The 283,484-nt window shown below is 24.7% G+C and overlaps 6 protein-coding genes across 9 annotated transcripts; 3 read left to right on the top strand and 3 right to left on the bottom strand.

Annotated features, from left to right (window-relative positions):
• Positions 1 to 26,785: 26,785 nt before the first annotated feature.
• Positions 26,786 to 27,238, bottom strand: LOC129609450 (putative uncharacterized protein DDB_G0283431). Its single transcript, XM_055521363.1, has one exon. It carries the CDS (start codon positions 27,236 to 27,238, stop codon positions 26,786 to 26,788), a length of 453 nt encoding a protein of 150 aa, XP_055377338.1.
• Positions 27,239 to 31,382: 4,144 nt separating this feature from the next.
• On the top strand, positions 31,383 to 79,494 carry LOC129609449 (uncharacterized). The gene is made up of 5 exons (XM_055521362.1): positions 31,383 to 31,483; positions 33,392 to 34,166; positions 76,133 to 76,210; positions 77,085 to 77,122; positions 77,785 to 79,494. The coding sequence occupies exons 1-2, from the start codon at positions 31,383 to 31,385 to the stop codon at positions 33,474 to 33,476; spliced, it is 186 nt and encodes a 61-aa protein (XP_055377337.1). The 3' UTR covers positions 33,477 to 34,166; positions 76,133 to 76,210; positions 77,085 to 77,122; positions 77,785 to 79,494.
• LOC129609447 (uncharacterized) lies at positions 57,283 to 57,922 on the top strand. The gene is made up of 3 exons (XM_055521361.1): positions 57,283 to 57,294; positions 57,345 to 57,713; positions 57,776 to 57,922. Exons 1-3 carry the CDS (start codon positions 57,283 to 57,285, stop codon positions 57,920 to 57,922), a joined length of 528 nt encoding a protein of 175 aa, XP_055377336.1.
• Positions 79,495 to 79,693: 199 nt separating the features above from the next.
• On the top strand, positions 79,694 to 90,029 carry LOC129609431 (PRL-1 phosphatase). 2 transcript variants are annotated; one of them, XM_055521339.1, is made up of 5 exons: positions 79,694 to 79,974; positions 80,427 to 80,538; positions 81,583 to 81,749; positions 82,575 to 82,706; positions 83,777 to 90,029. In XM_055521339.1, exons 2-5 carry the CDS (start codon positions 80,431 to 80,433, stop codon positions 83,886 to 83,888), a joined length of 519 nt encoding a protein of 172 aa, XP_055377314.1. In that variant the 5' UTR covers positions 79,694 to 79,974; positions 80,427 to 80,430; the 3' UTR covers positions 83,889 to 90,029. The 2 variants fall into 2 exon arrangements, with proteins under 2 accessions (XP_055377314.1, XP_055377313.1); XM_055521338.1 differs by lacking the exon at positions 79,694 to 79,974 and having other exon boundaries at positions 80,243 to 80,538.
• Positions 90,030 to 105,341: 15,312 nt separating this feature from the next.
• LOC129609416 (solute carrier organic anion transporter family member 74D) lies at positions 105,342 to 271,188 on the bottom strand. Of its 3 annotated transcripts, XM_055521318.1 has the most exons (12): positions 271,151 to 271,188; positions 209,928 to 209,983; positions 157,680 to 157,815; positions 116,511 to 116,850; positions 109,394 to 110,013; positions 108,868 to 109,314; positions 108,489 to 108,779; positions 107,882 to 108,427; positions 107,364 to 107,811; positions 107,123 to 107,271; positions 106,895 to 107,057; positions 105,342 to 106,826 (listed from the first exon to the last, which is right to left on the bottom strand). In XM_055521318.1, the coding sequence occupies exons 4-12, from the start codon at positions 116,711 to 116,713 to the stop codon at positions 105,443 to 105,445; spliced, it is 4,251 nt and encodes a 1,416-aa protein (XP_055377293.1). In that variant the 5' UTR covers positions 116,714 to 116,850; positions 157,680 to 157,815; positions 209,928 to 209,983; positions 271,151 to 271,188; the 3' UTR covers positions 105,342 to 105,442. The 3 variants fall into 3 exon arrangements, with proteins under 3 accessions (XP_055377293.1, XP_055377294.1, XP_055377295.1); XM_055521319.1 differs by lacking the exons at positions 209,928 to 209,983; positions 271,151 to 271,188 and adding an exon at positions 172,000 to 172,275; XM_055521320.1 differs by lacking the exons at positions 209,928 to 209,983; positions 271,151 to 271,188 and adding an exon at positions 172,121 to 172,275.
• Positions 137,875 to 213,579, bottom strand: LOC129609446 (venom protease-like). The gene is made up of 9 exons (XM_055521359.1): positions 213,576 to 213,579; positions 213,144 to 213,287; positions 213,002 to 213,084; positions 212,837 to 212,943; positions 212,623 to 212,775; positions 212,453 to 212,544; positions 212,233 to 212,399; positions 211,991 to 212,145; positions 137,875 to 137,968 (listed from the first exon to the last, which is right to left on the bottom strand). The coding sequence occupies exons 1-9, from the start codon at positions 213,577 to 213,579 to the stop codon at positions 137,875 to 137,877; spliced, it is 999 nt and encodes a 332-aa protein (XP_055377334.1).
• Positions 271,189 to 283,484: the final 12,296 nt, after the last annotated feature.

Raw genomic sequence — 283,484 nt, 5'->3', positions numbered from 1 at the left:
CCGTTATTTTGGAAAAAACCCAAACCAAACAAATAAAATTAAATGACTAAATGGTTTTCTGTTTTTTAAAAGAGAAAAATATATACAAATGAGAGAGATAGAAAGAATGTCTTATGATTAATGGTTTTCTTAAGAAAAAGAAAAACAATACTAAAACTGAAATTGAAAATGCGTCCTTGAAAGAAACTATTTTTCCCCCAAATTTATTTCTCTTGTGTGTTTTTGAATTTCTACTTATGTATGTAAATATGTAGCTAGTTTAGAAAATTGACTTTATGTACGTTTTAACATGATAGTTCAATAGTTTTGAAATAGGGTGATTTCTGGAGAAAAGAAAAGAGAAATTGTGTCGAAAATAATTAATTTTAGTTTTGACGAACTCACGTCCAAACGAATATAATATATTTCTCCTAGTAGTTCTGGATTTTTCTATTACATAGATTATAATAAATATTTAAAAGAGCAAAAAAGTTGAGTTTAGGTTTGAGAACGTGCTATATGAAGAGATTACAAATGTTTATTTTATTTAAAAAGAATGAGTAAAATAAATTCTTTACGTTTCTCTCAAATTCTGGTTCTCATTTCAACCATATATTTGGGAAAGTTTTGAATGTACAAATTTTTTTTTTACATTTTATATAAATGATTTTGAGTAAAAACTTGTTAAAAACATGCAGGAAATTTATAAATTTCTGATGTGCTGCTCTCAAATATTGGGTTCTTTTCAAGATTTAATCATTCTCTTTGCTCAATCATAAATTTCAAAATCAAGAGTTTAACGTTAAGTTTTGAGAGTTAAACTTGAGATAAGAAAAATTTAAAACTGTAGTTTTTTATTTAAAATTTCTGACATTTTTAAATATTCTCAAATTAAATACCACATTTGCGGTGAACTTCACTTTAGTTTCAAATTTTTTGTTTGCAAGACACACTCTGGATTTTAGGAAAAAAAATCCAATATTTCAATATTTTAAGTTAGTACGGCAAGAATTTGTTGACCTGTTCGTAATGATTAACTTTTTTTTTTTAAAAAGCTATAGTTAATTTTCTCCATTTTTGTTTACTTTCACTTTTAAAGTCATTTATATTTTTTTTTTGATACAAGTATAAACGCAATTTTTGTTTTTAATTTATAAAAATAAATATGGAAAAGTAAATAAGAAATAAATAATAAGTTGATGAAAAATAATCGATTATAATGAAAGTTAAAATATCGATCGATTTCTATTAAAGAATTTCTTAGAAAATGTGGTGCAAAATTACAATTACGGGAAATTTTTATTAATAAGAATCATAGAAAAATTAGTGCAAATTATTTTCTAAAATGTGATTTTTTTATAATGTGCATTTAAAAAAAAAATTGCATACTTTTCGGGGTTTTAACTATTACTGATTACTTCGAATTATTGATAATTTTTATTAATTCTCATAAATTTCCATTTGATGTGAATATATAAAATTTTTTATAATTAATTAATACTTTTATTTTGATGTTTTCTCATACAATAAATTTGCGGGCTATAATTTGCAGGCATGGGTTTCTGTTCAATTACGGTATATGTAGTTTTTGAGTGATGTGAAATTCTTCTTTTTTACTTTCAAACAGCTATTCCATGTCTTTTATTTATTAGATAAAATCATAGAATTATTCTCCGCTCACATAACTTTTTTCAATATTTTTCAATATTTCTCTCATTCTTCTAAAATTCTGTATGATTTCCAAAAAAGGTTACCGATGCACATTGCAAATGCTTACTTTGCATATAAAGTAGATTCAACGCTGCATCAGATTATAAAGCAGAAATCTTTTAAAAATTATTCCTAACTTTAATAAAAATAATTTAAAATCCTTGTGTATCTGTTCCTTTTCATTTTTTTTACTTTCAATTTTAAATATTATTAATGCTTCTGCTGTAAAATAACTTTTTTACTGTTCTGTGTTTTTCTTTAGTGCAATTTTAACTCTTAAAAGGTTTTAAGTTATTTTAAATTTTAAATTTTATCATTTTTTTTATGCATTTTTATTAAATAAAATAAAAATTCTATTCAACTGTCTAGACAGAAGAATATTATTACATTTATGTGCAATCCCTACAAAGTTTCAAATAAGAAAAAAATAAAAAAATTGCAATAGTTGTAAATGGCGATTGCATCCATACAGAATCGAGAACAGCATGCACATACACGTATTTTTATTTAATCATGTAAAAAAAAAAGTTGTAAGATAAAAATTTGTTTTCGAAACTTGAGAGCAAAATAAATAAAATTTAAGAATCCTTCAAAGTCATTATTCATTTAGATACGACATCTTATGTGCCACTTATAAAGAGAGCATATTCTTAAACTAAATTTTAATAAGAGAAAATCAAAGAAAAAATTCATTTCATTTCTCGATGTTTCGGTTTCTAATTAATTTCGTTGCACAAATCTTAAATTATTAAGGTTTTATATAATCTTTTTTGTGTTAGAATGTGTAACTACGAAATTAGGTTTACTTAATTTTGAAATTTTTCTAGAGCCAAAAAGAAAGTAAATAAGAATGTATGTTCAAATATTTATTGCTCAAATATTTATTGCTCGCGAAGTATACTATTCTTTTCTAACTAATTAGACTTTCTTAAGTACATAATTTTTTAGTTTAATTTTCGGGGTTTTGTAGTAGTGTTTAAATGAACAAATCATTTCATATATGTATGTACTTTGCAATGGAATAGCTTATTAAATTACTCATTTTGACGTATATTCTATTATAAAAGGGTTGCCGTGATTTTCAAAAAAATAACGATTGACAATTTAATTAAAATTTGAATTTATTAATTAAAATAAGTGTAAAATCACGAATGAAATTTGATCTTTGCAGATGAATTAAGTCATTAATGGGATAATTTTAGTTGGCATTTAGATAATCACATTTAGATTATTCTCGAATTTTTTGATATTTTTTTTATTACTATCAATTATTGTGGAAATCTTTTTATATGTAATTTTTTTAACACTGTAATTAATAAGAGAAAAGAAAAGCAACTTATACAATCAGCTGAATATTAAAAAGAAACACTTGTCCTTTACAAACACTTTTTTGTTCTTCTTTAACATCGATTTTCCATAATTTTCATTTTAATTTTTTTTTTGTGTTGTCTCTTTTGTTTAGATGCACGTTATTATTGCTACTCGCTGTTAAATATGGGAGCAAAATAAAATTTTTTATTTTTTTAATTTCCTTATTACATTTTCTATTCTTTTTGTTTTTAATTTTCGCAATTTATTTTGTTTTCATTTAAAAATTCAGTTCTTTTTGTCTTTTACATTTTTCCATTTTACTATAGTGTGTGTATCCACATATGTCTGTGTACATTATGGGAGTGTGAGTAGGATTTATAGCAAAAATTTTAATAATAATTTTCCTTTCTCAATTCGAAAAGTGCTTTTTAATATAAATTTAAATTTTCATTCGAAATTTATTTTCGAATTTAATTTTGTATATAAAATTGGTTTTTTCCATAAAAAAAATTAAGTAAAATATTTGTTAAATTAAAATTTAGTTGAAGCTGTTGGTAAATAAATAGCGTTTCTCTAGGTAGCTATTACAAATTTTAAAAATTTTTAAAGTTAAAATAAAATTTGGGAAAATATTTAAGACTAGAAGAACTTGAAATATTCGGCAGATATACTGAAGTGAATATGTATTATTTTACCTTCTGCGGATAAGAGCCCCACAAACTCCCAGGAGGTGCATTTTGACCTCTTCATCCACTCCACATACAGCCACATATCCACTGGAATGCATAATCAAATATATTATATTCATAAATTTTTGTATTCATAACCTCAATCATTTGTTTACTTTTTTTTTTGTTTCATCGTTTTAACCCAATTTTTTAACCCACATGTATGACCAATTTTATGTTTATGATGAAAATCTCTTGTTGAATGACTCAATTTATTATTCAATTCTAATTAACGAAGATTTTCCTTGTTTATGTGTACACTATTTCAATTCTTTTAACATATTAATCTAATTTTATAATGAACAAGTCATGCAATTCTATTATTTATATTTTTTGAAAATTTTGTACTAAATATCTATGGAAAAGAAATGTTACAGTCTTACATATAGTATCATCTGTTGACGGAGAGAAAATTAAAAATATTTTCTCTCCGTCATATTCTGTTTTCAATCAGAACTTTTAGGTTAATAAATTCAGAGAAAATTCTGAAATTTTGAAGAAAAAATATCAACGATTGCGTAAATTAGAATTAAGTTGAGAAAATACATATTCACATAATATCTCACTATAATGCGACTTAGAGTCATTTAAACCCAGAATTATAGTTCATAAAATATTCTTACTGATATTTTGCTAATTTAGAAACTTAAAGTAAAATACCTGCCTGGTAAATAAAAAACCATATACATAATCATTCAAGGTACTCAAATTATAAATATAAATAATTTTTAATATCTTAAGTTTCAAAGTTTATGACATAGTGGCGCATTAGTGTCAAACTTATATCAGACATTAACCCATTTTCTTCCAATGTTCGAATATTGCGAAATATTTTAAGATTACATCAAAGAAAATTTATTTAAATATTTTTTGAAAAGAAAATTGTTCGATGAAACTGGAAAGTTTTTTCCAATATTGCTAAACTTGGGAGGGAATGGGTTAAATAAAACATAATTACAATGAATGGGAATATGTCATATAAAATTAAAATAAAATTAAATTTGAATCAAGTTTTACTTGAACTAATTTACAAACCAGCCATTTATAAGATTTCCTTTAAGGGAATTTAAGGGTTATTAAAAAAAATGACTACCACAATAAAAATTTAACAGGAAACTAAATAAAAAAGGAAATAATGACACAAAACAGAAACTAAAATATTAAATGAAAAACAAAAACAAAATCATGTTGGCAAGGTAGTAGTGTTGCTGTTGCCGCATTTTGTTAATGCCATTTGTATTTTGTGTGCTTTTGATGCTGTCATATTTTTACCAATTTAATTTTCTCTTGATCCTTTATTTTTGTTTTGTATCCTTATGTGTGATAAATATTTTTGAATGTATGTAAATCGCGTTATATAAAGTTTTATGTGTGAAATATAAAAAAAAAAATAAAATAATAAAATACAACATGTATGTAAATTTAATGTTAATGTGTGTGTGTAAAAGCTATTAAAAAATGTAGAAACCTTGAGAAAGAGGTTGATAACCCCTCAAAAGAAAATTAGCAAAAAAAAGAGAGAGAAAATGAAAAAAAAGAATGTTGTTTGAGTTATAGAAAAGCGTCATCACCATATTTTTAACATTTTTCTTTTCAAGAGATATTGTGACATGAAATTTCATTAAAGAGGAGGTACCTATATATGTATCTATATATATATATATATATATATATATATATATATGTGTGTGTGTGTGTGTGTATATGAATTTGAAGGGCAACGATTAAAGTATAATGTCAGATAAGTATTTGAGAATTCTCCCGTTTTACTACCAAACTTCGAAAATTATTGTTGTTCTTGACTTCAACGTTTTATAATTTTATTGAAACTGAAATTTAAATTAAATACATTCTTCTTGTATGATCCTAAGAGTGTCGCTATATAAGCCTATACCAAAATGAAGGGAGAGTGAAATGTAGTTAAGCACCATTCCGGTAGACAGCTTCAGTTATTTGACGGCTTCAAATTTGATTTTCATATCCGAAAATATTTTAATTTGTAAGTTTATAATGTTTCACTTAATAAATTAAGAAAAACCTTTTGTTTACGATCCAATAACAGTTTCCATGGAATTGTTAATATTAGTTAAAAATTTTAAAAGAATGCAAACAATTAGTTAAAAGAATGCAAAGCCATGTACTGGAATAAATGTAATATAGTTGGAAATGTTAAAAATATATATAACATTACATCATTATCGTAATCATCATCATCATAATCATCATAATCATCATCGAGATCATTATCATCATCACCATCTTTGTTTCTCTTGCATTTACAATTTCAACTCATAAACTATTTTTACGATTTATACAAAAGTGAGGAAAATCCATTTGAATCCTTATTTCTTATTTGATTGCTAAATATTTTCTCATTATATATACATATAATGTAATAAGGATTATGTAATTAAATTTAACTATATGTAGATATACATGGTTGTGTCAAGTATGTGTATATACATATCCGTTTATATGAAATTTACAGAATATATACACACATGTATTTATGACTTGCTTAAGGCGTAATATTAAAAAAAAAATTATCTAGACTAAATGTAGCCTAGGACAAGAATTAATCGATAAATTAAGTTTAAAAGGAATAAAGAAGAAAATTAAAAAATGTATAGTTTTTAGGAAAGCACATTTCTATCTAACAACACAAAGTTAGATTTCGTGTTATTGGGTCAGATACTATTACACTTTAAAAAGTGAAACTGATGTTCTGTTGCTTAAGGAGCATAATTTCTCTTTTTGTCACGTCACAAAAATTTGCCTAAATTTAGGAGAAATTTAAAGAAAGGTTTTCAAAAAAAAAAAATAATAATTGGTAAATCTGATAATGTGAGATTTGCTTACGGTTTATGACTATAGAAGAAATAATTTCTTTTTTTGAATAATTTCGAATTTACAGAACCAGAAAATTAGTTTGAAACAATATTTTTAGTTTTATTTATAACTAAAAAAAATATACAAAATTTTAACATGTAAAAAATTTTCGTTTTCACGATTTTTTAAAATTTTAACTTGATCGAGAAAGAGGGAACAACATCAATATATAAATAAAAAATTGTTCTTGAAAAATAATGTTTTCACTAACAAAATTTCAGTATTTTGTTAGAATAACTGAGGCCTTATTATGTAATTCGATTTTCGTGGAACGTTTTTCGTATTTGCAGAAATGGAAAGGTAGTACCATACAAATTGATTGGTACTACTTTACCGCTATTCAGAATACGAAAGTAGTTTCACGAAAATCGAATTACATAGTAGGACACTAGATAATTAGAATGAAACTACAATAATAAGAGACTAAAAAATTGTTTCAAATTTTTTTTAAAAATTTATCACAAAGAAAACTTTAAATTCGTATCACAATATTTCATTTTATTAAATTTAAAATATTGTGGCATAAATTATTGAATACTTCAAAAAGAGTAAACTAAATCAATAAGTACATACATACATACCTATCTATATGTATAATACACAAATAAATCGTGGGGGGATTTCACTCCTCTTTAAGTTCTCTAATATGATGCATAATTGTGAAAAAACAAAATGAATTTTATAGTAAACGCTTTCAAGGCCATTAAACTTATGGTATATCTAAGGAATATAATTTGCAAAAATTCCTTTAATCTTTTCTTATGTTATCCTTAAACACATATAATTACACAAATTAAAAATCAGAGAGAAAAAGCAAACTAAAAGATGCAAACAATTTAAAAGACCAAGCAAATTTTATAGACAACATTTGATAATAATTGTTGTAGCTGTAGTTGTAATTTTATATTTGGTCGTTAACCTCGCACTTCAATTTTATTTTTTTTGTGTTTTGAATTAAAGGCGTCCCTCTTTTACACACAAAAATTACTTGCATACAAGCCAATACAGCAATGATATTAAAAACAAAAAATGAAAAAAAAAAAAAACAAAAATTAATTAAATGACAAGAGTAAAGAGCAAATCACGCAACATTTTTCATTATTATTTTTTTTTTGTTGTTGTTCTTCAACTTTCAATTTTGTTACTGTTTTTAAATTATACGCAAACATCTTTAGGTTGTCTAGCCATTCAAATTGAAAATTGTATATGAAAATTTTAAATAAATTTTACAGTCTCATACGGGAGTGTTCGGCTAAAACTAATTTCTTTTTGAAAATGAATTTGAAAATTTGTTTTGCTCAATTAATGCAATTAATACTAAGACAAAATAGACCACAAATTAAAAAAAAGGACACAATCAATTTCATAAAATATTGCATATATTTAGGAGTAAATTAGTTGAAAATATTTTAAAATTATTTATGCGAAATTTAAATTGAAAAAAATTCAGTTACGAATTTTAAGAATTTTCTAAAATCATTATTGCGTATACGGATCAAATTAGTAATTTAAAAAAATTGTATTAGCACAATGGAATAATGGATTGGCAGACTGGCAAGAAGAGTAAAACTAATGAGTACACATGAATTGACAAATTGAAAATGTGTATACTTACTAAAATATTTATTATGGATTATTTATGCAATAAAATAAGAATTATTGAGATCCCTCCCGAATTTGGCTATATAGAAGCAATACTTTGAGCAAAATACTATGCTGTAAATATTTAGAACATAGTTGGTTATGTATAGGAATCACATAAGGTTTGGCTTTGTCAATTCGGCTATTTAATAATTCGGCTTTTTAGTAAATTAATGGTTTCTGTTTTGTTGTTGAAAATCAATGGTAATTGAATTAATCAATTTGAGCAGTAAAGTTGTTCACAAATTGTTGTTTATATACTCGCAGTGACTGCTAAACCGCCTATATACTTGTATTTAATGTTAATTTTAAATTCGAGAAATATAATATGTGTTATCCTCGTTTTACTAATGGTACCTCAAAATCAGATATTTCCAAAAATTGCAATTTTTCAGTGTAACTTTTATTTTTTTTAATAAAAATGGCTTAGATCAAACTATTCATTTCACGTTTAAACAGAATGAATTTTATAGTACAATCAATATCGCATTACTAATTTAAATTACACAATTGCAGAGTTACCAGGATTACGAAAATTTTCACAAATTTAGTAATTTATTAAAAAAAGCAATAATTTCTTTAATATTCTTTATTATCTAACTCTCTTAACCCTTTTATGTCGTATTTAAATTTAAAATTAATTTTCTCCCGAAAAAAATTGCAGAGATTAATTTTTAATAAAATAAAATTTCATATTGACTGACTGGAAAGAGCGTACAGGATAAGAAAGCAAAAAAAAGAATCACCAAATAACAAGGATAACAGTTTTTTCTTTCTTTTGATTTTTATTGAAAATTTACTTAAGACATCGCGCGCAAGAAACATTGTGTGAATAATACACAATTGACTGACTGTTTCTTTTAAGAAATCCACAATAATCTCATATATATGTACATGTGATATTAAAAATTCCCCCTTAAATAATCTGGTTGTATTCTTAAAAATCCTTAATTTCTTATTCGTTTTTGTTTTTCTATTTTTATTTTTCTTTTTCGTCTGAGCATCTCTTAATATTCATTACAAATATTCAGTTACCAAAAATAAGAAAACAAAGAAAAAAATTTATAAATTGGCAATGAACCTTGAATTGAATCATAAAAATTTTTATATTAAAATCCCAAAAATATAGTTTGACTAAAATGCTAAATTGGGTACAAATATACATTGATGCATACTCGTATTTATTTAATATAATTTGCAAGAGTTTAAACAGCAGGATCATGTAAGAGTAGCAATGGTAACTCTTTTATATTGAAACGTTCATTGTCCTCAAATAAATTGTGTTTTTTTTTTTTTTTTTGAATAGTGTGTAAAAAACCATAAAGATGATTTCCTTGAAGGTTCCTTAACCTTTGATCCCTTCAACTGTACATAATAAGATTTAAGTTTTGTATTTAAAAATTATATATATATACATATAGAGTAAAGAATCCAGTATAGGTCGTAATACAACATTTTATGCATTCATGTTTTTATAAACTGAAATTTAATAAGAATTATTTTAAAAAAAAAAAATGTTTATGTCGAAAATTTTCAATTTATTATTCAAATGGTATTCTGAATTTGTAATTTAATTTATAATATGTAAAAAAAATTCTGAAAAAGTCGGCAAATAACGGAGCCGACTTTCCTTATGTATTTACTGAATCAAATGAATTCCAATAAATCTGTTTGTGAATTTTCAAATTGCGATTTTGAAAATTTATTTAAAACACTCACATTTTCGTCAAGAACGTTTAAAATCGCAAAAAAAAAAGATTTCTACAATGTTACTAAATTCTTAATGTACTAAAATTTCGATTAACAACTCTTCGCAATATTTTCTAAATCGCCCAAAACTCCTAATATTATGCAACAAAATTTTAAAATAAAAAAATTATTTCAATTAAACAAATGGTTAAGTGCAACAAGTTTAAATAAATCTTATAATTTTTTAATAAACTCAAATTGGTAAAGTAAAATGTCTAAGATTTACCAAATCGAAATTGGTTCAATAAACTCGTATTTGTATTTTAAAATGGATAATAACTCTCATACACTATATATTTTAACAAACCACCGGTAATTAATATCAACTGAATAAAAGTCAATTTTCACTAATTACAGTTCACTGCCAAGCCAAGTAACTTTTAGTTGTTGGGAATTACACGAATATTTTTAATATCCGTTTCTTCATAAACAGAGCATTTATTGTTGGGTATACATACATATGAAAACTTTTGACCAAAAATGGACCTTGAAGGTTGACTTAACAATAGTGATTTGTGTGAATGGTCATTGGTATATCGAGCATACTTCTATTCTTTTTTTTTTGTGTTTCCATTTAAAGAGAAGCATTAAAGCGTTATTATTGGTAACATAAGCAATGAGTTAACAACCATATAACAAAAAGGTTATTAACTTATTCTCGTTTTTTTTTTTATTTTGAGTATTCTTTTTCAGTCACAGTTTTACTATAAGTCCCTTTCGATATTACACTGCGAGTGCACATATTTATGTACATTTATTATTGTGCAGTTTATAATATAGTTAGAAAGAGAAGAAAATGTGTTCATTCTTTCTCTTTTTGTTTTTGCTTAATTTTTGAACGAATTTTTTCTTTAAGTTTAAAATTTTTGGTTTCTTATTTAACAAAAAAAAAAAAAAAAGGGTTTTTGAAACAAACAAAGTTGCAAACTAGTAAACAGACAAGCAGACACCGACATCTGTATTGTATTTTGTTGCATTTTTGTTCTTGTTGTTGTTGTTGTTTTGTTGCTTTGCATAAAGAGTATTTGTTGTAGTATTTAACATTTCTCTTTGAATAATTCCAATAATTAAATTTAAAGCAGGTTATTGTAATTGACGGTTCGCAAGAAAGGTTCAAAATGTAATTGAATTCGGCCCCAATATTATTTTCGGTACTGAAATAAATACTCCAATTCATTTTAGCAACAAAAATTTTCTAGAATAATATCTAATTCTTTCTAACAAGGTAAGAAATCTATTTTACATTGTTAAAAATATGTCAACAATGCTGAAATGTCAAATTTCACAGTTCTCTCTATTGTATTTCTGAAACAGTTTTTATAACAGTTTAGTTTATGATATTGGAAATTACATTAGTAGATTTGTCTTTGCCTTCATCTGCGATATTATTCTAATTTTTAGTCTGGCCCCTTCTTTTGTAAAGTTAACATATTCCTCATTTAAAGCATATTTCTTTTTGCTTTTTCATTTTTTTTGCATATTATTGCCGCTTTATTTAATTTTAAAAATCCCAGGTGAAAATGGATACCGACAAACAGATTCAATTTCATTTATTAAAATTAAATTTCTTATACTGTTGACTTGCGTCGTCTAGCTTTATTTTTTGCTTTTTTTTTCTTGGTTTTTGTTTTTCTTTTAGAGGATCTTGCGAAGTTGTTGGATCTGATTAAGACGTTATTATCAAAATAAGAAAGAAAAATTATAATAATGCAAAAAGTTTTTTAGTAGTTGTTTTTTTTTTGTCTGTTGCTTTGTCATTTATTTTTCTATTGCACACTTTTTGTGGTAAAGCAGATTGTATTACATATATGAAAGAACAAAAAAATCCTGGAGGTAATGAACTTAATTTTTGACTTTCCTTGAACTCTAAATCAAGAAAAAACTAATAAGTTTTTATATTAACTAATCTTAAATGTCTCGTGCATTTCTAACAGGTAATTTAATGTATAACAGTGTGTGATTATGATATTAATGTTGTTGTTTTAATGAAAAATGTTTTATTATTTGAATGTTTGATTTCCATTTCATACTGAAAGATGAATGTTTGATATTTGCTTGTCGTTCTTACTTCGTTATTCATACTGACGTATCAAATTTATTATACATACTTACAAATTGAACGTATCATTTATGCTTACAAATCCATCTTATGATTCATACTTGTCAATCAAACTTGTTATCAATAGTTTCATTTTCTGTTGTATGATAAATAGCTAACAATTAAACTCCCCAATCATTTTTTATAGTATTTAATTTAATAGCCTCTTTCTAAAAAAATTCCTTTCCTTTTTCTCTATTTTTCTGTTTCCTTCTCTGTGTTTTTTTCTTTTTGAGTTTGTAGAAAAGTGACAATATGTTGAAGAGTGTAAATCAGTGTTAAAATATCATGTTTTTTATATCATGCAATTAAAAATTGCACCTTAAAATCTAACCCTTTGGTACCCAATATAAAAATAAGAAATTTTTTTTTTGCAAATTTATACCAATTCTATAATTGCTCTATCTTTAATTCATTAACAAAAATTTTTTTAATTTTATTTTTGTTTTCTGTTTGTCTTCTCTCACACTTTAAATTTTGTTTTTTTGTTAGTGCTCCATATCTTTACTCTTATAGTATTCCAATTAATTTATTACTTATAATAATGGCATTCTAAATTCATACAATAATTAATATTGTTATAAAAATTAAGAGGTATGTGTGTATTTGTATATAAATAAAAAGTTTGCTTTAATTCTAAATGTGTATATATATATACATATAAAATATGTAAAATACCGGTGAGCATCTTTACTCAAATTCGTCAAGAAGAATTTTTTACTACAAATAAATGAATAGAAAAGAAAAGAAAAAATGTTCCAGACAAGGTCAAAATCCTTGAAATTTTTTCTTTCAATTCGAATTTTATTGAAATTTCAGGGTCTTTTTTTTTTGTTTTTGGTACCTTTTGCGAGTATTGTTGCTTTTGTTGCTTTTGACATTTTTGTACTCTTGATTTTTTTTTCTTAGTAATTTTTATTATTTCTCTTTTGATTTAGTTTTATAAATTTTAATTTTCCATTATACCAAATAATGTGGTCGAAGGTTTATGTACCTAGAAAATGTGTAAAGAAATAAAAGCTAATAAAGGATGTTACAAACAATTAGAGAGGGAGAGAATGAAATATCGAATGATCCTCTCTTTATTTCAGTGAAACTCTTTTGTTCTTATCAAAATTCATATATAATTATTATTTATTAACCCTGTTGGACCTCGATTTTTACTTAACTTATTTTTAAACAAATGTCAAAATTTATGTTCTTTGCTGACACAATTGTCCCATCAAAATACATCGGTTGCAAATATATACATATTATGTGACATTTCGAAGTGTGCCGTATGGTTGGCCAAAAAATACAAACAGCTTATATCAGCGCGTTTACTATATACATACATATATATTATTTCAACCCATTACAATTTTTCAACATCTCATTAAGAATTAATATTTCCTTTATAAAAATTCTCGAGTGAAAGAAAACCTTTGGGAGAATCAAACGTCTAAAAAGGTTTAAAAAAATACTCAAATAATATTATTCAGGTTTAATAATATTTTAAATGTATTTTTTAGAGGGTAATTGAATACTAACGAAATACATGGATTGGAATTTAATTATGCAGATTATTATTACCATATAAATGAGATTGCTGAATTATTTGGTAATATAATAATTGTTACATTGCTGAATTGGGCATTCAGTTTATTATATCAAACTGTCAATGTCAGACAAATTAAACGTTCCCTTAAATTTATTTTTTCATTTATTTTTAATACAAAGTTTTCTGCTGGTTTGGGCAGACATCGACTCTTTACGAGTTTCTGATTATTATCACTCCCCCTTAAGGTTGAAGTTTAAAGCTATGAGAAATAATAAACTCAAGAATTTAATTGTTAAAAGGAAATTTAATATTTTATAAAACCATTTCTTTTTACAAATTGAATTTGTTAATGTCATAATTGTGGCGGGAAACCCCTTCAAATTTAAAATACAATTCTAGGGCATTTCTCACAATTATTTTGCTATAATGTAATTTATATGTATATAAATACAATATGGAAAATTTTCTTGTCCTTGGACTCCAATCTAATTTAATTTATAATATAAATTTAAACGGGTACACGTACATACATACATTATACATTTATAAATTTTAATTTTTATTCAATATTTAAAAAAAAAAAAGTGTAATGAACTTTTGTTTAAATTCAAAACACATTTATATATGGGAGGAGAAAAATACAAAATTAGGGACAGAAAGAGTAAATTATTTCAAAATTTCGGCAATTTAAAATTTGTTCTGTTTTTTTTTATTTTAATTGATTTTAAAAATGTGAGTAAAATTTTGAATTTTTCATTAAATGAAGAGAGACAGAGAAAAAAACATGAATATTTCCTTTTTTTAAAGTTCTCTTGAAATTTAGGAATTTATTTTATTTTTTCTCTCTCTCTCTCTCTCTCTCTCTATTGATTTTACCCTAAGATCCCTTGAGTCTGTCAATTTTTTTTCTGTTTCTTTTGTAATATTTTAAGTGGAATTTTTTCGTGACATTTATTAGGGAGTTACTTAAAATTCCATAGAGGTATGTAAAATAATGACAAAAAATAAAAATAATAAAATATTTTCTACATTTAAGTATTTGCATTCTCATCAGAAAAAAAAGAATATTTTTGTTAAAGTTTTAATAGATTAACTGACTAAAATGAAAAAAAAAATAAAATATTTAAGTTGAGATAGGGCCTTTGGAAAAAGTATAGAGGAATAAATTTTTTTTTTATTTTTCCATTACAAAAAGAATCCTAATTGCTTACAGTAGTTTACTATAAAAATTTAACAAAAATTTTATTTCAATTATATACCAGAAGGTCTATGAAAAATAATTTAGATCCTTTTTTTTTTTAAATATTTCAATTTTTTTTTAATTATGTTAAGAGGGAAAAGTGCGTATTTTAATTTCTGCTCTCTCCTAATCTAAATTTCTTTTTATATAGATCTATCGGTACCTGAACCTTTAAATTAAAAAATTGTTATTTTTTTATTTTTTATTTTCTATATTTATTTGACACTAAAATTTCATCGAACTTCTATGTAATATGTTACTATTGTCAATTTGTCCTCTTATATACCCAAAAGTATGTGTATGTATATGTATATAATGCTTTAACTAAATTAATATTAGCAATACATTCAATATTTTAATATACAATAATTTAATTTTAAAATTCATTAATATAAAATTTTTCCTAAAGTTATGCAAAATTTAGATAATGCAAGTTTTCAAATAAATTTAATAAGAGTAAATGTGCTATTTAAAAACCATGTATAATACTTATACCATGCATATTTTCTGACGTAAAGGGGCTGCCAGGTTATATTACAAAAAAACGCAATTTATTTCAGAAACTAAATAAATAAATTTGTTTTTGTTATTGTTAAGGCTAAAACATAGCGCATTTTTTAGCCTTTTTCAATTTTCATATTTAAATTCATAATTAAATATTCTCATATTAAAGTTTTTAATATTCTCATTTCAAAATAAAAATAGTAGATGAATTGGAAAATGTTGTCCGATTTGTAATATTCGTTATTGTATGTGCTTATAAAATATAAAATTTTTATAAAACGTAGTATATATATGTAAAAGTACTTTAAACAGCATAATATGTATATCCTTATGGAAAGAAAATTAAATTGATGATTTGATAATGAAAAGGTAAAGAAATATTTTAAGAATTTAAACTTTTGTTAGAAATTTGTCGGAGCTTTTTTTTTCCTAAAATACATGAAATAAGTTATATATATGTATATATATATATCTAGGTACCAAGATAATTAAATTTAAATATTTGTTTTAAATATTTTTTGATATTTATAACTTTTGTTTGCTATAACCAATAAAGCTAAAAGTCATTGTTTTTTATAACTTTACTTTATTTTTTAATATTTTTGAAATGCTCGAGTTTACAAAGGTTGAATTTGGAATCGATTTGACATTTTGAGAGTGTTTTTTTTTCTTTTTAGCTATTTTCCAATAAAATTGCAAAAAAAAAGTTTTTATATTATTTATTTATTTAATTTTGAATTTATTTATTTCAAATATAAGATTCAAAAGTAGTTCAAATTAAAATTAAATTTTAACTCATTAAAAATTACACCGTAAACATCAATTTTATATGCTAGTTTGGTAAATTTAAATTAATGTTTACAAATTACACACGTTGAATATATAATGTGTGCTCGGCGGCTATCGTTCGTTATCGCTTCTAATAATCTAACAAATTCCAATAATTAATTTTTTTTTTTTGTATTCAAATTCCATTGATCGTGTCATATTTCTTATATTTTTTTTTGTCTTTTTTTAACAAAAAGGAGTTTAACATTTCAAACAATCTCACGATATTATACACATTTCTACACGAAAAAAGAAACAAAGGTGGGAAGAAAGAAAAAAATGAAAAAAATTTTCAAATTCATATTTCAGTATGGTCTCAAATATTAAAGGGGAAGGATGTATGATTTTTTCTTGTACATTTTTTTTATTTTTCAATAAGGGTAAGTTGAGTAGTGTATGGTAATGTAAGTAATATAGTGTGGTACATATCAACAATTTTAGTTATTGTCTCATTTCAGTTATTTAAAATATACTTATAGAATTATTTCAAATAGTTTCAATTAGTTCTTAAGTTATTAAAAATAATTATGTATGTACCTACTTCCAAAAAAATTTTTATACATAATTATATACTTAGCGCCTGCAAAATTTATTTGTGCTCTTCTTTCATATTTTATTAACAGGTAAATAAGAGTAATCTATTTATAAAATGGCCTTGCCTATACTTGTATGGCCCTATCTTAATACTAAACGCAAACCGACAAAAATTTGTATAACTACCTGTCATTTTACATAGAAATCCGGTCGTTAAAATATACGATTGTCTTTTCCAAAACATTTTAAATATATTTTTTTTAGGTAATTGCTATATTAAGTTTTTAAAATTTTTTCAAGTAAAAATAGAGATAAAATTTTGTAGCATAATTTTTGGTAAAATAGTATTTAATTGTGTTTTAGATATTTGGATTTAGGAATTACCCTCTTCATATTTTTTCTTTACAATGTATTTACATCAATATTTAATACTTATTTTTTCATTAATTATATTTTCAATTTGACACCCCATTTACTTTTCATATCTTGAGTTAACTTACCCTATGAGAAAAAAAACAATTCTTCACTTAAAAAGTTAAAAATAACAAACTGCCTTCAGTACCATATAAAATGTTGAAGGCGAAGGTTGTGCTTGTAGTTTTTCCGCTTTTTTTTTTGTATGTATTTCAAGAATTTTAAATAATTGTAAATGAAAATTTTAATATATTTAATTGATTTTTTAAACATAATTTCGGAATTTTACCTGTTTTGTATGAATAAGTATGAATTTATTTTGTTATTTCTTCTTAAAAAATAGCAATTTCGATTTAAAAAGTATAAAATAAAATCGTGCTTTCAAGTTTCTTTCTTAGCATTCTGACTTGTTAGATATAAAGACATTACTAATGGTTTTAAGTTAAAATTTAAGCACACAAACGAAAATATGCGCTCCCTCTATTTATTTTTCTCTCAGAATTGAAGGAGAAAATCTACAATTTCTCCCAAATTCATCAATGTAAATAACATCAATGTAAAATTTTAATTTTGAATTAAGGAATTTATTTTAATAGATTTTGACAGTTCTTGGTCTATAATTTTTCAATAAAATGAAATCTAATTTGATTTTGACTTATTTTCTTCGAATTTGGTTCTTTAATTTTTTTTTTATTTTTTTTAATTATAAAAATTAATTTTATTTTTTTTTTATTTTTTTCAGGTGAGTTTCTTCTTTTTTTTCCATTTCACTATATGAATTTGATTTTGCATTTGAGAAGTTCAGATAAATGTTATGACGTTTTTTAATTTTTTCAAGCCTGAACAAATTCAATGGGACATAATATCAATTTTGTATTTTATATCAAATCAAATATATACGGTAATTTTGTATTTAGAAAATGGTTCTCGATTGTTTTTAAATAATACTGAAGAGTAAATTAGTGTATCACTAATTACAAGATTATTTGTCTTTTTAATCAAACAGGCAAGATTAAATCATTTATTGTAGCAACAAATGATTTCCTGAAATTCTTAAAATAATATTGCAGTGTAAATTAGTGTAACACTAATCCCACTGTATTATTACTGAAAATAGAAGTTAGAATTGGAACAATATAGTTTTAATGCCTAAATGTTGCTCTTCATTTAATATGCATGTGTACCAAAATAGTCCCGCCTTCATTTTTTGATATTAAATAATTTTTTGTTTTTTCTTTACTATTGCGTTACGTCCCCTTTATGTGAAATGTAGGCTTGCAGACGTCTTGTAATTGTATCTACAACTGAAACACATTCATCTACAGTAATTTGGTTTCAAATTCACTGGATGGTTTCTTCTAAATCACTGACAGATTTTACAGGTCGCTTTCTTAGTTCCTTTTTCATCTTACCACATAGAAACTCTATGGGGGAGAAATCGGAACTACTCGAGGGTTACGAAAGTAAAGGAATGTTGTGTTGTGTTAGCCATTGCTTAGCCGTCCACAAAGTATAAATTATCTATCATTCCTTTTGCTGGAAATTTAACTTTTTCCTTTATCTTCGTAATAAACCGCAGTAGGTGTACGAAGAATACGTTTTCTTGAGTGCCTTACACAAGCTTCAAATGTGGATTCGTCACTCCAAATTATAAATTGCCATTGTGAATTTGTCTATTTTATGTGTATTTTGCACCCAATCCACCTGGCGTTTATTTCTATATTTATAAGTAAGGGCTTTTCTCTTGCCTAAGCAAAAATATCGTTTTTTTGCAATTACTTTATAAAGCAAAAGTTTGTTTTAAAATACTTACCATATAAAATTTATCCTCAGCTTCTTGATATGTTATAAAACAGTTGAGCGAGAAATTCTTTGCAAGTTTCTTTCCACACAGATCTCTTGGCCAGTTTTGGCTCACAAAACGACGACCAGTTTTCTTTAATATCTTTGTATTTTACCGTTATAGTTTTTACTAGCTCATATTTTTCCAAAGTATGTAATGCTAATTCATCGTTCTAAAATAAAACAAAATTTTTAAAACTTTTGCCATTCCTGTTTTTTTTTATTGTTTAAATATTCTTAATTAATTATAAATTCATCATATTGCCATAGACGTATTTAAGTTCATATAACGCATACGTAATTAAATAGTAAATGTATAAACATTTACTTTAATTAACGCATTAAAGTAAATGTTTATACATGTGTACGTGATATTAAGTTTATAATAAGTTTAACACGCTTATTAAAATTTCTATGTTGCCAATTTTCTTATAATCATATGATATTTTTTATATATGTATTAAATTCATCAATAACTTTAATAATAATATACAATGTATGTTTACAACTATAGAATGCTAATATTAAATATATTAATATATTATTAATTTTAATTTAGGATTATGTGTAAATATTTAAATATTATTTATGTATATTAAATTTATTCTATCAACAATTTCTGCTGGTACATGTGCATTTGCATTATATTTTTTATTTACTAAAGCTTCAACCTAAATAACATTCAGTTCCAGAAATTTTTAAAGCTGATCGAACCTTGCAAAATGCGCACATTGCGCATTGCCTTGTTTGTTTAGTAATATAATCCATTTCAAACTGACCAAAAGAACCATTTGCAATAGACGAAACAAGATACGAAATTTGTTTTACATATTAAATGCGCGTGTCAATTTCTTTCATAAATTGTGTAATTAATAGCCACACTAAAATTATCAAATTCAAAATTTGAGATCGTCCATTGACATTCATTAAGTTTCCTTTTTCTGCTCATTACTCAATACAGCTACAGGTTGATATCCCAGGATATTTAAATTAGAATTAGAAAAATCATTTAGCAAAGCCCATTTATTCAGAAGGGCCCAAATGGTGTTTTAGACAAATATAATACATACATGATGCATACTGGCCCAAGTTTGTTTCAGTATCGCCGAAGTTACCAGGAAATTAAACTTCATTCTCTTGCCTGAAACGGTTGGTTTTGAGTCATAATTTTTCGATTTATTCATTTTTTTCTCCAGAAACAATTAAAATATTTTCTGAGCATTTCTTCTGTTATAAAATTAAATATATACATATAAGTACATAAACCATGTATTATATATGTATGTGTAATACCACATATATATGGGTAGGTATATATATAGAGTTTTTCTGTTTTTTTTTTGTAAATGCTTTAACATATGATTTCGAAAATGAGAAATATTCGAAATTAAGCTTTTAAATAGGTTAAAGTTTCTGCATGCTAATTTTAAAAAGAGAAATTGTTTTATTTGTGATTTTACAAAGTATGTAAGATTCTAAATTATTCGTCTTATTCCATTATGGTTGTATTTTCTCTTTTTTTCAGATGTTTTCAGAAAGGTTAGAGTTTTCTTGTTTTTTTTTGAGATTTCTATTTATTAAATAGATTTCAACTGAAATTAATAAATAAATCCCCATTAATATAGCTACGTTAATACAATCTATTCACTCACCGATAATTTAATTCACATTAACCTATGTATTTATCTATTTTGACATTAACCATTGTTTATAATTATGTGATGTTCAGTATTGTTTTACTTTGTTTCTTTATAAATAATATTTTTTATAAACTCAATTTAATTCGTGTCACCCCTAAAAAGGTTTATGTATATATGCCTATGTATAATTTTTTCTCTTTTTTAAGAAAGCTTTTTTTTTCTCTTCGAAAATTTCTCACATCAAAATAATTTTTCAATTAAGTTCGTGTTTTTTTTGTGTTTTTAAAATTTTCGAACCATAAGAACTTTTTTATAAGTACGCAAAAATTTACATTTAAATGTATTGATAAAATCTGATAGCTGTTCACACTTCAGTCTAATTAAATGATGGAGTTAAGACTTTATGTTAAATAATGTAAATTTTATGTATTGTTTTTATTTTGGCCTATTGGGTGTAGGGAATTTATTTGATTTTTAACTCTTAAAATAAAACACGACCGGTAAACTTAACAGCTTTACTAAATCTAATTTATTCTTCATCGTCGACATAATAATACTGTTCTCTTTTAGACATTATTATAATACAATCATATTAAATACATGAACTTAGTATTACAAATACTAATTAAGATTATGTACAGCATCATGAACACTAATCTGAATGCATTTAAAATAGCGGTGATGCTCTCTTCAGTTTCAACATACACATAAAAAGGTATGACTTAAATCGACAAGTTTGATTTAAACTGTTTGAAAGGCGAAGCAAGTTGTACACAGTACATACAGTGCAAATTAAATTATAAGTTTTTACTTTACACAAAAAAAAATATTTTAAGATTTATAAAAGTTCTTTTTATTTCATTTATTAATTAATTACACTTTAATTTCCAATTCCAAACTTATTAAATTAAACTATAAGTTTTTACTTTACACAAAAAATATTTTAAGATTTATAAAAGTTCTTTTTATTTCATTTATTAATTAATTACACTTTAATTTCTAATTCCAAACTTATTAACTTTATTTTTAAATCTTTATTTTCTAAACGGCAAAACGATTTAATAACTAACGAGCTACTGAATTACCAACCAAGCCAAGTTGCTATTGAATTTACTCTATTTATAAGAAATAACTGTTTAGTAAGCAAAAAATTGTTTAGAATAATTCTCATGGGAAAGTTTTAATATTGTAATTTGAATATTTGGAACTTTGCTTTAGTTTTGTCTGTAAAAGTTCAATCACGTTGCAATTAAATGATTTCATATAGGAGTTTAATTGCAACGTTGAATTTTAATTTTAATTTAAAATAAATATTTTGTTTTTGTCAAATCACGTTGCGATTAAATGATTTAGAATAGGTTTAAGTAATAAAGTATGGAAATTTGATCGCAACGTTCGATTTAATTTTAGTTATAGTTAAATTTTATTTTTTGGTGTTCCGGGCGTAAGCGAATATATAACTCCCCCCTCGTTAAGCTGGAAGCTCTCCTGAGCTCCAGAGATTATATTTCCTTTACTATTATTTTCATTTGTATCGTTTGGCCGTTTTTTACATTTATAAAATTTTTTCATATAGTATTTTGTAATAAAAATTATTAAAAGCAATATAATAGAGATATTTGACAGTATTAAAATATAATGGTTTTTAATTTCAAATTTTACAAATTCTATTTCATTGTAATTTTCAATTTGCTTCAAATTAATATTTTCTAAATTTGGTATATAACTAACATTATAAGGTTCTAAATAGTTTGGTATTATTATGTGGTTGTTAATTTTTCTCTCTATGTTTTTGAATATTACGTCATCTATTTTTATAGTGCAATTATAATATGTAATTAAGTTAGTTTTAATTAGTTTGTATTGTATGTTATTACAAGTATTTTCTAACATTACATTATTTGCATTTTTTACTAAGATAATATTAGATGAAACTTCCACAATCTCAAAATTAATATTTTTTCTTTTTGTACAATTCTTAAAATTATTATTCATTAAATTTTTTATACAACCATTTATTACTTTTAGTTTATTTTCACAATTCTGTTTATTATTAAAGTAAATTTCATTTTTAAATTTCAATATATTAGTAGATTCAATGTTTATTTCCTCGAAATTTTTGTTAGGTACTGGAATAATTTTATATCCAACTGCAAGTTCCTTTGCAACGTTAGGGATCAAAATGGCAAAAATAATATTATTATCTAGACTAATAAGTGAACTTTCTATTTCTTTATATTTAAAAACATCGATTTCAAATTCATCAATTTCTTCATTGGATAAAATGGAGTGAGTCATGATACCATGTTTAGCGAAAAGAATGTTTTGTTGGACTTTGTCTATTTCTGAATTTAGTAAGTTAATATTTGTGTAACTAGAAAGAAACTGTAAACTTTTTATGCTTTTGCTAAAGGTGTTGTTTTGTTCTCTCAGTGTAATATTTAAAATTTCTTGGTTTTCGTTAATTCGTTTCTGTAGAATATTTAGGTTTTTCTGAAATTGGTCGTTTATTTTAATCTGTTTATTTATGGTCTGAATGGAGTTGTAATTTCCCTGTTCAATAAGTTTTATGTTTTCTACAATTTCAGTTTTGTCATCATCGTCTAAGTTTCCAAATAACCATTTTAAGATTTTGCCACCTAAATTAATGAGTCCTCGTTTTTGTCTGTGTGGTAGTAATGTTTTAATGTTATGTCGAGTTTTTTCGATTTGAATTTGTAATTGTTTTAATGTGGTATTGTCTTGGTTAAAAGTGTTGTAAATATTATTTTCAATTTGTGCTAAAGTATTTTCTAGTTCGCTAATATTTATAAAGTGAAGAATTTTAGAATAGTTTTGAATTATAGGAATTTCTTCCCGCTTGATTAGTTGGAATCCACCTTGATTTTCCAATACCCGAACGTCAATGTTTGCAGAACAAGTATTTGAAGTGAGGAGTAAAATTAGCAGTGCTAATTTAAGTTTGTTGTGGTAGTGGTTGAGTGGAGTTTGTTTCTGGGTTACCTGAGGAAAATTTAAAATTTCTTTTTAATCTACTTGGGTGAATATTTCTATTCTGGTTATCTTTTAATTTACCGTTAATTAATTTAGATTTAATATACGTATATTTCTTTTTATGTTTATATCTTAGAGCTTCGGGATTTTTTACAAGAACTTTGTCTCCTTCTTTATAGTCAGGGTCTATCCTATCTTTGTTTAGTTTTTCAATCGTTTTAAGTTTATTTTCATCAATTAATTTTCTAATTTTTTCAATATCGGTTATTTCGTTATTTACAAAGTTTATAGGCTTAACTTTAGTTACAGAGTGAATGGAATTATTATATTTTTCGACTGCGAATAATATTTTTTCATACGGTGTTAAATGTGATTTTTGTGTATCTAAGATACGAAGGTGTTCGCTTAAAGTTCCGTGAGCTCGTTCGATTGTAGAATTTCCGGTATGGCTTCTGGGTGACGTAAAGTGAGCGTTTATATTTTCTGTTCTAAAGAAGTTTTTGATATTAAGACTATCGAACTCATTGTCGACAACGATTTTATCTGGCCTACCGAATAGTGCAAACCTGTTGCGAAGTGCTTGTATAATAGTAGTTGCATTTCGGTCATTGAGACGTTGGACCATTAAATGCTTTGAGAATTTGTCAATTATTGTAAGAAATATTTCCTTATAACAGAAAAATAAATCGACGTGTATTATTTTATTAGGAGAGCTCGGGGTTTCGGAAATTTCGAATCTATATTTATTTGGTTTGCGATCATATTTTGATTGATTACATATGTCGCAATTGTTTATATACTTATGAAATAGTTCCTTAAGTTTAGGGAAGAAAAACTCATCTTTCACTTCTGTATAATTTTCAACGATACCTCGATGGTTTGATTCTTTATGAATTTTTTCTATTAATTTTAAGGCCTCTTCTTCATTTTCTATGTCTATTGCTTTTTTAGTACATTTTATGAATTTCATTTTATTATTATTAGAAAAGAGTTCCGTGAGTTTCTGTTTTACTATATCAAATTTTTCATCATTTAATTCGGAATAGATAGCAGTTATTCCATTTCTAATGAATCGTCTAAGTATGTCATTTAAATAATGGCTATTATTGATTTCATTTTCACTAATAAAGATTTGTCTAAATTTTTTATATTTTATAATTATTTCCCTTTCTTTTTCTTTTGTCAAATAAAGCTGCGTCAAATATTTATTAATTATTATATCGGATGTTGGGAATTGATTTTCATGGCGACTATGGTTTGTTGTTATAACTGAATTATTAGAAGGTGTTTCGTTAGGGTCATCTATATGATTAATTTCATTATTTGTAGAATCCATTCTACTTAAAAAGTCAGCAACACGATTTTCTTTTCCTTTTACATAGTCTATTTCGAAGTCGTATTCGTTTAATCTGATTCGCCATCTTTGTAGTTTGGCGCCTGGTTCTTTTAGTGAATGCAACCATTTTAAGGGTTGGTGGTCTGTTCTTATTAAAAATTTTGTACCATATAAGTATGGCCGAAAATATTTAGTGGCCCATACTATGGCAAGAAGTTCCTTCTCTATAGTAGAGTAATTGCATTCACGATTATTAAGGGTTCTGCCAGCGAAGCAGACTGGGTGGTTTTCTTGTGATAGGACTGCTCCAACTGCAAAGTTGGACGCGTCCGTCGTTAATACAAATTTCTTTTTAAAATCAGGGTAACGAAGTATAGGATAAGTTGTAATCAATTCTTTTAATTTTTGAAAGGAGTCTTTATATTGTATATCATTTTCATTGATTTTATTTCCCTTTTTCAAATATTTAGTCATAGGCTGAGCTACTTTCGCATAGTCCTTGATGAACTTGCGATAGTACCCCGTAATGCCTAGGAAACTTTTTATCTGCTTGGGAGTCTTAGGCAGTTTGATTTGTTTAATTACATTAATTTTATCTTCGTTTGGCTTTATTCCCTCTGGTGTTAATATGTGTCCTAAATACTCTGTCTCTTTAGAGAAAAATTTGCACTTATCCACTTGGATTTTTAGATTGAACTCTCTTAATTTTGAAAATATTTTATTAATAGCTGAGAGGTGTTCTTGTAGTGATGTAGAGAAAATAAGGATGTCATCTAGATAGACAACGCAAATTCGCCCGATAAAGTCCTTTAAAACGTAATTGATCATCCTTTGAAAAGTTGCCGGAGCATTCTTTAGTCCGAATGGCATCCGTACAAACTCAAAGTGACCTTGCGGTGTAGAAAACGCGGTCTTTAGACGATCTTTTTCATCCACTAATATCTGGTGAAACCCCTTTGCGAGGTCCAGAGTGGTGAAATATTGAGCGCGACCCAATTTATCAAATATAGAATCTATATTCGGTATCGGGAATTTGTCATCAACCGTAATTTCATTTAATTTACGGTAGTCGATGACAATGCGCCATTTTTGTTTCCCTGAGTAGTCCAATTTTTTGGGTACTACCCATATAGGGCTATTATAAGGGCTACTGGATGGTTGAATAATATTTTGCTCTAACATTTCCTGAACTTGCTTATTTACTTCCCCTTCATGTATTTTTGGAAACCGATATATTTTACTATAAATCGGTTGGGAAGTAGTTGTAATTATTTGATGTTTTACACTTTTGACACATGTTAATCGATCTCCTTCTTTATAGAAAAGATCCCTATTAGAGTTTAAAATATATTTTAATGATTTAGTTTCTTCTCTATTCATATTTTTATTTAATAATTTTTCAAATAATTCATTATGGTTGATTTGTAAAGGTTCTATTTGACAAGTGTTTTCAAAAGGACAAGCTGAATTAAATTTAATATTACGGTTGTTAATTTCTAACCGCCCCTTTGAAAGATTAATATTTGCTCCTATTGGTTTTAAAATATTTTGGCCTAAGAGAGCGTCAAAGTTTTTATTGCTAAGATCCATTACTTTCCAGGACATAGTTGAATTTTCATTGAACTCGTCAGGTACTTTTGTAGTTATTTCGTATTTAATGGCTTGGTTTCCTGCGAGTGTTTTTAATTGAATTGGATTTTCTAATTTGTTTTGTTCAGATCGATCAAAAATATTGCCGTTTATAATTGAAGTAACTGATCCTGTGTCGATCAGACAGGTCAGCCTTTTGCCTTCTATTGTTAAGTCTACTAAGGGTAATGTCGGATAGGGGGACCACAGTGAAAATTTTCTGTGGAACCCGAATCCACATCCATTGGAACTGGACTTGACCGATTTTCGTTATAAGATGGTCCTGGTAGATTATTACCTGTACCACCAAATTGTTGGTTGGGCCTAAAATTCCTAAACTTTTCGTTAGTAGTGTAGTTTCTGTCCATTGGTCTATTTGTGTAAGTGTTTCTTATGTTGTTATTGTAATTGTTATTGTTGAAAGTTCTATTTGCGTTTCTATAGTTATTTCTGGAATTTGTATTATTACTACTATGTCTAGAATTTATGTTATGGTTATTTCTGTAATTTGTATGATTATTGTTCCTATACTGAGAGTTGGTGTTTGGAACCTTGCTGTCGGATATATTGGTTTCTAATAAGCTTCTATAAGCGTCTTCTAATGTTGTTACATTTTTAGTTCTAAGGTACATTGAGTCTACTCTATTTAATTTATTCAAAAATTTTTCTAATATTGAATTTTCATTATTAATTGGATTAAATTCTGAAGATTTATTGTCATCCAAATCATATTTTAAATTTAACAAATTTAATATGGAATTTAATTTAACATAAAGATCACTTACATTTCTAAAAATTATACAGTCTGCTTCTTCTTTTAATTTCAAATAAGATTTCTGTACTCCGAAGGTAGCTTTCAGTTGTTGTTTTACTTCGTCCCAAGTTTTTTCCTGAATTCTCCGGATTGCTGCCGCTGCAGGACCCTGGATCTTGCTGTACAAAATTCTGTATAGATAGTTTTTTGCATCGGCATCCGCTGCTAAGGCAATTAAACTTTCGACTTCTTCGATGAAGGATTTTAGACTGTAGGCGTCTTGTCCAGTAAAAATTGGTACTGAACGAGCTTCGCCTATCAAGTCTTTTAATGTAATTGCAGCAAGTGACATGTTAAAATTTTTTTGTATATTTTTTAGATTATCAAAGTATTTTTCTTTTTCACTTTTCTTCATAAATGTTAAAAAAAAATATTTTGGTTTTTTTTTTTTTTTTTTTTTTTTTCTCTTTTTATAATTTTTGTTTTATCAATTTAATTAGTTGTAAAATTTGATTTGATTAAAGATCTTTTAATAGATATTTTATTTGTGTTTTACTTATAATTTTTGTTCGTTTATTTACCGAATTAACTTTTTGAAAAAAGTTCTCCGCCTTTACGCAACTAAACTTTTATCACTCAGTTCACCACAAAATTTTTTTTTTTTTTTTTATTATTATTATTTAATTTTGCTTAATGGTTTGAGCATTACACTATTTTATTTTCTAGTTTTTTGTTCATTTAAATTGACTTAAGAAAAATATTAGTGTTTTCTTTTTTTTTTGTTTAGATTTTTTTTTTTTTTGTTTTTATAGACGGAGTCGGTATCCTACCGACTGCGCCAATTAAATTATAAGTTTTTACTTTACACAAAAAAAAATATTTTAAGATTTATAAAAGTTCTTTTTATTTCATTTATTAATTAATTACACTTTAATTTCCAATTCCAAACTTATTAAATTAAACTATAAGTTTTTACTTTACACAAAAAATATTTTAAGATTTATAAAAGTTCTTTTTATTTCATTTATTAATTAATTACACTTTAATTTCTAATTCCAAACTTATTAACTTTATTTTTAAATCTTTATTTTCTAAACGGCAAAACGATTTAATAACTAACGAGCTACTGAATTACCAACCAAGCCAAGTTGCTATTGAATTTACTCTATTTATAAGAAATAACTGTTTAGTAAGCAAAAAATTGTTTAGAATAATTCTCATGGGAAAGTTTTAATATTGTAATTTGAATATTTGGAACTTTGCTTTAGTTTTGTCTGTAAAAGTTCAATCACGTTGCAATTAAATGATTTCATATAGGAGTTTAATTGCAACGTTGAATTTTAATTTTAATTTAAAATAAATATTTTGTTTTTGTCAAATCACGTTGCGATTAAATGATTTAGAATAGGTTTAAGTAATAAAGTATGGAAATTTGATCGCAACGTTCGATTTAATTTTAGTTATAGTTAAATTTTATTTTTTGGTGTTCCGGGCGTAAGCGAATATATAACTTGCACACCATTTAAATTATGCGACTACAACTCGGCCTAACCTGACTTTAAAATCGACCCCGATTTACGCATTCAAATTGTTATTCTGATCCTGAAATAAACTTTTTTTTATTTTTTTTTGTATTATAAAATAAATTTTTCTTTTTTACATTTTAATTACAAATAAAAATAAATTTTAATTTTTTTCTTGTACTTTTTCACATTTTTCATTTTATATATGATGATAAGTTTATCGTATTCACATAAAATTTACCTTAATTAAGAATTTTTACGAACAAAACTTAGATTTACCGAATTTCTGACCTTACCATTAGTAAGAATAATTAAAACAAACAAACTACAAAAACGAAGTTTTCTTTTTCATTAAAATTTTTTATAGGGTCTCATATTTTCAGGACTTGAAATTCCTTCGTATGCAACACGGGAGATCTGCAAATTTTCAATGTCTTTTATTAGATACCTATCATTAGGCAAAATTTTCACTACTTCGTATGACCCTTTGTATTTTGGCAATAATTTTTTATTTACTCCTGCTGTTGTTATAACATTTTTTATGAGAACATAGTCTCCTATATTATACCTATGCGGTTTTTTATGCATTTTATCAAAATAATTCTTATTAACAAGTTGACTACGTTCTACTCTATCGATTGTATCAATTGCTGTAGTTTTAGTACATTCCGTATCTAATGTAGCTCCTTTATCATCATTATTTGTTTCTTTTCCTCTACCAGAGAAAATGTTGAGTCCGAATTCTTTCAGATCTTCGTCTATTTCTTTCATAGCTAAAAACTCACTTTTATTATTATACGATTGTATCTTAAAAATATTCCTCTTCTTCTCCTTATCTTCTTTTCCTATCATAAATTTTCCTCCAATATTCGCTTGCTTGGGTTTTCGTATTAAATTATGATCAACTATTCCATCTGAAGTGATTTTCATTTCAATTGGCGAATGAACAGGACTAAACCAACTACCATTTCCCTCTACTATCACAAATTTATCTACAGTAAGTTCATTGACTTCAGCTACAGATATAGGTTCGTACCTTAATATATGTTCCATGTCATCATAAGTATACGTATAAAATACGTAGATTAAATTTAAATGTTTAAACTTGTAAAATTTACAAAATTTACAATGTAAATTGAAGTTCTTCTGAACCAATTGTATTTTTTAGCATCATCTCCTTTTTCTTCCCTCATATTCTTCTTCATATTTTTATTCTCCATTTTATTTAAAAACTTTATAAATTATGCGACTACATGGGATATTATGTAAAGAAGGACTACCGTCTGCAGTTATTCTCTATTACTTGATTTGCTAAAACTGATAGAAACCCGCTTAGGCTTTTATGTTTGTTGAAAAAATTGCTTTTTAAAAACACAACTTTTTGGGCAATACAGATAATTTTCTAATATATTTAAATCTTTCAAGACAAAATTTAAACTTCCAAAGAATCCCAAAAGAAAAGTATATTGCTAATTAAAATTTTAACTGCTTAATATATTCGTATTTCTGAAACTAAATTTATTTTGACAGAAATTTTTAAATTGTTCTTACTCATATCATTCTAATCTAATTATTATTAGTATGTATGTGAATATTTTGCCGAAAAATTGTTAAATTCAATTTGCAAAAGCGTAAGAGCATAATAAATTATAGTACAGAAGAATATTACCAACTGTTAATTACCTGATTTATGTTATTTGCTTCTCTGATTGGGTCGTTTGAATTAACACTGGACTGTCTCATACAGTCAGTCAAAAAAGTTTTCATACACTAAATATTTGTGTATAGTTTTAGCTCCCAATCTTAAACTATTAAAGATATCCATTTAGAATTTTGTACTTAGTTTATTATACTTAACTACTATTTAAATTTTGTAATAACAACAAATATTTCAATGTCAAACATAACAAATTTAAGAAAAACAAAAAAATAACAAAAAATAACATCAAAAAAGTATTCATACAGGTAGTCAAATTACAGTAAAAAGTTGGTAAAAAATTTTTATTAATATTTTGTTGGGTTTCCATTTGAAGCTATTACAGCATTCAAACGATTAGTCATGCTGCCAACCAATTTTGAAGTTTGTTGTGCAGTAATATTTACCCATTCTTTTAAAAGGGCTTCCTAATGCGGCGTTCCAATAAATCCCACAAATGCTCAATGGGATTTAAGTCTGGTGATTGTGGAGGTGAGTTTAATTGCCTGGGCACATTGAAAATCAGCCATTCTTTAACTATTTTTGCACAGTGTTTCGGGTCATTATCTTGCTGGAAGATAAATGACCGCGCATTAAGGCCCAATTTTTCGGCACTCGGCTTCAAATTATTTTTTAAAATATCCAAATACCCATTTTTGTCCATAACGTGGTCAATAAAAACTACATTGCACACTCCAGAAGCACTCATACAGCCCCCGTGTTTTACTGTTGGCAAAATATTTTCCTTGTTGAAGGCAGTATTTGGTTTTCTCCACACTTTTGAATGGCCATCACTACCAAAAATGTTGAATTTACTTTCATCACTAAAAATAACGTTGTTCCAAAACTCATGTGGTTTATTTAAATGCTCTTTAGCGAACTTTAAACGTTTAATTTTATTAGTACTTGAAATAAAAGGTTTTTGTCTAGGTGAACGGCCATTGAAACCAGCTTTGTGCAAAATATTGCGAACCGTTTGAGGATCGCACTTTTTTCCGGTTGAGTCCTCCATTTGTTGCTTTATGGAAAGTGCCGAAACTTTTGGTTTTTTCTTCACTATATTGACAATAGCTCGTTGTTCCTTCGCACTAAATATTTCTGGCCGCCCACTTCGTGGTTTAATTGCTATAGTTCCACTCTCCTTATATTTTTTTATTACATATTGTACCGTGGCGTGACTCATCCCTACACTAGCTCCGATTTCCCGCAGAGTTTTTTCTCCAAATGTAACTTTACCATTAAGTTACGCATGTCTAACGTAATTTCTTTACCTCTGCCCATATTACTCTAACAATGTAATTTTCTTCTAATTCTAATCTTCTTCTAATTACACTAGTATTACAGTAAAATGTTCAGTTTATAAATATTTATCGGAAAAAAAAATCTGAGACAGCTCCTAATCATTGGAATTACTGACATATAATGACTGTATGAAAACTTTTTTGATCAGAAATAACGTAATTAATTTAGTTTAAAGCGGAGAATTCCCTATTTCGTACAAAGATTTTTTTCAAATCAAAAAAAAATTTTTCTGCACATCCAAAACAAACGTTTACTTCGATTTATTTCTAAGAACTTATTAAAAAAAGTGCATCTTTGGAAGCTTTAAAGTGAAATATTCAGGGTGTATGAAAACTTTTTTGACCGACTGTATATATGATGAATTTATAATTAACTAAGAATATTTAAACAATAAAAAAAACAGGAATGGCAAAAGCTCTCAATTTCTGTATCGAAAGAATGTATAAATATGAACTATATGAATACATACAAGTTACATACAAACCATGAAAATAATATTTTTATTAAATATAATTTTTAATTTTTATATGAAGTAAAGTTATTACCTACCACAGTTATTTTTATAAACATTTCAAGGATTTTTGACATATTTTATTTTTTATACACTTTTTTTTTGTAAACTGCAAAAGCATCCATCGTGTTACGCATATTTAACAAGATTGATTGACTGTTAAACGCCTTATTTTTACTTGTAATTCAGCAATAAAATATGTCAAGAGCATTCTTAAAACTAAATGAGAAATATTTTATTGTGTTATATTACTAAAGCGTGTATAATATATTAAATAAAATTAATATTAGCAAATGACTTATCGTAATTTGTTTTTTGGCAATAAAATCTGATGATGCTAAAACATTCTTCTCTATGTCGCATAATTCGTCCGAAAACTCAGAATTGTAAGACGAAATCATTGCCTATATTAGATATTAATTTAAAAATTAGACATCAAAAACTGTTTTTTTTTTTTTTTTTTTAGGTAAACGAATATGTTGTTAATTTACTATATTTTTATTTTGGTTAGAAAATAAATGCCTTAAGCTAGAGAAAAAATTACGTTTATCGAAAAGTAGAGATAAAAATTTTTTCTACATATGTTAAACTGAAATTACGTGTACCACACAAGGGTATTTTAATCGAGGAACACCTGTATGTATACTTTAAAATTTAAAGCTTTGCTCTACGACTACAATACATATTTGATATTTTTTTCTCTCTTGATTTTATCGAAGATTGACGCTTTCGAAAATTTTCAAAAATTTTAAAAAGCGTCATTCAAAGAGAAAGAAAGAGAGAGAGAGAAAAAATAGGGGAAAAAAATGGACTTTGATAAAATCTGCTGTTTTTATTTGTATGTTTATTTTTTTTGTTTTCGAATTAAATATTTTTTTTTTATATATATATAAAAATTCTTTTTATATTCAGTTCAAATCGGTTCAGTTTATTTCAAATAATGAGACTAGGTTGTCGATATTTAGATAATTTTTATCAAAAATTTTCTACCAATATTCATATTGTAACCGATCAACGTTTACGAATTGATACTCGTCGATATCTAATAGAAATTTTATCGCGGCGATTAGCTGGTGAATTTTAAATAAAAAAAAAAAAAACAATTTTTTTTTTTATAAAATTTTTATTAAATAAGCAAAAATTTTGTTCTAATTAAGATTTTTATATACGTAATCAAATATATTTTTGTGAAAGATTATAAATTTAAAAATTAAAAAACAAAAAGAAAAATTTTTTTATATATTTAAAATCTGTGATTTTTTCACATTTTTTTCGTGTTTTTATTATTTTTGCGTGAAAAAATTTTGCGATTTAACTTTTTGTATTTTGTATAAATCAAAGTAATAAAATTGTGTGTATATATTTTTTTTCTATAAAATTGTTAAAATTAAATAAAAAAAATATCTTTTATATATTTTTATAAAAAAAAAAAAAGCACAAGATTGTGTTATAAGGAATCAAAAAAAGAAAAAAAAAAAAAAATAAATAATAAAAAGGTGATAAATAATAGTTCATTTGTAAAGTGGAAAAATTCCAGAATTAGCACAAAAATAAAAATAAATTTTCTTAATTTTAAGTGAATTGTGATGAAGAGATAAGAAAAGTATAAGTTTTTGTTTTGGTTTAAAATATTTATTAAAATTTATTTTGCACACAATATTAATTTTTTGATTTTAATTTTATGTTATTTTCAAAAATTAAATTATAAATTAAAACAGGGGGGTAAAAGTATACCATAAATGGAGTGAAAATTATTTATTAAAGACATTTTGAGGTAAAAAAAAATTATTTTGTTATCATTACAGTAGCTTTTAGTTTTCTCTTTTTCTCTTCTCTTCAAAATAGATTTTAAAAATTTTAAATTTATCAATAAATTGGCTACACATTATCCCATAATCAGAAATGTAACAATTTTTTTTAACGAAATTGCTTTTCGGTTATTATAAAAATTGAAAAAGTAAAACTCATCGTTTTAAGCAGACAAAGACAGACAATAAAAAAGAATCACCAACATAAACTGTACATCACTAATGTGCAGATTTTGTACAGTTATTTTGGCGCAATTATACGTAACAGAATTCTTGGTAAATAAGTGAGTTTATAGGTTAAATACAATGACGAGTTTTTAATATGAATGTTTAATTTTATAATTAAAAAATCATTTTTTCATTATACAATCTTAAATTTTATAATTTTACAAATTTTTCAATGTACTTAATATTAAAATATAATTTTTTTTTTTTTTTTTGGGCCGAACATTACCCATCTTATTATAAAGAAATAGCAAAGTACATAGTTACAATGAAGTAGAAAAGTAATAAGTACAGGTAATCTATTACACTTGTCTTGTTACAAAGAAGTATATAAAAATAATTAATTATTGTGAAGTTTCTTTCTTCACTTCAGTAATAAGAGCAAGTAACTTCTTATGTGAGTAATCGCTTTAGGTAATAATTCGCCAATTTAATTACACGAAAGAAGAAAAGTAAGCATTTGCAAAATAATTAATACTTCGTCTTTTGGTGAAAATTAGTTTCTATTCTGATAAAGGTTAATTTAATCTTTCTATTTCTTAAAATTTAATGTAATACAGAAATTAACAAAAGTAAATGATATTCTAAATTTTGATTTTGCTTTTCAAATGAAATAGAAATTTGTTCCATCGGACATATGTCGCTTTAAATAAGTATCTTTCTTTTTCTTTGCTTTTCTAAACAATATGAGTAAAAGAAACATAAAATTTTAGTAAAATTTTTTTTCTAGATCGACATATTACCACAAATGTAAAATTCTATTTACAAGATGTCGATCTGGAAAAAAAATATACTATTAAATAAAAACATTTTTGAAGTAATTTTTTTAGTGAAAAAAATTTTTTTTTGGTTACTTCTAAAGCACTTACATACAACATACTTATATATATATATAAACGAGATTGTTTAAAAATAATAAAGATTAGTACTTATAACGGAGGTGTTTCAAGGTTCAAGGTCATGATATATAATACCATATATGTTTGTATGTATATTATGTACACAATTATTTTGCAAAAAGTTTAGTTAATTATACTTGTTTATTTCCATTGCTTCTATTGTTAGATAAATTTTCATTTATTTATCTTTTATTTAACTAAACTAAAATAATAACGAATGCAAATGTTACTTATACGTTTGTCAAATATATGTATATATATCAAGTAAGTAATAGTTGCAGTTTCAAAAGGGAAAATTCATCACATCTGAAACGTGCCAGTAATACGATATGACATTTTGATTTGTAAATTTGACAGCTGACTTTTGTATGGTTTTTTAATTATGTCTATGTTATATAAAAAATTTTGATATATTTAATTTTGATGTCTACTACATTATTGTTAAATTTAAGCAAATATTAGTAAATTAATAATAATTTACATAAACGATAAAATTTAAATATTTTTGAATATTGAAAAAAAAAATTAGAAAGAAATGGTTGGGCATGTAGTGCAAGGAATAATAAGTGTGAACGTGTTACAATCGTTTATTTTTATAATGTATATTTGAATTGGTGTGAATAAGTTAAGATAATTCGTTCTATTTATTTCAAATTTCATTATTTTAAATATTCTGCGATTTTTTTTTATTTTATTTATTTTTATTTACGCTGATCCAAATCAGTCAAATACATAAAGCCCTTCGTCTTGGGAGATTCAGAGGTCAGTTACAAGCACTCTTTGTGGCAGCCATATTTTCTATAGTAGTGTTGATTTTGAGGATCCGTGTGTGTAGTCTGTTTGGTGTCGGTAATAGGTTTGATTGTTTCTTGTGTTGACGTCTGTGCATAGGTGACGTTGGGGTTTATACTCGTTGGCATATATTTAGGGATTCTTTTGTATGCCTCTCGTTTAAGGATTCTGTAGTCTGTAGCTATTTTGATTGCTTCTTTTTTCGCGTATTCAGTAAGGGCAGTCCCTAGCGCTGGCTAAGTGATTGCTATCGTAAGGGGAGTTTACACAGTAGGCACATTTTATCGGGTCGCAAGTCGGTAAGTGTTCTTCGGGTGTCCCCGTTTTTTCTTTATTATGTTGTCCGCAAATTGGGGTGGTAGCCTTACAGTGTTTGAATTTGTTGCCAAGTTTTTGACACATGCTGTATCTTATAGGTGCCATATAGTATTTTCTTACAGCCACTATAAGAAAACCCACCCCACTGCTTTTATAAATCGCGTTCGTGCCCAGAGCGGAGAAATTTGCAAAGTCGCTCACGATTTCTTGTCTGCATTTCCTTTTTTTCCTAATGATACCCGCTTCATCACCTTTAAGTGAACTTAGGGATCCATACCTACTCTATGTACCCATGAGGTACACCACTCCGCCTACTAATCTATCCACTTTATGTATTAAGATGTGGTTTTCATAAAGTTTATAACACCATTATTAAACTGCAAAATAAATAAAGTGAAATTTTACTTAATGTTTATTTATTTTGTTAAATTTTTTTTTTTTAAAGTTATAAAGGTTCTTTTTAATTTAATTTTATTTTTGAAATTTTGACGTTGTGAAAAAATTTTGGTTTTAAAATTTTTTACATTGTTTATAAAAAAGTGCGCATTGAGCGTATCTTAAAAAATAAATGTTTTTTTTTTTCTTTTCACATGGCTAAATGAATTTTTTTATGTTAAAAACACACTAATATAGTGATTTCTCACTAAATCACATACATATATTTATATAGAGTTTTTAATTGCTTTGCCAACTTTTTAAAATTTTTATGCTTAAGGATAAAAAGTCTTTTTTAAGTTGCCAGCAAAGTGGTCAAAACCATCCCGGCACACTTCATTTTAATACAAATATGTACTCCAGCCGTGCTTTTTTGCCTTTAGCATAAAATTATTATTGTAGTCCCGTTTGAATTATAGAATTCTCTGAGTAAGAAATACGGTTAATAATAAATTAATAAACAATATTTTAATGGATTAACACTATAGACTTCCCAATGTTCTGAGAGTGTGAAATAAGAACACTTACTGTGTCATATATTATATGTACATATACATATATACATATATTATATATAGAAATTGCCCTTAAAAATGTCAATTTTAATTAAAAATTTGTTTTTATTCATCTCATATTTTGTAAACATTTGTTGGGTGCGCAAACAAATCAAAAAATTATTTTTATAGTTCTTAACTACGTATATACAGAACGTATTATATATGTATATTTTAAAGAAATTGTTGTTTTTTGTTCAATTGAAAATTTTAAGTTTTTTTATATGATTTTTATTTTTAAACTACATTCATATATTATAATAATAATATAATAATAATAATAATAATAATAATTATAAAGTAATGATTTCATTTGAAAAAAAAAAAAACAAAAAAAAAGAAAAACAAAACATTAATAAGAAAATAAAAATTTTCTTATAAATAAAAAGTTTAAGCCGAAAATTGGCAAATAACCTCAAAATTTTTATAGCTGATTAATTTGTTATTGCCAACTTTATTATGTTATGACTATGAGTATATAATAAATACACATATTTCTGTATATATTATGTATACTCTATTTACTATGTATATTTGAGCGGGTTGAAAACGAAACAAGAAAAAATAAAAAGGAAGAGAAAATTTTTATAAAATATCTAAATAAGAAAATTAAAAAAAATTTTTTTTATATTTAGAATAACATTGAGATGTCATTTGAATGTCTTGTGGAAACCATCAAATTACAAAAATAAAATAAATATTTAGGTATTTATACATACAAATACATATTTTTATAAATGAATATGTATATATGTGTACATATAAAATAAATATATTATTATTTATATGCAAATATAGACTATTATTAACTTCTATAATAATTTACTCTGACTGTTTTCTTTGCTTTGTTGGAATAACTTCAATGAAGATAAGCCTTACCACTTGCTTGGAAATTTGAAAAAAAATTTCCTTGTCTAATCATTTTATAATAATTTTTACCATCATATGTAAACCAAATATGGTAATGTTGATTTTACCACTTTTATTACATATACGTGCGAATAAAATAATTAAGCTCGGGCTTAATTTAAAAAAAAAAAAAACAATTAAATTTGTTTTTTTATTTTTTATTTATTTATTTAATAACGGAAATTACAATTAAAGATTAACAATTTGAAACTTGTCGTACCGACTATCAAATATGAACTGAACTTAAAACTATTTTTCCTCTCTATTTATACTATTGAATCTTTGTTACTTAAATCTGTTTTTCAGATAATATTTTCTTTGAACATCTCAAACAGATATTTCATCAGAATTTTGTTTAACAAAAACTAATTATCAGACAAAAACATTCTTCTTTGTCTTAATTACTTTTTTATAAATTTAAACTAATAATCAAATCAAAACTATTTTTCAAGATATTCTTCTTTGTCCTAATATTTTAAATTTTTTTTTTCTGTTTAAAAATTTAATGCTTTTTAATATTGTCTAAAAAATTATGTTATATATTTCATATATGTACTTTATTTTATTGTCTTGTCTTTATTGTCAATAATAATAATTTTGCATATACATATACATTTGAATTTAAATATTTACAGAGATATAGATTTTGATTTTATCTTTACAACTGCTAAATGGGAATTTAAAAAATTTAATTGAAATTTGTAAATATAATAAATTTTAAGGGAAAAGGACAAAAAAAAAACCCTTATTTGAATTATTTTTTAACTAAAACTTAGAACTAACTAATCTACTAACTTAATTTAACCTTATACTAATTTAATAAAGAAAAGAGAAAAGGAAATTCTTTAAATTAATTTTAATTTATTATAATATAATATTATATCTATATATTAGGTGCGCAACTAAGTTCTCGCTGTTTTTTTTATTAAAATGCAACTTCACTGTCAATAAACACTTACATATACATCATTCAAAGTATTGCCCATCGCTGGTTACAACTTTTTCCCATCTTTCTGGCAGAGCTTGAATGCCGTTGCGATAAAAGTGCTCGTCTTTAGAGGCTATCCACGAATTGAGCCATTTTTCGATGTCTTCATATGAGCGGAGCTGCTGATCAGCCAGACCGTGTGTCATCGAACGGAACAAGTAATAGTCTTCGAATGTTTTTGGCCCTCCTTCACGCGGACAGTCGTCAATATCGAAATTACCATCTTTAAAGCGACGGAACCAATCGCGGCACGTTGTTTCACTCAGAGCAGCATTCTCGTAAACTTTTTTCAACTCTCGATGCGCTTCAGCCGTCGTTTTTTTCGAAAAGTAGCACTTCCCGCAAATAACGATTTTTTGGCGCAAAATCAGACATTTTCACACAACGAGAATTCTATGACGCCACAATGAAATCACTTATGTGTCAAAGCGGTTTGTTTACCACATGTCACAGCCTCGTTTATGACGTTTTGGATATGTCAAAATCGACCACCACCTACTGCTGAAGCCATTTATTGACAAACAGCGAGAACTTAGTTGCGCACCTAATAATATAATAACATAAAACAACAAATATTCAACATTGTAGTTAATACTGTAAAGTGAAAAAAGTTAATGCATTGAATCTTGTCAATGCCTTCATGTCATGATCAAAACTAATTGTATGATTAATTATTTGTATTAAATGTATTACCATTTGGCTCATAAAAATAGAGTCGAGTGGAAGAGAGATATTATCAATTTTGTTGTTTCATGTTATAATATTGTTTATTACATATTTTAATTGTTGTGTATTTTTTTTTTTTTTTATTTGTATAGTTACATAATATGTACCTACATATTAATATTAAATGAATTTTTAAGTGAGTGTTTGAATTATTGGGTTTGTAGAATGCATGTTCTTTTCACAAAATTTATTATATATGCTTGTAATCTTATTATCAATGTAATCGATACCTGCTTTCATGTGAAGTTTTTGAGTTGAGAAATAGAACGATAAATTAAAAATCATTTTTAGCAATTTATTTTGAGAAATTTGCAATTTGTTTTTGTGTATTTTTGCACAGTCTTGCCATATCGCCGCACCATATAACATAATCGGAATGAAAATTGATTTAAAGATAAGTAGCTTATTTTCTATATTAAGTTGAGAATTTCTATTTATGAATGGATATAGTATACTAGTTATTTTATTTATTTTATCTATTACTAGTGAAATATGGGGTTTAAAAGTTAGTTTTTTATCAAAAGTTATACCTAAGTATTTAATACAATCGGACCAAGGAATTTTTATTCCGTTTATTTGAATTTCATGCGCGGGTAAAGAATATTGCAACTGTTTTGTTGACATTTACAGTAATTTTCCATTTAGTAAAATATTCCATAAGTTTATCTATTGCCACTTGAAGATTAATTACAATATTTGTACAGTTTTCATGCGCTGAATAAATTGATGTGTCGTTTGCAAATATGGAAAGCAAACAGTTACCTAACCTTGGGATGTCTGCGGTGTAAACATTGTATAAGAGGGGTCCCAAGACGGAGCCCTGGGGTACACCTGCCGAAATGTGATGTAAATTTGAGTGAGTGGAGTTTATAAAAACACGAAAAGTACGTTCTTTAATAAAATTTTGAACAATTTTAGTTAGATATAAGGGGAAATTAGCTCTAACCATTTTGTGAATAAGACCTGCATGCCATACTTTGTCAAATGCAGCGTTTACATCCAAAGCCATCATACCTATTGAGTTTTTTCTTGACAAATTACTTTTTATGTATCTTTTAATCCTAAAAAGCGGATGCTGGGTATTGTGACCTGAACGAAAACCAAATTGTTCGTTAGGAATAAGATTTATGCTGTCCATGTGGTTTTGCAGTTTTATTTTCAAAATTTTTTCGAACATTTTAGAAATATTACTGAGAAGACTAATAGGCCTTTAACTATCAGGAATATCACAATCTTTGTTGGGTTTGGGAATTGAAATTACCTTGGCTTCTTTCCAAATGGAAGGGAAATATGATAGTCTTTGGCATGCATTAAAAATAACACATAAATAACTAATAACATTTCTTGGAAGGTTTTTAATACATAGATTGTTTATTTGATCTTTTCCTGGAGATTTTTTCTTTTTAAGCGACTGTATAATATTTTGAACCGTTTCCTCATCAATTAATTCTATTGTTTCCACGTTATTGGAATCTAATTCATCCAACGAGTTTTTAACCATTTCTTCCGTAACATTATCAGAACTTTCTGAAATCATAAATTTTTGTTCAAAATGGCTAGCTAAGGTTTCACATTTGTCAAATGTCGTGAGGATTATGTCATTTCCATTTTTGAGTGCAGGTATGGGTTTTTTCGTACTTTTTATAATCTTAGTGATATTCCAGAAAAGTTTAGACGCTTTACTAAGACTACTCAAAAGGTTGGATCAACTTTTATTTTTAAATTCCGATATACTTGTTTTTATTATATAATAAGATATTTTACTTGGGCCCAGTAGATCAGTTTTTGAGACCGGCTCCATTTTCTTCTCAAACTATTTCTTTTTTGAATCAAAAGAACGATATTATTTGGTAGGGCAGAGGAATGAAATTTTCTAGTTTTTGTTGGTATTGAACTCTTACAAGCATTAGATATCTGTGCATATAAGTTAGCAATCATGTAATCAATTTGACATGTATTTGCAATTTGTTCATGATTACCTGTTAAAGTTAAAAGCTGTCCAGTCAGCACTTTTATAGTCTATGAAGGTGGGATAGTGAAAATTTATATCCGATGTGATATTTATTCGGACTGGTAAATGATCAGGGGATAGCTTGTGCATTACGCTTGGCTGTGTAATTAATTCAGCACAGTTTGTTAGAAAAATATCTAAGATTGAAGGTTTTCCATCTCTAGTGGCTGGGATATATATCCAATCAGGAGGGTAGAGTAAGGAAAATGTATTTGTTTGTACCAGTTCCCACAAGGAGTTTCCCCAACAGTTTGCCCTAGTACAGCTCCAGCTACGGTTTCTCGAATTTAAATCACCGCCTATTAAGAATTTACCTTTGATATTAGAAATAACATTAAGATCTTTTTTATATACTCTTTTTTAAATTTTTATTATTTTTTTTATTCATATTGGCAATACTATTAATTTTACCCGGGAAATAAACTGAATATATTTTTAAACTACTCTTATCATTTAGATTTATTTATATTCCTACGTTTTCTATAAATCGAATTTTTAAACATGGCAAGACTACATGTGGAATTTTCTTGGATATTACTATTGCTACACCACCACCTTCACTACTGTTCAGGACTATGTACCTTTCAGAATGAGTGGTACTTTATTAGACCCTTTTTTTTACTTTTTAGTCTCAAGTGGTATATGAAACAGGGTGAAGCTAGGAAACACTAGTTCAATGATTCGTATACCCTCTGTGTAATGTCTTAATTAAAAGTCTTGAATTAATGTATGAAACAGGGTAAACTAGGAAACCTAAGTTTATTGATTCATATATTATCTGTCTGAATAAAAAGATTTGTTATTCTTGATCATCAGAGGAAGATTCCCCTTTATTTTTAAAGTTCTTCCTTTTTATACAAAAACTTATAACTCAAATCTATCCCTACTCTAATTTAATTTTGGTTTTAAATAATTATTTATTTACATAAGTATTGAACATAAGGAGATATCCTTATGTAGTTAAACAAAAAGAAATTGTGTTATCTTGTATTCTTTACAAATAAAAATTGTCTTGTGTTTATAATTATGCTAAATTTAGATTAGTAAAAATTCCTAATTGTTTATTTAGGTTACAAAATAGTTTTAAATTTTATCTCATTCAAATACAAAAACATTGTTATCTAAACTATGTATTTTATTGCTTATGAAAGACTGTACGAGAATAACAACATTTGTTATGCACGTGTACATAATAAATATTTTTCACACTTTTTATTACTCTGTCCTTAAATTTTGAAATGACCTAAATATGTAAATCTAACAAACCATTTGATATAATGTTTAAATAGGCCTAAATGTTTTACAATAGATATTTTTAAACTAAGGTTTAAACAGCCTCCCCGGCATTAATGCATCATGCATTAAACTTGGAAATCTTGCTCGGTGAATTGGATTGTTGGAATTGTACTGTTGTTACGTGTTGAACTTTTCTTATAAGAATTTCTTATGAGGATAATTATTACAATAGTAGTCAGCGTTACAGCAATATAACTCGTAATGTAATGATGTATATGATGATATAGTGTACTGCTCTCTGTGTTCTCGTTCATTATTAGAGTATTTAACCTGTCCTCAATTTTTGTATATTCTGCTTCAAAATTCTTTCCACTTTGATTGTATAATTTTAATAAGTTTAAGCTGGAGATTGTCAAATTCATTTCATCTGGTAATTCTAATATTGGATGATTACACATTTCAATTTCTATTGTTTTTGATTTGTATGATTGTATAGTTAGCTCGTAATCCTTCAATATGCAATCATCATATAATGATAATATTCCACATCCGTATAAGTTGATTTGGTATGTCTGATCGTTACAAACCAAATTGTAAACATTTGCATTATTTAATGAAAACAACCACGTGTTCGGCTGATATAATTGGATCCATGTTTTTGATGGACTATATATTTTCATTTGACATTGTTTTGAAATAGTTTGATGTCTTATTATTGAGAACTCACATTGAAGATTTTGAGCATTTTTTGTGAAAAACGGTCTTTCTCTGCGACAGATAAAATTTTTATTTTCTGTATAAATACAAGCTTTGAAGTCTACTCTTGACAATGTATAAATGATGTCTCTATGTTTGTTAATGATTATATATTCTGTTGTAGGTTCTATTCTCATGTATACGTTATTTAATTTCACTGGAAATGGTACTAAATGTAGAACATCATATTCTGATATTGATAATAATGGTACTTTCAAACTGAAAACTGCATATTTGTTGTTAATTTTACATTTTGCAGAACTTAAACCATATATTTCTGCCAGTTTTGGTAACATTATATTTGATTCAAGTTGTGGCCTTAAGAATTCTAAATGCTCTGATAGTTGTTTTGGTGCTAGTATTAATGGGTTGACTCTCCCTTCATGTAGATCTGTGATAATGTCAACCATTTTATTTTGCATTCTTCGGAATTCGTTTATTGTTACATGAAGATATTGAGAGAAGAATAATACTGATTGTGTTAAGTTATATTTTTGCATGTAGCTGGTTATTTGGTTCACGTTCATAATTACGCCATTTAATTCTGTTTGCATTCTTTTGAAATTGATTAACGATTGTTCGTGAGATTCTTTTATTAAATGATTAGTAGCTTCAATGACAGAGGTTTGTTCTTTCATCAATTGTAGTAAATGATCATGATCATGTTTTACAGCTTCTATAGTGCCTTCAATGTTCTTCGCATACTCATCATCTAATACTCCAAACAATACATTCGCTACATTCCCTACTATATTTAAAAGACCTCGCTTTTTCTTGTTAGAGAATGACTGTCTTGAAAATAACAATTGATTTGTTTCATTTATCTCATGTAATTGATGCTCAAATTTCTGGGTCAGCAGACTTGTGTAACGATGATCGACAGTACCTTCTGATAATTTTTTCATTTTTTCAATTCCTTGATTTATTAATAAATATGTTTGCCAATAATTAGAGAGATTATAGTATATAATAATTTTCCAATCAGTTTCAATCAAATGGCTGGTTCCTATATGATTCAAATAAATTCCCGCATTGTGATTCATTTTCGTAATTCGAAATGGAGTTGAAATATTTTGACACATCGCTAACAAGGGAAGGAATAAGATTGTTATGAAAAGGAACATAGATGCACTGAAAGGTTGATCGTATCTAATTCTTTTTGGTGAAGTGTTATGCCTTTTTTCAGCAGTTCTTTTTGCTGATGTACCATTAACTGCTGAAGTATTTTCATTATCTGTCTCTATTGGCAATGGAGCTAAGTTATGTATAGCACGTTCTAAAATTCCATTCGCCGTTCTGACTTTGACTACTCTAACGAATCCATCTGGACCTTTGCAGACGTCTTCTATTCTTCCCATACGCCACTTTAAAGGAGGATGATTTTCATCTTTTATAATAACCATCATTTCTTTACTAATGTTCTTAGAAGATTTGTTCCATTGGTATCTTTGTTGCAATTGTGTTAAATATTCTTTGTTCCATCTTTTCCAAAATTCCTGACGAATGGCTGAAACCAACTTCCATCTTGATAATAATGTTAATTTTTTATCATTTTGTTCTGTTTCTGGGATTGCTGTCAACGGTTCCCCTATCAAAAAATGCCCTGGTGTAAGAGCACAATAATCATTTGGACTGGAAGATAGTGGAGTAAGTGGTCTTGAATTCAAGACTGCTTCAGCTTCTGCTAACACAGTAGATAATTCTTCATATGTCAATGATGCGGATTTTAATGTTTGTCGTAATAATTTCTTCGTTGATTTAACAGCAGCTTCCCACAGACCACCAAAATGAGGAGAACGTGGGGGAGAAAAGTTAAACTGGATGCCGTTGTTACTGCAAGTTTTTATTATTTTTTCTTTATTTTCCTGTTGTTCAAATATCTTTTTAACTTCTTCCAACTTGTTTTTTGCACCCACAAAATTAGTTGCATTGTCGCAGAAAATATTTTTGCATACTCCTCTTCTTCCAATGAACCTTTTGAGTGCGCCTAAGAATGCTTCTGTTGTAAGATCTGATACTGCTTCTAAATGGATTGCCTTTGTAGTAAAGCAGCAGAATACGGCTATATAAGATTTATGAGGTCTTTTCCCTCTAACATGATAGTGTGTCCATATAGGACCACAGAAATCAACACCAGTATTTAAAAATGCTCTTGCCGGTAAGACTCTTTCTGCTGGTAGGCTTCCCATCAATTGTTGTAGTAACTGAGGCTGGGCTTTTGCACAGTTGACACAATTATTCACCGTTGTTCTTGCCAATGCTCTGCCATTTATTATCCAAAATTTCTGCCTGGAAATTGAAAGTAATGCTAATGGTCCGGCATGTAAATTCTTTTCGTGTAAATGTATCATAAGTAATTTCGATACGAAATCTGTACCTGGAAGTAGTATAGGATACTTGGCATTGTAAGAGATGTCTGCGTTGTCTAATCTTCCGCCAACCCTAAGGATACCTTTTAAATCCAAAAATGGTGATAATGAAACTATTTTGCTATGTTTTGGTACTGAGAATTCTTTCTCCAATTGTCGTATTTCTGTTGAAAAATGTATTCGTTGGATTTCTTTTATTATTTCATTCATTGCTTGGTTAATTTCTGTGGTTGATAAAGAGGTGCCGTTGAGTTGATCATTATTATTTTTCTTAGTTTTATTAATAAATCTTAAGATGTATGCCATAACTCTGAGTAAATATGCAAATGAATTACGGTGATTAATTTCATGAAGAGGATGATTTGTTCTTATTTCGTCACAATTCAAAACTAAAGAAGTTTTCTTTTCTTCTTCTTGAAGCCTCATATGATTTACTCTTCTATCCGGCCACTCATGTTCTGGTAATTTTAGAAATGGTGGACCCAGAAACCAAAGTTCTGAACTGTTAAGCTTATCTGGCGACATTCCTCTAGAGAGCAAATCAGCAGGATTACTTTTGGTGTTCACATAATTCCATTGTCCTGCTGATGATGTTTTATGTATTAAGGATACCCGATGAGCTACAAAGGTTTTTAAAACAGAAGGATCACCATTGATCCAAGATAGTACTATCTGTGAATCACTCCATAGATACATTTCATCAAATTTGTAGTTTAGACTCTGCTGAACCTTTGACATAAGTTTTGACGCTAAATGGGCAGCACAAAGTTCCAATCTTGGAAGTGTTATGAATTTAATTGGTGCTACTTTTGATTTTGAACATAGTAGTTTGCATTTAATATTGTTGTCGCTATCTATGGATCTTATATATGCCGCTGCTCCAAATGCTCGTTCACTGGCATCGCTGAAAACATGCAACTCTGTCCTCGAAACCTCTTTTTGGCTGATGAACATATAACGTGAGATTTTTACACTAGTAAAGTTACTTAAATCTTGACGAAACTCTATCCATTCAGTTTTTAAATTATTTTCTAGTTCATCATCCCAATCATGTTTCAATTTCCAAAGTTTCTGAATGAATATTTTTACAACAACTATGACAGGGTTTACTAAACCTAGAGGATCAAATAGTCGAGAAACCTCTGATATTATTTTTCTCTTTGTAACTTTTTCATCTATATCTGGCCATGCTGTGATAAAAGAAAAGACATCTTGTGAAGGTTGCCAACATAAACCAAGAGTTTTGATATAACCTTCATTATCATTTTTAAACACCTTCTCCTTTTCCCTGTCTGCTTCTGGTATATCTGATAATAATCGTGGATCATTACATCCCCATTTATGTAATTTTAATTGGGCTGATTGTAACATTTTAATTAATTGTCTTTTTAATTCAATCGTACCAGTCATAGTGTCACTGCCAGAAATAATGTCATCTACATAGAAGTCTCTGACAGCTTTCGCTGCTACAGGATATCTCAATTTTTCATCGATTGATAATTGTGTTAAACATCTTGTAGCTAAATAAGGTGCCGATCTTGTACCATATGTGACTGTGTTCAATTGATAATACTTAATTTTATTTTGGGGTTTCGAACGCCACATGATCATCTGCAATTTTCTATCTTCGTCTGCTACCATTATTTGTCGATACATTTGCTTGATGTCTGCTGTAACGACATATTTATACATTCTAAATCTTAATAGAATGTTGAACAGATCACTCTGAACTTTTGGTCCTTTCATCATGATGTCATTTAACGATACTCCGGATGTAGTTTTACATGACGCATCGAAAACCACTCTTAGTTTTGTTGAGCTGCTTGATTCACGAATAACCCCGTGGTGCGGCATAAAATAGTGTGTACGTGGTATATCTTCCAATTCTATTTCTGTCATATGACCCAATTCCAAGTATTCTCTTAAAAAACTTGTATATTCACTTTTTAAAATTGCATCTTTAGATAATTTTCTTTCAAGATTCAGGAATCTTCGAAAAGCGATGTGTTTTGATTCTCCAAGTAAATTCGGACAGCTCAATATAGGTAACTTGACTATAAATCTCCCAGATTTATCTCGTTTATGTTTTACCTTGAAGAATTCTTCGCATTCCATCTCCACTTTGCTGAGAGGTTTGTGTTCTAGTATTTCTTCACATTCCCAAAACTTCTCTAATTCATTTGATAATTGCTGATTTGATAAATTTGTTGTTGTTAATGCTGTGTAGCTTTCTTTATTTGATGCTTTTCCGAGGATCATCCACCCGAATACAGTTTCATGCAATGTTGGCAGATTATCTTTTAATTTAACTTTTCCTGATCTTATTAAGTCACCATATACCTCTGCTCCTAATAACATATCAATACGTTGTGGTTTGTTAAAATTAGGATCAGATAACGTGAGATTTTCTGGAATATTCCAAGAGTCGATGTTGATCAGTCTTTGAGGTTGACACTTGGTGATCTCTTTGATGACTTGAGCATCAATATTTATATTAAAATCTCTTACTTTTGATTCAATAGTTACGTTGACTCTATCAGTTGTAGGAATGAAACCAACATTACCAATTCCATTAATGTCAATTTCAACACTTCGTGTGTCCAATTTTAACTGCTTTTGTAATCTTTCTGAGATGAAGTTTAATTGAGAACCTGAATCCATTAAAACACGGCAATCTATCGTTCTCTTGTTTGGTCCACGTACCGTGACCAAAGCTGTTCCTAAGAACACATAGCTCTCTGCTTCATTTTTATTTGATCCCATATGAACACTAGCTGTTACATCTCTTTTTTCATTGACTGGTTGATTACTTTTTGAAGAAGTTTCTTTTTCCTGATGCAACAATGTATGATGCCTTTGGTTACACTTTTTGCATTTTCTTGATACGCACGATTTTTGAATATGACCAGGCCGCAAACAATTTATACATAATTTTAATGCCCTGATCTTTGCTTCTCTGTTCTGTGTCGTCATCTTTATTAGCTCTGGACAACTGAATATGAAATGCCCGTTATTACACACGGCACATTTAATTGAACTACTTGCTGAAAATGTAGCTGCCTGGTAATTAGGAATTGATTTTATTCTTGAAGTACTTGATTGAATTTGCTTATTTCCAAAGGCCTCGAGCGATTGAAATCTCTTTTCGATGAAGTTTAGGAACTTTTCCAATGATTGAATTTCTTTCGGTTGCTTCAATGATAGCTCATACAATGAATATGTCTCTCTGTCTAGTTTTTTGTAAATGATTTGTAGTAATATAGGATCCCAGCTGCCGACAACATTAAATCCCGAATTCTCTAATGAAAGAACACATTCATTTGTTGTGTCGAACATCTGTTTGATTGATTTCGATGAACCAGGAGTTAAACTTGGTTGATTTAAAAATTTGTCAATGATACTTGATACTAATAAACGTTTATTATCATATCTTTCAGTCAATATCTTCCATGCTATATTGTAGTTTTGGTCAGAAATAGGTAGATGTCTAATTAACTTCTCTGCTTCACCTATTAGATTTGTCTTAAGATACCACATTTTTTCTACTTGTGGAATTGCTTGCACGTCTATAATTTGTGTGAATAAGTCTCTGAACTGTATCCACTTTGTGTATTCTCCATCAAATTTTGGAAGTGTGATGGCAGGTAATTTTCCTTTTATGTTATCTAAAGGTTTCTCAGTTTGCTCCGTCATCTTCATCTTGTCTAATTGCTCTCTCAGATTTTGAATAAGATTCATGGCTTCATTCTCATCTGCAAAAAATTCATCAGGATCATACCCTAATCTTTCAGGAACGTCAATCCTGCTACATACATCTGAATCTTTATCTTGGTAAACCTTCAGTTTGCTTTGAATTTGTTGGATTTTCATCTCATAATAGGGTTTTGATTGGTTATTAATTGTTATTTCGTTTAATAACTTGTTTAACGCGAATTTGCTTCTCTGACACTTTTTAATGACGATTTTCAAGTCTTCCGATATATCCTCTTCTATATCCAAGACTTCGTCTCTTGTTCTGTTCTCTTTCGGCTCATTGTTTGCTACATCAACTTTTAATGATAATGCCTCAAGATTTTCAATTTTTTGAAGCAGTTGTTCTTTTATTTTCATATACTCTTTTTCTAAGACGTTGTATAGATCTTTGGTGAAGTAATCATGATCTATTTCTTTTCCGTGTTTTGTTCTGATTGATTCATCATTCATCTCAAATTCCTGCCACAATTTGTCTAATTTCGTTTGTTTTTCTCTAACCAACTTGGATGTCTTCCTTTCCTCTGCAAGTCGATCGTATTCCAACTTCAGAGACTGTATAGCTTTTTTTATGTCAACTTGTTTCTTTACTAGTTGATCCATTTTCTTAACTTCTGTTGTGTGTTTTTGTTTGCGAATTACTTGATATTGAGAACCTCTTCTGATGAGATCACGTCGGGGTCACCACTGTTCAGGACTATGTACCTTTCAGAATGAGTGGTACTTTATTAGACCCTTTTTTTTACTTTTTAGTCTCAAGTGGTATATGAAACAGGGTGAAGCTAGGAAACACTAGTTCAATGATTCGTATACCCTCTGTGTAATGTCTTAATTAAAAGTCTTGAATTAATGTATGAAACAGGGTAAACTAGGAAACCTAAGTTTATTGATTCATATATTATCTGTCTGAATAAAAAGATTTGTTATTCTTGATCATCAGAGGAAGATTCCCCTTTATTTTTAAAGTTCTTCCTTTTTATACAAAAACTTATAACTCAAATCTATCCCTACTCTAATTTAATTTTGGTTTTAAATAATTATTTATTTACATAAGTATTGAACATAAGGAGATATCCTTATGTAGTTAAACAAAAAGAAATTGTGTTATCTTGTATTCTTTACAAATAAAAATTGTCTTGTGTTTATAATTATGCTAAATTTAGATTAGTAAAAATTCCTAATTGTTTATTTAGGTTACAAAATAGTTTTAAATTTTATCTCATTCAAATACAAAAACATTGTTATCTAAACTATGTATTTTATTGCTTATGAAAGACTGTACGAGAATAACAACATTTGTTATGCACGTGTACATAATAAATATTTTTCACACTTTTTATTACTCTGTCCTTAAATTTTGAAATGACCTAAATATGTAAATCTAACAAACCATTTGATATAATGTTTAAATAGGCCTAAATGTTTTACAATAGATATTTTTAAACTAAGGTTTAAACAACTACTTTTACGATCGTTTCTGTAAATATAGTGAAAAGGCAGAGAAACGTTTTTATCATGCTTTAACCAGGTTTCACTTATTAAACAAATATCGATTTCGTATGTACTTAAAAAATATTTAAATTCATCAATTTTGTTAACTAAGGAACGTGCATTCCATATTACAATATTAAAATTTTTACTCACTTCAACCATAGTTTTTATAGTAGTATTTGGTACCTAATTTTATGATCATATTTATTTGTTGTTTTCTATCTTGACACGTGCTTAAGCTGCTAAATAATTCTGATAACAAATTGCTTATATCTTCAATTGTTAGAAAGTCTTCAAAATTTTGAGATCGTTTGTTGTTGTTGTTATTGTTTTTAAATAAACTTGACATAGTGGTTTGTTGAATATGTTTGTGAGAATTTTTGCTTGCTGATGGCCCAGCGTTTTGATGTGGTAAGGAAGGAAAATTTGATTGAAAATTTTCAAACGTATTAAACTGTTGTATTTCTGAACGTAATTTTAATGGCTGGTTATGTATTTGTTTACGTTGCTTAATTTCAGCATACTTAACTCTTGAAATACAGTTAGGGTCAGTAGCAACATGATCACCTTTACAATTTTTGCACTTAAGCTTAGTTTTATTTGGACATTCCTCAGATTTATGATTGTCAGAGCAGTATAAACAGTAAGTTTTAATCTTACAATTTCGAGATCCATGTCCAAACATTTGACAATTTCTGCATTGAGTTATTTTACCTATTCTGTTCGTTTTCCTATGCCAACGAACTTTTGTATTAAGTATATAAGTAAACTTAGCTCTAAGCTGATTAAGATTTATGGATCCTTTTTCAAAATAAACAATGTAGATATAATATTTATACCCAAGTTCTGACTGTTTTTCGATACGTCTAATATCAGTACACTTTAAACCTATCAGAATCAGTTTTTCTTTGAGTTCACTTTCTTCATATTCACCAATATCAAGTAGTAGAGCCTTGAAAGGTATTTCATCTTTGATATCGTGGAAAAAGTATTCACAATTTTCACTTTTAAGTAAGTCAAAAATTTTATTTAGCACTTCTTTGTAGTGAGCAAAAATTTGTATGCCAATTGAAATTATTTTAATATGATAGTCTTTAATGTCATGTTTTTGAAGCAGGTTATGAACATATTTGCCTTCCTTTTTTAAAATAATAACAGGTGGTAATTTAATTTTTATTTGTGCATTTAATGCATTATTTTCACTATCACATTCAATATCGGCTATATTGTTGTCATCAATAGTTTGATTTGGTAGAGGTGCAAATCCGTTATAGGATGTTAATGTGTGCTTAACTATATTACGATCAGTTGAACTGATCACATTTTTTAACTTTTTAGGTTTTTTTTTTCATGTCAAAAATGAATGGATTTGCGATGTTATCATCGCTATCTCTGAGTCTTTTATCAAAAATGTTCTTAATTTTTATAAATTTTTTTTTTTATTTTATATATTTACTGAGTAATATTTAAGGTATAAGTTTAATTTAAAAAATAAGTTTTTTTTTTTTTTTATTATTTTTATCACTTTAAAGCGAGAGCAATCTTTGTACATCCGATCAATACGATACACATACAACGACTGAGCTGTACTTTAAATAATTGTTCCAATGCTCTAGGCAGCCTCACCTAGAGAGTTGAGAAGGCTTGTGTCAGAGGAATAAGTTATCTGACAACTGTGCCTAAGGCAGCCTCACCTTAGGTGACGACGAAAAAAGGCTTGATCACAGAGTCATATTTATATATACATACAGTGGTACAAAAAATTATTCGTACAAGATTAAGTTCCATGTTCTTTCTCGATTTCCAGATATATTAACTTATAAAAAAAAATTATTTTTAATAAAATTTGTTCTTCATTTATTTCTTTTTAATTATCAACAAAATAAAAAACAAAAAAATAACACATAAGCAAAAAAAAAAGAACAAAAACAAATTTCGAACACATTTTCGAGACAAAATATTATTCGTACAAAAATAAAATTACGAGTTTTTTGAAAATAATTTAAGTATTTAATATTTTGTATGATTCCCTTTGGATTGTATTATGGCTTTAAGACGATTTGGCATCGATTTAATTAAATTTAAAGTTTCATTACGGTCGATTTTTGACCATTCCTCATGTAACCTTTCCTTTAACTCATTTTTATTTGTAATTTTAGGTTTTCGGATTCGTGTTTTCAAAGTGTTCCATAAATTTTCTATACAGTTGATGTCTGATGATTGTGGGGGAGTGTGTAATTGATGTCTAACATTGTAAAGTAACCATTCTTGACAAAGCCGAGATAAAATGTGATTTTCTTTTTAATATTACCTGAAGTGTGGTTCGGGTCGTTATCTTTGTGGAAGTAGTATTCGTCGGTCAATCCTAGTTTTTCTACACTAGCTACCAAATTACGTTTTAAAATATCCAAGTTTCCAAATTTATCCATTATATTTTCAATAATTTCCAAATTTCCAACCCCAGAGGCTGCCACACACCCCTACAATAAAATACTTTCTCCACCATGTTTAAATTTGCTTGCAAATTTTTTTTTTTCAATTCAGAATTAAGCTTTCTCCACACCTTTTGCTTTTTATCTGATCCAAAAATCATAAACTTTTATTTGTCAGAGAAAATTACTTTTTCCTAGAACTCTGGGGGCTTGTTAATATAAGTTTTTGCAAATTCCAACCTTAGCTTCCGGTTTTTTCTGAAATAAATGGTTTTCTTCTAGGTGCTCTGGCGTGAAAATCAGCTCTCCGTAAAACATTTCGCACCGTTTCTGAACTAACAGGTTTTTCTATGATTTCCCGTTTCTGATTAGTCAGTTCTGGTATGTGAATCTTGGGGTTTGCTTTAACTTTACTAATAATTAAATTGTCTGTCGCTTGCGTGAAAAGTTTTTTTCTACCTCTGCCTGCTTCATTTGATAATATTCCCTCGTGTCTATATTTTTTTTATAATGGACTGAGTGGACGAGTGGCTTCTTCCAAGTATTTTACCCACTTCCCTATAAGTTTTACCTCCAGAGATAAGTTTAATTATTATTTTGCGCTCCTCAAGAGTAGTTTCTTTTTCTTTCGACTCATATTATTAAATTATGGATAAAAACTGCACCAATCAATGACTTATGTATGAGAACACTTGGATATTGACTAATTCTTATTTATTAATATTGGCAACGAATATATTTTTTAAGATAACTGTAATTATCTGAACTTGTTTGAATTGTACGAATAATATTTTGTCTCGAAAATGTGATCGAAATTTGTTTTTGTTGTTTTTTTTACTTATGTGTTGTTTTTTTTTTTTTTTATTTTGTTGATAATTAAGAAGAAATAAATGAAGAACAAATTTTATTAAAAAAAAATTTTTTTTATAAGTTAATATATCTGGGAATCGAAAAAAAACATGCAACTTAATCTTGTACGAATAATTTTTTGTACCACTGTATATTTAAAAAAACTACTATAATATTTATTATTCTATTATCTATTGTAAGTTAATGTGACCATACTTTTTTCTTCTTTTTATTGTTTCTGGTTCTGTCCAAACCGTTGATATTGGGTATATCCTCTTTTGTACAGGTTTTCTTCTTTACTGGTACTTTCTCGGGGATGTTTACCTCGTAAAACTCGATCTCTTCGTCGCTACTTATTTCTATTATCTCGTTATTAATTATTTTTATTGTTACTGTTATTGTTGTTAACGTTTTTGTTATTGATGTTACTGTTGATTATTTGCCTTGTGGTTTGGAAAATAACAAACGTTGGTGTCCTGAGTGTTGTCGTACACTCTGTTGCTGTGAAAACGGAGTTCTTTTGTTGTCGTCCCATCAGTTCCTTCAATTGTTTTATTTCTTCTTTTAGTAGTTGTATTTCCTGGTCCATTTTACTGCTTGTTTCTGGAATCGTTTATATCCTCGTTGCTGCTTGATGCTTGTTTCTGGAATAACCTTTTTTATTTCCTCGTTGCTGTTTGATGCTTGTTTCTGGAATAGTTTATTTCCTCGTTGCTGCTTGATTTGCCGTGGTGCTTATTTTCCTTGAGACTTTCCACCGCGTTGGGGTTCGGACCACTGGATCTCTATCGACGGAAAGAGATCCTACCGACTGCGCCAATAAAATAATTAAGCTCGCGCTTAATTTAAAAAAAAAAACAATTAAATTTGTTTTTTTATTTTTTATTTATTTATTTAATAACGGAAATTACAATTTAAGATTAACAATTTGGAACTTGTCGTACCGACTATCAAATATGAACTGAACTTAAAACTATTTTTCCTCTCTATTTATACTATTGAATCTTTGTTACTTAAATCTGTTTTTCAGATAATATTTTCTTTGAACATCTCAAACAGATATTTAATCAGAATTTTCTTTAACAAAAATTAATTATCAGACAAAGACATTCTTCTTTGTCTTAATTACTTTTTTATCAATTTAAACTAATAATCAAATCAAAACAATTTTTCAGGAAAAGACATTCTTCTTTGTCCTAATTACTTTTTAATATTTTTACCACTATCAAGAATAAACATGTTTTGCTATTTTGCCATATTGATTCTTCATAGCACTTATCATATACCTCAATTAATTAATAATTAAAACTTAATTTATTAAGGATAACACTTTTTCTTCTTTTGTTTTCTAAGAACATGTTTTACATTCTATTATCTTGTTTGTTCATTTTTACATAGTTACTGATATTTATTAAAAACAGAATAATAAAAATATCTCTTAATCATTTCTTAATATGTTCAAACATAATCTACTGTTTTGTTTATCCTTGTTTTGACAATTTGTCTTAACTCTGATTAACAATAATGTTATCAGGTATGTTGTTTGTTATGTTGGAGGTATAATGTAGCTGTTATCTACATTATGCTTATACATGACTCGTGCGATATGGGCTGATTTTTTCCCAGCACAAAGACACCTCTTTAACCTTAAGCCTTTTTAAAGTAAACCATAAATTAAAAAATACGATTAATTCAAATATTTTATTATAATAATTCAATTTTAAATTTTATTATAATAATTATAGTAATAAGAAAAATATTTTCTATAACAATTCAATATTATAATATGTATTTAGTTACAAAATCAAATTTAAATTTTATTATCCAAAATATTATGCGAAAAAGTTCTAATTACAATATAGCACGACGAAAGTTTTATTACGACTGTACATTAGTAAGTTTAGAAGAAAAAATATGATTTAAAACAAATTAATATTACTGCATGTGTAAAAGCAGGTAAAGAGCTATACCTCATACTTAATACATCTTGAGGGAAAAATTTCACAAATGAATGGGTTTGCACCGGCAAAAGGAAGTTTTAGCAATAATGGTGCTTTATATTTATTTGACAACATTGTTTATCACATAAATGGACAAGAAATTGATCGTTGTAGGAATCCTGGTATAACAACAACACTTAAAAATTATATTTCATTAAATAGAAATGAAAGTGATATATTATATTCATCTAGTTGGTCACCAAATAAACCAATTACAATGAAAAAATTGGGTTTTAATTTCAGTATACCTCTAAGTAAAATATTTGGGTTTGCTGAAGATTATCAAAAAATTATTCCAAATGCACGCACATCATGAATTAATTCTTTAACGTTCATCATCAGATGATTCAAATTGTATAATATCTGAAGATAATACAGAAAAATTGAAAATTGTTTTAACAAAGGTATTATGGGAAATACCCCATATTCAATTATCTGTTCACGAACAAGTAAATTTATATCAATCAATTACAAAAGGATTAACTATACCAATCGCATTTCGTAGCTGGGATCTATATACTTACCCAGATATACCACACAATACCGGGCATCATATATGGAATGTTAAAACAACGTCGCAAATAGAAAAGTCACGCTATATTATATTTGCTTTGCAAACAAATAAAAAAAATAGCTTAACTACAGATTCATTAAAATTTGATCATTGTAATATAACTGACGTTAAAGTACATCTAAATTCGGAATATTATCCAAATGAGAATTTAGATTTAAATTTTGAAAGAAACCGTTTTGCATCCCTTTTTATGATGTATGTAAATTTTAAAAAAAATTATTATAACCCTTCAAATACAAACATCAAAAACATCAAAATGAGCAAACAAAAAATGGACCTGTTGATGTTAAAATTGAATTCAAAACTAACAAACAAATACCATCAAATACAACCGCATATTGTTTAATGATACATGATCGTTTAATTGAATATAATCCATTAGGAAGCTCAATAAATAAAATTATTTAAATTGTATTTGAAAAGTATTTTAAATAAAATTTTTCTTTACTAAAAGATTATATCTTTTTTCTCTACACTCAGAAAAAATTTTAAATTCAACGAACTTTTAATGGGAAAACAAACTAGGGGAACAGAAATTATAAAGAAGCAATTTTGCAGTATAACATATACATAATAATAGATTAAACTTTATTATATTTTTTTTTAAAAAAAGTGCAAGTTCTAGTTTGACTCATACATAACATAATTATGATAAAAAAACTATTGTTTTGTCCATATTATGTTTTGTTCTGATTTTTTCTTTTTTACTACTACTACTCTTAGTAGTAAAAAAAAGAAATAGCTGAATGGAAAAAATAAAAAGATAGAATTTGCTGTTTTTTTTTTTTTTTTTGATTATTTTTCTTTTATTAAACAAAAATAAATAAAATTCTAATATACTTAATTATATGAAAAAATATTATTGTTGTTATTGTTGAATCCCGTTTATAATGCCGCTATTATTCTCCTTGTTTTCATCGCTCAAGGCACTTTCTTGGCGTTGATCTTATGTAAATAATTAGATGCGGCTTTCTTAAGGTCGCCAGTGCATCTAAAAATTGGTATAACAATTTTAAATTGTCATACTGTGGGGCAGTTAAATGCCCATCTGCTTGAAGTAGGTTGGAAAAAATATTGAAGGAGCTGTAAATGCTCCTCTCTATTATTTTAAAGGGCTTTCGATCCCTTGTTATTATAACTTGGCCGAGCGATAATAGCACCCTTTCTTGGAAAAGGTGCGCATAGCCGCTCTTGTCTTCATAGTATTTTTGCAAGAGGTTAACGCCTCCAACGTTCCTCCAATCAAAAAGAGGTATGTTATCGATTTCCCGACCCTATCTACTATTGTTTATAACCACATAATGTTGATAAAAATACTACAAAATTAACAAAATAGTCATAGCAAAATATTATTATAAAAAAAACCACAAAAAGTAGGTAGTATAAGAACACGGCGCTTTGCCGTCACTTAATGTTATTCTTATGATGTCACAATTAAAAGAAAGCCCCAAAAAATAAAAACCACAAACAAAATTTTGATAGTAAAATTTTACTATAAAAAACCACAAAAATTAGCTCGTATAAGAACACGTCGTGTTGACGTCACTATAAAAAACCACAAAAATTAGCTCGAATAAGAACACGTCGTGTTGACGTCACTTCCTGGCACAGAATCAGCATATCTATGCTACTCATATCATTCTGACGTCACTTCCTGTCCTTCAATCCCCATATTATCTACTGGTGACGTGTTTTGTTTTTCAATTTGGGCTCTCAACTTTTGGTTATCCATTGTAAGCTTAGCTAGTTGTCTTTTCAATGCCGTGATTTCATCATTATTTCTGGATTTCGTCATTACACTTCTTTTCAATTCAGTGCAGGTAATGTTTTTATTATTGGTGAGGCCAGCAATTTTTAAGTTTATATTTTGTTTTAGATTAGGATCTATAGATGACTCCTCTTCATCACCCATGATCGCAATCCTTGCAGGATGCAATCAACCCAACTACCATGTTGTGTTTAAAGAAAGATTTTTTATTTTATTCTTAATTAACACAAAACACGATAAACTACGTTTAATTTTAAGTGTTATTTTACAAAATAAAATATTTGAATTTTTGTTTTTTATATTTTAATTACTCTGACTAAGTCAACCTTCTCCAATCAAAGTTCAAACAGAACTGTTGGCTATATCGCTTATAATCAAATGTGCATCATATTTTGTAAGATTGTGAAAAACTATTGAAATCGTGTTTGAATTTCTGTAATTAATATTGCAGAATTGATGTGCAGCTCCTCTATAATTTCCAGTCAAATGACAATGATCTTTTACTTTTATCTCAGTTTCAGTAATTTCTTTTTCACATATATGACAGGTACTAAGTTAATTGAAATTCTTCTTTTTGTATTTGGGTAAGTTTTTGTATAATAAAAATTGTTTCAACGTTATGAGCAATATTTTTAAGTTCCTTTGCGAACCATTCAGTACATTTTAAACCCCTATAACTAGAACAAAAAGATAGTGTCTCATCATAAGATGTTTAATAATACCCTACACTATGTGCTATATGGTGCGGTATTGTTTAGTATTTTTTGTAATTTTACATACTGACGTAAGTATACATTCAAAGTCTGCATAAATGATAAACGGTACTCGCTCCTTATTTTTCATATTTTTAAATTACCACATCCTTTGAGTTTTTCATAAATTTACCACAAAATATTGCATTCATTTTCAGGAATGGTTAATTTTTTAAAATATTTCTTATTTTATTAAAAAAGATATTTTCACACTACATTAAAAATTTTAATGGATCCTTTATACGTAAATTAATTATAACAAAAGTTTGTATTCGGTTCTTAAAACCGCTATTTATAACTTTACGTTTAATTTAAGATTTATTCCTTTTTATTAATTTTAATTTATTTAATTTTGCTCTTATATCCTTTAGAAAGAGCTATTGCATTAGTAATTTTTAATTTTTCATTTATTTTATTTGAGCCTTTTAACATCCTGTTTAAATTTTTGATATACTTAGAGGACTTTTTCAGATACTTTGCTTTTTTGCTTTTGTATTTCTTAACTTTTAGAAGTAATTTTTCAGTTTTTTCGATTAATAGTTGTACGATCCATTACAAAAAAAACATTATCTTAACACAGACACGATCAACAAAAAACTGATCAATATGTTTAAGTAAACATTATTTTTTAAACTTGTAAAATTAATAAATTATTATTTTTTTTTTATGCTTAATATGACAATTTTCGCGAGAAAAATTTTTTGAAACCAAACAACCCACATAAAATGTGTACCAGTTACCCCATACCTTAACTACTTACCTACTACTACTTATTCATTCAAACACTTCCTTGGGGATGATGTTATGTGTATAATAAGATGAGGTCTTCTTTACAATTTCAAATTGTTGTATGGGGGCCAGTTAAGTGTCCCTCTGATAGAAGTAAATTGCAAAAAATATTGAAGGAACTATAAATGCTCCTTTCAATTATTTTTAAGGTTTTTGGACCCTCGTAACCATGACTTGCCCCAGTGATATCAACACCCTTTCTTGGAAAAGGTATGTATAAGCCCCTTTATCTTCAACAGACTTTTGTAGGAGATTCACGTCTCCTACATTTTGATGACAAAAGAGGGTCGTAATATTTCAAAGCCTCGTCACTAAATAGTCTTCTTATAAAGGTCGACTTTCCCGACCCTATATTCCCTTCTACGATGATCGTAAAAGGCTCGTTGACTGAAAAAAAAAGAAAATTAAAAAATATATATTTATTAAAAGTATACTTACTATAGATAATTAACTATAATAATTAACCACAGAAATTTGATAGCACAAGAACACGATCGCAAAAATATTATAGTATAAGAACACAACACACTGACGTCACTTCCTGCCGCAGAAAAAGCATATCTAAGATTATACTTGAGAATACTTATTTAATTCTGATTTTATTTTATAATTTGTTTCGTATTTATGTATTTTAATGCTAATTATTAAAAATTTAATTGCAAAATAATAATCATAAGCATACTTTAAAGTTCGTTACCTTTTTAAAACTTACTAAGCAATTTTGTATGAAAATTACTTAGTCTGCTTAGACATCATACTATATGAGAAAATTACGTAGTATGTATAAACATTGCATTACTCATGGTACATCAAATGTTTTATTATGTTTACACTTTTTTTGTTAAGGAATTTCTTTTAGGTAATGCACATACATTACACAACTAATGGCTGTTAATATATTGAAATATAATACCATCTTAATAGATGAGTGTTCTAACTTGAACTGGTTTATTATTAATATTCCAAAATACTTATTCTAATTGTACCTAATACAAATGATATAAATATATGTTTATATGTAAATATGTAATTATTGTACCTACATGGGTAGTATAAAGTATTTTAACATATTATCATAACAGGCTATAAATCATAACTAGAAAAAAAAATTATGCACACGTAGATGTAAAAACAATTTTAAAAAAACAAACCCAATCCAGAACCAATAAACCAGAACATGAAGCATTGAAATAGAGTGCACCACACTGCACATGCCTTTGCCGACAGGGTGAATCACCACTGCCCCGAGCCTTACAGTTCTATTAGTCTCAGATGTTATTGGGATTCCCAAACTGTACTCGAATATCCCTAAATTGTAGAAAGTTCTATCTTTCTAAACCAAAATCGACTAGAAAATGAGTAGTTATAATTAGATTGAAATTGGAGGCTCTATCTAGTTAAAAAAAAGTAACTAGATTTTAGGAAAACTTCCTTACTAGAGCTTCAAGTCATATTCTTCTTATCTTAACTAGATCGCAACTAGCGCTTTACTCAGCACTCTATTCAGCTCGAATTTATGCCTCTTGAAACGAAGATTCGAATGCAAGAATGCTAGGTATGGTTAGCTAGAACAGCTGGATTTTATTTAGGCATGTCTAGCACTTTTACTATAGCTGGAAAATAACATTATTTACTATTTTAAAATATTTTTTAGTACACATAAATTTGAATTTTTATTCAAATATTTATTTTTGAACATTTCAAATATTTATCTTTTGTAAGGTCAATTATTACAAGCTGAAAAAACTTTTTTCTTTAAATATTTTTCATAATTAATTTGAAATAGTCAGTGTATATCAAAATGGCTTTTAAAGGCCAATGTGTATAAAATAGAAGATGATTCAATTTCACTTGACAATATATAATACTGGCCTATATCTCCTTTCATTTCTTCAACAGTTCAATCTACATCCAAATTATATATATGGATGTAGATTTGAGTGATTTCCAGCTGGTTCTTTAAAGCATAATCAATCAGTGCATTGCTCATTGTGCAATTTCGGTTTTGATATGTGCAACCATCACTGTATATAACCAATGGAACAGTTTTAGAAACTTTCTCGTTGATATAATCTATTAAACAAGATGCAAAGTTCACCTTCATGCCACCAATAACACATTGCGTCATGTGTAGCTAGGTTATAAATTGTGAAGTTGTGACAACACAATTTAGTTTTGTAATACATTGCACTGGCTTGAATTTTAGGACAAACTTTAACACTTTGCATGTCCATTGTTAAGGCCGTTAAGATTTATCTTTTTCCTTCTCTTTTCTTGCGGCTTCTTTCTTTGTTATGTGTTGGTCATATTCTTCTTTTGAAATATTATTAGTTTCGTTACTGCAACAGATGTCACACTTATCTTTTTTAGGAACGAATATAGAAAAGTTTAGATTATCAAATTTGTTATAAAAGAAAGTCTTGGAAACTGGTCTTACGCGATTATAATTGCACTTAGATTTATACAGTTCAAACAAATGGTTTTTATTTTTGAAAATTGGTTCGAGATAATTTTTTTTGGTTGTACTCCGGCAGTAATGTGATGGAAGTTTTGGTATAGTTTCGAAAAATTCAGTAAGATGGTTTTGTTGTGTGGTTCCTGTTGACAAATCTTTTATTGCAGTGGATTCCAATTTTCCTCTTTGAGACTTTTTTTTGCTATTTTGAATTAAAGGTATTCCCGATTGAATAACGTTTGTATTTATCCACCGGTAAATCATTTTTTCTTTTACACCAAGGGTATGTAGAAACATGTATTTACACACCTGCATTCTTTTATTATTTAATTTTAGATAATATGATAGGGTATCTGTTCTTCTTGAGTTTTCAACATTGCTTTTTTGCTCTTTCGTTTCTTTTTTATCAATTAAGGAACAAACAAACACTCTTTTTGAATCCCAATCCATTTGTTCCCAAAAATTTTCAAACATTTCTTGTCTCAATTCGTCAGTAAAAAGTGAACAATTTCGTTTGGCTGATTTTTCGCAGAATTTCGAATTACATCTAGGACCTATTTTCCTTTCACTTCTCGGTACATTACTAGTTACTTTCCCACTTTTCAAGTCTTTACTATATCCGAGATAACTTTTCCCACGCATTCTTTTCATTTTCCTAATGTTTTCGGCGTAAAATTTTACTATTATCAGAACGGCTTCCGGCATTTGTATCAAGATCATTTTCTGCAATATCTACATTATCACAAACTGCGTCCAACAGCAAGTCATTTTCTACATTGTTAATTTCTATAATATCGCTCTCGTTTCTTTCATTATTATTAAGATCAATTGCATTTTCTAATTCCGTGTCTGGTTTGTATATTAACAAATTTTCAATGACAATTACATTTTCGTTCATTTGTTTTGAATCCTCTACACATAATATAATAGGATGTTCATCAGGAGCTATATTATAATGTGCATCATTAACGGTTACAGCTTTTAAAATATCTTCTGTTGAAAATTGGCTGTCCTGACTTTCCATATTTTATTCTAAAACACGACAAGATTTTGAAACAAAACGTATCTTATATTAGAATAAAAACACTCAAATTCAATATGCAAAAGTTTTAACTGTCTTATAATAATTTTACTCTAAATTTAACATACAATTGAACTATGATATTGTTGGAATTTATTATTAATTATAAAAGAAACAAAATACTTACTTGGACGGTACCCAAATTTTAAAAATGCAAACCACTTTTAACGTGTTACTAATTAAACTTCATGAAATATAAACGTCAAACAATAATGAGTTACGTCCTATTCGAAGATAAAAATGGGAAAGAAATATACGACGTATTCGAAAAATCTATTTTTCTCTTTTTTTTCATACAAAATGTATGAAATTTTGAATCAAATTAGATGTATTTTAACCTACTTTGTTTGAAAAACCCATAAAAAATTTTTTTGAAATTTCGACTTACGTCCTGTTAGATGAAGCCGATGAAGTGCAACTTTAAACAATTCAGTTTTATGATTTTAGTTTGATTTTAATTTTCGACAAAATAGGTTAATCTACGTCCACGACTTAACTGAGAGTGGTTTTTGTTTTATGTTGATTATACGTAAGATTATATCATATGATAAGAAAATACTTGGTAAATAGCATTGCCATGTAGACTTAATATGTGGTGATAATTTTTTAAATTTAATCCCACATGTAACATATACATATATCTTTTTTGCTTTCGTTAGAAAATTGGAAACTAAATTGAAAATAAACTTACCTTTTTATAACTTTTTAAAAAATTGAAATAATTTATTGGCATCCATTACATATCAAGAACAAATTCATTATTTTCCCGATTTATTTTAATTATTATTTTATTATATTTTTCATAATACGAGGGTCACTATTTATATTTCGGGTCTAGCAATAAAAAACAAACATTTATCATTGGAAATGGTTTTATTGTTTTTCAAAATATTCCCCATGAAGATCAATACACTTTTGCATGCGCTGAAACCAATTTTCGTAGCACTTTTTCCACTCCGATTGAGACACCTCCAAAACATGGTTTTTGAGCGCATCGACTGCTTCTTCAGGTGTTGAAAATCGTTGTCCACGCATTTTTTTTTTGATGTGAGGGAATAAGAAGAAGTCATTGGGTGCTAAATCAGGACTGTACGGCGGATGACCCATCAATTCGACATTTTGAGTGCTCAAATAGTCCATTGTTTCAGCTGATTTGTGAGAATCAGCTTTTGTGCAATCGTCAAATTTTTTGGGATCCATCGACAACACACCTTTTTCACGGCAAGATGTTCATGCAATATCTTATGTACGCTGGTGGAACTAATGCCCAAGGATGCCTCAATCTCACAGTATGTCACATGCCGGTCCATCATTATCATTTCGCGCACAGCATCGATGGTTTCCGGCAAAACGACCGAAATTGGCCGACCTTCACGAAATTCATCCTGGAGCGAACGGCGTCCGAAACCAAACTCTTGGTACCAGCGATTTACAGTGGTTTTTGATGGTGCTTCATCACCAAAAGTCGAAACAAGTTGATCGAGACACTCTTGTCTCGATAATCCGCGCCGAAAATCGTAAAAAATCATCGCACGAAAATTTTCACGGGACAATTCCATTTTTTGACCGAGATGAATTTTTCAAGTCACTGTAAACAAAACAATTCGCGCTCGAATGACAAAAGTTGTCCTAAAAAATGTCAAACTTTCCAATGGAAGTGTCAGATTGCACCTGGCAGCACCAGTATTGCCAGGACCCGAAATATATGACCTACGAAAATAGTGACCTACGTATCTTTGTCAACATGCTAGAATAATTTTTTTCACAACACATATTTTTTTTTTCACAAAAATGTTTTTAAGTGCAACGTTAACCAAATGATAATATTATTACGACTGATCAATTATGAGAAATTTTATTGGAAAAACGCAAAATATTTTCTGTAACTGTAACATGAAATTTTCTCCTTTTGAGAACTTTGAGAGAATTAGAAGAGAACACAACTAGAATTCAACAAAAACAAAAATGGACAGCGCTATTTTTTCAATTTGTATTTGTTTATATTAAAAATTCTGCTGGAGTTCTAGTTAAATTCTAGTAAATCTAAATTCTAGTTGAATTGTGGTTAACCTAAATTTCTTGAATTTGCATGTTTTCAACTAGAACCTCTGGTATTATGTATATGTGTTAAAAAAATGTAACTAGATTTTCAGCTTTTTCGTACTTTTTTTTTTCATAATCTAGGTACAACAAGTGAAACACTAGCTAACGTAAAAAAATCCTAATGAAAAAAGCATAACTAGATTTAACACCGCATTCTAGTCGAATTTGGGTAAGGGAGTATCTTGCTATTTCCTGTTGCCAGCTTTTGCTTAATTCATGTAAGACCGCTTTTAACTTCTGCTGAAATATATGTTTGTTCCTGTTGCCACATATCGGTGTTAGGTATTGAAGTTCTGATTTTTATGGTTTTATTAATATGCTCAATATTTTTCCTATACACATAATGTAATTAACATAAATTAAATTTATTTTAAATAAAATTTTGAAATTATTTTTTAAATGGAATTGAAATGTATTTGGCATTAAAACACAACTTTTAATTGAAAAATTCAAAGCTTCAATTTGAATATGTTAAAAATGAAAGTATTTCAATTTTAGATTAACATTAGATATATAAAAATTATCGATAGGGCGAAATGTGTGAATTCTAATTTGATTCGCTCTAATTAGTTATCGATCCTCTTAATACTATTGTTAATTATAACTAATTAATATTATCGTGAATATACATTATGACGATTCAATATTGGTAATTGGTTATTCATTTTTCTCTCTTAACGTTTACATTTTACAGAAAAAGGGTGAAAAGGTTGGGATTTTTCTTGGTTCAATGTCTGCGATTATAAGAATTAACCAAATTGATTAAGTTTAATTTCCTATTTAATTGTTAATTTTTGAGTAGTAAAGAGATTATATATTAATGATAACAATATGAGCAATAATAATTATTATTATGGTAAAAAATAATTATTAGAAAAATATATTTTACTTTATTATTTAAATTTTGAAATAATACAATTTCTCCAACATCATAGAATTACTCTGACATTGTAATTGTATTTGTAATGTTACAAAAACAATGTTTTATAATTTTAAATGTAAACTGAAAAAAATTATGACATTGTATTATATGAATGCAATTCACCTGTGTGCAACAATGACGTTGTTATGTCAAAAATCGTTTGATTTAACATATCGTTGACATAATACAATGTCATTGAATTTATTTTTGAGACAATTTCGATGTCATTGTTACTTTTATATTTAATATTCGTTGAAATATCAAATGTAATTGCAAAAATTTAGATCTAATATTGAATGACAACTAAAATTCTTGATGATTCATAATTTTTCTTTATTATTTTATTCAAAATTTTTATATGAATTTTAATGTTTAACAAATAAATCTTATTGATAACATTTTATCTTACTTGATAAATACTATCAATTAAAGATTAAAAAAAATATCTAAATCAATATATACATTTACATATTATATAAAGCTAAGTTTTAAAAGTCAAGTTTATACTCGTATTATTGCAATGTTATTAATGTTAATTATACAAAAATATTTTGATATTCATATATATATATGTTATGTATATAATATGAACGTATAACATTTTATGAATGAATTTGTACAAAAATTATCTTGACGCCATATGTTATACTGTGTTATCACATGTATAGAAATTTTTTATTGTCAATACTTGTTACATAATATTATTTTTATGTCTAAATAATTTCAACTATAATAATTATTGTATAATAAGAACTTAAGAGGTAGATTACACATTTTGTTATAAATATTAATTATATTTATAAATGTACATATTAAGACAAAAATTTTCCAAAATTTGATAAAATTTAAATAAGAATATAATTAAAAAAAAAATATAACATTAAAAATTACTTTAAATTTAAATTACTTATTAATTTACTGTTTAAATGGAGATTTTCGATAGTTGATTTTTAACTTATTGATGTTATACAAATCAAAATCTGTAAAAATGGTACAGTTTTTTTAATAATTTTTTTTTTATAAAAATGAGACATTCTGAAAATTACAGCGGTGCTTAAAGTTTTGAAATATTGTTAAAAGCTTTTTTTTTTTTTTTGGAATCCTGTGCAAAAAATAATGTAACTTTAAAACAAAACAAATCATTTTTGAAAAAATTTAAAATTGTCAAATATTGTGAATACTTTACATGCAAGTGACATTCATTTAATTTTTGCAGATTCTGTAATTATGCAAAAAATTTAAAGTATTTAAATTAGAATTTTAAGTGCACTGCCTGAACTGTTGTTAATCTTCAATATTATGCTATTTACATTAAATTTTTTATAATTTTGATAAATATATATTTATATATAATAAAAATGTAAAAAAAAAAATAAAAATAAAATTCTTTTTGAATAAGGATCTTAATGTCAAAAATTTTAAGCTTTTAAAATTGAGAAGCACAAATACCATTCCATTCACAATACTTTTAAAGCAGAACTTATATGAAATGTTCTAAAAAGAATATATTTATATTTTTTTTTATATTAATGAAAAAATTAATAATTAATTTCGAAAATTTTCTCATTCAGATCCTTACTTCATTTAAATGTTTTTATTGTATTAACTTATTAATTGTTAAATTACAAAAATTTTTTGATGAAAATATTATTACAATTGTCAAATAAAATAATTAAAAAATAAATACAAATTTTAAAAAAATATATTAAAAATATATTAATATTGAAAATATAAGAAAATGTAAAAAAAAAAAGAAAAAAAAAATGGTGGAATGACAATTATTTAATATTAATTAACTATTGTGAATTATTGATGACAACTTAACATATAGAAGCGCTTTTTAGCTAAAATTTTCTCAATCATTTTATTGAATTGATAAAGAGAAATTTAAAATATTTGAAATTTTAATGAGAGAAAAAATAACTGTGATAAGAATTGTGTGTCAAAAAAAAATATGATATTAAAATTGTGTCATTTATTAAAAATGATTTACAAAATAAATCAGAAAAATAAAAATTAAATGAAAATAATATTTTATAAATTTATATAAAATTCAAGTGTAAACAAGAATTATTAATTAAAAATAATAACAAAAAAAAAATAAGAATTGAGAAATATCCTTAAAAAAATAAGAGAAATATTTTTCTTTTTATAAAATAATTTCATAAATAAAAAAACATATTCAGATCTAATTAAAAAATTAAAGAAATACTGATATTTTACAAAAACCAAATTTAGAAGATGGTTTATTTCATATACTTGAGCTGGGATATTTTGTCACATACAAAAATACGTATACCTTCTAAATAAACAAATTTTTAGAATTCCAGAATCAATTTGGGCCAGGATGACTGAATTGCATAAAAAATTTTTTTTTAAATCTATAATATTAAAAATGTGGGAGCTTTGTCAATATTAAAAATCTATCAAATTATAATTTAAAATTTGAAATTCAATATTGAAATAACAAAATATTATTATTATTAAAATATAATAAAATGTATAAAGTTTTTTTGGTGTATAGGTGACATTCTCAAAGAAGTTTAACAAAAAATATGAAGATATCTAAATATAATGAATTAATACGATATTTTTGGATAAATTGGAAATCATTTGTTACGCCTTGGTTAAAGTTTTATAGAATCCATATCAAATTAAAATTATATAAGAAAAATATTGTTGATTGTAATGACATTGAAATATGTGAAAAAAATTTAATTTTTGAAATTACTTAAAATAATATTTGTTGAATTTGGCGAAAAATATATAGAAAAAAACATGTCGTTTGTAGTTTTTTATAATAATATTAATCTATATATAATTTATCGTATACTCTTATGTGATAGTATATTAAAAATCATCAACAAATTGTTATAAGACTGATAATTTTTTATATGATTGGATTAAGAGAGAGTATCGAAATTATAAGAGTCAAAAACTTGTGAATCGTACAAATTCAACAGTGAACTAAAAGACCCAAAAAAATGTCAAAAATAAAATACGAAAATAGAATTGTCGGAAACAAAGGAAATTAAAACAAATTTTAATTATTTAAAAAATTAAATTTTTAAATTTTAGTAACAACAGTCAAATAACTAAGTGAATTTTGACAATTAAAATTGTTTATTGGTTACATTACTTCTTATATATTTTCATATTATATTTGACGTATGGGCATAAAAGGACAAGAATTAATTATAAAATATGATCATTAAAAATTTAAAAATTTCAATATTTTCTTATTTTTAATAGAAAAACAACATTTTTAAATAAAAATTTTTGAAAGTGATATTAAAAAAGTACAAAAATTCGTTAAAGATTTATATATATATTTATATATATATATATATATATATATATAATATTATAATGAACTTAATTTTAAAATAATCATTTAAAATAAACATGCAAAAAATTTGTATAAAGTGCACTTGAATTTCATAACATAATATAGTTGAGACAACACTAAAATTTCCGAGGATAACACAATATTAAATCAATCGAGTATACCATCAATTCACTCATTTATAAGAAATTTTTGAAAATTAAGTATTACAGAACCACCAAATAAATATAAGAAAATTATTGTAATAGAAAAAAATTTTAAAATTAAATCAATAAAAATAAGAGAATAATTAAAAATAAATAAATTTGCTAATCATTATATAAAAAAATTTTGAATTATATTAATTTTATTAGATTCCGAAATTTATATTCTAAATTGAAATTCTAAAAGTTTTTGTTATTAAAATTATTATAAATAATTTAAATATTAGATTTTATAAATTTATGCAATATGTAGATGAATTCAAAGAAAACAAAAAATGGAAATTATATTATTTTTGAAAAATTAAAAACAAAACAAAAATAGAAAAAATGTAATTTTTAAAAATTTAAAAATTACTGTTGTTATTACTGTTATCATTATACTATTGTCATCATTATAATCATCTCTTTTTTCCAAATTCACGTCACAATAATCATTCAACTCAGTTCAAAAATTGAATGTTAATATATGTTTTTTAATATTTTTCTTTTAGATTAGCTGCATTTAAAATTTCGATAAAATCGTTAAAATTAAAATAAAACATTTTTTATTATTTTAAATATTTTATCTTTTCTTTCTAGTACACTTCATATATTTCCGATTCAATTGATGTGTTTCCTTCTGCTCAGCCTTCACTTATTCCTCTTTGACGAATATTTTCAATTATTTTGTTAATCGATAATATTCGCAAGTTGTTGGCTTTGATGGAGGAAATATAATTGTTTTTGCATATTGAGGTTAATTTTATTTAACTACAGTTTTAAAGAAATTGGGAAGTTAATGATGTGATAATTTTCAACAAACTTTCTAGCTATATCTTTTATTGGGTAATAATATTCTGAAATTGTTTAGTTGTGATTCCACGATTCAATTTGAATAAATATACATAATTTACTTGAGAGACAATTTATTTCTTTTAATGCATTTATTATTCAAAAAATAAATTTATTAAATAATTATTAAACATCAATGAAATATAATTAATTTTTCTTAAAATTATTTTGTTTTTAAAAATAGAATTAAAGAAAAAATCCTTGTCAAAAATAAAACAATAGAAAAATGGAATTTGTGAATTTGATATATGACAATAAATTTGTTTATTTTACATGTATCACAATATATATCACATATATATACATAATGTGTATGTGTATGTAGTACTACACAAATTTATAAATAATTAGTATATCTATACATAAGAAGTATATTTCAAATAATATGATAATGACCTTTTCTCATGTGTATGTTCTACATACATCAAAATTATAAATGTATATGTACGAATATGTATTCGTAGATACAATAATAAGTTTATAGAATAATTCTATTTATAAAAATTAAATTTTATTTATTTATTTTATTATTTTTATTTAAACTTTCCACGTAAACATGGTTAGAGAAACAAAATGAATATTGTAAATATCGCAAAAATTTTGCTAAAATAATTTTTTTATTTTTTGTTTCATAAATTGTAAATATTTGTCTCCCGATTTCTTTTTAATTATTTTGACTTATTATTACGATTTAAAAAATATTAAAAATTTCTTTAAAAATAATTTTAAATTTCGTAAGTATCCATAATATTACGATACTTTTAAAAATATTTTCGTCAATTTAAAAATTTATTTATAAACTATTTATTGTAAAATGTTGAAAATTTGAGAAAATTAGTAGATATAATATGGGGATACTAAATATAATGAATTTTTTATAATGAGAATATATTATAGAAAAAATAAAAACATAATGACGTCACATCAGAATGTATTATAGAAGAAGTAAAGCATAATGACGTCACATTAGAATATATTATAGAAAAAGTAAAAAATATTTTTGGGGTAGGTATAACGGAATTGATCTAGAATTTATAATAACATCACTTAAAAATAAAGCGATATGTAGAGGTGGAGGGGTAGGAGCATGGTCGGCGGCGGGTGCGGCAGTGTGGCGGAGGCGGTGGCGGGGGCGTTGGAGGGGGCTACGGCTAACTGTCCTGAAAAGTTGAGTTGTAGGAGCCGGGGTAGGAGCGGTGTAATTGGTTGTTCAGATGACCAACCACCATTAATAAGGGTTTGACTCTCAGTTTTATTCAATGAAATGTAATTTTTTAAGCATGATGTTATACTTACGTTTCTACTGTAATCAATTTCTTTCCCGTTTAACTCATACCGTATCTCATCGAATAAAAATGCAATAGCATTATTTGTAAGCTTTGTTTTAGTTGTTTCAATACCATTTGTTTTTGTAATAGTACCTTCAATATAAAGTAAGCTGGTAGATGGTAAAATGTTTAAATTTTGATATTGTATTTGTATACGTATGATATCGCTTTTATTAAATGAACTCAAAAATGGTGAAGATGTTCATGTATGTAATGAATAACGAGGCCAAGAATCTTAATTCGAATATTTGATTTTTCCCTAATGCGATATATTTTGGGTAAAATTTGAATTTGTTGGGTAAAATTTGAATTTTGCCTGGATATTTTGAAAGAGCTTTAATAAATAAATGGCAATCGTATCCAGAAAAATTATGGAAAAAGATAGGAAAATAATTAGGAATTCTATATTTTAAATTACAATTAGTATGAGCAGGTCCTTGATATTTTCCGGTTAGATGACAGTGGTCGTCAACTCTTTTATGATCTAAAAATTTTTTAAAAATATGATAATTTTTTTTATCTAATTAAATTCTTAGTTCTAGATTTGTTAATGGTTTCATTGATTTATAATTTTTAATATAATCAGTATATAATTTAGTTGTATCACTTATTATATTACTTACAAATTTATCAATGCAATTCGAAAATATTTATATTTTCATCAAATGAAGACTTAATATTATATGCATATGAACATGGAATATGAATTTGAATATCTTCAGTTGATGATATAGTTGGATTAGGTGAACAACTGCTAATGTCCTGTAATATGCATTCAAAGTCTGCATACACTGCGAGTGGTACATCTTGTTGTCTTTCATATTTTTCAAATTTAATTATTTTTTTTTCTTCATATTTTTCAAATTTAATTATTTGTTTTTCTTCTGAAGGTAAGCCTGTTATAACTTTGTTACACTCTGGTTTATGTGATAGCAGATCCCGTTCATTATGAAAAAATAATAAACAAGTATTACACAAATGAATCATTTATTTATGTTTAGTTAGTTGCGCTCATATTAGTCTAGATATATTTTTAATCCACACGAAATGATATCTATCTCCCCCTGTTATATACAAAAGATTAATATGATGCTATTTTTCTTCTTTTAAAAAATAATATGGTCCAACTATTTGATAAAAACAAGTTTCTTTTTGTGTTTCCATCATTTCATATCCGAATACATTCAAACTGATTGTTGGATTCAATTCCTCGAATTTTTTAATATCTGTAATTTTTAAAGGAAAATTCAGATCACCAAATTGCAGAGTAATATTTTTTAGTACAATTGTACTTGCATCTATGTTCAGAACTCTGTATGTTGAAGGGGTATTTAAATTTGTGTTACCACCATTATAAAATTTGGAAATTATAGCCCATTTAAAGCAATATTCGTCTTGATTCATTACGTTTACGCATGCTTTTTTCTTTTGAATAAATAATGGTAATGGTAAATATGGTGAGCCTCTAAGAGGTTTGTATTGGTTGATGTTTATTTCTAAGTGAATGATTCTTAAGAAAGCCCAACCGCTATCAGTTTCCTGAAATTCTTCAGTTTTCCGTATGATAACATTTTTCATATCATAGGATGCATCTGTTATTTCTGTATCATTATGAATTGCTGTCATTTTCGAATTAAAAAATTTCGTGCTTAATAAGGTCATCTTCTGCATTATCTTCAACATCTTGAGATTTTATGTATTCTGCAAACATATTTAAAACAACTATGTTTTTGAAATGAATGTTGTAATAATTCCATAACTCTGGGTTGAGCTGTGCTTAGATATTCCCCCAGCGTAAGTGTTTCTTCTTTAGCATTTTTCAATATATACATTTCTATACGTTCATTAAACAAACTTTTCATACATTTCCATCCGTTATCAGTTAGCTTTGCTGCATTTTTTTATGTAAAAACGTTCTCACGTGATACAACAAATTTTTATAAGGAATTTTCAATTGACATTCCTCACAAAATTTTGTTGGAGACAACACTTTAAATTATTTTAACACTTTTAAGAAAACTAAAGCTTCTGCTTTTCCAATTATACTAAAGTTTCAGGTTAAGTAAAATATATAAATTACATTTTTACCGATCGCATATGTAATATAATTTCTAAATATAAACAAAATGTGATTATAATAGGGAATCTCCTGATGTTATTTTTCAAGTTTACAGATCTAGCTTACTATAATTTTTTCAATTCTTTCATTCTTTACACAGTTTTGATAAAATTTCAAAACAAAAACCACAACAAAATTTTCTTATCTCTATGATGATGAAAAAAATTTCTTTCATCAGATATGCCAAGGTTACGCTGAAATATGATTTGGTTCCCATTACCCTGGTTTGAAATCGGTGGTACTATAAGTATACACCCATAATACTGAATTCTGCACTTGATGATTTACAAAACAGGCCTTTATGTGTTGTGTACTAATCTTGTAGCCCATCACTACTCTGTTATACTTCGTGGAAAGTTTAATTCTTTATCAACCACTTAAAGCATTCGTTAATTTTTGTTTAATCGTGTATGTTAGAAAAGTTACAAAAGCTTCAAAATAAAGCCATGCAGATCATTTTGTATACGTCGATAAATTTTCTGTTAGTTTGTCTTCAGCGGTTGTATTAACATCAATGTGTTGTAGTTAAAAAAACATGTTGTTGCGTAAAGGGTTAAGATTGTATAATAGTATTCCAAATGATTTAAAGATTGAAAATAGTTTAAACATTTTTTAAAGAAAAATTATTGAATACATAAAATCAAATTTTGGAATTTTATAATTTTTTAAATTTTAATGGAAAATTTTTGTTTTTTTCACAAAAATCTATATTTTAATGTATGTATAGATATGAAGAAATTGTGTTTTCAATGTGTAGTTACATCTACTAAATAAAGAAACTTAAATAAACATCTTGGTGTAATTCCACTGATATTATTTGTTTATGTTTGTATTTATTTATTTTCTTTTTAAATATTTTCATAAATATTTCTTGTCATACTGTAATTCGAAATACTAAAAACTCATTTATTTCAATTACAGTTGGTTAGACCTGTTCCCACATCTATGGACTTTCATCTAGACAGTGCAGAATACTGTCAGGCTCAGCACAAATAAAAAGTAAGTATTGTATTTTATATAAAAATAAAAATATATAAAATAACGAATTCACATTAATTCGTTAATAAAAAAAAAATTACTTCTATTCTAAATTGTAATTCTGTTATATTACAAAATTAAACTGTGTATTATTTTAAATTCGAATGCTATTTATACAAATATATTGCTAATTCTGCAATTGATATAATTTTTATATTACAAATTTTCTTTATTAAATTCTTAAAAGAAAACAGTTCTAGATTTGACGGTTTTTTTCTTTTTTTGGTCACATGTATAAATTTAAAGAAGAGATTTTAATTTAATCTGTTTTTGACGCCCGTTGGGAGCAGCATAGATAATTAGAGTTAGTCTGCTATGGCACGATTGGAATCACATTGTATAGAATCTAGAACTAACTATTTATGTTTCCACAGTAAAGACATTCTATAATTCTAGGTCCCTGTTGCTCGGGCGCCAGTTAAGAAATTATCCGATCCCTTTTATTGAGTTAACTTATCTGCTTGTAGACGCGAAACATAACTAAATTTAATAATTAAAAAGAAATTTTTAATTATTAAGGAAATACTATAAAATTATAATATAAACTGAATAAGCTAATGCTTGTTACACATTTATTGGGGGAATATTATAAAAATGAACTTTATAAAAGTGAATTTAATAAAGAATACTCTTATTTTTGGATTATAAAATTAAATGAATAAAAATAATATTTTTATAAGGAATATATACTAATCTCTGCGTCTTATGTTATGCGCGCGCGTAGTGCATTGCTTTTTCAAAACATATAAATAATAATATTAGTAACAAATAGAATAATGTTTTTTTTTTTTATTTAATTAATTATTTTATATAATTTCTATTCTTATCATTTTAGGGGAAAAAAAAGGAAGAAAGGAGAATATTTTTAGTAGTGTAAAGCAACAATAAAAAAACAAAAAAAAAAAAATTTTTTTTTTTTCAAAAGATTTTAAGACGATTTTTTTTTTCGGTTTCCATATTTTTCAATAAATACATTTACATTTATTAATATACGTATATGTATATACATATACATATTCCATAAATGAGAAATAATTACTAAATCTATATTTAAAGTTTCCGCACTTTTTTTTTTTCATTTTTTTCTGTTTTTTGTTTTCTTTCTTCAATTATTTACTTGTATTTTTAAAATTTATTTTGATTTTTTTTTTTTAAACAAATCAATAAAGTATAAAGGAAATTTTTCTATTTAATTATTAAAATTTCAAAGTTTCCATAAAAAAAAAATTTATTCCCAAAATTTGAATTATAAAGAATCAAAAAGAAAAAATTCATAAGTAAAAAAAAAATTATTATTATTAAAATATCCGGATTACGGAAAATTTGTATTTTAGCTAAAATTTAAATAATAAAGTCAATACAGTCCCAATTAGAAAGCTTATTTCAGTAAAAAAAAATCGTCTAACTCCAGAGAACAAAAAAAAAAAAAAAATTTTTTTTTTTTCGAACAAAAATTTTTATATTAAGCGCATACATTGAAAATAATTGTCATTTTTTGTTTTTTTTTTTTTTTTTATTTCCATTATTTTTTTTAGGATAAAAAAAATATTTAATATTAAAAATTTTTTTTTTTTTTATTGTATGTATATTGTATTTGTGATAATTATAAGTAAAAAAATTACAATATTATATTATAAAATATTTAAATATTAAAAAAAAAAAAATAATAATAATAATTACAATAAAATTATAATAATAATAATTAAAGAGGAGAAAAATAAGTCTTTCATAAAAAATTGTTTTCTGTTTTTAAAATAAATTAAAAAAAAAATTAAACATATTTAAATTAATTTTTAATAAATTAGTTACAAAAAAAAATTTTTTTAAAGAAAACCAAACAAATAAAATTTTATGGTAAAAAAAATATTAGGAAAAAACAAAATATAAAATTTTACTAAGGTGGAAATACACACATACAAAGAATTAGCAAGAAAAATTCACCAAAAAAAAGAAGTACTTAAAATTGCTTAATATTTTTTTTTAAATTTCTCATCTTTTTAAATTTTTTTTTATAATAATTATTGTTTTTATTATTTTTAATAAAAATAATATATCTATATAAATAAGTATTAAACTATATATATCTCTACATATATATATATATATATACATTCATGTTATTTTGAGAGATATATAAAAACAAAGCAAAAATTTATTGTAATTAAATTAAAAAATAAAATTATTTTTTTATAATTAAATAAAAGAGAGGAAAATTAGAAAAAAAAAAAAATATTAAAATATTTAATAAAATTATATTACAAAGGCAACTATTAAAAATTTAAAAATACAAAAAAAAAATTTAATTAATAATTAATAATTTCATTAAAAAATTAAATTAGAAGCAAAAAAAAAATATAATTAATATTTTTACCAAGAAACAAGAACTTCTACCAAAGGCCTTTTACTATACAAAAAAAAAAAAATTAAAATAAAATAAAATATATATAAAAATAATGAAATAAAACACAATATATAAAGAAAATTAATTAAAAACTATAAAATTTAAAAAAAAAAAATTTTTGATTAAAATCGAAAAAACAAAACTGCTATAAAAAAAAATTTTCTTTAAAAATAAAACACAAAGAAAGAAAAACTCCTAAAATACACACAAAATATTAAAAAAATATTAAGAAAAAAATAAAAAATATATTTTTCCTCAATTTACAAATTTAATAAATTCTAACAAAACAAAGTTCAACTAAAATCTAAAATTTCATTTAATCATCATTTATGTAAAAAACAAAAAAAAAAAGAGAGAATATAAAAACCAAAAGAAAGAAAAAAAAATTGAGCTCATTTCATTAAAGCATTGCTCTGCTCCCATTTTTAAAGTAAAAACAAGAGAGAAATTAAAAAAATTAAATAAAGAAAACAAAATAAATAAAAATAAACGTAAACATTTTAATAAGAGAAAATTAATTGAGAATTAATTCAAGAGACTTAATTAAAAGAGAATTTTAATTTTTTTTCTTTAATTTTCAATCTTAAATTAAAAATAAATTTTTGCACATTTCTGGGAGAAAAGTATTAATTAATTTACTTTTTTTTTTTTTCTTTCATTTTCGTTTTTTCATTTTCATAAAAAATAATATTTCTTAAGAAAAATATTTTAAATTTTATACATTTATATTACAAATTAATAAATATTTCTTGCTGAATTATTATTATTATAATTAAACAAAAAAAAGAGAAAATACTTAAATTGAATGATTTAGAAAAAAAAATTTATAAAATAAATAAAAAAAAAATTATGTAAAAAAATTTATCTATTCTATTGTATAAAAAAAAAAAATATTTTTTTTTTGTTTTTTTTTTATTTTGTTTCATATTTACTACAATAAACAAAATAAAAATTAATATTTCATAATTTTTTAAAAACTTGTGAATTTACAAAAAAAAAAAAGAAAAAAAACAACTGATAGTTAAAGAATTTTTTTTTTATTGTATACATAAAATATTCATTTTAAAAATTAAATCAAAAAAAAATTTAAATTACCTTAAATTTTCCAACTAGAACGCAAAATACAAAACAAAATAGAAAACAAGAAAACAACACTATTACAATTTTGAAAAGAACATCAAACAAAATCGAAAAAAAAAAACAAACAACAAGAACATAAGAACAAAAAACAATTACTGTTATTATTGTAAAAGGCAAGAGAAAAAAAAATTTTAAGAGAAAATTTTTTTTCTTTTATATTTCAAGGAAAATTTCATATAAATAGGTAAAAGAAACCAACAAACAAGCAACCGAAAAAAAAGAAAACAAAAAAAAATTAAATTTTGATTTTAGAAAGAGAAAAAACAACAATAATTAAGACTATAGTTGTTTCCTTTTAACTTGCATACATTTTTGTATTTTAATTTTGCTAAAAGAATCTTTTATTTAAAAATTTTTTTTTTGTTTTACTTTTTTTTTAAAGAAAATATTTTAAAATTAAATTTTAAATTATTTTAATAAATATAAAATATTTTTTTTTTTTATATTAAAAGAAAAAAAAAAACTTAAACTATTACTTAAAGAAAAAAAAAAAATAAATTGTCAATAAATTCAGAATATATTTCATAAATTTATATAACATATATATATATATATAAATTATATATATATATACCAACAAATTTTGTTTAAATTCATATTAAAAAAAAAACAACAAAAAATTATTTTAATGACAAGCATCATGCGTCAAAAGGATATTAGACCAGCACCAGCCCGAATTGAATTTAAAGGGATGCAATTTTTAATAACAGATCGGCCTTCAGATGTTAATATACAACATTACATTGTGGTAAGAATTATTACAAACAAACAAAAAAAAATATGATTCTATATATTGAATGAAAAAACAAATATGATTCTAAATTTTGCCATGACGTATGTGACACCAGCTATATTCCGTTCAATCTTTGTTGTTGAAGCGTTCATTTTATAACATTTTATAACAAAAAAAAAAAAAAACTAGAAACTTGAAATTTGGCACAAATGCGTATTTCCACTGCTCACAGATCTGTATTGAAAATAGGCAAAATTGATCTATTAGATCAATCTGTTACCTTCCATTCTCGTAAAATGTTCTAGTAGACGCTATAAAATAATTCAGATATGGTTGTTTGTGGAAATGGTCTCTAAAACTTTTATAATTTTTATTCATCACCTTTCTCAAATATTGTAGATTTCGAGAAAGGTGAAACTTTCTAAAGTCGAAAAATTTTAAGAAAGGTTTTAAAAAAATTAGGCCAAAACGGTCACACTGAATTTTGTCACAAAGATATAGAAAAATTGTACAATTTTCTGTTCAAAATTTTTTAGAAAAATAATCGCAAGTTACAGAAAATGAATCTAAAAAAAAAAAAATCTTTTAAAAAATTCAAAAATCACCCTTAAATTTTTATTTCCTAGAAATTTTTAAAATATTAAACCTAGTTTTAATATTAATTTTTTTCCCCCGTTGAATTTTCATTATTCACTTTTCATTACGTTTTGACTAAGTTGTACATACTCGTACCCAACAGTTGTACATACTCGTATATAATATAATCGGTTAATATAATGAGCTGCTCTTTGAGTTCGCACGCAAACTTCACAATATTTTTTAAATGTTCTCAAAAATAACAACAACAAAAAAAAAAATAAACAGATGTGACATAATTAATGAGATTACAATTTTCAATTAAGAATTTTGTTGTCATTATTTATGATAGTCTACTGTGAATGTCATCATATGTCATAAAATAATTTTATTGAAAATATTGTAGGTATTAAAGAATTTTTTTTTTTCTGTTTTTTTTTATAACTAAATTTAATATTTAATTTTTCATTAAAAATTTTTTAGGAATTAAAAAAACATAATGTAAGCACTGTGGTACGTGTCTGTGAGCCAAGCTATAAAACTGATGAGCTAGAGAATCAAGGTATAACTGTTAAAGATCTAGCTTTTGAGGATGGAACTTTTCCACCACAAAAAATTGTTGATGAATGGTTTGAAATTTTAAAACAAAAGTAAGTAGCTTATATTAATATTATTTAAGAGTTGATCTCATTTTGTATCTAACACGTATTTTTATAATATTTAGTCATTTTCAAATTAGGGACCTTACCATGTAATTTGATTTTCCGTGAAACAATTTCGGTATTTGCAAAAATGGAATGAAATGGTAGTACCATTTTTTTCGAATACAAAAATCGTTTCATGAAAATCGAATAAAATATGGTAAGATCTTCAGGATTTTAAATTTTTTAAATTTGAATTTTCCCATTTTTTCTTAAAATATGAATTGAACTTGTAACGGCCCAGAGTACATGTTTAACTTGTACCCTATTTTTGCTTCGTTCAAATATTCTTTAATATTTTCGGAGAATAAATTCTTTTTCATTTTTATGATTAAAACAATTTAATAAAGTCTCTTTAATATTAAAAAAAATATTGCATGCAATTCTTATTAATAAACGTTTAATTTCATTTTTGGATAGGTAAAAAGAAAAACGATGTAATTAAAACTTTTATGAATTTATTATCTATTAACTTTCAAGGACCACGAAAATAATAAAAAACAAAATTTTTTTTTGTGTCCTTGCAAATTATTTTTATTACTCGTATTATAAAATATTTACGTAATAATATTTTTTTTAAGAATGAAATTTTTTTTGAAGCAATTTGTCTTAAAAAAAATTTAAAACGTCATTTTTATATGTACGTAACGTAGACGTAACATTAATTATTGTCTGACGTTACCGTATTTTTCCAATTTAATTTTTACATATTGTTCGCATTTTAATAATAAAATTTCTAATCGCAAATATTATTTTTAATTTATTTTTTTTAAGCTATTCACAAAATCCAGAAGCTTGCGTTGCAGTTCATTGTGTAGCTGGTTTAGGACGTGCCCCAGTTTTAGTTGCTTTAGCATTAATTGAATTGGGCCTCAAATATGAAGCTGCTGTTGAAATGATACGAGAGTAAGTTTTATTGTTGAAATTAAGAAGTTTTTAATTAATTTATATTGTGAATATTGTTTAAGTATAGGACAGAAATTAATATTGTAATAATTTCAATAAATATTAAAAATTATTTTAATTTTGAAATTATTAAAATATATAAAAGATTTAATTTTTAAAATTCAAATTGAATTATTCAGAAATATATTTTTAATAAAATATATGGGCTGATTCAGTAAAGAATACAAGATTACAGTAAAGCCCGGTTAATTGCCTCCCCTATTTTGTTGTGAAAATATAGCTGCCTAATTGTAGTCGTAAAAACAATTAAATGAATTCTCTTAGCTGCGCAATTTATCCACTTAACTGGAACCTGCTCAACTACCTTAAACGGACTATTAAACGAAATAAAACAAAATCGAAATGACACACAAATATTTATTCAAATTTTTATTCTATGAATATTAATAGATTTTGCAAACTCTCCTGAAGTCAATTCTTTTTCGATACTTGTCAATTGTTTTTTTATTAGTAATTCAGTAATGTTATTAGTGTAATAGGCACAATAGTTCATGTGATTGTGTGTTTCAAATAGAAGATTACATGTAGTATCTCAATACTTAGTAATCATATGGGTTACGGTATAAAGCAATGTGAGGAACAATTCATCAGCAATTTCTTCATGTAACTCAATTGATATAGCGTCCGCTTAGAAAGCTATAGGTTTAGTTCGAGGAGAAAAAATATGTAATTTTTCTGCTTTTAACACGTCCCTTATTGTTATGGATTGTTATTTAAAAAGCTTGTTATTTTGTGAATAAAAAAAAATTTCAAATTGCGAAATTCTATACTGAAAAACTAAATTATTTTCAATAATATTCCATACGACTAACAAAATATGGTTGAATATTTTACTCTCTATTGAATCCTTATACATAATTCATTTTAAATTAATCATTAATTAATTATGATAATTCATTACAAATTATTTTATATTTTAATTTAAATATTAAATATATTTTTTCTACATATTAATTTAAATTTCATTTTAATAACAATATTAATTTTCTTTTTATTTAATCTATTTTTAGTAAAAGAAGGGGAGCTATTAATGCTAAACAACTATCATATTTAGAAAAATATAGGCCAAAATCTCGACTAAAGCACAAAAATGGTCACAAGAATTCGTGCTGTGTGCAATAGATATCAAAAATTCCCACCAGATGCAGTGTTCATTTTAACCGAAAATATAATTGAAAAAACAAAAAAAAAATAAATAAATAAATAATTAATTAAAAAAAAAATAAATAAATAAATAAAAGAAAATTAAAAAATTATATAAAAATAATATGGAAAAAACAAAAAAGAAAAAATAAAATTTATTAATTATATAAAAAATATAAAAAGAATATCTACATATACAATATATATATATAAATATTTAATAAAGTAAATTGAGAAAAGAAAGAGAATAAAATTTTAAAGTAAAACAAAATTTAATGTAAAATTTCACAAAATATTTAAAATTATGTAAAAATTTTATTTTTTCTTTTACATTTAAAAAATATATAATTTTTTTTTTCCAATTTTAATTTTGATATTCTTGATTAAAAATAGAATAATTAATGGATTTAAAATGGCATTGTATTTAAAAAAAAAAAAATGAAAATTTTATTTTATAATTTTATTTATTTTTTTTTTAATTGTAAAACAAAATTAAACAAAAAAATTATTCTTAAGAATACCATAAACAAAGAAATTTTATGAGAAAGATGGGAAACCAATTAACCAAAAATTTTTTTTTGTTTTTACTTGACTATCCTGCAGAACGGGATTGATTTGAAGATTTTTCTTCAGATTGTTAATATTTTGATGGTATTTTTAAATTTTTCTTATAACAAGAGAAATTTAACTATTAATTTTCTTTTAAATAACAAATTTTATTTTAAATATAAAAAGAATGCATAATTGTTTTCTTATACTTAATACCCAAACTCCATGGTATATGGGCGCTTTTACATATTTTTTAAATCTAACATTTTCAAATATTTCTATTACTTAATCAAGAATTTCATACTTAAAATACAATATAAAAAAATTCATACTTGTTTTTATTTATGTTTTTTTTTTTTTTTATTTAATTGGGAAGAATAAAAGCCAATAAAAAAATGTATATTTATTAAATTTAATAAATTGAATATAAAAAAAATATGTAGTAAAAAAAAAAAATACAGAAGAAATGAAGAAGAAAATTTTTTAATTTTTAAAGTAAAATATTTTTTATATTTTATAACAAGAAAGAAGAAAAATTTAAATTAGTTTAAAAAAAATAAATATATATATATATTCTTTCTTTTCTTTCTTTGTTTTAATGTTGTATAATTTAAAAATTGAACATTTATAAAATGATATTGTAATATTTGTGCTTTTTTTTTTAATTTTAATTATGATTTGATTTTTATGTATTTGTAAATTATTAAAAAAACCAACAAAAAATTAAAATAATTATGTATAAATATTTAGAACACAATTTAAATATAAAAAACATTTCAAAAAAATAAAAAACTATAAAATAAAAAATAAAATATTGTAAAGACCAGTAAAAATACAAAAAATTTTTACCAAAATAAATAAAAAAAAAAAAAGTTTTGTTAAAAATATACTTATAAAATTCAAAAAATAAAAAAAAAACAAATTAGGTTTTCTATATTTAAATTTTATTGATATAACTATATAATGATAATTTAATAAAATAACAAAAAAATATATTGCAAAATAATTTCCTCTTCTAATAATCTCTAAAAAAAAAAAAACTAACATCTCTCAAAGATCATCAAAGATTTCATAAAGATTGAATTAATGTACATAATTAATAATATAAAATATATTTACAAAATAATTAAATATTTAGATTATATTTTTGTTTTAAATTTGTATGAGAATATTAATGAAAATTTCAAAAAATAATAATTTAGAAATTTTATTGTTAATATTAATTAAAATATTTCGATAAATTTTAATAATATTTGATAATTTATAAATTTAAAATAAAATTAATCATGAATTAAAATTTTTCAATTTATAAAATTATAATTATAAAATTAAAGCCAAAATAAAAAATATAATATAATTTTATAATAGTTAAAATTCATTAATCATTAAACAAGAATTTTTATTATCTCTATAATGAATTCCATTCGTAGAGTCCTACAAATTACGAACATAAGTATATCGTCGTAGACTTTTGATTGATTATAAATTCCTTTCGTAGAGATTATTAATCACAAATGGCAGTATCATTTTTCGGAATATTAAAATCAGTATTTTATTTCAACTATCAAATATTTATTTATATATTTTCGTTGCTATTTCAATAAACAACTATTATCTAAAGTTTTTCAGTTTTCTTAAATTTTGAATAACTTTTTTTTTTTTTTTTTTTTTGGCAACATGAATTCATTTCTTTACATGGCATCTATATTAGAGTAATTCAAACTCAAACAAAAAAAAAAATTCAAAATTTGAAAATTTAGTACAATCAATTAATACTCTTTTAATTTATGAAAGTAATTTTTACTACGAACGTAATTTATGATTCGTAATTTTCTGAATTTGAAAGCTACGAACGAAATTTATGATAGGGTTGAATTTATTATTCAATACATTATGATAAATTAATATTCATTTTTCAAACATGATCAAAAACAAATAATTAATAAATAGTTAAAAATAATGAAATTGAAAATATTTTATTTAAAAACAATTTTTCATGAATCATGAATATAAAACAATTTCTTATTAATAAGTATTTAATTATTAATAAGAAATTGTTTATGATTATTTTATTTAACAATTGCTTATTAGTAATTATTTAACATGGCTTCAATATTAGAGTCATTTTAATAATAGAATTTAGTTATTGATATAATAAATAAAATAGAAAATATTTCTAAAATTTTTTTAACTATATTTGCATCATTATTAATTAATTAAAAATAAATTTACTGACATTCTTCAGTTTTATTCATTTTTTGAAATGAAATAATTCTATAAAAGAAGCATTATTTAAAGATAAAAAAACACAGGGAACTCGCAAATTAAAATGCATTTAGTTTGTTTTTTTTTTTTATATTCGTTATAAAAGTAAAATATTTTAAAGTCATTCTTTAAAATTGTATTTTGTCTGCCGAATCGTTCCTTTTTGTTTATTTAAGTTTTATCATCTTTTGGAAATGAAAACTATTTTAATATTTGAAAGTATTTATATGAAATTCCGATGAAAAATTTAATAAAATTATAAAATAACTAAATAGTAAATAAAAACTGACTGAATTTATAATTTTTAAATTTTTGTGAACAAAAATAGATGATGCAATTTAAAAAAAATTAAAAGCATTGATTCCATCAACTTTATGAAATCTTTATGAAATAAAAATAAAATAGAAGAAATAATTACAAAAACCGCATGAATTAATATTATTACATAATTTCGTACTTAATTTTATTAGTTATTTTTGTACAATTTCTAATTATCATTTACTTTTCAAAATAAAAATTTTTTCATTTATTATTTAAAAATTGCAAAATTTAAGAAAACAAAAATATTCTCTCTAATATTCTCAATTTTATTTGTTATTATTGTAGGATTTTTATTCATTCTCAATTTCTATTTAAACAGACAGTCATCGTGAACTAGAAATTTGGAAGTACACATTTTTTTTTTTTCGTAATTAACAAAAATCTTATGATTTTTTACATTTATCACATTTTGACATTTAAATTTTTTTATTCTCTTGTCTTTTTAAATATTTGTAAAAAAATAAAGACTATTTTGTAAGGTAGTAGATGCCGTTCAAACTGGCAACTATTTTATCCGACTGAAATTACCCGATCGAGCTCAGACTATACATTCAAATTCCCTTATTTGAAATCTCACTCGTACCACTGAAATTCGGAGAAATTACGAATTTCATATTGTGAATTCCGAATTCCGAAATTCGTAATAGAGTAATTATTTATCATACTCGTAATGAAGATAAATGTCAAAATTCTACTAATGAAATTTTCGAAACGTGTAGAAAGTCAGTATTCAAGACAGTTAAAATTTTTTTTTTGTTAGTTTTTATTTATTTGTTGAATTTTTTTTCATGTAAAAGAGGAGGAAATGCAAGTATTTGTTTAGAATTTATTTTATTTATGTTATATTAAAATTTTCTTGAAGGAAAACGAAAATTTTTTTTTTTTTTTTGATTGTCTATTGTTTTTGGAAATGTCTATTATTTTTTGATAAGTGTATTTATTTTTTTTAAATATCTACTATGAAATTTGAAAAATTTAAAAAAATTTAAATTTGACAACTTTGACAAATGAATTTGAATAATGTTGCCATTGTAGATTTATAATCTGTACGAGTGAGATTTATAATTACTCAAAAGTCTACATGCGTAACTTAGTATAAAATTCGTAGAATTTATACTCGAGTGGAATTCACAATAAAGGTGATATGTCAAAGTGTGATCTCTTTATTTATAAAAGCTCTATATGTATCTAAATAGTATTCCTTCCAATTCAATATTTGTGCTGTAAATTTTTGTTGTTTCATTATTATAAAATTGTTTCAAATTATTATACACACGTATATGGAATTGAGAATAATTGCTAATTCCTAAAATTTGTGAATTTCTAAATACAATTTCTCACAAAAGTGTTGCGATATAATTGAGAATAGAAGTGAATATTATTTGTTCAACAAAAAAGAACGTAAACTAGAAAATTTTGTAATTTATAAATATTAAAATGCAAAAATTCAAAAATTTTACAAAATAAAATAAATTTTCATTCAAAATCAAATTAAATAATTCATTTATACAAAAATGAAATAATCAATAATTTCCAAATACATAATATACATAAGTATGTAAAAATAAAGTATATAATATAAAAAAAAAATTATTTTCATTATAAAAATAACAATAATTGACTTAATTTCTTCATCTTCTACAAAAAAAAAAAAATTCTACATCAAAACAAACAAGAGATTCAATAATATTATTATAAAAAAATAAAATATTTTACAAAATGCATAAATAAATGAATAAAAATAATTGTGAACAAAAAAAAAAGCAAGTATAAAAATTATTAAAAAATTAATAAAAAAAAAAATGTATAAAAATAAAAAAAAAAACCATTTTCAAAAAATATTTTCTCGTAAAAATAACACTTTATTTAAGTGTGGAAATACTTAAAATATAAAGAAAAGAAAAAATGTTAAATTAAATTAAAAATAAATAAATAAATAAAAATAAAACAAAAAAAAAATGAAGATAAATACTTTTTAAGAAAAGAAAATATAAATTAAATTTAATAATAAATCAGAAAACAGAAAACAAATAAACAATAAATAAATAAATAAGTAAAAATCAAGAAATCAAGATATTTTCGAAATAAAATTCAAAAAATTACAACAACTATTTAAAAATGAAATGCGAAAAATATTAAAGTATAAAAATAAATATTCGAAAATATATAAACTAAAATATGAATATATATATATATATATATATATATATAAAACAAATTAAATTATTTAATAAGTGCTTATCTTTTCTATTTCTATTTATAATCCATAAAAGAAAAATCTATTATGTTTTCAGAAATTTTAAAACATTTTAAAAATAATAAAAACAAAAAAAAAAAAACATATTTATAAAAAAAAAAAAAATCATTAATTTTTTTTTTTTCCAAGATTTTGTTTTTGTTTGTTAATTAATTAATTAATTAATTAATTATATTATCAAGGAGTAAAACGGAATTAATTCCAAAAAAAAAAGAGTTCCCACCCACTGTTATTCTCACTTCAAATGTGATCGATGTGAATATTAATTAAAAATACTGTAAAATCTGTCATAGTCGACGAATCTTGTAATAGGAAACGAAAATTTGTCATTGTCGTCAAAAAAAAAAAAACAAAAAAACGTTAAAGAACATAAGCTAAACGGGAAGTTTAACTAGGCCGAGTTAAATGGAAAAGAACACCAACAAAAAGCCTTTCGAATGTGAAGCTTTCGAAAGCCTCTAAAAAATTACTATAAAATATAGGAGCTTAAAATTTAAACATTTCTGTATTGTTTTGACTTGGAGATGACTTGGACAAACACTAGAATCGATTTTTTTTTAAAATAACTTTAATTTCATAAATATCACGGAGAAAAGTATAAATGCTGTAAAGGTTTGAAAGTTTTAATTTTTAATAAAATTTAATAAAACCGGTATAAGCTGTGAAAACATTGAAAAAAAAAACTTCAGTCCAATTCCTCCTCTGACAAGTGTTATTATCTATTGAAATTTCTATTCTTTTCAAAAGAATTTTCATATTTTAAAATTTTAAAATTAAAAATTTATCAAAAAAAATTTTGAAAAATATTTTCACCATCCTATTACAAGTGATATGTACTCGAAGCCATTCAAAGTCTAAAAGAATTGCTTTGGTAAGAATGGTAAAAAAATTATTTTTTTTTATTCAAATTAATGACAAATTTCGACTGGAAAATTCCTGACTGGATAAACTATTTTTTGAAATTCTTTGAATTTTTTTGCCCAATTTTTATTGAAATATTTACCCAAAAAAAAAATTTTTATAAAAATACCCATTTGGCATAATTTCTATTTGAAATAATTTTCAAATTTTGTACTTAAAACGGGGGGGAAAAAAAAGATCATCAGCAGTTGAGAAGAAATTCTTAGAGACTTAACAATTTTTTATAAATTAAATTTTAAAATTTTTTATTTATTTTTTTTTTTCCATTGAAATTCAATAAAACTATTTTAAATTTTATTTTTGAGTTTAAATTGTTATACCATTAATATTTCGTTATTATAATTAAAAAAATCAATTAATTTTTGTACTTCTTTTTTTGGTTAAAGAAGACCCAGAGAACAGAAATCAATAAAGTAATTATAAAAAAAATTAAGTAATTATATTGACTTTCAAATTTTTTGCAATAATATCGTAATTAATAAATAATTTAGTTAATAAATTTCAATATGTGTCGATTTCTATTTATTAAATACCCGTATTATTGTCATTTGAAAGTCGTCAGGGATGTACTAAATATAAACAAAAATTGATTTCTCTTAAAATAATTAAAATTAAATTTAATATTCGGAAATATTAAACAAAACAAAAAAAAAATAAATTAAATTAAATTCAATTAAATAGATATGAGAATATAAAACTAAAAATAAATAATTAAAATAAATTAATTAAAAAAAAAAAATGAATACGATGAATACAAAAAAAATCATTTTACATAAATTAAAAACACAAAATAAACATGCAACAAAAATTATTTATGTTATTAACAAAAAACATAAACAAGAAACAACTACATCAAATATAATTAAATATATATATATATATATATATATATATATAATAATAAAATATATAATGAAATTTTTATATGGTCTTTCAGAATTTATTTCATTAAAAAATTCAAAATAAACAAGAAGAAATACAATGAAAAAACAAAAAGAAAAAAAAAATCAAGATAAACAAAAATTAAAAATTACAATATAAAAATCATTATAAATATATAAAATGAAATGAAAAATAAAATGAACCTATAAATATGAAACAAAAACATGAAAAAAAAACAAAAATAAAAAAAACACAAAAAAAAAAGAAGAATATTCTTAGAACTAATTATAAAAATTTAATAATAAATAAAAGAAAAATACAAAAAAAAAAAAAAAATAAAATTTAAAAATTAAAAAAAAAAAATCTAAATATATTTTGTTTTATTAATATTTTATCAAATATAACAGATTTTCAAATTCTTGGCTCTTAAAATAATCAACGTTTGAGTCAAGCTGCAATATCTGCAAAAATAAAATAATGGACGAAAATAAAAGTTTTGTCTAAAATTCTGAAATGAATTTTTAAATTTTTTTTTTTGTAATTTTTATAGGAACTGGAATCAGAAGATAAGCATAATAGAAAAATTTTGAATATTGAAGAATATGGTACTTTTCATAATATTGTCATTAATTTGACACTCAAAACGAGACTCAAAAATTTCCAAAAATTGACAACGCAAAAATTTTCCAAAAATTAATGCAATGTCGCAATTTATTTTTCTTACAACAATATGTCAAAATATTTTTATATTTCTAAAATAATTTTTGTGTTTATAAGATGTCTGAGACGGAATCAAGGTATTTCAATAATTATATATTAATTAACTAAAATTTATAATAAAAATGTGTTGTATTAAATGTATTATATATATATATATTTTTTTTTTTATGTCAAAGAGCATTGGTAAATTCTTAATTGTCAAATTTTACAAAATCTGAGTTGTCTGAGTTTGGGCTTTTTCGATAATTCAGTTCTGTACTGAAAGATCTAACTTAGGTTTGTAAAAGCTTTTTACGCATACTTACAAACTTCTACAATCTGAATGACATATCTTTGCATGTCTGAAATGTTTATAATTTTTTTTAACAAGCTTTTATTTTGTTGTTTGCAAATTGTCAATTTTATAAAAATAAAAAAAGAAAGATGTCTGAAGAACAAAAAAAATTTCTAAGCAAATATGTTACAGATCAGAAAAAATTGAAAAAAGTAATATACATACGTTTTTATCTGGAAAATAAAAGAAGACGAAAGCATTTGTTACTAACATACATTAAAGAAAACGAAAAGAACCTTGTACCTAAGGTACCCAATTACTTAGAAACAATCAATTTGATGCCGGATACCATATTTTTTGAACATTTCAGGATGGAGCGCGATTGTTTTGTAGTACTTTGTTTCATCATCAAGTCTGGCTTGTATCAACATTTTTATTTTACATTTATCCCAAAATTTTTCATTTTCTAACTCTCTATGAAAGAAAAACATAAATTATTAAATGTACAAAACAAAAATTGCATAAATTTACCCCATTAATTCTTCAATATCCGACATTTTTCTATTTTACTAATTTTCACTTTTATTGCAGTATTAAAAAAAAAATCTTTAAAATTGCCTAAGAACTTAAAGCTCAATCGTATTTTCGAACGAGCTTTTTTTTGCACGAGAACATTATCGAACATGCTAATTTTACAGATTTTGCAGATTCGATTTATCGAACGTGCTTTACATTCAGAACTAAGTTAGAACTGAATTATCGAAAAAGCCCTTTACGAATACTCTACTGCGTTTTTACTTTCAGTCAAAGCTTAAATTCTTAAACGTTTAAAAAAAGTCAATTAAGCGTCAAAATTGTAGATTTTTTTTTTACATGGAGACAGTCTGACGTAGTAATTCAGCAAATAAATCTGATGTATTGAGTGACTATCATTACGTTAAACATAATATAAAAAATATTTTTTTTGTTAATTTTTAATATGTAAGTATAGGTCTTTCTGAAAATGCAGTTCTAACTTAGTACTAAATTGCAGCACATTTGTTTAATAAGAACTGCTTCAACTACAAAGCAGTGTTTTTAAAAATTCAGAACTGCAGTAGCAGCCATTTTGAAAACTACAACTGCAATTAAGATATTTCAGAAACTTCACGCAACATCGCATTTTTAATTTTCTAACTGCGCTAACTTAAATTGAATATTAAGCAAGATGGACGATGATGATATAGAAGATTTATTAGCGTAAGTTTAAACTCTTATCTCGATTTGCTTCTGTAAGATATTCGAATTTATAATTTTTAATTAATTTTTTCCTTAAATCCATTTTTTATGTCTAAAAAATAACAACTTCAATTTTGTACTATTGGTAGAACTGCATTTTCAAATATGACTTAGATAAAGATTTGCAAGAACTTTTTTACTACGACAAAACAAATGACAATTTTTTGCAGTTGTCAATCAATGCGAAAAAGTTTTTTTAGTTTTAAGTTAGAAATGCGTACGCATACTGCGTTTTCAGAAGAACCTTATAAAATTTACGGATGATCAAAATTCAAAGTCAATTACGTGTAAAAAGTTTACTACATTTCTGTTCGTAAAAGTTTTATACGTCAGAAAGTTTGCAGACAGAAAACAAAATTTTGCCCTTAAAAAATTTGCGGCATCACTTTCATTTTTCATAATGATCAATGTCATATATGCAAATAATTACAACAATCAACAATTCTGACATCAATGACAAAAATCATTAGAACATAATCGTCAAATCGTTGACAATTATGAAAAGTGCCTATTACTTGAGCATTATTATAAATTGATAAGTAAAATATTTAATTTCTACAAATTTTGAGAGCACTTATGTGTTAAAATACTTTTAAAATTTAATTAAAAACTTTCAATGCATATTTCTGAATTATCGAAAATCTCTATACTTATATAAAGCCATATCCTGTTTGTCATGTCACTGACGTAAATATTCCTAGATATGATGGGTCGTTGATGTAGAAACGATAAAAAATATTTTTAGGTTTTGCAGGATAAACTAGATGTCATAAGAAAATTTTAAAATAGAATGATATGCAAAATATTTTGGTTATAAAAACAAAAAGAAAAACAAACCTTGTGACCGAAATTACAGATTGATTGTCAGTCTGTATAGTTTGTAAGGGGATTTTCATTAATTATAGATTAATTCTAACTTATGGCACGTTTAAAAATTGCACACAACACAAACTGAAAATATAAATCATTAGTGAAATTAATCGCTTTAATAAAATGTATTCGAAAATTCATTCTATAATTCTGTAATAAAGAAATAATGTTTGAAATGTAGAGTAGACATTTGGGTTTCACTGTCGTATAAAAGTTTTTTTTAATTTAAGAATTTAAAAATTTCAAAATTAGAATGTTATTTTTGTGTCATTTTCAAACGGCTGGTTATATTTTAGAAATTTCAGAAATTTGCAGACTGTGTAAACACAAAAAAAAAATTTTCTAAAATTTTTTGCATACTGTTTAACAAAATATCTTTATATGTCAGTTTAACGCTGCTACAGCTTAAATATTTAAATTGTAAAGTAGAATTTTCAGTGCAGTGTATATATAAACGAAAGAGGAAATTTTGCACGAAATGGTAAAGAAATCTGTTTGAAAATTCTAGATTTACAAAATGAGAATTTAAATAAGCATGGTAATTATGGGCTTTTTCGATAATTCAGTTCTAACTTAGTTCTGAATGTAAAGCACGTTCGATAAATCGAATCTGCAAAATCTGTAAAAGTAGCATGTTCGATAATGTTCTCGTGCAAAAAAAACCGAAAATACGATTGAGCTTTAAGTTCTTAGGCAATTTTAAAGATTTTTTTTTAATACTGCAATAAAAGTGAAAATTAGTAAAATAGAAAAATGTCGGATATTGAAGAATTAATGGGGTAAATTTATGCAATTTTTGTTTTGTACATTTAATAATTTATGTTTTTCTTTCATAGAGAACTAGAAAATTAAAAATTTTGGGATAAATGTAAAATAAAAATGTTGATACAAGCCAGACTTGATGATGAAACAAACTACTACAAAACAATCGCGCTCCATCCTGAAATGTTCAAAAAATATGGTATCCGGCATCAAATTGATTGTTTCTAAGTAATTGGGTACCTTAGGTACAAGGTTCTTTTCGTTTTCTTTAATGTATGTTAGTAACAAATGCTTTCGTCTTCTTTTATTTTCCAGATAAAAACGTATGTATATTACTTTTTTCAATTTTTTCATTAAGTAGATCAATTATCTGATCTGTAACATATTTGCTTAGAAATTTTTTTTGTTCTTCAGACATCTTTCTTTTTTTATTTTTATAAAATTGACAATTTGCAAACAACAAAATAAAAGCTTGTTAAAAAAAATTATAAACATTTCAGACATGCAAAGATATGTCATTCAGATTGTAGAAGTTTGTAAGTATGCGTAAAAAGTTTTTACAAACCTAAGTTAGATCTTTCAGTACAGAACTGAATTATCGAAAAAGCCCTATATTTAGAGTTTTATTTTCATTAACTAAAATAGCAGAGGCAAGGTTCTTTAATAAAATTCAAAATCAAACTCTCTAGTCAAATTTGGTTAGTTTGACTAGAGCAATTTTAGGTGGCTTAAGGAAATCAAAATCAAAATTCTGAAAGAAATTAAGATGAAAATTAAATAAAAAATCAATAATATTTTCTTTTTAAATATTATTTATTAATTCTTTTTCTTTCTCATTTTTTGTGTTATTTTTGTTTTTCATTTTTATTTTTTTTAGATTTTCTTACATTTAATTTAAAATATTTTCTAATATATAATTATATATATATATGTATATTTTTTTTTTCTTTATAAATCATAGAGTTTAATTTTTTTATTTTATTTTAAATTTAATTTTTCATTCTTTTAAAATTTTTTTTTTTTACGAATTTTAATTTGTTTTAAGGCGTCATTATTTCAATTTCTTTAATTTCATCATTTTTTCTTAAAAACTCTACCATTTATACTATTTATTTTTATATTATTTTAATTATTTTTCATTGACTTTAATAATGCTTTTTTATATTATTTTAATTTTATTTAAAATTTTACATTTTTGTATTTGTTTTTCTATTGATTCTTCTTTATTCTAGTAAAATATCAATGTATTTGTAAGAGGAATTGTGTAAATATATGGTGCTATAGATGAAGATAAGTGAATTATGATTTAAGAAGTTATAGAAGAAGTTAGAAGTTTAAAGAGGAAAACAAAATTTAATTTGGAGGAAAATTTATTTGGAATTGTAATGAAAATGTTTGTGCACTTGTGTATATTTGAAAATTATTAATAAAAATTATTTGAAAATTATTAATAACGTTGGAAAAGGTCTACAGTCAATCTGAATTTTTAATGAAAGTAAGAATGTAGTAAATTCACTTTGTACCATTATGCCAAAAACCTAGAGAAATTTACGGCAATTTGACATATTTTGTTGACAGACTCAAATTTTAGTATGCATTGAAAAACAGAATAGGAGAGAAACATCAAAATGTAAGTAGGAAATTATTTTTTTTTTGTAATTAAAGGTATACAGTTGACTAAAGTGAAATTGCCAGTCTATATTAAAAATTAAAGTAGGTTGCATATAATATTCTGCGTAAAAATTTTGTTTGTAGTTTTGGTATACGCCCTACGGTCAATAAATAATAAAAATTGCATAAAATTCGGCGTCCCTCATGATTGCTTTTTTAATTCACATTTTTGTGATAATGATTACCAAGGGCTTTAGGTTTAGCAATAAACAGAGAAATGGCTGCTAGTACCCCATTAAAAAATTTCAAATAGAATAATTTTTGTATATATATTTTATTTTTTTTTTTAATCAGAAATTGCTATTATCATCTCTATATTTTCTGAAATGCATTGGTTATAACAGAATTAGAAATCATTGAAATTGATTTAAAAAATTTTATAATTTTAAAAATGAAAATCAGTTTCTAATTTACAAATTCTATTCTGAAAATTTTTAATACTTTTTTAAATGATATTCTTATCAATGTCAAGTGATGCGTCTAATATAATTTGTAATTATGTGATATTTTTCTAATTATTATAACATTTATTATTTTTTATTAAAGTTTAAGAGTCACAGTCAGTAGTTAGTTGTTAGCTTTCATACATACTTTTATATCAACTTATTTATTAATTATAATTCATATTCGTCGTAATATGCAATTGGACTTGAAAAATAAGAGTTTAAAATTGCAATCATAATTTATATTGTTGATATTTTAGTAAATTTTAATATAATATTTCAGAAAGTGGTTCAGTGAAACGGAACGTAGGAGTTGTACGGATTGAAATTTATCAAAAAAAAAAAATTCAAATTTAAGACCCTTATTATGATCGGTGAAGTGAATGAAATTTTTGGCGAATATGAATTTTTGGTATTATGATTAGCGAATTCTCCTAAATTTTAAGCGTGAATGAGCTGTTAAATCTGTCGAAAAAAAATTCTGTGTGACATGCTTAACGGATGAAACCAAAAATCAAAATAAAACGTATGTGTTTTTTTTTATTGGATATTATAGCATTTATAGTGATATAATGGAAAAATCTAAACTATCAGAGTTAAATAAGTTTATAAAATTTATTTTAAAAAATATTGATTGTTTAAATATTTATTTAAGCCTGAAAAAAACGAACCAAAAACAATTCGAGCATTTTAATAAATTAATGGAGTACAACCCCGTAATTACAAAAAAGTGATAGGAAAATTTTATTGTTTTTACAAAAAGACAATTAAATTTTTTTGTGTGAAGTCTTGCGGTAGCAACATTTTGCATCTGGTGAATGATAGCATTTAAAATACCATTCGATTCGTCTAGTCTATTCGATTCGCCTAGCCATTAGTTTTGCCGATCATAATAAGGGTATAAATTTAGAAAATTAGCAATATTTGAAATAATTTTAATTTATAATACGTATTTATAAAAAAATAAAATAATTAAAAAACTAAGAGTAATGATGAAATTTTAAAGGGAATTTTGAAAAGTGTAGTATAGTCATAGTGTGTATAAAATGTAAAATGTTCGAGATTTTCTTATACAAAGAGTAAATATGAGCAATTTTTGTATTTTAGATTTTTGTTTTTTTTTTTTTTGCCTAAACTATTTTATATTCAATACTCATTGATTTTATTTCATTTTTTATACATTTACTTAATTTAATTAATATTTTATATTTTGTTCTATAATTCAAATACCATTTAAAAACATCTACATTATTTTTTCATTTAATCTTAAATTTCCCATTTTAAAATATTTGACTTTTTTTAGTTTATATTTTTTTTCTTTTCTTGTTTTTTAAAATTAGTTTTTTATAATTATTATATTTTTGAAATGTTTTTCTCTTATTCATTTAGTTTATAATAAAACATAATAATGTTGAAGAATAAACGATGGAAACGAATTAAAGGAAAGAATCCAAAATTAGGAAATTATAAATTTTCTTATTTTGTTGCTCTAACAGTTTCGACTATTTAAAATAAATATTTAAATATTAGATACTCGTATTAGAAAAATAGTGATTAAAAAATCATACCTAATTGGAAAACACATCAAATTACAACAAATTGTGTTGGTGCCATTACTGGAATTTACTCAAAGGAAAGAAAATATTTTGCACGTAAGTATGAAATTGTTTGTAATAAGAGAATTTAATAAATTTGGCAAGTTTTGTATTTCCAATAACAAGAATTAATATTAATTAGTTCGAACCAAAACTTCGAGCTTTTTCAAAAAGAAACGAAATAAAATCTTAAAGGAAAATTGTAAATGACAAAATGTTTACAATATAAATTAAGAACATATGTAAAATTCATTTTTAAGAGGAAAAATTTTTAGAAACTAAAATTAATTAAATTCTAAGTGTTTTATAATGTCGGAAATTCGAAAACAAACAAAAAGAGTTGAGAATAGAAATCATAATTTGTCCTTGCTACATTTTAGATTCCCGGAAATAAATCAAATTTTTGCAATATTATTAATTTTAAATTAATAACAAATTTATTAAATTAGTAAATAAATTCAAATTAAATGCATTTCCAAAAATAACAATATTTTTTTTGTTTTTTTTTTGTAATTTTGTAATTCTTGTTTTAAAATTTATTTAAGTTTTTATTTATTTTATTTTATTATTTAATTAATCAATATTTCTACATACATGTGATGTAAAATAACACTCTTTGTTTTCAAATCAATTAAAATTTATTTGAATATATTTTGTTTATAATTCTTTTTCTTTTTTCATTTTGTATAAATATCTTTCATTATTTATTTTATTTTATTTTTTTTATTATTATTTTAATTTAATGGGTATAATTTAAATCTTTTCTGTCACAGCACAACTTACAATATTGTTTATTTTTTTTTTTTTCATTTTTATTTTTTATTTTTTATTTTTTATTTTTTATTTTAAAGTATCATTGACGCAAAACAAATAATTTTCACTATCACTACAGTTTCTCTTCTACAATATAGTAAAACGCCATTATTATATTAATTTTATTTTCTTAATACTTTTATTGAATTTTTAGTTTTAAGCTTTAGTTTTTAATTCTATTTTAATTATAAATTTTTTTTTTTTGTTGATAATAATTACATTTATACAATATTAATTATAATAATATAGGGAAAAATTTTATTGTTGAGCAAAAATGTACTTAATAATTAATTTTAACAAATAAAAGAACTGATTTTAAACCCACCCTGACTTTAAAATTACGACAATACTCTCTTAATTTACAAAATTTAATTTATGATCTATAATTTCTAAATTTATTGTATAATTAATAGAATGATATTGTAATTTTGAAATCAGAATTAAAAATAAAATTTACTTTGAGTTTTTCATAATATAGCAAGCAATACGGAGTCGTAGTCAATTTCTTCATAACTCTATAGTTCAGTTAATAGAGCGTCCGCCTAGAAAGCGGTAGATCATTGGTTCGAGTTCAGTTCGAGAAGAAAAAATTTTTTTAATTTTTCTGCCTTTAACTTGTCCTTTGATTACGTCATCCATCTGTTCTGCAGATTTGTATGAATAAAATTCCATTAAGTTAATATAGAATTCTTAAATTCAATTTAGAAATTTAATGTTCAAAATAAGTTCAACAATTCATAATCAAACTAAATCAGATCCAAAGGCTCAATGTTAATTTTAATAGTTAGAATTAATTTAAGTGGATTTTTTAATAAAAAAACAAATGTACATATATATTTATAATTAATATATAAAAAAAATAAATTATGAGAAAGAAAATAATAAAATTATAAATCATTAGGAATCATCAAATAAAAGTTGTACGATTTTGTCAAAATCGAAAAAAAAATAATAAAATTTCAATTTTTTTTTTCAAACACATTCTATTACTTTACATTTGAAAACTTAAAAATTTTAATGCTTTGTATTATTTCATTCAATTGCTTAATTTAATAAGATAATTTTTTTTGTTTCAATATATTTTAATTAAAAAACGTATAAAAAACAACTATAACAATTGAAAATATTTTTGATATACAATTTGACAAATATTTTAGTGTTAATAACGTCGCAGAACACAACATCAAATAAATTCTGAACATAAATCACATTCTCCAAATTTTTTTGTTAATATTTTAGAAGATTATACAATGTGCCTGACGCGTCGTAGATGCAATTCCGAAGTTACCCAAACTAAATTATAATTAAAAAATATATTTATTATTAAATTGCTGTAAAAGAGTATTTAAATAGCTAATATAAATTTTAATTGCTGAATTGTATTGCTAGTTATTACGGTATTGTTGCAAATTTGAATATCAAAGTAAAACACCTAATAAATTACAAAAAATAATAATTTTTGTTTTTAAATTTTTTAAAATACTAAAAAACTAATAAATTTTCCCCCAGACATTGTTCAAATTTGAAACAAATATAATTCTATGAGTTTTAAATAAAATATTAATTAGCATTCTTTCACTTTTGAATCGAAAATTCGATATTTTTTTAATTTAATATTAAACAAATTATTAATAAAATTAATAAATCAAATAATTTGAATATAAAATTAGATAAATTTTAATATAAACAAATTAACATTTTATTTATAAAGAATAAAGCATTTTGTTTTTTAAAAAAGAAAAAAATTCAAAATAAAATTTTTAGTATTACAATTTAAAAATTTACTAAAAATTATCAAATAATTCAAAATTACATTAAACAATATGAAAACATTATCATATATAATATTGCAATTTTAATTTTTTTTTATAAAAATTTCTAAATATTTAAAATATTAATTAAAAAATTTTAATTAAATTACAAAAGAATTTTTTTTTTTTTATAAAATTAACATGTTAATAATTTTAAAATTTTATTCAATAATATTTTATTAATTAAAATATAATTTAACGACAAATAGGTATATAAAAAAATTTTAAAATCTATACTTAATGTATAATAAAAGGAAAATAAAAAAAATTTTTAATTATTTACATATAATATTAATAATTGAATTTAAATTGAAAATATACATAAAAAAATACTAAAACTATGTAATAATGAGCCTTATTCTAGTTGTCGCGTCACTTACGTGACATTTGTCGTTGTCGTTGTCACATCATTTGAAATATGGTATTCTAGTTGTCGAGTGACGTGACTGCGAGAAATAAACGAAAATGAAACGTTTCAAGTGAAATTGATACATTTTAAAAAGAAATTTTGGCGAGTAAAGTTCAAACTAAAAAAAAAAAAATTCGGTGTATATATTTATTTTTTTAAATACGAGGGAAATAAAAAATGTCGTCATTTGCATTATGGTTTATGGATTCATCAGACTCCGAGAGTGATGAAATTGAAAAAAAGCAACAATTAAGGATCAAAAGATTTAAGATTAGGAACAGTTCTAATCCATTGGATTTGCCAAATGGAGTGTAAGATAATAATTTTTCCAAATACATTAGTTACAAACATTTTATTTTATTCACAGATTTATAAGCTATTACAGACTATCAAACCATATATTATATGGTTTAATTTATGTATTAAATTACAAAATTTATTATTTTTTATATTTTTATTAAATTGTTTTGTTTAAACTTATATTTTTGGTGTATCCATCTCGCTTGTCACTTATTAAATACTTTTCGACAAAAAACGTCGTTTCACTACGACATGTGTCGCTCTACAACGACAACTGGAATATACCTGAAACACATTTTCCCGCTATTCCACGACACGTGTCACTTTAATCGCCATTTAGAATATCAAATTCAAGTCGTGACGACAATTGTCGCTCTACTTCAACAACTAGAATAAGGCTCATTGTATTGAAAATAATAATAGAGGAAAATATTAAATAAATATTTATTTGGTATTAATTGGTATTATATAATAAAAATAAAAAATTGTTGGAGTTCTATAATGCAATTAATATTATATTTAAATTATATTTAAAATTTTATAATTAAATTGAATTCAAAAATTAATATTTCTGAGCTGAAATAGGTTGTAAAAAGCATATTATTGCAATATAGAACATAGTTTATAGTTTATTTCTTAATTATTTTGGAAATTATTAGATACAAAGAATATTAAAATTTGTAAAAATTAAATGTTAAATATATTTAAAAAATTTTTTAAATTTTTTTATTCTTAAAATTATATTTCTTGAATAATGCCATATATAATCTATCAGGCCATCAAACTTCAGAGAGCAAATCAAAAAAAAAAATTCCAAAAAATTAAATGAAGTTGTAAAATGGAAGATGTGAAATGGTATATTTTTAACTCTACTGATTCTACATATTTTTTGAATAATTTAAAAATTAAATTTAAAAATTAAAATCGATTGGTAAATTCCACCTGAAAAATGCATTTAAAAAAAAAGAAAAATTTGCAATTTTTATCGCAAACAACATTTCTTGTCTTCCAAATATAAAAGGGTACTGAATTACAGAGTAAAATTTTTGAATAAGAAATAGAAATTAAAAATAAATTGAAGAAAAAAGCAATAATACAATAATCTAAATGGCTTTTAAAACTATTCTAAATAAAATGAGATTCATAAAGTATACTCAAAAACTTTCACGAAACAAAAAAATATTTCAATCGGCATATTTCGAAAAACATAAAATATTAAGAATTGTTTTTGTATTTTTTTTTCCGATTCGAAAATTTCGGAAAATATTTTTAGCTTGGAGGCCTAATAGTTTTATACATATGACATTATCTTGAATTCCATAAGTTTTAATATTATTTAAAGTTTAAACATAAATTAATAATGAATTTCTGAAAAAATATTAAAAATTTTCTAATTAAATTTGAAAAATTTTAATCTGCAATTATAATTTGTTAATTTGTGATATTAAGTAAATTATTTTTTTTAATTTTAAAATATTTATTTTTAAATAAGAAGTTTGAAATTATTAAAATGAGTTTATAAAATTCTAATACAAAATTACCAAAAATACCAAAACCAAAAATAAATGAAAAAAAATATATATTATTATTTATTACAATGAATTAATTATCACATTAATAATTTTTAAATAAATTTATTAAATTAATAATTAATATTAATAGATTATTATAATTTTATTACAAATATTAATTAGTAATTTATTATAATATAAATATTCTTTGTTATTTTTGCTGTAAATTTACAAAATACATACAGGACAGTTAATTATTGTTTCTATTTTCTTATTTCATTCTTGTTTTTATATATTTATTTGTACAACAATTTTTTATATATTTTATTTTTAAAATATTAAGATAATAATTGTATATTTAAATACACAATTTGTATAGAAATTCAAATTTTATACATAATTTTAGTATATATATATATATTGTAGGTATTTTTACTAATTGCACAACTTCTTCTATCTATAATTACATTTTATTATAAATAATAATAATAATAATAATTATTATTATTATTATATTGTATTTATTTTCAATTCAAATTTATTCATTTTATGAATATTATATACATAATATTGCTAACAAATATAATATTCAAATAATTTTAAAAATATTGTAGGGTATTTATTAGATGTTAACATAAATTATTGTAAAAATATGATTTTATTATACAAATAATAATTTCATTAGAATAAACTTGTATAAGTAGTGGTAAAATTTAAAATTGGTTTATATGGTTAGTAGCCAAAATTTCCTAGAAAATAAGAATTTCAGACAATTATATTAGATTTATACTGAAATTTTTATTGTATTCGATCGGAATAAAAATGTTTATTCTTAAAAAATTTTTGAGGGATTTCAATTTAATTATAATTATGTTAATTAAATTAAGATTTTGATTAACAAATATTTTTTAATATGTAATTAGAAAATGTTTTTCAATAAAATAACAATTTGAACAAATCTTTAAAATTAGAGAATCTGTTTTAAATTCTTATTCGAATTTATTAATTATTTTATATATAAAATTAAAATTATTGAAAATAGTTTCTTAAATTTGAATTATAAAATATTGAGGAAAAAGTATATATACCACATTATTTGTTTTTTTTTTAATTGAGTTTTATTATTTTTAAATTCATAATAATTTACAAATGAAATTTATTTAAAATTTGAGTTTAAAGAAAATATAAATATTGAAAAATATATGAGGACCATATTAAAACTAAAAATTATTTAAAATATATTGTGTAATAATTAATTAAGAAAGAAATATATAATTAAATATATTAATATTAATATATTAATTAAGAAGGGTATAGGAGGATATTAAAGTTTCTATTATTTTTTCATTTTAACATTAATTTATGTATTTTATTGCATTATACAAATTGCTATTATTTTCTCTATTTTCCATACAATATAATATTTTCATTCTACTTTAATTTTTTACTCTTACAATTTTAAATCACGCATATTTTAATTTGTCTTTTTTACATTTTTGTTCATATTCATTTTGTTTTTGTAATATTTTAATTTTCTTATATTTTGTTGCTTTTAAAACTTTTATAAATTGATAAATATAAAATATTGCCAAACTTTTATAATTAAATATCAATTTTTTTCTTTCTATTTTTTATATTTAATTTTTGAGTTTTTGTAGTTATTTCATTTTAGTAATATTAGTAATTGCTCTAAAATTTTATTTTATTTATTTTTTATTAATTATATTTTTTGTATTTTATAAAATCATTTCTTAAATAATTGTATTCATTAAATTAATTTTATTCAATTAATATTTTTTTAATATTTATTAATTGTACCTAAAACATAAATTTTTGTTTTTGTGTTTTTTTTTAATTATCTAAAAAAAAAATATTTAAAATTTAAACACATGTTGTATCACTTTTCATATAATTTAATAAATCATTATCATCATTTTCATCATCATTATCTTTATTATCATTATTAATATTATCTTTAATTATATTATTATGATTATTACTTATATTTGAATTTAAATTTAATTGATGTGCTGTTGCTGTTGTTTGTGTTGTTTGTTCAAATTCAATATTATTTTGTAATGAATTATTTTTTGTTATATTTTCAATATTATTACAGCAATTATAGCAATTATTTGTATTATTATATAAAAAATTATTGCTGCTATTGCAATTATTACTACAATAACAATTATTAATATTATTTTGTATTGTATTTACTAAAGGAATATCAGATATGTTGGCATCTTCATCATCATCATTATTTATTTTATTAATAATATTATCATCATTATTTAATAAATTTATTGTTGTACCAGCAATACCTGGTGTTGGTGATGTTAAATTACAAACATCAAGTGTTGGAATTAATAGTTTTGCTTCTTTTGAGCTTGTTCTACGATGTCTCAATGTACTTGAACTGGTTGATGTTGTTGATAATGGTATATTTGATTGAATAGTTCCTGTTCCTAATCCTGTTACAACAATTGATGATTGTTGTTTAATTCCAATAATATTATTAATTGGTACGGTTGCTGTTATTAATGGAGCTGTTGTTGCTGTTACATTTGTTATTGTTGATGTTGATGTTGATGTTGGAGATTCTAAAACTTGATTTAATTCCTTTGGACTAATATCACGTGAATTACAACGTGAATGATTTATATTTGTATTTGTATTATTTAAATTATTTGATATTTCATTTGAATTTTTAACTTTATTTTCCAAATTTTTAACTAAATTAACATTTTTTTTCGGTCTATATAAATCTAAATCAAAACGTATATTATTTGGCATATATATTTGATCATATGAATGATTACGTGAATGTTTCTTCGATGATGTTGTTGATTTTAATAAATTATTATTATTAGTATTAAAATTGATATTATTATTATTTAAATTTAATGCACTAAATACTGGACTCCAACATTCATCGTTATCTTTTTTATTAAAATTATTTAATATATAACGTATATTATTTGTATTATGATCATCCCGTGAATTTGTTCTGGAATGTGTTAATTTTTGACGGAAATCTGATGTTAAATCATTTGAATTATTACGGGAATGTGTTTGAAAATTTTTCACATTATTTTTTAATACAATTTTATCATTATCGGCGCTGTCTTTTGAATTTGTACGAATCATTTTAACATCACACGATGCACTACGGAAATGTTTTTTAGATTTTGTTGCTGGTACAGTAACACCAAGTGAATTCGGTGCTTGATTATTAATAATTGTATTATTGTCACATTTGTCATATCTAAAAATATGAAATAAAAAGAAATAAAATTTTTTCCTAATGAAATTTAAATTTGTTAATATTTTTACCTGAATTCTAATTGAATAGTTTTGGAATCATTTCTAGAATGTTTTGATGTAACCATTATGTTTTTATTTGAATCCGGTATGTAACCCTCATTTGAAATACATAATTCACCTCCATATGGCACAACCTGATCATTTTCTAATGCTTGCTGTTTCTCTTCGAAAACTAAAATTTTATTTAAGTTTAGTTAAGATGTGTCTCATAATTTACGAGAAGTAAAATAAACTTACGTTTGTCTAAACTTATTATTGATCCAATAACATCATTAACAGTTATAGGTTTTAGTTTTTCTAGTTGTTTCCTTCTTCTGACTAACCACCAATCAACTAGAAATATTGCTAATGCTACTAATTTTATTCCAGTGCATAATCCGACATATCTGTGATAAAACAAAATAAATTTTAAGTGTTAAATTATAGTTTGCATTTAATTTAATTTAACTAAGTTAGTTGATAAAAACAAAATACTTACTTAAATCGAAAAGCTTCAATATCATAAAATAAACATCTTCCACTATTTTCGCCACAAGTTGATTTCCAAAGCAAACATGTTGAATCTATTAAATTACCAAAAACAATTGGTGCCGGTATATATCCAAATAATCGAAATATGACAAATTGCATTCCAAGAGCAAACGAACGTTCTTCTTCTGACACTGATCTTAAAACGATCATTAATAATGGCATTTGAGTTCCAGCGACCACAAATGTCATAAAGAATAATAATATAAGGAATGGATAAATTGTACGACATGGAGTTGTACATGGACCAGCAGTTGCAACAGGAACTACAGTAACTTCAGCAAAATCACTTAAAGGTGGTGCATTTAAAGCTTCAGCATGACTACCACCGGGTCCTAAGAAACTAGTAATTGGATTATCAGTTTTCGGTTGTTTTGGGGTTGTATTGGAATGAACACCTAAAATTGTAGAATATTATTTTGATAAATATTACTTGTAAATATTATTTTTGATTGTTATAAAACTTACAAGCACAATTTGTATAATTAGTATTAGAAGAAAATGCAGTACATCCAGCATGACAAGGACTAAAATATGTTAAACCATTATTTCCACACACTGGTTCAACATCTATCATATGACATTCGCATCCAAAATTACATGCAGCTGTTAAATTAACTCTAAAAGGATCCATTGAGGTGTGCGTCGAAGAATTGTAATATGGTATTGTGGTACCAGCCATTTTAACATTATCACATCCCAAGAAAAATAACATAGCATAAGCGGCAAGACATATTATATTTGAAACTAATACAAATTGTACAGCTCCCTTGGGTTTCAATTGGAAACGTTTTAAAAATACTCCACCAATAAATATTCCAATACATGCTCCAGGTATTGCTATTGAACCAGTAAATACACTAGCTTGACTTTTACCAAGACTAAATTGAGTTTCTAAATATTTTGGTAAGAAAACAATAAATCCAGAAACAATCATTAATTCCATGCATGCTCCCAAGCAAGTGCATATATAAACTGGATTTGTTAATAGTCGGTACATTGAACGTGGAATATCTAAAATTAAGAATAATATAAAGAATTTGTAGCTTAAAACAGATTAATATCGAAGCTGTACCTTTAATATCTTTTCCATAATCAGATTTTTCACTTTTTTCCTGCTGTTGCTGCTTCAATTCTTGTTGTAATTTCTCTTGCAATTGCTTTTCCATGGATTTTCTTTGTAAACTATTTGAATTATTTGGAAGCATTTGCTGTATTGGTTTCATTTCTGCTCTTCTTAATTTTTTCTTTTCATGAGTTAATACTTTCGGAAATGAAAAGAATGGTATAGCCACCATTATTAGTAGTATTCCGCCAACTAAAAATCCACCCCACCACATACCAACCCATCTCCAATCATCAGAAGCTAAAAATATATTTAATTTAATAATGTATCGCATAAATTATAAATTTCACCAATTAATTAAGTTACTTAATTAATAATGTTAACTTACGTATAGGAATAAAGCTTCCTGATAATGAATCCATATGAAATGATAATAAATATGCACCAAGTAAGAAACCTAATACAGGCCCAAATGCTGCCATGCTATACATGCATCCAATATAAAGAGATGAACTTTCAGTTTTAACATGATCATCAACATATGTCGTTCCAAGTGTAAAAAGAGGTGATCCACCACAGCCAAGTAATAATTGAGCAATAACAAAGAGCAAAACTGGACCAAATGTTGATGATTTACCTTCAATACAATTATTTTCACGGATATTATTTGTTAAACCACTTGATAGACGGCTTAAACCCATATCTTGTTCACGTACTGAAACACCACGACAAATATTATCTTTACTAGAATTTTCACCACTATATGATAGATTTGCTTCTGTAGTGAAATGAGGTACCATAAATATTAAGGAACCGATACCCATTATAACAGCACCTAATAAATAATAGAGAATAATAGAATTTTATTGAAAGTAAACTTTTTATTTTTGAAAAATTTGTTTTTTTCAACTTACCAACTCCAATCCATACTGGAATATGCCTACGACTACCCAAATAACTAACAAATATAACAGTTATCACATTACCAATTTCATAACTTGATGCTATTAAACCAGAATAGCTTGATGGTATTTCAAAACGTTTTTCAATTGTTGTTATTACTGAATTAATATAACCAGAGCTTAATGCTTGCTGTAATGTGACTAGTATTGATAATAATAATACAAAAATTTTTATACGAGCAAATTTTTGTATAAAATTCGGACGAAAATTTAATATGCCACAATCACGACTTAAATCTAAATCATCTATATCACTATGATGATGATGTAAATGATGTTGATGTTGATTATTAAATTCACGATCAATAAGTGATGCTGATGGCTGTCGACTATGGCATTTAATAACCGTATCTGATAAATTTGAATGTGTTGCTGGTAATTGATTTTTTGAGCTATTCGAAACTATATTATGATGATGATAATTATTATTATTATTGTTATTATTATTATTATGATGACTATTTATTGATGTATATTCTGGATCTAATATACCGCCACCATCTGTGCTACTTTCATCACCAGAATTTGTTTCTGAATAAAGACCAGTCATTTGGTACATAGATTCTTGTCGCCTAAAATGCAAATGAAATTTGTTTTTTTTTTTTTTAATATTAATTATAATTTAAAATTTATAAAAAATTCTAAAGTCATAAAAGAATTGTCTCATGTGCTTAATTTGTTCTTAAGTGTGCATTTTTTTTTGGATAAGTGTTGCCATAATGAAAATTAGAGTTTGACTCAAATATAGCTGCATCAATATGAGCTATGTAAATGAGCAATGAAAATTTTAAGAAATTTAATTAATTTTGTTGTAGAATTTGGCAAAATTTAAGAAATTTTTATAATTTGTAATATACACATAATTTATAATATGCATTTGAAAACTAAAATCCGTCCATTTTGAATTAAAATTTATTTACTAATTTTGGTATTAAAATGCTTTACATTTTAAATGGCGCGTTATAAAGGTACAGCTAAGTTTTTGTTGCAGTTTCATGAGAGTATATTATAATATTATATCAAGCGGTATTTTAATATGTAAAATGACATTTCCGAGAAAAATCAATTGAAATTTGGTAAAAATTGAGAAAAAATTAGAAAGAATCAGTATAAGAGAGAGCTTGTAGGAAAAACTATCTATTCCACATTTTAAAAATTTTGTAGAGCTTTGAGAACAATCCTAAAATAATATTTCACTACTCATTAATTTTAAATATGTAAATTGTAAATTAAAAGAAAGATATTTCATTTTCAAAAATATTGCAGTCAAAATTCCTAGTAATATGAATTTGGTAGATTTCTCCCATTAATTGTAAAATATTTTAAAACTTCTCGTTATGTTGTTTAGACGGTTTTCCTCATAGAATCTCGACATATTTTAATAAATATGCAATAAATTTAAAATTATATTTGAAATATTTTGAATTAAAGAAATTTCAATAATTTCTCACATGTCAATAAATTGAACTTGAAATTTCAATAATATATACAGTGGGACCATTATAACTTGAAGTCACACGGGAACGCTAAAATTGTTCGAGTTATGCAGATTTCGAATTGAAGAGAAACAAAAAAAGTTATGCAAATGCTCAAAGGAACTCATACGGTTTCGAAGTAATGAGATTTTCGAATTGTAAAGGTTCGAGTTGTGGATGCTCCATTGCATTTCTAAATTTAAATACCAGTCTCCAGTTATATTATAAAGTCTACGTCGAATTGTAATATGTTATTAGATCTATGTATATGTTATTATAAGATGTTCTTTACGTAATATTATATTAATTCTGTGATATTAAGGGAAAACTTACTAAAACGAAAAAAATGTGTTTTAAATTTGTTAAGCTCACAACTTTAATAATTTTTGTTTAAAAAAAAAAAACTAATCGAGAGCAAAACAGCCCTAACCAACAATTTTTTCATAATCGTTTTTATATGATAAGTAAATTAATTAGTTACTAATTCGATTATTATTAAATTACAATTATTTAACTACTATAATTAGACAATAATTTATTTATACGATCATATGAAAGCTATTTCGTATTTCAAATTATATAGGCAACTTTCCCACTAATCCATAATTAATTATATTTAAATGTAAATTATCTTTACTTCTAAAATGCAGTAATACCGTTTACAATACATAAGTCAGCAATTCACAATTATTATATAATCTGAATTTGTGTATTAATATCGTATTACAGCATTTTGGAAGTCAAGGTTATTTATAACGTAAAATCCGTGACTTCATTCAATTGCATTAAAATTTTATTAAGTGAGAATTTAGAAATTACAATCTATAAGTAGAATTGTATTTAAATACCGTTTTTGAAATATTTGAATTTTTATTGAAATTTTCAAATTCGTATATGTACTATGAATACCGTATTATTGAAATACTATACCGTAATTTCGTATACTATACCGTATATCCATATACTATGAATACCGTATATACTGAAATTTTGAAATATTACATTGTTTTAATAAATATTAAGAATATTTTATAATTATTACTTGTAATTAAATTACTGAAAGTAAAGAGAATTTAAAATTATTTTACCTTTATTTTTTAATAATATTTTTTTTTTTTGCCGAATTAATAAAGGCAATATTTCTTTTCTCATTATACGCACATTATAAATATTAAATATTAATTTTTAATTTTTTGTTTTTATTATTTAAATTACATAAACTTTTATAAAATGAAAAAAAAATAAATCTCCAAAAATTTTATTAAATTTTCAATTATTTCATATTCAAATTTAAAGAACTATGCTCTAGCTATATTATTTTTTTTTTGTACATTTTACATCACTCCCGAATCTATGCAATATTTAAACGCAAAGATACCAAAGGTACTAAAGAAATAATGGAAAAAGAACAAAAAAATAAATAAAAAATTACCAATACCCGACCTTTAATAACATTAAAATTTTTTTTTTTGTTTTGTTTTTACTGACCTTCTGCTCTTGAAATCAACTGTTTAACTAACAAAATAATAATAAAAAAAAAAATTATAATAACATAAGAAAAAATTCTTTAACAAAATTTGGTATATTCTTGTGCGATATAGAGCAGGCGGCGGGGGCTCTACTTAAATGGTAAACGTGGTAAGTATTTTTTTTTTTTGCCTCTTCGGAATTTTTTATATTATTATTTATTTTTTTTTTTTTAGAAGGACATTTTAACTTAAATGCAGCAATTTTCGTAAAGTCGATTTTTTTTTTGTTTTTTTGGAGTTTTAATTCTATATTTACATAAATAAACGTAACTAACTACAAAATTAAGTTTCGGTTGAATATGTAAAGTACAATAATTTAAATAATATTACAAATATACTACCAGAACAATAAAAAACAACAAAAAAAAAACAAGAAAATTTAAAACTTGTTTATAAATTTATGAATGAATGAATGACGTTTTTTAAACACGCGACCTAAAAATGAAATAAAAAAATTTTGTTTTAGCTTTTATTTTTAGTTTTTTTCTTTTCAATTTCATTTTTTATTTAAGAATTCACCAATTATATATTTGCTTAAAACAGAAACCAACAAACGAACGCGTAAATACAAAAAATAAATAAATAATTTTTAATAAAAATAGTTAAATATTTTTTATATTTCTTATATAATATAGAACAGTTACATTAAATTGTTATACATATAAAATATAACAGAAATTATAAGTGGTAAGTATAAAACAGAAAAACGTAAACTTTAAATTAAAGAAGAAAAATGTTTTGTGAGAATAAAGAGAGAAAGAAAAAAAAAATGGAAAGAAAACAAAATATAAAAATATAAAGTGACCATTTCAAGATTATGTAAGAGAGGAAATTCGATTGTAAATAAAAGAAATTTTATATCGAATTCGGGTCCAAGGGAGGAGCAATTGTTTGTAAAGTAGTAAATTTTACTTGTATACAAGTTAAAACACTTTTCTTTTGCAGAATATTGTAAGAAAGGAGTACAATATTTCTTTTTGTTTCGATAAATTTTAGGAAATTAACCCTGTTAGGCCTCAGGTTTCGATATAGCATAGAATTCAGAAAAAAACGTGTTAAATGTGTACATAGGTACTTCTGTGTACCTTATAAAAATTTTGTATAACTATATAATTTGATAGATTTAAATAGAAGTATAACAGAACAAATTTATCGGAAGAAATTTATCGAAATTATAATCAAGGTGAAAGTCTGGATGTCCGCGGAAATCATTAAAATTATTCAAAGGAGACTGAGAATTATTATGTATTATAATTATTGTTTACATATACGACACAAGATTTTAATAGTTATAATAGAATAGATGTAGTAGCAGAAATCGAAATGCAAATTATAATCACGGAGGAGACCTTAAAGTCTATACGAAAATTATTTAAATTATAGCCTTAAAATAATTACGTTTTAGTTATTCTTTACTTATACGATAAAATCTACGATCTAATTTGAGTTTAATAAAATTTTTTCATGAAAACTCTGTTTGATACGAGTTCTAAGTTTTGTCACGGCAAATAATAGAAATTAGTCTATTCTTATACAACAGAATTGTTATCAGATTTCTTGTTCAGAAATTTTTATTAGAGATCAGTTGATTTTTAGATTTTGACGTAAAGTCTGTGATATTTTCAATTTGATATATAAACAGTCATCAGAGTTTATTGTAAATTTATTATAAATTCTTAGCTTCTGTTTTATATGTAAACCTTACGTATAGCTGTTGTTGTATATATTTTATATAAGTACCTTTAGCGTACGTGAATTTAATTTAAAATCAGAGAAAAAAAAGAAACAAATTAAACTTTTTTAACTTAATGGAAATCTCTTCATGCAACTGCAGAACAGATGGATGACGTATGGACATAATGGTCTATTTATTTTAAATGAAATTTACTTAAAAATTTCGAAAATAACATTGAAATTTTTCTTAAAAAAAAAATTATTTTCTAAATAATCAATAATATGAAAATGTAAAGGTAAAAATACAAAAAAAAAAATTTAAAAAAAAAAACCACAACAATTTAATTTTATTTTATATTTTTTCGTTTCCTTAAAATTACACTCCAGTAATAATTAATGACTTAAAAAAAACAGAAGAAAAAGAAAATACAAAATGTCCCACAAGAAAATGGAATGGAAAAAAAAACAAATTAATTATTTAAATTTAAAATAAAAATCGATTTTAATATTTTTTTTCGTCTTTTTCTTTAATTTTTTTTTTACTTAAAACTTCTTTTTTATATAGAAAATATCGTAGAAGAAATAAAAGAATGACAGCGGGAATCTTTTAGACTTTTTATAGCTATAATACAAAATAAACAGGCATGTGTCAACTCTTATATAAGATTGCGACGAAAGACAATAAATTTTAACAATACCACATCAAGTATTGAACCGGTTTCTCAAAAAAATACTTTATTTGACACTTAATTATTGATCTAAATTGAATTTCTCACGTTTTAAGCTTACTTTTAAGAAAAAATTCCTAGGTTTGTAAAATTCGCTATTTGTAAAATTTTGACTGAAAGCATTACCAGTACTCGTTAATTTTTGACAATTTTGCGTAAAAATTTAGTAATTAATTGGTAAAAACAAAATTGTGGCAACAACGAGTTTTCGAGTATTTTACAATTGAAATTTGATTTTTAAAGGCGTATGAATTCTTTATTTTTTCATTCATACACAATCAACTCAATATTGGCCCTAAATTATTCTCCAATCTTATTTTATTAAATTCTTATGAAGTTTTTTCCCTGGAATATTTTGATCTTGATATTTGATTGTTTTATGATACTGGCTTTTAGATAGAAACTTTATACCAAATCTGTACCGCACTCTTTTTCTTAAAATTTAAAAAAAAAATTAAGTTTTAGTATAGAATTTTATTTTCAATTTGGTGGCCTGTTTCTAATCGTTTTAAACAAATTCGCACAAGAATAACGGCCCAACTCAAAAATATAAATTCGACTTCCGGAATTTAAAGTATTTATAGCCGAGTGTAAATTACTATATCGAAAGCTAAAAAACGTTGGTGTAGAACTATTCTACAAGTATATAAACAAATTTTTTGTATTATTTTTTATTATATATATATATATATATATATATTATGTCATTGTTCTCGCAAATGTGCGATTGTGAACTTTAAAATCGATTTTTGAATTTTTAACTTATTATTATAATGTAAATTTCATTTTGTTCTAACACAAAATTGCTAAAATGCAAAAAAAAAAAAAAACAAAATTTTAATTTATTAAAGAAAGGAAATATTTTATGATTTTGAAAAATTTTAATTTGCATTATGAAAATTTTGTGAAACTTATTAGGTGAGTAATATTACACAACACTATATTAGGTATTCATTAATTAAATGAAGAGTAAAGTGTTGCCGTTTTTAATAAACGACTTATATTTTTTTTTGACAGGGAGTTGAGTTGACAAATCACACATTGTTTACGAATTTCGTTTTTTGAGAGTTTTAATAATGTTTAAATTTTTCTAACGAATACAATTCTCACTACTAACTTTCGTCGAATTAAATTAAGCAAATCAAATTTGAAACATTTTTAATAGGGTTAAAACTCTGACTGTAAAGTTGCTAATTTTTATATTGTTCAAAAATCTATTAGTTATCAACAAACAGAATGAATATATTTTAAGAATGATACTCTTATGTAAGTGCATAATACGAAATGTCAAATTAATATCTGTCAAATTTGTCAAACTTATTATCCTCATTTACTGTTTCTTTAAATCTGTCTTGTCGGGCTTATAGTTATGGAAAATTTTAAAAACTTTCTACGCTATTGCAACGCATTTACTCTCTTATGTCATGTTAGTTTACAATTTAAAATATAGATGTCATATCTATAAGACTCTATTATTTTGGAATATTCCGTTATACCGGGAAATGAAATTTTCTGCATTTTTAAAATTTAAATATAATTCTCATGGTATAAATAAATATTTTGCATTATAGATTTTATAAAAAACTATTTATAGGTGCTATTGTGAATATTTTTTCATATAGACAATAAAACAAACTATAAAACTGTAAATAATTAAACTAACCTGTGACCTTTTCTATGTCCATTACTAATATTATTATTATTACTGCTGCTTGGATTACCACAATTGTTGCTATTATAACTATTTTCAGAAATCATTGCACTATTATTTATTTGACCATGCTGTAGTGATTGCTGTTGTTGTTGTTGTTGTTGTTGCTGCTGTTGTGGTTGATGTGTGGTATTACCAGATGTTGTTGCAGTCATTTTTTTTTTTTTGTTTTTTAAATTTTATTAAATGTGAATTTTTTTAGAATGAATCTTGCGATAAATTTTAATTTTATTGAATTTCATGCCACTTAATGTAGTTTATTTGAAATGAAATACAAATATTTGAAGAAATTCTGAAATAAGATTAAAAAAAAAATATTAATTTAATTAAATTTTATTAACAATAAATTTTTGTAATTGTATAAATGTAATTAAATATTTATGGTAATTATTGTACGGCATTAACGGTGGGGATTTGCTGAAAGACAATTCAAATTAGAAATTTAGATTCGAGATTTATGAAAAGTTAATATAATAGTTAGTAAAATTAATAGATTTAGTTAATATAATAGATTTAGTAAAAGTTAATATTATGAACTTTTAATATAATAGTTTAGTGATTCGATTCTACTTAAGTTTCAAACAAGTTTGATATTGAAGCGTTTCGAACAGGTTTGATATTGGAAAATAAGTTTGATTCAGTTTCAAAATAGTTCCAGCCAGGCTGGTTTATTTGGCCAAAACAGGCTGTTTTGGTTCACATTCGAAGGACACTAAATGTATATAATATTCGAAGGACATTAATATAAAATGAGTTCCATAAATTTTGTTCAGAAACTATTTTTGAAAATAGGTCCTATGACACTCCAAGGTTTAAAAAATATCAAGTTAGGATTTTCAGTTAACAAAAGTAAAATTATGCGCTTGATTTGTTTTTGGAAATCGAAAAGAAATCACTATTTTTATAGGTATTTCGCCAGCTTCCCAATTGCATGCGAGAATTGCAGAACGAAATTTGGTAAATGTTTACTCTTTGAACCCTATCTTTGAACCCTAAATTTGGTACCTCTTAAGCCTAAAATTTATACTAAGCATATTGTAAATTTTATATTTTTCAACAACTTTTAGGATTTCCAGTTTGAAATTATTTAACTAATTAGTTAACATTTAATGGAAGTTAAAATTATAATTTTTATAGCACAAAATTTTAATTTTATACTTTTATAATTTTTAATCAATAATTTATTTCATACATAATAATTAATTAATTATCATATTTAATTTTTTCCTATATTAAAATTTTTAATTATATGCGCGAATAAATTTGAATTTATTAAAAAGAAAAATGTTCACAACCAAGTTCCTTTAAAATTCTAGAAAATATTCTTAAATGTAATTTTAAATTAATTTTTGTATAACGTCACAATAAAACTACAGCCTACTCGTATGTATGTAATCATGTACTTGTATACCTTCATATTTGTACTATAAATATAAAATAAAAGAATAAAACACTTAATAGGTTATTAACCATTACAAGGAATATAAGAAGAAAAAAAAATAAATTTATAACATGCACGTGTATGTGCATATTAATATATAATCATATAAGATATTCTGCACATATAGACACACATATAGATTCTTTTTGAAGGAATCAATATAGAAGAGAAACTTTGATAAACATGATTTCTAAATTTATTCACCTTATCCTTCAACTTCCACCCATTCTTATACATACATACATATATAAAAACGATTATTAAATTAAGTGCAAAATTTACCGTTATTAATAAAAAAAATTTCTTCTCTTCGCTAAATAAAATTCGATACCTAAATATATACACATACGATCTTAACAATAAGATTTATACATACATACACACATAATGTATATTGTGTATTACTTAAATAAATCGGGGGTGGCCAACTTTTATTCTGAGAAGAATTGAAATTTTTTATATACGTGTTCAGAATTATGTATGGAGGGAGACCCAACTAGTTTTATTTTAACATTTAAATGTTTAAAATTTGAATTTTTATACTGATGTCTGAGTATCTTGGAAAATTTGGGTGTCTATTATTTAAGTTTAGGCCTAATATCAATTTGACTTATACTGTTATATAGTAACTGTTATACTGTTATACTATGCTTATTGAACTGTTATATGTTTATAATAATTCTTAGATGGTTGTAGTAAGTGTTTTTCTCAATAATTAGAGTAACTGTTATACGGTTATACTATGCTTATGGAACTGTTATATGTTTATAATAATTCTTATATGCTTATTTTAACAGTTATATGTTTAGAGTACCTAACTATCATATGTTTATACTAGCTGCTACTGTTATATAATATTACTGTAAAAAAGATTAATTGTCATACGAACAGATGCGAGTCAAGGATCACCAAAGACAGTTTAAAAATTGACCAAAATTGCTTAATCACAGTGTTGTTATGGGCTCCATTTTTGCAAGAATAAAATTGAATTAAACTGAGGCACGGTGTAACAAGTGAAGGGGCGATATATTCTTAATAATTAAATCACAAGTATATGAGACCCGCCTTGATTATTTTTGGCCCACTGCTGATATGTAATGTGATAAATTTATACATAATATGTACATATTTAAATTTATTACAAAGAAAAGTTTTAAGTGTATATGCTGATTGGTAATATTCATAATTATTTTTGTGATTTTAACTTTTTAACAATTTCAGAAACAAAAGTATTATGTTCAATTTTAATACTTAATAATAAAGTTTCTAAAGTGTTTGACAAGTGAATTTTTTTTTTGTTCGATCTTGACGACCTAAATACATAATGTTTCAATGTATAAGTATATGTACTTTATAACAATATATATATACAGATTATTCTTATATACTTATGATTTTTAAGTGTTATATTTTTAGGAATAAATTATTTTATTGTAACTTATGTTATATAATCTTTAAGACTCTTCAAACTCTAATATATAGAGATTTTATATGAAAGTTCTAACAATTTAGTAAAGTGCTTACAACGAAATTATAATGTGTATTTTGATATTTCTTAAGTATTTTATGAAAAAATTTTATTTCTATACAAAGAAAGTTGGGAAACATTGAAGTTTTTTTTTGGAGCAATATGCATTAAATAGTAAATTGAACAGTCAATAGGTAAAATAAAAGATAGTTATGCATGAACCCCTAAATAACATGTTTTAGTTTATAAGAGAACGTAATGTCACTTTTATTTTAATTTTCATCTTCAATTTTTAAATGATGACAAAATGCAACTCTTTTTCTTCCGCAAATCTTTGGATTTATCAATGTAGTACAGTCTGTTTTTGTTATTGTTATCAGAAAAATTCAATAATGATGACAAACCATAATAAAATTATTGCCTAGATTAGAGGTACAATATGGCAGTATTCTAAAGGTTTACATTAAGATTTTAAAATTGAAATTTTATTTTCTGAATTAGATTTAACATAAACATAAATTTTTGAACCAACAATTTTAGAATTGTATTGTCATTAAATATATTATAGAAATTTATCAAGCCTAATTTTTTAGCAAATTTCGAAATTAAATATGCCAATTAATTTCACTTTTTCCACTTGTTTGCGTGTCCGTACGCATATAAGCTCGAAAAAAAGCTGAAATTTAATATGCGTCTGTTCGGCTAGTATAAGTTTTCTTAAATTCATTCATTTTTTTGTTTCGGAAATTTCCCCTAAGTTTATGCAATAAAATTATTAATAGTGCACATTAAACTTTATTAGAATTTTTGCCCTTGAAGTTCTAAGAGTGTCAATTTTTTCATTCAAATAATTTAAATTAAATGTGCTACATTGAAAACCTTTAGTTTTATCAGCCGTTTGACATATTTTTGTTTACGTATATAAAATACAAAACTATAATTTTAATATGGTTTAATTTAGAAAAAATTAATAATCTAATATTAATGTATAGATAATGTCAAGTTATGCTCGTGTTTTTTATAAATATTTTAATTAAATTTTAAATTTGTTTTTGAAAAAAATTCATCCCATATGCTACAAAATTATTAGAACAAATCCAATATGTTATAAGGTTATTTAATTTCCAAAAGTCTAGTCTTAATATTTTAATATAATAATTTTTATATATATAGCCATGTAAATATGTATACTTATTTAGATGAAATCAAAGACCAAGAAAATATTTTTGTAAAAAATCAAAATCATAGAAATCACAGAAACAACAATTTCTTGGTAGAAAACAACAAAAAAATTTTTACATTTTCAGCATGTATAAGAGAATAAAACCACATTCAATGCATATGTTTTGATGTTCTACATTTATTCCCTTTAATGTAACGAGGAGGAGAATGTGTGTACGTGCTTAAGTTTTTAGATTTGAATATTTTTTTTTGAATATAAAAGATTTTCTATATACTCGTATTTGGAATTAGAATATAAGTCCTTTGAAAAACTCGTGTTAAAATATCCTTTCCGTTTTTTTGTTCTCATCATGACAAAGCACAGAATGAATATAGTTGCTGTATTTGTTCATTTGAAGGATAATAAGAGAGGGACGGAGGGGCGGAAGCGGAGGGTAACTGAATCGTGTATGAGTAATTGAGCGAGAATTATAAGAATATTTCTTTTCTCTTTTTGAAATTACATAATTGAAAATGAAATGAAATTGTTCTAAAGATTAAGATAAACATAGATATTAGCAAAGTGTTGAATAAGAAGAAGAGGAGAAGCTTTAAAATCTCAACTAAAAATTTATGAAATAATTTTTGGTTGTGTATGCAATTTTCATTTTTTTCGTTTTTTATGTGAACCAACCAATTTAATTTAAACGTGACTAAATTAATGAAAATTTTTTCGTTTTTTTTTTGGTGGCGGTAATTTTTCTAACTGTTTAATATTTTTATTCCTCACTATATTCCGGTTAACATAAAAGTATTAAATTTTATAGTGTTATGAATAAAATATATGGTGAGGAAAATTCATAATTTTTAGAATAATTTTTATTGTAATTTTTATTTAAAAGGATAATATCAAAAATGTGATGATTTAGGGGGGAAAAAATCATAGGAATGTTAAAGGATTTTTCCATTTTCCATTTTTAGTTTGTGATATTTTCTATATTTTGTGTTAATGGGTGATATTTGGAATTAATTGTTTATTTTGGGAGGATTCAAAATTTTATTTCTATTTTGAAGTTTGTTTTGGAAGGTTTAGAATTTGATATTTAGGTGAAATTATTTAATTAGAGAATATTGCATAATTTGTTGTATGGAGAACTATAGATTCGAATTTTGTAAGCTTTGAAATATTATAAATATATTTTAGTTCTTGTATGGAGCTTTATTCTCTTCTATTTCTGTAAAAAACTTTGGAACCAGGGAAACAAATTTCAAAGAAAATTCAGCTGACTCTATTGATTGACAAAATCGTTTTCAGTTTTGACTTTAACTCCAAGGTTTGTTTTAAATTTTAAAATCGAATTCCGACACCGCTTCCAGAAATGATAACACTTTAAAATACTGACTCCAATTTCTGATTTTATATTGAATGCTTTGTATAGTCCATCAATTTAGTTCTTGTAATATTGACAAATACTTACTTACATTTTATTACATTTTGATTTTAGCCATGATCTTAGACCGAAAAGCGATGTGGAATATCACTATAAGTGATAAAAATTGAGTGGACACTCGCTGGTGGACATCTCATTCTAAGATATATCGCCGGAAATTTTGCTTCAGATTCATTAAAAGTATGGATCTCGAAGAAATGATTTAGGCAGCATACTAGGCGCTAGCAGGGAGAGCGCCCAATATATTTTTCAGAACGAGATCCATCTTCGCCCTACAATCTTCATACTGTAATCTACAATCTACTTGCATTTTTAAAAACCCCGCAAGGACAAGAAAAATCTTAATTATTCCTTTTTTCACATGGAATTGTGTTTTAGAATCAGAATACAGGGGCGATTACAATTTTAAATAAAGTGACTATTTTTACTTTTTTCCAAAACATTGGTGATATTTCGTGTTTTCAAAGATTCAAAGGAAAAGTTTATTAGGTATAATGTGCGAGATTTACAATGTTTTTCAACCCTTTATTCTTAAAAAAAAATATTCTAAATGATTTACTCATCATTTTTGTTCAGGTTCAGGTGGTGCGGTGTGGTTTAATTTTCGAAGTATAATAATAAGGAAGAACAAAATAACTAAATCAAAATGTGAACATTTTTTCCTCATACAAATATGGTGGGCGTGTGCACCAAAACAAAAAAAAAAAAAAAAGAATTTTAAGCATATTTAAGTGCGAGCATTATAAATGAGTATTAAACACGTATTTTAATAACCTAAACAGTTATTTTACGGTAAATTTAATAAAAAATGAAAAAAAAAAAAAACAAATATATAGTTTTAATTTATAACGGTATATCTAAAAATAACGGTATATCATAAAAAAGCTAATGAAATATCCTAGACACATCATAATGCAAAAAGGGGTTAGTATTGAGTTTTAAAGAGAAAATAGAAAACTTAATGAGCGACAGTATAAAAAAAAAATGGAAGATAATTAATCATTATATTTTTAGTATAACAGATTCCCTCATACTCCTTCCCTTAATGAATCTTTACCACCTATTTTTTCTGGCAACGTCGTCAGAATTTTGTTTTGCGCTTTGATGTTGCTTTTCTTGTTCGGGCGGCAATTATTGTATAAGTATATATGAGCATACATGTAATATTGTTATATGAATTTATGTAGAGGCAGATATTTGAAAGCTTTAATAGTTATGTTAGAAATCAAGAACAACAGTTTTGCAGGTTTGATGTAACAGAAGAAGTGAGATATTACTGAGGACGGATTTCGATTAGAAAAGAAAGTAAGCACAATGTTTAAGGCATAGAAGGGTTTTTACGCTCATATAGGCAAATATCGTCTAAACAGCAGTATTTTACATAGTAGCATACGAGTATTCTAAATAAATAATCCATATGAAAAATAGGTTCTTAAACCTGTATTTGGTTTATTATCTTTTAAAACTATTAGAGGATTTTTGTGTATCTATAGAAAAAACAAAATATCGAAAATTTTAGAACAATTTCGTGTTTTTTTTTAAATTCTTAGCCCTAATTAATTATATACAACGAAAATAATCATTAATTTAGCAATATAAGATGCTCATAGTCTACTCTCTGTTGAACGGGCCGGAAGAGGATTATTATTATTAAAATTTATTTGTATAAAGGAAAGGTTAGATATTCCCGGCTATATTTAGCTCGAAAATATCTCCAACCACCCTCTGTCCAAACCTATATAATTTTTACTGGAATTTTATAAAAGAATGATCTCTGAAATATTTTATAAAACAATTATTCAATTGTTACTTTATGCTGAACACCCTGTATAATATTAATAATTTCGTTTTACTCTACAAAAAATTTTAATTTAATACGCCTAAAATTATGTAATTATTTTTAAATGATTTAAAAAAATCAATGAATGTGTTTCTAAATTTATATAGCTAGTAAAGCTATTAAAGCAAAAAATATCATTTACATAATAATTATGTAGGTAAATTAAATAAAATAAAATAATTAGTTTTTTAAATAGCAAATGGTAATAAATGGAAAAGTACGCACCCACCTACAAATAATTAAATGGAAATTGAGTGCCTAATTATATTTAGCTTTTTTTTTATAAATAAATTTTGGGTTTTAAATTTAATATTATATAGAAGAATAATTATTTTAAGAGTAATTATTGAGATTTTTTTAATTAATATTGTAGAACAAATTTCATTAGACTAATATAAAATAATTACCATGTATTTGAAATTTAAATTTTACTACTTAATTTTAGATTGGCGCGACATTTAACCGAAATATTTGAAAAATATGAAGAAATAAATCAGATTTTCTGTCTGGAATGCAATTAACTTGAAAATCTCTAAAGATATGAAAATTTGACTGTCTGGAATTCTAACTGAATCGCAAATTCTTTTATCTTGAATTCTTTTGTCTTGAATGCAATTTGCTCGAAATATGGAACGAAACTTTAAAATTAAATTGTCTGTTTTGCAATTACACTGTTTATACAAAAAAAAATTGTCTGTTTATACAAAAAAAAACTAAATTACATGGGCCACAACCTTATAACTTTATTAGAAAATTTAGAAGAAAAATACTTCATTAATGGAACTTTTCTTTAACTCTTTCGACCCGGTTGGTAAACGTATGTACTAGTAAAGGCCAAACATTCCTAACAGTAAAAAATAACATTGTATTTGGATCTCCTTTTCTCTGTTCTCTATTCGGCACGCTAAATTTTAACACGAATTTTTTTATTTCAGACTGTGTGTTTTAATGTGCTAATTATACTATACGAAAGCCGGGTTCGAAAGGATTAAAATTGGAAAATATAAGAGATGACCTGCAATATAATTATTTGAAAACACAATTTAAAACCTCATAGAAAACAAATTGTTTCTTTATAATTTAATTTTAGTCTTCCATTTTTTAAAGAAAAATTTTATAAATTATTTAAGCAAATTTTTTAGTAGAAATTTTAAATTTGTTTTGATAAGGACTTTAAAGTTTCGAAATCTATAAAACAAAAGAAAAATCTATTCGTTTTTTACAACAGAAATAATGACCTGGAAAAAGAAAATAAATTTTCATTTAACGTCAACATGACATTTATGCAATTCCGTTATATCAAAAAATTTTTTTGCTCTATATATGAGTCACATGCAACACACAAATTAGAACAAGAAATAAAAACAAAACAAAGAGAGAAAAATATAATAAAAAAAAAATATTGAGAACTAAATTAAATTGCATTTGAATCAAATTTGTGTTTTTTTTTTCCTATATGTCCTTTTTACAATTTTATTTTAGGTATAGATTCAAGATCCATATAAGACCTTAATATGTTAATGTATTAATACGCATGTAATCGCGTATTCTGTATAAAAAAGTAAGGATCGGATAGAATCGAATGCTATTTTACATTGTGCAAAATAATTTAAAAGAAAGGACATTTGTTTTTTTTTTTGGTAAAACAATGGCGTATTATTCTAGTAAAACGAAAATCGTAAAATGAATTACAATAGACTCTATACGTTTATTCAAAAAAGAAAAATATTCGATTTATTCCGTGATATGCCAGAATGCATATGTACCTTAAATAATATGAACGTGGCACGAAATTCACTTAATATTACATTCGTTTCTTAAAAGCAATTTCAATATGATTTCATAGAGTTTTCTGATCTAAATGGCAAAAAGTTTCGTATTTTTTCGATTAGTTCTCACTCAATAAACTATGTAGAGTTGTGTTGTGCTATTTTAGTTGTATCAATGCAGATTACAATCGATTTTTTCATTCCATTTTGTAAATAGTTTGCATTTGCAAATAATTTTTGTTTTATATGGAAATTTTGTTAATTTTTTTTTTAATTCAGTATTTATAGACTTTTATTTTATAATTGGAATATTGTGGGACATGAAACTACAATGCAACAAAATGAAAATAATGAAAAATATTTCCAGGATTTTTCGTGCAAGAATTTAGTATAGTATTTCTAAGCTATTATCCTTAAATTATTAATTTCCAATTGGTAATCAAAGATCTATGGATTCTTACTCAACACATTTTATATTATTGTGAAAATTAATTTTCCTTATCTATAGAAATGATAAATATTGCAATATTTTTAAGATATTCTAAAATTTATTCTATAAATATATGAAATGTGAGCCTTTTTTTATAAACAAGGCTTACTAGAAATCCTCGAATAATTTTGTTAAGCTTCATTTTACTTTTATGTATGTAATTTTGATCATAATCAAATTTAATTTTATTCATTTAATATTTTATCAACGATTTTATATAATCTTCATGCATATAAATACACGCGATATGCATACATAAAAATTTATTCGATAATGAAAGGAATTTTGTCTATTTTTTTTAAATATTAAATAAAAATTATTTTATAGCATTACCAGATGTTGTATATGCCTAACAGTTAACATTAAATTTTCAAAAATTTAAAAATATCAATTATTATTTTGCTTTAGTTAGCTAGAGCTATATAAAATTTGCATTGTTTATTATTAGAACCCCTAAATGTATGCAATTTTATGTTATGTAACATTCATTTATGAAAAATTCATTTTAAAATAGGTAGTGTAAGTATATCTGGATTTTGTTTTTTAAAAATATGATAACAAAAAAATATATTTTAATTTTAATTCCCATAATTTTAGTCATCAATATTAATAAGCCAGCCCTGTTTTATATTTCAAGTATGTGTAAATTTCATGAACTTCAACAATAATAATTAAATTTTCTGTTTGTCATATGGTTAATTGTGAATATTTCTAATTTTTTTTCTTGTCTTATTTTTATTTCTATTTATTTATTATTATTAAAAAGCTCTTGACGACAATAATTTTTTCGTCAATTTTAATATCAAAGAGTGCGATATAAAATAAAAATTTGAAACGATGCTATTTTAGAAGGAAAATAAAAACATTTTGTTTATTGAAATCAAAAAAATTTATACAAAACACACAAAATATATTAACTAAAAAAAAATTGCCATAAGAAATTAAATAAAAAAAATTCAAATCCCTAAAAGTATGCAATTTTATTATTTTAAAATTAAAAATGTTATTGAACACAAATACATACGCAACTAATTTAAATTGAAAAAATTTGTTTTTTTTTTATTGCAAAATTATTGCAAATTTCATTATTTAAATAATTAAATTCATTATTAGTAAATAAGTAATTCTAATTTTTGTTTGCTTATTCAAAAATTATAATTTTTTTTTTATAATTATATAATAAGGAAATTGTAATTTCCTGAAAATATTTTTAATAATTCCAACAATATTAAAAAAAATACAGGTTCTAATTTAATTTTGCACGCTAGGAATAAAGTAGCTTATAATCGAAAATACTGCAAAAATTTTGAATTTCAAATATAATTTACAAGAAAAAAAATTAATGATGTGAAATAATATTGTACACATGTATGTATACATATATAGCTTAATTATTATTGATTTTTTCAAAAAAAAAAAATTGGTATATATGGCAGCGCTATTTATTATTATTTCTCATTATTATTATTGTACCATTACTATAATTTACATAATATATTTTTTATTATGCGGCATCTATATTATATATATGTACATATACACTTAAAATATATAAAAATAATTTATATTATATTATGTATTTTATTTTATATACCATATTTTATAAATTTTTTTTATATATACATATATCTTTTATAATTTGGCAGTGAACAAGGACATTTTCTATATTATATCACCATTATATATTATTTAAAAATCATATGTGCTCAATTATTTTTTTTCTCTATATATACATATGTACATATATATTTTATTTTATGTATAATAAATAATATAAAATAATGCAGATTGACTTGCACGCTATAAATTTTTAAATATACAAATATGAGTATATGAATGAAGACAGAGAGACAAGAGAGAGACGCAAATGATTGAGAAAACAAAATAAAAGAGAAAAGAATAAAAACTGAAACACAGTAAAATTTTTGAAAGAGAACAAAATTATAACAGGATATTGTTGTAAGTCAACTTTAATGCCGGGTATATGCCATATACAAACACACACATCCTAATATATATGAAAGTATGTTATAGGCATGTATGTTTAGATAAAATTACAGTTACCTATATTAGTTGTCCTAATAAAAGCAAAAAAAAAAAAACAAAATAAAAATAATTGTAAAGCAAAACAAAAACCCTTAATGTGTTGTGTAGAGCACAGAAAAACAACAAAAAAAAAAAAGAAAACAAAGAAAAAGAAAATTTCAATGCGGGTGTATTGATTTTTTTTTCTGCTTCTGTTTCTTTTATTCCATTATTTTTTACCACCATCAACAGGACATTTTTGTTTTTTGTATATAAATTAAAAATACATGTATTTTATTAGAAAATATTCTTGTTTTTTTTTTTTGTTTTCCACATCACTAGACTTTTGATTATATTTAAAATTTACCTATACCTACATAAAAGCCGAATAAATTTTTTTTTTTATTTCGTTCATTTTACATTCGGGTACCCAACTCGTAACAAATAATTATGAACAGAACCATTGAACAAAGTGATTAAAACTTAAAATGAATTTGTTACTTATTTCAGTTTGGATTTCATTCCAGTCTTTAATTGGATGCCATATGTAAAACTGGCTAAAGTTCGATTTCTTATTGAATGAGCGAGAATTAAAAAAATTAGAGATTAAATTTGCGTTAGCATTGTTAATTTTGAATTACTAGCGCCATCTGTTTTTTAAAAGAGACAAAATAAAATATTATAGTAATTAAGTTTTGCGTTACTATTAATTTTGAAGTAAATTATGTTAGGGCGCCATTAAAATTTTATATTCTAAATTTTGGTGTTAAAAGTTAAACGATTATTATGTATATGAGGATCTAAGCAAATCAAGTTTAAGGTATAGTCAATAGTAAATACTTCAGTCTGAGAAGTAAGAGAAGAGACTTATAAAGTAAGAGAAGAACTCAAATATTGGAAGAGAGGAACAATGCCGTTAATATAGTAATCAAATTCGACTTGAACAGGCTTTGCTTATAAGTATAGAATTTTTAGAGAAGCGATGTCCTACGATTTGAATCACTTATACGTTCGAGTATTAAAAATATGGTGTTAAAATTGGATGAAATCTTTGTGTACTGTTTTGTAGATCATGTTATGAAATTTACTCTCTCGAAGCTACTTTTACTCAGACTTATTTTAAAATTAATTTAATTTTATAAATTTAGTTAGAGAATTTGTATAACATTTTAATGAATATAAAAATGGAAACTTTTTTTAGGTTTTTTCTTTTTTTTTTATATTTTTTTTGCATCGCAAAAGATGAAGGCAGAAATAATATTATTGAAAAAAAGAGGGAGAGAAATAGAGTGAGAAAGAGGTGAAGAGTAAGACACAGGGAGAGAGAGAGATTTTTTTTATACAAATTGAAAGAATTTTTTAATTTTTATTTTGTGTTTTTAATTTAGGTAAGAAAATAAAGAAGTATAACAGTAAGTCATTGTATAACATGTAAGCATTATTAGAATATGTCAAGATAAGTAAAATGACAACAATAGAATTTAAGTTGGGTACACTTTTCTAGTCTAATTCTAAATGTATAAGAGTTTTCTTTATATTATTGTTATACATGACAGAAAAAATATTTACGTGTTAAAGTGTGTTTTTTTTTTTTTTTAATTTTCACTTTCAAAATATTTAGGAATTAATTTGTTTTGTTTTATTTTTTTTTATTTTTTGTGGAACAGAAACAGCTGACTTTTTCCTTAATGGGAAGTATTAATATTGATGACATAAAACGACAAAATTAAAGACTAAAATTTAAAAAAAACATTTTGTCGCTTAATCATACCCTATAACTTATATTGAACGCTTGTATCCTTGCAGCAAGTCCATTTACTTACTACATTATAAGTACGAACTTTTGTTCGATACTAAATTTCCCTTACCGTTTGTAACGCTAAAATAACATGGCCTGAGATATAGACATAAGTGTGTAGTGCATATACAATATACATACATTAATTACATACATTACTATATACCTACCTATTCGCGATATACGTACATTACCATAATATATTCATAGCATACATACATTGCTTACCTAAACGGTTTAAAATTTCATTACTTGCAAACAAGCGGCATATTATCATATGGTGAACATATGTTTCGCTTACACTTTATGATGTGTATAACAACAATGCATACCTTTATGTTTATATTATACATTAGAGTATAAAGCGGTATGCATAATGTTAATATGAAAAATGCAAGCCTATGCATTTTCAGTCATTATTATTGTTTGACGTAATTTTAAGTAATGAGTGAATGAAGGTATATGAATTGCACTTTCTTTTCCAGGAAATAGAAATAATTAACTAGAAACCTAGATTTTAAGAAACATATTGTAAATATTACAATAAGAATTTAAAGTAAATTTAGAATAAGAATTTAGTATAAATAGTAGAATAAGTTTTTAAAATAAAATCAAAGTTTTGAATCGAAACTACAAACATCTTGTTTTTCTTTTTAAAACTGAAGATTCTCCAAATCGGCAGTAGTGCCAAACTTGGATAGATCGGCGTTTATCGCCATTAGGGAAAATATAATTCAAATATAAAGAATATATAAATATAATCTTATTACATGACAACCCTGCCAAACATAATTTTATTACAAGTGTATGATTTTGATTAGTGTCGAATTTTGAGTCGATTTAACCATGTCTTAACGTTTGTCCGTCTATCCGTTCAAGCGAAGATGGTATTAGGGTTTTGATGTTTGATAAAATTCTTTAAAATTGCTTGCCCGCTTCTATCTTGCTATATCTTAAAAACTGGTCAGCTAAAAGTACTGGAATTTCGTAAAAACAAATATGGTGAAATTGCCGTTGTATTCGTTAAAAGTTGTTAAGATCTTATGAGTGCTTATGATAGTTGCCATACAACTCAAAAAGTTATTTGAGCATTATTATTCAGCGCATAAAACTTTGCACAAGCAAATATGTTAGGGCTGTTATGTTTGATAAAAGCTATTGAAATTTTTCAACTGATAGTGGTAGCTGCCATATACAACTTCATAAATTGTTTGTTCATAGCGCAGAAACTGTTGAAGTTATAATACAGAAATTTTGAACAAATGAATTTTGTGCGGCTGCCATCACTTTCAGTAAAATTCTTTTAGATTGTATGAATTTATATGACAAATATTCGTAAGGATATCACAGAGTTGAAAAGGTTAACTATATCTATTCTCGTTGTAATATAATATTTGATAAATTGAATGAGATCGTGTTAACAATGAAGTGCTATAAAATATATTTCAAATGAAAAACACAATTACTAAAAACATCTGGAAATAGAACAAAGTGCCGATCACTAGAAATTCTTCTGTTAACTGCACATAAGGTAATTTCTTTAGAATTTCTATTGCAGAAGACAACTTTTTCTAGAACATATCCAGAATGCTAAAAATTCAATTAAATTCATGAGAATCATAGATAATTTCCAAAATATAAATTTACTTTTATATTCTTATGAAAATTTCATTTTAAATCTGTGATCTTTCAATATAGACTGTTGTAGGCGTTTTATTTTCAGACAATTTTTTGAGCCAGCTATAGGTCAAATTTGCTAAATATTTTCATTAAAATTAAACGCCATTATTATTTTATTCATGTATATTTTTAGAATATTCAATTCCTTTTAAATTAATATTGGAATTTTTCCATTTAACTTGGAAATTGCAAAATAACCATCAACAGGACATACAAGTACATAGCTATAATATAAAAATTAAATTATAATTTAATTAAAATGTTAAAAACAAATTTTTTTTTTTCTATTTTTTTCTCCACAGGAAATTGCATTATTTTTTTTTTATAGTATTCTAGAACTATTCATTTAACTAGAAAAAAAAATTTGTTTCTAATTATTTTTGTAACCAGAAATTTAATAAAAGAGAATTTTATAAAAATTTGTATTTGTATGTATGTTCAGGCCTGGTTCTGATTTGTGCCGAGCCCTATTCGGTTTCCAAAAAGTATACCCGGCCGCTTTAAAAGCAATGAACAATATAAAATAAACATTGCACATTGCGTATTGTAATTACGCCCTTGTTTTCCGGCGTCCATTGAATATGCTTTCTTTGAATGTATGGTAGGTCCGGCGCTGTGTATGTGAATAAGTGTACTTATGCTGTGTCTGTGTAAGTGTATTTATTTGTATCTAGTTCATAAAAAGGATACTAATTTGTTTTTTTTTTCTTTTACTCAATTACAAATTTTAATTTTGTCTTTCTTTTACTCTTGGTTTTCTTTTTATGAAATTTAAATTGCCTTAAAGGTATAGTCTAGTTTTATATTATTTACTATTATATAAGGCATTTAATATAATGTAGGCAATACCCCGTATATATAGGATAAAGAAGAGCTTTGACAAAAAAAATCTTATCATTTTTTAAGGACTTTTTATTTTAGTAATGCACAATAAATACTAAAAATATTAAAAAAGAAAAAATTATAAATAAAAAAAAAATTAAATAAACTTTGTATACGAATTTTTGTTTTGTATTTTCTAAAAAGAGAGAATCTAAAACATGTCTTTTAAAAATTAGAACACAGAAAAAAAAAATTTTTTTTACATGCACATCACATGTCAAGTATTTTTTATATTTTAAGGCTTTTTCTCGGTGAAAAAAAACCAAAAAAAAAAAAAATTCATTTGTTTCATAATAAAAAAATAAATAAAATTTTATGTAAAAAAAAATTTTTTTTTGTTAAGAAAATCATGTAAAAAATTGTAAATAAAAGAGTTGATCTGCTTTACTTAAGGATATTTAATATTTTGTCAATAAAGTTTTTCTCTTTCTCTTCTCAAATTTATGAATGAGAAAGATTTTAAATGAAATTGTACATCAATGTCATCATTTGAGATTATTTCTCTTACTTTTGAGAAAAAGTTCCATCTCACTTAAGGAAAATTTCCTCAATATGTTGCTGAGAATGGATCTAAATCGTGCTCTTATTGGCTTCTTGACTAAACATTGCCCGATTAAAAATGTGACCTACATAAAATGGTTAAGTCTAAGTTCCTTTTGTATAGATTATGCCAAAATGGTTTGGGTGAAAAACTCATGAAATTACATAGTATTCGGAATATCACATAAAATTTTTTGTGGGATTTTTTTTTTCTTCTTCACTCCTGGGAGGAGCATACGGCTAGGTTACGATATCATAGATAATCATAGTGACCTCTGGGTATTCAGTTGTAACCAAAATTTTATAAGCTTCAGTTATTTGCAATCTAAAATTTACACCAATTAAATTAAAATGGGGATAATTTCTATGAATTTTAATCTATACTAGAAGACAAACTAAATGCATAATGATTCCAAAACACTCTTTTTCTTAATGATTCCGATTTTTATAATGATTCCGAAAAACTACCCGTTTTTCTTGAGTCATAGCCCGTATATATTTTACAGTAACTCTATTAGGTTATTACAGAATTTAATCATTAAATATTAATATTTCTTTTTCATTTTCATCCTAAACGTATGCAATTCTAATAATTTTTTCTCATTATTGTAAATGTAGTAACAAATTTATAATACCCTCAGTTATTTATTAACATTGTTTTTTTCAATAATATAATGCATGTATATATATATATATATATATAATATGTAGGTATACAAAATTATTTTCTTAAAAAAAGGTATAGGTGAAAGTTTGAATATTTTTCATGTTAAATATGAAAAACATGAAATTCATTTTTTTCCCTCTTGTTTTTTTTTAAATTCAAACAATTTCCATCAGGAGTATGTTACGATGTCATTTTAAATGCGAACACATTATGTATGTATGTATGTATTGATCTAAATAATAAGTGAATATAATAAAAATGCCGGAAAACAGAAAAAAGAATAAAAACAAAAAGAAAAAGTCATTTATTATTATGCATTCCAATACATAAAAAAACCAAAAAGAAAAACGTATAATAAACGGTAAAATTGCAATACTGAACACAATGCACATAAACACACACACACATACACACATAAAAATGAATTTTTTTTAAGTGGAAAATTTATGAATATGACCCATATTTTCAGATGGCCTTTTTTTCCCCCAATATAAAATATTAAAAGCAAAAAAAAAAACCAAATCAGGAGCAAAGAAATGACCAAAATCAATATTTAAATCATTAAGGATTCAAATATGCATTTTATGTCCTTAATGATAATGCATAATAATATATATGAGTACTATACTGATTATGTTGGCATATTATCGGCAGAACTATAATGAAACCAATGAATTTAATAGCCGATATTTATGCAATATCTTTATATGCTGGAAAAAATTCCATTGTCTAAAAGATTTTCTCAGATTTTTGTGGCCTTAAATTAAAATTATCGTGTCAGATCAATGGCCGTAGGTCATATTTTAATATAATACTGTTTACCTTATATGTGTGACATTTTTTAGCAATTGCGGTTTGTAGTGTATATATACAGCAACATTTAATTTAATAAGGTGTAAAAATTTAATTCTTAAAAGAAACACTTATTGCTTGCGGAAGAAATGGTTTGCGATATTTAAAAATGACGGAATTTAAGAAAGCAAATATAAAATAAAAAATTGTCAAATTTATTAGGAATTTTATATCAATTTTTCGTTTTAGATTAGAAAAGGTTGCCTGTTATTTAAAATTATCACTTCAATACAAGATAAACGCATCGAGTTAATTTGAAGAAATAGCTGAAACTGAGTAAGAATTAGACTACCATTGTCTCCATTTTTAATAACTATTATTTGAAGAAGAAAGGAGATTGATGAATATTTCACTCCAGAAAAATGATTTACTGAGTAAGATTTTCTGATGTGCTTACGATATTTAAGCTTTTAATGTCAAACGTTTGTTAATATAGTAGAAGTAGGGGCAGAGTAAAATCAAAAGACACTTTTTACCAAAGAATTGTATTAAATTAAGTCTGAATAATGTCATGGATTTCAAAATGAAGGCTCTCATAAATAATATAATTTTTTTTTGCAAAGCTTCTAATTTCTAACATTTCTAAATTAAAAGTTATTGAAACTATTCTAATTTTTAAGAAAATATTTGCGTAGTTTCATTTTTTTGAATTTAATTTTTTAAAACCTGCAATTGTAGAATCACGCCACTTTGATAAAATTTGGAACAAAAACCTCACTCTCAACTCATCTCTCTGGCTATAAAAACTGAAATACAAGAGCTTGCGAGTTTTACTTCATTGCGACGCAGGATCCTAAACATAGGGTCGATAAAAATTTATAATGAAAATTTTTGGAATAAATTTTAAGAAATACAAGAATAAATTTTTATTTCTGAAAAAATGTCCACATTAAATTTCGAATTTTAATAATTTTTATTCTTTTATTTTTATAAACACGTAAGTCTTAAAATTTTACCACAAAATTCTTACCAAAAGCAGGATAACAATTTTCTTTTATGATAAAAATTTTCATAGCGATAAGACAAAAAAAAAAACTTAAATAAAAATTCCTTGAGATTATTTTGAAAATTATTTGAGTCTCGCCGAAAAAATTTTTGAATTTTTTTTTCCAGGATAAAGTGAAAAGGATTTCTTTTTTATATTTTGTTTCTCTCTTTTCTCCTTTTAAATGTACTTTTCTTCAATAATCGCTTTATTACAATTTCACTTACATATTGTAAATTTATTGTTTTCTCACGACAACGTGAAACAAACGACACAATGATTGTGAAGATGAAGAATTTTTTCTGTAAGATTAAAAAAAAAACCGAAAAGAATTGTAATATAAAATACAAGAAAAAGGATATTAAAAAGGATGTTTCATTATAAAAATACAATTTGTCTTTTTTTTTTTTTTTAAGTATCTACAAGATAATTTTTCCTCTTCATTTTATTTTTAGTACGGGATATGAGAATATGTGATTCACAACTTAATTAAATTTCTTTTTATTTCTACTGCAGTTTTAGTGGATTTTCTTGTAGAATATTCGCTAGATTTTGAGTGTATAAATTCTAAAATAGAAAATATCCTTTTTAAAGGAGACGTGTAGGATCTCATATAAATTTAAAAATTTGGATTTATTTGAGTTGTGAGTTGGTATGAGAGTAGGTTTTTAAACGGATGTTTTAAATTTTTATATGAAATTTTTTTAATATTGTTGTTTTTATTTATTTCTTATTCCTAAAAATATGCAATTAAATGCATATTTTATTAGGAGAAACTATTCTTTAGCGAAATTTAATTTATTTTATAAAATTGTTGTTTATGTGTATGAGCATGTGTTGAATTATTGAAATGGTGATAATTATAATAAATAGTGATAATCATAGTAATGATAATAGATGTTAAAATAATTGTGAAATTTTAAAGTAAACGCAAAATATTCGTATAGCGACGTGATAAATACTATAATAATATTGCATTCAATTACATTGCAAGGAATTGCCAACCTAATTTATTGTCATAAGCATTATTATCAAAAATGCTTGAAACAAAAAAAAATATCAAGTGACGTCAGTATATTCTCAGTTGTTATCACTATATTCTCGTATATAATCATTGGTAAATTAAAGATTTTTTTTGAACAGTAAAATTTTAATTTAGTATACTTGTTTAAAGTGACAATTTTCACAAGAACAGATATTAGGAGTCCTATAAAATTTCAGTAAGATTTTTCAATCAGCGTTGAGATTTTTCTATCAGCGTTTTGCTGCAATCCAATTGAAAATCTAACTGAAAATATTGGATCTAAATATTTTATTTCTAAACTAGTTGTTTAATACTAGTAACTAGTTGTATTTTAAATGCTAACTGTTGCCATATTAAAATCAATCTTAACATAATATTTTTTGCAAGATTTAAGATTTGTCTTTCTTAATTAGTATTTGAGAGAATTAATATTTGACAAAATTAAAAATTAATATCGTTCAAATGCGTCCATAAGAATTTGGTTAGGGATTTTGGTACACAAATAATGAAAATATTGCTTTTATAATTCAAGATCAATTCATGATCAATTCAAGAAAAATTTAAAAAATTATTTTAATTTTTTATTGTTATATTAGAGAAAGTTCAAGTTTATTTGTAAAGCGAAATTATACCCTGCATTAATAATTAGTTAAGTATATGTACAAGAGAAATGATTTTGTTAGGAACTATTATTTTATTTAGGGACATTACTTACAAAATAAAAATTATAATCAATACAATAAGTATTAGCTATCAAGGTGATCGACTCAATAGAAATTAATTAACGTAAACAATTTATTCATTAAGGCTTCAAACTATATCAAAACTCGCAAATACTGTTTTCATAAATTTTTAAGAGAAATTCTGTAGCAATTAAAATAAAAAGGAGTAAAGTGACAATTATTTGAGAACTAAATTTAAAGAGAGATTTAATTTAATACAGTATTTTCGTACAATACTACTGGTATACAGTGTAATTAAGATAAGAGAAATATTAAAGTGATCATATTGGAATTAGAGAGAAAATTAAATCTTAGAGTTATTATTCAAAATTAAAGAGATTATATTATTTCATTTCATATTTAAGTGAGTATTTTAATTATTACTGCTCTTTTTTTTTTAAATATTGAAATATATTTTATATTTCATAAAATTTAATATTTTAAAATTAATAATTTTAATAAATTATAGGTAAGATATACAAAAAAATAATTTTCCTTTCTCACAAATAAATTTTTTCCGCTTAATTCATTGTCCAATGTCCCTTCCGCTTAATGTCATTGTCCAAATTTTTTCCGCTTAATTCATTGTCCATTTCTTTTAATTCCTTTTTAATACTTAAATAATTAAATAATAAAATTGTCAATACGATATAATGTTTAAGCGGAAAATATTGTCAATTACGAAAAAAGGATATTTTTAAATGAAATAAAAGAGAATTAATAAAATTCATTAAAAGTCGATAAACTCATAAAAAATTAATGATCAATAAATTTTTTTTTTCCCCCATATTATATGCAATAATAATAAAAATATTGGCGGTACAATAAAAGAAATTGTTTTCAATATTGCATTTATAATATAAAATGCAACTACAACTACAACTACAACTACATATATTATATAAATTGCATTCATAATTTAAGATTATCTGGTAATTCTAGAAATTGCATTTCAATAAACTTATTATTTTCTTTATTGCTTAAGTTTTCTTATGATTTTTGTATAACAGTGTATACAAGTACATAATATATCTAGTATATAAAAAATTTTCCACCATAAAGTCTGAATATTTTTGTTTTTGACTAGACTGTTTTAATGATCAAATTCCTGCTTCTTCCTATAACGTATAGATTTTTTATATGTAGATACGTAGGTACGTGCATATTCAAAGAAAAGAAATAAAAATTAAACACAACTTATTCATGTATTCCAATTTAAAAAAAAAAAAAAAAAAACCATAGACAAACAGAAAATGGCAAAAATAAAAAAAAAAAATCTACTGAACCTCAAAGTTGAAAAATAAAATCGGAAAATGAAAAATAGAAAATGTTGTTGATGCCAAGAAAATTTCGAAAATTTTCTTAAAAAGGATAATGAAATATGCGAATATGCAAATATATGTGTGTGCATGCATTTTTAAAAAATTATATACAATGCACTTGAGTTGTTTGTATTATTTTTATATTGTGTCTTTATGTGTTAATATAAAATAAATAAATTAAAAATGAATCAAGGGTTTGTAAAGTATCACATTTCCTTTAAAAAAAAATTTTGAAATTTTTTGCATACATTTAGGATGAGAAAATATAATAAAAGAATGGGGTCACTTAAGATAATTAACAGCACGTTTTTAAAAAAGAAAATATTTGTTTGCTTTTGTAGGAATTTAAAAAATCTTACAAATTGGTGAATATTGTCGAATTTTTTTTTTAAGAAGAGATAATTTGGGAGCGGAATATGTTAAGATTAAAATTTTGTCCTAAGAAAGTAAAATATTAGCATAATAAACACGAAATCAGAGCTACTTTTACTTTTCTTTTTTTCGGTACGGTAAAATTTGATAATTTGTCAATGCTGTTCCTGGCAGTTCGTAAGAGACGTAAGGCGGTTCTTTCCGGTAAGAAAGTTTTATAATCAGGATTTTGTCTTGGATTTTTGCTAGTGGAGAAGGGGTTTGGGTTGAGATTAGGGAGTAGATAGGCAAAATATTTTCTTCTAAATTTTAGAGAAATATTAGTCGCGCAAAGGCCCATTCATGTATAAAATTGAAATTTTCTATTTCGAAGCAGTTGAAAGTTTTATAAACATAGATGTATTATCTATGACAATAAATTGACTGACAAAGTGAAACAATAATAAGCACATTCCCGATATTACTAGAAAATATTATTTTTTTTTTTTGTTATTTTCATTGATTCTTGTAAATTATATAAACACTACAATATTCTTGACGTTTATTTTCTTGGTCCTCTTTTAATTTTATTTTCTCATTTTTTTTGCTATTGCAGCCTCTTTAATTTTGTATAAATAGCAGCAAATAACAGCAAAAAAAACTTATGTAATTTAAAGAATCTTTTTCTTTTTATTTTTAAGAAACTGCCATTTTTTTTTTAAATTTTATATTTCTACTAAAAGTTGTGTTGTTGCAGAAGACGAAAATAGAGAAAATAAAGACATAAAAATTGCATCTAAAATTGAATTTTCTTCTCTTTTTTTTTTTTTTTTTTTAAAAATAATGAAATTTATTTTTTCCCTTTACTATAAGGCTAGTGCAAATACAAGTAGGTAGGTACCTATATGCGACGACATAATAAAAATGTTGTGTAATCTATTAAAAAAGGATGCATAATATTTGCATATAGAAAATGTTATACATAAAATTATAATGAATGAGTCTACCAATTTATGAGTACCAAATACATTTATAAATATTTTATGAAGAGAATTCCTTGAAGCTTTATACATACATAATATATGGGAGTAATGAAAGCAATAAAGAAAACAAAACATTATGATAATGGGAATAATTTTATAAAACATCTTAAGGCATCTTAATTCAAAACGGAATGTTTTGCCAACTTGTTAATTTTATGTATGAAATTTTTGAAAAAAAAAAAGAAAAAATAGTTTTACATATTTGAATTACAAATTATTATTCATTTAAAGTGATTATGATTATCATTTGGAAATTATACAAAAAAGTTATTTTTCTAGTCTGGATTTATTTGTTTCTTGAACTTGATTTTAATTCATTTTATTTCATAAAAAACCTGTGAAATATGAAATTTAGCCAGATTTATTTCATATTACAAATTTAATGAAATAAGAGTTTGAAATTGAAAAATATTAAATATTAAATTTTAAACATAATATATTGTTAAAGAACAATGGGTATGACAACAAATCATTCAAAAACGAAATTTTGTGGAAATTTGGTAGTACCTAGTATTTCCAAAATTCCAATAATGTTTGGGAAATTTTGAAAAAAAAATTTAGTTTGTAGCATTTTTTTTCATTTTGTTAATAACATTTATCGTCTCATTCAAAATAAAAATTTAATAATTTACAATAAATTTCAATTATTAAATAGAATATTACCCAAAAATTTATTTAAGGGGTAGATTCAATTATTTGAGACATTTTAATGGAAATAACACACATTTAATATATGGTTTCCCAGTTCCATATTATTTGAACATTGTAATATCTGATAGTATATTAATTATATGGAGACACTGGGAAGAACAATTACCATATTCAGACATGATTGCAAAATTATTGAAAGACTTTGACTTTTACAAAACCAATATTAGAATTTTTCTATTTAGAAAATTACTCAAATTTACAGTGTCTATTTAGATCCATCAAGTCAACAGTTTAATATGGTAATAATTTCGTTCAAAAATATTCATCCGAATTACGAGTATATTTTTCTAAAACAATGAGTGAAAGAGATGTACAATTTTCATTTCAATTCAATTCAAATTTTCATATTCGGATTTTTTTTTGAGAGAGTGATCAATCTAATGAATATTTCCCTATTTCTCAATACTATTTAAAATGAGAGTAAAATAAAAGACTAAAGTTATAAAAATAATATTTTTCTGAGAGAGAAGAGAATGAAAATATTGAAAACGAAGTGGACAAGTAATTGTATTCCAAGAGAGAGCTAAAATTTTATTATAGAGAAGAATTTTTATTTTAATTTAAGATTAATTTATTATTATAATATTGTACCTCTCTCTTTCTCTCATTCTTTAAAATTTTAAAATTCCTTACTAACATTATCTCCGTATTGATTAACCCTATCCTGTACACATTAAGGTATATTATGCTTATTTTATACATTAGGGCTGCATATTATACCTAGACGCTATAGAGAATCTTTCTGCTATACAAAACGTTTTCAAAAAAAAAAAAATTTACGTTTATTCAATTTTTGCGATAAATTTTACATGTGAATTTTACTTGTATTTTTTTTTTTGTTTTTGAGCTCAATGCAAGACTCTAAATTGAGTTTTAAAATAATTTTAAAACATATAAGCAAAAAAAAAAATTACAATTTTTTTTTATGGTAAAATTTTCACTTAAATTTTGAATACACACATACTTATTTTATTTGTTTATAATATGCATACATGTACGTGTATATTACGAATATAAAAAATTATCAAAATGAATATTTTATTTTGGAATCCTATGGTATATGTGCACTCTTATATAAATTATAACTTAAATAATAAATATTCTAAAATAATTTAAAGGATAAAAAGTACAATTTTTTTCAATTGAATAAAAAAATAAGAATAAATAAAAAATTGAGTAATTGAAGGGAAAAAACATAAAGAATAAAATAAATGTTATTAAATTTGAAATATTTCAGTGTTACTGAAATTTATTGGTAAAAAAAAAATATTTATATAAATTATTTTTTGTATACTTAATGAACAATTACATGATATGCACATGTTGTGCCAAAAAAATATTGTTTTAATACCGAAAATTCTACATATGCTTATAGGAGATTTAAAGGTCATGTTATTTAAATATGGTACTAACACACTTAATATTAAAATTTAAAAAATAAGCATATTTTTCACTCTAAATGCTGAACAATCATGTATATATAAAACTTCTTCAGTTAAACATCAATTTAGGATGAATGATTGTGTGCTCTAAATTCGTTTTTGAGGCAAAGTACATGCTCTCAATATAGAGTGTGTCTTACGCGTATTGGGAGCATTTTATATTAATTAAAAAATAATTGAAATTTTTAACGAAATATGACTATGGCGACAGTAATCACGCTTGAAATACGATTTGAATAGACCGTAAAGTAGTGCAATTTGGTACTAAATTCATTTGTTGGGATTCTATTTTCTGCGGGGTTACTACTCTTCCTCTGTGAGACTTTTTTCCTGTGAAATTTTGGATAAGAGAACCAAACTTTGGTTTAAAATTTATGTACCATATAACACAGAAAATTTTTCCATATAGAAGGAATTTAAAACGTTGTAAAGCAATAATGTGGAAATTTTTCGGAACATCATATCGTAATTTTTGGAAAATTATAACTAATAATTGATTTTTCATCAAGACTATCTGATTGATAAAAAAATATCAGAAAAAGTAAGAAATACTAAAATTTATATAAAAATGTTTTTTAAATTTTTCCAATTTTCATATTGAATGTTTTTGATTCTGATGGTATCGGGTTTTGGTAAATTTTTGTTATAAATTTTTAATAAATTATTTATTTAATATTGAGCAATTCTAGTATATGAAAAATATTTTATCTTAACCAATTGTAATTTCACTTAAATCAGAAAAATTTTTAATAAATTTTACATGAACTTTGCATGAATGAAAATGAATTGCATGAATGAAATGAAAAAAAAAAATAATATTTTAAATTAAATTTTAAAATTTAAATTTAAGTGCTCAATATATTTTTTTAATTTGTAATCAATTATTTAATGGGAAAAATATTGGTTTTATTGTCGTACTCTATATGAGTTAAAATCAAAAATAAAAATTAAAAATCTTACTAAATTACAATAAAAAATCTTCAATACTGGAATTACTTTAAAATCTTATTCGGATTCTAGAATATTCGGATCAAATTAATATTTAAATTATTTTATTTAATATTTTTTTTAATTTGTAATATTTTTGTAATAGAAATTTAAAAAAATTTAAAAATAATATTTTATATAAGTACGATATATGAAATAGATTTATGGCTATCTCTGGGTCAAATATATATTAAGTGTTTAGAAAATATATAGTGATCTGGCCTAAATAAATAAATGGCTTAAATTGAAATATAGTAGTAAATCTAAATTAGATTATCTGCAATTCTTAATTTGTATTCATTTACGATTCAATATTCATTTGTAATTTAAATATATTTAAGTTTATATAGATATTTAAATTATTGTTATACAAAATTTGAAAATTTAATAAATAAAATTTTATTGAAATAACCATAGATATCAAAATTGTTCCAAACATTTATTTTATTACTCTAACAAAGAAACATTGCATATTTTTAAAAGAAATCTGGTTTTATTTTTTATGTCACACTTAAAGAAAATAATAAGTAAATTTAAGTAAAAATTTGTTGTATCAAAATTATCAAATATTTAACAATTTGAGAAATAATTGTGAATTACTTTATGAAACATGATCAAACTGAATTAGAAGTAATTTCTATTAATTTATAGCTTAAAAGCATATACCAGATGGGTACACTCAGAACAATTTGTCAGCGAAATTGTATATAATAGTATTCTAGAGCGAGATTGCAGATAATTTTATGAAATAATTTATTCCTACTTTATCAGTCAGAAGCTAAATAATTCTTAAAAATAAATGTTGGCTATAATATATTTTATATGTATAAACTTGATCTATAAATCCCATTTCTTATTTCCATAATAAAAATCTTTTTATTACAAAAGATTTTTCATTAACTTCATATTTCAAGGGCAACGAATCGATTTTTTAGCCGAAATATATGTTTAATATATGAAATGAGTTCATAATTTATTTTATTCATTTCATAGTTTTTCTAATACAAAAAAAATCTAATATAATATGACAATTTGTTTTCTAAATAAATTCTTTTACTCCTTATTTTATGTAATAAATCTTTCATTCTTCTAACATTTTATATTCATATTTTTTTTTGTGTTCGGTATTAAAATTAATATTAATTTTTTGAACTAAGTAATTCGCCGGAGCCCATAGATTTATGATGTTTTGTTTAATATATAATATGGCATAGTTGTAGACGCATTCATATAATAAAAACTAATGTGAATCTCAAATTTTATAAATGATTCATTTTACTGAATTTTTGTTTTTTGTATATAATTGACAGAAAATTTTATTTTTCATTTTCATTTGTAATTTTATTAATTAAATACAAGCTAATTAGCGTAATTATTATACAAGCAGTGTTCGTAATATATTAACTTGTATAACACTTTTAGATAAAAAACTGTTATACGAAATTTGATTAATTAAAATTGATTAATATTGAATTTAGACTTGTTTTTTGATTTTCTCAATGAAATTTAATTGAGTTAATTTATTAAATATGTACATGAAATTGTCATGTTCTCTAATAAAATACAAGTGTTCTACAAGTATACATTTAGTGAATATGATTATTATGTAAAATTAATATGAAATTGATTTAGACAGTTTAAAAGGATTATGAATACGAAATGTCAAAATATATAATTAATTCAGCCTGTTTTTAAAAATTCCACTAAATTTTCAGGTTTTCAGGTGGTAAAGAGTTTCACAATGAGTTGATTTTTTAGAATATTGGAGTATAATAAAATTACCACCTCCTTTTTTGAGGCAAAGTTTCAGTAATAATTTTCAAATAAAGATGTGTTTACGAATGCAGGTATATAAATTTTATCTCATTAACAAATTTCTATCTAGTTTGGTCTTATCTTTTCGTCAATTCACTTGCTGCACCGATAATTCAAGAAATAACTTAGTTAAGCTTAGAATATCTTAACAAGTGGCTCATTATAGTGAATGCTAGAATCTTATTTATTTTGTATTCACTCGAGACCATAGTATAGATCTCAAAAAACTGTTACAACTTGGAAAATAATTTTATCATAACTTAGAATCTATTCAAGTTATAATTCTGATATTGGACACAAGTTATTTTAATAATATGGCCACTATTTTATAATGATATCATCCAGTTCGAAAAATTGTTAATAACGTTCTTCTTTTCGATTTTCTCTAAAAATTTATCGAGAGTTCCCGTTCCCTCAATTCTGTTTTCCATGTTTTTCTATTTTAGCCAGTATAATAATCTAATACTACTAAAATTTTATTCAAAGTTCTGAAATTAGGCTATTCAAAATGTTTGGAAGTATATAAAACACCGGTAATTTTAAGAAAAGGCAATTGTAACCAATTCAGACAAAAATACCCCATACGTGACTAATTTAGGGTTAAGCAGGAAGTATTCTACTTTTTTTGGTTTCGGATTGTCATTTTTTTTTGCGACCTGTTATTATTCCATATAATGTACGTGTTCAGACTTATTCCAAAATAAAAGAAATATCAGAAATTTAATTCTTAAAGGAATTGAAATATTTTATGGTCATCTAAGTGAAAATACTGCAACATTATATAAGAAATTAGGTAGATATATGTAAGTAGTTGTAATTGTGCTTGTGCACATTATTTATGTATGCATTTACAAAATAATATATTGTCATTGTATCAAGAAGACTTCTACTTCATATATGTATACCTACTCACATACTCTCGTAGTATGCCCCCTTAGAGATGTAGGGGAAAAAATTATATTTTTCTTTTACCTTAATATTCTCTTATTAAGGTCACCATTTCCTTTCCTCTTTTTGTTGTTGGTGTTGTTGTGATGTGTTCCGGTTGTTTTTGTTTTTTCTTACTTGATTCTCTTATAATTTCTAAATTGGAATTATTCCCATTCGAAATTTATTAAGAAAAAATAATGTGAAAGAAACAAGAAAACAAGCAAAATAGAAAAATTTGGAAGGAAATTGTCAGATAAATTCTAATGGGGTAGTTTTGAACATTTTTGTAGTGTTCCTAATAAAAAAAAAACAAAAAAAAAAGTTAATGTTAAAGACATTTAAGAAGTTTTTGGAAATGTTTTTAACATGCTCTTAGAAAGGAAGACGAACAATTTATTTTTGTATTTTTTTTTTCTCTACCTTTTCATATAAATTTATTAGTTTAAGTTTTTGCTTCAGGTTTTCCTGTAATTTTCCATTTCTTTTCCTTTTTCTCATTCATATTTTAACACTTCCAAGAAATTATTTAGTATGTTTGTGTCTATAGAGAAAAGTAGTTTAAAGCAATATATTAGAATATATTTCCATATAAATTTTCAAGCTCATACAGTCTGTTTTAATATTAAGGGGTCTCAATATGATTGAAGTGGCTTAAATATACCAAGAAATTCGAGAATTAATTGGTTCTATCGTAGTGAATTGAATAGGTTAAATTGAATACTGATATTTTTTATTGATTATCACAATTTGAGAGTTTGAGACTACTATCGTAGTTTGAGACGTTGTAACCTGTAATGCTTGGTTACAGTAAAGCACTCCAATTTCTCTTGATTTTGCAGAATTCATATGATAACATTCCGACATGCACTTAACAGTGCTTAAATAATAATGAACAGCGAAAATTTCTCAAATTTTCTTTGAAGTAACGGAATTTCGTAAAATAAAAGCTAAATAAATTTTACTTTCCAACAAATTGTTTAGTAAATACAAAGATTTCCAACATACGTAGTGTTCATTATATAAAGGTTTCACTGTTTTAATTTAAATTCAAATATAAAATTTCTATAGGATCCAATATGATTTGGCTGAATTCCAAACAAATTTTATTCGGAAAAATCGATCTTTTTTTTGGCTCTCATTGGTGAGCTCTGGAAAATTATCAATTTCAAATTAAGCTCTTTTTCTTGAAATATCTTAGAAAACGCTACTTGTATGATATTTTAACTTCCTTCACTTTGTTGTTCCGTCTACGAAGGAAAAAACAATTTCAAAATTAAACTTCGACGAACTTTGAAATTGAGATCCGATTTAAATTCCGATAAACTCGTTAGAATTGGAACATGCTCGATACTAATAGGAAATTTGAGTGAAACATTGAAATATTAATTGAATTTCAATTATAGGAAGCTCATACTGCATCAACACTTAATTAAAAATTCAATTTCAAAATAAAATTTATCCTAAAAACGATTGCCCTCATTTTATTCGAACCTTGTAATACCAAATTGGATTAATTATAAAGTTTCACTCTGTATTCGAGAATTTATAAATTTTTATTATTCTTTTGAAATCAACTCGAAAAATATGTGGTGACATCTAAATTGGATAAGAATATGTGATAAATGGAATGGTATAAGCAAAGGACATATTGGCAAGAATACATACTATATTATATTAAATATTATATAATGTTTGTATATATAATAATATTATGTATATCATGGTGCATAGGTGAATTATAAATAAAGGTAAATTATTTCCTTTCTGGCACAAAAATTTTTGAACCCCCAATACAAAAATGTTATCCTAATGAATATAATTTCTATATGGGTTTACTTTTAGTACAAATGTGTATATAGAAATATTTGAAGATATTGTGTGGGGTATATCGAAATTTTTATTATAGAATAAAGAGAATGGGTTCTTTTCTGTTCAAATTAATTACCTTTCAAATTAGAATTATAGAGGATTCTATTCTTTTTTAATAAGTTGAACTTTGACCTAAATATTAAGAGCTCTAAATGTTGTTGGTACATAATAAAATTAATTATTAAATCTATATAACAGTTTTAATATGTATTAGTGTTTTCGATTTTTAAAGGAGAATTTATTAAAATATTTATTTTATGAATACAGAGAAGAAAAGAGTGAGGAAATTTTGGTTCAATTTTGTTGTTCTGTTAATCTTTTATTTAGTTAAGCTAAATAGCTTTCAAATTGTTAAGAAAATTTTCGATAAAGTACCCTGATTCAATCAGGTTTTTTAATGGTTATGGGAAGCAATTATTGAAGTTTTCAATTAGATATGTTTCTTAAATTATTAAAAATCTGTTCTAAAGTCGAAGAATTGGAATTGTTACGTAGCCTTTAGTAAAAAGAGCAAATTTTGTACTTATTTAAAAAATTCAATTAAATTATTAAAATTTCTCTTTAAAATTAATATTAAATCAATATGAATTACCCTGAAATTTTTTTGAAACTCACTTTGCACACCTTGACATTCAGCAAATTGAAATCTATCCTCGATGTACCTTTTAAAAACCATAGACATCCTTTTTCCGCATATTCAATGTTCTAGTAATATTTTAACCATTATTTTTCTGTGAACTGTGTCGATTTCTTACGGTCAAAGAAAATAGGAACTGCCTTACTATTTTTAGCTTAAACCTTAGATATCATATCAAATATTTCAGCTTTAATGCTAGACTGTCGTACTGTTGTTTATTAAGAAAGATTGTACTCTCTATAACTATTAAATTATTTCTTTATTAACAATAATTTCAATAGTTTTTTTAACTAAAGCTGGGGTAATTGACAAAGGTCGAAATTCTTTGGGGCTTCCTGTACTTCCTGTATTTTTAGTTATTGGAACTATTTTATACACTTTCAGAGATCTGGCATTTCAGGTTGACAAGGTGATTTGTTTATTAATTTTTTTTAAGTTATCTACTATTTCAGTTTTACATTTTCTTGACAATTGACGTTGGTATACCATCTGCCCCACAAGCAATTGAATTATTTCTGACAAATGCCCGAAATTGTATTTCCAATTATTTTATATAGAATTATTATGTTTTGAGATTGCTTTTTATATTCTTTAAATTAATTTTATTTCCTTTTTGGATTTCATTCTTAAATAACATTGAAATTTTGACTAAATAATTTCGTACAATCAAATTTCGAAAATGGGGTTTTTAATAATGGGTATATAATGCCAATTGTATAAAAAAGTAATTATGGCAAATATGTCATTCAGCAGTTCTCTGCTCTTTAAAATCAATGCCATCGAAAATTATCAATGTCATTTGTAAGTTAAAACTGTTATATTTGATTTTGGAAGTTTTTACTTTATATTGCAATTTCCGATTTTCTCTATAGTTTTAGAATGAATTTCTTATTGTTCCTGTAACTTTTCCAACAAAAATTTCACAAATTTTAAAAAAATTTCAAATTTTTTACGATTTATTTAATATTTTACTTTCTAACTTTGCTATATGATATAGAACACATTAAATATAATAAAATTTTAAATAAAAAAATTAAATTCTACATAGTTTAAATGAAGGATAAATGATTTCTCAATCCTTAAATTTATACATTAAAGATTCACTCATTTCTTTTCTTACCTTTGAGAGATTTTTAAAGAAACGTGAACAATTAAAATTCTTCTATACATACATACATACATATACTTTTAATAATACCCAAATGTCCCTATTATATATGTCCTTAAAGTTTTATACCGAGAGAGTCCCCGAGAGAGAATACAAAAAAACAGAAAAATAATTTTTAATTAAGCATATGGAATGAAAGGAAATTATTTTTTTTTTGTTTGCAAAATAAGTAGCCCAAAATAAAAAAAAAAATTTCAAGGATATTTTTTTTGAAATAAAGGAGATAAAAATTCAATGAATTAAAAAAAAAAAATAAAAATAAAATTGATTTGAAAAATGGAGAAAAATTTAGGAATTTTTCAAAGTAAAAAAAAAAATTTTTTTTTAATAAAGGAATTTTTTTTTTTTTATAAAGATTTTGGGTCAAAGAATATTTTTAAATGAATTTGTTTTTTATTCATTGAACAGAATTAATTTCTTATTGAGAATTTAAAAATTTCGAATATCCTTTCCATTTTCTTTTCTAATTTTTAATTACACCGGTTTGTCAAAATTATGTAAAAAAATTTTAAAACTAGTTCATCTTGAAGTTTAAATTACAATAAAAAACATGTAATGAAACCGGTACAATATAATCGACCGCATTTTTTCCTTGCAAACGATATTAACAAATAATTTGAATGGTGTTACAAGGTCTTAAACCAAAAAAAAACTTTTTAAATTTTAAGTTTACAGACAAATTAATCTTCTGGTACTCCTTGTAATAAGAGGTAGATCTTTGTTTAATTAATGTTTTAAAAATGCTTCCGAAAATATTAAATAAAATTTTAGTTATTGGTAGAGCTTCAAATTCTAGAATCCAATATTCTTAAATATTTTCGGTATATTAGTAAAATAACTGTCACTATTCCTCGAACTACTACTGAAATTGAAATTAAAATTGAATTTTAACTATTCACAGTTTTAAAAATGTTCTTTTTAAGGCAATTAATGTGAAAAGGATCTCATATATGTGAGTGATTTGTATAAAATAAATAAATTTTCAGATCTACCAAATATTCGGTCAATATTATTTTATTCTTTTATAAAAGGAATTCCCAAATGAACTATACAAGGGAATTGGGAAGAATATTATTGATATAGAAATTTTGTAATCACGTGTGTTCTTCGTTATTTATTATTTTGTATAGCATTATTCAAAGATGTAAGCTAATATAGTACGTGTTGGTGAAATATGTAAAGTATATGTCCACATAACAATATAAAATTTCTATGAGAGAATTATTGTGGCAAATGTATGCAATATGCTGTCTGTAAAATGTATAAATTGTAAAATATTTAATATAAGAAGTGCGATCGAACAAATTTATAGTTCCTCTGAGAATTTTAATAACTATTTACATATATTCAAAATTTAAGAGCAAATTCACTAGATAAAACTATTTCTTACCTTCGTAGCTAATTGCCTAAATCTGTATTAAAAGCTAGTTTTGTATACCTTAAATAAATAAATTTTGATCTAGTTGAGGTTAAAATTTATTTATTTAAGGTATTTACAACAATATTATTAACAACAAAGATTACAATAAGATTCTTAATATACGCAACATTCTAGAAAAAGAAATTTAAATTTCCATATTTTAATCCCGTGTGTTTACAGTATAATTCCTTCAGTATGATTCATTCAGTATGATTCATAATTATTATTAATTAAATTTAATTACATAATGAGTTTGTGCCAGTATAAATTTCAGAAAGTTAATTTTATACTAAAGATTTTGAAACATAGATTTATAGTTAGTTCTCCTATTACTGTCATGAAATAATAAGTTTACAATAATACAACAAATTTATTAAAAGTTCGAAGTACATATTCATTCATAATCCATTATTATTCAACTGATTTCAGATTTCTGATTACGGTTTCATAATATTCAATGTACCTTTATATTTCATTTCATACACTCTTCCATCATTCCTTATCTCTTAAACTTCTCTATATTTAGGTTATAGTATAGCTAGGAACATGGGATTGGAATTTAGAAGAGTTTAAAATTTAGTTGATTTAAAAAAAATTGCATACTTATAGGAGAACATTACCAAGTAATGCTGATCTCATACATTAAATGCATAATAACAATTATTAGGATAATAAAAATAATAATATAATAAAACAAAATGATTGTTATAACAATATAAATTGAACAACACTGCCGCCATCACGTAAATGTTAAAAAATTTTTATTACATTCATAGCTATTTGAAATTTTTTATTATTTTATAAAAAGGATTTTTTTTTTCTTCAAACTTTTAAAATTCTATTGTTTTTTTTTTTGTTTTGTATCTACAAACAACTGCAAATTTGATTATTTAATCAAAAAAATAACAAACGTAAAAAAAAAAACAGAACTGGTTTTCTCTGTTCATATTTTTTGACATGTTTTGCGATATTAAAATTGTCAATCAATAATTTTTATTATTCTTTTGTTTTCATTTTAACTGTTCAAATATAGATGGCATTGTATTGATAAATAAATATAGATTTATGTTTTTATATCAAATATAGATAACGATTTATATTTTGATGGAAAAAAATAACTGGTATAATAATATTGCCTTGCTAGGTTAGGTAGTTGTTAGGGAGATTTTTATAAAACAATAATTTGTTATCGGAATTGTTATATACCTTGTGACAACTTTAACTGACATGATGTCTCTGTAGTATTAAATACCTGTACAACAATAAAATGAAAAAAAAAATAGATAAAAATATTTATGAAAAATTTGTGTATTTGTGAATATTTTATGTCTAAATTGTCTTCGTAAAGGAATTTTATGGTTTTTTTAAGGTGAATGGTTATTTAGTTTTAAATATTTAGAATTGGTTTAGTAATTGCCTGTGTATAGGCAGTTACTGCCATTACTACTAATTTATATATTTCATGTATTTTGAATTATTTACAGATTTAACATAATTGCTGTCATGTAGCTACGAGAAGATGCGATTTACAATAATACAACAAATTTATTAAAAGTTCGAAGTACATATTCATTCATAATCCACTATTATTCAACTGATGACTTCGGGAATTTTATTGAATATAAGAAATAAACATACATACCGACTAGCAGCTTATAAGTAGCACAAATTTGATCTTAAGTTGGAATTGAAAGTAATAGGGTGTTGGTGTATAGGTAGTTCCAGATAGAGGCTTTATACTGTTTAACATTATAACCTATGATGAGATAAAAAACTTCTGTACCATCACTTTTAGCCATGTCTTTGAAATACGAGAAAGATTTCTTTAAAAGCTTATTACTGTAGCCTAATTGGTGCAAAAACTGAACATTTAAATAGTTTTTATCTTTCAAAGATTGCATAGAAAGGTGTATTTTAAAGTTCTTTTGTGATATTAGAGCCGCTAATCGCAAAAAGTAGCAATGCCAAATATGAAGAAGAAATTGCCGTCCGCTACTTCTTTACAATTGTATTTTATACCCCACTACCTGAGTTTATGAAATTATTGCATGTAAAACGTTGAATGTACTAATTTCACAATGAGTATTTCGAATCATTTTCTTATATTTAAAGTCTTACTCTCATTATTCGATAATAACTCTACTTGACAGTAGTCGGTGCCGTACTAAACAAGAAAATTATGTGTTTCTTTAAAATTTATGTTTGAAATAATTTGATCTGTAAATCATAGCGAATCCTGGACAGCATAAATATTTAATGAGGATTTTTGTTCTCCAAGTCCCAATTCAATGTAATTTTAGTTAAGACCCCGAAAATTCTTATATTGGCCACATTTAATTCTTATACGGGCCACATCTGTTTAATTTAAAAATTTTTTTTTGAAATAATTAAAAAGTTTCTTCTTTTCCAATAAAATTTAAAAATAAATTTATAGAAATGAAAATAAAAAAATAACTAGGAAAAAAAAAATAAACAAAAAATATCCTTTTTTCTATGTAACAGGATAATAAAAAATCTTATTTTTTCCCATTTTTTTTCTGGTTTCTATAAAAAAAAACAAATATAAATTTTTTATTCTTCTATTTTTTATATTTTTTAAATACTTATAAAAATTTTTCAAGTTGCCTAATATTCAAGGACGACTACACGTGTTCCTTTTATTTTTATATTTAAACATAATATAGAAGAGGGAGAGAAAGAGAGACTATTGAAAAATATATGAACTGGGAGAATAAACAAAGGTCAATGACAGGAAAATGCGTCAAAATTATGACGTCAAGAGAAAATTTAATCAGAAGGATTTAAAGAATTTTTCCTTTTTTTTTTAAAAAGCTTTTAAATATATTAGGACTTTAATGTTGGCACTATATAAAATATCCAGGGCACAATTGATTCTATTATGGTCTGGGATGAAAATTGAGATTTTTTTAATTTTATTTTGTTTTTTAAATAAATTACGGTCCTTTTTCGAATATTATTTTTCGACTCAATAAATGTAAAATTCTTATGAAAATTATAAATGAAATTATTATTTATTAAGGATGCAATTTTGTTTTTCAAAAATATTTTAAAAATAAAATATTAAAAATGGAGAGGAAAATAATTTGAAGACAAAAATACTATAAAAATGAAATGTGAGCTCTACTCTAAAATTCACTGTATTTAGTGTTGGCGTATAACATAATTACATGAGTAAAATTATATTGAGTAAAAGTTACCGCCTCATACATATGTAGGGGGAATAATTATAAAAAAATTGTCAATTTCCAGAATTAAAAAAATTCTTAATTGAATTTGAAGAGAAAAATACCAAAATTTCAAATTTCTATTTGAATTATTTTATAGCTATATTGCTACTTTTGTTATAATTATCGCAGAATGTCAGGGAAACATCAAATAATTATTAAAAATTTTAAATAATTGAAAATTGCAATAATTTTTTGATCTTTACGTACGTACACGATCGGAAAGAACAAATAAATTTGAGGTCCATACTCTTATTTTGCATGTCTTATCCTCTAGTTTTATTTTGGTGTTCTTAATCATAGCTCTGATTCACTCAATTGTATTTTTTACTCTTTTTTGAATTATGACGGCTTAAATTTTTGAAATACTTATACTAAAACTTCTTATCTCCCAAAAGAGAGTGATGTGAATGGAAAAAGCGATATACAAAGCAGATAGAGGGTATTTTTCTCATTTGAAAATTAAATCATTACGAATAAAAGAATTCTCACTCGTTTCCTCTCACTCACCAGTCAAGGATACAAAATTCGAGTTAATTGTTGTGATAATAAAAACAATAAAATCCTAATTCAATAAGGATAATTGTAAATTTTGGATGATTTTCATAAGGTACTTTTAATTTTGAATTGTACAAATTATTTTATTATTGTACTAAGCACGGAAAATTCAAGAACTATATAAATTTACAATTGATGTCAATTCCAATTGAATAGAAAATTTCGAACTGGTATTTAAGCATGAGTTGGGAGTCTCTGATTCTATTAAAATAAAAGAATTTATGATTATTCTTGAAAAATTTTAAATTAGTAATCTCAATTATCTAAATTCATTTTACTGTTATAGCTTAGCATTCTATTTAACTCTAATGTGTGTACGATTCTCTTGCAAATTGAAAAGTGTTCCAATTTTATTGATTGTATTCTTGTTTCTTACACAATCTTTAATACGGTTATTCTCTCGTACCACACGAAATTCTCAAATTAAAGAACACTATAATTTTGTTTAAAAAAAAACTACTCACTTTATATAAAAAATTTATGTGGAAAAATTACTTTAAGAATTGATTTTTTATTTTACAAATACTTTACAAGGATATCATATATAAATTATCCTTCAAAATTGTAATTTTATTGGAAATTTTTATTTTTAGTTTTTCGAAATGTCAAGGTATTTTCATTTAATGATTTCAGGATAAAAGAATAACAATATATTATAAAAAGGATGTTCATACAGAGTAAAGGTTATAAACAAATTTATATTGGGAAAAAAAATAATCGATTTATTGTCTTTTAAAGTAAACTTTGGCACTTAATTTTAATTTATTTATAATGCATTCCATGTATTTAATTAAAAATCAATATGTTTTTTAATATTTTATTTAAAATAATGATGATTTGCTTTGAAATATTTTAAATTTGAATATCATCTTATGCTCTTTGAAGTAAAGCTACAAAGGAAAATGAGGAATTATTTTAGACGAACATGGAATTTCGAAAATTAATTTTACGAAGAGAATTTGATTTGGAACATTTGAGTCAGCTCTAATGAAATGTTAAAATAGCATGACTTCAATTACGATCATTTTAATTCAATTCAAATTGTCAAAATAACTCAATCTTTTGTATTCCAAATTCAGTTAAAAGATATTAAACTTTAAAAGTAGACTAGAATTTATTTAAATTGAGTCTATAATATTATCCGATATTGAATCGGGTCTATATTTATTAGAAGTTTACACCTGAAACACAAGCATATACCAATTATTTTTAAAATTAAGAGAAATATTTAAGAAATTACCTTTAATATAAGTTTTCAGCTAAGAGAATAGTATTGAATTAATGCAGACCCTAGGCAATTACCACCGTCTTTGTTTTTTATTGAATTGCCCTTCAAAATTTTAATTATAATTTTATTTAATTCCTAAAATTCTCATCTGCTTTTTTATATTTCTCTAAAACAACATATTAAAATATAATTGCATCCTTTTAGGATTACAATAACAATATCACATTAAAATTAACTACTGTCTTTTTAAAATCCAACTATATAATACAAAATATTATTAAATAATTTATTTTTTTAATAAATATTTACTGTTATTACCTATTATTATTAAAAAATTATTGTATAATAAAAATGTCCTTTAAACTATTTCTCTTATAATATTTATTCAATTTTTAAACAAAAAAAATTTTAAATGAACTTTAAACATAAAAATCTGATGTGATCAGCACATAACCGACCACGATGTATATTGTCTAGTTTATTGAAAGTGATACAGAAGATTATGAAAACATTTCCTTTTTGAGCACTTCCTTTCAATTTTAAGGAAGTTACTAAGCTTTTAGTTAACATATACGTAGAAAAATGTAAATTTGCCTCTTAATAGAATTTCGCTTACTGCCATCAATATTCCCTGAAAAATTCACCGTTTAGTTTCTCTCAAAGCTCAAATTTCAAGAAATTCCATTAGTCCGTTCCGTAGATATGGTAAAAAATGTAATATTCAATTCCCCAGTTCGTTTTCCGAACCCTGATCTAAATTTCAAGCAAATTGTAAAATTGGCAGACCGACAGACTGGCAGGTTGCTAAAACTAATTTATTTACGCTTCCCTACTATGGAGGAATGCGTTTCCATCGAAAATTTTATATGCATAATTTGTTGCCATCACATAACCTCTTTTATTGTATGCAATATGGTCGGTAAAAAAAAATTATTTATTTTATCTTTAAAAGCACAAGCTCCGTGTTTAATTTATTCCACACAAAAAAAAAAAAATTATTGCAAAAATTTCCATTCATTATTTTTTTTTATGTTTTCCTTATGCGACACTATGTGAAGTCCAAGAATATTAAATTGAAAATTGTTAATAGTTTTTATATTTTCAAACTGGTAAATTCACAGCAAGGACATTTTCATTATACGAGATTATTGCATCCCGATAGGAATCATTCTATGAATATTAAAAGAGTAAAGGAGATGAAGAGAAGAGAAGAGAAAAGAAGAGAGATAAAATGGTGTCCTTTTTGTTTTTATTCTTCATAATGCAATTTCTCTCACCCTTAATGCGCCTATACAAACTCTACTGTTTTTACTCTACTGTATTGCTGTTAGCAAAGCAAATCAAGCAATTTTAAAAATTAATTCACATTTTCTGATGCATTCTCTACTCTCTAAATGCATTTATTTAAGAGCAGTAGCAAAAAAATAACTAGAAAAATTTGCATTTTTAGAAAATCAAAATGATAAAGTGTTTTTTTTTTTCGGTTTAACTTTTTTTCTTGTTTTCACTATAACAATGCACAGGTGTTATGCATTGTGTAATTATATAACAAAAATTTTATGCAATATTATTAAAAAATAAAGAAAAGAAATTTGCTTACCTGTAATTATAAATTTTTTAATAGCACTTTTTGAAATAAGGGGAGGTAAAAAGTTGGTTTTTCTTCTGTTTTATTAAAGTTGCCTTTGAAAAATTATTGCACTTGTGACACAGTTGGTGTTTTTTTTTTTAAATATCTGAAAGAAGAAATATAGAAAATGTGCGGTTAAATAAAAATTTAAAATTAAATTTTTAATTTTTTTATTTTTTAAATTTTAATTATATTTTTAGATATAAGGAAGGTTTTTAATATTAAATTTTATATTTAATTTAATTGTACTTGCAACATATTGGAATTCAATTAATTTTTTCAATAAATACGACCTACAAAACCAATATAAAATTACAATTAATTAAGGAGCTGAAAATTAAAATTGAGCTACTTCAATTCGAACAATTTTGAGTAAATAAAGAAAAATATTAATGAAAAAATTCTTTTGAAAATCAAAAATTTTGGGCAAAATCCGCAATTAAAATGAAGATGAATTTTGACGTTCTAGATTAAAAAAATAGAAAGGTCCGATGTTCGGTTGCAAAGTATATTTGCTTTGATACTTGGAATACTTTGCCATCTAAAGTATAATGGACAGTAAATAATGTCTAGCTGTTTTGATAGAGAAGGTTCTGAAATGTTTGCACTCAAAATCAATTTAATTGTAGCAATTTTAAGCATATACGTTATTTTTATAATAAATATACTTCAAATTTATTTCATGGATCTCGAAAATAGCATCATCTATTCTTTGTATAACATCAGATTATTCCAGGCTTCTTTGATAGCCTTAGCTTGTTTTAATTCTCACCTTAAAAATCAAGTGGTATACTTCTTTTGTATATTGCAATTTCTAGAACATATAACACAATTAGTTAAAGTAACTTTGGAATTACAAGTATGTAGATTGTGATTTAAACAGATAAGCCCTTGTTTTTTGAAATTTTAATGAACTTCATACATGGATTTGTAAATTATTTTATGTGTAAAATATTTCTGAATAGAAATAAATAATTACATTAATCGAAACAAAAATTGTTATTTTATTGTGGCATATGTAAAGAGTTTTGAAAGTAAGCGATTATTATTCTTTCGTCATTAAGAGAAGATGGAATTTATTAGTCTACTAAACGATTATATAAATAATTAAGTGAAATTCCTGTAATTTTATGTGAAAAATATGGTATTCTTCATTAAATTATATTATTAGAAATACGCAATTTAGAATAAGATAAAATCACAACAATAGTTAAAGCAATTTTTTAATTAGTTAAAATAATAATTTTTGGATCACAAAACCATTTACAAGAATATAACAGATTCTACGCAGTTAAAAAATTAAATGTAAGATTCATTGAACTTTTTATTTTATAAATTAAGGGTTTGGTGTTTGTTAAGTTATTCAAAGAAAATTAAAAACAAAGAAGACTAAAGAAATTACGCTCCAACAATCATAAAAACTAAAATAAAAATAAATCATAAATTAATTTTTTTTTTCTTAAAACATAAAATACCCGTGAAACAAAGAACCCAAATTGATTTTAATTAACCTATATAAAAAAAAAGAATTAAATAGAATAAAAATCTAATGGAATAAATTTTGTCATTTTCTATAAAGAAGGGAAAAATAGTAAAAAAATTAAATTACCTAATAAAAATTGCTTTTATCATGGGAATTAATAAAATTTATAGAGAATTGTGAGCGTACTAATTGTAAAAATTTACAATTAGTACACGATAAATAGTTAAATCGCTCTGATTGCATATTTCTAGGGCGCGTGGCATAAATAAAATTGTTATTATCCAACAGTTTCATTATTAATTAAAAAATTGGCTCAGAAAAACTCGATTTATCTGCTTCTATTGTAATGAACGTCAAACTGAAATCAAGTTTTCTTAACAGGAACATATGGTATTATTGCAAATTTATGGGGACAGCTAAAAAAAAATTAAAGGTTTTTAATATTTCATTCAATAGTCAAGAAAAACCAGTTCGTGAGAAAAACAAATATTAACTCAACAGATACCTCCTGTAAATTACTCAATGAAGAAGATTAAGACTACACACTAGTTTTGTAATTCACCACCATTTTGTATGTTATTTTTTTTTGTAATTCAGAGCAATTTGTGAACACCAAAAGTATTATTATCAGCAGCCTCTTAGTTTAATATTTATAATACAACTGAGAAGTTTTGCAGTTCTCCGAATTCAGTAAATTAATAGGGTACCTGTAGATCCGCCATAGCTGTAGATCCATCAAGTTACTTTATTCACTAATACAATTTTAATTGCTAATTAATTATTCGTTAATAGTCGTACAATTTTTTGAAATGTGCGAATGTTTTGCAAAATATTCAATGGCAAGTTCAGAGTGGGAAATTTTTTTCTTTTTTATAAAATAATCAAAAAATGATTAATTTTTTTTCTACATTTTTATTTTGTTTTCTAATTTTAGATTCAGTTTCTCTTTTAATTTTTGTTTTTCTAAAATTTTAACTCGGGACAGGTGTCATCACCACGTCTTTTCAAATTAGACGTGAAAACAAAATAGTATCACTGAGTTTTTTTTTTATTTGTTTTCGAAATTTCTAAATAATTTACAAAAAAAAAAAAACCTACAACAAAAAGAAAACAAATGCGTTGAAAGCAAGCACGGCGCTCTTCTTCACAATGCTGACACAAATTTAAAATTTGGGACAAAATTAATTTTGTTACCTTCTTTGTCTGTTTTTTTTCATTTTGCTTATTTGTTGTTTTTGTTTCACTCTCTTTTTTTTTAACAGCGTGCTGTTATTTTTTTTTGTTTAAATAATTCGCAAATTACAACAATAGTAGCGGATAGTGTGAATCAATAAACATTAATTATAAAAACAAATAAACAAAAATTTCCCCTGCATATAGAGAAGGTCAAAAACAAAGAAATAGAAATAATGAAATTTCTTTTCTCAGGTATTTCTGAAAAATTTGTGTTTCATGACTTCACATTTTGTTGTTATAAATGGAATTTTACGCGTTATTCTCTATTGCAGACTTAATATTAGATAGAATTTTAGTTTCTTTGTTTGAAATATAAGAATTTTTACAATGGCCATGAAAGTAGTTGCAGAATTTTAAGATTATTTCAGTTGATCCTACAGTTTGTATTTAGAAAAAGGGGCGATCTTCCTTGCTTTATTCCGAATATTTGTCTTGAAAGAAATTTCGAGTTATTTAATATGATTTATTTGTAAGAGTGGCAAATGAATGAATATAGGACGTGTTTTTACACCAAATTCTAACATAACAATAGAAAAAATTTCCAAAACGATCCACTTTATATTGCTTGTTCAATCAAAAATTCAATTAATTTTATTTAGAACTGTGTTATGTCAGCAAATTTCATAATGAAAAAATTTAATATAAGAGCTAAATTTTAAAATTAAAACAATAAAGATATAAAAAATTTAAATGTATTGAAAATTGTAAGAAAAAATTCCAGTAAAAAATCCATTGGTACCATAAATATTTCCAACATTACTTAAGAGCAAATTTCTAAAAATTGAATAAGACAGTTTTTCCAATAGCATCAAGCAGCAATGCATATTAGTTACGTTTTACGAAAAAATAAAATAGAAAATGTGTGTGCAATTCTATTTGTTATAACAATTTCCTTAGGATATTATAACAGTTATAATTACTCTAATTCAATTGTTATTATAATTACTTTAATTACTGCTAGGGTTCTCTTAGCAGAGACGTCCCTGGTCAATGCGAATTTAATAAATTGAATTTTAAAATTTTTTAAAAATTGTAACATTGAGCCACAAATTAAGTCGCATTCGGTTTTCGAGCTATCAATTGACGGCCACCGTTGTAGTCTGTGGACAAAATAGTAATTTGTGATATCATTGAATAAATTTCGTTGCGCATTAGAGGGTTAAACTTAATAAAAAATTTCGGTACTTTTAATATTTCTTTAATCGAAGAATCCCAACAACAATACAAAAAAAACCTAAATTTTTTTCCAATTTTTTGATTCATCTTCGTAATTGAGAATATAAAAGAGAAAAATATAAAAGTAGAAAGACAAAAAATAAAAACAAAAAAATTATAATGAAATTGAGAGAAAAAAAACCAAAAATTGAGGCCAATGTACGCATTTATCCATGTGGTAGTAGCAAATATGAGCGAATAATTTCAGAATTCAGATTAAAATCATTAAAAAAATTCTTCTATATTTTGATGAACAGTTACTTTTTTTTTAAACATATATATAGAAAATTATAGAAAATAGGTTACTAATGAAAATAATTTTTTTGTTATGAACTCACATTGAAAATGTAAAAAATTTTTCTTTTGCTTATTCTTCTATTCATAATCTAAGTTCAAAAGGATATAATTTAATTGAAATTGGGGAAGGTCAATTATATTAGAAAAAATATAAAAGTTTTTTTTTTTCTTAATTATGTTAAAATGTCTAGACTCTATCGACTCTACTCGTATATACGAGGTAATAATAAAAATACATGATAAAATGTCATGCTTAGAGTCTGTTCCTATCTAATACATTGAAATAAGTAAAATGTAATTTATGGAACTTTTGAAGTAAATTTGATTTTCAAGTAATTATTTTTTTAATTTTGTTTTTCAAATTTAATAAAGAGGACCTTTTTTATTTTCATATTTCATTTCTTTTAATTTTATGTTTTTCGTTTTGTTTTAGGTGTATAAAATGATAATGGAAGGATAACGAGAGTAAAAAAAGAGTTTAATGGGAAAACTTATCTTGATAAGACTAATGATAAAAATAATATAATTAAATTATCGCATTCATTTTGGTTAGTGTAGCGTTTTACGATAAAATTTCATGAATTAGTAAAAAATTCCATTTGCGCCAATTGTTTGAATTCATTGAAATGGTTAGTGCACCTAGGTTCAGTGACATTTCAATTAGCTCTATCGAAATGTTTTCGTAGCATCATCCTACAAAACCAGATTGTCAATATGATATGATGTTAAGTATAAGTTCCGGATTCTATCTTAATTCTTTAGCTTACTTTCAGATATTCTGATCAACTTAAGGAAAATTTTTTCGCTCAACATAAAATTATTCATTTGCAGAGATCATTATCATCATATAGAGCAGCCCGGGGTGGATCTTAACATGTTGTACAATCATCCTCTAAATATTTCTGTCGATAGCACAGCTTCTCCAGTTGGTAACACAAACTTTTCTCAAGTCCTGTTCTATATTATCGTTCTATCTGAGCCTAGGTCTGCCTTTGCGCGTGTTCATAGGTGTAGCCCTCATTATTGATTTTGGCTGTTTTTCTTCCCGTATTCTATACACATGCCCGGCTTGTTTCTTTGGCTTTTGACAAAGCATACAATATCTTCACTCCTAATTAGATTAAGTAGTTCTGCGTTTGACCTTATATAGTAGTTTTCAGTTGCATAGTAACATTTATCCTGCATGGGTCCATAAATTTTCCTCCGAATTTTTCTTTCAAATATGCGTAAAATATTTTCATCTGCCACGGCAAGCGTCCATACCACCCACTATAGATTATGAACGGCCTAATCAATGGTTTGTACATTTGGAGTTTGTAGGTTCCTGGTAAATACCTAGGATTCAAAAAAATTTTCATAAGCATAGTAACATTTATTTCTTGCTAATATTCTACTTTGGATGCTTCTGTTTGTGTCGTTCTTATAATTTATTTGAGCACCCAGATACGAAAACTTTGTACGGTTCTTCTAATATTTGATCGCGATAATTAAAGATATTTTGTTTTCATTTCCAGAAAAAATTGGAAATATTCTCTTCACTACAACTACAATATCTACGGAAATCCATAGCAGCTCCAGCTTTATTAAATCAGTTTCCTATTTCATAAAATTCGTTTATTACACGTTCTTCAATTGAATGAAATTGTAAGTTTAAATTTACCTTTCAATTTAACCACCATCTTACAATTCTCTTCTCTTCTTCTTCGATTTTCTTTTAATTTTTAAAATAATTTTCTTGTATGTCCAACAATATAAAATTTCAAATATTATAGAATACAACACGGAGGACCAAATTATTTTGAGTAATTATGTTAATTAATATTAATTCTAAGTAAATTAATTATTAATCTAATAATACTTCGATATTTCTCCTAAATATATGCAATTTTATATAGTAATAAAATAATTATTTCATTACATCGTTTTCATTAAAAATTACTTAAGCATTCTTTGCTTTATTAGATAAAGTGTTATATAAAGTACCAAGTTACAGTCTTAAATTGTTAAAAAGACATTCGCTATTTTACAATGCCTGTTCTGAATTTAGATCTTGAAATTAGAACTTGAACTTGTTAATAAAAAATTAAATTATAATTTCAAAAATTCATTAAAATATCCTTGATCTCTTGTTCTCTTTTAAAATAACATGAAATATTCTCATTCTTTTATTGCATACATAAAATGAGAAGAAAAAGGACATGATTTTACTAAAAGATTTTAGGGCCATTATTAAAAAAGCAAATTTTATTATTCAAATGGAGCTGTTTTAAAATGACAAGTTGTGGAAAGAAAAATAATAGAAAACCTCATTTCAATTACACGTTTTCTTGTTACTTCTGTTTTTTGTTAACAATTTCTTAAACAAGTAAAATAATGTTATCCTTGTAAATCTTTCCTCCTTTTATTTTTATGAAACCACACAAATCATTTTTTCTTTTTGTTTTCACCATTAAATAATTCTAATATTTCTGATTTGGATAAAAATTCCAGATTCATCATTTTGGGTAGGAGAGAATTTCTTCCTTTTTTTTTTAGTTATGTCGAATATTTGCACGTCCTTTCAAACAAAACAAACAAAAAAACGAAAATATTTTGCTTTGTTTTTTTCTATTTTTCTTATTTTATTTTATTTTTCCATTTTTGCTACAGTATTTCTTTTATGTACCCGTATATGATTCACTTAACAAATTTTTATGCGAGATCATTGAGAGAATGACAAACAAAAAAGCAACAAAAATTAAGTAGAAAGAAAAACAAAAACATTTTGTTTATGAACAGGTTAAAAATGTCATCGTACTCTCTTTTAATGATAATAAAATATTTTATATACCTATAATGTATACAAGGATTTTACATAATATTTTCTTTTTTTTTTTAATAACCATATTACCTCATTCAATTCCTTTTATGAATTTTAATAATAAGAAGAACAGAACATAGCTTGAATTAAATTCAACAAAAAAAAGGAAGAGATTTTTAACATTCAAAAATTACAAAAGAGAGGAATTTCCTTCTTGTCTTTGTGTCCCCTATGTTCCAGTACAAATATTTATAAAATGAAAGGTTTTGTTATGAGGTCCCTGCTAAAAAACAATCGTATATAATGAACTTTAATCCAATATCTACATATTGGAGTATAGGGTGATTTTTCAAATTCTTATTTTCTAAATTTAAAACAAAACGCATAGCCAAATTAGACATTTAAGTTGTGATTTACCATGAGATTTCCATTTTACTTAATAAATCAATCAGTGGACACTAATTTTTTAAATCTATAATTGACTTCAAGTAATGTGAGTACGTTGTAAGTGGTCCATACGAAAGATGTAATTTTAAGCCATATATTTTTGCATGTTTCAATTGGAAAATCATGAATTTATTATTAGTTCGGCTTATAATTCTAAACTTACAGTCAATGCGAGATGTAGTTGAAATAAAAAAAAAACAAAAAATTGCAAATAAACGCATAAAAAATTATCCAGAGACTTAAAATCGTTTGACTTCGACGACCATTTGCTAGATTCGAAACAAAATAAAATGAGTTGCTCGCCAAACACTCAAAAAATTTATTTAATTTAGAAGCGTTATTCAAATTTCTATAAGGTACTTTGTCTATAGTAGAATAGCAAAATCGAAGATGCTGGCAACTGTAAAGTGTGAAAAATTAGTACAGGAAACACTAAACACCAACAAAAATCACCCATTATGCACATATTTTTAATATTCTTCTATTTATGAGAAGAAGAAGGGGGAAGATCTCCCTCCTAAAAGCTATTTAATGAATTTTCATTTAATATAAAATGAATTTTCTAAATAGAAGGAATGTAAAGAATTTTTAGTTTTTACCTTCCCTTTCTCTTCTCTTTCATAATATACTCTATTTTATATTCTCTTCTCTTCCCTCAAATTGCTACCTCATTTCCCTCTACTCTTACTCTCTTTGTTTCTTTGTCTGTCATTAATCAATACAGTGTGCTATTCTATATTAAAGCTATTACAATCTAAAATCTTTGTTCACATACATGTAAAAATGTAAGTTGATTTAATGGCTTCACAAAAAAGGATATGACTTTGAATGGACTTTAAATTTACTTCCGCGACAACTCATCATTATGTATATAAGTATATGTATGTATAAACATGACGCAAAATATCTTTAAATAAAGGAAAGAATTTCAGTTTTAATAAAATCTAAAGCAGAAGTCAATGTACACCTCTCTTTTAGTTTTATTCTTATATTTTTTCTAATTTTTTTTTTTATTTTTGTTCTCTATTTTATTTAAACAATGTACACGTATTGTGTCTGTTTCTGTGTGTGTGTATATGTTCTCGGGTGCAAATAAATAAATAGAGTGTTAGAACCTTGCATTATATCATCACATCCCTATTATAATTTTTAACTGGCTAGACTATGGAAAATATAAAAAAAATAAAAGTAAAATAAAACAAAAATTCATGCTTCTTTTTTCCATTCAGAAACGGAAAGAAATGCTTCATAAAAACAAGAACAAGAACAAGAGAAAAATATCAGTTAAGACAAGCGAGTAAAATAGCATAAAAATGCGAAAAACAACAAAAAAGAAAACAAATAGCAAGGATAATTGTAAAACAACGTATTCCCGTTCGTTAATGTAGTGTAAATAAAATTTTCTCAAAAAAAAAAGAAATAAGAGAATAAAGTAAAAGACAAAATTAAGAAAGGATACAAAGTTTAAGTATAAGTGTATAGCAAGAATAAAAATAGAACAAGAAAAATAGGAGCAAATTATATCCTTAGGGATTATTAAACTAAGAAAAAGTATGGATAATAAAATTGTAAATAAAATATGTATAATAAAGTAAGTATAAAATTAAAGTAAATATTATAATGTACAGCCATCCCACGAACAAGCACGAATGAACAAGTGCTCGAATATACAAGAATTCGGTGGAGAGAAGCCTATGCCTCTTGTCGGAAAACCAGTAAAAAATAGTAGTTTTAAAATTTTTTGGTTCTGAACATAAATAATGGGAAGTCAGAAATCTATTTAAGAAAACAAATGCAAATTCATGAAAGAAAAAAATTTAAAAATCTGCTGCCATCTATTGGGAAATATAATTAATTGTAATATTAAAATGATTACAGCCTGATACCGATTTTTAGAACGCTTAAGAAAAATGTTTTCCTGAGCATTCTTCGAGCAGTTCTAAACATTTTTGTTTCGCGTTATTCAATGGAAGCCGGTACATAAATAAATAGCAACTCTTATAAAATTATTATAGCATTGTAAAAATACAAGGTATATGCAGAATAGTTTTCTTTTAATAATAAAATATTACAATATATTTTTGAGAATTTCTCCGGGAATTCAAGAAAATAAAAAAACCTAGGATATAGTTGAAATTTTCAAAAAATCTTATAAGATGAAATTCAATTGCTGTAATTTTTCACAAAATTAATGAAAGTTATTTATTGAGCATTTGTTCTTAAGGAATTTAAGGAAATAGTTACGTAGGTATACAAAACATACAGAAAAGAAGGTATACAGAAAGGAAGAACATAAATAAATTTAAAATTAAAAATGAATAAAGAAATTTTGGAATAAGATTTAAATAAGAACAAAAATTCATTCTTTACAAATTGAAAATTTATTTCGAAAGACCATTTAATGTTATTGTGAGTGCTTGTCTCACTTCTTCTCTAAAGGAGAAATACGCGGCTTCTAGAATCAGCCTAATAAGAAGGCACATTAGAAATCCACGATTTAATAATAAAACAATAGACAATTCTCATGCCAACAACACAACTTTAGAAAAATATTAACGATTACGCCAACTGAACCACTAATTGGGATCGTCCTCTTTCAAAAACCTTAAAAGCCAAGACGAATCCTATAATATTTCTTTCAATCCGCTGAATATAGATATTGTATTTTTTTATTGTGATTGAGAAGAATATCTGTTCCGGTTAGCTACATTTTCTAAAATAAATTAGTACAGATGAATTCAAAATTTTTTCTCTACTTTTCTCAAGAAGAACAATATTGAATTGGGATTTTCTTTAAATTTCCAGTCCAAATCTTAGCATTTTTCAAGAGAGTTTCTTGGCGCTCTTCTATTTTTTACGTAATATGGATCTAAAATTTTAATAACTTCAAACTAATTTGCCTGTTCAAACTCAATTAAATTGTAAACAGATAAAAATCTGCAATTATATTTGAAGAATATTCGTGCGATTTTGAAAAAAAAAAACTAATTTAACAAATGCAATTTGGTTTTCGTTCTAAAAGAAAAATAACCTAGAAATATTTGTCATTTCATTAATTTTGAAAATAAAAAAAAAAATATTAAAGATTCTTTTAAAAGGATAATGAAATTTAAGAATTTTTGTTATATGACAAAATCGTGACTACAATTTTTTATTATAACAGAAAACAACGAATAAGAAGACGGACGTGATTTAATGAAAATTTTTAATATTGCAAGAAAAAAGTGGAATTATTTTTAAAATATTTCATTAAATATTTTTCGAACATCAAAATTAAGTAACATAATTTAGTGGAAAGTAATTGTTAGAAATGAAAAAAAAAATATTCTAAAAAACCAAATTTAAGAAAGTCTTAATTAAAATTAACGCGGTACTAGACATAGTGCATTTAGTAAATATAACAATATCATCGATTCGTTTTAAACCGAACCATGTGTCTCAAATATATTAAGCTGCACCAAATTTATTGTGTAAATTTTATAATTCAGATATTTCATAGTTGACTTTTTTCATTCGATAATTCTTAAAAATTTTTATTTTAACATTCAAATATTTGCAAAAATTACAGTGGAGATAGGAATTAACCTTTAATTACTGAAATAAATTCATTTATTGCAAATATTTTCGACTACGTTTAAAAATAACCTTTATATTTTGAGCAATATTACTGCAATAAAGTGCAGATGATGCTATAAAGTTATTGAGTAGGTGAATGAAAAAATTTGAGTTTCAGTAATTTTGCGAACATTCTAAAAACATTTATTTGATTTTACAAAACTCATTTGTAGCTACCATGAAATTAAGCAATTTTTCTGAAATAACTTGGATTTTATTAGTAGAGACAGAATGTGAGAAAAATTTGGATTTTATTAATAGAGACAGAATGCAAGACGAAATGTCCCCAAATGAGTACAATAGATATGAACGAGTTAATATTATTGAAAATACATATTTTTATTACTCTCGAAATTTCCAAACTGAACTTTTTGAATTTATTCCAAAATTTTCGATTTGATTTGCTATGTTAGACTTTCAATTTAATGACATTAAAGAATATTCAAATACTTGAATTCTCATTTTAAAAATTCATGAGCAATTTACATAAATAAATTAGTTATGACTTCATAAGAAACTGCTGTTACCTTTTCTTGACTACAACTTACATACAAACATTCACTCATACCTAAATGTAAACACAAGTAAATTACACGTAAACAAAGTATATTAAATTACAAGTGTAAATTTCAAATTGTCAAATGAATATTTTAAAAATTTTTTATTGAATTTTGTTTTTGTTCCAATTTCATAATTAAATTTTTAATGAAATCTTAATAGATTATTTCAAATACATACATACATAATTTAGGTCACGTTTAAAGTATTGTAAGTTTTTCTAATGAAATAAATATTAAAATTGTAATTTAATACTTAAAAAAAATATAAAAAACAAAATATTGGAAATAATAAAATTTTTTTTTAAAATGTCAAGTACCTAGTAAGTATTTTTGCAATTCTATACAATATGGTGAAAATGGCGAAGGTAAAAAGTCAGAATTAAAAATTAATTAATTCTATATACAATTATACGTACGTAATTCAATTTTACTTATTTTCCAATTTATTCATTTTGTTAATATGCTGTTCCTAAATAAATATGACACCCAGCAAAGGACTGCGTGAAAATTTACGTTGGTACATACAATTTATGCTTCCCGAAAATGTCAAGGGGCAGCCGCGCTTAAATTCGAATTTTTTATTCCAAGTTGGCAGTGACTGAAATAAAAACTTAACTCGTGCCGCCACGTCAATTCTAGAAAAGCACTCAACTAATTCATTTTTATATAGTTTTGAACTAATCTGTACAAATTTATTTTAGAAAATATTTGTTTAATAAATCTGACGATATAAATTGGAGAAGTTAGAAAAAAAATAAAGAATATCGAATGTACCTAATACCGAAAATTATCTTTCCATTCTATTTTACATAAGCTTGCGGTTTAAGTCACAAAAACACACAAATATTGGAAAAAGGCGTTTTTTGACGGATGATTTACGTTTTAAGACCGCTTATATATAAATCAAATTTTTGGCTCGAGAATAATGTTGCTTCATCCCATTTTTGTTTATCGTTAATCATTAAATGAATCGCAGATTTGTACATATGTATGTAAGACGACAAATCAAAGCTTCGTATGTAAGACGAATTGAAACTTCGTATTCAAACCGAATACGAAAAACCGAATGCAAATTTCTTATAAAACAAAGTTATCAATCTTAATTCTTATCTAAATAAATTTTACCTTTCCATTGTCTTGCTATTTAGAATTACAGAATTTCTTATTCCGTTTTCGATCTACATATGTATCATTTTCCGCCATCTTGCTTATTTAATATTGTAATTTTAAATAATTTGATTTACACAGCTTTCTACAAAAGCTTCTTTAAAATTGCTCTTCCAATTTTGGTAAATAATTTATCCATTTTTAGAAAAATTATTTTAAAATTCAATTTCAAAAAATAAAGAAAATTTTGTTTAGATTTTCCATTGAATGAAAATGAAAATTAAATTTAATTTTTTTTTTTTATAAAATTTTCTTTTGAAGTTTTGCTGTCAAAATTTTTCAATATAATTTCCGTATTTTGTATAGGAAACATTCAATATTGTTGTAATGTTACTTTGTTTAAATTTTTTTTTTATATTTTGAAATGTGAGAATAAAGTTTGATATACAAACTTGCTTGTATGTAGTAAGCTAAAATCTTAAATAAATGACAATGTCAAAATTTCAATAATTTAAAATAAATTTTAAATTGTCATATTTGGAAAAAAAATTTAATTTTTACAAAGTATTGTGTAAACACTTAAATAAAATTAAAAGATTTTCCTTTTACACTAAATAAGCTGTCGAGGTTTTTCTCCTTATTAAATTTTTTGATTTGTTTTCCAATTATTTTTGCTATTTTAAGAAATATAAAAATTATTTTTTGAATTTTATGAAAATGTTAAAAACTTACAGATTTTAACAAAAAATGTTAAAAATATTACAGGCAGATTTTATAAAACTATTTAAATGAAAGGCATTTTAGATTTAAACCAAAGTGTAAGTGAAATGTTAATTGTTAATCACACGTGGAACTTGTATCAATATTTAATTTAAAGGGTTTTGAAATAAAAACCGTGTACGGGGTGTTTCTTATATCGTTATAGCAGATGAATTCGATGTTGATTTTTTCATAAATTTGCTGTAAGAATATAAACTGACGGAGGAGGTAGGAGTACTGATATGGTGCTTTCGGTCTTGTTGAAAACAAAGTGTTCCAGACTTTTGCTTTACACAAATGAAAATTCTAATAATTCCGGAGTCTTACTTTATATAAAAACTTATATCAGGTGTTTGTTTTACAGATAATTATGGATGGCTTGTTATTTTTATTCCCCTAAAAAAGATTTAGTCCGAATTCTAGTAAATTTTATTATTATTTAAAATTAAAAAAAAAATTTCGAAAGTTTCCACTATTTCTTAGATGAGAGACAAAGACTTCCCATTTTAACATTTGTTTTTTTACTTTCTAATTTTTTTTTGTTTTTTCCAGGTTATTTATTAAAAAAATAGCTCACTTTGCATTGTTCTCGGAGTTTATGAAAACTTGTCAATAGCAATTAAGTTACTATAGGTACTTGTAATTCTAATAAAAATTGCATTGCATTGAACTGGTTCATTCACAGATGAGGACAACAATCTAAATAATACTTACAAAAATACATAAATTCTTAAATCTGAATTGTAAAAATGAATTAAAAATCAACTGTACCACAATTTTTTTTACAAAATCATTATTTTGCTGCTTAAAAATTTCTTTCTTAAATCCGTAATTTAATTGATTTATCATAGCTGTTAATGCTCACCACGTCAATCAATAATTTACAGCTTACCGTTACAAATTGCAGAAGAATCCGTTACGATTTTTCATTCAGAAAATGAATGTACAGAATTTCAATTTGGCAAACTTTTAAAAATTTCTTCTAAAAATTCTGAAATCATTGAAAAATTATGCTATTAGATATTCTAACTTTCACTATGGGCACCAACACTTGTACCTTAACATTTTAAAATTAATTTTTAATGATTTTTTTTTATTTTTTCTTATTATTTTTAACTTTTAACCAAAAAGTTATTAAATTATTCTTTTAGCCTCTACACTATTTCATTTTCCTATACCGTTTATTTTAGATTTTTAAGAGAGTTCAAAAATATTTTCTTACAGATTAAAAATGAATTCACCTAATGACCTCATTTCAAGATAGAAAAAATTATACTAAATATAAATAGAAATTTAACTTAAGTACTACTAACTATAGAAGCAACATAAACTGAAAAGATAACGCTACATCTAACAGCGTTCATTTGAAAAATATTAACTTTGAAAACTAAAAATGGTAATAATTCTTATGGAACGTGCGTTCATTTAAAAATGTTATTCACATACAATTGTATACAAATAATATTTATGTGTAAACTATATATAATATGCCTTTCAGGTGTAAACACCTACAAGGCATACATTATTTCTGGTTCCGTTTGTCTTTTCATATATATATATATATATATATATACATGTACGATATTATAAGGTGCAAGAACATGCCATTACAAATGGCATTAATGTTATTAATCAAAAATGTTCTACAAAAACGGCAAAAAAAAAATGTTATAAATTATTCACGGTTATATAAAAAAAATGTTTGTTACCGCCATTTTCTTTTTTTTTTTTTTATTCGTATTTTTTATTTTTCTTATTAATTTATGACTTTTATTAATATTATGCGTTGCAAGAAATCTACTCTAATTTAATTTGCAATTTGAATATTAAATTTTTTTATATAAATTTTCTAAGGCTTAATAAAAATTTTCCATTATTATTATTGTTAATATTAATATGAGTGGTCTAAGAGTAAGGAATCACAGTGGTCTAACTCTAAATATCTATATTCAGAGTTACCCAATTACAGGCTCTCAGACAAACACTTAAGCCATTACTCAATAGAATTGTGTGGACAGTCAATAGAGTTGTGTTAGTTCTGAGCAACTCACGATTAAACCCTTATCCAATTCAAGCTTTTTAGTGTAATGGTTTAGTTTTGATTCTTGTGTAGAATGAATCATCTCTAATCAAAGATAGTTATTCGTGTGTTGTTCTCATACAAGCCGTGGTTTTGAAATGAAAAACAACAAACTTGATCATATTTTTCAGATGCATATAATTCTTGTGTAGAGTTTTTTGAATTTTTGAAATATTATTGTGATTATAGACCGCCTCTGTTAACGATTCCAGTAATTAATAACCTTATCTTCATTTCAATTGTATTTAAATTATAAACTATCGGTTCTAGGGAGCGAAATTTTCTGCTTTTTAAAATTAATTTTGATAAATTATTGGGCGAACTACAGCGGATAGGCTGAAAAATTTCTTTGTGTCTTATATGTCATCAATTAGTTCCGAAATAATCTGTATACAAGTTTTTATTCTTCAAATATTTAATCAAGATCGATAACTCATCAAAAATTGAAAACTTAATTTGAAACAAATTTTTTTCGATTTAGGTATTTTGATCTCGAGACCGTAAATCCCAATGCAAAATTTATATTAAAAGAAAATTAACGAAATTCCTTAAAGGGTTAATAAATACTTTAGGTGGTCTAAATGCGTAGGTATAGTCCATAATCTCATTCTATATATTTTATTACCCTTTCCGAGTTGATGCATGATCTAATAATTAATTATAAATATTATTTTATGTACTATTTCTATGAATATTTCATTAAAAATTACAATATTAAAATTGCACTGCGCAAATAAAAATGTTATTAAATAATTCATGACATTTGAAAATTTTTAATCGGTTTTGTCAAGTACATAAAACACACCTACATTAACAAGAAAACATAAAAAATAACGTAACTAAATCACTCTCTTACAAATTTTAAACGCATGCAGTGTCAGCAATTATTCATGAAATAAATCAAATCTATTTTCCCTTTATAATTCGTAAATGTGTGCTAACATTTTCTTTAATAATTTATTTTTAATAATTATTTTTAATTCAGGCTTTTTATTGACACCTCAACCCCATATAATTTGTAATTTTGAATTAATTTAAAGTGAAAAAACTTGTTAAAAAATTCCTGTTGTGTCGAAATCTAGATTTGAATGTATAAAAATTAAGTTGGTAAATTAAGTTGGTGAAGTTGACAGGGTCAATTTAAAAGAAAATAATTGATTGATCTAATATTTTGTATTCAAAATTAAAGAATTCATAAAATACTATAATGTATAAAAATTTACAAGCATAAAAATTAATTGCATATATTTAGGGGCATTGAACAGAATGTTATTTTAAACTGTAATAATTGATGTTCTCCTTGAAATTGTAAAGCGTAGTGTAATGCATCTAAAGCCAATTCTCATTAATCTTGAAAGTTGTTGAAAACTGAAATCAAATCCCTACAACGTTTTGTTGAACTTAAATTAGAAAGATGATATGAAAGTTTCAGAAAAATTGCATATATTTGGGAGATGTAAATAATATTTCTTTTCTAATACATACCTAACTATCTATTTGTTTACAAATAATGTTGACGTTTTCTTTTAATTTATAAAGATTTTGGGTTTCGAAGGTTTGTGGATTTAATAATTAACACCTTAAAGATTAAATATTAAATTATACACTTACTAGTTTTATGGCAGTGAACAAAGTATATAAATTGTGCAGTGTCTACAAGTTGAATATTATAAGTTTTGTTCTTGGAGCAGAAAATTTTTAATATAGAGTGCCTAGAATAAAAAACCAAACTAAGAGAAAATTTCACGTTACTGTGGAATATAAATTGTTGCCTAAGTAGGAAATGCCGTTATACAAAATATTAGTTTTGTTGAGATTCTACTGTACAACATATAAAACCTGAACTGAATAAATAGAATTTTGCTGTTATATATTTGTTCAAAATTTAATTAAGTTTAAAATAAAAATAACTGTGTGACTGACTTTTTTCAAGAATGTGCAGTATATTTTTATAACATAACATCTGTTTAAAAAAGTAAGATTTTGGACAGATACGATAAATTCGCAATTGCACATTAGCATTTATGTTTTACACGAAGTGAACGCAAAAACGAATAAATAGTTTAAATTTAATTTATTAGTCAATTTCCTGTCCAAAATATGCTTAAAAATTTAACAGAGTACATAAATAATAATAAAAGAAAAAATTACTACAACAAAGGCTTATTGGGCTTCTATGTTAAATGTTCTGTTAAAGAAATAAACATTTTATTTATTAAGAGGCATACAAACATATTTACACGTTCAGTTCTGGCATGATAATTGTAAAATTTGATTCAATGTCAATTAAAGAGTGCGATGTGTTGCAATATGTTTTTATTCTCTTTTTTTTATACATATTTATTTTGTTAACGGTATAATTGGTAAAATGTTGTCAATAGTTTAAAAAATTATTTTTTTTTTAGCCGGTTTTGACATTCACTTTTCAATATTCTCAATTTAATTATTTTTGTTATATTTTGTGAATAACAATAAAAATTACCATCATTCTTTTATCTACTGCAACGTTTCTACTGTACCTACCTACTATTATTGCTTATTGTGAATGCTTTAATTAAAAATCAAAAAAAATCTGTAAATTTATCAATAGATTTTGGCACAACACAGTGGCTATAGTGTCTATTAAATATGGTGTTAAGCTTTTGGTATTAAAATTGAATTAAATTAAATTTTTTTTTTTAGATAAAAATATTTTAGCTGTTTTTTGTTTCTCCTTAGTATTATGGTCCGAATTTTTACTTTCAATGTCAATTTTTATTTAAACATTTTTGTTACTCTCAAGGCCGCAACTTAAATTTTCAAAATTGGACACGAATTAATTTGTTATATGTATATAAAATGGTTTAGATGTAGATATAAAGAATTTTTATACCATTTTTTTTTTAGATTTATAAAATACTAAAATAGAATTTAATAGTACAAGTTTTAAAATGTTAAACTATGATATACGCTAAGTGCTAGGTGCAAGTATATAATTAGTTAAAATGATATTCTAGGAATATGAGACAAGATTTAAATTATACTATTTAAATATATTATAATTATAAAAATGTATAAGGAAATCTTGGTGGCGTTCTTCTGACTAAAATTAATTAATACATAATATGATAATAATAGTGTGCGGTTGAATAATTTTGCAAAAAATTTAAATATTTTTTAATAATATGGTCGCCAGCATATTGGCACGAAAGCGACAACGTTGTTGAAATATAAGTTTTAAGATTTCTTTAAGAAATTTATGCAATTTATTTAAAATATTAGAAAATGTTCTATTGTTGGCTCTGTTATTTAAATATTAAAAAAATTTTTTAATTATAAAATTAAATTAAGCGCATAAACTTGACGCCGAACAAACGCAATTGAATATTAGATTAACACAATTGAATTTCTTCAGATATTAGAGTTACTCTTAATTTTAGAACCAAATTTCATTATACAAAAAAAATCAAACCAAATTTCTGATCGTAAAAATTAATAAAAATAACCTCGATTTAAAAACAAGTTCAAGTTATATACAGAGCTCGAGTAAAGTAGACTTTGACTGTCTGATAAAAATGAGATTTAAAATCGGGTGACAAAAAGAATATTGTCGAAAGTGAAATTTCATAGATTAATTAGAATTTAAATTATGAATTTAAATTAAAACAATAATAACAATCTCATTGATTAATTACATGACATTAATGTGTCAAATGAGTTGAAGTTGAATATTAAGTCGAGTGTCAAAAATAAGTGAATTTTTACTGTGATTATGGAAATATTGCAATTGCTATAGTTCAGATAATTTTATCTTCCTAAAACGCTGTTCCTTATAAATTTTTATTCAAGAGAACTTGTATCACTTATATATACCAAAAAATATAGCATAGAATATAGTATAGAATATCACTGTTTTGTTGACAGTCGATATATTGACAATTTGGTTATTGCTGAAAAATAAGAAAATTTGTTCAACTTCCATTGATTTTTTGCAACATTTTCTTATTTTACAAAAAAAAAAAATCTGTTTTTGACAAACGGACAATACTGTAAGGGTTGTTTTCGGTTGACGTATTGGACTCGAATGTCAAACCATTCCGAATGAAATTAATAATTTCAATGTTTTATAGCTTCCCATGGTCGTTCTCTCAAATTACTCTTTCATACTACATAAAATAATTTCGAAAACTTTTTGATTTCACTATGATATAATCACTAATAATGATTCATACAATAATGACAAAAAAGTACACCTTTGTATTTAAGTATAGAACTTAACAAGAAACATGTTTGTAGAAAAGTGTTTTATTCAATAAAAGAAAAACAAAAACAATAATAAATTAAAATGAAAACCAGATATTTTTTTTTACCGCAAAAGTTACTTTAAATCTTGAAACACTTATCTTGCATAACATTATCTGTGTGATCTGAAATTTAATATGAACTCATAATATTTTTGTATCTACATTTATATAAAAAGTTGTTGTTCAATACAAGCATCAAGCATATGTAGATAAGTATGTGAATTAAAATGTGGTAATTGAAAGTCGCCAAATTGTGCAAATATACAAATGGAAAATTAATATTAAAGCTTTTTAAATTTAAAAAGATTTTTCTAACCGCATATGCTGGTTATTTGAAAACGATTTAAGAAATTTGATGTAGATTTATTATTGTTATAAAACTATTGACAAAATAGTTATATAACTGGGAATGAAATGATGGTGAAAAATAATTTGTGATATTTTGTAAATGGTAAAGCTTGTAAAAATATTTAAAAACCTAGGATCTAAGTTGTAAAATTTTAAAAAATGTCATTGTTTCAATTGCAAATTGAAGTGTGCCCACTTGTATTACACAATTACAGCACTGCTTTATCACAAAGTGTATAACAAATGACAATACCATTCAATTCAGAACAATGTCGAATACAAGATATAAAAATAGTTGAAATTTTGTGAATATATCTTGATTGACTTATGGGCTTGTATTCTAAGAACGTTATTATACCTTTAGACTTTTGGTTAAATAAGTTGACTACTCTAAATTTCTAAAATTAATTAAAAGAGCGTCAAACTAATTTCAATCAATTTTGTTTGATGAATTTCTAAGAATTATTGCAATTGCTATTGTTTGTGTTCATATCAAACATACTATCCACCGAACATACAAAATTTACATTGTGTTCGATCATTAATTCGGAAAGAATTTTTCGATCTGTGAATTATTTTTTAAAGACATTTGCTGGTATTTTACAAATTCTAATTAAAAAATTGCAACAATAGTTTTCAAACGTAAGAATTTTACGTTAAATAAAATCCCAGAATAGAAATCATAATTCACGTTTGAATGGACAATGTTTGACATGATATCAAACATTGTCGAGATATCAAAAATTTTGTTTCATGACAATTTTATTGTGGTCTATCTGCTCCATTAAATTAAAGCTATAGGATTTTATCTATCAAAGTTTAAAAGAATTTGAATTGATTCAAACTCAATTAATGAACAATGTTTGATTTTGAAAACCTTCACAATGACATTTATATATTAAACTTTTATCAAATTTCAATCAAATCAAACAAAGTTTGATTTGTAAAAATTATCTTAAATCATGCTGATGCTTAATGTCATTGCTCACAAATAGTAAATAACGTAACAAATAATTTTATTTGATTTCTTTGTTTTTTTTTTCGAGCTTTGTTACTTCATTCGTTTGAAAGCTTTGAATTCTTTCTTTTTATTGTTCATACCAGACTTGTTTAGTTATGGATTTTATAACTGTTATTTTTTTATTACTATTTTAGTTGTTATATCTAAGTTGTTTTTAGTTTTTACTGTTTTTTTTTTTCTTTTTTACCTATTTCGTTTCGTGTTGTCTAATCTGCAATGATACACGCTCATTTATTATTTAGTTTTGAATTTTTGTCTATTATTTAAGCTTTATAATACTTGTTTTGTAATTGTAACAAAGATGACTGATTTTTTCCTTTTCAAGAGAACACATGAATTTTAGTCAATTAAAATTATAATTACAATTCACACTAAGAAAAAATTCAAAGTGAAATTGAAGAAAATTGCTTATATCTCTTAAATTTATTGCAAAATATTCTACAATAATTTTGCATTAATTAGAAGAAACTATATGGAATTATTATTGACAATCGCGAGAGATGGAAGGTTGGATTTATAGTTTTTTTCTCTCTGTTTTAGTACTGATGCTAAATTTAATTGTTGTTGACCTTTAGGAATGTTGTTTCTGTTGGTATTTTTTTTGATTTTTATTGTCAATATTTTTTTTTTTAGCTCTTATTAAATCGGTTTTCTTTGTTTTGCTTGTGCAATATTTTAAGTGAAGTTAAACAAAGGAATATTGGAACATATATAAATCCACGCTTTATTACTTGTGCTACTGTATGAAATTAAAGTTTTTATGGTGATTTGATTGCTTTAACTGTTGTAGACATTTTATGTTCGGATGGATTTCTAAATTGTCGAATTTCAGCATTTTTGTTTGGAGTGATTTTAACTTTATTATAACAGGTTCTTTGTGACTCGTTGTTTTTTTATATGCTCATTAAGTAATTAATTCTAATTAAATAGAAGGAATGTTTTGTTTAAGGAATTCATTAATTGTAATTATTACATATGAATTGTGAAATTTCATTGTTTATGAATGGTTGCAATATTTTTATTTGGGGCGTCATATGACATGTGATCTTAAAGATTATAGCGAGAATTGTGCAATATAGAAGTACGACTAAAGATAATTGTATGCCTCTCTTTGTTCGCCTTCTGTTTAATATGATAAAATCCACTAAATTATATATTGTTAATGAAATGGAACAATTAAAATCTTCAGTTTCTTTTCAATCTTGGGATAAAACAAATCACGTAGATAAAGGTTTCCAGCTGCACTTTTACTGGGATACCCTACAGCTTCCAAAAAAGTTAACAGTCCAACAGCCCATATTTATGAAATTATATTCATAAATTACGTTATTCGATATAATGAACTTTAGAAATCTTATTCTAATCGTCAAAGATCATTGTCCTTTGGATGACAACGAACATTTTGTAGTCAGCTCTATTAAGAGGCAGCATATTTTAGCTCATAAAGCAAATTCTATTGGCTTTTGTTGGGTGAATTTTCATGTCTTTTTTGATACACAAAACCTATCCAATACAAGACTCTTGAACTATGGTATAAGTTTCAGTGCTGCATGGGTCATGATGCCAAGTTTCTTCAAAATATTAAAACAATATCAATTATTTTTAATAAGATATGTATGAGAAATTTTATTTTGGAAGATGGTCTAAGAATATTTTTTATGATTTTGATCTCACATAAAACACATGTAAAAAACTGAAATTAAGGTCATAGAAATAGTATATGAGATAAAAAAAAAAAGAGTTCGTCGAACTAAAAAGATTGGAATCGTAATTGATTTCTACTGTTCGTAATTGTCATTTTCTTTCTTCATCACATAAATTAGGACACCAAATTCTAACAATATTTAAAAAACACAAAAAATATTAAAAAAACAGTCTAAGAAGAGAAAAAAATTTATGTAGGAACATTTATTGGAAAAAATACGAAAAATTTGTTCAAAAATTACTAAAAATTGGAGGAATCGAGGAAAAAAATCAAAAGTAGGGCAGTTAAGATTTAAAATGTAAGTATGTATATGTACAAATATACATACATAACAGACCGCATACAGTTATTTTGCGAAATAGCAAAAATATTAAATAACCGTACTTTTTTTTTTTTTTTCAATTCAAAATTTTTCTATTCAAATCGCGTACATTTTTCTTTGTTTTTTTCTTTTTTTCTCTCTCTTCTCCCATGTCTTTGCCATAATATGAATTTTCTCAAATATGAAATTACTGTAACGCATCATATCTCTTGAACTGAACTGAACTGAACAGCAACTATCTTCTATCCGGAATAGGTTAAGAGGTTATATTTGTTATTTCTTTCATAAAAAAAATAAATTTTTTCTTTCTTTCGATGCCCTATTCATTTCTTCAACTATATATAGTTTATTAGCATCACAAATAACGTTTGTAATTTTGTGTGATTTATCTTAGATCTATACATAATATAACGTATAGGTTCAATATATCTAAATAATGTGAGCACGTACGTAGTTTAAATAGTTCTATATACAGGGTGATTAAGTCAAGAATATAATTTTATATATCATTGTTTAGGGCATCAACTAATTTTAGAGCAGCTGGCTAAAATTATGTAAAAAAAAAAATTTCAAAGTTTCAAAAAATTCCGTATGAAAATAGCGCCTCAAAGAAAACCAAAAAAAGAAAAAAAAATGGCTTTTTCTAAAGTTCGAACGCTTGGTATTCCAAAAGTTGACAGAATACGTAATCAACTAATATATTGCTTTCAAACCGTTTACTTTTTCAAGAACTGTTTGCATGAACTTTTCCTGTTTTTCGCAATGGAAGTTATAAACAAAAAAGCTTACGCAAGTAGAAATTTCGTGAAAATTCGTTAAAATCCCTGTACGTCGGAAACCGTTGGGATTTGATAGTATCTAGTTCCAAACAAAAATTTTACCCATTTCTGGTGCCCTAAACAATCATATTTAATATTGTACTCTTTACTGAATCACCCTGTATATACGTATAGTATGTGGTAAAAAAGATATTCTTAGTTTAAAAATATTAAATTTATTTTTAAATTGAAAATATTTTTAAAGATATTAAAAATAGGATTTCGATAGGAAATGGTTTAATTGAACACATATTGTGTACGTAAATATTAAAGTTTAACTTGGCTTAAATATAAAAATAAAATTAAATTTACGCTCTATTTTAAAAATTCTTACAAATCCAATGAATACACAAGTAGGATATAAGAATATTTTCGGGAAAAATTAGAAAAATAAAATAAGAAACAAAAATTTGAACTTAAAATAACCATTCTGGTATATTGGAACCATTCATGTTATTTATTGCAGAAAAAGAGATTTACTATAAATAATTCTTTTTAAATCGAAATGTAGGCGCACAACATAGATTATCTTGAATGCTTACGTAAAAGGATAAGAATTTTAAGTCTTAGGCTGCAATACATCCCGATTTTTTTTTCGATTAAATATATTTATTAAAGACGTCCTGCAGTTTACAATTTTTATTTTACCCCGTATACAGGATGGAAAATTCTAATTCTATATTTTTTTTTGTTTTATAGGACGACTGTCTTCTTTATTCAAAAACAAATTTAATTATTCCACGTGGACTATCGAAAAGTAGAACTGAAATCGAGAAACAGAATCGGAATCGCGAAATTACAATCGAAATTCCGAAATTGAAAAATCGGAGTCTTAAAGAGTTATAATTGTAGCCAGACTGGAAAGTTTTCGCGATTATTATAGAGTTAAGATTGTTGTCCAAGTTAAATTTGAAATGTGAACAAAAATATAAAATTGAAGTAAGAGTTATAAAAATTTTGGAATTTTTTGAAGCTAAAGTAAATTTTAATGTTCATGAAATAATAACGTCCTAACGGTTTGCCTTGGAAATCAAATGAAGTCATAATTATAGTAATATATGTAAGTTATTTCATTATTAATTATGTACATACATATGTTATGTACATAAACGTGACATTATTAATAGATAATTAAAGTTGGATTTGATTTAATTATGAATTTAATAATACAATGTATGATTTCATTTGAGTGTCGAATATACAAAATCATTGCCTCATTTATGCAATTTACCTATAAGTTTTATTAACAACCACTTAAATATACCTACACACCTTTGTAATTAAAATAAATCAATTTAGTATTAGATTGTACAGTAGTAAGCATTTGGATCATATTGCTTTATAATGACTCATGCACATGTATAAATTAGAGGAATTTCAAGGTAAAATCTTGTCTATAATAAAGATAATTAGTTTTTTTTTATACTGTATGTATAATTATTTGAATTACATTTAAATTGAACAAAAGAAAATTATTTTCTTGTTCCAAAGTAGTTAAATTTTTAAAGAACTTTATTTAAGATTTCATTTCAAACCCCTAAAGTTATGCAAAATTTGTTTGAATTTAAATTAGTAAGACAGGTTCTAATTAATTTGAAATTTCTTATATTATTCAAAGGTCGTAGTGTATACAAATGAAAATTTCCATAAAATCTGGTAAAATGAACACTAATGAAAGCTGGGATAAGGCTATGATGTGTATTCCTATTTTATTGCAACGAGAGTTGGTATAAGGCAGTAGGAGCTCCAAATATATTCCAATTCAAAGCAAATAATAAAAATTGAGCGATTAACTCTTATAGTGCTACTTAATCATTCTCTTTGTACAAGTAAATTATAAAAAAGAATTTCTTCTAATTTTCTCTTATTTCTCTAAAATTACTCACTTTTACAATTTAATTCCGTAATCGAGTACGTTCACTTATTTGCTTATTTAAAAAGTAATACGAAAAAGCAAATTTCAAAATTAATTACTTGCCGGCATAATTTACATATATTTTTTTTCTCAAATCATTTTAATATACTCATAAATTTAAAATTGAGCAATCGCCAAATGCATATACTATGTATGTATGGATATGCATCTATTTACTAGCTAGGCTAATAATTTTTTTTTTTCTAAATTTACTTTTCACTACTTTCATCAAATATAAACTAATAATATTACAACAATAATAATTTATTTGATGTCAAATGCCAATTACTTGCCATTACTTTTCCTGAATATTAAAAAAAAAATTTCTATGAGTATTTATTATGTCTACATACTTACATACATATGTATGCATTTGCATATACAATACAAATTGAGTAAGCTACGAGTATCAGCTACAGCTATAAGTATGTACATACATACATATGCAGGGTTATGTATTCCAAATTTCGTTCTCTTTGTTTGAATTTGAAGTTATTTTTACTTATTTTTTTTTTTAAATATTTGAAATCTTTAATTAAGTACTTGTGAAATTCGAAAGAATGGCTACAAAATATTAAAATATAAAATTTACTATCTGCATATATGTGCTACAATATAACACCAATGCTAATTATTATACCATCGACATTGGCTGCCCTAAAAAGTATCTATGAATCATCATGAATTTATTCAAAATTTTTTGCTTTAAAACAAGTTTAATCAAGTATGTACATGGGTACTGTGAGAGCCCCCATAAAAAATTTACATATCTATACTTTTACATCAATCCATATATATATATATATATACATCGTGTATTATATTATTTGTATATACATTACACACATATGTTTTACAAGTTATTTCTGATCTGAACTGAACGCGTTTTTCATTAAAAAAGAGAATGTTAAAATTTAAAAATAAAAGAAATTAGGTATATGAAATAAAGATATATATATAGCATATATTATGTAAAATACATATAAATATACATATGCATGTACATATCCATGCATACATATATATATATCATATTTATTTATAAGTAAACAGTAAAGTTACTAAAATTACCACAATATTCTGTTCAGGAAATATAAGAAATGAAACACGGGAGAAAGAAAGAGAGAAAGAAACAGAGAGGGAGAGCAATGAAATTTGAGTTTTCTTTTGTTTTTGTTTATTTTTGCAAAAACAAAAAAAAAATTCCATTGTTTTTGTTATGATGAGCGATGAAGGTTTTTTGACCTCGTTACCGATTATGGCCAATTGAACTCGCGATTTTCTTTTTTTTTTTTGTCATACTTGCAGTAACTTCATCATCCGTCACTAACTTATAATACTATCATCAAAATTCACAACTACTTCTATACCACTACATTTCTATTTTTTTTTATTTATTTTTTTTTTTTTGCAAAATATGAAAATAAAATTTTTTTTGTAAGCATTTTATGCTTGCTTATTCATAATGTAGGTAAGAAAAATCAGCCTTCCTTATGAAAAAAAAAATTTATACCGAATTTCAAGTACCTATATATAGTAAAGAACTGATGCGAAATAATATTGTATATCTAATAATATAAGTGTTACCGTTTAAAGCAATATTTTGATAATGTTTAGAATATTTAAAATTATAAATGAATTTTAGAATGAAATTTTGTGCTTGCTTACTTATTCCTTTATTCATTTTATTTTTCCCTCTAGAAGATTGCATTGTATTTAATTTTAATTTAGAAACTTTCGTAAGATTTTAGAACTTTTGTAAGAATACGTAGAAAAATAAAAATTTAAAACTTACCGTGACATAAATAAGACTGAAAATGTACTATTTGTCGTCTCGGCAATCACTATTATAATCCTTTCATAAAGATAATGTACTACAATAATCTTAGCTGAAATAGGGACTGAATGATTTTGAGTAATATTTTGAGAGTCAAGGATTAAAATGTTCACCCAAGATAAAATTGTCAGGTATTTTACAATTTATATATTTACTATTTTATATTGATTTGTAAAATATTCACGCACGTATAAGTATGTACGTAAATGGGTTTTCGAAAATAATCTAACCTTACTGAATATTTTATTAGAACTCTTATACAAATTGTTGAATACTAACGTATAAATTATACGGAATATTTCCAATCCCCTCTTTAAATTCTTTCGAAAATTTAATAAAAAATTTAATAATTTTTTCGCTTTTTCTTAATCTATTAAAATTTCTCATATATCCAATTAGTTTTTACTATATTTTAATTTTAATAAACGGTAATACTAAATCACAAAATGTAGTGGTGTAGTTTTAAAGCATATAGAATTAATAATAATAAAAATAAACTAAAAATATTTTTCGTTTTCCAACTAAATATCAACTAAAATAAAATGAGTAATATAAAATGTAAACGAAATATAAGAATGTATGTATGTATATGTATATATATTCATATTAATATTTTTATTCTTTTTATTATAATTATTATCGTTTTATATTGTTTTATTAACGGTGGGTCATTGTAACAAAAGCATTTCAACGAAATTAAGAGAACAAAAGACCATCTAAACATAATATGGATAACGAAGTAAATAATGTATATGTACATATATATATATTATAAGTATATAGGTATGTACATTCTGTAAATAACGTACAATGCTATACACACAATCTTATATGCATGTTTATCGCTATATACAGTAGCGATTTAAAATATTTTTCTCTTCTTATTTTTTATTCTGTTATTATTTTACATTTACAGATTATATTTCATTGTACCTGAACTAAATTCCATGGATTTAAGAGGGATCAGGTAACAATAAAATAAGCAATGAATGAAAAATTTTATTTAAGTGAATGCATGTATGTATGTTTTGTGTGATGTTACCCACAAATCATGTTAATTTTTATTGCTTTTTACTTTTTTTTTTTACAATTTCTGGATAATATAAAAGAGTTAACTATTAACATAGTCATAACAGGATTTAAAACACAAAAAGAAATTCTTTATAAATTAAAATTTTTAAAAGTGTTATAAAAAATTGTTAAGAGAATATTAACTGGGTCGTTCTCCTCTATAATTTATTTTGTAAGCAAAATTTGCAATTGAAAATTTTTTTTGAAAAAAAAAAAAATTTCTAAACTTTTTCAGAAAATTTTAATAAAACTAAAAATTTTTTTACTGTATACAGTGTGTTCGTTTATTGCTTTGAAAAAGGGTGTTAAGAGAGAATGAAAGTTTTGTTTTAATTCAAATTAAAAAAAATTTTGTTTTATTGAATACGAGTAATAAATTTTATAAAATTAAATTTAAAAATTTCTAAATTTAAGAATTTTATCCGTATTTCGCCTAGAATTATGCTATTTGAATAAATTTTTTGAAAATTCTTAAAACCAATTTAATTTCTTTGGAAGTTAAGATTAACAAAATTACTAAATTTTTAAGTTGATATACTAGATTTGTAGAAAAAACCGTGGAAAAACCGGTGACCAACAATAATTTTTAATATTTTCAGCTGTGAGTCTTTAATGAGGAGGGCGCCTTTAAGAACAGGCTAAGAGTTAGCTTGCTCGTAAAATATACTGGCTTGTTTTTGATATTTAATGTATGAAATATGAATTTTTTTTTAGAAAAGTTGATTTTTCGGAATCTTGTTGATCATTCAGTATGAGATGAATAATATCTCTCAACGATTTCCGTATACATTATTTTGTTTCGCAAAAAAAAACTTTTTTAATTACTTTACGCAAGAAAAAAATTACGTCATTAAACGTGAACCGATTATCCTTTCCATTTAAGGTTAGATTATAACCAGTATAATATTAGCCATGTATCGTCCTAATACGAAATTTGAAACTCAACTACTGCTAATTTACTTATATATAATACAATATGCAATTGCCAGTAGTCTATACTTTATATTTACAGTAAGATTTTAGATGGCAAGAATATTTTTTACATTTAATTTTAAAGCAGATGAATTTCAGTTCCCACTTCTGTTTAGTAAAATTTTCATTAAAGTAAATAGTTTCATTTACAAACTGCTCCAAACTACTTTGGAAAATTTTTTCAAAATGAAGGTATATAACAAGAACAATTGCTGTTTTCTTCATAGTAACAGCGAGTTTACTAACAATATTACAAAACAGTAAACTCAATTTACTGTCTAATATAAAGTTTAATTAAAATAATAAAAATCTCAATTTCCAACTTTTTTATATAAAAACTAAAATATTAAATTTTTGAAAATTTGTTTTTCTCACACAGTCCCATCACAAATAGCTAGCCCTTTTAAACTATATGAGACGAACAAAAAATTTAAAAACTTTTTATAAGATTATTAAAGTTCTTTATATTTCATATCCTTATTATATACTAGATATGTAATATTCTTACATGTATATACATGTATGGAATATGAATGTCCTTAAAGGTTTTAATGTATTTGATATTTTGTGTATGAATTTCCTTTTTTAAATAATAAATACATAAAAATATTGTATAGAAAACCAACCGCATAATAGACTACTAGTCTACACTCAAAAACTTTTTGAATCATTTTCATATTTTCTAACTTAAAAAGAAAAAAAAATTCTTGAAAAAGAAAATCCTTGAAACTTTATCTACCCTTTTTGTTTATTTTAAAAAAAAATCATAATATTTAAAATTTAAGTAAAAGGATATTATATGTGAGTGTGTAATTGTGAGAAATATTTCTTTAAACTGTAAAAAATTTTAAATAATTTTCACCTTGTTTAATATTATTTCATTTTGAAAATTTGATCATGATTTGAGTGGCAGTAGAGCTTAAATTCCTTAAATCGAATTGAGGCACAAAATCTAGTTTTTACATTATTGGAATTCTTCACCTGTAATTGTATAATTTCGCAAATTTTTGTTTGATTCGGAGATTGTCAAATTAAAGAACAAAATAAATATTTCGAAAAAATTAACGAAATTACATTTTGGAAAAGTATGACTTCGAAGAAAATCTAATTGAATGGGAAAAGTGTAAGCAAACAAATAAATGACGGACTTTCTAACTCATAGAAACAAATTAAATTTTTAATAATTGCAACCTGTCAACTGCACGAACAAGGTTTTAGTTATAGCGTATTTAAAACTTTTCAAAAATAACTTTAAGTTTTCCGAATTTTCAGAAGACAAGAGCCAGGACAGTAAAACAAAATGATTATAAAAAACCTATAACTGCCATCAGTAAATTTACAAAAAAATGAGTCGGCTGTACGTAGTTTTATGCAGAGGACTATAACAAGTCCTTATTAATAGAAATTGTTTGTAGAAAATTAAGGAATGTATATTTGAACTGAAAAAATAGATTCTTTATTTTACAATACAGGGTCGTCTCTTCTATAAAAAAGAAAACAAATAGAGTTATTCGTATACGAGTACATTACGCTTCTTTCAAAATTATAATTGACTAATAAAATTTATGATCACTGCGAAAAAATCACATGTAATAATAAGAAATACATAGAATTTAATTATTTATAACATGTTAAATTAGAGTCAAGGTAGTAAACTTTAAAAATATTTTCAGGGTTCTTGCCAAAAAAACAAAAATTCAATATTATAATGTAAAAGTTCTTAATAAATGAGAAACTTTTAGTGAAATCTTATACATACGTAAGCAAAATTTAAATAAAAATCAATATTAGGCAATATGATTTTTGGTGCAATATTATTTTAATGAGTCATGACTCTTGAGTAATAGCACCAATATATTATAAATTAAATTATTATAAGCATTGCACACGTTTACACTTTATACAAGGGACTTTATACAAGCATAGTTACTAATAGAAGATGTTTTGGGTTTTTCCAAATGGAAAAAGTTGCATTCTTGTTAATTTAGAAATCATGCGAACACGTAGTTTGCGTGTCATTTTATGACACGTTTTTGAAAAATTTTAATAATTTTATTTAACTTTCAATTTTCTATTCAACCAAATGGAGTATTTAAAATGTTAAATTTTTTTCGGTAAGTCAAGCTAATGATAATATTAAAATTTACCTTTTGTGTGATTTTCGAAAAAAAATTCAAAATTAAAATTTGATGATTTTGTGATGAAAATTCTTTTCAAAAATATTTTATGTAGTTTTTTTTTACTGTATAAGAAAGAGTAGAGAAATCATTCTTCAATAAATTTTGATCAAGATAAATTTGATAAAAACCAAACATATTGATCACAAAATGATTCTTAAAGGTTTTCTTTGTACAAAAAGGACTTTATAGCAAAGAAAAGAATGTTTTGAAAACGAAATTTTCAACAAGGTACATCTTCCTATTACGCGTATTACGTAACTAAGAATTTATATTACGTAATTATTATGCAAAGTAACTGAGAATGGTTAGTTTACGGTACAGAAAAGTTTCGACGGTTTTAATTTATTTCTTGCTATTGTATTCACCTTATAAGCAAGACTATAATATGATTAATTCTATGAGGTGGATCCTATCCCAAATTAAATGCTTGCTTATGATTCTATATTATCTGGGTTCCGCCTATGTTCGAAAACATTTTTTTGGTTATAATTTTAGCTCACGGTAAGGCGAGTGACGCAAATGTTTATCAGATTGAGTCGACAAACAAGAAAGCCGTTGGATCCTCTACTATAAAATTGCAAAATCTTGCAAAATAAATTCTTATTTATAGACCTCATGTTCCATTCTTGTTGTAAACGGCTGATATGTTCCTCAACTAATTTCAAGCAGGTCTCTTTTAAAGAAACTTCGAATAATTTGCGGCCAAACAAGAATTTTAATTATTACGACCATGGTATCGCAAATTATATTGTAGGCTGCCAACTACAATTCGAACTGCTTACTCTTTTTGGTTTCTTTTCATATTAAAACAAAATACTAAAAGAAATTTTATTAACCTTGTCATACAAATTATGCCTCCGAGTTTTGCTAGCTTTTGTTTATGACTTTGCTTTGAAATACAGTTGTGCCGCATTCATTTGTCCAATTTTAAATGATAATTTACCACTGTTTTCGTAGTTTAATGACTGATCTAAGCAATCGTCTAAACAAAATAATAATAATAATATTTCAGAAGAATTTAGAAATTTTTATTATGCTGTGAATTTCAACTTAATTTCAACTAAATTGAGTGGTAAAAATTGATTATAGCGAAACAAATTTAGTTTCGTTTCTTAAAAAACTTTAGAAAACTTAACAAATTTGAAAAAAATATGATAGTGAAGTTTAGTATATAGGAAAAGTTTTTCTTATTATCATCATAACTTGAAAAACTTCATAGCTATATTGCTGCATAATATTAAAAAAGTTTTCTGTTTTTAAAACTTAAAAAAACCTTAAAAAAGATAAAAGCTAAAAAAAATTTAAATTTGACAACAAATAAGAAAACAAAATAAAGTTGAGAAGAAAAAATTGACAAAATATGAGATGATAATGGAAAAAATTATAGGAAAGATGTCGCTGATGATGCTGCATAATGTCTTTCTAATGTTTAGCGCATTTTCGATAATATTAATAAATTAAGGTCAAAAGATGATTTTTGAAAAGAAGTTGATTTGAAAATAAAAAAAAAAAGTAAATGCCTTATCCTTCCATAATTGCACGAATATAATTTACGAATTTAAAATTTCATTTAAATATCTTATAAATGAAATTAAGTCATAACCGAGCAATGTTCGCCAAAGGAATAGATTTGCAAAAAATTCTCTCAAACTATAATTTGAAACTCACTTCTACGAGTACACACAAAAAAACTTCATTGACTCGAACTATTTAAAATAATGCAAATAATTTTGAAATATAGAAAATTCGAATGTTTTGTATAGATCCGGTAATAGTGATGCAACAGTCATTATATTTTATGTGACTGCCTGTCTCTGGTCGCCACAAGACAAATACTTCAGACAAGGCTTTCTCAGTACTTATTACAGGATTAATATCCAATTACTTGTGAGATATTTTCGGGTATGCGCTGGAAACCGGGGTTTTATGTGTTAAAAAATAGGGTACTACAATAAGTCGTAGATTACTGCAGTTTTCAGAACACCTGTATATCAACGGCAATACTAACCATGTTTATTCAATTTTGTTACCATATTATTTGCTTTTAATTTTAAGAAAAATTCTTAAATAATCTGTAATTAATCGAATATTCATTCTAAATAGATTAAGATTATTTTCTTTTACATATTTAAATAAATATAATTAAAAAAAAAAAAGAATTACCATTTAAATTGCAATATTCTACTTAAATAGAAAATTAAAATTGAATTAATGTGCTTTTCAAGAAATTCAACAAAAGAAAGAGGATGGAACAGAGAACGGAAAGAAGATGAATGAATTTTAAGTTACTTTTCATATACCTACGCTTTTGAATTTTATTTTTACACCTTACAATAAAAGTAAATTGCCGTAATTAAGTGGGAAATCAAAGAGAAACTTATTAAAAAAAAAAAAAAAAAAAATTCGCATTTTTTTTTTATTGTTTACATTTTTGACGTAACTTAACCTCATTTTGCGAAAAGTTTAATTTTCAATTTTCTGTTTTTTATTTTCTGCAGAATAATTTTATTTTTTTTATTGTTTCTTTTGTATTTGCTTTTTATAAAAATAACAAAAGTTAAAAGTTAGCAATTAAATTTTAAAAATAAATAAAATAAAAAAATTCCTATTCCGGAATTCAAAGTACACTGCCTGTAACATGTGCGTGTGTTGAAATGAATAAAACAACATGTGCGAGTTTTGTATGTGTGTGCGTGCACGAGTACTTAATATTATAGTATAAAATTATAACACAAAAAATATATAGTATAAAATTATAACACAAAAAATACACCACAAATAACTGTATTATTGTTAATTTGCTGAATTTTATTCTCTCTTATTTATTCATTTTAAAATTGGGAATCCCTATCATTGCAAAATGCTTATTGATATAATGTATATGTAAGTAAAACACAGCAGAGATATCCAAACATTACATATTCGAAAGCCGACACAATTCAATGTTTACCCAAAAAACATAAAAACTTTAAATTTAAAATCAATTCAAACAAAAAATGAGAGTAGGCAAATTCACCATGACTCTCAGTAGCATCACTCTCTGTAACTCTTCTATACTTGGAATAGTTAACTGCCGGAGTTTACGTAGAAATTATTACAGAGATTTTTTTAGCTTGTATCCTTATATAAGTAAATTTAAGAAATTTTAATTAATTGTGTTTTTAAATTACTGTCTCGATGATTTTTGCTAACTCGACTGGAAATTTGACACGCATAACTGAAAAATATTTGGAATTTTCGAAACTAGAAATGGTTACAATATTATTAAGTGGCAACTCTCATAAATTTTATAATATTCATTTAAAAATTTTCTTTTTGTTTTACTTTATATGTAATTAAAGTTAATATTAGTTGGTAAATAGAATAAGCAAATGGTTATTTGAATGAAAATGTGGTTTTAATACAGTGACAATGGTGGTTGTGAAACAAAATACTAAACACATAAACTTTACAAAACAACATGTGGTAATACGAAATAAAAATATACATTTTAGTAGACATGGGGAAGAAGGAACTATGGTGTATTTTAAATGGTTATTAATTAAAAATTTATTATGACGACAAATTCTATTATAATATCATTAATTTAAGTATTTTGTAAATATTTTTATGATGATGGATGACAATTAGTGTTATGATAATATTATAATAATTTATTACACGAATGTAATTAGGTGTCATAAAATTAATAACAGCATGTTAATAAAAGAACACTAATGGCAGAAAAATTAAAAATTAAGTGTGTATTTACTCATTTTAGTAAATTTTACTTTTGATTTCTGATTTCAATCCAATCCATAATCGATAAAATGTATAATCGATAAGATATAGGAGATGACTTGTCCTAAAAGAGGTTACAAACACAAGAAAATTTCTAAAAATGTTGAAGAGTTAGTATACATTTATTTGCTTTGAGCTAATGAACAATATTACTCTTTTCTTAAACTATAGAGATTGAAAAATTATTGAAGAGGTTTTTATATGGAATTACAAAGGACATAACCGCAATATTATTCTTTTGTTCAGTACATACTCAAATTTTGCGTTTTTAATGAATCTGGATTTCACTTTAATTGATTTTTATTTTTTGTGAATTATACAGAAAATAGCGTATTCATTGAGGACAAGGTGCAATAACTGCGCCCTATTTGGATAAAATGGAGCAAGAAAACATTTCCGGAAAATGCCCATACGGTTAACCTTAACAAAATCTTCAATCTAGATCATTATGAGGTCTCTTGTACTGTGTATCGGGGTGTATCTGTACTCCAGAAAAATCTAAGGAATTTTTTGGAAATTTTAAAATGCCGAATTAATTTTTATTTAATAAGATTTCGGAATTACTTAGCCTTAAATAAATTATAAGTTAATTTAAAAATTTTTGAACTTATGAACAAATAAACCAAAAATTTTCTGGAATAATTTTTACTATACGCCTACATTTTTAACAACAACGTAAAAAATTTTATTTAAAAGTAAAAACTTTTTTCAAATTTAAAATAGACCCAAAGGGTCAATTATATAAGTAAACTGAATTATTTTCTATCAAAAAAGATTTTTCTATAAATGAATTAATTTTTAATTACAACTTCCTTTTTTGTCTGTTTTGAAAAAAAAAAAAAACGAAATACGAATAAAAAATTAATTAAAAAAGTATTAACAAAGTGCGAAAATGTGTGTAAAAAAAACATGAAAAAATCATAAAAAATGAAAATAGTTTAGGTTCAAAACCCAAACTTAGAATAAAAACCAAAAATAAATAAAAGACAAAATTCCGGTTAACCTAGCAGAAAATTGAAAAAAGGCCGTCCCGTCCGGTTTTTATTACAAATTTAAATTTAATTAAAAATATTAAGTTTTGGATTGATAAAAAGGACGAATAGAAAAAAAAAATTTTTTTAATGAATTTGGAATTCTTGGAAAAAAAATTTTGTAAAAATTTTTTAATTTAAGAAAAATATTTTTAATATTCAAATTTTTTCCTGGTGGCAATCAGATTTTAATGTTAAATTACAGTTGAATCTCAGATTATTTCAGTTAAACCAGAGTTTACGTTTCAAAATGCATACTGCCATTGCCATGAAACAGAAAAGATTTTAGTGCCTAATATTGTCATGATGGCCATAAACTTAAAGGAATTTAATTGCGTTTGGTAACAACATTATTTTGGTGTTGCAACATACTCGGCCATTCTAGCTCTGGATATGTCAATTGAAGATGTCAATTCAACAACGTTTAGAAAACACCACAATCTAATTCTAAATTAATTTTAAATTTAAATTTCATAAATTTTTAGTTTTTCTGCAAAATAATGAAAATTAGAAGAAATTTTATGTGTGAAGAGCACCTTTAAGAATAAATTTTATTAGAGAAAATTTCCCACATTATTTTTTTTTTATTCTTTAAAAACTATGACTTTGAAATTATGAATATTTTATGTGTAGGTCTTCCATTCTTATTTTTTTTTGTACCTTTTAAATCTTTTCATAATATTTTTTCATTTTTCTATACACTTTACTAAAAAAAAATTATTTTCCCTTTTATATTGAAAAATTAACATTTTTATTATTAAAATATCATTTTTCTTCTTTTTGCTCCTATTCACACATTTCCTTTTAAATATCCTTTTAAATAGGATTCAGATTTTAATGATGTTATACTCATTAAAAGTATAATAAGATTGCATTTTCGTTTATAACATTGTAAACCAAAAATATAAAAAATCACTGTGAAGTATCGTACGCTTTATCTCGTACTCTGTATTGACATTCTTCGGTCTTTTCATTTAATCGAAATAATTTATTGAATTCAGCATTTTTAGCTTAATCTCAATAACTCAATGATATGAAATGAATATAAAAAATTTTGGTGAAATATTTAAATATCAAATTCCTTAAATTTTGTACGGAATGAAAACTGTTATATATTATATTATTTTATATATCAAAAAGAATTTTCGAATTTGCAGCTCAAATTGAGCACTTATTAGTATAGTAGCTAGAAACTTGATTAAATTCTAAAATATTCTAGTGAGAGCCAAACAACATAAGTTCTTTAAAATTTTGTAATATAATTAGCACCACCTGAACAATATATTTGTATGTATAACTGTAACACCTCTTATATTTGAAATATTGAGCACAGGCTTTAAAATTTTAAAAACCTATAGTAAATTAAAGAAATATTCTGAAATTATGCAAGAAAATTCTATTTGCTTTTGAATGAAAGATAAGAAATTAAGGAGAATTGTTTTAACAAAAGTTTGTAAAAAAAGTATAGCGAATAATGACCAATATTTCTTCACTTAATGTCAAAAAACTCTTCTTCAAGTCGAATATTTTTGTTATCGATCACATTGTATACGGTAAGGGTGGCATTGTTTTTGTAATAAATTTGACATATCAAATTTGCAGTAAATTGCTAAATAAAAGTCACTGAATTTTTGGTCAAATTGATGAAATGGAACCCTTGCAACTTTCTTTTTTTCATAAAATTGAGTTTGTAATTGATAAATGAATTGAAATTATTTAGAAAAATTTCTTTGAAATTTGAAAATAAGCGTAAACAAAAGGGTTTTTGTATTTACAAATCTTCTGTAATGTATGTGATCAGTTCAGAAAATATGTGATCAGTTATGTGCTGGTCATATCCTATAAATTTCCTTTTTTTAATATTTTTAAATTTTTAATATAATTTAAATAACAAAATTTTTCTTTTTAACTAAATCTGATCGGAACTGGCCTACACTTAAACAACTCGTGTTTATATTTAAAATAAAATATTATTAAAAATTAAATGAAAACAAGCAGAAAAATATTCAATTAGCGTGTTAATCAAAGACTATAAGAGCTTCTGATTTATTTATGAGTTTCACTTATAAATTATTAAAATTTAATTATTTATATTCAAGCAAGTAAGGAGGATCCTGTTTAAGTTTAACAATTAAAACTTTGAATATACAGAGATTTCTTTTAAAGTTTTTTTTTTTTTAAATAATTTTCCCAATGGAATCAAAGTAAAATATAAAACGTTTCACAAACAGAAAAAGTAATAAAAACTAAAGTAAACAAAAGGATATAATATTATTATAATATCCTTGAATTTTATTGTATAAGTGTATATGTAAAATGTGAAACAAACTTGTATATTTAGAGTTGTATTTTGAGTGAAATTAAATATGCTATTGTTATACATATTAAGAATGTATAAATAATTATTGTATGTATACAGGGTGTGATGAATTTCCAGTAAGAAAATATATGGGTAAGGGAGTGCAGATACACTCGTTTTAGAGCTACAACCTGTTGCAAAACAAAAGTACAGGATTTTTTCTGCATATAAATAAATTCTTATAACTTCGAAAGCTCGTCACATAGAGTAACCATCGGGAGCTTGTATTCGAGGCTTTTTTTAGAGGAAGAGACTTTCAGTCTTATAATTAATTTGATTTGAACCATAGTTTCGAGATAAGGCTCGTCAAATCAGAATTTTTGATTTATTTTCGAAATTTTTTTTTTAAAAAAATCGAAAAGCGCTACGATGAGAGCTAAAAGTTAATTTATATAACATTTTCCTTTATCTCTCACAGTTTTGCCAGTAAAACGTGTTGAATGTGTTAAGAAAATATGTCCAAAATGCATATCGAAATTATTTGCTACTTTATGTGAAACACCCTGTATATTAATGTTAATTTTCTTCAAATGGAAATTTTCCATTTTACTAAATAAATGATTATAAAAATTAAAGGAAATTGAAAATTTCAAGGTCAAATTTAGGTATAGTTTATGTTGGGTGTTTTACTTATTATAAAGGAGTTCGGATAAAAAGGATTTTTAGGTATAATAATTTTTTATTTTTTAGGTATAATAATTTTTTTTAATAGTTAATTATGTACCCATAATTTTCGGGGGTTTTGATAATTTTATAAAAGCAAACTGTTATACGTTTATGAAAAGAATGAAATATTCATAATTTATTTTAATATTTTATACATTTTAAAATATTTTGTGTAATTTTTTTTAATTATACACTTTTAGAAATGGAAAGTTAAATTGAAGTTGATTGCGAAAATTTTTTATACTTTTATTTTTAATGTTAAAGTTCATTAAGAATTCAATTAGTTTAGTAATTATAGTGGATTTATATCAATATAATATATTCTGATTAATAAAAATTATTCTGGAATTAAAATAATTATTATGCTCAAATTTTATTTTAATCTCAAATTTCGAGATTTATTCGATGAGAATTTAGTAAAATAATTTATTAAATTTGTATACGCTATAAGTAGTAGAGTGTATTTGTATATCGAACTTTAGATGTTCGATATTCAAATACAGTCTACTCTACTCTAAAAATACTCTAAAAATTTATTTAGTTAATGGATCGGCAAGTAAAAATAAATGAAACGCTAAGTTAAACGAGTACGCCAAGTAAAATCGTATTTATATTATATGAAAAAATTCTATTGCCCGTGTATACGTTACGAATAGCGTCGTTACGAATAGCGTTAACCTCGAATAGTCAAACGTACGAAATGTTACAAGTTTTTTCACCATAAATTAGTGACATCAAATATTCACTAAGAAAATAATCGAAAAACACCAAATAAAATGAATTTATAATTGAATGAATCAATCAATTTTGAGTCTTTTAAGGATCTCTTTCTTAAGGATATGTAGCAATTTGTCTCATTACAGATTTGTTAAAGAAAAAATCAGTCCTATCGTTATAAAAAACACAGATTAACGATTAAACAAAGTTTTAAGTTGCCCGAATCCACTATAGTGATTTTACAAAGTAATGTTGGTCGCTTTGGCACGGTAGCATAATTGTGAGTTAAAAGATAATTTGCTAGATTACACTATAATGATGAATTTTAAATAAGGCTAACTTAGTATTTGAAAAATCAGTTGATAAATAGCCTTTCATACTTATAATAAATCTGTTGGAATTTAAATTTATTTTAGACTTTTGAAATTAAAAATTTACTTAAATAATTTCTCTGTACTTTGGTATGAAAATCTTTTAATATTTTAATCATAATATAATCATATTTTAAATAAACCTTTAATCATGTTATTACAAAATTAATTAATTTTTTGTTTTATGAGACAATTTCAATCCCTACTAATATATTCCATTTCAATTATAATTACAAAATTTAATAAATTTAATTGTTCATTTTTCATTTGAATTAAGGTTTACCAATATGCAATTTTTCTAATTTTTGTCTGCCTTTCTAGATAAAATTATTTATTATACCATATTCAATATTCCATTTTAATCATATATAAAGAAGTAACAAAGAAATCATTACAGAGCATTATGATTCTTCATTCTTAGAAATCTTAGAAGTTTCATACATACAAAAAAAAATTAATTTTGTTTATTTTTCAATCAGTTTTTGACCTAGATAAATCACTAAAATATCAATTATTTTTTACTTTATTTTATATATAAATTATAAAAAAGTATGATGGTATTAAATAACTAGACAAATACATATATTATATAGGGTGGGTCATTCAACGCAAATCAGAACAATACAATTTAAAAAGAATTTGTTTGATTAGATCCCATGACGATATTTTTAATTAAAAATTACTACTTAACATCATAAAATATAACATTTTGGACAGTACTTTCTCTTTTGTACGAAGATCGCACTTTTTTCTGTAAGTGATATCTCCGGATACCTTGGACTCCTAAAACTAGCAAAATTTTTATTGCTTATCTTCTGCTTTTTTTCTGAAACTGTAAATTTTTTCAAATTTCAGAAAAATTAAAAAACTGGAAATAAATGTCAAAAATTTAATTATTTATCTTGGAACTCGTCTAAATTTACAGTCGAATTCGACAAATAAAAACAATTTTTGTATCTACTCATCCTAAATGTATGCAATTATTATTTATTACACAACAAAATTATTATGAGTATTTTCACTCTTGTTCGAATTGAAATGTGCTGCTTGGAAACATTACCATTTGGGTTTGATATAAACGAGATACTCTGTATAATCCTTAACATATTTCAATATGATTGTAATTCTATCAGAGGCAAAATTGATTAAAACAGATACATTGAATATTTGCATTAGCATTGGAAATTCTTGAAAAACAAAAAAAAAACGTAAATGAATTGAAATAAAAGTAGAACTTTTTCAATACAAAGAATGGAGAGGACGATATAAATGATTAATCGATTAAACATTAAGAAAATATTTTTTTTTTTTTTGTTATTTTTATCGATATTAGAAACGATTCATTTAATACAACATAAGTAGAAAGTTAGAACGTGTCATTTTACTGCAACTATTTAAGACTTGTGTCTTGTCATATAAAAATAATTAATTTATTCTATATAAACGATTCAATGATGATAAAGAACAGAAAAGTATTTAAGAACACTCGGTTTTCTATTTAAAAAAAAAGTTTCTCTCAAGTGCCATTAGTTTCAATTTCACATAAAAGAGTTTAATATTCATTTATAAAGATTAAAATAGTTTTTTATTTTTAGATTTGTTCAAGATTTACATTAAATATGAATTTGGAAGAAAATGATGACCAAGCATAAAACAGAGAAAAGAGGAAAGGAAAATCTAGCAAATTCTTAATTATAAAATATCTAGAAATAGAAGAAATAGAGAGAAGAGCAAAATAATAGAAACGAAAGTTAAAGAAGACCCAGATTTCGATTTTGTAATTTAAAAGACAAAAAAAAGAGCCATAAATTTCAGGTGAACAATGAAGAACACAAAGAAAACAAACAAAAAAAAACTGATATTAATGGATTTTTGAAAAATTTCAAGGATTTTTTTATATATACAACCTGACACATTCTATAAATTAACCTGAAAACCTAATTGCAACAAAATTTCATCTTCTGGCCAAAAATATATAATAACAATTTTACATAGACGATGTTCGAGCACATGTTAGACTTAAAGAGCAGAATCTTTTGTTAAAAAATCTTTGCTTATAGCTTACAATTAACCTCTAATCGAAATCTGTTAGTTGTCTTCGAATGGTAATTCATTGAAATTAAGGATTATAGATTTGAAACCATGTGATTTAGTAACTATTTTTGTTATATAATTTATTAGTTTTTGTAAAGAAAAATTCCACGAAATTTTTTCAAAATTTTAGAGGGACGTAAGCATAAGGCAACGTGCTTTCCTGGAGCATCATAAATCAAGAAATCTATATATGGCGGAAAAACGTAATTTAAAATTTTTGAAATTTTCTTTTTTATCTTTGGAAAAATAGTAACAACCGGCAACAATGTGTCGATTATTGCAAATAAGCTGTAATAGAAATGAAAAATATGCAAAAATTTATTGAAATTATGAAATCAGGACATCACTAACAAATATCCTTTAGACAAAGTTTCTGTTGACAAAATGGTATTGCAAAATTTTAATTGGCTTAAAGATAACAATTGAATAATCGCTGAAAACAACGCATTCACATTGATCTTTATTTCCACTGAGGGGGAAATAATTTTTTAAAAGATTTCTAAAATCTTCAATTTCTAGCCCAGTTTTTTAAATTTGTTTCAACAGTGAAATCATGTTAATTGGAAAATATTAAAAAAAAAGAACAATAAAATTAAATTTTCACTTATTTTCTATATGATTTTTCTTAAAATTTTCCTTCTTATACTAATCTAGTTTATTGTATCTTGTGTATAACTTATAAAGAATATAACAATATAATAAACTTAACACACTTTAGTTGCAGAATAGTAATAGATAACAGGCAATCGTCCTAAAAAAAGAATGTAGAAAATTTCAAAAATAAATTGTTGAAAAAGTTTTCACCAATTGTTTCACATGATTGTTAATCTCCTTATGCAACTACGGTTGTACAGAAAAATGTAGCAAGCCAAAACAATGTGTTTCGAGTTTGTCGGTTTACATATATTGTACAGAACACAAATTCAATACACTTTAAGCAGATATCAAATTTGATTTAGTCAGTTTTTGCGTTAAACCACATAACACAAGAAAACTAACCGAACTGTGGCATATTTACTAAGCGATAGAATTTTCTATACTCGAAATTGTGAAATATGCGTTGGAAATTTAGAATAACAACTTAGCTCATGAATTTGAGAATTACGTTCTAATTTTTCAAATTTCTATTCGTATTTCCAAATTAATGTCGAATTGAAAATTTTAAAAGAGAGAGAAAACTTTCAAAAAGATCTTTATTATAGGTTGTGACCCAATAATATTTGATGTTTTGCCTTCTATTTTCATTATCAGATAAAATTGACCATGAAATGAGGAAATATCGAGTTTTGGTAACCGACTGCTGACATCTATTAAAAATTTTTGCAATTAAAGTTTGAAATATGTGCAAATAGATTTTACTTCTAATATTTTTTAGAAATAAATTTTTATTCTCGTACATATTTCACAATTCACTTCAATTCCTGAATAAATTAGACTTTGATTTATTGAAATTTATTATAAAGAAACCATATTTCCATAATTTTACAACGGTATTATTGTTTGCAATATGTTTCTAAGCATTAAAAATAAATATTGACCTCAATTCAGACTTATTAGTATTCATTATTGTTCCTCTTTACATAATTTGAAAATATTTTATGCAAATATTGCAAATCAAATTATTTAATATAATTATATACGATATACTATTATACATAATTCAATATTTTTTTTCTAAGCTGGCGACAATATCAAAATATTGACCAACCCTAACACCATAAATATTACCATATACTGTAAAATTTTTCTATTATAAAATATTCGATTACATAATATAGAAAATTTATGTTAAATAGAGATAGAGAAAATTCATTGTAAAATAAAAATAAGAGATTATTTTGTTGGAAAACTACAAAATACTTAGTCCTTTTCTGTGAACGTTCAATTAAGTGTAAAGCATAATTTTACATCAATGTAAAGTAAAATGTAATATGAATATAAAAAATATAATTTAAAATATTGATTAATTGAAAATTTTGTTAATGGAAGCCGCATATATGCAAAAACGAGGATAGAAGCAGTGTTTTTTGAAGCTTATCAAGTCTGAAGGAAAGTATATAGGGTAAACTGACATGTATTTGGCACATAGACAGTACTTGATTTTATACGTAATGTTGGTAATCAAGAAGGTAGTAACGATTTAATAAGAAAAAGAAATAGAATTGTATAGAAAAATTATTAGAGACTAAAAAACTATTTTATACACACAAAGAACTTAAGCCGAAACAACTCTCTTTTAGAGCGCTAATTTATAATTTAAGCAAAAAGTTGTACCATTTATTTGAGTCAGTTATATTCAGGTTGTTAATTTAAAATTCATTTCAGAAAATGATACTAGTTTTTCTAATAGAATTCCGTGAGCATTGTCTGACACCTAAACATAATTCAGAGACACTGAAAATTATTTTATATTTTAGTTTATGACGAACGATTTAGAATTTTGAGTACGGCGTCCTTTCTTAGGTTTTGTATTGTCATACTTTGAATTTATTAAGATATTTTTTAAGAATATTAGTTTACATTCGCAATTTTTTAACCATACTTCAATAATACTTTCCGCCAATATTTTCTGAAGGGACGCAAATTTATTCTTAACTTCTACTGTGAAGAAAAAAACAAAAAAAAAATGTGATGTTAAAGCGACCATAAACACTTTAAAGTGAAATTAAAAATATTATTTTCGAAAATATTTTCATAAGAGTGGGTAAGAATTTGCGGACAAATTAAAAATACTACGGCACTAAGATATATATAATCCTTTATATTGAAGAGGGTTTTTTTATTAATAAAAAAATTATTAAGGGCAGCTTTTCTAAAAAACAACTATAACCAAAGTGGTAGATAAAAAATGTTATAAACTGTTGTTTAAATAAAATAAAATGAATACGGTCGCCATATAACCAATTCTATAGTATATTTTCTTGGTAATATCAACAAGGTCAAATATATCTACCCTAACTAATTCAGCGGGAGAGTTACTTAATGTAAAAAATTTGGTATATAGAATTAATTTATAATTTTCCTGACATTTTCATATAACTGAATGAGGCAAGCATATTGCGCTGGCCAACATTGCGCATTAGAGTATCCGTTTAATGATTTTTGTCCAAAATATTCGACTTATTTAAAAGTTTGATGTGATAACGATACTACATTTGTTGTATGCGGTAACAAACTTATACACTATTAAATAGCTGTCTTTCAAAAGAATTATAATTGTATGAAATTAAACTTTTGTGCTATATACAGTACATTAAGTTATTTGATATACCTTAGAAGTAGACTAATTTATTGATTTTTTAAAGAGTTGAGAATTAAGATTATTAAAATACATATACAATTTTCGGTAGAAAGAATTCAAATAAGTGTTAAGTACTCTGTAAATTCTAAGAAATAATAAAAAGAAAAAAATTTCATATGTAAAATTATGCGGTGTCTAATCTGGTATTAAAATTTAAGGGAGGAATTTTTTTTCCTTTTTAAACTGAATTTTTGGCACGAGAACAAAGATTTAAAGATTTCCGAAATACTGAAAGTCTTATCGGTATTTTGCTTTTATTATTTTATAAAACAGAAATTAAAAAGAAAAGGGGGTCGGACCGACTTACATGTATTTATTTATTTCAAATGTAAAACAATAACTATGCTGTCAATAGAAAAGGTACGAAAGAATTAACAAAAGAATTTGGTGAACTTGGTAAAGGTGTTGTGTTGCTATTTAAATCTACATTAAATCAACTAAAAATCAATTTTTATTGAAATCAATGTTATTAAATAAAATGAGTTAAAAACTATAACACGGCGAGTAGGAATTTCAAATTGAAGTAAAAATTTCAACACACTTCTGTTTTTTGGCATATTTTTGCGTCTAATCTAACATATTTCAATATTATAAATACGGGAAGAATCTTTCTTAAATGCTTAATTTTTTGTTTACCATAATTTAAAATAACTTCAAAAATTTCAAATTTTTGAAAATTGAATGATACTTTGCCAAATATGTGAAAATTATTTTGACCTAAATTTTAATTTTTGAAATATGAAAAATTGATCTGTAAGTCTATCAAACTTTTCATTAAAATTTAAATGTAAAATTTTTTTTATAAAAAAATCTTTGAGGGTTCTAAAAATAAATTTTGTTATAAAATTTGTGCAAATACTTATAGAAGAGGCAAAAATAATTATTGCTTTCATATTAGTACAATAACATAATCAAATAATATAACCAAAATTTTCCTTTGACTCAGTTACAAAGTTCGTATACAACAGAGCTGAATTGAATTTTAATTCTCGTTATCAACAAACCCTAAAAAATATTAAAATAGTGTGGTATGTACATATATAATAGTTAAAATCCCAAATTTAAGACCGTTATGACTTTAACTCACTTTTTTTTCCTACAACACCCTTGGACACAACACTGATTCTGTTTTAAGTCTAACTGTTATTAAAACACCTGAGTTTTACTCCGACTATTCCTAACAGAGATATTCACCTCATCTAATTAAAAAACAAAATTCGACTGAAGAGATCCATTTATACAACTCAGAATATCAAAATTTCTCAAAAATGCCCAGATTATTCTATGAATTTTAAATGGAACGGATATTATAGAATACAAATTCTATAATATAGAATACTTGAGCTATGTGGTAAAATGATTTTCATGTAAAATAATTTTCTAAATTCTTTAATTGTCATTATTCATGACACATGATTTATGCATTAAATATAATTAAATTCATCTTAAAGTTCATTTATCTTTTCAAATAAAAGTAATTTTAAATGCACGTCAAAAAGTACATGTTTTTCAGATGAAATTATTTAGCTGCTGAACTTTTGTTTTTAAAATATATAACAATATACAAGATATTGAAATGATAAAATCTACTGAGAGAATAATTATTATACAGTTAATGAGGTATTGACGCTAAATTATTTGGAACCAGCACAATAATATCAGATTATAATTTTAATTATACACACGATTAAATATTTTCTACTGAAAATTATGGCTAAGTATATTTGTAAGTGTATTATATAGTATGTCAATAATGATTATAGATTTAATAAATTAGCAACACCATATAGTAATTAAAATAATTAACGCTGATACATTTCAATTAATTTAATAATTTTCTAGTATGTTTTATTTATTATTCAAATTAATAATCCATGAAATCCGATAATAAAAAGTGTATTTTCAGAAAAAATTAATTTAATTGGCTAGGGTTTTTGTTTCTAATAGAAATGTGTACCGTAAAACCTAAAATTACCGTAATCTTTTAGAGAAATAATTTCAATTCATTTTTGAATTTCAAAAATTTAGAGAGAAGTACGAGACAGGGGGAAGTCTGTTTTGATTTCTGAGTAAAATTAAATGTGTCATATTGATTCGTCATCTCATAAAAACCGACTTTGCAAATCCGACTCTGCTTAAAAGAATTATTACTCCATGGAAGTAAGAAAACTAGCAAAAATAATAAGTTAGTAGGAAACGAATGTTTATTGTGAATCTCAACTTGGAAACGAACGATTGAGGTGAATCGGATGTCATTATAAAAAAAGAGCAAGTAATGTTAATTCGGTCAGATTTCTAATTTAAGAGAAATTTATACCATTTAGAATAATACTACAGAGTGACAGAGTATTAAAGGTTTTGCAGGTATAGGGGTAATTTCGAAAGGTTAAAGATAATCAAACTAAAAAAATTGTCTGCAAATATCCATAGCAATTTTAAAAGATAGAACAATGTGGTGTTCTTTGTTGTGTTTTTTTTTTCAATTATAATATACCTACATAACGGTAATATACCTAAATAACGAAAATTTTTCTATAAATATTAAATATCTTAAAAAATTTCTCTAATTTTTATTTTTTCGATTTTCTACATTGTCCTATAGAATTGGGTATTGACATACTCCCACGTACTTGCATTTTCTTTATAACAGTGGTCTCCTTTTTAAATTAATTTGTGTAAAATATAAGTAAAGTATAAATTGCAAAATAGCCAAATCAATTTTTGAGTTATCCAGAAAAAAAATCACAATATGACGTAGTTCTGATGTTAGCAAAATTTATTCTACAAAAAACTATTTTATTTATTCTAAATATTTAAGTATCTTAAATTGTTATTAAGCAATTAAATCATTGTTAAAAGAAATAATAATTAATTTTGGATAATTATAATGATTTTAATATTAAAATTTATTTGCAATTAATTAATTATTAAAATTTTCATATGAAAACAAAAATATTAAAGAACAAAAAAGAAACTCTACAAGAAAATTCTTTAAAATTCCACTTTGTCATTAATTTAAATTCAAACTTTCTTCTTCTACTTTTTAATAAATAATTAATTAATTTTTAAATTAGAATTAATTATTCAATATTTAAAATATTGTGTATATTTGTGTATGTGTATGTGTGTATAAATTTCTTAATTTATACTCGTATTTATTTATTTTTGTGAACTTGAAGAACACGTTCTTAAATTTAACCAAAAAAATTTTATTGTGAAGAAGAAAACAAAATTATGCTTTTATTGCGTATATTTGGTAAATATTTTAAATTTTAAAATATAAGCAAATTTTATTTATTTATTTTATTTAAATATATCAGAGAATCTCCTTTAAAATCAACAGCACTTGAATAAATAATTAATTTATACATTTAAATTTATAATCAATAACATGAAATTTGAATTCGGAATAAAGAAAACGCAAAATTTTAAAGTGAGCGTAGACTTTTTTTTTGTATTTCTTTGACAAATTACAGCTATAGCTATAATTAGAAAAAAATTGTAGCTGATTTTAATCAATATGTTATAATATAATGGAACAATTTTACTCTATAACATGGGGTAATTTCTGTGATGTGTTTTGGACCATTATCTTTTCAACGTCCTAAAATAAATTGCATGTTCATTTTTAGTAAAATGTTTTTTGGCTCCTATATATTTCAATTTGTAAAATTGTTGAAAAATAGATCAATGGCATTCTAAATTGCTTATACATTTACTTTTTAATTAAGTTATTCTGTGAGTGGTACTTTTAATAAATGATATTGTTGGTATATAAATAAAAATAGATTTTTAGTTCAGATCTATTTGTATAAATATATAGAAATTTTAAAGTTTTGTATAGCAATGTTTGTATAGCAAATATAGAAAAATTGAAAAATAAATATACAGAAAATTACTCATTTTTTAGATAAAAAAAGAGCAAAATGCTCTCTTATATGTTGCACAGTCACTATTGCAAGTTGGACAAGCATTAAACACTTTTTAACTAAACTGTTATATTAAGAATTTTCGTTCTGTCAAATAATGTTGTCAAATTTTCATTATATTCTATGACGGCTGTTCAACTTTCACGTGTCATATGTGAAAGAATCAACACTGATTCTAACAGTATTTAAAATGTAAAAAATATCTACAACATAAAATTGCATACTTTTAGGCTTCGCATACAACTATATGAAATAGCTAACTATTGAATACAAATCCATTTTCTAACCGAATTTTTTTTTAATAAATGAAGATTACTCTAATATGCCATTTAGTTTATGCAAATCACAATTTGGTGTTCTTTATTCATATGACATGGCAATGATAGAAAGATTTAATGATTACTTTGCAATTTTTTTACAAATAATTTAAATAAAAAAAACATTCTAAGTATAAAATAAACAATTCAAAATAAATAAAGAATTTTTTTTTAAACAAAAAAAAATTATTGTATTTTTATATTTGAAAGTATAGACAAAAAAAAAATTAAAACTCGTCTTTTCCAAATCATTACCGGATTTCATTTTTAAACTTGAACTTTTTGTTTTGTTTTTGTTTGTTGAAACTCTTTTTAGTATATACTAGAGAATTCTTTTCATAATATTTTTCTTTCTTAACATAATAACCATTATTATTACTTAAGGGGTGTAGTCGTGTATGTTGGTAATGCTAGCACTAATAGTTAGTAGACTTTATGCTAATTAGGCAATTTAAATCTGTTTTTGTTTTTCGAATTTTATTTTGTTATGCTTGAAATTTGCCAACAAAAAAATTTCATTTATATTATAGAAGATATAAAGAGTTTTTTGAGGATTTCTTTTTTGTTTGTCAAACAAGTAAAAATTTTTATAAAAATAACAATATGATACTAAATAATATGACCTGACATACTGTTTGACCTACAGAGGTTTAAGTATATTTTGCAAAATTAACAATTTTAAATGAATGTGCAAACCATATTTCATATTATGATTTCAGTTTGTCTATACGTACTTGTTTGTTTTAGTTTTTTTAATTTAGCAAACATTTTCAGAATAAACTTGATCTCTTTGTCTTATGTACATATATATATATATATATATATATATATATATATATATATATATATATGTATATAATTAAATAAAAGTAGTTTAACAACAATTTATATCCTTGAATTTTTGAAGTGATCAATAGTGCAAATTAGTATTGGCTTTCAAATTTATTTAAAGAACCTGAATAAAATCTTGTGTGATTTTGTTAATTAATTTGTGCTATGGTTGTAATTTGCAATTTCGAGCAAAAATTATTATTCCTCACTCATAATTGATATTCTAATTTTTTTTAATTTTAATTAAAATAATCAATACTCATTTAATTTTCAACTCTTTAAGAATTTATTCTCTCAAATATTAAATGAGAATTGATCTTTGCTCAATAGTTGTTCGTATGAACAAAGCAATAATTCAATCTCAAATTTCGAATACAGTAATCCCTCGTTATAGTTAATTCCGCTTTAAGTCGTTTTTGACGCCGAAAATTTACAAATTTACGCAAAATGTTACAAAAAGAGATTCATTCCAAATTTTCGTTTAAGAAACATTAAATCTTTAATTTTTTGGGTTATTTATAAAATATAAAATTTATATTAGTTATAGAAAATTTTAGAGATGATTTACAGTATTAAAAATATTTATTCTCCGAAAATTCAATTGTTATGACATTCTAACATATTAAACTGATATTAGAAATTTCGAAAGAGAGCCGGTAATAAAATTGATAAAAGACTATACAATATAAAAGATAACAAAATTTTTAATATATCAATAAAATTTAGAATTTAGCAAACAACTTTTACTTACCAGTTATAATTGAGGTGCATACGAATTATTCCCATTTTAAAGAAAAGTGAGGGAATCTGTAAGAGAAAAAATAAAATTCTTACGTTATTTAAAGTAAAATTAATAAAATTAATAAAAAATGTAATAAAAAATTTAAAAACTAAGTAAGTCAAAATATAAAAAATAGTAGTTTATAAGGCGAAAATCAAATACCACCAGCTTTAATTTCACAAAATTTTCAAAAAGAGAGAGAACAATATTCAAATTTCAAAATTCGAAATTGTTAAAAATTTTAATAAATAAGTGGAATATTATAAACGTATACCGTCAATCATAATGAAAATTTCATAAGATTGTGATTATTTTTTAGGTCTTGATCTGTTCATTTTACTAGCTTTCTTCTTTTAATATTGTTATGTAAAAGCAAAATTATAGCTAATCTCAGTTCAAAAAAAACATTTCATTTAGAAAATCTTGAAACGTTGATAACTCTCATATATATAATCGGCAACGGAAATTAACGTCATCAAATTATCTTGAAAAAATTCTAATTATGTATTTTGAGATTAAGTTCTTATCTATAAAAAACTTGTTAACTGTAAAAGGAAAATTAAGCTAATGTACTAGTATGAATGACTATTGACTTTAATTTTATGTTTCGAAATCGAATTTTTTTCTATTTCCTTAATTTAACCCTTAAGGTTGTTTGGTAACTAATAAAAATTGCAAGTAATTAAAATTGCATTGATATGAATAAATAAAGTTGATAGTAAATTAAGAAGTTAATGGCCCACCAATTCAGACACGTTGTTTTTCTTGCTACCATAGTATTTAAATTATGTATATAGTTGAATATTTTTGAAATAATTGTAATTGCGCACACAAGAATTGTAATTTTAAAATAATCTTAGTAAAAATTTAAAAAAAACGAGAAAAAAAATAGAGTTGACCTTGTCAACTCTGTGATACCCGTACGAATTTGTTATTCTATGTGCGAATAACTAATGTGCCTTAACTAACTATGAGGCAGACTATGACTTTAAGTTGCCGTATTACCATATTAATTTTTGCAAAATTTCAGTACTATGTGTTTTTCAAAATACTGTGTGTGCCAAACTACCATTGAAGTTGTATGGCAACTGCCAAAAAAAGCCAAGAAATTTTAGCGAATTTTATCAAGCATTCCTCCTAATATATTCGCTTGTGTGAAATTTCAATACCGTAGCTTTAATAGTTTCTGAAATACAGTCCAATAACTTTTGAAGTTCTATGGCAGGTACCAGAAGGAGCCAAGTAATTTTAACGACTTTTATGCGACACATTGGCTCTACTAATATATTCGTTTGTGTGAAATTTCAATACCACAACTTTTATAGTTTCTGAGATATAGCCAAATAAATTTTGAAGTTGTATGGCAGCTACTCGAACCGGTATCCCGATCATTTCCAATTTAAATAGGGTTCTGGCACTTACTACAGTAAATCATTTGTGAAAATTTGGTGAACTTAGCTCAATTAGTTTTTGAGTTATCGTTCGGACGGACGGACGGACGGACGGACAGACAAAGCTAAATCAACTTAGAATTTGACGCTGATCAAAGATATACACTTGAGTCTATATCTAGGACCGTTATTTCTTAGCGTTACAAACGGTAAGGCAAATTTAGTATACCCTTCGAACATACGTTCGTACGGGTATAAAAACAATTTATAAAATTCATGAGCATGCAAAAATACGGTAGTATTAAAAGCATCTTTGACCAAATTAAGTTAATAATAAAAATTCAGTTTGAACTATCAAATTTTTAATATGTCGAATACAGAGACATTCGGTATTATCTGTCACATTCGCTACAATTTACACTTGACTTCTCTCTATATCAGCAAAAAACACAACTCAAGACATAAAACGTTAATTTTCTTTATTTAAATAGTTATTCGCCTTTTGGACAAACTTGTTTTTATTGCAAAAAGGAAAAAATCGAATTTAATTTCAAATCATAATCTTTTTCTTTATTTCCAAAAGGAAAAAATTTCAAATTTAATTAAGCAAAAAAAAATTTTTCTTCTTCATCATTTCCGGGCCAAATAACAGATTCAATCCAATCAAGATATGCAGTAACATTTGTATAAATTCCTGGAATTTCAGTACCGCAACCTCGTCCATAAGAAACAATACCAACAACACTTGGTTTTACTCGAAGAGATTGTTTTAATAATAATGGTCCACCTGAATCACCCTAAAATAATTCAAATTAAAAATTCCTTTATTTTATAGGTTGAAATTTAGATTTTCTCTTTGTTAATTTTGTTTTTTAAAATTGCACCTGGCATGTATCTTGAATTCCAGTTTCTGTTTCATTTAATTGCCTAATGTTACCTTTAACACATAATTGTGTATCAACAATTTGTTGACCTTCATAATCTTTCTCGCAAACACTATTATCAACAACTGTTAAGAAAATTTTCAATAATCTTTTTGCAAATGCACCACCTATAAATGAAAATTTTCAAAATGAATTTTCATGAATGCAAAATAACGTTTACCAAATGAAGTTGATCCATAACCCATAGCTATAACTTTTTTCGAATATTCTGTTTCCAGTTTTCCAAAAATATTTAAACAAGCGGGGGTTGCACTTAAATTTATGACAAAAAATAGAAAGGTAACCTATTCTGTACTGTATATATGTTCATAAATATTAATTTTTGCATACTCAACATGTTGACCTAATGCCAATATTGCAATATCATTTAATTCTGTAATACTATCATAATTCGGATGAATGATAACTTTTACTACTCGTATTGGTTTAGTTGCATTATCTGAAAGTGGATTCCCACCGATTCGAACAACTGACGCTGGTTCACTTAAAACATATAAAAACTTTTTAAATTTTCAGAAATGTTCGATTTCTTTTGACTATATACCCATTATACTTGCCACAATGACCAGCTGTAAGTACAAAATTTTTTTCAACTAAAACTCCTCCACAATTATAAACAGGATTGCTTGCGTTACCATATCCTATAACCGCCTAAAATTAAAATTTATTTTAATTGAAATATTTTTTTGTATAAATTTTTTTTATGTACCATAAAAGGAAATTCATCAGGTTCCGTTTCATATCCACTTAAAATTTCAAAAGGTGGTGGAAGGGGATGAAATTGTTCACATTCTTTAAAATGAAATACATATAATTATTATGTAAAGTTTTTGTTATGAACACATTCTAACTTTTTTCACTTATCCTCCACGATTCATCAATAAAATTTTTTGGTATGATTGATCGACAACAAACATATGCTTCACGATTAGCAAAACGGCATATAATTGGTCTTGTACTATTATTTTCCAATATAAATTGCGATGGATGACATTCTGATAATGCAACGCATTATCAGAATGTCAATATTTTAGCATAGTTTTAATGACTATCCTTATCAAATTTGAAATCTTTTCGATATTCTCACCATTATTTACAACAATTTGTAGAAATAAATGAATCAAAAATATTTTTATTAGAAGATTCATTTAAAATTTTTTTTGCTAAATTTAAATATTTTTACGATTTTTTTTGTTCCGTTTTTCTTGCTTAAGTTCATAAAGATTAAATTTATACTACGCTCAAAAACCGATTTAAAGCCGTTCTCAGCTTTATAATTTTACTCATTTCTCACTTTTGTTTTCTTTGGTGTATATGTAAAAAAAAATTAATTTTTAATGTGTTGAATTTTTAATCAGTCTGATATTTTTTTGCTTTTTGCAATAGCAATAATAATATAAAATTAAAAATGAAATCTTCCTGCGCACATGAGGAACACAACCAAATTAACATCGAAAAAGTGTGACACACTAATAATTACTTAAATTCGAATATAAGGAAAATAACAGAAATTATTTGACATGGCCATCATGTAATTTTCCAGTTAATTCTATTTTTATAATTATTGACAATCATTGAGCCAAATTAGTATTGTATGAAAACTACTCAAATGTTGAATTTAAACCTTAAATTTAAACTAAGAACTGAGAACAAGGTTTTTTTTATTTAGGCACAGGTTTTTCTTGTTATAAGTTTCGTATGAATTGGTTATTTATACTGGTTGTATGCAAAGGGAAAAAGATTTTGTCATTCATACATTTTGTATGAAATGTTAGTTATTACTCTTTATGTATGAAAGCTGTTCTCTCTTTGTATGAAGGAAATTGATACTCTTTTTGTATTCATACAATTTGTGGCCCAACTTCTTATTCTATATCTTCAAGAATTCTTGCGTCATACTTTAGTTCACTGCGTACATACTTGACGTAAAGATCTTATGAGATAAATAAAGATCTTATGAGTAAAAATTTTCTTATTATATTTGAATTACTCTTGAAATATAAACTAAAAATATTATGTACAATATTTTTCAATAAGTCAATAACCCGTCCCATTTCAATTGTTTAATATTTAAAATAAATTCATAAAATTTATTTATTACATAATAAATAATAAAATGAACCTAATAAAGGAAAAAAAGTTCATTTGTCATTTTCAAAAATGAAAAAAAAAATTCATTTTTTAAATTTACATTTTTCTCTTTTAATTCAACAATTCAATCATTTATTTTGTTGTACATTGTATTACAAAAAAAAAAAAGTTTTTTTGTATAGAAATTGTATTTTATGTACTCGAACATGTTCGGTGCAAAACCCTTCAATCAAAAAATATTAAAAAAAAAACAAGAAATTATTCAATAAAATGTCAAATGTCACGACTCTGGTGGTATAAAAATTCAACATTCTAATAATAATTTTTTTTTCTTTCCCATTTTATTGTATTTTTGTTTCCATTGAATTTCGTATTGACAAATTTAGAAAATCAACGAATTTTATGTGTCCATTCTCTGTTTGTTTTTTTCGGATTATATTGAAAAATTAAGAGAAAAAATTGTGCTAATTAATTTTGTTTTGTCAGTCTTACAATTTAATGTTTGAAAGATGATACGAATTTTGATATATCCGTTTTCAACATTGTCGTAATTGAATTATTGTTCTTAATATGGAAGCCGTTTACGTTGCTTATTTATATTTACTTTGTAAGATCAAAGAAAATATGGCCATACGCACTAATAAAAAGCCAGGTGAATAACGCTAATAAACATGTATGAAACGTGCATCATTCGAATATATAATAGTGATAATATAATAGTGATTATTGTCACAAATGCAAGCCTCCATACTGAATTCTTAAACTGTCAGATCATTTGTTTGGGAATCGAAAATTGGATGATACAGTTTGCAAAAAAGGGCTATTGTTCCGAATGGAGTTCATAGCTTCAACAACGAGTTCTTTTTTCTATGAAGTTTATTGGGAATACCAAATTTATTGAACAGCATAGTATGCGCATCAACGTATGTCCTTTCTAGGATATTCATGTCAATATTATTTTGAACTGGTATTGGTTGATTCTACAATATGATTAAAAAATATATGAGCTTCTTACAAATTCCTAAATTTTCTCTTATTACTGCAATTCTTAAATATTTTTTTTACCCGTTTCTGTTTGTTTTTAATTTAAACAATCAATGACAGAATGTGTGTATAGCGAAAAAAAAGCAAAAAGAGAGAAATTGTAGTGAAAAAAAAAGAAAAAAAAGTCGGTACGAAAACTTCAATTGAAATGCGCTTCCCTTTGAATAATGGTTGGATTTTTAAACACAAAAAAGGAAAAAATATAAAAATTCAATATTTGCAATTCTAAATTAATAACAATTTACTGAATTGGTTTGCAATAAAAATTCTTTGTTTCATTTTTTTAATTTGAAAAATTGTTTAAATTGTCCTCGTGTATGTATATATGTTTGTAAGAAATGAAATAAATCAAGGAATTATGAAAGTATGATTCAAATTTTCGTGAATTATAGACTGTATACTTTAATTGGATTTGAGGATATAAAATAATAGAAAACACTATGGTTTTCCTATAAGGAAACTATATGTCTCTTGTATTGTATTAGAGTTAAACATTTACAACTTAGACTACAGTCAATGTGTTAGCCAAAAACCTTGTAATACAAATGTATTATACATACTCGTATTTGTGAATGGATTCCCTTTCGTACTTGATTTATATTCAGAGGAAGAAATGCGATTTTTACACATGAGGAAGAAATGTGTTGATTTCGCCGTCGGTTTTGTTTGATTTAAAATTTAATTAATGTTTGATGTATAAATAGTCATGCAGTTTGTTTGATTCGATATGTTGTGTTGCCAATCAGACGTGTATAAGGTCTTAAACACAAAAAGTATGAACCAAATGTTAAATATGATAAGGTCTAATGTAAGTACATATTTTATAGAAAATTTAGGAAAAGAATATTTTTACCTCATTTTAAAGTCATCAAACTCATACAAAATTTTGAAATACATTAATGTTTTATGGTCCCACCATAGTTATTGTGTTGATATCAAACTGCGTTTAAATATTCTTTAGACCACTAATTAACTTTAAATATTGTAATTTAAGAAAATTTCTTTTATATTATAATTAAATAGCGTCTTTTTTATTCACATTTAATTTTATGATAATAAAATCTAAATAATAATTAAATAATTTATAACATAAAAAATTACTAGATTAATAATTGACAGTTAAAATATTGCTTTGTATACTGTTAACTAGCGAAAAGACAAATAGAAAAAGAAAAAACAAGACCTTACACAGTGAAGCGATGAGCAATTTAAATTAATTAAATACATAGGTGTAGATGACATTCACATTGATTCCATTAAATATGTACATACATAATGAATTTGTGTTCATTTTTTTCATACATAAGCTTCAAACATCTAATAATATATTTAAATGTACACAATTATGAACATGTACGTACATTTTCCGGCAATAACAATGATAATAACAATTGTTTTTTTCTCTATTTTCAAAGTAATTTATTTAAGAGAAATTGTATTTTGAGCCAGTTTTTACTCTTATAATGTCAAAAAAATATTTGTTGACAACTAAATGAGAGCACATCATGAAATTGACTAAGTAAGAACGTTAAAGAGTATTTCTAACTTTTTTCAGTATACACTTATTAAATTATATTGCACAACTACGATTTTTAAACATTTGAATTAGAATCAGCAACAATAACTCAACAATATTAAACTAGTTCAGCACATGCTTCGAAGTGAGTTACACCAAGTGATTCACTCACAGCAATCTCGCTTAATAAGTATATTTTAGCGTTTTGCTTCCTTTTAAACAGAAGCGACATGACACACAATACAAATTTTTGAGGTATTATAGATGGCCGTTTTGAGCCGAACTCTGGCCAGGCAATGCAAAGTGAATGCATAAGTCATCATAGGTCCTCAGACTTATAGATACTTTATAGTTTTTACAACAATGGGGCATGTTATATTGTAATTTCACATTCATGATATACAAAACCTTAGAGTAATCATTAATAATCAGCTTTTAATATGTGTGATATACATAATATTTTATTTTAATATATACACATATGAAAATGTATTCATACCGGAATTATGTAATATGCTAAAGTAGAATGGACTTATAACGGGAGAAAAATAAATAATAGAAATTTGAAATGAAATTGTTTTTCATCCATGTTTTTTTCTATATATAAATACACACACTTTTAAGAAAACAATTTATTATTTGATTCAAATGCAGGCTTTCATGCCAAATGTTATAATTTTACGTAATTTATTATTAGGATCAAACGTGTTTGAATACTTTTGTGTGTGTTTGTAATTGTGTGTGAATAAAAATTCACTATATTTTTGATTGTTTGCATGAACATAATACAAATGATATATTCATTATTTTATACTATATATAAATTTGTAGGTGATTGTTTTAAATAAAAAATGTAGAATGCGGCGGTTTATTGACATGTTAGTTATACGTGAGACACAATTTATGTACATATATGTGTGCATTATTTCCATACTAAGATTTATTTATTTTATTTTTTTATTGTTTTAAAGATCACATGGCATAAAATAATTATTTCGTGACTAAAAATTTAATTTAAACACATTTAGGGAAATAATTGTATGCACAGAAAAGTTATAAAATAAAATCTTTAAAATCAGGTTAAAATCTTTAAAAAAAATACCGGATTTAATAGCTTTGTGCAAGCAGAAAATTAACGTAATGATGAAGAGTTTTTTGGTCAAACGTGATTCATGTATTATATAAAGGAGATATGAAAACAATTCCGTGAAAAATTTCTAATTCAAGCACTGTTTAATAATTTCATTTTAATATTGTCAAACTTTTGATAGGAATTTTGATAAGAATATCAAGTCACACCTAATTTAAATAATAACCACTTGCTTGTTTAAAAATTCACTCACTTTTAAAGTTGTTCACTTTAAAATTGATCGGATGGGCAGTAATTTTTTATTATGTCGACAGTTTTTATCACAATTTCTTACGAAAGCTTATTTGTCCCCTCATATGTATATACATTAAAAATTTTATTTCTTATCTATGTAAGTACTTATTTACATTTTGTGTACAGAAATAATATTTTTGCCTATTTATGTAATATAATCGCACCTTTGGAATACAAAATAAAAATCTTACAATGTTGTTTATTTTCTCTTCCTTTTTCCATGTATTTATTTTCTTTCCGATTTCCAAGGGAAAATAAATTTCCTTTTCCGGTTCTTGTTTAGATAAGATGTATATGTATGCATGTATTAACAGTTATTTTGTAGATATGACAATTTATGACAATCTTCTTATAAAATTCTCTTTAAAATTTTTAAATCGTATCCGAACATTATATTTCGCATTTTAAATTTTATTTCCATGCCTTCTAATTTTTTGTTCTTAAAATTGAAATACTTATGAAAATCAATTGTTCAAATAATATTTGGATGACGAAAGTTTTTGTAATAAAAATTGATATAAAAAAAATTTGAAAAATTTTTCAAATTTTGCCTTTAATATTGCCGAAGAATGACTAAGTCTGTACGTTTTTATGCTTATACTAACTATTTTGAACGAATATTAAGAGTCCGGGTCTATTTGTAATGTTGAGAATGAATTCTGACCTGAACCTGTGGTATCTGTGTAATTCATTCTTTCAACTCAATAATAATTTCAGAAATGCATTGAATTAAACCTAGTAGTTTTCAAAAGCTTATTTTGGATAATAAATATTTCAAACTTTGTCAAAAGTATTCAAAATTCTATTTATTTTCCAAAAAAAAAAAATTTTACTTAGAATTTCTTGTTTATGTAAATTTTTAAATCGTAGCATCTGTCAAAATAATTTAAAATTTTCTTTTAAATATTTTTTGATTTTGCAAATAAATTCAAACGTTGAGCATTGTAAAATTTTCATAATTTCTAAACAAAAATTTAAAATTTGAAAATGTTGAGTGGTTTAATAGCACAAACTTCAAGAGCTTTATTAAAAGGGACCAAAAATTTATTGTATTATTCGAACCATGAATATCATATTTGGTAAGTAAGAATGTAAAATTTCAAATCTCATAACCTAAAATCTATTTAATGCTCAACTATATCTACTATAGGAAACCAAAACCGACAACGAAATACAGCAAATTGTATGATCTTCATCAAAAATCAAAAATAAATTTAAATTGTCTTGAAAATTTACAACTTCTGAACAAATCTAATTTTAATAAATCAAATGGCATAGCAACAAAATTAAATAATTCCAATATTTTTAATAAGGAACTGGGACAAGTAACAAATAATTCAATGAACTTCAAGAAGAAATTTAGTAAATTATTACTGAAAATTTCATTTGGAACTGGTATCATTTATGCAACAGAAAAATACATGATGATAACAAATCCAAATGAAACAAAAGAATTAAAAGATTTTTTTAATTATAAAATTTTACCAGCATCAAGAGAAAAAATATTAGAGTTTATGGAAAAATTAAAATTTCTTTATACAAAAATATTTCAATTTTCCGGATCTTTATTAATAGCATATTTGAAATTTTATAGTGAAGAAAAATTTCATTCAAAAAATAATTATTTAGATTTAGATGAAATATTGGGGAATAAGATTTTTCAATAGATATTATATAAGAACAATGAATTAAAATTGATAATTTTTAAAAATTTTTTTTTTTGTTTGCAATATTGTTGATAAAATATTTGTAAAAATGTTTATTTTTAAGAAAAACATATTTGAAAAATAAACTACAAACTATTTATTAATAGTTATTGCTAATATTAATGAATTTTAATTGCTTACAACTGTTATACAAGGTAACGATAGCTTTAATCTCTTCATTTATTGTTACTATTTTCAAAATTACATAACTATAACTAAGGCAATTGAATTTTAATTTCAACAAAAGCACTTTTCCTTATTGTTAATTTTATGATTAATTTTTGAGTAATACTTTTAAGATTGAATTCGTTTAAGGGAATTAAAGATATTAATAAAATATAATATTTACCAAATTACTCTCTAAATTTTAGGAGTGAATTTTATGTTACGACTTACGATATAATGTTACGATAATACTTCATTACTCCCAATTGATAAGATTATGTAAAATTTCCCCGGGATTAGATTGTTATATCGAATATATACATATATATGTACTTGCGGGGTATTTATTGTGAGAAATTAATTTACGTATAGAAATTGATTCTTTAATTTTTGACTTTCAAAAGAGATTTAATTTAATACAAGAGAGAATTATTGAGAATTACTCTCTTAACCACTTTTTGTATATTTCCGAATTATTAATATAAGAGTTTTCATTTGAATAACACAAACCAGCGTTTGGAACTCTAATATACATATTGAAAGGAACTTTTTAAATGAACATCGTTAATCATATTACTAAAAATTATTTTCCCGATTACAATAAAATTTTAATTTAGAAATTAATTTCCAATAAAAAAAAAATGATCAAAATCTTTAAATTTTTTTAATGATACTAAAAGCATAGATTTAAATCACAAATCCAATTACAATTCTCCCTAATACAAAGTTGTTAAAAAAATCTTGTAAAATTTATTACCGAAACTAAAGAGATAATATCTTTACCATCCTATACACATACACATATTTGTGTATAGTGTGTATTACTTTTCAATTTAACCCACATTCAAAAAAAAAAATATATAAAAAAAAATTAGAGATAAATCAAGTAAAAAATTTTAAAATCACCGACCAATTCTTACATATATATTAAATGCATTGACCTCAATTTTTTTTTTACTTTTGATTTAAAAAATAGTTGGTCAATTAAATAACTATTAACAGGCATTTTATTGTCAATTCTTACATATGTATGTACACAAATGTTCAAGCAAACCGGGTAAATGTTATTCATTTTTATCTACAAAGCAACTTTTATACATACGCTCACGCATTATTAACTCTATAAATTATTTGAACAAAGAATTTTCGCTTATTAACATATTTTCAATAAAATTGAAAAAAAAATGTGCTTCTTAGCAATACTTGATCTACCCATTCGTCTGTCCGTACATCTGTACGTCTGTTTAAAATATTCTTATTGTTTGAGAAACAAAATTAAAACTTTTATACACAAAAGAATCTATTTCTCTGTAAAAAAATTCTCCATTCATGCTTTCGTTGTGAAACTGCTTTAATAAACATGACCAAAACTAACAGAGGCGCGTTTTTACCAAAGTATTTAACATTGTCTGTAAGAGCTCGAAATCCTGGCAAATTTTGGACATTAATGAATTTAATAATTTATTTCTTCCGGAAAAAAATATTTTCCATTCTTTCTCCCATCTTTTCCCAAAAATTCCTATGCATCTCAAAAGTACCAAAATTTCAATTTGAAGCTATAAAATTTATGACTTCTTTTAATTGTAATCCGAAATATATGCAATAATTATGACATATTAATGTTATGTTAAAATTTTGAGAACAGTGTAAATGTGTAGAGCACAATTTTTTAAAAATTTGCTTTCATTTCGGAAATGTGCTATTTTACAAACCGTTGGTTTGATCCGCTGCTGTTTTTTATTCGAACCTGTAAAATTTAAAAATTAAAAGTCACTGTTCTAGTAACTTTTTATTTTCTGCTTTTCAAAGCTCTAAAGCTATACAAATTCCATTTTTCCTATTTCTTCACTATAAAATAACTGAAAATCTTTTAATTATGCGTACATTTTTATGGTATATAGCGGTTCTAAATCACAGTAATGATTCATAAGACGAGAAAACGCTACAGGTAGAAAACAAAGAAGAAAGAAAATAAAAAACAGCAATCAGGTTTTTTTATACAAAAGTTATTAGCTTTTTTATAGCTTCTTTTTCTTAACTCTTTTTTTTTTAGGTTACACTTACAATACAATCACTTTACTTTGATGACAAAGGTAACTAAGAAGCTTTGTTGATAGACAACGTTTAAATGTGTCACATTTTCTTGCTATTTTTTTTCTGTTTTTTGACATATATGTAAAAGAGTGAAATGAGAGCACCTATAAAATATTCAACTTCAAAAAAAAAAAAATTGAAAGTTTCCGACAATTAATATTAAACAAAAAATAAAAATTTTAAAAAATTTAGAACGAACATGTAATATCGTAAGTATATCGTATATATTTATAAACGTTATACTGATAAAAATAACAATGAACAAACAGATAAACAAAGTGGGTTTAAATTTAGTTTGTTTTATTAATTTAAATTATAGGCGGAAGGCGAAAACGTAGAAATGTCGGTTAGCCTAATTTTCACAAAACAAAAACTTAAAAGAGAAAATAAACAAAATTATATAATGAGCTTAAATTTTTAGACCAAACAAAAAATATGAAATTTTTAGAAAAATAAAAATTTAGCAAAAAAACAAAAACACTTAGTTAATTTCTTTGAAAAACGTATCAAATCAATGGGGGAAATCAACATTTTTTCTTCCATGATTACACATAAACAACAAACAATGGTGTCTCCTTCATAACACAAATATTTTGTGTCATAAAAAAAATTCTACTCATAAAGTGAGAGTGCTACTATACTGCCTATAATAATTACTTTTTGATAAACAAGATAATGTGTTCCTCACATGGAGTATAAGCTTTCAATTATCGCAATTTTTGCAGCACTAAGTAAGAAATATTTACGACCTCTCTTACTTTGAATAATAAATAAGCTGCCCGTAAAATAATAAATCCTAATACGATTATACTTCATACCGTTGCTAGACTCTTAGAAACTTAGTTAGAGGGAAGGAAATCTCTGTCTTTTATTCTGCGAAATTACGAATAATTCCTATATATTTTTTTAAGTTACAAAAATATTCTTGGGATGTTTTCAGTTACGATATAATGAGCGATACATTATGTAATTAACGAATAATTACCAATAAATAATTTCAAATTACATAAGAGTTAAAAATTATTTGGCCTTGCCGTACTACATTAAAATGTTGGAATTTTCATTTTATTATGCATCATTTGATATTGCATAATAACAAAATTATCCTCTTTGAATAGTACTTTTTTTTAATATTGAAATTTTCATTATTAAATTTATGAAATAATTTTTCATGTCATTTATAAATTATTGTACTTAATTATTTATTTTTATACTTATATATATATACCTATATTTATGTTGATATTTTGCCATTTGTATTCTTGAAAATGCCATGAAAAATATTAATTTTATTACCATTCGTAACTTATTTACAATTTACACATTTATTATAATAATTATTAAATTTTATTAATTATCAAAATGCATGCACGCTTACGTATTGTAATAAAAGAATTTTCTCCTAATTATGCACATAAGAAAATAAAGATTAAAGAATATTTAATATCTTAAAACAGAGTGTTATTGGAAAAGCACGAATTAAGCATATTTCTCTGTATCTGATAGACGATAGTCGATAGGAGTAGGCGAAACAAAACTTTAAAAATTTCTCGTCTTCAATTAAACGTCACCACCGGAATCAAGTCTATTATTGTCCCCTTCAAGTACTTAAAATACACTTAATTTAGGTTTTTTTTTCCAAATTTTAAGTGAAATTCAAACAAAATGACAAAAAAAAACTTTGATTGAAATTTAAAAACCAACAAAAATAAGAGACAAAAGAATTGTTGAAAAGTGGCGCCACAATTGTTCTTTATCATTAACAACAGCAATCCATTTCAAATACCAAAAAGGAAATAAATAAAATTTCTATATAAACTGAAAAAAAAAAAACAATAAAAATAAAATGAAAATTAATTTTCCTTTTCATTTTTGCGAATTAAAATCAAAATTTAAAAAAGTTTTTGGCAATGAAACTTACAATATTTTTGCTATATTCGTTATAGCAGTGCCACGGTAACGTCAAAAAGTATAATGTTTTTGTAAGTAGCAAGAATACGGACGGATAAGCGTCTCTATACACCGAAATGAAATAGAATGAAATTGAATTTAAAATAAAAGAAAAGTTTTTTTTTTTATAATTAATTTTTTTCTTTAAATAGGCAAAGAATAAAATAGAAAATGATGCACTTAAAATAAAATGAATTTGAAATTTTAAAATTCAAAAAAGGAATGTTATGTGGTGTGGCTACCACGGGCGACGTTTCATATTTGTGGTTTAAGAATTTTAAGAATTGGCGTTATCAAAATTTTGTTATAATAAATGACCATCTATGGAAATAGGAAACACATCTTTAAGAAAAACAGTCGAAAACCAAACTAGAATTTGTTTAATTGACACAAGATTCAAAAAAGAAGAAAACACCTACAGCAAAAGCAATTATCAAAAACACCGACATTTATTACAATTAAGAGACGAAAAATACGAAAATTCCTGTATTTGAACCAGCGCTTAGGCTGCAAAATATCATGGTTTGCTACTGAAATAGTTTTGTAATATAATTAATTAAAATATCATATTGATGAGCGGGCTTCTGTTGGTAAATACTTCCGCGTGCTAGGTAACAACAAACAATTGACGAAGTATTATTTCATGAATTCGATGGTCAGAAGATCGGAGTTAGTCTCAAAAATCTCGATTATCAAGGCTGTGAGAATGTTCCGGTGGTATTGCACGTAGAATATTTAATTATTGTCATCAGAGCTTCAATTGTTGATCAAAGGGTTACCGAATGGCGCTCTTACAAGCCTAATATTAGAGTCGAGCGGGTGAGCAAACAGAACGCCCTTCCTGACTGTTTTATCGTCATATTGCTTTTTGTAATAGTCAACCTTAAAATAAATTATGGAATGTAAGTGCAAACACATTATTATAATCTCTTTAATTGAAGCTAATGTAAATTGTGTGTATAAAAAAAAATAATAATAAAAAAAAAGTTCTTCTGCATCCTTTAATGTCAACTCTAAACGCAAAAATTTAAACATAGACAATTTTCTAAAGAATTTGAACAAAAAATTTATATTTAAAAACAAAACAAAAAATTAATTAATTTGGCTCCTCTTTTTATTTAGTCATAATAAAATATAGAAAAAATAAAAATTGCCTCAATTAAAGAGAACCTTACATACATAAACTTATAGTTACAATTTAATTTAAAATACTTATTTTATTTATGATTTCAAGGAAGACATAAAATTTCATGGGAAAATATTTATATGATTAACTAAAATGTACAAAATTCAATTTATCTTTACAATTCAGTATAAGCAAATTACCGTCCTACGTATAAATTAAATGATGAATAAGAATTTTTTAAATTAATTAAGGTACAAAATAATGTTTTGTCTGCCAAATAAAAGTATTTAAAATAATTAATAAAAATAAGCAATAAAAATTATGAGTGTATGTGCACATTCAATCCAATAATTTGATTTATTTACGCAAACTATAAATGCAAAAATGAATACAAGTGAGAATATTTATTATTTTCCGGGAAGAGTCAGCTCTGAGTAAGAGTTGAAAGTTTTAAATCTGTAATATCCGTATAGAAATTATTGACTCTATGATTTTCATGAGAACTAGAACTTTCGCTTTTCGAAAACGGTTTTCTAATATCATAAACAAATGATTCAAACAGGTTTCATTATTTAACTAACAGTTTAATTAAATCATTGTTGAAGTAATATGTCAGCTAGTTACTAAGGCAACTCGTGCATCAAAACCTAGTTATTCACCTATACTGAAAATGTATATTTAATATAGTTTCTTTTTCAATATTTTCCCGGGAAACGACTGTTGCCAAATTTAATTATTTGTTTTGTTTTTCATTTTAATTGAGTAAAGTAATTTTACTTGTTCTTTTGACTAGTTAAATATCATTGTAACCTTTTCTACACTTCTGTGGTTTTAAGAAAAAACTTAATAATTCCAAAAATTACTCGATGAGTGAACTGTGTTTGCTATACTTACTATGAAAAAACTTATACCATAAGTTATTACATTGTTATACCATTTAACCATAATTTCTGAACAGAGGCTCGTTAAATTTTAATCAAATATAAATGAAATTCAACTCAAATATCAAACTAAAAATAAAGACTTATAAATTCGTCAAAATCAGTTTTCCGTTCATACCACAGAGTTCGACAGATTTAGTCATAATGACCAAATTTGAAAGAAAAATTTCAAATATTTTTCATAATTTTCTTTTGAAATATTAATTATGACTTATTTTTGCTACACTATCTAAATTGTATTGTACTAAAACCAATGAATATGCTCCAGTAACTATTTAAAGTGGGTAAGAAACGAAAAATAAAAATACAAAAGAATTTTTTTTTTTGTAATTTTTAATTTTTATAATACAATTAAGAAATTGTTAATTGTTGCTAGGTATTATTTTTTTTTTTCATTTTGGAATTATTTTATTTTTCTACCAAACCAAGTGTAAAATATGAACTAAATTCTTTAGTTTTAGCGTGTTCAACTTAAATTTAAAAAAAATTACAAGTGAAAAATTTCTTTAATATTTTATTTTGTTCAACATGTTTACTATGTTAAATAAAAAAAAATTTAGATACATGAATTACAGTTACTGTTATGAAAGTAGACTGTTATGAAGAAGAGAATAAAGGTAATTTTTCACCGTTCTATCTACCGTTTGTTTTAGTGATTGAATTTAAAAAAGACTAGCGTACAATGTAATATTGTCTCAGAGTATCCTTTAGTTCTTTTAGTTAAATTCTTAAAATTTCATTTGAAAAATCATTGATTCTAATAGTTTAATATTTTAAATAATTAATTTTTAATTATTTTTAGTACAGTAGGCTCATCACCTACCTACTTATCTACCTAAACTGGTTCATGGTTATCTACAATATCGTGCACCAGCCTTATACTCCTTCCAGGAGCGAAGTAGGAATAAAAACAAAAAATTTAGTTTTAAAAGTTTTCTTCTAATATAAATGCTTCTTCGTGTTAGACACATCATGATTTGGTGAAATTTTTAAAAAATCGATTGAAGAGCGTCAAAAAATGCAAACATCTCTTGCAGTTAAGTCTATAACACATAAGAGTTCAAGTTTTCAAAAACTCATTTAGAAAATAAATTCAAAGATTTTCATTTTTCATACAATGCAATGCATATTAACAATCATCTTCAGTACCCTACGATTTCTTTCACGAAATTTTCGGGATTTCGCCCAAAAAAAAAAAACAAATACCTTACTGTTTAATTTGAACACGCATTTAATATTTGTAACAACAAAACAATTAAAATTAATGTATTTAACATGTAACACATCTTCTAATTTCCATGCACAAAAGGTGTTTTCAAAATGGACGAAATCTGTTGTTATTGTACTTATATAAAGAATAAAATATTTCCTTATTTATTTTGTATTTCTTACTATATCAATTTATTTACTTTTTACAATAACCTACGACGTATACGAAGTAAATTAAACACGACGTATTTCACGTATTAACTAGAATAAAAAAAAAATAAACTTCCACGTTCACTTATTTTCAAATTAATTTAAAAACAAACCATATTGTACTTAAGTATTGTTAAATTGTAACTACATTATGTATACAAGCACACATACATAATGTTTGTACAGAAAAACACAATAATATTCTCAATCATTCTCTCTGTTTATTTGAAAAATAAATAAAAAACACTTGTATTTTCATGTGAAAGAACAAAAATAATGATAACAAGTGTGTTGTATGACGTCACAAAAGCTAACATTTCTGATCTATTTATGTTATCAGCTAAGAAGGAAATGTTACATGTTTTATTTATTTTAAAAATTTTTAAATATTCCAAATTTAAAAGAATATAAATTGTCGCATCAAATGGTATACAATAGATGGCATTGTGTATACACGCAGACAAGGGTTATAAGTTTTAACGTAAACATTTTTTGATTTTGTGTAAATAAGAAGTTCAACAGTCCTAATTGTTAAACTAAGAACCGAATATTAAAGGTGTGATATAATTTTATGTTATATAAATTACGATACGATTTTATTTAAAAGAACTTTTGTTCAAAAATACTAACAAATTAATAAAGAAGTATTCTATAAAAAATAGGTATACAGAAAATTGGATAGGTATACAGAATTTATTTTTACAAAAAAATAGGTATAAGCTTATCTTATCATATTTAAGCTCGAATTAAAATAATATTTGTTTTTCTAAGCAAATATTGCTTTACTAACTTTAATAATTTACACAATTATAATATAAGAGGAATAATTGTCTCGTATAAATTTTGAGCAATCTTAATAAATCTTTAAAAAATTTATAATAAAATAATGGCGAGTATTTTATTTATGCGCCATAAATCTACTAAATATGACCAAAATTAATTTAAAACCCACAATTTGTAACGAAGCATTTATCAAAAGTAAAAGTTCTATTTCACTTCTTTTTCAATAGAGCTCAATTTACATACATATTTACTTAATACCATAATGTGCAGTCTTATTGCATACTTTTAGGGGTAGAAAAAACCAAATTTATTGAATCATTAAAATAATGATAATGCAGTTAAAATATACCATATTTTCTACTAAGAAACCGTTTATTGTTGCAGAAACTATTTATTGTGGCCGTACAATAAAATAAAAACACTTTTTTCCTAATGAAACGAACTACTAACTAAAAGTTTTTCTTTTGAAACTTCTACAAAGGACATTTGCAAAATCCTCTTGCTCTCTAGGGAAAATATACTAAAAATAGTTTAATATAACGGTTAATTCTGACAGATAGTTTGCTATCGTCACGTTTGCCAACATTATTCCATAGTTGAAAAGTAAGTCTCTGTTTTTTTATTTACGGAATTAAAAAACAAATAATTGTGCTTTCGTTAAAAGAAATGGTTAAAAAATTACATTTCCAGGACTTTTCCGGGAACGGATTAATTAAGGGGGAAAGGAGTAGGTAAAATGTCTTTTAATTGAAATAAAGTCTTGAAAAAAAATCCATTTTGCTTAGAAAATTTTAGTTTTCTCTCGCAAACGGTACGGAAACTTTCTTCTTCTCAGAAGAATTTAGTAGAGTTTTCAGACGAAGAAGCGAATAAAATTAAACTAATAAGTGCCTATTGTTGTTCAATCTTCTTGAATATCTACTATATTAAACAATAATAATTTTATAGGATCTATGCTAAATAGTATTTACGTCAAACTAGAATTTAAGACGCATAAAAAGACAGTAAATATACACATACGTGGATATAAATTTGGAATAAATTAATAAAATATTGAAAACTTATGTATATGCTCCCTTACTTATAAAATAGTCGAATCCATAATATAAAATTAGATTTAACGATTATAATAAAAAATATATGTAAAAAATAAGCTATCAATACAAATTTAATAAGATATTGAAAACCAATCAAAAGTATAACACAATAAGAAACAAAAGAAACCTAAAAGGATAATTAAAATTAGATTGTCTTCCCAAAGTTTATTACGCAATTAATAGAAGATGCTAATATCAAATTTATTCAAATAATTTTTACATAGTTTCGAAACAAATACAAGTTCATTTGAAAAAGAAATCAAAATTAATCAAACAAAAAAACAAATTAAGAATATCTTTTGCTCCTTTTTTCCAAGAACTTATTCGAATCCTTAAAGAGATAACCTTGAAATGTTTTTAACTATGATTAATTTACACACTTGCTACTTGCGTGCACAAATGTACCACATTTACAATAAATTTCAAAAATTTATACTTAAAATTCATGTCAAACCTTAACTATATTTTTTTGGAAAATACGTATGCTTGTTCAAAATTAAGATTCCATAACAATTATTATGTAAATTGGAATATTAAATGCCTTCTAAGAATATTTTATGTAAATTAAAATTTTGTTCTGAATCTTTTCCTTTGTTTCATATAATTAAAATTAGTTTTATCATATATGCAAAATAATAATGCTCATTATTATTTTAATATTTAAATATGTATTATTATTACTCATATACAATATTATGTACTTATATCCCTATAAGGTTAATTAGTAAAATGTTAAAATGTTTTAGAGTATTGGCAAAATCCCGTATCAATTTGGATTAAAATATTAAATTAGATGAAAACCTAAAAGATTTTTTTCATTAATTTTAAATTCCCTTGGAAAATATACCAAGGGAATAGATTTTTGTTTAATTAATCCATTTAAGAGCAATATATGGGTTTTTGTTCAAAAATAGTGTAGGATGATAATAAGGATATTTTGAAATAAAAACGATTCATATATAAGTAATAATAAAATATTGAAATTTAATAATTATTAGTATTTGTATTTGAGGTTATTTTCATTTATTATTCAAGAACTTACGTTAAGTGTCACACAATCAAAGATTATAAATATTAATGTTACACATTCATTAATAGTAAATAATAACAATTAAAATTCATATAACAATTTAATTGTATATTTAAATAAAAAATTATGCTGAAATTTAAAAATTTAAGTCCATCCAAGGAAACACAATTATATTTAAAAAAATTGTGTAGCATTTGATGTTGATCTGAATAATTTTATAATTATTCATTGAAAGCCTTTACCTCGAAACTTTGTTAATAATTATGGAAGTTATTGGAAAAATTTTCGGTTTTTTAAAAACTTTAAAATTTTTATTGAAATTTTTGAATTAATTAATTCATATTCATTATAAGTACTAAATCAACAAATTTAAAGAAAAACAAGTTTTACGAGAAACTCAGTATGGTACACATTAACGCTCTAGGCATGTGATATAAAGCAATTCCAATGTGATGTGTTGGATAAACGGGTAGTTATCGGCAATATGTTTGTTTAGGAGATAGAAAAAACTTCTATAATTATGCATTCAATTATAATTTTCGTGAAGGTAAAGGTGCTTTTAGTACCTCAATATTGAAAACAATTTCGGCATTCTTCTATCTATGGTATAGATATAGTACGAAGCATAATGTAATATTCAAATTCAGGACAAAATACTAAAATCCAATAAAATTTTGAATTATTTTTACTAAATAAGCGCAGTTCAATAAATTAAAATATCAATATAGAAATGTTAAATAAAAATTATTTTAACTTACATTAATAAGGTTGCCAATGTAAGTCACAAATTACAATGCCAACAAATTTTTGATTAAGTTCCTTGTTATTGGTTGCTTACCTGAAAAATAAATTGAAATAGAGGTTTAAAATATTGGAATGAATGAAAATTTATGAAAAATTAAAAAATAATTCAAAATATATTAAAGTCTTCCTAATAAATTCTAAATTTAAATTAGAAATTTTAGAATTTGTAATTTATTATTTTGATTAACAAATCTTCTGTGCCATGTACCGTGTTCCGGAATAATTTAAATGACTCTAAAGTACATAATTAAATCAGTCTAATACTTTTGAGGGAACTCAATTTTTTACTTTTAAACTTTAAAATTTAAATACTTGGACTTAAATCAGAAGAATTTAAATTCATTAATTATTTTATTTTCTGTCTTCATTTCGAAATTATTATATGATAAGAACGACTTTGAAAAGTCTCACATTTTTACCGACCGTATTGTGTAAACAATAGGTAGGTTATGTGATGGCAACAAATTTTGCATATCGAGTTTTCGGTGGGAACGTACTTCTCCATAGTAGGGAAGTGTAAATAAACTATTTTTAGCAACCTGTCGGTCTGTCGGTCTGTCGGTCTGTCGGTCTGTCGGTTTGTCGGTCTGTCGGTCTGTCGGTCTGTGTGTGCACGCGTGTATCTCAAGTTCGGCTGAACCGATTTTGATGAAATTTTATATGTAAGTTTGTTTCCACCATGGCACGGATCGATCAACTTTTGGTATGTATCAGGCCTCGGGAACTGCACTTTTTAGCGGGCCTGTTTTACTTTTTTGAACATTTTGAAGAAAGTATTCAACCGATTTACTTGAAATTTTATATATAAGCTCAGCTCGACCGTCCGCAAAAATTCGTATGTTTTGGAAGAAATCAGGCATCGGCAACTAGACGTTTACTACGGGCCAAATATACATTTTTGTGTATATAAAGAGAAATAATCAACCGATTTCATTGAAATTTAATATATGAACTCCTCGTATGAAAACAATGAACATATAAATTTTTTGGAAAGATCAGGGCTCGAAAAAGGATTTGCGGGCCGATGCTACATTTTTCACTATTTTGAAGAAAGTATTCAACCGATTTACTTGAAATTTCATATATAAGCTTTGCTCGATCATACGCAAAAATTTCTAACTTTTGGAAGAAATCAGGCATCAGCAACTGGGCGTTTACTACGGGCCAAATATACATTTTTGTGTATATAAGGAGAAATAATCAACCGATTTCATTGAAATTTAATATATGAATTCCCTGTATTAAAACAATGAACATGTAAATTTTTTGGAAAGATCAGGCATCGGCAACTAGACGTTTACTACGGGCCAAACATACATTTTTGTGTATATAAAGAGAAATAATCAACCGATTTTATTGAAACTTAATATTTAAATTCCTCGTACTAAAACAACGAATATATAAATTTTTTGGAAAGATCAGGGCTCGAAAACTGATCTGCGGGCCGATTTTACATTTTTCACCATATCTACGGAACGAATTGATGGAATTTCTTGAAATTTGATATTTGAGTTCTGGTTGTTACCAAAACTAGCTGGCGAGCATTTCAGGGAATTCGGGTAGCACAAAGCGAAACTCTACTAAGAGCCAAATTTACATTTTTCTAGGTATGTTAACTATAAGCTTACTAATGTCCTAAAAATTGGAAAGAAGTATTTAACAGGCATTTTTTTAATATTCTGTAACACTTTCACTTAACTAGACAATACATAATGGGGTCGGTTATGTGCTGACCACATCAGATTTTTTTTTTTTTGTGATAATAACAAAATTTACAATTAATAATTTTTTTTTAATGAAAGGCAAGTAAAATTTATAGATTTTATGTTCCACTTTAAGAATATATTGTTAAAGATTAATATTTAATATATAAAAGAATATTCGGGTCAGGGCAAAAAGGTCTAAGTAAATAAATAAATGATTGCATTTTGAATATTTCATAAAACAAAAAAAAAATTAATAATGTTGATTATTATTGAAAAAAATTTCTAAAATAAATTGTCATTTATTAATTAATAAGAAAACAAGAGATAAGAGAGAAGAATAAAGTTAAGGATGTTGTAACAATATAATATACATTTTAATCTAAGTAAGTATTAGTTAATAGTATTATAGTTGAAAAGAATCATTAACCTTTACGTCATGTCAATATTGCAGTATAATTTCTTAAATATCTAGTAAATACCTGCTAGCAAATGTTTTGCTAGAAATTCTGTTTGCTAGCTGAAGTAAAACTAACCGAAAAATTAAAATATCAAGAAAAATTATATATGGTCATCTGTCGGCATTAATTTGCAATACTACTCTTCTCAACTGCACTTTTATATGTATAGGCTAGCTTAATAAGTGGGAATGTTATAAATTAAAAATTCTCAATGTCATTATTAATTAAGATATTAGAACTAAGATATTAGGACGGTAACAGGCACGTGGAGTGCGAGTATGTGCGTCTAACGTAAAAAACGAGGACCAATTGGGCAACTTTATTAGCATATGAAACAGCGAAATCATAAACAAAATAAGATCAAAATCTATGCAAAAGAATAATTGAAATAAAAAACAAAAATTTGACATCTGTCAAATGTCTTTGACATCTGTCTGTCAAATTAAAATTTTCGTTTCATTTATTATGCAATTCCATAACGTTTACTATTGCAAAAAAAGTATTTGTATATATTATAAAAATGTCATTTGAAGCTTGGTGACAAACTATAGCATTTTTACTTACAGCATTTGAAATTAAAGATGCAAACTTGACAGCAAAACTAAAATATATGGAGTAGCAAAAATTTCTTACGATAACCGTATAAGGGTTAAATTCTCTTGGGTTACAATTATAATATCCTGAAATGCGTTTCGGAAACTCTGATGTTTTAAAATTTTTAACTTTTTGGTATTCACAGGTTATTTTCGATCAAAAATAATAGACATTTTTTCAAGGTTTTTTTCTTATATGAAAATTTTATAGAAATATTAACCTTGAAAAACCTTTTTTATTAGTATAATAAAATATTTGATTTTTAATTATTACAACATAAATAATGTAATATAACAATTATTAAAATTGAGATGAGAAAATTAGAATTTTATTTCAAACATGCGTTATTACTTTTCATTAATACATAAACTATGTATAAAAATTCTTATAATATACAATACTCATAAAAATCTAAAAAAAAAACAAAAAGGATATCAAGGTTTTTATAACAAAATATCCTTATAATTTATCAAAAGATAAAAAAAATGCACATGAATTATGTAAGGGTATTCATTTTAAATTAATATTTATAAATTTTTATGATTTATTATCAAAATATTTCTAATCTTGTATAAGATAAATAAATTTTTTATTACACATATAGGACCTATAAACCCTTATTATCATAAATCCAGCACAAATCGTACTCCTTTTTTCGATATGGTATACAATAATACAGAAAACAAAAATATTAATGATGATGATAAGAAAATAATGGATTTCATTTTGTTGATTCTTAATTTATTATATTTTTAATAAAATATTAAATACGAAAAGTCGATAAAAATATTATAATAATTTTGACAATGAAATACATACAACGCAGCATGGTGGCATTAAATGGTATAATAAAAAAAAAATTAGCATTATTATCCACCGCTTGAATTGTTTTTAATTTTAATGATAAAATTTGAAAATGCGGTGAATTATAATTATTTTATAGGAAAAACGGGTGTAATAAGGGTTATAAGCTTTTAAGAATTATTATTCAAGTATTATTCTTATTTAAAAGTCGGAGAATTATCATTAATTTTATACTAGTAACAAAAATTTTTTAATTATTAAATAATTTTTTTTTGTATTCTAGCCAACCATTACTTTGGCGTACAATTGTTATAATTTAGAAAATCTTAAACTTACTTCAATTTATCTTAAAAATTTAAGAATTGATGAATTATCAACTTACACAAATACCTAGCAATAGTTAAGTTTTAGGCCCTCGGAAATACATAATTCCCCACCACTAAAAACCAGTAGACATGCGTCACAAACCCTGACAGATCTATTATAGATGTTGCAAAAGCTCTTCACAATTTTCTAACTAAAATTCTTCATAAAATTCCTTCCTTTTTTTGTGTTAGGCGCATAATATTCGTACATACTTCAGTCATCTTTTATCGCCCCAGTAATCTCGGTAACTAATCCATTTAACGGCATATAACACTCTTTTTGTTATATAGCCCTTCATTTCATCCCTATGAGTATAACGTTCGTAAATAAATCATCTTATACAAAAGCGTTGAGGAAAGGAGTAATAACGCACATTTATTCCGTTAGATAACTTTATAATTTTTTCTTGTAACAATGGAGTCAGTTTAACAATTCTATTTTAAATTCAATATTCACACCTTCCATATGCAATTGTATCGAACAGAATATCGAATTTTTCCATAACATCAAATAACCATTTTTATAATCCTCTGAAAATTTAAAACAATTTTATTTAAAAATGATTGAATTCAATCAAATTTTAGGGTGCACAACAAACAAAGAATTCTTTAATTTCTCATTTATAAAGTCATTGAACTTTTATTGATGTTAAAATACTTGATTTTTCAAATGAAACGTGATTAAATATTGAAAATTGTGCTAGGTTATGAACGCATCCATCTGTTTGCGTATACATTTTTCAATCTTATATTTGATTTTTTTAAATTTTACAATAATTGTACACTTATGAATTGCATACAATTAATATGGGTATCATATGAATTTTAAGATGAACTCTCCCAATCAGGTATAAAAAATTTTTTATAACAATTCTTTTAATTTACGTGTGTATTATTTTTTTTTTTTTTTCAAAATAATTCAAAGTGAACTCCCTTTTTGGTGCTTCTTTTAGTTATCAAGGGTGTTTTTGTTCAAGTTCCTGCATATTTTTAAAAGTTAAAAAAAGGAAAATCTCCTTGATACTGTTGCAAAAACGTGTATTGAAATAATGTTGGGGTTATTAGATACTTGACAATTTTTTCTTTCTTCTCGAACGAGAATTTACGCATTCAAATAAGAGAAAAGAAATAACAATAATTAGAAGCAAATACTTTTTATATAACGCTTTTAAATACATGCAAAATGCAACCAAAAATAAGAACGATACTGCACTTAGTTACAATGAATATGGTTCAAAAATCAAAGGGGTTTTCGCAAAAACAAAGTGTGTATTCGCATTCAATTTTGTTCTGAATTAAATCATATTTTAAATTTACGTTAAAGTCATCTAACGGAATAGTTGCGTGAAATTACTACCCTGAAACACTCGTTCGTTTGGGCTGGTATAGTTTTGAATAATAGTGTTATAAAAACGTTTAGACTGCTATATGCTTTCATTCAAAAAAGAAACCTTAACATAAATCTCCTATTGGCGATCAAACTAGCTAAACTTTTATGTATAGTACGAAATTCACTTAAAAAGAGAAAAAATCCTATTCTATGAAAAAATTTTAAAATTTGTTCTCCAAAAAGTGTTATATTCTTTAACTTTGGAACTTTATAATAACCATTTAACTCTTTATAAACTAAATAATTTTTTTAAATTTCAATCTGATGTGGTTACATAAAGTTATGAGTCAATATCCTTAAATTATTCCGGGTAATTACAAATTTTGTTGTTGGTTTCCGTGTATTTTTACTGCAAAGATGGCACGTCATTATTGTGTATGTTTTGTGAATATACTTGTATATATACAAACATTTTGTACATAAAATAAATGAAAAAATTTACATTCTTAAAAAAAAAATTTTTTTTCTCAATGTTCATCCTGCATTCTTGTCAGAAATTTTCTATTGCAACATATGAAAATCTTATAATTAAAAGTATATCTAGGGTACATAAAATGCATTTTATTAAACGGTTGAGTTGAAAAAACAAATTCTATACAAAATTAAATTTTTATTTTTTGAAAAAAGAAAATGCACTTGAGCATGGAAAATTTTATAAACATACATACATACATATTTATATTGCACATATTATGAGATAATATGAATATTACATAATTATGAAGATATTTTGTATATGGATTGCAAATATTTCAGAAAATCTGAAAAAGAAATTTTAAGTATACATTTAAATATATTTAGATTTAAATTTTTTTTACAAGAGCAATTTGAAAAGAGAAATCATAAAATAAATGTATACGTATGTATTGAATTCTTGATTATACAAAAAGGGAATTAAAATCAAATTCTAAATTTAAATCTTGCGAGATATTAAATTAAGGAAATTTTTGCAATATTGTTAGGTTGATTCCTGGTACTATAAGACATCTTATAAGATATTGAAATATTCTACTGTTATATAGCAAACTATAAGTAAAGAGTTTGCTTAAAATTTAAGAATATTTAAGAATTTCCTACGAAATTTGCAAAACAAACTATGGGGTTAATAATATTATAAAAGCAAAAACTGATTTAAATTCAAAATTTTCTTGAAAATTTTGCTATGTTAGGATGATGTTAAATTTAGTTAGGTTCCATAAATTTTTTTCAGAATATTATTATATCATCTCTGGAACGGGTTAATACCATCTCTTTAACCCGTTCAGACTGATGTGCTTGCTCTCTCACTTATTAGTATCAATTTAATAAAACTTGAGACCTAAACCGACATATTTTATTTTCTTTAGAATTTAATGCGATTTATTTTTATGCTCAGATCTGAAAGGGTTAATTCTAATACAGTGATTATTCAAGAGTTAATCTCGAAACATAAGCATACCTATCAATAATATTAATATCTAGAATTTTAACATAGCTTACGTTTTTCTTCAGGAATGTGACATTTTTAAAACAACACATTCACCAAAAATCTATTATTTCTCAATGTTTATTGTATCACAATTACAAAATCGATTTCGACGCATTATTCGTCTTAAAAATAATTCAAAGAATTTCATTATAAACTTCACCTTGCAAAATTAACAATACAATATTACATTGACTTTTAATAGGTGATTGTACCTAAAATTAACTCTTAATTTGGGATTGGTATAACATCCAAAATAATTCCAAAATGTACGTATGTATACGTGTATCTTTATGTTACTATAATTGCATATTTTTTGAATATTTTTGTAAATAAAAATATTTAATATAAGTATAAGAATTTACAACAAAGGCGATAATTATTGAGTACATAAATTTGAAAATGGTATATGCACGCTATAATATATTGATTTTAATATTTTTAGAATATTTTATTGTGAATTACATTGCAGAACTAATTTTTATCGTCATTAATAAAAAAAATATTACTATAGAAATAATAACGATAAATAATCGTGTTAAAAGAATATTAAGCGGTTATGTTTTTCGATTTTCCAAGAATATTTTCGATTTAAATTAATACTTAATTGCTAAAATGGAAAATATTTTTAGATTTTATTAATTTTAGAAATAAACTGTATTATATTATATGCAGCATATACTGACGGGTATATGATATAAATGATACCTAAGTATGTACAAAAATTTGGTAGTTTCAGAATTCCTATAGTCTATGATTATTTTCTTAATAAAATAATGCGCATTTAGTAGGTGCTTTCCTAAGAATACAAATGTAAATATGGTAATTTACAAGTACATAACCAAATAATTAATTATACTTACTTGCACACTGATTAAAATTAATGCTATTAACACTATACTGATTTATTTTTAATGTTATACATAGAAAATTTCTAATAAATCCAAATTTCGATTAAAATTACTTACTTAGCGTCTAAAAATAAATATTTTGTGTATGTAATACATCCAATTAATTTTTTATAAATTCCGTAATTTATTTAAATTTAAATAATTATATGCGTGTATTCTACAGCAAGGGTCTATTCACGGTAACGTATATCAATATCATCGATTAAAATTAATGATACACTATTAAAAATTTGTAGAAACTATTCAAATTTTCAATTTTCCTTGATTTTTTCAACACATTTTTGTGATGTTCAAACTGTTATACTGGATTATAATAATTCACAATTTTTTAATTATTGGTATTAAACCTTCTTAATTAATTCTCAATTGTAAATCTATTTTGGCCACCAAATGCTTCAACAAAATTCTTTCAAGAATTTTAATAATAAAATTAATGCATGCGATTATATTATGTAAAATAAATTAAAAACAATGTCACCGCCATTTTTAATATTTAATATTAGAATTAAAGGAAAGTTATCACATCAAGGTTATTTTGAATTTTTTTCCATATACTTATATTTTCTTATTTTTCCTCTATTCGGAAATTCATTGAAATTTCATTTGTTATATATCCCTTTCAAGACCATCATGCAAGTCATTTCCGACTTTAGATTGCAATCAATATCTTCTAGCTTGTGTACTCTCTGTTCTTTTCAATCTTAAATTTATCCGTTCTTCAGAACACAAGTACAAAAGTACTATAGTAAAACTTAAAACAAAAATACAATTCGTTAGATTTCAATTTAAAGGAAAAATTTTCAAGGTTTTTTTTGTATGCATAGCGTCGAATAGTCAACGGTGTTTGAATGTATTCATACCGCAAATAAAGAAATTCTTCTTTTTTTTTCATTTCACACAATCAACATTCAATAATACTTTTAAGGTCCTTTAAAAATTTTCATCATTAAAAGCATGTATGTATGTAACAATTAGAAGAAACACAATAAAAATAATGCATTTAAAAAATTGTATGTAAATATTGGTGACTCATAATAATTCTTTTTTTCATTTTAAAATAAAAAGTGTCATTTTATTTTTAAAAAATTAAACCTCCCACGAATTATATCTTGGTTGGTTTATCAATGCAACATGATATCGCAATGCAATATTAATGGCAATAATTATAATTTACATGTTTGTTTGTATGTATATACTTACATATGTAAATAATATAAAATCCCTTTCAACAGTTTCTCCAATAATTCATAAAATGGATGAATTTTCAAAACGTACATGTGAAACATTCAAACATATTCGAACATTTCATTTTTTCTCATCTTATATTATTTCGTATTTCGAAATAAATCTGTAAATAACTTTTATACCCTCCGGAGATTATTATATAACAATGACATAATATTTTAAAAAATATATAAAATATGAAATATAAAATGACACAACATACTCGTACAAGTGTAATTGTGTATGAGACAACATCATACATTGTTTTAAAACAAAAATTCATAATGTTTATGTTTATGAAGAAAATAATGTAAAATTACCACAGCCAGGAAAGATTTAATAATAAAAACAAAAAGAAAATAAAAAAGTTTAGGTTTGACCACAATAATATTGTTGGTACACAAAGTTTGACTATCCATTTGTATAATAATTTTTCAATACAAAAACAAAAGAACCCTTAAGGAGTTTAAATAATTAGCTGAATATCTACAAAAATTATTTTATAACTCACAGACTGTCAGAGGACGTACCAAAGGCTGAACGGGCACATTAACAATATACAATAGTCTATACAATAGTCTATACAATATCACAACCAGGTCACTTTGTGAAAGGGAATGAGGAAGTTGATGCGCCGGCGAAAAGGGCCAGAACCCGCCTGCGGAATCGAACCACATGCTATTCGTTAGGAACTAAGAAAGGAATCATTGAAAAGGCGGCCGGACCGCTGGATTGTAAACCCGTTGTAAAAGTGGTCGCGGTGCACTGTTATCCCAGGTTTACAATCTACAATCATCTCAAATGTGCAAGATTAGTTGTTCTCATCGGTGAATATTTATTATAGCAACATGCATTTAAATATGGTCGTACTTGTAGCAGACAACATTAATACCTTTTGATTATACTATTAATCAAGTTGAAATTAATCAAGCGCATGTATGACTATCGAAATTTCCGAATTATGTATATGTAAAAAAATTTACTAAATTCCTAATCTAATTTGGCTGAATTTCTCTTTAAAAAAAGCCTTAATATAGAGAGTAAAAATTTCTTCGATAGATTGTCCAATATTTACCGTAAATGTGATAACGTACACGTAGGCACATTCTCATTTTTAACACAAAAAATAAAAGCAACAAAAACAAAATATATAAAATCATGCTTATGCAATACCCGCTATATCCAACATTAAAATTGAAATTTTCAAATGTAAATGTAAATATACACATTGTTGTTTGAGTATGTAGAGAAAATGTACCCAGAAATAAATATAACAAAAATAACATTATTAGAATGACAATTGCAATAAAAAATTTTCATATGAGTAATGAATTTTAACAGTAAAAAAAAATGTCTACGAACTCTTCATGTAATAAAGAAAAAAAAAATATCATATTTCAATTTAAATTCAAAGCAACATGACAAATTCATTGGAGTGCATTGTCGTATTGTTGTCGTTATTTTTCGTCATTTGTTTTTTTCTTGTATGTTTTGTAAAAAAAAATTATCACCTAATCAGGGGGAGCCACATAGAGTTAAAAAATGATTTATTAGCATTTTAAAAAATACACCTGCCAATGGTCAGAAGAAAATTTATTTGTTTATAATTGAACTTATACAACCGAGGAAAACGATGTTAACCCCCCCACCCCCTAATACTTGGTTTTAAGAATAAAACTCTGCACTTCAATTAGGTAACTTCATTATAAGGCCCACTTAAGCTTTTTTTAAAAAAATTTGAGAAAATTTGTTAACATATCCGAACTAAGCAAATAGTAGATCTTAGTTTAGTTGCATATTTAGAATAACAACCTAACCCTTTACTGCGAATGGCGAAAAAGGGTTAAATTGTCAATTGTAAAAGAAAAATTTGTCAAAATTTTATAATTTTGAAAATACGTCGACAGGATAACATTGACATTAAAATTTTTAATTTTATTAATGAGTAAAATGACAAATAGTGTGGTGAATGACAATAATTATAAGATTCATAACAATGACAAAATTCCAACCAGAAATATTTGACATTTCATTCGACATCAAATACAAAATTTTAAAGGAAACCGGCCACTTTAATTTACACACTTTTTAAAATATTGATTTTGTCTGAATTTTTTTTTATAACAAAATTTTAAAATTCACAGTGTAAAAAAAAGAAACATTTATCATGTGATTAAGTTCACCTATACTTAATTATTTTTTTTTATCTAACATTTTTTATGAGTAGACGGAAAATTGACATAATTTATGATTTTCAACAGTACAGCAATATTTTGTATACGACAATGTGAAATTTTCTCATATAACAGTTTTGTTTTTTTAAATGAAACACATATTCTCATATTTGAATGTAGTTGAATATCTCTCTTAATTTTAATTAGATGAATAGTTAATAATAAATTTGACTTGATATTTAAAAATAAATAAATTAAAATTTTAAATGATGTGAAATTTGTTTAAAAAATTCTCAATCATTTGTCAAATTATGATAATAAGAGACTTAATAAAATCAAAAATTTCAAAGAAAACTGTAAAATATTCACAAGAACATTTGTGGCTATTGTCTAATTCTAACAGAAACTTGAATACATTTGATATATTTATCATAAAAGTTTTGCTTATAATAATTTGCAAATAATAAAATTGTGAATATATTGTGAATAAAAATAATATAAAGCTTTGATTTATAAGATTAAAGACGTTGTGTTGATACGATTTCTTGTATGAGATACGAGCGTTAAAAAATATAACAGTCTCTGGTAATAAAATAATGTTATATAAAACTCAATAATCATTTAGAGAAAATTTAATACAAAAATTAAAATTTTCTTTAAACTACTAAAAGAAATAATGGAAATACGGTAAAACACTAAATTGTTTGTAGTTTTTTATAACACCACACATAGTTTAAGTAGTCTAGAAAACCGAATTTAGAAAGCCGCAGAGTGGTGTTCACTAAGTCATTGTTTTTTTCTAATCAAATGACAGTTCAATGACCTAAAAATTACCACAACTTTTAAAAGAACTTCATTTACAAATACTTACAAAATAAGGTTAACGAATTTACGAATTTGATTTTTCGAAATAATTTTATATTCGAATTTAACACCATTCTATTGACACTTAATTATTATTATAACAAAATTATTCTATTACGAAACCAATATATTTTTAAAACACTTTACAAAAATACATTTTAATTAAAAGATTTTTTTTTAACAACAAGAAAATTGAATTAGATCACAAAAAAATCTCTATAAATACAATTTTGTCCCAAAAACTCGTTGATGTTAATTATAACATTCGGCCAAAATTTTTACAATTAAACAATATTGTAAAATATTTTGATAAAAATCACATGTTTACCAGGAGTTGACACAAGCAAGAAATGATACACTGTCGCAAAAACAAATTTTATAATTTTTCATAATACGAACTAATTGTTTCTAATGACAAGGCTAATGGCAAACGGATAAACAGCTGATAAATTACTTTACTAATTCAATAGTTTTATTTCGATAAAAGAAAATATTTTGACAGAAATTTTGACTAAAATTGCGGAATATGAAAGTATATGCCACATACATACATTATTAAAGTTGAGTCAAACCAATGGTTTGTATTGTAGCACTTTTCCCTTCAACAAGTGAAATTTCTGCTTTTAAATACAGTCTTTGTATACCTATCACACTATTAAAATTATTTTCATTTATATACAAAAATATTTCTAGGATTGCATATATTTAGGATGAACGATTTAGTATAGTTTATAGCAGTATTTGAAATAAAGCAAAAATTAATATAAAGTGGGGTTAACATAATGCTCGATTTTAAGGGTTAATTGTGTGAGTTAAGAAAAATAATTATATTTTTTAATGTCATGGAATTTACGTTAGCTTTTTGTGTTTATAGAAATTTGAAAAAGCTTTCGGTTTCGGAAATATAAGGTGTCAAAAATTCAAATTTTACAAATTTCAGGAGGCGATAACTTGAGAGGGGGTGGAGATGGAAAAAAATTTTCTTCTAACGAAATAAACTATTTGTTAATGTCTAAAAGCCCCTAAAATTTTAGGCTTCTACAGGCTGAGGTCTAGAAGAAAAACCAAATCAAAAATTTGGAAAAAAAAGACTTTAGATAACGGTAAATTTGAACGGCCATTTTGTTTTTTTAAAGTTCAAGTATAGCATGCCGCGATAGAAGAAGCAAGCCGCTGCCTTTCTGCGTTTATAAAATTTCAAAAATGCTTATGGTTTCATTGCAACAAATAGTTAAAAAAGGCCATTTTTAGGGTTTTGGGGGGGTATAACTTGTAGAGGGGGGGAGATAGGTAAAAATTTTGTTCTACGGAAATAAGTTTCTAGTAAAGACCTATATACGTACAAAATTTCAACTTTCTATCTTCAAGGGTGTAGAAGTTTTGTAAACAGACACACGGACAGACGGACGGACGGACGGACAGAGTGAAACTAATAAGCACTTTTTTTCAAAAATTTTTTGGAAAAGTGCTAAAAAGAGAGTAATTTGACATTTTGTATTATGCAACAGATATAAGAGATGCACTCTTTGTATTATATGGAAGATGCACTATTTCCACACTCTCGTGTGGCTTAGGGGTTAAATATACACTTTATATACTCATGCAGGTATTTAAATAAATATTTGTATATACTTATTTGAAACAACATTATTATTGACCCTATTTATGGATACTTGTATAGAATTTTTTATGACATAAGAAAAAACAATTTCTAAATTTATTTTTTTTTTTCTAAAAATAAAAGTAATTTTTTTTTTTTCAATTTTTTTTTCTAATTATTTAGAAAAATATTAAAATTTTAGGATTTAAAGCACTCTTAATTGCTAGAGAAAAATGTGCGTACTTTTTTATGAAATGTAGCCAAAAAAATTTTTTCTTAATTATTAAATCAATTTGCGCCATATTTGTGTTGTTATACGGAGCCAAAAATCGGTTTACGCCAAAAAAAAGGGCGTAAAAATGATATTTTGTACAAAACTTATTGAAAGTGATTTTTTTTTAATTTTAACTTGCTTTAATAAGAAGTAGAAATTCTTGAACTTTATAAATTTTTCTGTACGAATGGAAAAAAAACTGCCTTAGTTAATTTGAATAAAATCGAAATGTTAAAATATTTGAATTTTCTATATTCTTAAATTCGAATTCGGGCAAAATTTTCTGGAATTGGGACAAATGTGGTTAAATTAGCTGAGACCTAGTACTTTTTCTATTTAATCACTACTATTGACTCCCCTGTAACTGTTATAAGGATGAAAATTTTTTAAGGACAAAAAGTAAAGACCAGCCACATGCATGCACACTCGCATCCAATAAAATTGAAGCCGGTACCGGAACCTTTCCGACGAGTCATTTCCAATGTCATTATAGGTATTCAAGTACAGAAATCATTAGTTTTTACCTGTATGTTATATGTTTAGAATGTTAGTTTATGCCCTTAGATAGAACACTATGATTATTTTATTCAATGTTATCAAAATTATCAAAAGGTTTAACCTACAAATTAAAGTATTTTTAAAATTAAAATTAAATTTTTCATATAATTTCAAACTATGATGACTCATTTTAATTTCTTAATGAAAAAAGAGCTAGAAATCAAGGTAGTATATCACTATTTTCCTTTTATTTAAGTATTAATATTTTAGATCTAACGTGCCAAATTTATATAACTCAAATTTATATATATATTTATTTGGTTATATAAATATATATATATTTATATAACCAAATTTATATAATTTTTTTTTTTTTGTGTGTTAAAGAAAGAAATCACATTATCAAGATATTACCATAAATAATTTTTCCATTTTCAACTATAAATATCTAAAAGCACGTTCAAAGCTATTATGTAATATAAAAAATATTATAGATATACATATGCATATTACTACATTATATACATACATACATATATTTTGTTCCTCGCCTTAATTCACAGATTCAAAGCATAGCTACCATGATAAACCATATGTTTGTGTATTTCAAGGGTGAAAATAATATTTTAGTGAAAATTCTATTTTGTTCTTGAAATGTTATATACTTATAACAGTATAGCATGTATTTTAAAATTATTATATATATATATATATATACAAAAATATAATCTGTAAACTGATCTAATTTTTAGAAAAGTTCAAGTTCTTATATTATAGTGTTGTAAATTTAATTTATATTTAATAAATTTACATTTGTAATTTATTTATGTATATGTATAACAAAAAAAAAAACTTGTTCTGATTATTAATCAAGGTCCAAAATTTAAGGTTATATTTTGTAAATTTATGAAATTTTAAAATATATTAGTTAATTATAGTATATTTTTATAGTATATTTTATAGTATATTTAATAATAAATAATATATTTAGTTAATTATAATTTTTTCATTACTTATACTAATAATACAAAACAGGAGAAAACTGGTCTCAGACAATTACAGATTTTAAAGGCTCTTAAAAGAGGGTCCATTTATAGGAAACTAGGTGGCTTAGTGGATTTGAGACGTCATTCTGACTTATTGTTCCTCAATAGTTAGTTAACAAGGCCCAGAATATTCTAAAATTATGCCCAGGCAAATAAATCGACAGATTTTTCGTGGACTTATTATATTTCCAGTCCAGAAGTCAATTTGCATATAAAATTCGATAGCCGAGTAAGAAATATTGTCGAAACTTTACTGCCATTTGTTCTTGTAAGCCCCTCTTTCTAACGGCGGCTTCTTTTTGTTATTTAGCGAATTTTCATCGTTCTAATTTCATACACAGTCTGCTTAGAATCTATTTTCAGTTCTACTATTTCAATTAGAACATTCTAGTTTATTTTTGTAGTATATAGGTTCCGTATTACGTGTAATAATATTAGATTTACTTAATTTAACACAATTTTTTTTTAATCAATGTGTAATTTTTTAATAAAATTTATTTAAAAAAACATGTTTTAGTTTTACATGCCTTTTCGAATATAATTTAACATGAATTTTGGAATAAACAAAAAAAAAACTGAAAAAAAAATCCCCATAAAAGCTTTGATGTTCTATCAAATTTAGTAAACAGTAAACAATTTAATTAAAACATAATTTTCTCATTATAAAAAAAAAAACAAAAAGTGTGAAGAAATTTTTTATAAAAAACATTTGTAAAATGAATGATTAATTGTTATTATTTAGCGAAAACAAGTTACTTGTATCATATGATTGTTTGTGCCGAAAAATCTGTTCTAATTAAATAAAATATTTAATATATTTGCAGATTGATTAGATTTGCGTTTAAGAAATGTAAGTACGATAAATTTGGTAAGCAATTTCCATACCATACTGTAGAGATAACATAAGAGTTTAAATATAGGTTCCAAGAGGGTTGCTTCAAATCATTTTGATATTACCATTTTATTTGAGAGCTTCAAGTTACAGTGATACTGTGATGGTTCACATCACACATTCAGAAACAACTGGCCTTATAAATATTGTTGATTTTTGTAATAACCACTCAGAAACATTTGCCCTTATATATTGCTTTTTCAGATAGAAATCGTACTATAGTGTTTTCGAACTGGAAAAACTTACATCAAACATTAATTTTTCATTGAAAAATTTGAGAAAAAATATGAATTTTTAGAATTGAACATCAAAATCTCGGAAATGCAGTCACAAATCTGCCATTTGTTTTCATCATTATCCATTTGAAATTATAATCTCTTTACTAAATATAACATTTATTTGAAAATTAAAGCAACTTGTCAGACTTATGTAGTACCATTTCAATAACTTATAAATATCTTATAAACAATATTAAGTATTTCTCATTAAGTTTCACGCTTAAAACACAATGCTCCTTAAAATTTTACAAAGAAGTTTCAATTCATTGTGTATGGCAACATTGACAATAAATTGTCATTACAAAAACTAAAATTTCCTTTGTTTTATTAAAACAAACAATGGAAAATCTTCAATAAACTCTTTCTATAAAAATAGAACAGCAAAAATAAGAAAAAAGCATGAATATAATTATGTTATCATTAACCAGAAATTGTAACGAAAAACTAGTTAAGTCGTAATATTCATTATTTACACAAATACAAGCATACACAAATAAATCATACAATATAAAAATGATTTGTTACATTTGGTGTAGTGTAGATTTGTAGAGAAGATGCTGATAATAGACAATGCAGGCATCTATTTATATTTATATTATAAACAGTCATAAAAGACCCACGTATACACAACAACATTTGTATGTGTAAGTATATATAAATATGATGATAATATTCATATTTAAATTTTTTCAGTGTTATCAATTTCAACATTTTAGTATGTGAAAATGTTATGTAGATATGTACAGGAAAATAATCAGATGTTTTCAAATAGATTTTTCTGTTTTCTGGATGGTATAAATAACAAAAGGAAAAAACATGTATGACAACATACTAAACAAGGAGTTTTGATACATGAGAAATCAAGATCTAAAATACGCACACTCACATTATATTTTATACATTTGTGTTTGTTTGTGTATTTTATATTGTACACAATATACATTGACTTAATTATATTTATTCTGTATATGAGTTGAGAGGTTATCTCTATCATAAATATATTTCCATCAGCTGATTATAAAATCTGAATAGATACAAAAATTTATAATTTTTTACTGAATTTTTTCTTTGAGTGTATTTGTTTGTTTATGATGAACATGACATTCATTTTATACTCTCACTTTTCAGCCGATTTTTATTGTTTTTTTCCGTAAGATTTAATTGGTTTTTATATTCTATGAAGTTGTAAAAAAAGGTGAAAGATAAATTTGTTCGAAAATTTTATTGGTATTAACCAAGTATTTAATTCATTAGTATTAATTTAATATTGATTAAATACGAAAGACGTCGTTTTTACTGAATTCGAATAGTTTTGCCAATTAAAATCTCAATTTTTCCATTTTTCAAATGGTTTTTATAAAATTTATAGGATCACAACTAGTTTTTTTTTCTATATACAGCAACAGACGTGTATTTTCTTTTGTCTGATGCACTTTAAGATCATTATATCTCTCGCTCTCTAAATGTCACGGCCATGTTATTCATAATTTCATAAAAAGATTATTAAACAGTATACTTATATGTGGTTAAATTTTATATTTTAAAGATTATATTTTATCTAACACATCTATGATACATGTATGTTATACACGTATAAATATTAATGCATATATGGCCTATATGAAAGAAAGAATTGGTTTTTTCTATTAGCAATAAATTGAAAACAGTGAAATCTAAATAATTATGAATACTAAGTTACAATTGAAAGAAAAAAAATAAAAGATTAATACGTTTCCGTATGATTTTAAACTTGTATGATATCAAACTTGTGTGATCACGAACTAGTTCAAACAAAAAGTTTATAAGAGAAAGTATTTTATTAAAATCAACTATTTAAACAATTTATAAATTTCTGTAACAAATATTAATTTTAATGATTTTTAATAATTAAATTTGTATGCAACCTATTGCACTATATTACTCTTAACTACAAGTAATGGAAACCTATTCCTACATATTTTCTTAAATCAATACAAAATAAATGAAAGTTGTATGATTCACACAGTTTTGTATGATTTGACAAAGGTTTGATTATAGTTTAATTTGATTATAAATATAGTTTGACTACAAACTTCGTAATCGCAATGCACAACATGTTTAAAATGTGTTTTACTGTGACAAAATTTTGTTCGGCTTTACGAAATTAATGAAATAGATTATAATAAAAATTTTATTATAAATAGTATAAATAAATAAAAATATGGTATAAACTGCGGTATTTGTACATAAATATGTGTGTATGCCTGCTCTCTATATTAATAAAAATAAAATATGTACTTAATTTAAATATTTTTCTTTCTCTCATTGCTTATTAGCATAGCAAATTTATTATAAAGAAGGTAAAATCTGGCATAGATAAAATACATTAATGTATACATATACTTATACTAGCACATAATGTAGACTTATTAATAAAATATGTATATATATAATATAAAACTAGAAGTTTTTAAATATTTATAAATAAATCGTCATCACAAATACATAAATATAAGCATTTATAGTTTCTATATTTATCCCATGCTGGGAAAAGAAAACAACGCATTGAAAATCATCATAATCATTATCATTATTATTATTATCATCATTATTATATCAATTTGTATATATTAGGATGTATTATAAAAATACCATCTCGACAACATTATCTCTTATATAGAGGAAAAGTAAATAAAAAACATTGTAGGAACCTGAAATTTTTAAAAGTAAAATGAAAATTTTGATTTCGTTAGTTTCTGATTGAATAACATAAGACCGGCTGGCTAATATAGAAAAAAAAAATTATATAAAGAAAGAGCGGAAATTTCATGTTTGATTTCTGTTCAAAATAAAAGTTGATGCCTTATATATATATGTATATATTTCTTTAATAATGTCTGGGATTCTTTAAAAAATTTACACTTCACTTGGAATTTATTAAAATCACACCTAAAATCTAAATGATTAAATAATATGAGAATTTTTTTCTTTTAAGTTTTCAAGTTACTTCATAAAATTTAATACTGAATTTATAAAAATAGGAAATTTAACAGAGTAAAATAATGAGGAAGTATAAATGAATAGATCTATACTTAAATTATTTGCATTTTGTTATCCTAATCTACTTATAGGAAAGCAAAAAATGAACAAAAAAAGAGATATGAATGATGTTTTAATATTGTGTTACTGACACCGCCAGGAAATTGAACTGAAATCATAATCTTATTGATGGTGAATAATAAAATGTCTGTAAAATAAATACCATATATCTTACAATTGTACAAATGTAATTAAAAAATAATGATTTTATGTTTTGAAATTTAATATGATGTATTCGACTTTTAAAAAGACATGTATGAATGTATTAAATACATGTTTGATGTTTAAGAAAAAATATTTGAATCATTAGAAAACCAAAATATTGTGCGATCAAATCTATTATTAAATCATTGCCAAACGGAACTTAATATTTTAGAAGTTTCCACAAATACCAAATCATACCCTATAGTTGAGAAATTATTTCGCCAAACCAAACTGTATAAATTAAAATTTTAAATTAAAAGTCAAATCTGCATTGTTACGCACGTACCTTAAAGTTTCATTGAATTGTTGTATTTGAATTGTTTGCGTTATATTTTCGAAAATATGCATAAAGACTGTTTTTTCCTGGCGAATTACATTCTGAATACCGAATTTTCGAGGACAAAACCAAATGAAAGATGCATTTTCTCAAAATAAATGTCCCATAATTGATTTTCCAATATACGAGTATATAAGGAGTTTTTATTAAAATCACATTTCGTCTTAATCGATTCCATTTACATTTTCTAGGACAAAGAAGCATCAACTATTTTGAAATATTCACCTTCATTGTACAAGAATTAAGGTACACTATCGAAAGCTATCATGCGAATCGATAAAAAAATGAATTCTTCTAAATATACTGGAATCTATAAAGCTCCATATGGATCAATTTTCAAAAAATTTCAAAACGCTTAATTTTCCAAATAAGTTTAAGAGTTATTTAATTTTTGACTATTCATTACACCAGGGCATATTGATCGGAAAATTAATGTAGTATAATGTTCCATTGTACACACCTTTCGCAAATTCTGTTAAAAAAAACACGCAGCATTTACGTCTCTTACTCTTAAAGATAAAATTAAAAAAAATTTACGAACTAACTATTGCTACCTTTGCCATTAACTACTAAACAATGCAAAAGTTCGATATCCTCTCATATGATATTGATTTCTTAGGAATCCTTTCTACTTTTGTTAAGTTAATTAAAAATGAAATCTCATTCCTTTTAAATGTGATTCTTTACTAAGTATAGTCGCAGTTTTTATTTTGTACTTACATTTTTCAATAAAATGACAATCCCTGGAAAGAAAAATAATACGCAAATACTTTTCTATCCCAGACAGTAAATATTTAATTACAAAAATTGCGTTTTTACTTAAAATTTATAACAAATGCACATTGCTTTTTTACTATTTTATAAAAGGATATTATTTCAATATTCTTTTAACTGAAAAAAATAATAAAAGAATACAAACAACAATTAAAAATTTTACGATAACAACGACGTCAAACTAACAAAGTTTTCTATTAAATTAAATTCAAAAATTAAGAACTAAAATAATTTTAATTTTTTTCTTACTAGGTACTTTTAAACACAAAATGGAACACTTGTTATAGCAAACAACAAAAAACAGCAGAGCATAGCAATAAAACTTGATTTTTTACGCGAATATTTAACTCTGCGCTCAAAGTAATAACAATTGCATTTCACTTTTATTTCAAAGTAAGTAAAACAGGTAAAAACAAGAAAAACAAAAAGGGATTTTTAAATGAAAATTTTTAAGTGCACTTGCCCTTAAAACTGTAATATAAAAATAGTTTCTCTTTTTTTTGTTTCTTGTAATTAAACAGAAACTAAATCTTTAATATTTACTCTTCTTTACTCATTTAAAATTAATAATTACTTATGCTATGTCATTATGTGTATGCATTGAGTAAATCAGAAGAACTCTCTTTAGGTAAACAATTAATTATAAAAAAAAAATTTTTTCTGCACCTGTAATCTGCAATATTATCGGAAAGGTACCTTTTAAATATTAATATTTTTCTCTGTAATATTCTCTCTTTCTCTTTACTTATTTCTCTTTCATTATTGATTTTAAATGCACAAAAATTTTCTCTCTTTTTCTCACTTTATTTGTATTCTCTATTACTCTCCTAATATATACGTTACAACATACTATGTATAATCGTTATACAGTGAAATCTCTATATAACGTAATCCGAAGCTAAATGTAAATCAATGTAATGTAAATCTCTATTTAGTAATAATTTTGCATTCGCCGATTCTCAATATCACAAAATTTTTGCATAATGAAAAAAATTCGGTATATAGAGAATCTACTGTATTAATAAATCACAACATTTTTATCAATAAACATTAATTTTCTTCCAAGAAAACGCTGCGTAAACAAAAAAGAAATAAAAGCAGATTCGATTTTTCGAATCCTTAGACAACTCTTTGAGACCTTGTTTTTCGTTTGTTTTAATTTCGGTTTTTTTTTCTTTTCCTTTATCGAAATACAATAGAGAATTGTAAAATAAAACCTTTATTTTATCCTGAAAATAAAATACTATTTACGTTTACCATAAACTTCGAAATGAAAACAAAATATTAAAAGGACATGATAGTCTAATAGCCATCGTCTCCGAATGAAGAAAAAAAATATTTTATACTTTTAAAGAACTTATATAACCTTTCGAATATAGCAATAAAACAAATGAACAGAATAAACAAACAACACAGCAAGGTATATGAGAAAATTTAAAAAAATTTTCCGCCTTTGCTCAAGGATACATTTTTTTTTTTTGTATACTGCATTAACTTTAAAGCTTATATATTCGAGAAAATAAAATAAACAGCTGGTTAAGGAAAAAAAAAATTATTATTTTTTTTTTACATTTTTAAAAGCGGTAAAATCAATGAGATTCCTTGCAGCAAAAATATTCAAGAGCAAAGAACTGTTTTTTCTCTACAATTCAAAGTATCCTGAATAAGAACAAGTAAAAACAAAAAAAAAAAGAGAAATTATTTCAGGACGCAATCGTCGTCATTGAATAATATTATGTGTATATCATCATGATTTTTTGTTCATGCAAATGTATTGAAGTCCTTACGTAGTTATAAAATATTTCAACGTAGGTGGATACACAAAATTGTGTGTATATTTTGTAGTTGAAACTAATTATTATTATGTATACACGTTACGTATAAAATTTATATATAGAGAATATTTAAGTAAATGGAATGTAGATATTTTCAATGACGTCTTAATTTTTATTCAGTTAATATTGTACATTTTGACTAAATAACGCCTTACAGCGTATATTCAATTTGCAATGATAAATTTGTTTTGATCCTTGAGACTGAACCAATATCATTTATTCTGTAAAATAGTAAAACAGAACGACAGTATCTACTCTAATGTGAGCAGAACCATGATCGATTGCAATCTGTGTTATACTAATGGTATTTAGCTGTACTATTAGATTTAGTCATACACGAAAGAGCAAAAACAATCTATTTGAAAATTTGTTTTAAATTTGGAAAAATTAATAGAGATTAGTTTTATATTGCAGAGTACTCTTATTAACACACAATTTGAGATAATCGTTTGTTGTTTTGGGTTAGGCGTAGCGTGGCGCTACTGACTACTCAACAGTGAGTAGCGCCGTCTTTAATGATACCACTTTCCATGATAACCATTGCCTTATTGCGTGTTATCAAACGCAACGCATGCTTTAGGTACATCGTATTTGTTTAGAAATGTTCTCGTTTTCGCATTAAGTGAAACGGCCCGAAATAGTTAGTTATCATAAAGTTCCCTCTTCCAATTTTTATTTGCCTAGGAATGACGCAGCAAGTGCTCCATCTCATAGGTCTATTTTGTCTGCAGTAGCATAATGATATAATGATATTAAATAAAAGTAAAATATAAAATTGCAAAATAACGCCACTAACTACGTTCTTTTGTTCAACGATATTAAATAGACATCGAGTGGTAAATAAGTTTTCGAGACCTTATCCAATTCAAAAGTTGATCAATTTACTACCTTCAGAGGCTTGTTTAAGAAAAACGGTAATGACTGAGTGTTAGACACAGGAATGTCCGCAAATATACAAGCCGATTTTTCGCTAAAAAAACTTTCTGTTGAATGCAAAAAAATTCTCTTAAAAACTCGGCATATGAAATGAATGCAATCACAATACTTCCCTTGTTTCACTTAATTCGATCGGTAAGAAAATATGTATTTTGCTTTAACTTTATTTGTATCCTTGTTTTTACAACAAAGGAATTGATTTTTCATAATGTTTATCCTTGTTTTCCTTAAGAAATTCATAGAATATCCTTATCTTGAACAGACTTAATATAAACAAATTATACTTATTTTTATTTAAGGATTCTATATTATGCGTGTATTGTTAATACAACTGTAAAGAAAAATAAACATATAGTTTTTCATTTTAAATAGAAAAGTTGAAAATTTTTCTGCTTTTTGCGTTCTTGATCGATTTTTACCCTTAAGATAGGAGAAACAAAGAACAATAACAAAAAATAAGAACAATGAAAATTGAAAAAATGAAAAAATTCTATTTTCATTTAAGGACATTCAAAGGACATCTCTTATTCATTTTGGTCCCTTTACATTATTATCTTCTTCTTCTTCTTCTATTTTCTGTTGTCAATATATTGATATTATGCCGCATTTTTTATCCATCCCACAATATTCTTTATATTTCATTATAAAATCCCCTTCCCTAAAAATAAATATTAATATTGATGTCCATTTTTATTCATTTTATATTTGTACATAAATATTTACGTATAAATATTGTGATATAAGGTCAAAGAAGGATAAAAATCTTCATTTTGCGCCTTTTTTAATACATGGATTGAAATATTCGAAAACCTATCATCTCTAAAGTAAAAATTTTTCAATATAGCAATTTAAAAAATTTAAAACAAGGCCCTACACATTCACGGATTTTTTTCATTATATTAAATTAAGGTTCATTACTAGCTTTTTCAGGTTTTTACATGATGTATGAATCCAGCATATCCACAATCAACCTTCAATCGACATCATTATTTTATGCCACTCGCAAGATGTTTAAGTTTATTAACTTTGGTTCGCTAACTCGCACATCGTTTCCAAAAAAGATACTTTTTATAGTAAAATAAAACGTTCTACGGCAGACATTTTAATTCGATAAAGTATCCCGACCCGTGCAATATTTTCAATTTTAAATTCGACGGCCCTTAATAGATCCCATATTTTTTATGTCTTCATGTATCATTTCATTCATATTTCTGATGTTTTCCATAATAAATTTCCCTCACTAACTAAAATTGGTCGAAAACGGGGTTATTGGTTATTTTCAAAAATCCACAGTACATTTACTAATGTGAATCCAGAGAGCCTCAAATAAGAACGGCCCCAAATACAGAAGTATGTGTACATATAACAATAATAAATGAATTAACATAATTCTTATATTTGCAAATTTAATAGAATTTGGTTAAAAATTTTAAGGGAGAATCATACATAAATTTGCCCATTGTGGTGTATAGTATCCAAACAAAATAACATACATACAAAATATAACTATACTTGTATAAAAAAATAACATTATCAATAAAATAATTACATTAGTATATATAACTTTGAGGTCTTCATATATGAATTTATTTTAAAGGAGGTTAATATTATTCGATTTTCTTGAATAATAATGCCCATGGGAAACTTGTGTTAAAATAATAAAATTTATGTATGTAGTATTATGCTTATATATATATATATAATGAAAAATTATTGCAAATAAAATACTCTCATTATTATAGGTAATTAATGTCATTTTATTCGACAAATCTAATTATTATAATAATGAAATAATTGGAATTACTTATAGGAATATAATGTACATATGGGTAATTATGGGGATAATTTTTATATTTTATACTTAATTAGTATTCTGAAATTAATTGAGAATGTTTTAATTTGATTATAGATTTTCTCTATTGAAATATTATTAAATGATTATTTAATAAAAGTAGGTTCTTAATATGCACAAGATAACCACATTTAAAAGCTAATTATTTCATTATGCGGCATATTATTATTATAACCGTCCCGTGCTAACTAGAACCATGTGAAATTGGCTTGGAATAGATATGAATTGCGTAAATCCGACTATAAACTGGCAGTTAATGTTTTCATTCACTTAGATACAACAAGTCTTACAATTTTTCATCTTGAGTTCCATAATATATAAAAAATAAATAATGTATTTAAACTCGGTTTTCAAATTTAAATTAGAATTTTATATTCAAGCTGAATTCAAGAATTCTAATCAGAATCCGATTTAATAACATCATTATATTCGAGTTTTAATAATTTGCCAGGGTAGAAAAGTTGCCAAATAAGTACTCTAATTTCGAAATTAGAGCGCTATGATATTTAAACACAATCGAACTTACGATTTGTTATAGTTAAATTGTATGCTAATATTAAAAGTCAAATATTCTATTGTATACATATAATATTTAGGCACGCGATGTAGGAGCATCTATATATAGAAATATGTACAAATTTTTTTTTCCATATTAATCATAAAAATATAGATCAAATGACAAAAAACACATATTTTTCAATAAATGTGCGCGCAAATGTTTTAAAACTCAGTAAAACTCGGCTTAACGCAACCTTTTTCAAACGCAAAATTCGCATTGTTTGATATGCTAACTCAATGATTTCACAACGGTTCTTAAATCTTATACAGTTAAGAAGTAAATTGTTAAATATTAATTTGCTAAATAGAATATTGTGTTACAACACTGCAATTTTGAAATTTAGAAAATTAATTTCAACAACACCTTATGCAATATAAATTATACGGTGCACTAAACGATTAAAGGTACTAGTCAACATGTTCCACACACAAATCTTTTTATAAATCAATTTCGTCTAATAAATAAAATTACTTTAGAACTCATTTCCTTTAAGAATTATTTAGAACCTTTAAAAATTAGTTTAAGACTATTAAAAATTTTCAACTGCCAAATTGTTAAATTTATAAAGTCACGATCCACAGTCATATTTGTTTTCTTTTTAAATTAGTACAACATTTAAATTTTTTTTTTGCAGAACATTTTTGACTGAAAAACTATTTCTAACTTATTTATTCAATCCTCTAAATATTCTCTATAAACATTTGGAACGTTCGTATTCAGAACTCTTTTATTTGCAAAGTTTGCAAATTATCTTCTTCCTTTTTTAGCATAATTGCTTATAAAAAAGGGAGATAAAAATTAAAATTAAAATTTCTTGCCAGTTTTTTAAACAATCTATTTTATGCTATCTATTTCTTTCTAATATAACTTCATTATAGTTCTAACCATATGTGTTATTTCATTATATTTGCAAAACTATACACTTTCACATGAAATTATTTTTGTGTGATTTAGATATTTAGGTAAGCACGTGCCATGCCATTCAGTAAAATTTAAGTATGTACATCATATGTTGAAAATTTTTAATTTAATTTAAATTAGTTCAAAGCATATAATCTGGGTCATACTATAATAATTTTTAACTAAAAATAATATGCTAACGAGTTGATTTTATACTAGGTTCTAATTTCATTTTTCTATTTAACTAAGTATGTACTTAATAATTCGGAATTTAATATGAGTATGTCAGGCTTTACCAAAAGGCATACACATATGTGATTGTTATTTATACTTATCGTGTGTTGAAAGAAATTAGGCAATATTTTACTGTTTGCAAATATAATTTTATTTTAAAATTGAAAATGAGTAAAACAAAAAAGAAGAGAAAATTTTGTTAAATGTATTTTGTAGTTCAAAATCAAATTAAAATTAAAATACTCTCTTTTAAGTATGTCAGAAAAAAGAAAACGTACGGGATTATTAATTTGCCTTACTACAATATAGGGTAAAAGTTTACTACATTTATAACTTCATATTTATTCTCTACCGTTTCGTTAGCATTTTATCTGTATTCAGTAGACAAAACTACCTAACTGAACCATGCATATTTGGAAAAGTAATAGACATCAAAACAAAAAATTTTTAAAACTTCTAGATCAAAATTTTTGTGCGAATTCGGCTAACATATTTCTGTCTTAAAATTACTTAATTATTAATAATTACAAATTTCTCGAAGCCCTGTTAAGTGGGTATTGCGTGGAAAAATTTGAATTTTTTGGCCGAAAGCAATAAGTTTTGTATATTACCCTTAAACTTTTATTTTGTATATTGTTGATGGTCACTTGGGTAAAAAAAAAATCTTCCAAAAATTAAAAAGATTAAATTAAAATGCCTATAATTTTTTAACAACCAGTCATAGAACAACAAAATTAACTCTTTACCTCCATCTATATCCATAATTGCAATTTTAACATGAAATACCTACGCCTACATTCTTTGATCAACCTTTGATTTTCACTCAATTTCTTGTAACGAAATAAAGTTATAAAAATTTAAAATTTTGAATATCTTAAAATTATATTAAAAATTTTATAATAAACTTCTGACAGTATCATGTGAAAATCAGTAGAAATAATGGTACTTAATACGTAAATAAATTACACCCAATAAATGTGGATTAAATGAATGTTATGAATTAGGAGATCAGAATTTTTAAGCAACAAAATGAATTTTTCCAGTCCAGTTTGAAAAAATCAAATTTCCTTTTTCTTTTTTTTGGTTTTCTCATTTCAGTGCATTTTACCCAGAAAATAAATCCTTAATAACATTTTATAAAAACCTGTCCGAAAAATGAAAAACACGAAAAAATAAGTAAGAAAAACAAAAAAAAAAAAAGGAATGAAGAAAATCTTTCCAAGGCAACCCAAAAAAAAAAATTTTTAATTCCAGTCACGATTTATAATACCATTTAAATAAATCCTATTCATATACTTATGCACACATACTTAAAAATGTAGCCGAAAACAAGGAGTAAGAAGCAAAAACAAAATGAAAAATAAGTACTTGCAAAAATTCCCAGTATAGCTTAGATAAAAATTCAATCCCATTATCTAGCAAAAGAAATCCATGTTTTCTTTTTTTTACCTATTTTCCATTCGCATTTTAATAGGATAGTAAATTTTATAGTCCCATTTATAATGTAAGAGAATAATAATCTGGCATATATTATATAAGGTGAAATAAAGCTAACAATGCTGTTTTATACCATATGCATCCGAAATTTTGGAACAGTGTACAGAAGGAAGTTTGGAAAACTATCCACATATATATAGTTTCAAAGTTTGAATGCGTTGCGTTGTCTTTTGAAAACGCTTGGAATAATCGTGAATTTCAGCTAATTGGTAGACAGTGCATAAACATAGTGTTGAGATTTAACTTCATAAAAGCTCGGGTTGAACTTTAAAAAAGTTGCAATTTAATTTCATAAAAACTGCGGTTTACCTTTATTTAATATTCGTATTGATTTTATAAAAGTGCCTTGACTGAATTCGGCACATGAGAAAGGCGCAAGCTTAATTAAATTTGAAAAACCTATTACTGAATTATCCGACTTCAGAATCCACTGGGCGTACATAATACTTTTCTATTATTTAAAAATATCAAAAAACATAAAAATTCAGAAACAAAAAAAGAATGATGGTTTTTTGCAGACTCAGACTTATTTTACATTATCCTAAGATTAGTCAGAGTCTACTTAGCATATTAAATTTTACAATTTTTGTTCCACCTTTCTTTATCGAATTTTGCTATTTTAATAAAAAAAATCCAAAAAATAAAAAAAAAACTGTCTATTTCTTTTTCAGTTTTATTGCATTGTTCCTTTAGAGTCTGAAGACATTTGAACATTGGAAAAAAAGGAGGAAAATTTTCAATTTAATTTCCTTTCCTTTTGTTTTTTTCTTTTCATGGTTTAAGTATCCTTTTTGTCTAATTTTTTATTTTATCATCGTTTTATTTTAAGGTACGCTTTGAAGTCTTCAGGATTAATGGAACATTTTACTATTATCGTTTGTTAATTTTCCCGATTTCAATTCGGCCAAGTTTAATAATCAAAGCCTTGGCATACCGTAAAGAAAAGTATATTATATGATGTATTTTGAAGGCCTATAACATGCAATTTGATTACAGAAAAATTTAATTTGAGAAAAATTAAAGTTTGACGTTTATGTTAGATTATAAGCAATACAAATTAGAGCTACAAAAATTTGATGGAGTAGAGTTTGAAGATTTACCGTTACGAAATTTCCTTAATAGTCTAAAATGGAAGAATACTTCTTCCTTTGGCAGATTACTTATGGTGACAAGACTCTGGATATACAAGAAATTCAGAGAATTTATATTATAACTCTCAGCAAAATCAAAAACAAAATATTATTATTAAAGCTCTCCCTGGAGACCTATCCCCCTAATTAATGAACTAATGAAGTTATTCTTGCAACACCTTAGATCCCATCACAGAAATGTTGAGACTATACATTTTACATTCAAGACTTAATTTCCAGAGGTGTTTCTCCAGCATTTATAAAATCTTCTTGCGTTCAACTCAAATTTAATTATAATTTGTAAAATTTCGTATAACACCAAAAAGTTCGAGAAAATCATTTAAGTAAAATTTTATCCGAAAATTCGTTTTGCTTTATTTTTAATAAGAATTAAGTTTAAAGCTTTATTCCCCCCCCCCCCCCTTTCTTTTATTTTTTTGTTTCCTTTTCTTTAAAAATTTCAATGTTAAAAATTTTAGGTTCAATATTTTCGGTTTTTTTCTATACAAAATTGAATATTATGAAAACTGTGCTCCTGTTATCAAATCCTTGAGAAAATATGCAAACACATGAAAACATAATAAAAAAAAAAACTGAAACATAAAATTTATATAACTGAAAAGTCACAAAAAAAAGAGAATAAAATTATAATTTTCATATAAAATAATAAAAAACACAAATAAATAAAAAAAAATAACGCCCCATAACCATAAAATAAAAGAGGATGAGGATGTGGGGAAAAAAAAATGATTTTATCATAATTTAAAGATAAAAAAAACTAAAATCAAATATAGAATCAAAAAATTCGCTCGTTTACAACATCGGAACACCAATAATATTAAAGCTATTACAATATAAATGAGGAGCAAGGCCAAAGCCTGAAAGAAAAACAACAAACAAAAAAAATAAACTGCACGCACGTATATACACAACAGTCTCAATGTAATAATAATGATAAATATCCTTAAAAAAGGATAAATACAAAAAAATTTATACACTTACTTACACATGGAATAAATGAAAAGAACAAAGAAAAATTATTAAGAATTTTGAAGAAGAAGAAAAACAAAAAATTTATTCAAAACTTTTGTATAAGAATTAAGAAAACACAGAAAAAGAAATTTACAAATTATTTTTATAAAAGAAAGAGGAAGATTTGCTTTTCAAACAAGTGTACAAATTTTTTGGAAAATTTATACTTTACATAATAATTTTGTTTGCTTGCCTTAGGAGAGACTGAGGTAAAGAAGAACTTTTCACAAAAAATTTCATGTATGTATTTATGCGTAATATGAATCAAGTACTTATTGTTATTTTTAAAACAAAAAATTAAAATTCTATTGAAACGAAAATAAAATTTGAATTAATTTTTTTTCTTAACTTATATTCACAAATATAAGTAAGTACGAATTTCAAATTATATGATATTATTTCTTAAATTTACATTTCAAAGATATTTTGCTCCGATATAGATACTTATAAGAATTTAGAATATTTTATTTTCAAATTAAATTTTTAATTTTAACTTTCTTGTATATGGAAAAAATGCTTAACGTATACACTTAGTGCACGAGGACTGATTTAATACGTGACATACAACAAATTAGATTTGATTTTATTTCTGTTCTTGGAAAGTAAAATTCGAATTGACGTAATTATTTATAAGGATAATATTAAAAATTTTAATAAGAGAAACAAATGAGAGAAAACATACTATTATTTTTTTCATATTTGAGAAATATTATGTAATAAGTAATTTGCAATATTAGAGTGTGCTCAATTCGATGAGAATTATTTCTCTTTATATTTCTCTTGTATTAATTTTTAATCTCATAATTGCAAATGAACGATTGAAAGTACGATTGAAAATTTTACGATTTTGGAAGCTATTTAAACAAAATTTCGTTTTATACTTATTCTAAATAGATGTTGGGCCTGAATAGAGTATTGTTGCAATTGTAAAAAGCAGATAAAATAAAATTTGGAATCTGTATGGCAGCTTTGAGAACCGGTTATCGCATATAAATTAAATGTTATTCTGATAATTTTCATAAAAATTTGTATAGCCTTCTAATCTTAAGATTTTTCTCTAAAATTTTAAAACCTGAATTTTTTATACGATAACCAGATATTTCTTAAAACTGTATTGGTCTCACTTATTCTTAATTTCTTTTTCATAATTTAACAATTGAGAGGTCCTTTTTCGTACAAAACAACAATAAATTTATAAGAATTTTTGAACTGAAGAGGACAATAATTACTTATGCATTATTCTGCTATTTTAAGCTTGTTTTCGAATTAATTTTTTTTTTGCAGAAAAACCACCCAATTTCTGACTTCTCAATTTCCATTTTACCTAGTACCCACACAATTTCTGATTTCATTTTTTAAATCTTTATTTTATTTTATAGGAATTGGGGCCCACATTTTGTATTTGAATCATTTTATACAACTGTAAAATAATTTAAATTGTATGTCATAACAGTCACTAATTTTCTAAACATAAATCTTTTTTCATTTTTAAGAAGAAAAACCTACACAATTTCGTAAAAATTTTTGTATACTTAATAGAAATTTTATTTTAATTTGATTTTAATCTAATAATACAAATTTATTTTGATAATAATTACGATTGCAATGTTTTTTATAGACTACAAAGAAGGTTGATCTTACATTTAAAAATAAATTTTACGATTCTGAAGAATGAAGAATTGACGGTGGGCTTCACATAATGTGAACGATTTAAAAAAAAGCATAGAAATTTTAAGTACCTATCTTAATTTATAAAAGTTATTCTTCTGTAAAAGTTTAGGAGCACTTTTCTTATTATTTAATTGACTCTAATGAGGTATATTTAAAATATGTATCAATAAAATTCATAATTTTCCGAAATAAAATTTCTTTCTTCTCTCAAGCTGAGTTAAAAAATTACCATAATCTATGATTACATTATATAATCAATTAATTTTGATAATATATTAATAATAGACAAACTGTCCATCATTTACATAATATAGGTTAGGGCAATCCAATAGAAATTCGAAATAAATTGTATACAAAACAGGCATCATAAAATTTCTGTGCAAAAAATCAAAATCGAATAAAACGAAAAAATTATTTTGTGTGTTTCAAGTTCAAAGGTTTAAAGTCATTTGTAGGAAAACTTGAAGATTGAACGTATGATATCGGATTTGTTGGACCGAGATCAAAATTTTTATTTAATAATTTTATTTTATCCTCAGGTTTTAAAGAGTCTGTTATAAATTTTTTCATTAGAATTTGTCTAAATATAACCACGTTTTCGATATCGTAAGCTTTTCAAAAAAAAAATTATTAAAAAGACATTTTTTTTAACTCTCAATTGACTACCTTAAAATTGTCCAAATGAAACTAAATTTCGCTTGCTTATAGTTTTGGCACCAGAGAATTCAATAAACCTTAAAACTCAGTTTTGTAGTAATTCGACTTATGCCATTTTCGCCACAAATTTCTCAACTCTTCATACCCAAATACAAAAGAGAGATTTTCCATTTAAAAGAAAAACAAAAAAATATAATAGAATTTTTTTCATAAAACGTCACCTTGCGTCTTTTTTTTTTTTATTTATTTTCATATTAGAATTCTTTAATATACGAAAAATATACGTATATATATATGTATATTAAATGTGTGTACAAGCTGTTGTCAAAACATTTAAAAATGTTCATGTACAATGCAATAATATTATCCTTATTATCAAAATATTTTTCTTTCATATTTATTTTCTTATAAAAAATAATACACGCACAGTATCCCGCCCAATCCCCCTTGTCTTCCGCATATTCAATTTTTATATAATTGTGGTTATTTGTTTGTATATACTCTTGTTTTTTTTTTAGGGGGGTTTTAAATAAAAATGCCGTTGGCATTATATTTAATTTATTTTGGCTGCTGTTTATCTTCAAGGACGATAAACAACAAACAGTAAAAATGTCCACCACATGCTTTATATGTACGTATTGTACATATACTTTCATACTTATGTGTATATATGAACATAAAAATGTGTTTGGGTGTTATTAACTTATGCTTATATTGAAAGCATAGAAATAGTAATAACTTTAACCGTTATTTTTATATTTACATGATAAAATTTACTTTATTTTTTTTTTTGTTTATTTTTTGCCTTTTCTTTTTTGTAAATTTTTTTCCTAAGTTTGCTTTTGCCTATGCTTTCGTGGGAGTTATAACAATCGTCACTATTGTCCGTATATTTTGAAGGTCATTCAGTTTTCTTTTTATGAAATATGATTTTTTCCCTTTGTTGTTTTTTATTGTTTTTTGTTTATTTTGTTTTTGTTTTTTTGTTTTGGATAAGGATATCTAAGGATATATAATTTTAATAATAGCATTGAAATGAACAACAATTTCTATTAAGTATAACGTTGTATCACAAAAGAAGGGGGAAAAGTGACTTTCACAAGGACGAATTTTCTTTTGAAATTGTAAAAAGACCAAGAAAATAATAGAAATAATTCTTTTGACCTCATGTATGTGAGCCGGTAAATAAATATTATTAATAAAGTAAAGGTAAGTGAAAAGATCCCTTTGTACAAAAAGTAATTGAGCAAGAAAAAATAATTTGCTTTTATAAGATTTACAAACGTTAAAACGCTAAATTTTAAAATAACAGAAAGGATTAATAGAGAAAACAAAAAATGATTATTAAAGTGTTGAACTTTAACTTTTGTAAATTGTGTTTTCTTTGTTTTTAACTTATAAAAATATTAATTGTTCTACGTTAATAACTCTGTAAAGTTATAAAAATTTTAAAATATTACTTTTTGTTACTTAACAGCTTTGTTGTTAATATTTGAATTAAGAGATAACAATTTTCAGTACATTTAACTTTTAATATTTCTCGATAATTAACTTTGATAATGAAATTTTCTTATTTAAATAATTACTATAAAAACAAATTGTTACATAACACAACGTTTAAACATTAAATAAAAGTATTGAAACAGATTTGAACTCATACAAAATGTTCATTGCAAATGTTTGATTACAATATTAATTAATCAAACATTTCTTTAATTACAATCAAACATTTTGTATGAACAACATTGAATTCAAAAAGTTCAACTGTAGAATACCTTCTTAAAAATCTTAAAATATGTGCAAGCAACTAAGTGTACATCGTATCCAGCTTTGTTTAAGCAATATTTATTATATTGCAGCTTTAACATTATGTCATAGTTATTTCAAAAGCGCCATGAAATTTGAAAATCATTTAATAATTCCCAAATAATTCGAGAAGATATTTTACAATATCTTTCTTTCAACTTTACTTAATTTACCTATTTCGTGGAATATGGATTCAATTGAAACAATTATTCTATATTATAGTACTCAGAATTAATAATCAGTTATTAAAATGAGAAAACAGCTTCTTTGAGAAACATTATATTCTCTTGAACTTGTGTTTTTTTTTAACAAAATATTTTAAATACTCAAAAATATCATTATTACTTTCACCCACGCACAAAATTTATGTTGACAAATCAAAACTAAAAAGCAAAAAATCATAACGTACACAAAAACAAGAAAAAGATAAGTAATTAATTTTTTTTTGTGTATGTTTCCGTGCCATTTTCCAACCATATTTAGATCAAATCCATGCTTAATCAAATGTCCAATTTAAAATGCTTACTTGCATTAAGCACTTACTACATAATTTTATAGTGTTTGTAATCAACGTTTTTTTTTTAAAAAAAAAAGCTTTCAATTCGCATTAATAATGGAGAATTGAGTGTGAAAGGTAAAAAAGAAAAAAAACATGCTTTACTAGATTAAAAATCCAAATTTTTAAAACTGAGAATGCTTTTGTATAAGTATACAATATGCTAACATAAACAATTTTAAATTTTACTATATGGGGTTTGCAATAATTTTCTTGTAATTTTATCGTCATCAAGTTATAAATAATAACAACAAAAATATAAGCATAAAGCCAAAAGAATAATAATAATAACAAAAATAATCTGAAAGTGAAATTGAATGTAATAGTCAAGTATTACACATACATTCCACACATATACACAAACAATATGAACATTATGGCCACATAATAACGGTTAAATTGCAGACTTTGCGTAATAAGCAACTAAATTATATGCATTCACATGTTTATTGTTGTTTCATTTATTATTAATTATTATTTGAGACTTTTTTGTTATTTATGTATTTCTTACATTGTTACCCGCAGTTACGGTGCGCTTAATTAATTAATTTATTGCATTAATAATTTATTATTATGCTTAGCTATTGAAATGAAAGTGTTGCAAATTAATTCTTTTGTTTTTATTTATTATATTTTGTGATTTAAAGTTTCAATCTCATACTTAGTTACCTAAATAAATGTTGATATTAATCGGGTCAGTTAAGAATATGTGGAATTTATTTTTGCGTTGAAATTTTGATTATTAGGCAAGTTTACAATATGCACAATAATGTCACAATATAACAAATTTTCACTAAATATATTACATTAACTCTTCGCTGAAAATATGTTTATTAATTTTATTTAAATTCAACATTATATTTGATATTGAGCATTTTTCGGAATAATTCGGAATTAAATTGATACAAAAATAAAATTGAGCACTTAGCATTTTCGAATCAAATTTCAAGAAGAATCTAATTTAATTTTAAATACTTATTCGGAATTGAAGTTTTTAGCAATAACTCCGAATTTTATAAAGTGTAAAGTGTATCAAGTACAACTGAATATTATCAAACGAGTCACAACTTTAGTTATCAGAATTTAATTGATATAAAAAAATGTTGAATTTTTAATCTGCTCGAATTAAATTTTTAACAGAATCTGTTTCAAATTTTAATATTAATTCGGACTTATTCGGATATTTTTCGGAATAACTCCGAAATGTATTCACCGAGTCCCGACATTTTATTCCACTTCGGGCTTAACTATCAGTCAAATTTTAAGTACTTCTTTGTTGCACTATTGCACTGCATTCATTATTGCCTGATAATGACTTTCTTGCTTAATATTTTTATTAGTAAATATTATATATAGGAATTATACATATTAAAATTTTGAGAAACATTGCTTTGTGAATAACTTACTTACTCATTTATTATGAAAATTTTAAGTAAGTATCGATTATTGATTTTAAAACAATTTTATATAAGTATACAAAAATAAATTTATAAGAATTTGGCAGTGATAATTGAAGGAAATTAAAAATACAACCTTCCGCATAACTGCAAGTATACTCGTAAGCATAATTGTAAAATATTGTATGCAAAAAAAAGCAAATTAATATATTCAGTGAATCAAGCATTACTATATTATATGCCTCATAGTTATGCATATGTAAAAAATTTATAAATATAAAAGTATTTATTGTAAGTATAATAAGTATGCCAATTAAACGATTCAATCAACATGCATATTATTACATATGAGATAATTAACATTGAAATCTTTATAATTATAAATAATATTGAATTATTATTATTATTACAGACATTATTTAAATTTTCACTATTTATACTTAAATATTTATTCATATGTAGGTACCCATATGCATATAAGTATTTAGGTTTATTTATTACATATTACCAATTATTTCTTAATGTTATGCGATTATGGGATGGAATATTTTCGATAGTCAGTTTTTTTTTAATAAAAATTTCATTCTTTTGATTAAAATAAGTTTTTTAAAATTTTTAAAATTAAATATTGATAAATTTTTACACTTGCATCATTAAAATTTATAATTACAAATAAGTATTCAAATTGCATGTCGATAAACAATTTATTCATTAAATTTATTTAATATTAGAATATTCTAGTCTGAATTAAATATGATCTATAAAATTATGAATTTAACTCTACTCATGTAAAATGCAAATAAAGAAACGTCAACAACAAATTTCAAACATTAGTTACTCATTTCTTTTCACAATAAAACTCAAATCTCTCAATAAGCGGATTGAAATTGAAAATTTACATAACTTTTTTGTATGCAAATGGATTTATTATTAAAAATCACATCAGATTTAATTTTAACCTACCCATTTAAGTCGATATTTTGATAAATTTTAGATTACTTATTTTTATGCATTGTAAAACGTTTTGTTTTAACAAAAACGAGTAATATTCAAATTTAATTCAAATTTCTTATGCATGTTCCTATCATAAGATCACAAATGCTAATATTCATCTATATGGCCATAAATAATTTACCGATCATAGATTTTATAATATTTATAAGTTAACTTTAAAGCTGCAGCTTTTATTAGTATGCTTATGATTATTATCGAAAATCAGTTAATTATCATCAATAACTTTATTTGCTAACAAAAACTCTTTTAAATAGCACAAAAGAAAAATTTAAAATATTTCGAAATTTCCTCTAAAAATGGAACACCTGGAGTGCTCTTATAATATTAAAAAGTTAAATTTAACAAAAAAAAATAGAGAAACCTATTTTAAAGCAAAATTATAAAAAAATATTACGAAAACATCTAAAATTTTACCAAAAAGCAAAAACTACTAACCCAATTGACCAAAATTGAAATAGACGTTTCATATTTTTTTATTATTATTAAGTATTTCAGTATTTCAGATAATAGTATATACATAGGCACTTATATACATCTAAATTAATAATGATTTGAACACATGTGAACAAACATTTTTACATAATATTTTGAATTTTAAATATTTAATGGTCAAAGAACCATTATATTAAAAAAAAAGTACATAAAAAAAGAAAATATGGAAATATTAAAACATAAATAGCTATTAAAAAGAGAGGAAAAAGTACATCAAAGCCTCTGCCGGCGGAATAATTAAGTTTTATATCTAAAAATATTAAAAAAAACTTTTCTGATGTTTGATTTTCCTGAGAGAATTAAAACCATATCTATCAGAAATAAGTGAAAATTTATAGCTTTTTTATTATGTCGTTTGTTTTTTTTCATGAGAAGTTTTTAAATATTTCAATTTTTGCCCATTTTAAAAATTATTGGGGTTTACGTTCATGTTTACATATCTCGGTAATTTATTCAAATAAGTTTCAATAATTTTATGATGCTTTAATACTCTTCTTTATAATTTTATTACCAAATCATTGATAAATACTTATTTCAGACAGACTGAAGCTAAACAATGGTAGTTGACTTCATTTAACCGGTTGAACTGGGCCTGATATCAAGGATATGACTGAACTACAATTCGAATCAATCTTAAAAGAATGGAAAACAAGTAGTAGAAAATATCTCGGATTTTTCTTTAGAAGAACAAGGCGTAAGAGTATTTTCTATGAAAAGGTGATGGCAGAAATATTTCGGAAATGGCTTTCAGAGACACCCACACTAAAATTCTAAATGTTCCACCCTGAACTCATAGCTGCAAAATTACGAAATATTCCACACATAGAGAGAGTCTTATAGACATATCTCAATAAGCGCTCCAATTCTGAATTTTCCACCCTGTACTCTTAGATTTCTGACTGCATATGATAGATTAGAATTACAAAAGATTCCATTACATAGAGGTAGCACTCGTACAAAACCAAAACAAAAAACGGACCCAAGAAATGTAAAACTTCAAAAAATTTTAGAAAGAATAATTTTTCATCGTCTTATGTCTATATACATAATGATTATATAACCTAAACTAGGTTAGGTACCTATGTATACATTTTTGAAACAGAATAACTATGAAAGCTACAAAAGAAAACAACATTTAATTAACCTAGAATTATAATTAAAATAATTTTTACATTTAAATAATAATTTTTTTAATATTACATACCTTTCTTTCTTTTATTTCCGATTATACGAGTATATATATATATATATATATATATATATATATATATATATACAGAAAATATCGATTTCAAAGTAATTATGGAGTCGCTTTTTATCCAATTTATCCAAATATTAAAGTAACTATTTTTATATTTATTTTTCTTATTATTGTTTATATTTTTCTTAAATTTTTAAACACAAGTGTTTCTTGAAGTAAACACTTTTTAAATATATAAGAGAAAAAATATTATGTAAATAAGATAAGTGCCGTTATATAATTTAAGTTCATAAACGTATGTGTATTTATGGTTCTTTTTTTGTTATTTATTAATTTTTTATTAGCAAATTTATTTACACATTACCTTTGCAGTATAAGTTCTATTAAAATACTTTTTTTTTTAAAATATAATTTCACAAAATATTAATTAATTTTATAATTTTTTATTGTGTTTAAATAATTTTTAAAACAAAGATTTTTATTTTCAAAAATTTTCATTTACAAATTTTGAAATTGCTTCTTCTTAGAAGTATGTTAAAATTTTATGTATGAACAATAAATAGGTAGGGTAAGTACTTATATAATATATAATGTATTTATTATGTGTATATGTATAAGTATGTACATGTATTTTTATTATTTTTTAATTTAAAAATTTTTCTTAAGTAATTTTTCAATTATGTTAAAAATTTCTGTAAAAATTTAAAATAACAAAATAAATATGAGAAAATTAAAATGTTAATAAAATTTTTTTTTTTTTTTGATATTTTAATGCTCCCCTCATAAAATTTTTAATATTATTTAAGAAAAAAATAAAACATAACTGTAAAATAAATTCAAATTAAAGAGCACAAAATTTATTTCTTTAAATTTTCACTTTTTATCATATAAATTTTGAATATACATGCATACCTATATATATATGTACATTTATGTTTATATATGTATGTACGTATGATATTCTCATATGTTAAAATTTGGTATACATACATACATGCATGCAATTTATTTTTTTTTTACAAATATTTATGCGAAAATTCGATGGCCCTAATTTTCAAATTTAGAATTATTTTTTTTGTATATTTTTTAATATAAATTAGAGAAATAGAATTTTAAAATTATATTTTTTGATTATTTTTTTCTTTAAATCAAATTTTTTACATACAATTTTTATGTAACACAATTTTTTATTTTTCAATCTTGTAAAATTTCTTTGTTATTGTATCCAATTTGGTTTAAAAGTAAAAACAAGGAGAACAAATGAAAAAAAACAACAGTAAAATAATATCAAAAAAAAAAAGTTCATATTATTCCACTTTAATTTTTTAATTTTCAATTAAATTTTTAATAATTTCTACAAATGTTATTTAAATATAAATATATTAAAAAAATTTTAATGAATTAATTTTTCTTTAATATTATATAGAGACAAGGTAAGCAAAAAAGAAAAAAATTTATTAAAAATTATTAAATAACCTTGAATTAAAATTTTACTTTTACCATCCGAACAATAAGAGCGTCTTCAATCGACTGAAATTTTTATTATAAAAATAAAACTGTTTCTCTCAATTTTTACGGTTTAAAAAGAATAATAAATAAATAAAGAAAATAAATGGTTTTTATTTTTCTCATTTGATTTTTTTTTTTTTTTTTTTGATAAAAACATGAAAATTTTGAGAGACAAAGAGAGCATACAAAAACAATTTTTATATACAGAAAATAAAAATAAAAAAAAATTAAACAGGTTTTACTGTAATATTAGAGAAGAAGAAGAGAATAAAAGAAAATAGAATTTCATCACTCCTTGTTAAATTGTTAGTGTTACAAAATAAGATTTATACACCGTTATTTTTGATTAATAATAACGAAAAATCATTGTTGCCTACTTGTTGTAAATTTTATAACGAAAAAATTTCATGCAAAAATTTTTAAAATTTTGATGTTGTCTTAATTTATTAAGTTTTATTTGTGATACAAAATATATTTTTTTTTCAAATAACAAAACTTAAATTAAATGTATAAAAGACTACCTTAATCTGCTTAAATAAAATATATATGTATGTATATATGTGCATTACTCGTATGTAGGAATACAATACGAATTGTTCGATTGACAATTTCGGCAACAAAGAAAACCAAGTTTAAATACATACTTTACTATACCATAAACTTTACTGTGAATAATCATAAAATATTTGCTGACATCGTGCATAAATATCAATATTATGTGTAATAACAATATTAAAAATTCCTTGGATTCGACAATTTATTTAAATTTTTTTAATTGACAAATTCACTAAAGCTGGCAACATTGAATTAATCTATTTGTATATAGAGAATTTGAATTTACTGTACTAATTAATACAGTACAGTATCAGTAATCAAAATGTATATAAAATTTATCTTCTCTTCTCTTATAAATTCTTTGTGATTTTATTTTACCAATTACCATATTATTTTAATACAATTTTCTCTCATTTTTTGATTACCATTAAAAAACTACTATTTATTCGAATTATCTTTTGTTGTTTGTTTCTTAATGTTTATATTTTGTTAAATTTGAATATAATTTTTTTTTAATTTGACTGTAGAGAACATGCAGTAAATGATATACATAATACATATGTACGTATAAATGTAACATAATACAAGAAAAACAATAATAAGGAATATGGCACAATTGAGAGTTCTAAATTCTGATTTTCTCTGAGTATTGCGTATGATTAAATAATAAATAGCACAGCACAGCTGAGAATTGTTTTGTTGTTTTGATTTGACATTGTTTTTTGTTGTTGATTTTTATGTTTTATTTGTAAATATCTAGTTTTACCTTTTGTTTAGTGGGTTGATTTCAAATAAAATTCTGTGTTTTTGTTTTCATTCCGTAATTTTGACTGCATACATAAATAATGTACATAATTTTAAAACGGCATATAGATAGAAAATGATATTGTGTACATGAGTATGTGTACTTAATACAGTAATAAATATTCTTTTACATTAAGCAAATCTCAGTAAAGCAATAAGTAATTCTCCATGTTTGTTCCAAATCTGTTCCATTTCTATTCCGTATTGCTATAATGTTTCCGCATTTAAATTTCACGTCTCACAGTTTGTGGCTGAATATTCTGGTAATTTAGCGGCAGATAATAATACAGCGAATTTAGGAATTCTTTGTTCCAAAATGTTTTTCAGTATTTTCTGAAATGTTAAAATTTAATTCAGATTATAATTTATTATTAGTTATTAGTGTATGCAATTTAAATAAATTCATAGTTCTTCTTTAACATAGTTTATACATACTAAATCCACAAAACATTAATTTAATTGAAAATATAAGAAAAATACAGAAATTACCTTTATTAAAATTAGTACCAATAAAGTTTTATAAGCAAAGACACAAACCTGCTGAATTTAGGAATATGAAATATTACCGCTAATGTATACAAAACTATTAAGATATTTCTATAAAGCGAATGATGCACCACCTAGTTACAAATATGAAGAATATATGTATTCTTAGTTCAGAAGTTTATTACAATTTTCCATTTCATTATTTCGTAATCTCCGAATTTTTTTTAACTTTTAGTTTCTTAAATAAAATACAAAGAATGGGAATATGAAAAGTAAAATTAATTAGTTTGTATGAAATTTCATACAGGGTTTAATTTGAATTCTCTGATATTGCGATTATTTTTTCTGACAATAATTGTAGACTGTTTAAGGTAAGTCAAAGACGTTAAATAAAGTTTTTAAAATATTTGGTTAAGCATAAACAAATCGATAAGCTGCACATATTCGACAACTTGTTAAACTAAATACTCCCGTCGTTTCAAAAAAATATTAAATTCAATTAAAGATAAGCCGTTATTAAATTCAATTAAAATGAACCGGCTTATTATATATTTTTTAACAATATATCATTGGCAATTAACCTTCATGGATACATCATACCTATTTAAAACAATGTCAAAAATATTTATAAAGATTTCTCTCTCAATTTTTGAAACACACTCGTATAGATATTTTCTAATTTCAAAGTAGACATAATATACACAATAAGAAGCAAGGTACGATATAGAACTATCATAATTTGTAAAAGCATAAAGTACTCAATTACATCATATTGTTGCTGTATAAAATCTCTTTCTACTTTGTAAACTTTCTAAAATAAAATTGTCTCAAGGTTATCAAATAAAACGTTTAATCCGGTCAAAAAATTTTTCCCTTTTAATTTTTATTGTTTTGTTAATATTTCTAACTTAATTCTAAAATATTAAATTTTCATCCTACACAATACTCTTTGAAATCTTACTGTATTTGTATTTAGTGTAATTTTTTATCTTAATGATCCCTTTTACATACAAAAAACTTTTCTAAACAAAATCTATTAAAACATGCGCGAGTTACGTACAATAATACCGCTAATGACGCAACACTTCCTGTTATTTAAAATTCTTACATAAAATTTTATTAAAAAATTCTCACAGACTTATAAAATCAATGCAAGTATCCAATTTCGAAATAATTATGAAAGTTATATTAATTTCCTGTTATCAACAAAACCGTCGCATTATAAAGGTAGACACGTTTTGTTGACACCAGCAAATTTACTTTTAATAATAATAAAACTTAGTTATAAGAAAAGCTTTGTAAATTTAGTCATAATTAATCTAAGAAATCGAACAGTTGTGTTATAAAATAAATCAGTCTAATAAAAAAGTGTTTTTAATTATAAATTTCAAAAGTGTTTTTTTTTAACATATATGAACTATATATATTTGAGTGGCGCAGTCGGTAGGATTGTAAAGAAAAAAAGAAAAAAATAGCAAAATTTTTTTTACTAAATAAAAAAAATACAATCCAGTGATACGAACCGAACAATTTTTTAAAAAAAAAAAAAAAAATAATAATAATAATTTTTTTAACACTAAAAAAAAAAATTGGAAATTAAAAGCTAAAATTTTTTTCCATAAAATTAAAAACACTGAAAAAAAAAAATATAGTGATATAAATTAGTTGATGAAAAGGAACGCATCGTTCGATAATCACAGAAAAAAAGTAATTATGGCTCAGGAACAACAACTTGTCAAGGAAATCGAAACAAAAAATCAGCAAATTATTCAACTAACAGCAGCTGTACAACATTACCAGGAGAGAGAAGCGGCAAACATCGCAAAGGAGAAAATTATGCGAGAAGTTAGATTTATGTCCACATTTACTGGGAAAGGAGAGGTTACTATAAATTCATTTATAAGTAGTATCGAGTACTATCTGTCAAGTGTGCAAGATGCAGAACTTCAAAAATTAATGGTTAGGACAATATACTTTGAGAAAATCCAAGGGGAGGCGAAAGACGCTATCATCAGTATTCCGGAACCAGACAACTGGGAATTAATAAAATCAGCCTTGAGATTAAGATACAAACCGGACATCGAACCAGCAGAAATCTACAGAAGAATAAACAACATCAAATGTAATTCGGTAAGCGATTTAATTATTTTAGTACAACAAATAAAATACAAATCAGATGAATTAAAAATATACTATAAAAACGATAACTATATAGATTTAAGTAATGTCGATTCAATATTAGTGAATACTATTAAAGAAATGTGCCAGGGCACGTTACTTGATAAAATATATGAAGAAAGGGACTTATCTATAATTTTAAATATTATGAGTAAGCGTAGGTTCGAAGATACATGCATTAGAGCAGAGTATCGAATTAATTTTCAAAAAAATAGCAATAACAGTAATAATAACCGTGTTAATAAAAATTATAATCAAAATTACGATACTCAAAAATGTAGATACACTAATAATAATTTTAATCCTAATAGAAGTAACAATGAAGTGTTCTATCCGAATAAAAATTTTAATAATAATGATTTCAATTTTAAAAAATAATTCAGGAAATTTTAAACGAAATTTCAATAATAACAATCATTTTAATTATAATACTAATCGCAACAATAACCAATCAGGGTTTTTCAAACAAAATAATAATCAAAGATCAGGATATTTTAGAAACCATGTAAGCCAGTATAATCAACGTAATGATCAGGTAGAACCGATGGACATAGGTAATATCGAAACAAAAAATAATGACAGACGGTATCGCGAATCAGGCCATTCTAGTAGGGATCCGGGCAAAGATAGCCATCAACAGGCCCCTAGAATAAAACCAGACAGTGACATAACCGAATGTTATTTTAAAGATCAATCGAATAACATAGATTTTTTTTTAAATTAGCCTCGGAAGAATTACCAATCATAGAAATTACGATAAATAGAAAAAAATATTTAGCATTAATTGACACAGGGTCAACATTAAGTATAATTGACGAAAAAGTTGCGGATTTTAAAAAAATTAAAATTCCACCCATATATTTTTCCACCATAAGCGGGAGGGACGCTATAACTTACGAAGTGCATACACCTGCATTCTTAGAGTTACAGGCTTATCCAAATGCGTTGATGAGATGGAAAGTAAAAGAACTACCAAATCGTATTTATCAATTTATTATAGGAGCAGACATTTTGAAAAATTTAAATGGGAAAATAAATTTAGAGGAAGGAAATATTATTTTAAACAATCAATGTATAAAACTAAAAAATAATCCTTATATGTTTAAAGAAATACACAGTTTAGAAATGGTAGAACCTGATAATTTAAATTTAAACTTAGATCACTTAAATTCTGAAGAGCGTAACGAAGTAAATAAGTTACTTAAAAAATTTCGAAAACTTTTTTATAAAGAGGGAGATAGGCTTACAAGTACAACGGCCATCGAACACGAAATTATTACAACAACCGATCAGGCTATAAATTCAAAATTATATAGGTATCCCCCACAGCATGAGGAAGAAGTGAGAAGGCAGATCAAAGAAATGGAAGACCAGGGTATCATCAGGAAAAGCAACTCAAGATACTCCAGCCCCCTAATAGTAGTACCGAAAAAAGCAGACAATTCGGGTAAAAAGAAGTTCAGAATAGTGGTTGACTACAGGAAACTCAACGAGGTCACTGTGGATGATAAATTTCCGCTACCACATATAGATGCTATATTGGACAAATTAGGGAAGGCGCAATATTTTACAACTATCGATCTGGCCAAAGGGTACCATCAGATACTTATAAATGAAGAAGATAGAAAGAAAACGGCATTTGTTACACCTCATGGTTTATACGAATTCAACCGTATGCCGTTTGGGCTAAAAAATGCGCCGGCGACGTTCCAACGCTTAATGAACGAAATTCTCAGGGAACATATAAACAAAACCTGCGTTGTCTATCTCGACGACATCCTCATATTTAGCACAACTATACAAGAACACGTCAAAGCAATAAGCGAAATTTTTTCAGTATTAGAACAAAATAACCTTAAAATACAGACAGACAAATGTAATTTTCTTAAAAAAGAGACAGAGTTTTTAGGCCATATACTTACTAACGAAGGACTGAAGCCAAACCCAAATAAAATAAAAGTTATACAAAGTTTAGCACTTCCAAAAACTCAAAAGCAAATAAAAAGCTTCCTAGGCCTTACCGGCTATTATAGAAAATTTGTTCGCGATTACGCCAAAGTGGCGCAACCCATAACTAAATATCTGAAAAAGAATACAAAAATTAACATAAATGATCCAAATTACATTAGTGCGTTTGAAAAATTAAAATCCCTAATTACAAGTCACCCTATCCTTAGATTTCCAAATTTCGAAAAACCTTTTGTCGTGACAACTGATGCGTCAAATTACGCAATAGGGTCCGTATTATCGCAGGAGGGCCATCCAGTTTGTTTCGCATCAAGAACATTAAATCACCACGAGCAAAATTATTCTGCCACAGATAAAGAATTCTTGGCAATAATTTGGTCTGTAAACTATTTTCGACCATATCTGTACGGAAAGAAATTTAAAATACTAACTGACCACCAACCTATTAAATTTTTACATACTAAATACAAAGGGAAAGATATGTCTCCAAGGCACCAAAGATGGTTGCTTAAACTAGGCGAGTACGATTTCAACATAGAATACTTGAAAGGTAGAGAGAATAAGGTAGCAGATTTCCTAAGTCGCATAGAAGTTGGCGAGGAAACAATAATCGGAAAAGAAAATAAAATGGACGCGAATTATACAGCAAAAATTTCTAACTCAAAAGACGAAGAACATTCATCTAATTTCGGATTATTTAATATAGAAAACGAAGGGGAAAGTGAAGCATTAGCTACAGTGCATTCAGCCGACGAGGAGTTATTAGAACATATTCCTATTAAGGAAGAAATCGTCAACAAATACAAAACCCAAATTATAATAACAAATAATAAAACGATAGATTTTGAAATAATATTAGGTAGGAGAGTTATATACATAGCCGAACACGATTTTTCTAGACTAGGTGAAATATTTAGAAGATATATAGATAAAGGTAAAATTGGTATATTCTCTGAATTACATGACGGTAAATATAATGTAGTACAAGAGAAATTAATAGAGCTTTATGCTAATAATAGGAAAATAAAATTTATTAAATGTTCGTTTAGAGCGCAAGAACTAAGAACGGAAGTAGAAGCCGTCAAACAAGTAGCACTTTATCATGTAAAGGAAAGTTTCCATTCCGGTATTCAGGAAACTTATCACCAAATAAAAAATAAAATATATTACCCAAAATTGATTGAAATAATACAAATAGTAATTAACCAATGTGATATATGCCAACAAGTTAAATATGATAGGAATCCCATAAAACCTAAATTTAGACTCACTGAAACACCTACTGGTATTAACGACATAATCCACATAGATACGTACGTTATGATGAAACATGTTTTCTTGACTATAATAGACAAATTTTCAAAATTCGGAACAGCATACTACTTAACAGACAGGACTCATGTTACAATAATAGAACAATTAGAAGGACATTTTAGTAGAGCAGGTAAACCCAATAAAATCATTGCAGATAATGAATTTAAAACTATTCAGTTAAGGGAGTTTTTAAATGACGAAGGTATAGACCTTCATCTTACTAAACCAAATAGTCACACTGGTAACGGCGACATTGAACGATTCCACAATTCTATCGCAGAAATATTTAGGATACTTAGGGTTCAAAACAAAGATAAATGTGTTAAAAGGTTAATACAACAAGCCATTAGAATTTACAATGAACGATATCATTCTACAATTAAGTTTACTCCAAGCGAGGTACATAATCATAAAGTGGATTTTGAAAAAGTTAAAACTAATTTAGAAACTGTAAAATTCAAAAAGATAACTAAATTAAATGAAAATAGAGAAAATTATGAAGAAACCAGGTCTACGGGTTTCATAAAAAACTATAAAGCGGTTAGGCATAAAGAACAGCCGAAATTCAAAAAATTTAAACTTGATAATATACATATATCCAACATTAAACGACCTCCCAAATTTTCAGGTTTGGAAAATATTGACGATGGTCATACTTCTGACAACATCTAGTTTAGCTTCACTAGAAGTTAATAGCATTACAGCTGAAACAGGCTTTGTAAACATAAACTTAGACAAATCAGATTTGGTCATAAAAACCGACATCATTATACATATTATCAATACACAAGAAATTTATGACATTTTACACAACATCTCTACAATAATAGAAAATTTAAATTCACAGTACAGAACAATATTACAATCAGAAATAACACAACTTATTATAAAAATTAATACTATTACACCTAAAGATAAAAGAACAAAACGAGGATTAATAAATGCTGTAGGAGTTACGTCGAATTGGCTTTTTGGAACAATGGACGACACAGACCGACAGAATATAGAAAAACATTTAGAATTCATAACACACAACAATAATAGGTTAATTCATAATAATGAAAAACAAGTTAAAATAAATGACCACTTTAATAGAGCATTTAGTCAGTTAAAACAAGCTATAGAAAAGGACCGTGCTTTAATATTAGAGAATCTAAATAAAATAGAAGAACCCGCAATGCAACAAAATTTTTACATAGAATTAAAATTTAAAATTCAGTTTCTAAAAGAAAAAATAAATCAAATTCAGGATAATTTAGCTTCAGCCAGACATGGCATATTTCATCCTAATATACTAACAAATGAGGAAATCCAAAATTACGATATAGATTTCTATAAATTGCAATACATTAAATTCGGAGTAACTAAATTTCAAGAAAATTCATTGTTACTTGCTTTAAAAATTCCTAATAAAATTAAAAAAGTTCAGTTAAAATTAATAATCCCTTTACCTAATAAATTTTTTAAAGAAATTGATTATGTTCAAGAAACCATTTTTGAGTATGGTAGTTTAAATTATCAATATGAGGACTCAAAAACATTAAATGAGTTAAAATTGAGCAAACACTGTACTTTAAAAAATAATTGTAAACTTATATATAATAATATTACAGAAATAATTGAGATTGATGAGGAAACTATTGTAATAAAGAATGCAAGAAATATTAAATTGAATCACACTTGTGACAATAGGAATTTGACTTTAAATAAAAATGTACTTATTCACTTTAACAATTGTTCATTAAAAATATTAGATCATTATTTTTCAAATGTAAAACCTATTTTAAAAGAAAGATTCTATTATCCAATAAATGAAAATAACGAAAACTTTAAAAACTTTAAAACTCAAATAACATTTGATGAAATTGTTGTAGAAAATTTTAAAAATGTAGAGAAAATAAAAATTTTACATTATCATAAAAATGTTTCTTATATTTTAATTATTGTAACAATTATAATACTGTCAATAATAATTTCGTTTGGAATAGTTGCATTATGCAAAAAATTTAAGAAAAAATTTAATATTAATAGAATTCAGGAGAATTCTAATCTTAACGGGGGAGAAGTTACGTACAATAATACCGCTAATGACGCAACACTTCCTGTTATTTAAAATTCTTACATAAAATTTTATTAAAAAATTCTCACAGACTTATAAAATCAATGCAAGTATCCAATTTCGAAATAATTATGAAAGTTATATTAATTTCCTGTTATCAACAAAACCGTCGCATTATAAAGGTAGACACGTTTTGTTGACACCAGCAAATTTACTTTTAATAATAATAAAACTTAGTTATAAGAAAAGCTTTGTAAATTTAGTCATAATTAATCTAAGAAATCGAACAGTTGTGTTATAAAATAAATCAGTCTAATAAAAAAGTGTTTTTAATTATAAATTTCAAAAGTGTTTTTTTTTAACATATATGAACTATATATATTTGAGTCGCGCGATAAAAATTAAAAATTTTATTAAAACTCACGTTCTAGGGTTTAAAAAAAGAAAAGATAACCTTAAACAAAAAACAAATAAAAATTATTTCACACCGGCACCAAAATCAAATAAATTTCACCAATGCATTTTATTTCTAGATTTACAAACAAAAAAATTAAAAGCAAAAGAACAAAAATTAAAGATTTATTCCAACATACTTTGAGGTATGTGTGCTATAAATATTAAGCCAATAATTGATTTTAGGTACAAATGCTATTTGAATCGAAAAAGTCAACATTTTTCTTGATTTACTTTAATGTCAGTCAGAAACGCGTCGTACATTGTCGTCAATCGATTGCCATTATTCGAATACCAAATATGAAAGAAATAAATTTAATTTTATATTACGTAAAAATTCTCATTCGTTTTCAGTCAGTGATTATTTTAACAATTTCCTAATGATTAATTATAATAAAACAATAAATGCTACATCGGATTAAATTAAGAGTACCAGCTTATAATCTTATTATAAGCCAGTTTTAAGGAGAAATTCGAAGACCAGGTTACAATGGGAGAACAATATTAAGTAAATAGAATTTAACATTAATAAATAAATTTCTAAAATTTGGACTAATGTATAATGTATTTCGAAAATCTACAGTTCCTTCTATCTTACATTCATGTACTTTATAGTATAATATTATAAACGAGCTGAAAATTTCATTATACCCGCAATTAAGTAATATTGGGAATGTTGTGAATATTGAAAGATTTACTCTCTAAGTAAATGTATCACAGTCATAAGACATTGTTGACCATATAACGCACATTATATTGTGTGTATATGAGGTTTACTAAAAATAAAAGTGTCGCGTCCGTGCAATTAACAAAAAAGATGAAAAATTTTAAATGAATTTTATGTGAAATTTTATTTTGTTGAGATAAATGAACGGAAATTCTTCCAGAATATTTTTGGATTTTTGTTTAATTTTTGTTTGCTTCTACAAGTATTTATTATTATTTATAATATTTTCAAAAAAATTGTCAAAAAAAACCAAGGGAATTCATATAAAATAGAGTTTTAAAGAA

The sequence above is a fragment of the Condylostylus longicornis genome, unplaced genomic scaffold (genome assembly GCF_029603195.1).
Source record: "Condylostylus longicornis isolate FDR11 unplaced genomic scaffold, ASM2960319v2 ptg000039l, whole genome shotgun sequence".
NCBI classification, from domain to species: Eukaryota; Metazoa; Arthropoda; class Insecta; order Diptera; family Dolichopodidae; genus Condylostylus; species Condylostylus longicornis.
Note: the sequence above shows the minus strand (reverse complement) of the source record. Positions and strands in the feature narration are given on the sequence as shown.

Bases quoted from the DNA above. Each gene is read 5' to 3' on its own strand.
- LOC129609450 (XM_055521363.1), bottom strand. From the start codon at position 27,238: ATGTACCTTAGAACTAAAAATGTAACAACATTAGAAGACGCTTATAGA.
- LOC129609449 (XM_055521362.1), top strand. From the start codon at position 31,383: ATGTTGAATTTACTTTCATCACTAAAAATAACGTTGTTCCAAAACTCA. The intron at 31,484-33,391 runs ACTTGAAATAAA...TACCAATATTCA, and splicing joins AAACGTTTAATTTTATTAGT to TATTGTAACCGATCAACGTT.
- LOC129609447 (XM_055521361.1), top strand. The intron at 57,714-57,775 runs GTAAATTTTAAA...CATCAAAATGAG, and splicing joins CATCCCTTTTTATGATGTAT to CAAACAAAAAATGGACCTGT.
- LOC129609431 (XM_055521338.1), top strand. From the start codon at position 80,419: ATGACAAGCATCATGCGTCAAAAGGATATTAGACCAGCACCAGCCCGA. The intron at 80,539-81,582 runs GTAAGAATTATT...AAAATTTTTTAG, and splicing joins ATATACAACATTACATTGTG to GAATTAAAAAAACATAATGT. The intron at 82,707-83,776 runs GTAAGTTTTATT...ATCTATTTTTAG, and splicing joins GCTGTTGAAATGATACGAGA to TAAAAGAAGGGGAGCTATTA.
- LOC129609416 (XM_055521318.1), bottom strand. From the start codon at position 116,713: ATGACTGCAACAACATCTGGTAATACCACACATCAACCACAACAGCAG. The intron at 109,315-109,393 runs GTAAGTTGAAAA...ATTATTTATTAG, and splicing joins TCCAGTATGGATTGGAGTTG to GTGCTGTTATAATGGGTATC. The intron at 108,428-108,488 runs GTACAGCTTCGA...TCTTAATTTTAG, and splicing joins TTATGGAAAAGATATTAAAG to ATATTCCACGTTCAATGTAC.
- LOC129609446 (XM_055521359.1), bottom strand. The intron at 212,776-212,836 runs GTATATAGTCAA...ATATGTTTTAAG, and splicing joins CATTGTGGCAAGTATAATGG to TGAACCAGCGTCAGTTGTTC. The intron at 137,969-211,990 runs GCCCGGAAATGA...TAATTATTTAAG, and splicing joins TGGATTGAATCTGTTATTTG to TATTAAAAAGGAATTAAAAG.